We start from the raw sequence: 265749 nt of genomic DNA, 5'->3' as shown, positions 1-265749 counted from the left end.
ATATTAGTTAGTTAATTTAATATTAATATTAGTTAATTTATATCTTTGTTTCCCTGTTTCTGCATTCAAATCTTACTGTGGTAGGCATTTAGTTGATGGACAGATCACCATACAGATCAAAACAAGTGTCAGGGCAATATTTACTGGCTGGTTTTTCTTCAGAAGTATATGAGTCCTGAAGAAGAAGGAGAGGAGGTCCGTGATGAGGATGGGGTGGAGACCACAGGAGTGGGACCAGGTGGTGCCTCAGCAGCAGCAAGCCCTCTCTTCTATGTGCATGGCAGCTTTGGGGCAGCAGCTACATCAGGTTTTTTGACAGCATAGCTATACAAAAATATAACATCAAAATGTAAACTGAACACTACTAACTGTGTTATGTGTTGGATTGCTAGAGAGCTTTGTTTCCACACATATTCCATATTTGTAGTGTCTTTGCTCTTGTCTGTATGTAGCATTTATCCTGTGGTGCCAATTGCTTGCATTAGGGGGCAGATAGAGACCCTTTCATAGGACTTTTTCTGATATTTTTTTCTGCAGGGATCTTTTGTGAGGCTGACTGAAAAGGGGTAGGCATCTACACAGCTATGGGGATGGAGAAAACAGCCCTAGGGCAGATGCCAGGGCCAGCTTGTGAGGCAAAATCCTGGTCAACACACACTTCCTGATGGTTTTGAGGAGTGCTGGTCCAGGCTGGGGAAGGTTGCACCTTGTCTGGTTGCAGATTCATTTGATTGGTTCTCTTGTGGTTTGAACTATTTACAGCCATTGAGTTTGTAGGTTTTAAGAGCTGTGCTTATATTACAGAAAGAGGCAGAACCTCATTTGTGGCTACAAACCTGGGTTGCTCTGGGTGTGTGCAACAGCTTCAGTCCCCAGGACTCATTGCCTGTGCAGAGATTTTTTTATATATTAATTGTGTAGTATACACAAAATGTTGAGTGGTCTGCACACAATGGCTTTGCACAACATGCATGAGTTATCCTGTAGGATAAATGGTTGTTCCATTTTTTTTTTTTTGGATAGTTTCTTGGACAACAGGAAGAATTTTTAAAGTACATAAGCTAAAAGACATGTTTCTGTCTGTGATTTTATGTGCTTTCATACAGCCTTACATTTGCACAGTGAATTTAAGTGTTTCACGTTGGGAAGAAACAACTCATACTACTATAAAGCAGAGTGAGGAGAGGTAATGCAGATTTTGTTAAAATCACAAATTTCTTCAGAAAGCTTTCTGAGAACCTTACAATGCCCTGGCTAAGCCAAGAGGATAACTAAACCTGCTTCTTTCTTGCTGAGCTTTCTTAAAGACTGTTTAGATTTGAGACTCCACTTTCTTATTTCCTGACACTCTTACATGACTTAAATCTCTTCCAAGTCCTAATCCATTCAAAAAGTGCTAATTTTTTTCTCCTTCCCCTTCACCAGAACAAAACCAGCACAGTGTTGCTTTTTCTCAGGTTCTGCAGCTTGGCAGAACGCAGCAATGCTGCTGTAGTGGGAGGGGAGGGAAGGCCAGCAGCTCTGGAATGGTGCTGCTGTGTTACAGAGGCACCTTTGTAGCAGCTTGTGTGCATCCCTCTTACATCCAAATGTTTGCAGCTCTTGGCTACAGACAGGGCCCCAGGTGCTCATGGCTTGGAAAGTATCAGTGACTCCCTATAACTCCTTATCAGTGCTCCCCCAGACAGAATTACGTGTCCTTTGTGTCAGGGAGCTCACCCTTCTGTAAATTAACACGGACAGAAGGAGGAGAGACTGTGTTTAGCAGGTGAGAAACCAATCTGAGTGGGCTTTCATGCAGTTTGACATGAAGTTTAGCTACAAAATAATCAAATTCCACCCATGTGTCATGGGAACACGTGCAATAAGCCTGTCAGAGTTCAGGAAGCATCTTTGTAGACTGACATCTGGGAAATTTCCCACTCCTGTTTCCCTGAGGGAGGCTTCCATTTTCAGAGGTCACCATGACTTGTGGGGATGAGGGAAGAGACTTCAAATCTTTCTTTTAATTCAGAATTAACATAAATTTATTTGAATTGGTTCTGTTTCAATCATTTACCATACTTCAGTAATATTCTGTACCTTTGAATATCAAAACCAGCTGGTGATTTCCCTGTTATTTATTATACCTTAAGCATTTTCTGTCAGCTCACCTGGTATTTTTTAAATAGTCTGAAATCTATACAAAATGCAAAACAATGGTGAAACAAATCTGTAATTCAATTTCTTGTCTCTGTATTTTTGAGTGCTGGGTTGTACAGAGCTTCCAACTGCTCTTGCTATGAACTTCTACATGCCATGTAATGCATGAGAATGGATCCCAAGTGAAAGATTAAATCACCTTCCTATAGTTTAGGGCACAGGGCCTTAATTCTTTGCTTTTCAATAGATGCATCACTCTGTGTTCATAATCTTGCTGTCCTTGGCTCAGCTCATTGCTTGTAAAAGGAATAGGAAATTAGTTTGATTTTATTCCTTAATTTATTTTGATTTTTTTCTTCTGGTTATAAACATTGTAGGGGTGGACTATCTTCCTGTAATCACAGGTCAGCCTGTGAAACAGTATGGGATGAATCCTTTCCTGGGGAAAAGAGGAAATCTGGTTTTCCTATATTATGAATGAATTTTCTAGCCATTAGCCTGTGCTCACAAGGAAGTGTAGGGGCACTTCTGCCTTCTTTTGTCACCCCTTCGAGGGGAAAACAGGGTGCAGGGAGTCAATTATGACCTCTTTCTTAGGTGCTGACTTCTAAAAGATCTTCAGTGAAATTGTGGCCACTTCTGGAGGTGACACTTGTGTTTTCATACCAACAGGCTGGAAGCTCTAAGACATGGGTGGTTTCTTCAGGAGAGGGTTTTCTCTAGATTCCAAAGTACAGCCCCTAAGGAAATGGTCCAGTGAAGGGAGAGAAGATTATCAGATATAACTTCTTGTAACAATTTTGTAGTGGTTAGATGCAATGTTTCCTGCCAAACATGCTGCTACTCTGGTTGTAGTACTCTCCAAGTATCTGTGAGAACATTTAACTACTGTTTTAAGCATGAGAATGTTGGGTTTGGAAAACCAAATTTGAGGCTCCTCTGTCTTTTTGAGTTCTTTTTCAACATGACTTATTATGTTTACAGGAAGATTTTGACAGAGGAAGGGGCTGGACCTTGATACACAGAGTCTGGGACAGGGGTTTTACCAGTGGACAGGTCACACTTGGACCAAGAATTCTGTGAGGGGACCTGGCTGACTCCCTTCACAGCTATTTCCCAGCTACCTTAAGTGTTTGTTGGAAATTACACACTGGGTGTGGTTTTGTTTGTTCCTTTGGTTGGTTTTGGCTTTTTTTGTGGGTTTTTGTTGGTTTGGTTGTTGTTGGTTTTAGTTTTGTTTGTTTTTATTATTTGATACACTTACATGTTCTTGCTGCATCTCTAACTCCTTCCCAATAACTTCTGAACATTCTGGCCAATCTCAGCAAAATTTGAGTGGAGCAGAAGTTAGTAGAGTTCACAAGCAGGTAGTCAGGGAGTGAAAATAGACTTAGCTAATGCTCCTCCTGAGGGAAAGGGTCCTTCATAAAACTGTCCCTTATTAAACATCAGAAATTTTGTAAAATTCCATTTCCACACTGGAGAACTGCAGAGCTGTAGGAAAGAGGACTCTGTTGGGTCAGCTGCTTGCAGAAATACTTGTTTTCTCAGTAAAGTGTTTTTTGTTTGGCTATTAATGGAACTCCACTGAAGCCTACTGTTTGTCTTCAGTCCTCAGAGTAAAAGCCAAGAAGTGGCTTTAAGAAGTGGAACTTGAGACAACTAAAGAGGGATGTTTTGCAGAAAGCTTTAAACATTCCCTTCACTCCCCTTTGGAACACTGACTTTTTAAGCTTTCAGCCAGAAAAATCAACCTCCTTTCACTCATTTGGTCAAGACTTCCAATGTTTTATTCAGGATCAGGCTCTGAGAGCAAACAGACTGATTAGATACACTTAACTCCTAAAACATCATAAGCTGTTCTATGGGGCTTGTTTTGTTTAGGAGTAATATTTCTGAATCTGTTTTCCTTTAATTTGCACTCTAATTATCTGGATTCCTTTGGGCCAGAAATATTTAAACAGTCTGTTTTATATTGGAATAGTACTTGCAGTGCTGGGGAGAGCTAAGTGTGGTAGAGAGACAAGGCAATGAAAATGGAAAACATCAGAGAGAAAATTGGAATGTATTGAACCTGACAACGAGCTCAGTTCAGCTTGATTTCTCATTCTGGGCAGAGATTCAGCTCTTTATGGGCAGTGTCAACCATTCAGCATGTGCTGGGGACTTTGACTTCTTCCTTTCCCCTCTGCAAAAAGCCAGGAATTGAAATTTCTCCAGTATCTTTAGTATTCATCAAGCCATCTCCTGGATCCAGCTCTGAGCTACAAGCAGTGTGTTCAGTGCAGGCTGTGAAAGGCTGATGTGCAGAATGATTTCAAAGCATTCTTTATAAACCTGGGGAATGATTGTTGGAAAAGCCAGCCACATCCCTTTTTTACATCCTCATTCTTTAAAAATGATCACACCTTTATTTACATGGGAGAATGTGTTCAATACCTGCTTTTCAGTGGAACTGCCTTTCTCAGCCACCACGCTTCTCAAAAACCACTATCAATCAGGGCTGCATTATCTTTTTTATGCTGTTAATTCAAGTCCAGTTCCCATAACAAACCTGCAGGCCTCTGCAGCACTGCAGCTCATGAATCAGAGCAGAACTTTCTTGCTGAATTGTAACTTGATGATTAGCTTCAAAAATTTGACTGAAATCCTGCATGACTAACAGAGTACACAGGGTGGATTAAGAACCTGTAAGAAGATAACTGAGAACAAATCACTTCTTGTGCACTCTGGAATATTTGATGCTCTTCCTAGAAAGTGTCTCATTATTACAGAAATCTAAGAAGGTGCTGTATTTTTTTTCTCCTCCTGATGTTTTGTGTTGAAGAAAAGCAGAACGAGTGTTGGAAAGAAATAAAACTTCTCACTTGATGCGTGAAGTGTGGTGCTCCAAATGTAATTATTGACATATCTGGATGAAAAAATTTGCAAATAAGGAAGAATTTGGGCTGTTAAAAGCCTTTAATAAGGTGTTTCCAGATCGCAAAATATATAAATATCCACAAGAATGCTTGGGTAGGGCAGTTTTAAAAGTTAGCTTGATTAATCTACCATCCATGAGCAAGAAGTGAAATACAATTTCCATTTCTAAATAACAGCAAAAAGTATTATTTTCATACAATGGAGTTTGATTTTTTTTTGGGAAACTTGCATTTGCACTGAGAAAGAGTCTGTCTAGGTGCAAAAAGGCTATTCTCTGGAGAGTCATCAACCTTCAATCATACTAACCCAAATTTCTGTAAAAATGTTGTAGAATAATACAGATAATTAAAAACAAACAAGCAAAAAGCAAGCAACTTTTATCCCTTTGCTTTGATATTAATGGATATATTGCATTTTTCCCTTAGTAAAAGGCAAGTTTTGTTCTCTAGCTTTCTTTTTGCTCTTGGCTTAGTTTTTGGATGAAACAAGTGTATTTAGTTGTAGATTATGGAAATACTATCATTTTGATTATGGTCATTATAAGTGGACTGTCATTTAGATTCTAGCAGAAGAAAATGGCAGGATAAACCTTGGGAGCTCGCCTTTTCTGTCTTAATGCAATAGATGAGATTGTGGTGTTGTGGTTTAGAGAACTTCCAAGAGATAGAGGAATCCAGGTAGAATTATTTACCATAGCACAGCTGCAAGCTCTAAGAACAGACTCAAGTTCACAGACAAATTTTCAAGCAATGTCCATCCAGGTTTACACTCCAAAATGTCTGATCCACACTCTGTCAGCAGCTCTGCTTCTGCCAGGGGGCAGTGCCACAGGATGGCAGGCACCACGCTGAACCACAGGGTTTAGTGTCCAGATGTGTTAAAGTAGGCTGAAACCAACACTGCTGTTCTCTTTGGCCATCCCAGCTGACTTTCTGTGTTAATGCAAGTGAGGCCAGCTAAGGCAGACAAGGTCACTGTAACACCCAGTTATATTGTGCAAGTGGTGTGAATCCATGCCCTGCACAGCACCTGGGAGAGCTGGCAAGATGTGCTGCAAAGCTCTTTACTAAAACCTCCTATACTGATTAACAACATACTGTGGTGGCATGTATGAGACAGAAAATTACCAGGATAAAAGATACAGCTTTTTATGGCTCCTGCTGTATTTTCTACCTTTTTCTGGTAATTATGTTTGATATTATTCCCCAGAAAGTAGTATCAATGCGCTACATTAAATTATATGGGAAAGAATGTCATAGTCTTTCTTATACTTTATGTGTTCTTTCAGAGCTAAACTGAAAAGAATTGGGGGGAGGGAGGGAGAAAACTTAGTATTTGGAAAACATTTTGTGAATGCTTCTGTGCTGCCAAAGCAGACAGATAGCTTTCATGCTCAGACACAAAGTTATGGGGTGGGGCAGGCAGAAGGGATTAGTGCTGTTTCCATATGAATAAGTAGGAGTTTTTTGGTATTATTTACTATAATCCTATTAGCACAATGGGCAAGCCTAGTACAGTTTGGTAGCCAGTCTCTCCCTGCTGGAAGACAGACCAGGCCCTTAAGGTGTGGTGAGAAGAGCGTGGGTGATAAACTAGAATGTGCAAAAACTTCTAATGTCAATGCTCAGGAGACAGTAACTTTCATAATGTTGCCAGTTAAAGTTTTCAAATTGGCATTTTTTCCCTTGAATTCCCAGCTCCTGGAGGCACGTGACTGCTAAAATAAAAAAACAAACACATTTTCAGGTGCTGTAACTACAGAGGAAATTTCAAATACCAGTTTGCAGTGGAAAGTTCCTAAACAATGAGTCTTTCATCCTTGGACTTGTCAATCATCTTTCAAGTGTTTTAGGGCTTGGATCAGCTTGTAAAAGATGCTGATTATAATAGCTGCTGGATTGACTTTTTTCTTTGCTTAGCCCAAATAAAAATTCAAAATGCATGAGTGTAGCAGTATTCATCAGAAAAGTGCAGGCTTTCATTTCACTTCCTACATAAATAGCTGGCCAAGATGCCCAGCAGAGAGTGAGTGCAAGGGGACTGACATCAGCAAAATGCAATGCTGGAGAAACCAGGAGAAAGCCTCTTAAAAAAAACCCCCAAAAAACAGGGCAGAGAGATAGAAAGGGGGAGGGGGGGGAAAGGAGAAAAAAATTTGCATTTTAACTGCTAGAAGCAGGCAAATCTGTGCACAGGAAATCCTGGGAACCGAATTGGTCATAAATGGTGGAAGGTTTCCCATTGTCCATCAGGTCAGTGTTTGCCACTCTCCAAAGACAACAACTGCCTGTTGAGTTGTAAGGTGACGGCACAGGGTGGCACTGATTTTAAAAAACGTGATCTCAGAGTGATCTCACAGAATTTCAATCTTGCTGAAACAGGGCTCTGCAAACACCTTTATTTCCATGGGTGTGTGCTCTTTTTCATCCTGTTTGCTTCCAAGCCTCTGCCAATCCTAAGAGAGTGGAACCTTTGGCTCCATGGTCCTGTGTTCAGAAGTCCTGTGCAGAGCAATGTTTATTTGTGTCAGGGATCACTCATATGGATCCCCAGGGGAGCAGCAGTGGGGCTGGAGCCAGTGTTTGTCCAAACCCTGATCTCTGGAAGCACAGACTGTGCATTGATGTCCATTCCCCAGCACTGTCTTCCCACGTGGGCTCAATCCAAATGTACATTTTCAATTCAGTGGAGTTCATCCTTTCTAGACTAAGAAATGCGCACAATCCTGTGTGAGCACACTGAAGATTTGGGTTCACTCCTGTTTCTGCTTCAAGCTTCCAAGAGGGATAAACTCTTTCATCTCTGCACCAGTTCTTCATCTTAAGGGTAAACTTGTTTATTCACACCAGCACATAAACTTCTCTTTGAGAGGAAGGATGTACCTGTGTGTCTTGCACAGCAAGTCTCTGATTTGGGCAGTAGCCTGCAACTCACAAAGAGCAGGAGAAAGGGGAAATGGCCTCCTCATTAGCAGGAGAGAGAAATTCAACTTTGAATGATATCTGCAATTTGTAAGTTTAAAACATCCAAAAATTAATGGAACACTTAAGTTTTCAGAATAGCTTTATTTTAGATTAAAAAAAGGTTGCTAAGAAGCTTGTGCATATGTTTTTTGGTTTTTTAAGTGCCTTTCTTGGTGGTGCTCATGCCTTGAGCAGTTCCAACCTTTAATTACTTGTTTATTAGTCCATTTCTTCCACCCACACACACACTTGTAGCAACACAACTCTTAGCAGGTCACACAAGTCAAGGAGTAGACCCATGTGGAAACCTAATTTCTGTGTCACTTGGCCCGGTAAGTTTTCTCTTCTGTGGAAGTGCCATGTTTCAGAGCACAGTCCCACAAGCAGGGCAGGAACAGGTGGAAATCTTGGTCAGCTGGAACTTCCTTACACTGTCACTGCCCCAAGGGCATGAGACTATACCACATTCTCATTCAGAAAGTCTTTCCAAGAAAATCAAACCTACCTAGACAAGGTCAGGACCTGTGTTGTAAAATCAACACCAGCTGTGAAAAGATCCAGGGACTGTTGTGTTAAATTATCAGAGAGAAATAATTGTTTCAGCAGATCGAAGGAGAAACCCTGATGCCTCAGGATTATTTACATGTTGTGTTTAATCCTGATATTGCTTTGCTCTTCCCCTGACCAAGAGTGAATTATTTTCACATGAAAAAGACAAGGTTAGAGGCAGGAACTATTTTTATTTGCCAGTTCTTCAAGTTAAGTACAAAACTCAAGTGTCTACAAAATGGCTTATAGAGATAAAGTGTGCAGAATAAAAAATGTATTCTTCAGAAATTTGATAACTTAATTTGTTTTCAAATATGTGATCCTTGATGATATGAAATGGTTTAGAAGACATTAGTCGAGGTTTTTTCTTTGTTTGCTTTATTTTCAGAATATCAGAGAGAGGTTTCTGAAGCTGGTTTTTTTTATGGTTTACTATTGCCACTACAAAAATGGTAATTCTTTATTAAAAAAGAAACAAGCTGAAAGAACAGGCTAAAATGAGCATGGAGAAAAGTAGATAGTGTTGAAGGCTATTTTAGAAGAAATTTCAGGAAAGTTCACTGTTCAGGGATAAACTAATTTTGCTTTAAATTAAAATCTATTTATTTGAACAGGTATAGCTTCAAGAGTTACCTTTGGTTATAGATGGTTCACTCTCCCTTCTTCTCCTTTATATGAACCTCTTTGCAGTTTATCCTAAAGCTCCCCAGACCTGTAGTGCCTCTTCTAAGAGGGAGATTTATGTGAGTGTGTTAAAAATGGAGGCTGAAACTGAGGGAAAAGACCTTGCTGAGAAGAGCATGCACTTCCCCAGAGAAACAGTGGTGCACTTGCTTCTAGGAGCAGTCAAGGCTGCCATAACCTTGGTGTGCAGCAAGGTGCTGTACATCTATATCTATTTATCCATTCCTAGATCTCAGACTAATAAATAAAGGCACATAATGGAATCTGTGACCCTAAGGTTGGATTTACTACCATTGACAGGGCCATGATCCATTTTCCCAAGTTCTTCTATTATAGTATTTTCCATCTTTCTTTAAAAAGATAAAATAGCTTTTCATTTGGCCTTGGAAAATCTTAAAGAATGTTATCATATTATCATTACTTAAGTGAGCTTTTTTGGTTTGGAGGGGTTTTAGTCCTGTGAGTGAAGGATTATGCATAGCCTACAGTGTTACTGTAGCTGAGAATCTTCATCCTCATCTCAAAGATCTTATTTTCTGTGAAACCCATGAAGTGGGAAAGGTCCATACAGAAAAAGAAATCTGGGAAATTGTATATAAGGAATGGGGTTTGGGATCACTGCTTAGAGTAGAGCATCAACTGTAATTTTATAAGGCATCAGTATTGGAGATGGACTTAAGACAGAACTTTCACTTCAAAGTTTTATTTTACTTTTTACTCTCCAATGCAAAGTTCAAGCTAAGTTCAAGTAAAGTTTGTGAACCCTTCAGAAACACTTGGCTAAGTTGTAAGCCTAAAATTGTATGTGGTTTGGGTGTAAGTCAGGAGGGGTTTAATCCCAAGCCACTTGAAACACAGCACTTCTGGCCATGTGTAGCTCTGTATTTCAGCCTTCTTTGCCGCCCAGAGGGCAGCTGTGGCTGAAAGCCCTGGGGATGGTGCCCACTGCATTTCTCACTGGCTTTTCACAGAAGTGGTGAGGTTGTGTACTTGTCCCAGATGGGTGGCTTGGGTTCCAGCTCAGCTAGAGGGTCATTACAAACACCCCTATGTCTAAACTTCAGAGTTGAAGGGGCAACATGTGCATCTCACCCAGTTTTCCACAGAGACTTTTCTTCACAACAGACCCCTTCCTGGTGAAAGCCAAAATAATTCCAAAGGGTGCCCTTTGGCTCTCTTCCTAGGAATTACTGGGAATTTTTCAAAAACTAATTCAAAAATTAGTCTGTAGAGACTTTTTGACCTGTAGAAGTAAATTCCTTCAGATAAATCTAAAAGTTTTTTCAGTTCTATTCTGTGTAGTGCAATGTCTGGGGAAAATTTCTTGTAGAAGCCACAATTTGGTTCCTGCAGGTCTCAGGGCTTTTTTTGTGCCAGTAGCCACAACAAGGATACCTACCATGATGGTAGGGTCAAACCTTTGGTAATCCAGAATGAGCAAATGCTGGTCCTGTCTGTGTTAAAGACTTGAACATCCGTAGAGTTGAATAGTTAGATAAGATGCTATTAACAATTATTATACAGTAACTAATTTTTATAAATGCTGAGAGGACTTTTAAAAAAGCTATTATAGAGTAACTATATTTTGCTGCCAGGTAGTAGTGCATTATTTTGTGAGATTGGGTATCCTTTCCTCTTTGTTACACTGAGTTGAGCAACCTTGAAACTCCAGCTAAACAACTCTCCAGTCTTTCTGAATTTGTGTGGAATGACTCGGCTTTGGCTGAGACTTTTCTGACGTGCTTCAGTCTGTTCATGTCCTTTCCTGGCTTCCTTTCTTCTCTGTGAAGGGCAAGCTCCTGAGTGAGATGACTGGGAAATAAATGCCAGCAACTTTTATATAATTACATGAGGAGTAACTCTGCAGCTCTTATGGCAAGATTTTAAAGAGTTGCCATGTAATCACTCTTTTCAGACCCAGCTCCTCTTAGAGAATTCTTGGGATAGGGCCCAAGTGAGGCAGAGTTTTTGGCTTTTCTAGTGAGAAATGGCTCAGTTACCTGTACTCACTTGTCACTGGCTGCTCCCTTATATATTGCATCCATTGTCCCTTGAGCAGTGGCCAAGAAAACGTGGATGTCCAGCCCTTTCTAGAGGCAGGTGCCTCTGTTTAGCTGTAATTACTCAGCTGTGAACACTCTTCAAGTGACACAAGCCTGACAGTTTTTAAACTTTATGCAAAAAGCATGCAGAAAAGGGCTGCCTGAATTTTTCCTTTTATGGTCTCTACCTCTATGTAACTGACAATAATAGAGGCAAACTTTGGATATGGAATAAATTTTTAGAACTAGGATTACACAGTTTAGAAATCTTTTAGTTTGCTGTTATACCATCCAAATGTGGTCTTGATGTATGTGCTTTGAAACTGTTTTGTTCCATAGTCCACAGTGAAATCTAACATTCAAAGCAATTTGACATTGTTAAGTGCTATTTTCAGTGTATTTTGATACAGGTCAACTTCTATTACATCTTCATTTCCAAAAATTACTTCTATTAGAACCCAAACAAACCTAAGACTGTGATTGTGCAGCAACATAGGTAATATGTGCATATAGGCAGTACAAGGTAGAATTTACTACAAGCCTCTGTCTCTCCACCAACCTGTGTTCACCTTTGCTTGCTACCTCTGTCTCTGCTTTTTTTTCCAGACCAGTCTCAGCTTCCAGCCCTTGAATGCCTGCCTGTCCTACCCACCTGAGTGTTGATTATCCTTAAGAATTTCCTTTTTCCAAGTCTTTATTTTCAGACATAAATACTTCTATACAGGGTATGGATTACACATGTTCTGGTTGCATATTATGGACTTCTAAAAACAAAGTTCTCAGCAGAAATCTTGTATTCTACTGGACTTTATTACATCCAAGGCAGTGTTAGTACATTCTTACAAGATAAACAGAATTTTTTCTCAGAGAATGACTTTTACCAGGTACTGCCAAGCACTTTAAGCTGATGTGCTAAGCAATAAAGTGCTTAGGACTCACTTATGATCTGACACTAGAGTTTTCTAGTGCTCACAATTTAGGGAGTTACACCTGACTTATGTCACTATGAAGTCAGAGCCTGATTGGCCATTTATATAAAGTTAGCCTCAGGGACCCTCCAAACTGAACGTATTGTTTTAAAAAATTCTTTTGAATCCCCATCCAGAGTGAGGTTTTCACATGGGAGCACCACATAACATGATTGTTAAAGCATGTTTTAGAGGGTGTATGATCTTAAAAAGAAATGGAGAGAATATTAAAGCACACACACTAACTGGGTGCTGGTGGGCAGGAATTCTGCTCCCATCTTTTTTTTCCAGCATGTATAGCTAGTTTCCTCTCCTCCCCCTTATACTGAGCTCCTCTCTAAGTAACTGCTTAGGTTAAGTTAGGTTTTCCTTTGCTGTTTTAACTGTTAGCTTGTCCCTCTCTTCATTTCACCCACCCTCTCAGGAAGAGTCCTGAATACATAAAAGCTTTTGCAGTGTGCCCTGAAGCATGTCTGCTGATGAAGCACATACAGTGTAATTATGGATAGCACGATGCAGCATCATGAAGTGCCTTTGTTTACAACTTCTCTATCAGGAGAGTATAATGAATGGATTCACTGAGGAAATGCAAAAGCAGATGCCTTTGGCTGGCTCCTGTTGTTTTCTTTTTGGCAAAGACAGGGGGACGAATCTGCTCTGGGACAACCCCACTGAAGTCAGATGACTTACACCAGGCAGAAACTGGAACTTTTTTCTTTTCTTCTTATTTTTTTTTTCTTATTTCCAATTTTTTTTTTAAATTTTTGTTTTGTTTTGTGGGTTTTTTTGTTTGTTTTAAAGAACACAGTTTCCAGGTCTCTTTTTCCTGACTGTCACAATTTCTCTTTCCACAGAAAGCCTGTGAGAAAAGACTGTCTGCTTCTAAAAAGGTAGGATATCCTCTTAGTCACTAATAACTAACTTTCACAGCTATGTACATTCTATATATATCAACCAATGGATGTAATAATAAAATTAATATCTAACTATTTATATTAAAAAATACTAAAAAGCTAAAATCTTTGTTACTGAATGGGACAGTAAGAACAGATTGTGCTGTGAGAGGGATGCAGTGCTAACACACAGCTGCGCTGCTTCAAGGGCATGAGGTGTGCTCAGAGCTGGCCTAGGCCAGGTGTGGTATCACCTTGGATGTGTACTCATACCTGGCTTATACCGAGGTGTAACACAGGGCAAAGCTTCTGGGGGCAGGTGTCTGTGAAAGCACCACCTTTCACATGGCTGGGAAGCCTCAAGGGAAGGGAAACCTGTGGCAACTCGTGGTATCATGTATCTTGGCAAGGGATAATCTTTAAAATATATTTATTCAGGTAAAGCTGGAATTGCACAGTGTAATTACAGAAGTTTGCAGGGCTGCTGCTGCCTTCTGCCTGCTCGTGCAGTGACCATACTTCTGGGTTTTTTTCTCCTACTGGGGGCCTGAATGGTGCCTCTCACATAAAACCTGCCATTTACAATTTGCCTTTTGCTGGGGCTCCCTTTGTGCTCTCACAAGGCAGCTGGCAGGAGTGCTGCCCTCCCCGGAGCAGAGCTTGCCAGCAGTGCTAATCAATATTCAGCAGGGCTGGCTGCTCGTTCCAGAGCCATTGATTATCTCTGGAAGGTTACTCCCCCTGGCTGTCACTTCTCAGTCTCCTGCCTGTACCTCCCCTCCGCCCCCACTCCGGCTCTCAAGAGGGAAGAGTGCTGGGATAGAAATGAGGTTCCCATTCAGGATCTGAATACCTTGTTGTTAGATGTCAAAACAGTCTTTCAAAAGAAGGTGACTTCCTCCCTGCCAGAGTTTTGTTTACACCAGTTTTGTACTTTTAATTTCTGGGATACTTTTAATGATTGCAAGCTGTGGCACTTGAGGCATTAGTTGTATTTGACTCAGGCAGGTTGCACTAAGCCTTGGTTTGCTGTGACCAAAGGAAAAACACTCACATCTTTTGCACAGCTGTAGGTGACCTGTCTGACCTCTTGTGTGGAAGGGGAGAGCCATGATTTCCTATACCATGCTATACAAGAGTAAATGAACAGGGAGACTCATGAAAATGTAAAAACGTGGCACACACCTCTATTTGCTGGTGTGCACTGCTCAAAGCACACCCAATTCCTCTTTTCTAGCCCAAGAAAGGAGGTCAGTGAGGTTTGTGTGGCATAATACCTGACCATTACTCTAAAGTGTTTGGTAAAAATCATATCAAAGTCTCTCCTTTAAATGTGAATTGTCCAGTTAAGGCTGTATTCAGTAATTGATACAGCAGTAGAGAACTGTGAAATAAATCTGCAAGTCTAAACACTTGAATTCATTAGGAGTAATAGAGTTCAGGTATATAGACTGATAATAAAGAGTTACTGAAGGAATAGTTTGATTTGGTTACTTTGATTATAAATATAACATTAACAATCACAGCAGAGATTACAGGGCAAAAAGGCAAGGTCAGAGGTCTCAAAGGAGGGGAGTGGGCAGGGGGAGCTAAGAGTCAGAAGGGTAAAAGAAAGGCCTTTGGCACAAAAGAATTGTATTCCTGTCTCCATGACAATGCCCAGTTCAAATCAGTGCCTTTCCAAAGAGCAGAACCTGCATTGTGCTGTAAACTGCCTGCATTAGCAGGAGAATTGTGCTTGCAGTTGATGGGCAGTGATTCAGTGTCCAGATTCCTGTTTGTAATAAGGAGATTGGAAGTCAGTAATTCTCAAGCTTTATCCTGCTCATCTCTTCTCAGTTTGTATTTGAGGCATCACTAAATCCCATCCACACCCCTGTGTCTGAGCAGGAGTGGAGTGAGCAATGCAAGGCAAAGCCCAGTGGGAGTTACTAAGGGAAGGTGAGCATTTGTGAGCACTGGGGGTGAGCTGTTGCTGCATGGGGAGCAGGCTGCTCTCTGCCTTTGTACTGAGTGCTCCTGCAGTGGCTGCCAGCTTCATGGAACAGCACCTGGGCCACACCTGGTAGCACCTTGCACTGCTGTGTCTTGGTTCATCCCACACAGTGGCTGTGGTTTGTCAGGTGCTGGTGATTTAGCCCATGTCCCCAGGGGCTTGTTCAGCAGCCAGCACTGTGACCAGTGCCAACAATCTGGGCCTGTCCACTGATACAAACCAGAGAGATCATGACAGAAGTGAAAAAATGGCAAGCTGGCATTAACTGGGGCTTGTTTAGCCAAGGGGGGTTTCCTGTCAGCTCCCCATCTTTCTGAACAAGGCATGTGACACAATGGACCTGCCTGAGTGCCAGAGAAAGTTTGTTTAGTCATAATTAAGGGGTTAAAGAGAAAGTGGAAAAGGGAGAAACAGTTCCTCAGCTGACAGAGAGGGAGCTGTCCCTGCACAGCAAAGGAGCGACTCCACTTGCCATCCTTTTTCTCAGGAAGTACTTTCATTTTGGTGCTAGTTGTCAGCCCTCTGGCATTAGTTAGTGTTTTGGCTATTGTCTGTAAAAGGGCTGTGTTGCTACTAAAAGGAGTAGATCCCTGAGACATGGTTTTGTGGTAAATTTGGAGCCAATGGCATTTACATCCAGTTTGTCTTTCAGCTGTCTTTAACACACCTGAGACACACTTAAAGGATGAGGTGAAGGGCTAATATTTTGCCATGGTTAGAGAATATGATTATTCTCTAATATAAATATTAGAGAATATATATTATATATATTCCAATATATAAATTCTATTCTAATATATAAATTATGAGAGTATTGCAAAGGAAATCTTAACAGAGAGCTTACAGTTCCCATTCCTCTATTTGTCAGAACCTTCCTGTCCCATTCATATTTACATGGCCCTGTAGGAATCCATGCAGTGCTAGAGGGAAGTACTGAATAGAATGTGTTTGTAGCTAGAGCTGCTGATGGAGCAAAGTAAGCCAGCATTTTGGGACCAAGCTGTTCACACCAATCACCAGCAAATCTATGTGATATAGCAGGAATATCTGTCCTGTATCTCCTTTCCATTTGTACTTTACGATAGTAAGTGTTTGGGGAGCCAGAGTTCTCTTGGGGCTGCAGTGACAGCCTGTGGGTTAAAGAGTAATAACCTCTTTGTGAAAAACTGTATGAAACATCTCCAAAGAGACATGAAATGCCCCTGAAGCCATCTTCTGTGTTTGGCAAGTAAAATATAATTGGAGTACACTCACATTTTTTCTTTCTGGATTCTTCATTATGCTGATTATGCCTATGAGCTGCACAGACATTCAAAGTGATAGAAAAGAAAGATTTCATAATGGTGACTGAGAATGTATTATGTTAAACATGAGAACTCTACATTTATTTCAATCATGTTTTTTTTAGTGGAGAAGAAGTGTGCGTTTCTGTCCTGACAACAAATGTGGAAGGAGAGCACAGAGGTTAACTGTGTCATGACTTTTTTTGTGAAGTCCCATGTCAGTGTGGCCATGAGGACTAAATAACTGTAGGACTGACCTCCACCAGTGACAGGTGCAGAGCACAAGTTTGTATATTCAGTGTAGCAAATGAAACATCTTTTGGAATTCATGAGTGTCAGATAAAATTTTGAAAGATCAAGAAAACTTTAACACTGGCAACAGTGTTATACTTGCATTTTTTAAAATCCCTTCCTCAAACAGATGTGAAGTAATGGCTGATATTTTGGGCTATGTGGATTCTCAGAGCAGTTGTAGGTCAGTGGCTGTCTGCAGACTTCAGACTGTTGTGGTGTAGGTTTGAACAAGGGATTCAGTTCATATTGGAGATAGCTGCAGCCCCTGAACACAAATGGGCCTCATTTTGTACAGGACTCCATAAAAAGCCTATAAGTAATACAATACTGCCTGTAAGTAATAAAACTCCAGCATCCAGAATTGTGTGTAAGGCCAGACTTTCATAGCAGGTATATTGTATGTAATATACTGTTACATGTCCTGACACTGTTCTGTAGTCACCTTTAAAAGGACTGGGCAGAAAGTATTTTCTGTAATCCTTGTCCCCAGGCAGTGGGCTGTGCCAACTGTTAGTGCAAAAGTCAGCATTTCCCATTATAAACAAAATCTATGTCTAGTAGACAGAGATGAGCTCTTGTCCTGCATTACCAGACACTGTCTTTGATTAAATACTACTAAAAAGGCCCATGAAATAATCTGCTTTGTGTGTTTGTAACCTGAATTATGGTAACAAAGGTGCTACAGATCCTTGTTGTCTCCCATTTTGAAGCGGTGCCAAGTATTTTCTCCTGAGCTGATGAAGTGCAGTGTTGGGTATTCTCTGTTGGCTGTCAGTGCAAGCTCTGCAAACAAAGGGAGAATCTGGGTTCAATTGTCTGCAGTCAGAACTTGCTTTCATCCTGGTACTTCAAAGACAGTTGTAGGAAGAGTGCAGAGGTGCTATGTGCATCTCAGCTCACAACAGGGTAAATTGCTGCCATGCAGTGATTACACACCTCAGGTATTTGCTCTGCAGTCAAGAGAATGAGTTTGTTTAATTTTAACATGACATTGGTATGTAATGAATTCACTTTTAGCTTTCTGATGACTTGATTAAATTTTCAGGGAAAGCAGCACTTAGAAGATGACTAACCACATCCTTTGCAATGAAGGAAAAGAGAATGATAAAAAAGCATTTGTTGCTTTGCAATTTTTTTTATGATAAAGAACAAACCCCAAAAGATAATGCTATCCTAACTCTCTATAAACTATGTGCTATTCTCAAAGTTCAGGAAAGCACATAGTTTATAGAGGATCAGGACAGCATTATCTTTTCTTTTAAATCTGCCTGTACTGCTTTGTATAGAGTTGTGGGGTTTTTTGTATAGAATTTATCACCATGGTGTCTGAGTGCCTTCCCCATGCATGTAGTTTTCCAGTATCTTTTTGTGAGGTAGCAAAAGGAGAGTGAGAAGTGAATACAGTGAATTATTTGCTCAGGGTCATTCAGCAAGTCTAAGGCAGAACAAGGAACTGAATGCAGATAACCTAACACTCATATATTGTCTATCCTTTATTTTAGGAATGAATGGATCCCAAAGATTGAAAGAAAACCACAATATTATTTCCTATAGCTGTTCTCAGTCTAGCTTGACTCAGACCCAGGCTTTTCCTTGGCATCCATTGGAAGTAGCAGATAAAAGGCAGATGTGTTTAACAGTGAGCCCCTGTTTACAGCATGACATTTGAGCTTGCATCACTGTCACCTCCTTTTTTGTTAGAGCTGTTCCTGTGCAGTGTCCTCTTTGCCTGCCTGGTGCAGAGAATCACTTTCTATAGAAACTGCCTCTATGTAAACTGCTGGGCTCCTGGCCAGTGGGGACAAGTGGTTTGCTGAGGGCAGCACAGAGCTGCTCCCTTCCCACATTGCTGCTCTGGCTTCCTGCAGCCATCTGGGACCTGCTCCCCTTGTCACTGTGTGTGCAAAGAGGAGCTGCTGCTCAGGGTGCTCCTCCTGAACCCAGGAGCTCCTCCTGGCTCAGAATGGGAGTAAAATGCATTTCAATATCCCCACTTCACATCAGCTTTGACATGTCTGTCTGTGGCTGCTGTAGTTGAGACAGAGACAATACAGACCAATACACTTCATTTTCAGAAGGCTTCAAACTGGTTTTATTTTAGCATGCATGCTTTTTATCCATTCTTACACAACTCATGAGTTTACACTTTACTCATTGGTCAGGAGAGACAAACAAAGTGCTCATTGGAACAGGCAGTTACAGGTTTCTCTTATTTCTCCTTCTTTCTTTCTTGGTTTCTATGTCACTGACCTTGGTAGAGAATTCTTTCAGGGGTAAATGTGGATCCTCTTATCAAACTTCTGTCTGGCTCACAGAAGTCACTGTAAAACCTCTTCCACATGTGGCACCATATAAAGAGCTTTCTTCCTGGGAGATGCCAGCTTTCTTCCTGGAGATGCCAGCTTATGGTGCTGGTTTTCTCACTCTCTACAGTTTGCAGCAGAATTGTGGAGGTGCAACTTGTTCATCTTTGCATTGTAGTGTCCCTCAGTGGGGACAGAGTGCATGGCTTAAAGATCCCTCATCCCCTCAGTGCTGTGCTAGCCTGGGACACCAAAGTAATTATTTTCTCTCTGCTTGAACTCAGTTCTTGTCTTTCTTCAGGTGACAAAGTGAGAGATCCCTGGGGAAGTTGTGCTCCCATCAGGTACTTTATCCAATCCAATATGATTTCAAATCAGAATTTGTCCATGAGTTTTAAATTTAAGTGGCAGGTCAGGATGTTGAGCAGTCTGACTGCACTGTACCTGGATCCTACACTTTCCACCTATTGACCCAGCGACACAAAAATATCAGCTTCAATTTCCCTCTAAAATAAAACTGAAATTGGTCTATGGTTTGCATTCAGGGAAGAGGAATTGCATTCAGAACAGTGAGGAAACAAATACCAGAAATTTCTTGGTTAGATGAAATTGATGAATAATTTCATACTCAGCTGCCACTGGAGTGTCTCATGGCAAATTCAGGATCATAATTAAGATGCACAATCTGCACGATCTATTGTTTTAAAAGTTACATATTGAAGTTATTAAACTACTATTTTCACCAGGTTTTCCTGGAGAAATATTTTCTGAGACTTTGTACTGTAGACAGCATGTAAAAATATATGAGGTACTTCAAATTATATTAAGGAAAACTTGAGCTCAGTCTTTGGAGGATGAATTGCTAAAGCACACATTTCATATTATATTTGCTTGTTTGTAGCAAGAATGTTGCAGTTACCATCTATGTAATTATTCACACCACATTGCAAAGAGAATGAGGAATCTGCTTTCCAAACACAGATTTACAGTCCATTAAAGACTTCTGGTTTAGTGTACAGCAGGTGATACATCAGGAAACAAAGCTTAATCATCACCATCCAAATGAAAATGTTTTGAAGGGTGGAAAGTAATTCAGAAGAGCCTTAGATCTATTTCATTGTTAAGACTTTGGATTATATTTGATGTCACCACTTTGCAGCCCTGACCTGCAATAAGCTGCATCTGGTGAGCATACTCATACCTTTTAGACCTTGTTGATGTTTCTTCATTACATGCTGATGTCTGCAGTTTATCTGTGTAAAAAATGAATTCAGACTGAGCTCTTGCAATAGACACTGCAGAAAATATATGAAGGTGTATAAAGTTAACTCTCTCAATTATTTGACAAAGAGAATCCTAAAGAATCCAGTGCTCTCTTCCTCCAGCACCTAGATTAAAATATCATGTATTGCGCCAAGGGAGATACAGGCTAGAATTAAGGAGGAAGTTTTTCACAGAAAGAGTGGTCAAATACTGGAATCATCTACCCAGGGAGGTGGTGGAGTCACCATCCCTCGATGTGTTTAAGGGAAGGCTGGATGTGGCACTTGGTGCCATGATCTAGTTGAGGTGTTAGAACATGGGTTGGACTCGATGATCTTAAAGGTCTCTTCCAACCAAAAAATTCTGTAATTCTGTGTGAAAATGGCCACTGCCCAGCCTTTCTAATTCACATACTAGGCACAACACAGACACTTTTCAGATTGTTATACACCACTTTCTGCTCTGCCAAGCTTCCCAGTAATTTATTGACACTTATTGAAAGTGTTTGAGTGCTCAGAGTTCAGTAGGATTTTCTTTTCCCATGTGAGGTTGGAATAGTTTTTATCAAAATCTACATCCCAGGAGGGTATGGATATGTTTCTGTCCTTATGTGCCTACCAATCCATGGAAAGCTGATCCCTGCTGCCATCACATCTGTGAAAGGAATGGGCTATTGGGAGTCCTGGCTATCCCAAAATGGGCAGTGGGGGAATGCAATTGTAGCCAGGGCCAGAATTTACACTCCGACTCCTGAAATGGCAAAGGACCATCTTGTACAGTCCTGAAGAACTTGAAAAGTCCACTTTTTAGAAAGTTTTTAGTTCATTCCTAATGAAATGAGGCAGTTGAGTGATCTATGTCTGTTTTTTTCATTGCATATACCTTTTGAGACTATTGACAGTGTTTAACCAAATTTAAAAGAGAGATAATAGACTATCAAAAATTTCTGCAAGTTTTATAAACACTGGCAGTTAAGTAATCAAGGAATATTCAAATTAGTGATTTTACCAAGGGAACTCTCCAAATGTGTGTTTTTAATGACAAGTCCCAACTGGTCAGTCAGCATTTCTGGGTGGGAACAGAGCTGATGTGGGGAAAAAGTGTATATATGTTAGGGGCAAAAATCTGTAGAAAACCAGGCTTCATCTGTTCTGTCTCTTGGGGAACCAGCTATTGTATAGCAGAGCACTGTGATGCTGCATAGATGTGAAACCTCAGTTCCAGTTTAGCTTTTGTCTTTCAGTAAAAGAGTGTGATGTGTAGAGACCCTTTCAACATTTGGACAGTGGAGCTGAACAAAACAGAGACCATTATATGCAATTTCTGTCAAGACTTGTGAATGGTCTGTGTTAGCCTGCCAAATGCAAATGAGGATTATCCATTCATTTAGTCCAAGAGAGAAAATGATATAACTTCTTTGGTTCAATTACTTTACTGTGACAAATAAACAAGGAAGGGAGGACTCCAATATGGCAAATGGTCAACTTCAGATAGCTGTAAGGGCTGTAGAAATCACACTGCTCTGATAGTAATCCTTACTTTACATTATTTGCTGAGACATTGTCCTTACATCTTCAAAGTGATTTATATGCTCCCCCCAGAAGTAGAAAATCTTGAAGAAGAATTGAGACCCAAGTCTCACTTACTTGCCTTGGACTTTTAAGGCAAGGATATATTCATCTTGGTTGGAATGTGGGGTGTTCTCAAGCAGCCTGAGCAACCCTATTTTCTCTCTGCTGTATTTTCAGGCAAGGCACCAATGCAGTTTTGTACATCTCTGTCATGAAGCAGAGACGTTCCGCTATTTCCAAACGCTGGTCGTGGGTGAGAATGAAAGGGATGTAGAGCTGCAAAGTGCTGGCTGGTTTCCAGCATGTCAGCCCCTAGCACTTTGCAGAAAGAGGCCCCAAGGAAAGGGTTCAGCAGCTCCTCTGCACCTCAGCTGAGTGTGTGAGACTCACCTGAGGAGTTGGTAAGGCTCTGGGAGAAAGGTGGGTGGGCTGAGGGGAAGCAGACATGCATTGGTGGTTGCTGATAAGGTTGGGCCACAGAGATGGACATGGTACAGAACATCTGAGCACCCCAAAGCAGCAGGTTAGATGACAGGCTGGTGCACTCTCCTGGCTGCTCTCTGTTGCCCAGAGGGCAGTCCCGTGTCACTGTGGGGGCTGAGCTGACAGACTGTGCCTGTAACCTTCAGGCAGTGGGTCCAACTCAGCCCAGAGGCCAACAAACTGCTGCAAAAGCAGGCTCTCACCTGAGTGACCTGCCCTCCAAGCTGGAGCTTTCTTGGCAAAATATCTGTGCTTCCTGGCAAAGCCTCATGTCCTCAGCAGCACCACTTTATGGCTGGTCACTCAGCACAAAAACCTCTCAGGCATCATACAGAGAGCACAGACCTCCAGTACCTGTGGCTTCAAGCAGGTTTCATGAGTACTCTTTCACTGCAAGACTTGGTTTAGAAAATAAAAAATAAGATTTATTACTTTTGTCTCACAAAAATGTTTTTTTGAAAGATAAAGAACTATTTTGGTTGAAATGTTTATTCCAGAAGCTTGATTTGGAGAGACACTTGGTTTGTGGTTCATCTTTCTTTCCCAGCACTGGTGGGTTAGTCTTCCCCCAGACCTATCTCCAAAAATGCTGATATTTTTGAAGGAAATTAAGTGGGGGCAGCTTGCCCTCTGCTGGCTGCTGGCACCCAGGCGTTAGAAGGAACTCCAAACAGGGACTTTGTGAGTTGAACTCGTGATCTGCCTAATTCAGGAATATAAACTGGTTATACCCAGATGGGTGTTGGCATAAAAGCCCCTTCTTTAAGGTGACTGCTGTGGGAAGTGGAGTTGTCTGTCGGCAGCCAGCATGAGCAGGTGCAAATCATCCTCTGACTGGAGCTCGAGCCATCAGGTGTCAGCCTAGCTCTGTCTCCAGGATTTTCAGTGCTGAGTTACACCAGTTATCTCCTTTCCAACAAGCTCCCTTTCTCTGCCCCACCATGCACACAAGAATGTGTCCCCAGTGAAGTCAACAGCACTTCATATTCCCTTGGAGAGAAAGAATGAAGGGTCAGATGGGTAAGTCAGTAATGGCCAGTACTGCTTCCTGCATCTGGCTGTCTTTCATGAGATGACACAACACACACAAGCTGTGCTCTCCTCCTGCTCCCTTGACCAATTGCAGGGAAGGTGACCAAGGGTGGCACAGTGCATCCCAGGGCTCCGCTGTGCACTCAGGATAACATACAGCTTGTGCTTCCATGCTCAAACTTGTCCACCCTACAGCTCCTCTGTCCTTGTGAACTGGTTCTTCAGCTGCCCCAAATTTGTTTTGCCATGACCTTCTGTCTTAAAGAAAAGCTGTTTCTATAACCCTTGTATTTCATACTTTAATGTTAATCCTGAAATTCTTTACCTAAATCCAAATATACATTGCTTTTACAATTTTAAAGGAAAAATACTTATCTTGGATCTTAAATGCCTGATTGCATCTGACTAAACAAGGCCACCTTAAAACAGATCCCAGGAGGAAAAGATCCAATTGTTGACTTGTTAAACACCAAATTAAAACAAAACCCTGAAGAAATGAAGGGGTGGCAGTCAATGATGTTACAGTTGCATAGGCACTGATAGTTAGAAAAGTGGCATACATCCAGAGGAGGCCCACAGCAAAAAAGAGGGAAGCTGGCTCTCATGGAGAGTGGGATAAGGTACTGCAGAAACTGATTTGTATTTGCAAATGAAATTTAAGGACAAGTGTGTATGTATTCTCTAGTTGGAAGACTATTCATTAAATGATATGAAAGAAAGTGAAGGAGAAAGTAATTATGGTGACAAGAAAGAACGCAAAACACTACTGTAATTTTTCTTTAGCTCCCTGAAGACTGCAGGCTTTGTGTTTCAATGCATGAGCTACTGTTTGGCATGTTTCCTGGACCACTTTGTCTATTCACTTCTTGCTAATGTGAAAGTGCCCAGACTCCCTGGAAAGGCAGCTTTGTTGGAAACCTTTCATTATCAAGGATTAGCTGTTTGGTAAACCTGTGTCCCCTTTAACCGTTTGACGGGAAGTGGCGACTAATGAAGGGCTCATTGTGGTGCTGCTGTGAGTGTGGGACTGGAAGCTGTTTTATTGCTCAGCTTGCAAACCAGGCTCCTTTGTGCTCCCAAGGACTAAAGGGAAACTGAGTCATGCCCTTTGATTCTGCTGAAAACATGTGGTGAAAAATGTGCTTTCCTTTCTTAGTGCTCTTGCCTTGTTTGTAGTCTAAAGGCTTTATGCATCTGGGAATTTTGTTGATATGTTACAGAATTGTGTCTGTAGATTTAAAAGGGCTTGTGTCAATGCCTAGGTACAGCTTACCTGAAATCTCTTCAAATAATACCAATATGAAAAACTGAAATAATAGAAACCACTAAGTGCCTTTATCACCTCAGAGTGTAGTTGAAAAGCTCTTTAAAGAACCAAATCTGACATCCTCATCCCATCTCTAGTTGGACAGAAGGCATGGTAACCAAATACAGGATTTACATCTTCACTGATAAACTTCCATTTTGTGTATTACATCTCCAGAGATATTTCTTGACATCTTTTATAAAAGTAATGGACTAGAAATCATTTTGTATGAAAAATGTCCAAGTACAGCTTAAATCATAAAGAAATCCTACTGAAAATCATAATCAGAGTCTGTGATGTCAAACAGGATTCTTTTATCTCTACAATAAATCTTTCTCATTGAAACTCCCACACCACTCATAACCCCAAGGATGCCCAATGCCTGCAAATGCAAAGGAGCAAAGAAAGGCAGCTCTGTAAACCACATGGGCAAGAAAACAAAGCCCTACCCACAGCCCCAGCCAGGCTCCGTGTGTTTGGGGAGGTGAGTGTGGAAGTACCCTGGGAGCTGTTAAAGGTCCTGAGACTGTTGAGCACCAGTGCCGTTGGGTGGAGGGCCCAGGTCAGTGTGGAACTGCTTGTTTTCAGTTGAGAGAAGGCCCCAGGAATATGGCTTGGAAATTCTCTTCCCCTCTGTTAAAGCTAAGCAGGCCAAGTGCAGGGAGTGTCCCTGCTGATGCAGTGCAGAGGTGACACAAGTGGTTCCTGCCTAGGGAAGTGGCTCTGGGTGATGTTACTGGCCCTGTCTGTGCAGGAAGGGCAGTCAGGTAACCCAGGGATTTGTGTGTGACTGGGGGAGTCATGGAAGAGATTGTGAGCTAATGCTGAGTTTTGAACTCATTATCTGTCCTGCAGAACACTCATCATGCACATAGATGTGTGTGGTGGGAAGTGGTTGGAGAGTGGCCAACAACAGAGGGTGCTGCAGCCCACATCCCATGGTCCCACTTCCCAAGCTGTGCCTGACCTCCCAGTTCCACATGGCTCCACCCATTCCATTGTATGAACACATGAGGACTGTGTAACTGTGATCCTCAATAGTTTTTCACTGCAAGCTTTTTATGCATTGATGCCAAAGAGGCTCCATACCATTCATAAAGAGAGGAGATATGGTGCTGCTTTTATACATTTTTGGTGTAGGTATAGAAGGGATCTTTAGAACCCTGGTTCCCAGCACAGTTCAGGGCTTTGTGTGGTGCAGGGGGGGAGGGCACCACCAGGACACAGATCAGGAGCTGTGGCCCTGCTGGTGACTGGTGACAGAGTGCAAACCAGGCTCTCCATCTTCAAAATGAAACACTGACCTGCAAGGCTAAGTGCCATTTGAGCTCCCCCCTCACTGCTGGGTCTCTTCCTCTGTCTTGCTTGGTCTTGTCTCTTTCTTTCTGTGAGAATGGGGGAAAGGAGGAAATGACTTCCTGCCCCAACAGCCCAGCTCCTCAAATGTTTGTGTGCCAGGTTTGAGCCCATTGCTGCTTACGTGCCCTTGATGTCCTGGATGCTCACCCCTTCACCTTGTGTGGCCATGAGTTTTGCCTGCAGACTTGGCATGGCCCTGGACAGGGTTTCTATCCTGGCTTTTATAATTTCCTCTGTCATGGACTGAGCTTGTGTGGGCTTCCTGAGAAATGACCCCAGAGACATCACCTGTGTGCAGAAGTTGGGGATGGACTGGTGAGTGACTCCAGTGTAGGGCACCAAGAATGGAGCTGCCCACATAAAGATTCCATTGGTCTCTCTGGAGATGAAATAGTGCCAGCATGTAGCCAAACTCAGAGAGAAGGCAGTAAAAAAAAAAAAAAAATCTATTGAATTATTATAGTAATTACAACTAGAGAGCCCCCCTCTGATTAACATGGAGATAAACCTTACTTTAATAAGGCATTGCAAACACAGTCCTGGTCAGTTTTAGAAGTACTGAACATAAATAGAGCAAGTGCTGAAACCCACTTGTCAGAAACCTGTTGGCCACGTAAAGAGAGTTGCTGTGCTAAAGGGGGCTCAACCACTGTAGCTCAGCCTCAAAAACTCTCCTGCCTCTGGGCAGGGGGCATCTGCTCCGGGTTTGTTGATCCTAATTCGGTCCTTCCTGGCTTAAGTTAACCATACACAACCAGCACCAAGATTTTCCTGCTCAGGGCTCTCTGCAGAGCCTTCCACCAGAGGGCAGCTGGGAAAAGGAATGTGATGGGCTTGCCTGGCTCAGGATGAGAGCAGCTAATTCGATGCTAATTATTATGCTTGTAACTTCCTCCCTAACCAGATGCAATCCCCTTCAGCCATTTCCAATGGCATTATGCTTAGGGAATGCTTCCCACAATAAAAGCAAAGGCAGTGTTCTTTCCCAATTGCCACAAGATCCATTCTCAGACGTAATCTGAGCTAGAAACAGTACAATTAGTTATTTGTGCTCCTGAATTAACAAAACACTAAGCTTTAAAAATCCAATAATGCCTCTGAATGATGTGTTTGCAATCAGTTTATCCCTGAGCTCCATTAATTGCAGATCTGGTACGTTTTGTACAGTCTAAGGTGAGAAGAGCAGAGGAGTCAGCAACTTTTTACTCAGCATGGTATCTCCTCTCTCTATGAATGATGTGGACCCACTTTGGACCCACTTCTAGATATAAAGAGCCTATGGTGAAAAACTATTGTAGGATCACAGGGAAAAATAAGTGACAGCTGCTGTCTGGAGCAGTCATACACGAAGAATATAGAGAATGGAGCAAAACTACTTGTGCTAAGTACTTATTTTGCCTTTCCTTGTAATGAAAGAAGCTACTCAGCTACGAGACTTGGTATCCATCTGCACTACCATATCCCACACTCCCTGTGGCCATGATGTGTGCTTTAACTGCTACATCTTACAGATAATCACTGAAGACTGAAACAAAAGATTCAGTGTTTTTCAAACAGAGACAAGTAGCAGCTCTGACCACCCCCTAAGGACGAATCGCAGTCTAATTGTACTTTTTCTTTTCATACTTTCTCTTTTGCACTTTCTCTCATTTGGTGTCCCTTTTATTTATACTGTTACTTTCTCTGGGGAGAGACATTTGCTCCTCCATCTCATGTTGAAGCTGAATTCAGCTAAAGTCAGTAAGGTCTCTACTGCACTAATAGCAATTCTTACTGTGGAAGTGAATTGGAATTCAGAGAAGCTGCAGCTAGATGATGAATTGAAATACTATTTCAAGATTTTCACGTCTCATGTTGTAAATGAGAAGCTCCATCACTGTATTCATCTATCACAAAGGTAACAAAAACCTCTTAGTTATGACTTAGTGTGTGTGGCTGGTGTCTGATGGTCAGGACAAACACAGGAGACTTGGCAGGAACATCATCTCCAGATGAAAACAGGTTAGAGATAGATGGATTTGGAATAAGTAGGGGGATAGGAACCTAAAAGAAAGACCAGTGAACCCCAGAGGCATGCAGAAGAAGTGAGAAACTTGTTCCTGCCAGTTTACCAGACTGAGAAACAGCAGAAGATTCTTTCCTCCTAGAAGCCCATGGTGGTACCCAAATGAGGCCATAGGTTCTGCAATGGCTGCCTGCTGGCAGGGGAGCACAGGCTGTGCAATTCCCCACCAGCCTGCTGTCATTCTCCATGGACACAGGGCTTTTTGGTGCCTAACATAGTTGCTGGTTCCCTCTTTGTAACCCAAAGACAATAATAAACTCAAGTCTTAAATGAATTCTGTCCATCCTTGTGTTAAGTGAAGCATGGGACTTGTGAAAATCCATTTATGTTATATAATCAAGGACTCTACTCAAATACAGAGTGTCACACAAGTCACCTTCATTCTGATTCTTAGTGCCTGAGAGCCTCATTTGACAACCAGAGTGATGTTCCTTTAGCCCTATTTTCCAGGAAGAGTTTTCAGTTAAATCAAGACAGCTTTTTTCCCCCATGGGCAGGTGGACTGAAAGCAATTGTATGGGTGACTCCTTGTTTTCTAAAGGTCAAACTGACTTTTAAAAATTTCTTCCTGTATCTCTGCACAGGAGTGCCAAGGAGGTGCTGTAAGAAGGACTGCTGGAGAAACAGAGGAGAGAACTTCTGAGAAGACACAGTGCCACACTGAGGTCAGAGCCACTTCTGTTTGAGTTGGGATTGTGCTTTCATTCATGGTATAGTCAGAAGAGCTCTTTGCAGGGACTGTAATAATTTGTGTTCTGACAGTTTAAAGCAAATTCTGGCTCCTTTACATGGGGATATTTGAGCATCACAAGAAAATGTTCAGAAAAAAATATATTTCAACATGATCCATACCAGCTCTAAAAGCAGCCAGTTGTCTTTAAAGAAATTTTGGAACATCCTTCAGTGGAAAACTAATTTTATAGCATAATTTTTCTATCAAGCTCTGACAATACCAAATACACAAATGTAAGTTCACTCACTCCTCATATGTATTATGATATTGAATTATGATAAGTTTTTAATAATATGATGGTACAATAAATTTCATGTACGAGTGTAACAAAAGTTAATTTATTGATTCATCTGAAGACAATGCAACTTAGAGTTGTTCAGCCCTTCCTAGGATTGTCTCCCACGTAGGTACAAAAACTACAGCTCAAAAGTTCAAAGCAGCAGTGGAAATATTTTTTGCATGACTATGAGCTATGGGGAATTAGCTGTTGTTTGCATCTGTCAAACAATGAGATTCCAGAACGGAATCCTTTTTTTCATAGGAAATTGAATTGGATAAGTCAGTGTCTCAAGCCTTGTACCTGGTGCCCTGTTTGATGCTGGTTTTACCAGTTCATTTCATTAATTTTGGTGGCATTATGTAGCCCTGTTTTATGAAGGCTCATAATGCTCCCAGAGCACTCACACCTTTCTGTGTAATTTGTGCCTCCACTGCCATAGGATGTAAGTGCCTTCTATTCTTTGTGTTTGCTGTTCCATTACAGCAATTCAGGGAGGCACAATTATTCTTGGGGAAAAGTTGAAGGGACGTGCAACATCTATGATACAGCTTGTCTCTGCTCTCTTTTCACATAATTGTTCTATTTCAAAGCTTGGTGCCGCTCTTCCATTTTGTTTCTTCTCTGTTTCTTATTACTACATCTCAGTTCTTCCCAAAGCCATAAAGTGCCTCAGTTTCCATATGTGCATCTTTTCCTGCTTTCTCTAATTTGGCTTTTGTCTCTGCTGCCAAGTGTGGTTTATAAACTAGAGCAAAATTTCCAAGGTGTAAAGGATACTTACAAGAACACCTCATGTATTGTGCTTCTAATTTGAAATTTACGGCACAGAAAATGAATGTGGTGATGCAAGTGGGACCATAAAAGCACCTGACCAGAGAAGCCCCTTTCTGCCATGTTCCCTTCCTGCCCATGAAACAGTTCACACTCTCTGTAGCTAAAACTGGCTCAGCTTAAAAGGCAAATTCTGTGTCTGGGGAGGAGGAGGTCAAGGGGCTGTACCTGCACCTGTGTGCAGATGTCTCAGGGGATCTTGGGGGAAGACTTGAATTGAGAAGTCCAATTTAGAACACAACAAAAAATGAAAAAATAAGCCTATTCACTGAATTATGGGTAAGACTAAGAGGAAAGCTTGTCAGCCAGTGCTGCCAGTGGTCTGCTGGACTGCTTATGGCCTTTCCTAGCAAGCACTCATTCAAAGTTATTCATGTGCAGTCCCTTCATTTGAGCAATTTTCTCTGTCAGTTTAGTACCTGTGTATATTCTCCTAAATTCAGGAATTTTGCAGTGCAGATGCATAAATGTGTCCCCTTTCCTGTGTTCTCCTCACAAGAACCAGAACATCAGACAACACCCTGGACAGACTTACCTACCTTTGAAAAGGCAGAATGGTAAAACTGGTTTCATAGAGTTCCTGTCTGAGAGAATACCACTCTTCAAACATCCTGGATTTTAAATGTTTCTGCTGCTCCCTGGGAAAATAAGTAGTAAAACAAGCTAGTGTGGATGTGAAACCAGTTACAGAAGTGAGTTACCTACACATAAGCAGTCTTAAAATGTGGGTTTTTCACATAATGAAGTAATTTCTGTTTGTTTTTAATGTGAGAGCTGATGATCCTTTCCTGTTGGAAAGGTGCAACAAGTGTTTGGGAAGGTGAGGGCCTTGGTGTTTCAGTAACTGAGCAGCTTCCTTTAAAACCTATCATAGTTCAGCTCGCTTCCTTTACCTGATCCAGAAGGTGCTGATTTACAAGCAAGGTCAGACCTTGCAAACAGCATTGAGGATCCCTTGAGCTCAAAAGGCATATTCACATTTCTGGCATGTCAATAGTGGAGAAGAACACTGCTTCTAGTGAAAGCTGCACATCATATTTTAATCTAAACAGTTTATGAGTCCTGACCCCTGTTTGAAAATAGGAGTCCTAAAAGAAATCTGTGGAATGACAGCTGAGATCACCAGCCACTTTATAGATATTTAAGAGCCTGTCTCTAGGGGTCCTGTTTCAAAATTTTGGATTAAGCTTCCAGTCTCTGCAGGTCCTCTCTCCACAAAATGAAATTAGTTATTGATTCAAACCCACCATGGGCATTTATGGTTTACCCAAGTTAGGAATCATTGGAAACATTGCTTTCATTAATTTTTAGGGCTTCCTAAGGTAGCAAATTTTCCTGGATTAATGCAGATTATCAGTAGAACTTATGGGAAAACTCATGTCTCTTGAAATCACATCTCATATCCTCATATCCCTTCCATTGACTTGCAGGAAAGGAAAGAGAGGGCCTCAGCAATAACTCAGAGATGAGCCACCTAGGCTTATGTGATAAAGGAAAAAAATGTGGAAAAATTCAGATTGTTTTTCAATCCTCCTTTTCCTAGCTGTTGTTCAAGCAGATGTTACCCACAAAAACTGGGATCCTTGGAAGCAGAAACACAAATACTATAACTTAAAATAAAAATTGCATAGAGTTTAAATGGAGCCAAACCAGTCTTGTGTGCGGTTTGAACTACTGGTGGGAGAATAATAATCCATATAGAGAGCTGTGCTGCAGCTGCTGACATGAAAATGATCAGTGTATAAAAATGTGTAATACAGACAGCATTAATATTGCCTTAATTAGAAGTTGTTTACTTAGAGATAGCAGCTAAATATTGTTTCTTGAGGATTTAAAAAAAAAGAAAAGAGCAGATTTATGGAAGGAAAGAGTTGTCCAAAGCTAAACTTATTTACCTGAGAAAGGGTCCCAGCATTACATGATTGGAGGTTATTTAATTTGAAGAAAAAGAAGACAGAGATGTTTCTCTGTGTGGATGTAGGACCATAGCCAATTAAAAAACCAGAAATTAATTTTCCCAGATTGAACTGGAAACATCTAGAATTCATTTAATCCTGAATAGCTTAGATCAAATGTATGGAAGTCTTTTATTTTCTAGTACACAGTACAATAGTTGGGAGAAGAGTTTCAAGAATTATTATTTCAATAGTGTTGTAAAGACATGAAGCAACATACTGCTTTCCTGGTCTGTCAACACTGTCCTAGGAAATGTGAATTAAAGTGAACTTCTATTTGTAGGAAAGATTGTTGTGGTAGATTTTCCTAGAAACCAGCACATAGCTCAGATGAGAAAGAAAGAAATAAAATTCTTTTAGCACCAATTTGCGGTGAAGGCAAGATGGCAGATGGAGAGCACAGCAAAAAGGAAGTTGGCTGCTTTCCATGGCACTCTGCAGCTTTCACTGTCCTGGGGCTGTGCAACTGGTTTTCTGTGCATGGAGCAGATGGGATAAACAGGCTTAATCTTGTTTTTCTTGATGTTGTGACTCACCTGAGCTTTAGTGTGTGTGATTTGGAGACCATGGTTAAACAGCAACAGCTGAGAGGACATAAGGAATGGGGACACTCTGTAAGTCAGGGGACAAAATGAGACACCCTGTAAGTCACGGGACAGTCCAGCGTGGTCTGGCCCATAGCTGAGAGCCTGACAAAAACAGCTTTTCTAATTTGATAAGATCCACAAGCACATGGCTGTTTGTTTGGAACCATTTTCAATCTGTATCATGCTCTGTAGGAAAGAACTGGTTTTGTGGGGAGGCAAAGGGAGCATCTGGCAGGCTATGAAGCTGGTAGCTAACCCTTAATGACTCAGAAGAAAGCTTTGTGTCCTGCCTTGACTTAAAGCTAAATCATAGACAACCAAGCTGGTCTCAGCCCAATTACTAATGCCAGGCACACAAACATGGAGCTTGGGATGCAGTGACATCCTCCCAGTTTGAAACATTTACATTTCTTGCCTAAACTGCACTTTTAGGGACAGATTCTCCCTTATCCTGATCTGCTCTGCTTTTACTGCTGCTTGGAAAGAGATTTTTGCAGGTTACTTCTGCAAGACAGACTCGGTGCAGTGGACAGGAGAAGTGATGATCAAAGCAGGTTTAGTGCTGACAGATGAACATGGACAAGCTTGAGCTTGCAAATGCTTAGAACTGCCTTGGTGCATAGACAAAGGCAAACCAAAATATTCTTATTGTCTGATAGACACACACTGGGAAAAATTTGGCTTATTATTGTAAAAATGTTTTAAACTATTCCTCATGGCTGAATTTTTTTTTTAACTTATGCCTTGAACTCTCAAAGGGATCTAAAATATTCTATACCAGTGTTTCCAAAGGTAAAAAATTATGAATGCTCTACAATTGGCTCATTTTAGAACATAGATTTTCCAGATTTTCAGCTTGTTTTTGCAAGAAAAAAACGAGGGTCTAGCCAGAGAGCCTCATCCTCCATTTTTTTACTGACATTGGTGTTTGAGTTCTCTGGAATGTGCAGACAAAATAGCCTGGCAAATGTGAGTTCATTCAAGTGTAAAATGCTCTGCATCTCTGACTTTCTCAATTGCTGAGGTTGTCCAGGTCTGGTTTTCCTCTCTGGAGATGAGGTAATTATTTTAGTTTTTCCTCACTGTCAACTTCTCACAGATTTTCATTTCTTGTTATGGAAGGCTCTTATGGAAAGGTTTCATAATGACAATGCAGTTTTTGTAGCTGCTTTGGGAAACCAGACATGAAGAGTTTTGTAGGTTGACAAATGAAATTAGTTTTTTAGTTTTTATAGTTGAAAACCTTTCCCTGGGTTACTCCTGAGTACTTCAAGCTCAAGGACTCTATTCTTGGAAAAGTTAAGACACTGTAAATGAAATTCTGTCATGCATGAATCTCAGTGAGAACAATTAGTTGGTAAACTTAGCAAATTACTGGGCTGTTTTTTCTCCTCTGCTATGCCAAAATCTACCATTATTGTAGAACTGCTTATCTCAAAGAACAGAAATGGTTATGATATCCCTTTTGCATTGTCCCTCACTGTTTATTGGGACATCCTGCCATTGGGCTCTTCTGGACAGGTTGTTCAGGGTGTTGAGAACACAGCATAGCAGTTGACATAAATTGTACTTTACTCTGTCTTGCCATTGAAGAGTGAGAAAATAGTTGGAGCTCCACAGAACCCAGAAGAAAGAATGAATGTTTCTGGCCCCCTGGGTGTAGTAATTGTCTCTATTCAAGGTAGTGAGAAAAACTTTAGAAGCTTTCTGAAATTGAGGAAGACATTAAAATTTGAACAGCCGGGTTTGTAGCTGTATATTGAGTGAAACATGTATATTAGTGAACATGGATCTCTGACAATTGCAGATGCCTTGGGCAAGATTTTGTTCTGCTCTTAAAGTCAGTGTGACAGGCCTGGGTATTTGGCTTCTTGGTATGTTACTTGACCCATGGCATATGTAAAAAATTCCTACCCAAAATACCTCAGATGAATGAGTCTGAAAATATATTAGTGTCAATTAACATAATGAGCTTTCATGGTCACCCAAACTGTTTCTGTTCACCCAAGCATGCAGATACTTTACCAAACTGAAAATAATAAACCTGTGCCAGAGACAAAATGGGGGAAGAGTGAAATTCCTGGTGGGATTGAACATTAGCAGCATTACATGGTTATGATTAATCTGTTTCCATTCTACACGTGTGAGGCTTGTTAATACTCCAAGTGCACATGGACTTTGGTAATCTCCAACCACAGCACTCCAGCGGATGCACAAATGCTTTAGGGCACAGCAGGCAGAAAATCAGCAGCAGAGATGCAGCTCCAAGAGCAGTCATTTTTCCCACTAAGAAATACATTGCAAGTGTGTGGTGCTGCTCAGTGGCTAAGGGTGAATTCTTAGGTATTAATGTGAATTCTTAGGTATTAATATAATACATATCAGCTGCAGCATCAACATACTTATGGTGAATCCTTGGAGCACATATTAAATATATGATGGTGACTTGGAACTGCTCAAAAATAAAAAGCATGATGTTTTGGAGCCTGAGCCAGAGATCCCAACACATGGTGTGGTGCAGAATCAGTTCTGCAGCTGTAACTGCAACTTTTCAGTGTTATCCATACCTACAGCTTTATTTTTGTTTCACAAATTCATTAACTTGGTCTTGAAAGCAGAGCTGAGGAACTGATGGCTACAGGAGCAGGTGAGGCTGGCAGTCTGTGAGCTTCCCCCTCCCTTCTCTCTGCACTTTGCAGACCCAGCCTGCAGCAGCCCCTGGTGTTGCAGCTGTCACTGCCTCCCTGGTGCCTCAGACATCTGCGCTCAACAAGGTGCCTTACAGCTCTGTGACATGACCTAGTGAGGGTTGCCTGGGACTGTTCTGATGCCTGACCCATTCAGAATTCAAAGATGCCCAAGTTAATGTGGTTTTGGGAGATTTTACTCCTACTCACGGAGGTGTAGCAATTTGCCATCTGTAGGATGACTCAAATACCAGGTCTTGGATTGCAATAACAACTGGGAGTAAGTTGCTGGAAGGAATTAGTACTAGAACTGTTTGTCTTTAATTCTTGCCAACTGCCATGCCATGCTAGTAAAGAGATGTGTATTTCTTGTTTTAATCTGCCATTTTCTCACCTGTATTGGACTCTTTGTGTCTGGGGAAGTTACAGGAAAAGAGCTCTTGCTAGCGGCTGAGCAACACCTGGGTTTTGCAGTGCCAATACTCCCAATGCCAGCCAGGGAGTATCCAGCCAAAAGCTGGGTGTGCCCAATTCTTAGACATCCAGCTAGTTCTGTGGAAGGGTGGAAGCATGTATTGCTTAGCTTCTCTGTTAGCAGAACAAACTGCTGAGTTCTCTTTATAAAACAAACTGCGAGGCAGAGTTTTAAAGGTATTTGTGAAAAAACTACCTACTCAAAAGAGCTAAATCTATAATGAAGAAGTAAAAATCAGAAAAGCCAGGAAATCATCTGGATGGTATAAAGCTGTGGGAAGAACACATGCAAGAGGGCAGACACAGTGAATGAATATTGAAGTTAGTCTAGGAGATGTATACTGTGATTTCTTTGTAGATTGGTGCCATATCAACAAAGCAGGAAGCAGGAAAGCAAGTTGGTCATCAACCTCTATTCAAGGAACACAGAGCACTATTGTTTCTTATGCCTCCATTCACAATACTTTGTGCTTACAGGCTCAAAGCCTTGATCTGCATTTATATTTTCACTGTAAAGTGTAGCAACAGATGACAATAATGCCATATTTGTCTCTGAATATACAATCTGTTCTGTGTTTTGTAGTTATTGTCTATGTGTACATGATCTAATTACTAGGGCTAGAAGTGAAAGCATACTAACGTATGTAAGTGTTGACACCTTGGCTGAAAATATGCTGGTTAACAAGAACAGCATTTACATGTTAATCAAAGGAATAATTGTACCAAAAGTACAAGTACTTCAGGTTTTTTTCTCAGTTTTGAAGTATTTCTGGACTGAAGAACTAACCCCATCTTGAATAACTAACCTTGTGATGTCACCCACTCAGGAAGAAAGCTCTAGACTTTCTCACCCCACACTGATCAGCTGTGGGATCTCATCAGAGACACAGCAGTTTGTGGGATTTTCTCTGTTGTGTGTGCACTCTGTATTCCTGGAATGGTTGTCAAAGTGCTTTTCCTACAGACAGACCTCTCCATAAGCACTCTGTCTCTGTCTCACTTATTACACTTTCTGGATTAGAAATCTAAATGTTATGAGTCTTTGAAATAGTAGCATTGTCCTAACCAGAATATATCACCTAAAAAAAGAATATTCCCTGTCTTACCAAATCTCCCTAGAGGCTTTCTCTGATCAACTTCAAAACAGACTGGCCCCCAAAACAGGACAAGGACTCTGATCTGATCACAATCTTTTAGCAGCCTTGATATTGGCTGTCATGGTTTTCATTCTCCCATCAGACTGGCAATACCTACTGCTGGGTTATGTCTTTGTGTCTATGCTCCTGATGCCTTGACATCTGACATTGCAGAGTTGTGACTTCTGCTGTGCCACTGCCTCTCACCTTCCTGTGGCTGCCAGCACTCCCTCTGTACCTGGGGGGGATGCAAAGACACAGAAATGGATTTTATGTCCCGTGCAGGGTCGATTTGGGGTGATGGCTGGGACTCTCATTTGTATGACAGTAATACTTCCATCCAGGCAGAGACAGTTTCAATGGCACACTTGAATTAGATATAATGGTTGTAACTGAGACAGTTGTCATGAGTTCCTGAATAACTCTGAGAACAAAAATACTGGAACTCTGCTTCATTATGCCCAGTCATTTCCATCACCTTCACCTGGCTGGGACATTCTGGAGAATGGTGGGTGGAGAAGCCACTCATGCTGCTTCTTACTGTCTGACCACCAGCAGGACTTCTCCCCAGGCACAGGAGAAATCACAGAAACCTCCTTCTACACTGCATTTAACTCTCCATTTGTTTGACTTGTTCAGAGTGTATTTAGGGTAGAATTATCATTTGGGACCTCAGTACTTCTACTCTGGACTTCCTTTGAGCTCTGCCAATTCTTCTAGAAAATCTGTTTGGAATTAACTTCACTGGCTTTATTAGGGCCAAAGGCAACTCTTTACCAGTGGGTAATTTTATCTCTTTCTGCAAGGGACTTTTAAATGGACATGAATAAGATCTTTTCTAAATCCATGGTACGAGCTCCAATAGGACTAGACTAAGAGGCAGCTAACTCTGTGTTAGCCATGCCTCTAGTTCAGAAAAGAACTTCAGAGATCCAACCAGCTCTGAATTAACCTTACAAGACCCATAGCAAGGCTCCTGGGTCTCACAGCCTGGGCTCAGTCTTGACTGGAAGTATCAAACTGGAGTAGAAATATCTTCATTTTCATACCCCTGTGGGTAGGGGCCTGAGGAGGCAGAGACAGCAGTGAGTCCTCCTTTTGGCAGCGCCAGCAACTCCCCATACATACTTTGACAGAACAAACTCCAATCAGGCTTTGATCCATGAGTTTTGATTTTTGCATGAGAAAATTTGCTTTTTGCATGAAATATTTGATTTTTGCATGCTAAGATTTCCTTTATTGTTTTTCTTCAGAAGCTTATAATTCAAATCCACTCTTAAACTGTCCTATCATTTAGAGCATTGTCTGAGGAGTTCTAAGTTAGCTGATTTCCATAAGAAATGGGATTTTGTTGGGCAATGGTGGCCAGTGTTGCTGTCCAGGGATTTAGTTTAGCAGCACAAATGTTCATCCAGCTGAGAGCTGAGGCTGTGGTAAAACACAGAAATAGCTGTCTCAGCTCTCAAAAGCTCAGAATCTCTTACCTTCTATGAAGACAGAAAACTTAAATGCTTTGATTACAGGAGGGAAATTCAGAAGCATTTGAAGAGTCCTTGAACCAACATGTTAGGCTACATCAAGAGGTATATTTTCATGATAATGGTAATCAAATGAACTGCCTGAGGGAAAAGAAGCAATTACAGTGGAGATGAAAGTGTCTGCCATGATCCTTCAGAAATTAGAATACCTGTTTGGTCACTTAAATCATCCTGTGAAGATGCTTATGATGGTTGCCTGCAGCATGTCCCTTCTAACCAGGTCAGGGTGACAGCTTAAAGTTTTCACTCTTGGAGCTTTTGATTTCAGACTGCAGTATTTCTAAACCTGAGAGTCTCTGGATATAAATTAATATTCCACTGAATCATTTTTAATACCTTATTTAATAGAGCATGGTTTTGTCTTTACTGACATGAAAACAATGAAATTTCTAGGCTTTGTCTTCCAAGGGAAAGGCAACAAAGAGCAAAATTGTTCCTTGAAGGAATCTTGCAGGGGATTTGGTGCTCTGAGAAGAGGAAAGAAGGCAGGCACAGTCTCCATCCTCACTTTGAGCTCTGCATAATGCACACAAGCCTTGTCACAGCTGACCTTTGCAGCCATAAAGCTGGAATGATTTCAACATATTTTCCATCATTTAGTTCGTTTGGAAGTCAGCCTGACACAATCCACAGAATACCCAACCATGTCAAACCCAGTGAATGGTACATGAAGTAATCAAATAGTTGAAATGAGGGGAAGAAAAGCCTTGCACTAGTGCAGTAGTGGAGTTTCAGTGCCGTCACTGGTCTGCCCTCAGAGAATCCTGGTCTCAGTGTTCTGCAAGGTTTAGACAGATATTTTTTGGTTCAGGCACTCCATGGAGTTGCTCTGCTGAAGGCAGTGTCACTTTAAATAGTAACTTTTGGCTGTGGTGGCAAAAAGCAAAAAGGATATTTTGTTCTGAGTCAGGGATAGTTTTCAGCTGCTGTTCTTTATAAAGCAGAAAAGGCATGTGGATTTTGATAGTGTATCAGCAAGGAAAACGTCAACAGGAGCTGGCCTTGGGCACTTGAGGATTAACAGCTCTGAGCCTGTCCCAAAGAGAATAAATCCTCACTGACCAAATGAAACCTCAGAATCATACACTGAAAAAATGATCGCCACCGTTTTGCAAGTGAAGTGCACGGTGAGTGATAAACTCCTCACTCTGAAAATGGACTTGATAGTAGGGAATTCCAGATTGTTTGCTTTTAATGGGAGGGGAAAAATATGAGAGGTTAGCTAGGAAAAGAGCCAGTCTATCAGCAGTAGGCTGAAATTCTGGAAAATATAAAGTTTTGGGCATCAGAAAGATTTTTATAGATTTGCAAATCAAAGTTACTACCAAGGACTTCATTAGATGTAGGATTAAGGGGGAAAGATCTTTTAGGTGTTTGCAAATCAAAGTTGTCATCAAGGACTTCATCAGATGTAGGATTAAGGGGGAAAGAAGATCTTAAGGTGTTTGCACATGTTGTAACCCAGATTGAATAAGGTTGCAGGTACTCTCTAATGCTTTGAGGTTTGTGTGGGGTCACAGTGCATGGTGGGTTTGACATGGGCCAGCTGCCCACCCTGCCACCCTCTATCACCCCCTCCTCAACAGGAAAGGGGAGAAAATAAGAATGGAAAAGCTCATGGGTTGTGATAAGGACCTTTAACAATTACCATGATGGGCAAAACAGACTCAGCTTTGGGGAAAATGGTGAGATATGATGAGAAACAAAAGCAAAGTGGAAACTCCTCCCCCCACCTCTCCCTTGTTTCCCCCAAGGTTGATATTCCCTCCTTCCCTCCTGGCTTCTCCAGCTTTCCCTGGCTGGCCTGAAGGAATTGGGACCGGGGCTCGTGTCCAGCACAGAGCAGCCCCTTCCCCTCTCAGAGACCCCAGGGCACCTGGTCCAGCCAGTGTTTCCCAGGGCTGGAAAAGGATTTAGGTAGCTCCACAATGATCTGCTAAGATGCAGAATCACACAGGCTTGACTGTTAGAAAGCTTATTGCAATTTTCCTGCAGTTTTGACCAGCAGAGTTCAAATTGTGTTCAAGGAATTGCGGGTTAAGGGAATACTGTGCAATTTGCACATCCTGTGTGGTGAATTGAATCAGCCCAAGAAATGTACCAGTCTGAGGGAAAGGTCCCAGCTGATTTACAGAAGGAGCATCCTTATTTCTAACCCATGAATGAGTGAAGCATGGAAGAATAAGGTGAAGATGAGCAGTTGAACTTTAATTTCAGAAAAGATAACCAATGGAAAGGGGAGTCAAGTCCTTTGGACAATGGCCTGCTTTGACATGTTGTTTGTAAGAAACATTTCTGTGTAAATTAGAAATACTTGTAGATAAAAACCAGGCAGCAAAAACTTGCCTTTCAACATCTATAGATTCTCATTAAAAACCCCTAATTCAAATATGAATAAAGCTTTATTTTCATTTTCATTTGTGAAAAATAAATGCCAAGACACCACAGAGCTGGACTTTTCTCAGTGGGCATTTCCTTCTGCTCAGAGTGTGATGTCATGGCTTGGGGAAGGAATGTTTCACCTGAACCTTGTGAGCATAACCTGCTAAGTCAATACTAGGAGAGGCATGCAGGAAATAGAAGTGTACCCGCCACTTCTCAAATGAGCAGGTTTTAAAAGAGTAATTTCAGAATAAATGATAAAAAGTAGTCTTTCAAAATTATTTAAACTTAAATATTAACAAATCAAAGCATTGAAAAATCACAAGCCAGGCCCATTTTCCTCCAAAGAGAATTTTTGAAAACTAACATTGGATTTTTAGTTGTTTTGAGACTTTTTAGAATTTTTATCTGGGGTTTGCCTTCCATAATATGGGCCAAAAATTTACTTACAAAGATTGTTGTGGGTCTATAATATTGTTCTTGTATTTTAGAGCTAAAATTTAGGGTTAAAAACTCCTTTTGTCCATGTAATCATAAGAATCAACAGGGCCAAACTTCACTGAAGCAGTATTGCCATTTGGCAGATCAAACTACAGATGATACTGCATTTGTGCCTTGTGTTGCAATTTAGAAATTATTGGCCTGGTTTCTAACAAGTTAGATGTACCATTCTGTGTGACTATGGATGCTTAACTTATGCATTTCCCAAAATGGCAGAAAAACTGTGCACGTTGCCAATTATGGCTTCCTGCTGTAAAATACTTGATTTTTGCATGAAAAAATCTGATTGACATGCACCACCCAAACACCACTACACCTGTGTGCAATGGACTAACCAGAAGAGTGGCTGCTGGGGGCTACAGAGGGGTACAGCAAACCCAAAGCAAAACCCAAAGGAAACCCAAAGTGGGGCTGTGCTTAGGGGGTGCTGGCCCAGAGATCCTGCATTGCACAGGGCACGTCAAAGTGTGGCCACATTTCCCTTCACAGAGAAAAGCAAGGCACAACTTCCCAAGGATTTTCTGGGATTCACCTTCTTGGAACCTCAGAGAAATTAAAAACAATTCTTATCTCATTTACTGCTCCTGTGTTGTTCACAAGTGGAATGCATTGAGGAAGATTGTTTACCTGAAGGGAATTGGTGATTGGATTCTGGTGTGAGTGTTGTGATTCACTGACCAATTGAATCCAGGTGTGTGTGGGGACTGTGGGCTGGCAGCCACGAGATCCTGGGCAGTTGAGTTGGGTGCTTGGGCAGATTCAGTTTGGATGTAATGTAATATAGTGTAGAATAATATAGTATAATAAAGTAATTATTCAGCCTTCTGATAATGTGGAGTCCTCTTCATCATTCCCCCTGTGCAGGGTTGCCTTGCTTTGCTCTATCAAAGAGCAAATCCAGCCTCAGAGCTGGTGTTACCTGGGGACGTGCACTGTGGCACCAGCCATGCTGTGGGATGGTGTCCCCCTCCCATCCTGCTGTGCTGGGGCACAGCACATTTCTCTGTTTCCTTTCCTTGTGCCAGCAGCATGGAGCATCAGAAGCTCCTCTGGAACTACTCCTTAAAACACCTCTTCCTGGTGGCAGGGTTTTGGTAGTTCACACACAGGACACAGCTAGATTAAAAATAAGTGAAGGCTTGCAGTGTCAGGCTGTGCCTGAGAGTTGCTGTACTGCAGAATGATCTCCCTCTGAGAACCTGCTTGCACTCTGGAGTTGTCTTTAATTCTCAGTGCACTGTGTGAGGAGGCTTTGCATAACTCTCAGTCCTGGCCACTATAGATTCTTTGCTACGTGACAGAAGTTGCATCACTGTGCTGCTCAATGTTACTGAAGCACAAATAAATTTAAGGGACTTTAATGTTAAGTGAGAAAAAAGACGAAAGTGAAATTACATTTACTTTCCTGCACTTCAAAAGACTTGTTCTGCAATTTTTCTTCCCTTTAAAGATAGCAACTAGAAAGCTGCCAGTGTGGGAGCCTTTGCTTTTAAATGCTGCAGCAAGTGTAATACTGGGTGAACTTGGAGTTGGCAAAAGCAAAGGCTGGGGGGGATGTACGGGAACATGTGCTGTCCTTTGTAGTTCCAGTTCTTTTAGAAGCACTCACAAATAGCTTTAGTTTCTTTAGCAAATACAATGGCATCATTCTGGGCATGCCTAGTGGAAGTGTTCTGGGGCTAGTAAACTGTGAACAAACCTGTTTGCATTGCTGCACTGCACAGCACAGCACAGATAAGCCCTAATTGTTATGCAACTCCTTAGCATAAGCTCCTGGCATGGCTCATATGCTTCCCTTGTACTAAGACTGTCCAAAATAGCAACAAGAAAGCATGTAACTAAAGACACAGCAGGAGTGTAGGAATTCACCCAGGCCTTGGATGTTGTAAAGATTGAACAATTCTTCATCTCGAACTCTCCAAAATGCTAAGCATAATGTATTTTCTTCGGAGCTTCTTCAAGGTAAGCACTTTCAAACTTTTCCTGTTTGTTTGGTTTAGTTTTGTTTTGACGAGAGAGAAACTTGGATTTGAAGACTTTGTGCAGGAGTGTAGAAAGTAGTTTTCTTGAGAACTGATGCCCAGTAAGCAAATCCACTCACCAGGTTTGCAATTTGCTTTGCTGTGTTAACATCTGATTTGTAGATGGTGCTTGTTTGCAGCTACCATAAAAGAGAAACACTTGTTGTGGATTTGAGAGATTCTCAGATGATGGAAACCATGAAATTTATGGTGTAAGCTACATCCATCAACAGGGAGTTGTTAGCAGTGAAAGATGCATTTTATGAGACAAACCCAAATCTTAACATCTGACTTTATTAGGACTTCCTGAAGTGGTTTTTGTATTTTAAATGTGGCAAAATGAGCAATCGAACACTAATATAATTAAAAATATTTTAGCTACAAAATACATTATAAATGGTTGCAAATAAGTGTAAGTTCATATGAAACAACCAGACCAAATATCTGATATTCAGTGGTGTGTATGCAACTCTCTGGGGACAGTTTTTTTTGTGAGCCTGAGTAAGTTCTGTGGCAGAGGCTGTGCTGCTGCTGGGCTGCAAGAGCTGTGTGAGATCTGAGCCCCAGCTGTGCCTGTCACCCTGCCCAGAGTCACAGCACGGGCTGCAGGTTTTGGTACAAGTGTACACTGGGAAATGCAGAGGTGATTTGGAGAAGTGTGGGTCAAAGGAATGAAAGTTTAATCAGATTAGAGAATATTGGATTATTCTGACATCTAAAATGTTAGAATTTGAAGCTCAATAGAGAATTATGCTAACTTAAAAGAAAAATACTTAAGAAATAGAATAACTGTAGTGAGATGAATTCCAGATTCTCATTGTGTTATCACTTGCACATTTGCATGCCAAACTGCTTCTTGATAAAGTAAACTGCAGGACTGCAGCTGCAGTGCAAAGCCAGCAGAGAATCTGACACAGAATTGTTCTGTGGAGAGCAACTGCTGTTGGAAAGAAATATGAGAAAAAGCTTAATTTTGCTCCTAAGATATATAGCTACAATTAGCACATGCAACCACCTGATTGTTCATGGGAAACAAGCACCACTCCTAAGGAGGTGAACCACATTTTCTGCAGCCTTTCTTGGGGACATTGTATAGAACTGACCTTAAAAAAAAAATTGCTTACACTTGGTTTGAAAATATCTACTCAGTTTTTTCTGAATTACAGTGTTACTCTAAACACTGAATTCTTTGAGAGATAAAAGTGAGGCACAGGAAAAATACAATGGGAAGGTTTTTCTCTGTCACTGGGATATGGCTACTGACTCATCATAGTTGCATGCTTGCTGTTTTATAACATGACAAGTCTTGACTTTCAAAAATTTTAGCATAAATCATGCTGCTAAAGTGTATGTAAATATCCTCCTTCACCTGGGAGAGTATACACTTCTCAGCACTTACAGGAGTATATTTCTCTATAAAGACCAGTCATCTGCAGTCATCAGTTTGAGAAAAACAGGACTAAGTAAAACTGTTGGCTGTCAGCTGTGTTATGATGATTACTGGATTCATTCTGAATCATTTCATTGTAACAGCTTTGCGCTATCTTTGTTGGTTTCAGTTTGAGAAAGTTCATGTCTGTGAATTTCATTCTGCATTCATTGACTTAAATCTAACAGTCAGCTAAGTAGGTCAAACTATGTCTGAAATGGAGGAGAAATTAACACCATTCCAATGCCAGTTTCTTCATTGTTTTCTGTTAAGTTTTCTTGAAATAGAAAGCTCTTAATTGAAAGCTGGCCAAAATACCTAGAGCCAAAATAGCTACCAAATATCTAGAGCTGTGTTTTAGAGGTCCTGTGTCCACCATGCTGCACTCTGAGGTTCTTGTGACGTGGTGGAATGACCCAAATAGCTTGAAATGCAGCCTTAGGCCTCAGCTATGTATCTCATTAGGATTTTAGCTACTAAAATCCCTGTGCCCATGCCTGGGAACTTTAAAAGTATCACCCTCATCTGACTGGAAAAAAAACCAAGTAGGCTGGGCCAAATAGCAATAAACCAATAAACCTGCCCTTGGCATTGGGATAAATGCTGCCATGGCAGAGTTACTTCGGTGCCCCTTGTCTTCCTCAGGAAGCTGTATCAGCTCCTTTGCTGATGGCAGGAGCAGGAGGAAGTGGAAATAGCATAAACCTGTAAATTATAAAAACAATTAAAAACCAATAGCATAAACTCCCTAGAGCTGGGCAAGACTGTGGGGCAGAGCTGGTAGGAAGAAGTTCAGAACCCTCTGCCTCCCCCTGTTTGTGTCTGTTCAAGGCTTTCCTAGCACAAGACTGCATGTGCAGCACACAACTCCACCATAGTGCCTTTCAAGCAGACATAAAATTGCATGAACATCTCATCTTGGCAGATTGGTGGTTACATCTTGGCCAATCAAGTTTTTTGTCTCAAATAATAATTAATTTAAAGGCCTCATTTTTTTTCTTTGATTGTCCTAAGAGAAATGGAAACAGGTATTGGAGTTGTTGGCAATGTGTTACTGTGTGTGTCTGAGCCGCTGGTTTTTCTCACTTATTTAAGTAATTCTCTAATTAAAATATTTCATGTGACTGTTCACTGGGTATGAAAATATTTGGTTTTGACTGAAAATATGCAGAAATCAAAGTGTAAGTCCTTATTGAATGAAAAGCCATAAATGGCTCACATGAGCCATAATTGGTTTTTTGAGAAGTGTGACAACAAAGTTTATGGAAGCAACTTCTTGCTTCCTTTAACTTTAAAACCAGAAGATGCTGATTAATCCTGCTGGTTTTCATAATGATGGCCACAATAAGAATCATGTTTTCATATGGCAGGGAGCATTTCAAAACAGGCAGCCTGTTGCAGTCATTTCCAATTCCTCCCTAATGCCACTGGTACTGCAGTAAACAAGGCACGGTGCAGATTTGCCACTAATACCTTTAATGCCTCTAAAATAGTACACCTATTGTTCTCCCTGAAGCAAAGCTCCAGGCCACTAATACCAGCTAAACAGTTCCTGGCCACTTGAAAAGGCCAGTGTGTGCCTCAGCAGGATGGCTGTGTCACCAGCGGCACACAGAGATTTTGGGAGCCCTGCTGCTGCCATAGGAAGCAGCAATGCACAGCTGTGGAACATCCTAAATTTCTATCAGATTCTGCTTTCAAAGTGTTGGACATTTCTCTCTCCTCGGTCATAAATTTAATTTAATTCTGCTTAGAATTAAATGAAAATCATTTAATGATTAACCAGGGAAAATCATCTCCCTGGTTAGATTTGTAGCCCATCCAGCTTTGATTTTGGATCTGAGCCAAACTTTGATGTTTTTCTCTTTAAGCAATGTGCCAAACTTGCATTTACACAAATTGAACTGAAGAGTTTGTTCACAATTTAGGGGTTTCTCTGAAGGAACTTTTGTTCTGATTTAAGAAATCAAGGGTCATATTAGTACTAGTTTTAGATCTTGCATGCATTTCACTGGATATTCACCAATCCTGAAACTTTATGCTCCCACCTAAGCTTTGTGGTTTAGTTCCTTTTTTGTGACCATCAGTGTTTTTCCTGGGCTAATCTTTGTTATTCTCAGCCTTGGCACCTGTAAGATAACTGTGAAAAAATGAGCACTAAAATACTGTGTGGTTACTCTGCTGCTGCTTTTTCCCTTCAAGTGAAAGAGCTTTCTAAAGAGTTTTCTAAAACACAGTCCTGATTTTGATTGGATCTGTTCCAGCCATTTAACAGAGGCAGGGACCCTGCTGAATGGACATGGCCTTGGAAAGTCAGAATGTTTCTCATTGAAAATGTACCTTGTTATCTGCAGAAGCTTTGGTTCTGTTGTGTGCACTTGTAACATTGCTGCTGCGTGGGGCCATGTCCTCACTGTAACATATTTGGCTGAATAATGACTGTGGGTGTTTTAGGTTTTGTGTGGATAATTCAGGTTTTGCCTAAAACTTAGTTATGAGTGTAACTGGAGCTGTTCTAAACACGTGTTTATCAGTTGTTTGTGATCTAATCTTTATCATGTGGTGTATTAATGCTCTCTTCAAGTGTGCTCAGCTGTCAGGCAGGCAGATACCACACAGGTATCTTAACCTGATCTTTGGCACCCTGTGAGTGTGTGGAGGTTCCAATCTCCTGGCCAGCGAGGTCACTCTGTACTCTGGGATTTCTGTACACTGATGCTGCAGCTTTCTAAATAGCAACAAAAAGTATCAGGAACAAACAGAACATTTCAGCTGGCTGGGAACTGCTTTCTTGCAAAACTGGCTGAAGAAGACTGTCAGTGTTTATTTAATGAACTTCTTGTGGCATAAATTAAACCAAGAGAGAGCTGAGCTGGAGCTAAAGTGACAATCCCAGAATGTCAGCTTAGATCTTACAGCAATGTCTGCAGCAACTCACACTACCTGAGAAACAACTCTGCAAGTAATACCAGAATACACACCTCTTCATTGAAAACTCAAAGAGGGTTGCTAGTGTCTCATTTAATATGTAAAACCAACAAATTTGAATGATTGCAGATATGGTTGAAAGAACCCCCAGGATATATTGGCATGTAGAATGGGTATTGCAGTCAATGCTGGGAGTATTTGTTCTTGCAAAAATACAAAATGAATTTTACTGGAGTTTTTAGGTGGTTTTAAAAAGACAGCTGTTTTAGGAGCATAGATTCATGTATAAAATGCCTCTGTGAAGATCCTGCTTTCAGGGGGACTGCAGCAGCTGTAGACAAATACTTTTCAGATGAGGTAATCACAAACTCTAAATTTTGCCCAAAGAAAGTAGCATGCCTTGACTAGAAGTGTTTTCCACTGACACAAGCAATATGATGGCCAGAGTTAAATTTTCAAATGGTATCTTTGATACAAGGAAGAATGAAAATTCGCACATTTTATCCTTGCAATGGCTTCCCTCTAAAAAACATTGTGTCCCAGAACTGAATTAAGGGGCAGAGTGTATGGCAAATCATCAGGATTGGGAATTCCTCATCACAAACTATTGTGTTGTACTTTCTTAAACCAAAAATGCTGTACAGTGCATGGCAATGGGTAGTCTTCATGCAGAAAAAAAAAGCTGTAATATGGGAAAGAATGTGATACCAGATGAGGGTATAGAAGATGTCCACTTCTGTATCAAAAGCAAATAATTTGGTGAGGTTTACCTAAGAGTTCACGTATCAGAAGATTAAAATTAGCCTGAAAAGACTATTGACTGAAAAAATGGATGAGGTTTGGATTAATTGTAATTATTGGGTCAGGGAACAAGATGTCAGATCAGCTCTGACTTTTTTAAGGAAGGAATACATTTTGCCTGGAGAGGCTTAAGGACATACAAAGGAAAGATAGTATGGCTTTGTATGCAAACCATCTGAATAATGAAAAGACAGAGTCTCTGAAGCACTAATGCGTCTTTGGGAGTAATAGAAACTGGAATTTATGACAGCCAGGTAATTCCTGATTAACCTGCCTGTGTGTATGTACATTAAAAGGGGTGATGCACACACATTCTTCCTCATATGAAGCACTGCTGCAGGAGCTGGGTTGTCTTCATCCTCAATACAAGAGTGCTATCATCAGTCTAGGAGAGTGGAAGCAAATTCTGTATCCAAATTATTAACATTTGCAATTAATACTTATTTCAGTATATACTAAAGACAGTCAATTTTAAGGCAGGATAAATCCATGATTTACATGACAGAGAATAGACACTAAAATATAACAATGATTAAAAATGTAACAATGGTTACAATTATAACGCATCCATTGTCAGGAATTAACAAATATATCCATTTGCTCAGACCTTTAACTGAGAATCACTTTGGCTTCTTGGCCCCTACAATCAGTTGCATTTTGCACCTCTGTGTGTGACAACACACATTGTTTGTAGCCTCCACAAGGATCATCAAGTCCAACTCATAAAAACACCCCCAAACCCAAAAACCAACTAACCAACCAACAAATGTGGCCCATTAAGAGAGTACGTGGGAAAAGTGATATCCAAGAGGGAAGAATGGTTTGCTTACAGGTAAAAGTGCGGGGAAGGTCCTGAAAGTCTGGGTTGGCTTTTGTGTAATCAAAGCTTGTGTTATGTTGAGATCAAGATTTCCTGCAAGGTAGCCTTTGGTGCCTTTTGGCCATTGGTACAGTTTCCCAAATCACCAGAATGATGGCATTGATGGCTCTGTTCCAAAGAGTTCAGGCTGCTTGGGAGTCACAATTTTCTTTTGCCTTCAGAGATGGAATCCTGCACAGCTAGAGTAGGTCTTGAGGCTGAGAAACTTCTAGCAACATTACTGAGGTCATACAGATGAGTGTGTAATTACTTAAATAAACAGAGTTTCAATTAACATGATTGCAATCTAGTAGCACTTAAATAGTGCTCCTCAAGAAAAGGATTTCACCCTGTACACAGCCTATACATGAAGAATGAGGCTCTGTGTGATTAAACCACACCACACAGTTAAACATTACCAGAACCTATACATAGCCTTAGGTTCAACTTTTGACCCCACAAGAGTTATTGCTTGAATGAAAATCCCAGGAGACAAGGCAGGAATTTGCATCAGATTAATTGCCAATGACAATGTTTTTGTGGTTTTATGCAAAATGCAAGAAGATTAAAATAATGCACAGAGCCTTGCAACACGCAAGCGCTCCTTGGCCAGGGCAGCCTTCCTCTGGCACCTCAGCCAGCTGCAGCTGGGCCTCTGGAGGCATTGTGGATAATTAGCTGAGCTGCTTCTCAGCTGAAGCAGCATCTTTCAGATTACACACATACAACTAAGGTGAAATAGTGATTCTCTCTTCAGACTCCTCTCTTGCCAAAATTGAAGGTGGAAATTCAGGCAAGCCTTGCTCCAGCAATGAATGACTCCTCCTCCTTCTCCTCCTTCTTCTTCTAACACTGCTCTGTGTCAAACCCCTCTGCTGAGCCAATTTTCTACCCTGGTGCTAAATAGGTAGGGGCTAATGAGCAATCTGTTACTCTTGGAAATCTCCCATGGTAGGTGTGCTACAGATACACTTGCCAGGTGGAGGCAAGTTTAATTCTGAGTGAAATGCTACCTGGTCATATATGTGACATTTCTGTAAAACAGAGCAAGTGCTCTTCCTCTTCAGTGCAGTCTCACAAGCATCTTTGCTTCCTGGTACTAACAAATTCTGCTTTTAAAACACTTTTGTGGTCATGGAGCCTTGCTTGCGGAGGATGGCTCTCTCTGCTGGCTGAGATTTAACATTTTCAATAGACAACTTTCTGATCAAACTTGGGATGTGGCCAGTTTTCAGTACAACTTCAACAAGTCTCTTTGTAGCAGGTGAGCATCGAGCCCTCTGTACTCCCTGTGGCTTATTAAAGAGGTTAAGTATAGGAAGCAAATAAACAATAGTATAAAGAAACCAAAGTTTGAATAAAAATATTTTTTTGAAAAGCAGCAACAACAACAACAAAAAGAATTTGATGTACTTTCAGATGAATATTCAGAAATTAAGTAATTAAGATTGGGTTAGAAATGGGTATTTCTGCAGTTCTGGGACAGGAATGAATTCTTTCCCTTCACAGTGTGTCCTATGGTGAAGGCAAGCTGCTGCAGTACACAGAAGGATTGAATTCTTGTCTGCTTCTCAAATTCTAGCTTATATTATGGATATATATAGATTCCATTTTTTTATTTGGCATTTAAATGGCATATACAAGTCATTAAATGCTATTTGGGATACTCTTTATGTATTTTCATGAGAATTAAGTTCCATGAGTTGAAAGTCTTAGAAACCTCTATAGTAGGAATGGTATAAAATCATGGAAAGGCATTGGGATAATTTCAATCAAGTGTAAGGGTAATAATATCTTTTCAAAGTCCATCTTTTGTGCTATCTAATAAACAGGACCCCTCTATAGTTTTCTTTATTCTAGATTTCAGTTAATTAAATGCCATAATGCCGTGGCAATAAAATCTTAGCAGACATCCCATGATAAAAAGTTTCATTCCAGCTTCAGGATACTCTTTTGAGACGGGTGGCTTTACATATTTGTCACCAATTACAACAGAGACAATTCTGTCTTCAGAAGGAGTGTCTGTTCAGGAGGTGCAGACCCTGCAGCCACCTCTGCTGCCACACTGAGGGAGACTGGGACAGTCAGGGATTGATGGCCCAGCAAAAGCTGCTCCTGTGCCTGGGCAGAGAGAACTGAGCCTTGCCAGAGCCGCTGCTGCCATGTCTGTGCTCCCACCCTGCTGCCACCCTGCAACTGGCACAATTGAAATTTGAAATTAACTCTCCTGAATCAGCATTTTTATTTTATTTTATTTTATTTTATTTTATGTTATGTTATATTTTTAAATTTTATTTTATTTTTTTCTTTCATTCCATTTCATTTCATTTTGGAATAGCTGGCTGATTTATTTGAGAAGATACGTAAATGCTACCTTATTTCAATTTTAATCACCTTTTGAAGAATAAAGCTACTTGATTACTTTTCACTCCTTTTAAAAATGAACTAGTTTTCTGATCCACAATAGAAGATTTAATAATCCTACAGGTAATGCTGTATGGCTCCTGAATGAACATGGAAATTACTTGTAAAATTCCCTTTATAAATTTATAGCAAAGCTGGTCTTTCTGGGCTGCTACAACAATATACACACAATAACGTGTGTAAATATGTAATTACATAATGTGTGCACTCTTACATTGCTGTAATCAACCACTGCATCCAAATAAAGTTAAAAGTACAAATCCTGTCTGTTTGTAGGAAAGCCAGAGCAGGGCCCTTGCAGTCCCACCCTGGCAGCTGCTGCTGTGGAGATGAGCAGCCATGGCCTTGCTGCACTCCACAGGCTGGGATTTTGTTTCTGGGTTCACTGCCAGTGTAACAGAGCTGATAACACCGTGGTAGAGGAATGAACCAGAGGCCTGAATATTTTTGTGCCTCTCCCTCTTCTTCTTACTTTGCTTGTCCTCTGTGAGAGACAACTGCTCACTTTGAAAATTTTAAGAGGTTTATTAAACCTTGACAAAAATACAGCAAAGGACTACATGAGAAAAAAGCCGCAGCGCTGGGAACTGCCCCTCATGCACACCACATGGCCAATTCCCTGCAAGATGGATGCTGGATGCTCAGTGTTTTACACCCCTGGGGTTGCATCAGCCAGCCCTGGCCCCTCCCAAAGTCTGTCAGGCAGCTCTCCTTTGCCATTTATCAGTGCAAACTGCTTTCTTGTCACTGGATTGGAGCTCAGCTGTTGCCATGCCCACCCCCTGAGCACCCCCAAGCTTTTCCATTCCCAGCTGCCCCATGCAAGGGACACCTGTGCAGCTTCTTTGTACCTGTCCCGGACAGCCCAGGCTGTGTGATGGCAACAATACAGGGGGAAAGGGAACTGTGGGGAGAGCAGAGGGCATCTAAACTACAATAACATAACTGTACATCACTAAAGCTTTTCTTAACATTCACACAATACTTACCTTTGAATTTCGAGAGCCAATAATCTTGTTATCCATCTATAACACCCTCCAAATGCAACAGCTAATGGACAAGAGAGCCCCAGATGCAGAAATCAGATGATTTGCTTCTTCAGCTCTTTTTTATCTCACTGGGGAGAGCTCAGTGCTGCTGGCTGCATTCTGCCAGCTCAGCAGGTTCAGCTGGAGCTCGGGGCTGTTCCTGAGCTTTGTTCAGCTCCATCCCAGGGGGTGTCTGTGCTGGGACAGCAGCCTCTGCACCTTCCTTCTCCTGGCTCTGAGCAGTAAGCTCCTGGGACATGTGCTGTGCACAGCTCTGGAAGGAGGAAAAGAAGCCAAAATCAGCTTGTGCTCCTAGAAGCCTTACTCTATGTGAAGAAATAATTTAAGGCTGTTGCTAAAATCCATGGCCTTGTACCCTGCACCTGGCCTCTCCCTGGTAACGCATCACACAGCGAGTGGTAAGAGCAGGGGCCCTCACCCCTGTGTTTGCAATGCTCTTTCCTTCCTGCTCTTGCTGGGTTGATACTTTCAGCTGCCCATCAGTCAGGCACCATAAGGTAATATAGCAGGTCTCTGCCAGAAAGCCTGAAAGAACTGTAATAGTTGTTGTTTGCAGTGTCTTAAACTTTTTCTAATTAATTTCCATTTTTGTCTATTAATTTTCATTTTTTGAACCCCTGTGGTATTTGTTTCTCAGCAGGACTTCTGAAATAGTCCAAATTTTACCTTGCTTACTGTTTATTTATCCAAATCATGATGAAGGCTTTTGTAAAAGCAATTTGTATCTGATCTTGGTGTATCATTCATAGCTTTCCTAAGGCTGAGTTTCCATGACAACTAATTAATAAAGATTAGCTTTTCTTATGGAGCGTAAGACTCAAGTACATCTTGTTTTGTGATGTAGATAATCTCTAGATCTTGTTTTGGAGACTGGGTGTTGTCACAGAGATGCCACAGGCAATCTGTTCTGATTTACAGCCAGACTTGGATGACCATTAGGGGTGAAATCTTTCAGACAGTTTTTATTTTCCCAGTTCTGGCATTTGTCCATTTGCTCATTTTTTACCTGTCCTGGGTAGGTGAGAGTTCCACAGCCTCTTTTGGTTTGAAGGACAGAGAAGGAAAACACACTTTTAAACTTTTGCTAATTTTAAATTAGCTGAAGAACATTCAGAATCTACAGGCAAATTATGTTATAACAAAGATATTTAGTTGAAATACATGCTGCTATATTGCTAATAATATAAAGGGTGTCATCATGCAGTGTGACATAATCCTTATATTCCCTTAAAATAATTCTTAATCTATAACATACTTGCTATATCATTAAAAGGTATTGGAACTTCAAACACAGGCTGGATTTTGAAATGCTTTCAGTACTAGGAAACCAACAATTTCATACTTAAACTTTTCTCAACTGTGAAGTTGCTGACAAGGCTGTTATTTTCGTTTCATGGGAAAAGGGAAGACAGGGATCAAAGCTTCCTTATTCTTAAGGACTTTTATGATCAACTGTGCTTGCGCATCATCTGCTGTGTGTTTCAAACACTCTTGAGTGACATTTGCCTGAATGGGAACCCATTTGTTTTTTCGTAAGGGTGAGCCAGGGACATTCTGAGGCTTTACAATTGACTTTACTCAGATATTTGACCAAAGTGAAACTCATTTTGTTTGCTAAAACAAAGAGTTTTAGCAGAGGAAGGCTTTAGATGAAATCAAAGATGGTGTGCTTCTATCACACAAGAATAGAAGGTTTTGTCCTTGCGTTTCTTGTCTTTCTGGATCAAAACTCAACCAAACAAATAAGAATGTCTTAAGCTTTGGGTTTGATCTCCCTTTCTGTCTGTGCCTTACCTTTTTGAATCAGTGAAGTACTTCTTGGCAGCTCTTGAGGTTATGTCAATCCTATGTTAAGCCATGAGAAAAGTCTCCCAGTGAAAACAGTGCAGGGCTATGTAAGAGTGGAGCAGCTCTCCCGTGACTACTCAAGAGTTACCTTCAGCAAAAGGCTTTGCTTCATCTTGACTTGTGTACCTCCTTATTGGGCAAAGCATTTTCACAAGGGAAATCCTTTTTACTGTTTACACTGAGTTCTAGACTTGTTGGTTTGGCTGCACCTTTCAGCAAGCCAGCAGGTACCTGGTGATGTGCTCACAATAGACTGAGCTGCATTTATCTATCATAAACCCTTTGGCAAAAAGCCAGTCTTAAAAAGATCTGAAAAAAATCTCTCCTGAATAGATTTATTTTATCCTTCCTTTGAAAGAGCAGCCTTTCTCACTAGGCTTGCAAGCAATGAGCAAGACCTGACTGATGAAACTTTTTCACATGGTCTCCCTGCAGCCATTCAGTGCTGCATCCTATTTGCATGAACAGTGCCAAGTACTTTGGTGCCCTACAAATGAGGAGCAGGCCCTTCAAAGCTGAGACATGAGCCAAGACCACCCACATTGAGGAGGAAACCTGCATTTGCAAGCTGGAAATGAGCTGATGCAGCATATGTCACCATGGGGCAGTGCATTGGGCAGAATGGTGATAATGTGGAAGCTGGCCTGGAAGGCAGTAGGGAATGGGACTGTGAGAAATCCATGGAGAATCATGTCATTAACTGCAGCAAACTTGCCAAATTCTCAGCCTCTGTTTGCTAATATATCAAATCCAGTCTCCTTCTTTGTATCAGTATTTAGACACTACCAGTGAGCAACTGAGGAGTAGCCAGGGATGCCTTTGTGCAGATGAGCACAGCTGGATTGTGTCCTGCAGGGCCAGGTGATGCTCCACTCCAGAGCCTGTTCCAGCCCTGGGTTTTGGGAGAGGACTGATGCCAGGGGGATGCCCTGGTGGCTGCAGGGAGGATGCCATGAAGAACAGCTGCAGTACTGGAGAGACAGCAGGGCTAACCTGTACCCAGCCCAGGGCAAAACAACAACAAATCTGCTTTTACTTCCAGCTGCACCCTGGATGGACTGTGCTCCAGCCTGTCTCATTCCCTGCTGTGCTCTCATTGCCTAAGCAATATCTCTAAAATCTCTCACTGGCCTGCTAAATATTTGCATGTCTTGCCAGGAGAATTAGATGCCAGTGTAGAACACAATTATCCTACAGGGAATTTAACCCCTCATTTATCTTAAACCTCACTTGTGGAACTGCAATGCAAATATTGGTAAATTGTCTGTCAATCAGTTCTGTTTGTTTTGGATTTGTGACACTGGGTCTGGGCTGATGCTCTGTGAGGTGTCACTTGAAAATACATCAATTCTACCTTTGCTTCACAGTGCCAGTGACTGTCATACTCCTGTTCCCCTCTCTCATACTTTCTGTTTCTCTTTTGATACATCTCTGCTGTTTTAAGGGCAAATTTCCACATGTTTTTGACTCAAGGAATTTGCTGTTTCAAAGCACTCCAGTGCTTTGTGCAAAGAACCACTAGATCTGAGATCTCTGTGCAAGGCCAGAGTTTGCTTTCTGAGTAACAAATATGCAGGAAATGTTTTCTGTTGACAAGATTATGTTCACTACTGTTCTGGAGAGCTCATTCCCAGTATTTTGCACTGGAAATTTTACAGAGTTAGAAGTTCTGCATTAGATTAGTTAGAAGAGAGGATTTTCCTCATTTTGTAGATGTGTGTACTTATGATGAGAGATACATAACTCCTCCAGCTTTAATTATTTTAGACTTTTGAAATATGTCCTGCTTCTTTATACAGGGACCTTTTTTCAATCTGACCAGTTTCTTGAACAAAAGTAAATACACAGTTTTGGGCATGAGGAACTAATGCTAGGCTGAAGCAAAGAAAACATCTGTAGGCACAAGTATCTTGCTGGTATGAAATTTGACCCAAAATTTGTTAAGAAAGAACAATTTCTCCTGCTGAACTATTTAGACAATTTACATATGATTTTCCAAAGAGACTATTTTCAGCCGTGGGGGACTAACAGGCTTCATTTCTGTGCTTGGTTCATTCTCAGTGTGAATTTATGAACAGCCTAAATTTTTTAAACATAAAAAGCTTTGGCATTAATCACAACAAACAGCAAATATAAAAATTGCCAAGTGTTCAGTATCAGCACCAATAACTGTCTTCTGCAGGTCTGGCACCTCAGATATTACCTCACCCTTCAGAATACCCTGTGCTTGCAAACAGCTGCTCAGATAACCTGAATCCTCAGGACATCCTCCTCCCCTGAGGACAGGGAGGAGCTGGGTGAGGCCCTTGGCACTGGGTGCTGCTCCTGGGTACAGTGACCATCTGAATAGGTGAGCACAGAATATGGGCATGTGGAGCAGGGGCTCAAAAGGTCTTTGAAGGAAAACATCTTTTTCTTATGCATTCTTGTACAGCACTACTAAATCTAAGTGATATTATTATCGACATTTAAAAATATATTCATCATCTTCAAAATGGCAGCATATTTGCAGGTTTTCACAGGTAGTATTTATGGAAAAGTTTGACATTGACAATAGAATTTCTCTGCCCCACTGTTTTTTCTGAAGGAGACTTTTAATCATGGAAGTAGAATAACCTTTGCTCTCTGAGAACAGTATTCATCCTATTCCAGTCGTTCTCATAAATGAAGCTTTCAAGAAAGAAGAAATAAGACTTTTAATTCTGAATCAAAAGGGACCTTTTTTGCCCCAAAAGTAAGGGGAACAAAACACAAGGCTGTATTCTTGCAAGTGGGATACTATTAAACCCCACTGAAGCAAGAATTCAGCCTTGGAAACAACTGAACCTTTTCAGATCTTGCTCTTAGTCTTTGATACAGAGGTATAACATTATTTTTAAATTATTTGTAAATATTTAGGGCTTGTTGTACAACATACACATTATACAATGTGCACATTGTATATTTAAGCTGATTTCAGGAGAGTTATTTTTACTATGCTCTTGGAGAACAAGTCCCCAGACTCTGTAAAGGAAAACTTCAAAACTGCAATAATCTATAGGAAGAAAGGGAAGAATTTCAAAACTATATTTAACTGCTTAAAATTACCAGAACTGTGTGTTTCCCTGTGCTGGCTTGTTGTACAGGGGTGTTACCAGTTTGTTGGTGTCTATCCCTAAGGCAGAAGCTGCTCTGATAAAGTGTGATGTTTTGATGTTGGTGCTCTGCCCCTTTGGAATTTCCAATTTATGCCTGCAAACATGAACTCAATGAGTTCGCCCTCCTTGAAAAGCTTTGTCTCCTTGGCAGCACCAAAGGGGGAAAAGGTGTTGGGAATGCCTTTACAAACAGAGAGCTGCTCTGCTCCTGCACATTCTGCTGCAGCCAAGCTTTGGGGTGACTGTGCCCTCTCTGTTCCTGCTGAATCATGGCACAGGCCTGGGTACTCCAGCCAGCCTTTTCCTGCATGGACAGGAACCCTGTGCCAGTTCTGACTCTGGTGATCACTGAGATGGTTATAAATAGGGTAAATGTAAAATAGGCTCTTGCGTGTTGAGCAGCAGGGGACACTGAATCTACTTGTTGCTTTTGAGTATTATGAAGGAGACTCTGACTACAGATATTTCATGGATGTTTCAATAGCAGATCATGCTCTTCAGGTACCTGGCTTCGAGGTCATCTTTCTCTTGCTGCATAGACAAACAGCTTTATCAAAGATGACTTTTGCATGCTGCTTGTTATCAAGCATATCCCTGCAGGTGATGCTTGTAAAGGTTTTGACCTATATGAAGTCCCTGTGGCTTAAAACATAACAGGGTTGGTAAAAAGGTTTTACTTGAAAAGCAATGGCTGCATTTGTTTTATGTTTAGATCATTGCTCAAAGTGAGAAGCTCCAATATGCTCTCAGTGCCTTTTATTCTGTTGCAAAAAAAGTTCTGTGTTCCTCCTGTGACTTTAGGATCCTCAATTACTTTTGCCAAGAACAGTGTATTAAACTGCTCCCAATCCAGATAGCTTAAAGATGGGTCCTTAGAGGACACAGTGCACATGTGCTGGAGTTTGATGCACCAATTTGTGTCTCTTGGTCATGCTTTTCGGAGTCCCACAGACAACCTGGCCTCAGTTTTGCAGCTCTGTGAGCTGGAAGTGTTGACACATGTCTGTCAGAGAATCTCCAGAGAGGGGCTGCCATAAAGCTGAATCTGAACTGGTGTGTCCTGACTGTAACCCAGATAGGTGATGCACAGCTATTGGCACACACAACACATGGAGATGAACGTGAAGTCCATCCTATGAAGTTTAGTACAGAAATGTAAGCTAACTAACAGAAAGCACTGACAGAACTTGTATCCGAAATCCCTCTTCCCTCCATTTTGAAACTGAGGAAAACATTGGGATAATGTGATGTTTGGATTTTCATTTTTAGATTACTCCTTGAACTGTTTGGATTTTACAGTCAGAACCAAGGCAGTGGCAGCCCAGCTGCCAGAGGGAAACCTTCAGTGGAAGGTGGTATCCTATTTAGGAATGTATCAGCTGCCTTTGTATCTTTTGTATCCTTTGGGTACAATTCTTCTTAATTTTATCCTTTTGCAGTCATCTTCCTTGCTCTGTTCTGTTGTCAGGGGTATTGTGGAGGTCTTTTAGGACAGCAAGGTGTTCTCAGTGTGGCCCCTTCTGTGTCTGTTCTGGTTGGTTTGTGAAGTGGGATGGTGAGAGGATGGATAAGTGGACTCATTCTGAGTACAATGAGCTTTTAGCTGTTGGGGAATTGATTGGTTACAAATGTTAGTGATTTCAGTATGACACAGTAGTAAATATTGGATAGGAGGTGATTCTTGGTGTTGCTCTGAGGAGCTGCTGTGGTGACTCTGATTGATAGAAGTGGCAGGGGCATATTGGTACCTTAAACTAGCAGAGGCTACTTGGAGTAATCTACAAAATGCAACAGCTGAGACACAATGGCCTCTGCTTGGAACAGGAGAAACTGCCACGGAGCAGCATCACTGATGGATCACTGCAGGAAAACAGAACTGTTTATGGGGTTGTGGGAGTGTCAGACTTTTTGGGGAAAGATAGACTAGAGACCAAATATAACCCTATGGGTGTTTTTGTTTAGACTGATCTTTTAAAAACACAATAGAGAAAACAGGCAGATGCTTCCTTTCTGGTTTGGTAAATATGGTAAAATCAGGTGATGTGTTGGCATAGCTGCACTTCTGGAACTCATTTCTGCGTAGCAAAACCACCCTACCTGCAGAAAAACTAGAGAGACAGCCCATTTCTGCCAGTCAAGGCAATAGATAGGAATCTGGTCTTAAATCCTGACAGAAGAGAGTCCCACATGGCAGCTGTCCAGACAGAGTTAATCAAATAGCTAATTAGCACCATCAGGGTGATCAAGCAGCTGATTCGACACAGAGCAATAGGCTGAAACTCTGAGTTTTGTTTTGGAGCTTAGAGAAGATGTGAAAAAGCAAAAAAAAAAAAAAAAAAAAAAAAAAGAGAATAGTTTGGAGGGGATCCAGGGGAACAGAGAGACAGGAAGTATCAGCTTTGGCTGCTCTGGGTGGAAGCCAGAGGAAGGTACTGTTACAGTGCCTCCCCTGTGACAGAGAGCAGGGGTTTGTGTGTGTGTGTCAGCCCATTCCTCAGGAAAGCACTGCAGAGCTGTGTGTCAACTTCTGAGCACCTGTGCAAGAGGAATGATGACTGACAAAAATGCTGGACTGGTAAAAATGGTGCTGGGTTGGCTTTGGCTGCAGAGCTGTCCCTTGGGTTGTGATGGAGCTGCAATCCCAGCCCCTGGGCAAGTGGTTTGCCTTGGGGCTCCCAACTCCCTCAGGATGCCTGAGGAAAAGCTTCTGTTGCTTTATGACTTCCTGCTGCCAGTCACAGCTGGCACAATGGGCACAGTGCAAGAAAAGAACAAGGCTGGGTTTGCCCATGAGCATGTTTTCTGTTTGGATTTTTCTCTAGTAATAGAAGAGGATATTCCTGCTGCTGATACATTACTGGAAACCAAAGACCACATAGACTCTTACCTGGAAGACCCACAAAAGAGGTGAATCTGTCAGAGAAGTTGAGGAAGTGTTTTCTGGAGTACTGTTGCATAATCTTGCATGTTTATACATGCTGTATTTTGCCATACACTGTGCTTTAGATGATTATTACCCTGTGTTGAATTTCAACTTTATGCCCAATACAATTCACCTGGAGTTGAATGTTTGAGCAAATGAAATCCTGCCAAATCACTTGCACAGATCCAGTCCAAAGCTGTTTCCCTTCTGCCAAGCCCCATCCTTCAGTATGTCAGAAAATTTAATCTTTTTTACTCTTCTGGAGGGAAAGTTATTATCTCTCAGTAAAAAATAGCTGGGGTATCTGGGGAGAAAAACAGATATCCAGTCCCTTTGTCAGCTCTGACTGGGGAAAGCCTGGCTGCCCACCTTCCTTTGCCTTCTATTCCCCAATAATACACATCAGGATTTGAGAGCAGTGGGATTCTGAGGATGAGCTCTGCCCTGAAAGCAAAGCTGAGCCGCAGCTGCTTCTGGCCAAGCTGGTTCTGGAAGCTGCATGTGCTCAGCTCTGCTGGGAGGCAGCTCCAGTGTGGTGTAGCTTGGAGCTAATGAACCTCTTGGGGACTGAGTGAGCACTGGGCTGTGTGGGAGCAATCCCTGCTCAGCCTTCTAATCTGGTGTCCCCATATGGGTCACAACTCCCTGTGAAAACCCAACGAGGGACCTTTGTTGACTTTTCCTTTCTAGGACCAGGGGTGTTACAGTCCTGTTCCATAAGGTCTGTAAATTCATCTGTGAAGTTTTATGAGGTGACTGACTTCCTTCTCAGCTGTGAGGGTGGTGAGACCCCAGCACAGGGTGCCCAGAGGAGCTGTGCATGTCCCCTTCCAAAAAGTGTTCAAGGCCAGGTTGGATGGGGCTGGGAGCAACCTGGTCCAGTGGGTGACATCCCTGCCCATGGCAGGGGAGCTGGAACTGGGTGATCTTTAAGGTCTGACCCAAACCTTTCAATGATTCTGTAGTTCCTCTATCTACTTTCCTAGGCCTCCTGAAGGGAGAAAATTTGTGAATTTGGGACAACAGCTCCCTTTCCCTAGAGGGCTGGTCTCATTCCACACATAAAGTGTGAGCCCTTATGTGTGTGCAGGAAGGTTCTGCCTGCCTCTGTTGTGGGGGAACCATGCTGGAGTCTTTGCCCTCTGGAATCTACTCTGGGCTTCTCAAAAACAACTTGCTATGGCCAGGGCTTGCATTAATTTGTTCCTGTGTATGGATATGTGTTGTACTACTGATTGGTGCTATTCTAATAGTGACAAAACCTGAGTCTAACCAGAAAAAGCAAAATATAGAACAGAGTAAGTTCAAGTACCTAAGTTCTGTCATGTCTCTGTCAGAGCTTCCCAGGACTTCCAGGGGTGATGAAATGCTGACACTTCTCCTCAGCATGAAGAAGGCTGGGAGAACACTGGCCTGGCAGCTGAACAGGGACTGAAGTTACCTGATTCACTGCAGAATGGGAGCAAAGGAGCCTGAGGTGGCCTGGTATGAGGCAGACTGGGAATAAAGAAAATACAGACATAGAGAAGAACAGGTGAGGTGAGGGAGAGAGAGAGAGCCTAGAGCAGCTCCTCCCTACCTGGAAGAGGGGAGGAGGATAAAGAAAGGATTGAGTGCCTGGTGCGACAGAAGGTGCCTTTTTCCTTCTGTATGTCTGCTCATGCCCTGAAGAACAGCTCTGTCTCTGTGGGGGGATGGCAGGTTGTAGAAAGCTTGTGCTTTCCCCTGGGAAGGGCAAAAAGAGCAGGTTGAACTATGCTTAACAGCTTCAATAAACAGGTTTTCCACTCTGGAGGTTCCATCTGGAGCAAGCCCAGATAAGCTAAAATAGGATTGACTCTTGGCTTTTCCATGCATCATCAGGTTATGAGGTGGGAGAGCCATCCAGTCCTGGAGGGACCCCACCATGGGGACACAGCTGAGCTCTGTGTGAGAGGGACAAGGAATTTTCACAGTCAGTGTTGGCTTCCTTTCCTCTTTGGTCATAGAGCTCAGGTGGGGGAGAGGAAATCTTTCAGGAGTGTTATGGATGGATAATGAGATGATTTGCTCTCACAATTAAAATACAACTATTGTGTGAATGTTAAGAAAAGCTTTAGTGATGTACAGTTATGTTATTGTAGTTTAGATGCCCTCTGCTCTCCCCACAGTTCCCTTTCCCCCTGTATTGTTGCCATCACACAGCCTGGGCTGTCTGGGACAGGTACAAAGAAGCTGCACAGGTGTCCCTTGCATGGGGCAGCTGGGAATGGAAAAGCTTGGGGGTGCTCAGGGGGTGGGCATGGCAACAGCTGAGCTCCAATCCAGTGACAAGAAAGCAGTTTGCACTGATAAATGGCAAAGGAGAGCTGCCTGACAGACTTTGGGAGGGGCCAGGGCTGGCTGATGCAACCCCAGGGGTGTAAAACACTGAGCATCCAGCATCCATCTTGCAGTGAACTGGCCATGTGGTGTGCATGAGGGGCAGTTCCCAGCGCTGCAGCTTTTTCCTTATGTAGTCCTTTGCTGTATTTTTGTTAAGGTTTAATAAACCTCTTTAAATTTTCAAAGTGAGCAGTTGTCTCTCACAGGAGGGAAATACAGCATGTATGATGTTAGGTCTGAAATGTCTTCCAGAGGTTCTGGTCCTATAAATTTCAAATGTGTATGCAGGTGCTGGGAAATTCTTATCTAAGTAGCCTGAATCTCTTTTATGTCTGAATTGTTGGCTGGAGTCCTTGCATAGCTGTTGAACTTGGGAGTGAGATTTATGCCATGTCTGAGGCTGGCTACAGGATTTTTCCTTCTCGGTACCACACAGTTCTAGGACAAGTTGTGAAAAACACCAATAACTTGTCTTTTAAAATTTTAAAAGTTTAGTAGGAATAAAATTATTATAAAAATAGTAATAGAATTAGAGTAATAATAATTTGGACTATTTGAGTTAGGACAATATGAGACAATAGACACAAAGTTATGGACAGTCTGGGTACTTCTTTCTGGGTAGCACAAGCCCGAAAAAGGACCCACGTTAACAGAGGATTAACCCTTAAAAACAATAACCTGTTGCATATTCATACACCTCATACATGATGTATAAATTCCAGTCAAACACAGGATTCCGTCTGGGCAGTGTCAGCTTCTTCCTCTGAATCCTGACAGCGTCGTCCTGGCTGAGCGAGGCAGGAAGAAGTTCGTTTCTTCTGATAATGGAGCAATAAATTCTCATTCTCTGAAAGATTTGGGTGTCCTGTGGCTGCTATCTCAGTGTGAATCATTTCTTCGGAAAAAAAAGTATCCTACATGGCATAGTTTCTATTTTAACCTTATGTTATAACCTAAAACTATATTTAACACACTACTTAGGAGAATTAATACAGCATTACTTTCTAACATAACACACATAATATTCATTTTAATATTTGCGAAAAGCCAATCATAAAATACGCATTTTTCACAAAGTGAACACAATCTTACTGTGTCAGAATAATCCAATTCTCCACTTCTGCCTGTCAGAATCAGTCAGAGGCAGTGTGGAGGGCAGAGCATCCTCTCCCGGGCGGGAGCTGTGGCCGGGCTCCACCTGCTGCTGGCCGGGGCTCCCTGCACGGTGCCGCACCCGGGCGTGCCCGCTCTTGTACACTGAGCAAAAACCACGGCAGAAAGGAAAACTGTGTCCTTCCTGCCCTGAACTGGCTTTAGGATCCTCCCTCGTGTGCGTGATGTGAATGTGTCATGGTTTCTGCACACCAGTTGTCACCTGTATGTGTTAGGAAGGTTTGTACCAAGTGCCTGCTCCTGAAAACTGAGCTTTGGTTGTTAGCAGTCAGTCCTCAGAGTTAAATTTTTGGGGTTTCTGCTACTGGGTGTGGAAAGATAAAGCTAGGTTCAGTAAATTTTGAAGCATCAGTCAGTGGTTTTAATTAGCGTTGTTAAATAATATTGGTCTTAATACTGCTGTAGTTCACTGCAAGTACTCTTCAGAAGTGCTCATAAAACACTTGGTGCTGAGCAAGGGACACTCTAAAGAGGAAAACAGGTAAAATGAATCATTCTTTTGCTAGCATGATTTTGCCAAGAAGGAAAAATGTCCTTAAATGTTAACTATTACTCTTTAGGGTGCTCAATGAAGCTTGCATTACAGTTCAGGCTTTGTGCCCACTCACATGAGATGGGCTTTCCATTTTGATTTTTTTATCAACTCCTTCTTTTTCTGCTGTCTCTGCATGGAGTATCAGGACTCTGGATTATGAGAGTCTGGAAGCTGTGTAAACTAGATTGATGCATTGAGCAATAAATGCTATTTCAGACCACAAAGTGGCAGCATAAGCAATTTTATTCTCTCCCTCCCTTATTCAGTTTTTGTTTTATTATGCTACATTGTGCTTTTAATCATAAACAGAATACTTAATGGTAGCAGACTGGGCTGTATGCACCACATCAGGTGCTGGCTGGACTGCTCACATGTAGCTCAGGACTGAAATATTTTCAAAGCACTCACACTTGTTCTTCCAGTTCTGGGACTTGTTTGGGCAGAAATTTCAGCTTCAGTGCAGTTCTGGGCTCCTTTTGTGAGGGCTAGAAGTGAACAGGATAAAATGCTCACATTTCTTTGAGATGGACTGGGGCTTTCAATCCAGCTTTTAACAAAGGAAAAGCTGGTGCATTAAACTCTGAAGTACATAACATCCTCAAATATTGTTTTTGAAGAGGAGCATCCCCTCTCTTCCCCCCCACTCCCAAAACAGAGTACATGTGAATGGGAAAGGCTGAATATTCCTATCAATGGAGTTGACTTGTGTTCCTTAAGAAAAGTTCCTTTGCCTCATGCATTTTGTACTAACCAAATAACACATTCCAAAGCTGAGAATTAGGATATGACAGGTAGAATGGCAAACCATAAACATTCTTGTTTTCTTACTGCTGTCTGCTCCCAGTCCCTTTTTTATTTTTCTGCTTTCTGAAGCATGAGCCACTTATCCCTGATTAAAGGACTTTGTCACCTTTGCTGTCACAGTGCATCCCAGTCTCTGCTGTGACCCAAGTACTGCAGTGAGAGCTGGAGCTGAGGAGAACCTGGGATGAATGAGTGCTTCTGGTTGTGAAGTGCATCACTCCCACCCCTAAGCTTTAGTCTTTATTTTGGAATTTATTTGAGAATTTTCCCTTCTCTCTTTTATCTCTTGGTGCTTCAGCATATCCTCTTCAGACCTTCTCATTATCCCCTGAAGTTGCAGAGTTCAGACAGATAATCTTATCCCTTGTCCACATCTCCAAGAGGAAAGGGGGCTCTGGGCAGCCTGAACACCGTAGCACCTCTTGGGAATGGTGGAGCAGCTGATCAAACACTGCCACAGAAGGAATTTGGTTTTCTTTCCTGCTGCACTCATCTTACATTTCCATTTCTCAGCTGAACCTCTACCATTTATTTTATACTCTCCAGTCTAAACAAATATTTCAATTCAAGTGGTTTTAAAATTTGGTTTTGTTCCCTGAATAAATGAATATAGACAATTAATTATTATCATTTTTAAATAAACCACAGTTGAGGCTAGGATTGCTTTTTGTCCTTGACCAGCAAAGCTGGGTTTCTATTAATTTTGAGCCCTTGCCAATGTAATTCTGTCACCTTAGAAAACCTAACTTTCAGAAACCTGGCTTTGCATAAAGAAGTTATGCAAAGAGCAGCTTTGCAAAAACCCAGATTGGGAGTTTATTAACCATAGGAATTATGAGTTATTGTGGCATTTTCATATACTCTCAAACTTGTGAGGTTTCCAAGGAACTGGGCATGTGTCTTTGGGTACATACCTTTAGCTCAGCTCAAAACTAAAATCACAGCTGCAGTTGTGGAGGACGAGAGCTGAAGGACGGCTCCCAGAGACCAGGCAGCTGCTCTTTGCTTTTGCTCAGTTCCCAGTTAGGAACACAGGGGTGGCCAAGAGCAAAGAGCAACAAAGAGAGCAGTCCATAAAGGTGGAGAGGACAGTGTGCTTCTCACAGCCTTGAGAACTTGCAAAAGCCCCATTTGGAGACAAACTTTCCATGGAAACTGCTGCTGTGAATAGAGCAGATGACTCCTCTGTTCCTTGAGGATGTGTATCTGTACTAAGCAGGGGTAAAGCAAACTGCAGGGTGCTGGCCTTACTTGTTCAGTGGGATTAATGTAGGTCTGGTCTGTGGGTACGGTTCCCCAGAGCCAAAAATAGTTCCTGGCAGGCCTCATTGCAGAGAGATGGGAGCAGGAAGATGCCATGAGCCTCCTCCAGGGGTGCCAGCTCACTGACAGCCCCGTGGGGCAGAGCAGGGCTCAGTTCAGGGCATGTCACCTCTTGTACCATGCCAAGTGATGAGTCTGTGTCTGAGCAGTTTCCTCTGATTCATCATTGCTTTTTGTTGAAGGCTAAAGATAGTCCTTCATATAGAAGCTCAATTTGAAGATAAAAAGTTGTTTGCCTTTCTCTCTGGTTGCTTTTTAGCCTCTGCTGTTCATCTCCTAGCAGTTGTCACCAGCTGCTGGTTTCTCTCCTCTCCCACCCTTATCACTTTCCTCCTTCCTTAAGGGTTCACCTGGGAGGAACTGCCTCAATTTCCCAGTGCTGATTACACAGTGCTACTCACTGCCAAACACACCACAGGCCTACTTGAAAATTACCATGGAGCAACCCCTCTGCATGTAAACATGAGGTACAAATGTGGGATTTTCTCTTTTAGCATTAAATCTTCCATTAATCATAGGTCTTCCTATGAAAAATCCCTGCTTCATAGGCTCTGTTGTTGGACTGGAAATTGCATGATGAAACTCCTGAAGGGCAGTTCCTGTGATTCAGGGCTGTGTGCATGAGTGATTGAGAGGCAGAGGCTTTGGGGAGGGCATTTGTGGGCTCCATGCATTTGTGTGGTGCTTGTAAGGAATGGGTGGCTGTGCATATGGAATGTGGATAAAGCTGCTTAAAGGCCATGGACAGGACACAGCTTTAGATGCTCAGGTTTCAGAGAAGCCATGGAAATTTATAGTAGCAAAAAATATGCTACTATATGGTTAATATAAATAATAAAAATATGGTTTATTGTGCCTTTATTTAAAGCAGTGGCAGCAAGGATGTAGAGGCACTTTTAAATGTAATGTTGCTTGCCAGAAAGATGCACTCCAAGCCTTCCACATTTGTGCTCAGGATTGAATTATATATCTGAGGTTTCTTAAAACCATTTCTGTCTGACAACAACCATTGTGTCTGAAGATCCTTTAAAGAATTCTGTCTTATGCATTAAGGGTAAGTCACTATTCTAGTAGAAGAAAAACCAAGATGTAATAAATGCACTCAGACTCATTTTTCAATGATGCTACCAAAATAAGAAGCTGCATTTTGCATTGCAGACTTCAAGCTGAAAAGTCTAAAATACAAGGACTTTACACAAAAAAACCTAAGGAGAGCTAACAAAGACTCATCAAGAATCCTTTGAAAAGAAGAAGTTATTTCCATTTCTTTTTTTTTTTTAAATAAGGATTCAAATGTTAGCATCCACTTTGCGATAAAATGCTTTTGAAGAAATTGAGGAGTAACTGTAGTGCCAAAAATTTATATTTCTGTAAAAAACCCTTAAGTAAATATATACTTAATATTGATTTAAGTAAATTTCTATAAGTGAATATGTCTAAAAGTATGCTGTGGCATGATTTATAAAGTTCATGTTGTGTTTGGTTAGCATTGTGGATTCATTGTGGTAATTCACCTTGGATTACTCTACAAGGGCTATAAATAAGATGTGCTTCCCTCAATGAGCTGTCCTGATTAATTATTAGTAGGGCAGTAATTGATTTGGCAATGTTTCCTGTTATTGCTGACTACTATCCAGTTTTCCTTGTGTTTGCATTGTTGAGGCTTAAAATTTGTATGACACAACTAGATGCCAAGTCAGCACATGCTTTCAGTCTGCCTTTGTAAAGTTGTGCCAGGCTTCCCTTGCTTTTATAGGAAAGAAAAGAAATAATAGTTACATGGTTACTCACTGGGCTGGGAAGGTTCTCACACTCCTCTTTCTCAAGGGCTTTTCTCCCAAGGAGACACAGCTTAAAGCACAGTTCTGTCCTGCAATACTGAATTTGTGGAGTTTTTAAGGCTGCTTGAGAAAGGTAATTTTGTTCTGCAAGATTTTAATCTTCTCAATGCTCTGGAAGCAGAGATGTTCTAGCTGGGGCTAGAAGCTTTTCTAGCCCCAGCTAGAAGAAGTCAACCAGGCCCTCAAGAGTGGTGATTGAAGGAGTGAGCCTCAATCCCTGGGTTCCCTTGCACATTGGCATTGTTAGCCATGGAGAGGGAAAAGAAAGGTATCGGTCTCTGATCACTTTGGAGACACAAATCCCCATGTACACATCAGTCATCAGCCTTTTCCAGCCTGAACACTGCCCCTGGCCTCTGACTTCTCCTGGTTTGGGAATAGAAGGAATGTACTTGGATCTGGTGCTCCACAGGAACTGTGTTTCATCTCTCCAACTGTTGGCTTGGTGCACAGCTAAGATCCTTTTTTTCCTCAAAGGAAAAGAATGACCCCATACATTTCAGATATGTGAAACTTCTGATACCAGAACTTTGAGAAGAAATGTTGCAGGGTACATGTCATATCTTCTTATCTTCTGTGAGTTCTAGCAAGAACTTTACAGCCAAGGACTTGTTGTAAAATCCAACATCTATGGAAATGAACTCTTTGAGGTTTCAGTTTTATCTTAATTCCTCATGCTTGTTTTACATCATATTAGATAAAGCTGACAGCACAAATTCTGCAGTTATATCTTAGATAAGGTGCAAGTCCAATGTACACTTGACCACACTGATCTCAGAATCAGCCCTGCACTAAGGACCAGCTGGGTTCAAGTGGCTGCTGATCTTGCCATCAATTTTTATATTAATTTCTATATTAATATAATTCTATTTTTGGCTTTAACTTTTGTCTTGCACACTATAACCTAGAGAATATCTCCTAGCTATATACCTTACCCTCTCCCTCTTATCTTTTTTTGTTTTTCTCATTCTCTTTTTCTTTCTCTCTCTTTTGACAATGTGTTTTTTTTTTTTCCTGGGGAAACATTTAATAAAATTTTTGGCCTGTAGAGAGTGAAAGCAATACTGTTTTTTCTGTTTTCTATAATGGGACACCCAATAAGGCTGAACAGTGAAGCTCTTTTTTCTTTATTTTACCTAATGAAAAAAAACAAACAGGAAGATCTTCAGGTTTGCACCCAAACCATTACTATTCATCAAAATACACAAGCACATCTAAAATATTCCCCTTCTATGAGCAGCTTTTGGCACCTGAATGTTAAAATCTTATCCCTTAATATTCCAGTATTGCAGCCTTACTACAGCTGCTATGAGGGCAGCTACCATCCCTTCATGGTCAGGGCTTTTTCCAGCTTCTTGACACTTAGAGTAATATAGGAGAAAAATGTACAATGGAAGAAAGAAACAAGGATATTCAGGAGATCCTCAGAGCACATCCAGTAATGGTTATGTCTCTAAAAAAAGTAATTCTATTTCTGTTATCCCCTTATTTCAAAGGCCAGTGAATACCAATGGATTTGCACTCACCCTGTTTGTGTTACAGATAGAAGCATTATGGCATAACATGGAGCGAGCCAAGGTAATGCTGGAAATCTGGCCAAGTCCAGCTGAATTTGTGTACTTTAAATTGCCTTGGGTCCCAGAGGAGAGATTAAATCAGAACATTGTTTATCTCAGCTTGGTACAGAGAGTGGAGCAGCGAAGCAGACAGAGCATTCTGCTTTGGAAATAAGCCATATATTCCAGTGACTAATGAAAACCAAAGAGGGCAGGGGTAAAAGTAGCAATTAGGACATGGGAAAATGTGTGGTTTGTTTCAGAGTGTGAGGCTTCACTTGTACCTAGTTCAGTGCTGCAAGCTTGGTGCAAATTTCACTGCATAGTAACAAACCTGAACATTTGCCTTACCTGAATTTGTGATCATATTCCTAGCATCATACACATTTCAGTTGAACACTTCCTTAAAATTGTGCAAGGATCCTTGGTAAAAATAGGCCTCAAGCAATTTCCTCACAGCTCTTTTTTGGTTTTGTAGAAGTAAAAGAAGGGTCTTCTCCCAACCCAGGAGGTCTCTCAGCAGTGCCCAGCACTGCAGACTCACACTTCTTGTAAGGTGTACTCACTTCAGAAACTGAGGAGCTCCTGATGAGTAATGAGCAGGATTTTCTCAAAGCTTCCAGGCAGGACTGCTGGAGCCACAATGTGTCTGCCTCATCAAAGAGCCTTTCTAGTGAGCAGCATGCTTCTGGTGGTGGCTCAGTGAAACCCAGCTGGTGGCTGAGGAGAGTTTCTCAGGGGCACTCATTTGCATCCAGTTTGCCATGCTGTCTGTCTCTGAGGTGTCTAATGAGCACTTGGCACTCTGGGCCCAGCAGCCACTGGAGAACTGGGACAATAATCTTCTTTATCAAGGAGGTAGGTAGGAATAGAATTAATAAACCCCTCCTCAGCAATAATTAGTGGTATCAGCTCTCTGCTGCCTGGGCCTGATCCATGATTTGTCTGCTGTCAGCAAGGGGCAGGAGGAAGGCGCATTGCATGGGAAGGGTGGCTCCTGTCCCTTTGTCTGATGCAGTGACACCAGAGTGAATTACTGCACTAGGTAAATAAGTAATTTAACAGATACAGATCTTCACGGGAATGTAACATTCCTGGGAGCCAGCTCCATGTATTTACAACCTTAAAACTGAAGGAATTCTTGCAATTACAAAATAGGTGAGGCAGGTTTCCAGTGCAGACTGTTGAATTGATATTTATAGCAAGGTAGGCATTTCTGAAGTGTAACCAACAGACCTGACCTCCTCTTGTGCTGTGCTTGGCTGCCAGCTGGGTGAAACACGACAGCTGTGAATGTGGGAATTGTTCTTTCCAGGAGGTTTAGATCATTAATATTAAATGCTTTGATATCTTACAAGAAAATCTTTATGGGGCTGCAGTAACAGTCATGTTCTTAGTGTTACTGCTCCTCTAGTGAATAGCACAATCATTTTGTGATGAAAATAGTTTTGTGATGAAAAATTAATTTTCCAAAAATATTAACAAGAGCACATTTGGAGAAGGATGCCATTGTACCTGGATCTAAATAAACACTGGGATCTGGAATAAACAAACACCTGTCAGGCTCACAGAGACCAACTCTATAGTTTGCATTTTGCCAATTCCTTGTATTGGTGACTACAGCTCACTAGGCACAAAGTTCAGCTCCTCCTGAAAACAGTGTGTTTAAAAAGGGAGGTTCTGACAAGATCTAGAGTGATATACGTGTACTTATAGAGAGTTCTAGGTATATTTCTAATTTAAAAACATGAATTGTGCATCTCAGCAAAGCAGGACTTGTTCTTCAAGAATGCTGGACATTGGAAACAATCTACAATCACTTTGAGTTTGTCTGTTTTTTGGGCTTTCTTGGCTTTAAATCATTGGTTTTTCTGGTTTATATTCCAATACCACTGAGGTTTCACAGTTTACACCTGATTGAGGGCCTGTCTGAAGGAAACCTGCAGGTAGATGTGTGTCATGGCTGGCTCAAGTAACCCAATTCCTCTGTACCTGATTAAACCTGAAAGGACAGGATAAATGTTGCATTCTCAAAGTCTGGCAAGTACTTCACTCCTTGACTGTTGAATTCAGACAGGCAATAAATGGGAAATGCAGACAGTGAAAAATTAATCTGTGCCATGAGCAGAGGAGTTACATACCTCAGAGATATTTCTTTATACTATTTAAAATGAGGAGTTACATACCTCAGAGATATTTCTTTATACTGTTTAAAATGAAGAAAACCTTGATATTAGTCTGTAGATACTGTGTCATCCTTTCACCACAGAGACTGCAGTGCTTCTCAGAGAATGAAGTACTTTGGAAGGAGAGATCTGCTTGCTGAGAACCTTGGAATGAGCATCTCTGAAAACCTACAGCTCTATTTCTGAAGCTTAAATCTGTCACAGGGGAATATTTGTAATAATTTTAGCATGGAATCCAAGAGAAGCCTTATGCATTTTTCCACATCCCACAAATACAAGGGAGCTTTTGTCAAGCTGTGAAAGTAGCCAATATAGAAACAAACTTTGGGCTGGGCAGAGCTTTTTTTGGTGCTCTCAAAGCACTTGGCCTTGAAGTTGCACTGATAGAAAAGTTTATCTAATTGTAGATCCTGGTATAAATTGATACAACAGGCTGCCCAGCTCTCTGCCACCTGGAATGTTACTGGGAGCCACAATAAACTGCAGGTAGTAATTCTTTCAGCTCATGTCCAACAAAGAGGGGATTTGGCCTCATGGTAAATCAGACTCTTAATTTTAGTCTGAGACTTCTTGACTGAGAAAGCTCTGTTGCTATTACAAGTCACATGGAACCCTAACACTATTTACAGCAATGATCTTTTTAATTCCTGAGCAGGAATACATAATATCAACAGGGTTGGTTGGGAATGGATCATAAGGGCAATGATCTTGCAAATACTATTCATGTGCTGTGTCTTGGGACAAAAACCCAGGAGAGCAGGACCCCTTTCTCCATTGCTCTGAAATGTGCATGAGTACTGGCTGGATGTGATGGCATTTGGTACCAAATCTGTCTTCCCTGAGGCTGCCCAACACTGGGAGCAGAGGCACAGAGACATTGCTTAAAATAATAGGCTTAGCTGATGTGAAACCCATATTCTGGCTTCTATAATGATTGAGTAGCTAATGCAGCAAGCTAAGATGGGAAATGGCTCAGAGCCTGTCCTGCAGAAGACAAAAAGCCAGGGGGATGTGGTCAGGATTGTTTCAGTGGTGCATTGCTGGGCCATTGAGATCCAAATGTCCTTTGGCTGTTGGCAAAGGGAAGAGCATTCTGCACAGCCAAACTGCTGGAAGGACAGGCTTCTGCAGTGCATGAAATACCTGGGGTTACTTGGCCAGAATGGGAGAAATGCTGCTAACACTACCACCAGCCCATGGAAATGTGCAATTTACAACCAAAGGTACTGCACATACATCCTGTGACCACTCCAAATGGCATTTCAATCCACCTCTCAAAACTAATTGGGTGAAATGGGGAAAGCGGGTGAAATAAAGACGATGATGAAAGAGGATAACATGAAATCAATTAAGAAATAAGTGCAGATTTTTTAGTGAAATATGCTGTGATAAAAAGTCCATGTGGAAATTTGCATGCCCAGGAAGTCCTGTAGATGTACAAGCTGGTGCAGGAATTTCAGCCAATGTGACATCCAGTCTGTATGACTGGCCCTTGCCTGATCCTGTTATAGTTATGAGCCTTGTTTAGTGTGGCCAGACCCCATAGAGCTGGAAATCTTTAAAAGGAAAGGTGTTGTTCTTCAATTTGCTTTCACAAACCTATAAAATCCTAGCACCTCATTCCCAGGGAGGGCAGAGAAAGAGCTGTGTCCTTGGTTGTAATCAGTGCCAGCAGAAGGAATGCACTTCTGAGTGTTTCTGGTTCCTCTAGTCCAAGTGTGCTGTCTCCTGCTAGGTGAGCAAGTGTGGAGTCACTCTTGGAAAAGGAACAGAACTGGGTCAGCAATGACAGAGAAAATACCTCTTCATGCAGGGCAGCTCTAATTAGTGTTGAAAACTTCATGTTCAGTCACACCAGTGCAGGGCAAAGTAATGGTTACAGAAACTAACTTGACTAAAATACCATGTTTGTCATTCAAGATAGGTTTTTTCCTTCTTTGTAATGTAAAATGTTTGTTTATATTGCCAAGCCAACAGAGGTCAGGGTACGGTGGAAAGCAGGAACATCTCATCTGCTTGCTTGGGTTTGTCATGTGGCATCTTGGTTTGTAGATGAGAAGTATGAGAGAGGCAGCAGTACAGTGTTTCTAATCTTACCCAAAGCTTTTTGCATGTGTCTGTCCCATCAGGATTGTTACCCTGCAGAGGCATGAGGTGGTTTAGCCAGGTTTTAACAGTGAGCTCAGAGTAACTGAGGCTGAGGATGCAGCCAGCCCTTTGTACTTGGTCAGTGCTGTACTGTCCATGAGCCCCAGTGTCCCAATGCCAGTGCCATTCCTCCTGGCTCCCAGAGCTGCTCCTGACACTGGGAGTATTGGTAGTGACAGCCTGTGTGAACTGAGGGCACTGTTAGCCCTTGTTTCACTGGGACTGATCACAGCACCAGGATCTCCAGGGATTTGGAGTCAGACCCAGGTCAGGTGGCACCTGACCCACTACAGTGCAGAGGGGGAGAGCTCTTGGTTTGAAGAGCTCATGTAGTTCACACAAGGTCACTCTGCAATGTCTTTATTTCCTCTTAACCCCTGTTACTTTACTTGACTTTCCATAGTTCACAGTAAAAAGTTTTGCATATTCATTTTTATAGGCAAGTTTTCCAAAAGAGGCACCAAGATTCAGGTCTCCATGATTAAAAATCTGTCCTCAAATTTCATAAAGAAAGTTGCTTTTTGACATCATCCTATTTGAACTTGTTTTCTCGTTTGTGAAGTTAGAAAAAAGCAGCTGCAGTGGACAGATGGATCTGGAGTGTGTTCCAGTTAGCGCAATATCCTGTCCAGGAAAAGGTATAAAATTATGGCAAACATATGGTGAAGCTTCTCCTGAGCATTCTGTGTGCTCCTCTCCAGTCAGAGAGGCCTTTTAAACAGGGTTGGTATTAAATGTAGGGCTGGCTGTCAGGAGCTGGGCTGGCAATAGCTTTGGGTTCCCTTTGGGCTGGAATGTTTGTTTTCAGAAGCAGAGCTGGGGGAAGGCAGTTGGGTTGGTGAGCTGCTGAAGAAAGGGGCAGGGGATGCTGAATCCATTATTTCCTATCCTGGCTTTGCAAAAGCAGATACCATGGTGTCCCTGAGCTCCTTTCCTCTGTGTGAAAAGGGGAGTACTGACTAGGGTAGGAAAGAAGCACTATGTGAAGATGCTTTTTATGTTAAAGAATGTCTTGCTCAGTTCAGAAATAGATCTGTAACAGCAGGATTCAGAGTCCATCCTCTCTGCCTCCCCTCTACAGGATTATTCTTTTAGGTAATTTAATCTTTTAGGAAAGGAACCTTGTCTTCATATTCCTCCAAAGGACATGAACAGCACTTTCTACTGAAAAAAATCCTTAAAAATGTATGATGCGGCTGAAACTTCACAATACTATTGTTAATAGTACATTATTACTATTAATGTACTATTAATAATACCATATATAATACTACTATTAACATACCATTAGTATTATTGTTATATTCTAGAATATTAGTATTATCTAATAATATCAGTGTATTTCACTGATAGTTTTCTCCAGCTCTAATAAAGAGCTGTTATTAAGGATTCTACTTCACAGCATTTCAGACAAAAAACTTGTGACTACAGCATAACTGTACACTGGAGTGTTCTGGGCAAAGCCATTAAGGCACTCTGGTATTTTCAATTTTTAGCTTTTTGGGATGTTTACCTTCATCTCGTTTTTTCATTTAGCTTACTACTTTCAAATCAGCTGGCCCCATAAAAACAGAGGACACTGAAAATTCTGAGTGGCAGAAAGTTATGCCCATGGGGTAATGTTTGGAGTTCTCTTATGAAAATAACCAAAATCTGTGTAATTACAAGAATCACAAAACAATCTGAGTTTAAAGGGACCCTCAAGGGTCACTGGGTCCAACTCCTGGCCCTGCATAGCACCATCCCCCAGTCACAATTAATCTCTGTCCAGTAAATCTTATTGCTAAAAATGGGTCTGAGACTCTCCAGATTAATTTGAACTTAAATCCTCCTTTAATAAATTGCTGGGACTATACTTTTTAAACCTCTTAAAGTTCAAGTCTTTGAAAAATGCAAAAGCTTTTAAGTATTTCAGAATTCCACCTCCACCTAAGCTTGTTGTGTGACCTAGACTTTACTGGAAATCTAGTATGTTCCTGCTAAGGGGCATGGTGAGGCACTGGGCAGGTATAAATACACTTGTGAGCCCCTCCAGGGTTGCTCAGGAATATTTTTTTAGCCAAATAAATTTTTTTATGTTGCCATTATTACAAAATTGATCAGTGCTCCTGACTCCACTAATGGAGTTGTCTGGTTCATGGAGAAAGGATATCTTAAAACTGTGATCAGCTTGGTCTGTGCAGGGATTTGCTGCAGAGAACCATTTATTCTCCCTGATTGCAGGATGGGGTGCACAGACCCCTCAGGTCTTTGGCTGGGATACACAAGTCGCCCACTAAAATATGAAAAAAGCCTAAAAATCATTCTCTGTACCACACATATTCACAAACATGCAGGGCAACAAAGCCATCTTCCTTCTCATGATCTTTTCTGCAACACAGACTTACAACTTGCGGTGTTTCCAGTTGTAGCTCCTGTGTGATTTCTGAAAAAAGCTGCAAAATTCAGGCAGCTGCAGACTCCATCCTGAGGAAGAACTGGTCATACAAAGGGGCTCCCAGGGTTGTGCTGCTCTTCCACACTGTGGGTCTGCTGTCTGTCCTTGCTGCTCTGGTCCTGCACACTCCCCACACATGTCCTGGTGACATGAGGGACTGTTTGCTGTGAACATTGTGCTGTTAATTATTGCAAGCAATGTGTGTAAAACCATTATATATAAATCATTTATAAATTACATAAACCATTACTGGGGTATATGTTTGATTTCCAGTAAATATTTGACAAGCTTTAGTTTTAGGGCATTCAGCAAACACTTCCTAGCAGGGGAAACAGTCTTTCCATATCATCTTCTTATTTTCTTCCCATTTAATTTTCTCTTTTACTCACCTGCCCCTACCCTTGCTGCCTGCATGGGAGGAGCACTGTGTTTCCTGCCCTGCCAGACAGCCTGGGCTGGAAGGCAGGAGCCTTTGGGTGGCAAGCTCAGAGGCACTGGGAGTACCAGTGGAACTTACACAGCTGTGGCATTGGAGACTGGGGAGCTCCCATTGCATCTTGCTGGCAGGTTTAGGTCCTGGAGCTGTGAGATCTCTCAGGTTCCCCGTGCCAGTGGCTGATGGTGAGATTTGGCTGATGCAGATGACTGAAACCTGAAGGTTCTCCAGGAACTGTTCTTTCACTTTGGATGTGAAAGCTCAGAGGATTTTTTGCACCTTGATTTCAGCTACCTCCTTTGGAGAAAAAATGAAGAAGATTTCAGGGCACATTAAGCCCACAGGGAGTGTGGTTTCACAGAGGTTCCAGTTCAGGCAGAGGGAACAAATGCCAGGTGAGACTCTCACAACCTTTGCTTCAGCACTGCAAGAATTGGCATCAGCCTGTGCTTTTGGCTGCTGGCAGGAAGAGCAGATCCTGCATCAGCTGACGGACAAAGCAGCAGACCAGAGAACTCAGGAGCAGCTCTTGGTGGAACTTGATACCTTGACTCTGGCCCAGGCAGTGGAGATGGGACCACAGATGGAGAGAGTGTTGCAGAAAAATTGCCCTGGGTTTATTCCAGTTCTGACAAAGCAGTGGGAAAACTGCAGCAGCACTAGTAAAATTTGGAAGATAAGAAATTTTAATTGCTGTAATCAGTGGTACTGCTGGAGACAGAGAAAACCTCTTGCCCTCACAGCAAAATGTGATCAAGAGAAGCAAAATCACTCCATCCCATTTTGTCACAGCCCAATGCCATCTGCAGCAGTTGAGAGGAGACAGCACCTGGGCTGGCAAGTGAGATGTCCAAAAACAACCCCCAGGAGAGTCAGGAACATGCAGGTAGGCTGCTGGTTGTAAAGGGCCTGGGACAGAGGGACAGAAAACTGTACATGGGCTCCTGGGAGCTGGCCATTCAAACAGTGGGGCTGCTCTTTGTGCAGATCCCAACCCTCAGCTAAGTTGCAGCCCTCCAGGTTATTCTGCAGTACTTGAACACTTTTACATGTGTGACTTTTGCTTTTTCCCTTTTGCAAGACTTAAATCTTGCATAAAGGTTTTTGGTGATGTGTTAACAATTGGAAGAGAAGTGTCTGCACTAGGTTTGGGGCATTGATGTGATGGCTGGAGGATTTGCTAAAGGACCTGCCAGAGAAGTGCCGTTATAAATGAAGTTTTTATATTGGTACTAAAGGGGGCTCTCCACTGCCTGAAGAAAATCTTCTTAACCCTTTATAACACATAGGAATAAAACTCACTTCTGTAAGAGCTTAGATTTGTAGAAATCTCCATTGCTCCACAGTCATTGTGCTTTGAAATGGTTGTGAATGGAGCATCAGATTTATACAGATATCTGTAAGTAAAGACCATAAACACTGACATATAAGAAGGGGACAGGCCAGTGGGCATCATAGAGCTGTATCTATGTCTGAGGTACCTGTCAAATAAGATTGAGTCCAAAGAAGTTCTGCTGTAACATCTCTCTCTCTATGGTATTCTGTTCTATTCTAGCCTAAACTTCCTACTTCTATATAGTGACAGAGGAAAGCAAGACCAGTTCCTATTTCTCTTTTTTCCTTTTAAAAGTTATTTTATTTTTTTTTGTGTGTGTGTGCTTGGCTTGGTTGGTTGGTTTTCTTTCTTTTTCATTAAAGAAATGATTTCATCATCTTTGGTTCTGATAATCACCCTCTATTTGATTTCTCTTTGCTAGATCAGTGGAACTAACCATTTGTGTAAGATAATGTAACAGGGTTAGGAGAAAGAAAACAATGATAAGGAAATTTGATAGAGCCAGATCCAATCAAAGGACAAATGTGAGCAGAAATGAGAGTAAAATAAGAGAATAAAAAGCACAGTCGATGTAGAATCAGGCTCTTTTCAAACAAGGTGATCATCTCTGGGCTGCACAGGAGCAAGCTGAAGTAGTTCCTCTCTAAAAGACTACAAGGAAATATTTGTGAATGGCTTGACGACATTTCTCCCAGTGCTTCTTACTTTGTTCTTGCTGAAATCTTGCAGGAGCTGAACAAACAAACTGCATCCCCTCACAGCTGCCCTGCCTTCCCTAAGGCAATTATTTGTGATTAGCTGCCATAATGTAATTAAATATTTAGATTGTCCTGAGCAATTGAATATTGTACCTCTAATGCCTGTTATTAGTGCTATTCCTGACAGGTAATGAAAACATTATTGAGGCTAAAAATGTCTGGTACTCTTTGTGTATTTAGCATTGGAGCAGTGAAAAGGCTGACTGAAGGGAAATGAGCTGTAGTGAGAAGTACTCCGACCTGAGGCGGTGCCAGCAGGATCTTCAAAGACTTGAAAATGTATGATTTGCATCTTTTTGTTTCCTTTTAAATGTCACTTGATCTTTGTGGTGAAGAGCAAAACTGAGCTCTGTTTTGTTAACCAAAGTTTAGAGCTTTTTGGATGTTCATGCAGGTCTGTGTGCCATTTTTCTTGAACTGACCTTAAGAGAGTATGAAACGAGACACAACTTCTGCAAGATGTTTTTTCTGATCTTGTGATGGTTTTAAGGCAGTGCTGTGCCAAGCAAAATCATCAGGTAGGAGCTATAGTTACTGTATTCCTGATTCTATGGTGCTGAAAGCTGGGTTTTGGCTTAAAAGGCATATTTCTCTGATCTGATAAGGTTTCAGATCTTTCTGTGCATTCAAGTTGGCCCTGGCTAGGTGAAGAATTGTGGTGTGGATTGAGTGACTGGATCCTGCTCCCATCTCACTCTGCATTCCTTGCCATGTGAAGTGATTTGCTGATCCTGGGGAGATACACAGGGCAGTCTGGGGGCCTGGAAACAGCCAAGGAATGAACGACTTGGAATAACCATACCCACTCTGCTCATGATCTTGCTGCCCTGGATTTTCTTCTGCAAGAGCTTTTTCTCCTTCCTAAATGTTGCCAAGTTGGAGAAATTCTGTGTCACAATTTATCAGAGCTTCTCTCACATCCTCCAGCTGTCTCTCTAACCTTACAATGTGGGAAGCTAGTTCCTCCCCACTGACCCAAGGAATGACATGCTCTTGTAGTTAACCTTTCCAGGGCAGCAGTTTCTGCTCCTTGCATTTCAGAAAATAAATTACTGCTTCATTGATACAGTCTAGGGAAGCCAAAATGAACACTTACTGCAATCCTAGAATCTCCCTAGGTGGTAAATGGGCCAAGGAGCAGTTCCTCCCTCCTGAGGAACTAAATGGACATAATTTGTGTTTCTGAGGGATATGAAATGCTTTCTGCCAGGGGAACAATCTCCACCACAATGTACATTTCTGTGACCCAGAGGCACAACTCAGAGTGTAGGGCAGATGTGCCGAGGTGAATTGTGCCAAAGGATTTAGGACATGGACATTTCTGTCCCTTTGGATACCTTTTTTATAATACTGCAGTTTCAAGCCTTGAAATATACAGCTTCAGTGATGAGGCCTGGGTGGGGTGTGCCATTCTGCACTGTGAGGTTTTCTTTTGCCTTAGCAACAGGGGTTCAGTCTTTTCTCATTTCACCTTTTCTAGACCTCTCCTCCCATCTGTGGACATTCTTGGGCCCTTTCTGAGCTCAGCACCTGACACATGGGTTGCCTGTAAATCTAGATTGCTGCAGGAGCTCCTCGCTCAGGCCTGCTCTTCCATGTCATGTCTGTGTATCCCTCCCTGGCCTGCGTATCATGGTAAAATAGATTAATAAGTATGTACAAGACACTAATTACTGGATTAGAAGGAGCCAAAAAAGACCTTCTCACCTGTCCCACCACTGGAGATCAGCTCTCCCTGAGTCACTCCTGTCAGGTGTGTCTAATCTGTGCTTAAACACTGAAAGTGATGGTTCCATGTCATCCTCTAGGCAACCTGTCCCAGTTTTTCATTACCCATATTGTTGGTGGTTTATTGATTTTGTTTAACTTCAGTCTTGTCTGCTTCAATTTAAATCCATTAAATCTTGTTTTATTTGTCATACACTCAGAGAGAAGATTGCTTCCTTGTGCCAGCAGTTACAGACTGTTTTCACACTGTACTCTCTCTCTCTCTGGGATGCACACTGTACTTTCAGTCCTTCCCCATGATTCATCCTAAATAATCCTTGCTCTTATTTTGACTATTGCCACTTGCTCCACCTATCCTGATGTAGGAATCACATTAAGCTGTCCTGAAGGTTCCAGCTGAGACCTCACCTGTGCCAAGCTCAGGTTCCCCATCCCCTGTAACTGCTGTAGGTATTGTCTTAGCCACCTGCATGTTGGAAGTGTCAGAAGACCCCTGGAAACTGTTTACATGAATGAGACAGGAGCCTTGTGGCAAAAGCACAGCTGGTAGATACACTGCAGTCACTATATCCAACCTAAACCAAACCAAGCACATCACATGAAATCAGCACTGGGATAAAAGGGTCCTGAGAAAAGGCAGGAACTTGGAGTGAGAAGGGGGCATTTTGGTCACAGATTCATCCAGCCCCTGTGGATTTTGAGAAATAAGGTTGAGCTCATGTGACCTCAGTTCATCTCCTGAGTCAGGAGATTTCATTCCCTGTGCCTCGTCACTTAATCTGGCATTACAGTGCAGCTCAGGGTCTGGAGGTGTTGCCATTGTTACACAGGGAAGGAACAGAGGTGAAATCAGGTACCCAAGATCAAAGGAGAAGTAAGGCAGTGAGCTGGACACTGAGCAGCTGCCCCAGAAAAAGGCACAGGAGCCACTCCCTGAGCCCCAGCACCTGAAGGGCTTGGTGCCACAAGCACAGTGTGCAGCACATTCACCCTCAGTGTGTGACTGTCACCCGGGCACCAAAGGCTTGCTCTGCCCTGTGCCACACAGAAAGGACTTAACCCTGCACAGGACCCCACAAACATCAGGCCTGCTGCTGATGCAGTTCTTGTGCCTCATTAAAACCCCTGCAAACAGCCTTTTACTTCCTGTCAAGAGAGAAGTGGAAACAGTGGGCAAAAAAGGTCTTTGCAAATGCAGAGTTTCAGGCAGCTGAATCCATGCTCTGCAACAGTGTTGCTAGCTAAGTCTTCCTTGAAAGTTGTTATTTTATATAAGCTGGCATGTTATTTGATCTCTTCTGCTTTGAAAAGCTCATTGAGAAAGATTTTTCTACCACTCTGGAGACAGGAGGAAGGGAGTGAGCAGACTGCTGGCACTGGAATATCCCATGTCACCCAGCTGGGCTAAACTCAAATAAGGTGTGAGAATGCAAAGCTGTGCTGGATTCAATTCACTTCCTGAGCAGGACCTAGCCTGTCCTGGTCCCACGTCTGCAAGTCACGCTTCTTCCCACGTTCCTCATTTTTCTGCTGGCTCCAGATCTCATGTTGTCAGTTTTTAGGAGCTGCCTTTGGCTGCCCAGCCTGTCCTCTGAGTTTCTGTTTGTGTAACACTTGCAGGAGCCCAGAGCCAAATGCAGGGCAAATGTGTAAGAAACAAACACTGAAGGTCAGGAGGGGCAGCTGAGGAGGGGAAGCCTCGTGTGTTTTATGCACATGGAGGGATTCAGACCAGGAGTCAACCTGAAGATGAAGCACGTGACACCAAAAGGAGGAAAATCTTTATCTGACTATCAAAACCCAGGCTGACTTTGTTAGCAAAGCTCTTACTTAAAGCTATCAAGAGCATGCAGTAATGGCATATGTCTTAGACTGAGACATGAAAAAATGATGCTCCTATGTCGCAGACATCTTTTATGAAAAATCCTTTCCTTAGGATTTTTCCTCCTGAGAAGCTGCAAGGCCTCAGGAAGAAAATGTAAACAATGGTTATCTGCTGCCCCCATGCTGGATGTTTGTAATTGATGGCCAATCACAGTCCAGCTGGCTTGGACAGAGAGCTGAGCCACAAGCCTTTGTTATCATTCTCTCCCATTCTATTCTTAGCCAGCCTTGTGAGGAAATCCTTTCTTCTATTCTTTTAGTATAGTTTTAATGTAATATATATAATAAAATAATAAACCAAGCCTTCTGAAACATGGAGTCAGATCCTTGTTTCTTCCCCTATCGAAGAACCCTTGTGAACACCGTCACATTCCTGTTACTGATAGCTCATGGTAGGAATGCATGTTTCACTGAGTGTCACTCAGAGCCCTGCTAAAATCACCTCAACAATGCCAAATATGGTGCTATACTTTTCCTCCCTGTTTGTTCTTTCTTTCTACTTAATTTTTCCCATTCTCTGCTGCCTCCACTTTGACATCACACCTCCTTAAAATGCCATAGGAGAGAGTCTACAGTTGTGTGAGGGGCATTTCTGTGCTGGCAACTCAGAGAGGCTCCAGCTGATGTGAATATGCACAGCTTTTAGCCACATCTCTTTCCTTACTGTCCTGAGGTTTTCTCCTCTGTTTACACATTATTCTGTGTGGGGAGTTCTCAAGCCTTCAGAGAGGGATTAGACCTAACAGAAAAATTAAAGATACAATTAATGAGCAGGGACTGAGGTGGTTGAATGTCTGGCTCTGCTGCAGGTGCTCTGGTATGACTAGAGCAAACAATTTCCCCTGAACCAGTTAATGAACATAGCATTTCCTCCCTCTCCCCATTTCCCTCCCTCTATCTTACATAATTAAACACCTTGGGCAGACACTCTCACCATGTTTATCCAGCACTGTTGCTCGTGGCCTTGCAGCATCTAGGAACTGAGCAGGATGTGCCAGAGGAAGGGTGTTTGGAGTAATCCTATCAGCAGGGCTGATAAAAAGGACAAGCATGACCATAGAAACATTAGTTCAAAAGCAAACAATGTTATGAAGAGGGAGCTGCAGTGGCTGAGTGTATTGGGTAATTTGTGGTGATGTTCCCAGTGATGGCAGGAAGAAGTCAAGAAAGGCAGGATTTTGTATCAATCACTGCCTTGCATTTCCTGGGCTTCATGTAGGCCCTTTCCTTCAGAGTCCTCTTTAATTAACACTCTGATTTACACTCTGCTGATTGAAATCTTGACTAAACAAAAAACAACTGGTTCTAAAAGTAGACTGAGTGGTTAGAGTGGTTATAAGATAAACAAACCATATATCTCATGACCTTCAGCTTCCAATTTCACTGCAGTTCCAGTACTGAACACGGAATTGATGACAGCTGAGGGAATATCAGTGGATGTCTTGTGGCTACATCTATATGCACACATACACTTGGGATTTCTTGAACCATTGTCTTCAGTGATGTCTTTTTTCTTTGGAGGAGTTTGCCCTGTCTATAAAATATTTCCTGCCTTTATACTCCTTCAAGTCAGGAATCCTTCTATAATTTCTCAACAGCACTCTGAAAAAACCCCCAAACTAATTGAGGTTGAAAAAGGTAAATATGTCTGTTCTAAAGTGTAGTGACAAAAATGTAGTTGCAGCAGAGTTGCCATGGAAGGAAGGACACACCATCACAGCACTTGCTACCTGGTCTTCTGGAGCAGAAGTCTTCATTTTTTCACCAGGAATCCTTAGGATTCCCACTCAGCTAAGGGGTCAAGCCTTTAAACACTGTGAAGGGAAGCTAACTGTGGATGCTGTGTTCATTCAGTGCAGAGTAGCAGCCAGAATGGCCTTTTAGAGAGCATACAAACTGCCACTGCTTGATGGATGTCAGTACTCAAGGCTCCTGAGCTGCCCAGCACCAGAGTTGATCATGGGCCCTGTCTTTGGAGGAGCATTCACACAGTTTCTGGGTCAGACTTTTGGTCTGTGCACAGCTGAGTGGTGCCTCTGCCAGGCAGCTCCAACCTCCTGTAAGAGCACCTGCCCTGCAGAAAGGTTCATGGTAAAATTCACACAGACAGATGGACATTTGCTCCATGGCTCTGAGGCAGGACCTTCCCTTTGGCCAAGTGTGTTAGATTTCCTTTTTGCTGTAAAAAGTGAGGCTTAGTCCCCCATTTCATGGGAGCAGCCGTGCTCATATCTTTGCACTCTCTTCTACATAAACTTGTGATTATCTTTTGCTGGGAGAGAACTGAGCTTTTCCCTATTAAAATAAAAATAAAGGGTGTGACTGAGAAGGAATGTTACCCTGGTTTTATAAGGCAAGCAAAATAGATCCCAATTGTCATGAAAAGATAACCAGCCATCTAACATATAAGCTCTCCATGTGTTGAAGGCAGAACCACAATGAGGCAATGAGCAGTATCTTCCCTTGAGATTTGCCAGCAGAGGGAGTGTTGCAGTGCAATGGTCACAGATGGTGTCCTAGAGCAGGGAAACTGCTGGAATCTGAATTTTAGATGGAATCTGAATTTTAGCTGTGTTCCAAAATTTATTTGACATATTATATTGCCATATTTACCAAAAAAGGATCTTTTTATATTTCAGAACAGTAAAGTATTAATTAATGATACAGCCAATACTTTACATTTCAAGAGTGAAATGACACTACATAGCTAGTGCTGTGGCTAAAATGTAAGATTTCATTTGGTACAGATCAGCTGTCAATTTGTGAGAATAAATATACAAATATTTTCATAATATTTACAACTCATATTGCTGCACTCTTGAAAAAAATGTATTTCTGATGCAAACTGCAGCTTGTAAAACTGAACAGAAGAAATAAACCACAAATATGAGACACAGAGAGGCATGGACTTTTCAGTGTTGTGCAATCATTTTGTACAAATAACACAGGAAACCTTTATGCCTCCTCACTGCCTCACCTTTTACCTGCTGGGCAGTCCTACCTGTCTGGAGCTGGAGCTGGGGGGTTTGGTGCTGAGGCACTGGAATGCAGCCTGTGTTTATCAGGGCAGTGAGTTTCTGGCTGTGCAAAGTGCTGTGCCCAGGCGCCTCTGCTCCTCTAGATGGCTCCCAGATCCCACACTCTGGAATCCCCCACACCCTGGCCAACATTTCTGCTGAGCTCTGTGTGGCAGCAGGAGTGGCAGTGTCAAAGGGGAGATGCTGCTTTTGGCTTTGGGCTATAAAAGTGGTTTTTTTTATAAAAACACTATAAAAATGGTTTTATAGTTTTCTCAACTTTGTTATAGATGGATAATGAGCTGATTGGCTCTCACAATTAAAAGATACCTATTGTGTGAATGTTAAGAAAAGCTTTAGTGATGTACAGTTATGTTATTGTAGTTTAGATGCCCTCTGCTCTCCCCACAGTTCCCTTTCCCCCTGTATTGCTGCCATCACACAGCCTGGGCTGTCTGGGACAGGTACAAAGAAGCTGCACAGGTGTCCCTTGCATGGGGCAGCTGGGAATGGAAAAGCTTGGGGGTGCTCAGGGGGTGGGCATGGCAACACCTGAGCTCCAATCCAGTGACAAGAAAGCAGTTTGCACTGATAAATGGCAAAGGAGAGCTGCCTGACAGACTTTGGGAGGGGCCAGGGCTGGCTGATGCAACCCCAGGGGTGTAAAACACTGAGCATCCATCTTGCAGGGAATTGGCCATGTGGTGTGCATGAGGGGCAGTTCCCAGCGCTGCAGCTTTTTCCTTATGTAGTCCTTTGCTGTATTTTTGTTAAGGTTTAATAAACCTTTTTCAATTTTCAAAGTGAGCCGTTATTTCTCACAACTTTAAGTTGGGATTGGCTTGTTGATAGAACTGGAGAAGCTGTGGGGTGCAGCAGACCCAGTGCTGGGGTGTTTGTCTGCTCTTGCAGTCCTGCAGTGATCAAGTGTGATATGACAGCACCGTGGTGGAGCCCAGGTCCCCTCTGGGGCCAGGTTAACCAGAGCTCTGAGCAGAAACAGAGCACTCCAGCTGGTGATGGGTGGGGGGAACTCTCTCAAGTTTGGGAGTCACGGTGCTGTGATGATGTTCAGATATTTCACTGACTCTGTGCCTTGTTTTCCCATTGGATCCAAGCCCTCCCTCCTGCCTTCACCTGGCACCAGCACCCCGAGTGATGGCAGCTGCCAGAGCTTTGCTCACCCAGTCCTGCTGATTTTGGACTTGTTTGACCATTTGGAGGCTTCTCAGGGAAGGCACTAAAAACAACTAGAGCAGGACATGCAGTGGATGTCCACGTGTTGTTTCCTCGTGCCAGGAGTCATTAACACAGTGCAAGTTCTCACAAATCTACACAACTGGCTTTGAGAGATTTTTTAACTGCACCTCTTGGGAACAATGAAAAATCCATCTTTTGTGCAAAAGGGAGATATGTTGTTTAATTGATTTCATGTATAAATGGTTCTGTATATAAAAATGTTGCCACTTTAGATTGAGAGCCCTGCTAACAGTGCTATTGTTGTGCATAGATGATTAACAAAACATCTGTGTCACCCAACTGCTTAGTGCCAAAATTACTTTTGGATGCCTATACATATCTGCACTGGAGCAAGAACCTCCTGGGAAGTTGCTTTCCTCATCCATCTGTGAATTTTGTTTCCTCTTGTGCAGTTAAGATGCAAATGTTCATGTCCTGCATCAAAATCTGAATATGTTTTGCAAGGAAAATGCCATAATTCAGTGGATATAGAGCACTTTCCCCAGTACCTGCAGAGGCTTTCATTTCTAGTGCCTTTCAGAGTGCCTGTCAAATTGCCATTTATACACAGAGCAGAATCAGTCTGAAGGTTCAGAACCTCTGCTGACAGCAGCATCCCTGCTCAGCAGTCCTCATCAAGGCACAGTGCTGCATCTGCTCTTCTTCATGCTGCTTTGCTCTTTATAAACATCTGTAGCACCTGTAATATCCACCAAAATGACAGGCAATTCAGAAAAAGTGGTTTTCTGCTGACTAAGAAACAAAAGTTCTGTTTGAAGTTAATGTCTTTCAATCTACTTCTTTCTCATTAAGTGTAACAAGGTTTGTTTTTACAAGGCAGCAGTAAATAAAGGCAATTTAACAAAAGAGCTTGGGTGTCTGGATTTGATCAGGAAGATAATTTGAAGCCTTGGGGACCTTCTGTGGCTATTTGACATGATGTTTTCTGTGTAGTTTCTAATTTGAGTCTCTGCTGGGTCATTTTTCCAGCCACAGTTGATCAGTGCAGAGGGATTTGGGTGGGTTGCAGCTTCTGCACTGTACCCTGCACTGTCATGTCATGTCTGAAGTCCTTTCCCAGAGGCAGATTTATGAGGGGTGGTTGTGTCATCATTAATTTAAGAGCCTTGCTCAAGTTTCTGTGCTTCTGCGTTATGTGAACCCTGAAAAACACAACTCTGGGCATGTGGGAGGACTCTCTCAAAGAATTTTTTTACTCTTCACAGAATAAATCTTTACATGCCAATTCATTTGCCACACAAAGTTCCCCGGAGGTAGGCTGTGTCTCTTTACACCATGTATAATCCAACCCCTGACTGGCATCCAGTTTGCTTCAAGGATTTCTGGACAGGCTTTGCATTTACTTAACTCTGAAAGAGTTGAGGGCATTAATTCTGGATCTGTATCTCCTCCCCAGATATGTATGAAGGGCTTTTTTGTTAGAGCTCTGTGATAACTGAGCTGATGTGGCTGCTTCCTTGGGATGGCAGTTCCATCATTGCCAGGAACGTTTCTGACCTCTGTGACAACACTTGGTGAGAAGGGAACACTTCTTGTGCCGTGTTTGCTTTAAATCCAAGAACATCATTTAGTTCATGAAAAGCCATTTCTGTGGCTGTTCTTCTGGAAAGGCTTGGTGGTCTCAGATCTTTTGAGGCATTTCCAGCCTGGTGAACATCCAGGCTGGAAATGGAACATCCAAGGAACATCCTAGAAGTAACATTGTCTTGGGCACCCTTTGGCAGCCCAGCTGGAGAGAGCAGGGCCCTGAGGCCAGACTCTTCTCCCTACAAGACTGTCCCCTTCAGAACAGAGGGGTATCAAAGTCACAAAAAGGAGAAACTGGGTATTTCAAATGCTGGTTCTGTCCTGGTACTGAACACACTTTTGGTTTTTCCCTCTGTGCCCTCAGCTCAGAATATCCATAATGACAATAGCAGTTCCATGACCAGCACTTTTCAAACCCCAAGGTCACCTAAGTCCCTACATGGCTGTAGAAAAATCTCAGCTTTTTACAGTTCTTATTACACAGAGGCTGGATGAGTTTCATGCCAACATGTTAGAATATTAACTGTTTAGCTATCATGGAAAGTCAGAAAGTCAGGAGTCAGGATCCCTGGGAACAAGGAGGAGTTCCAGAGACTCAGTCATTTCAGGAATTCCATTATTTTTCAAACACACCTGACACCAAATCAAACCAATACAAGTGACCCCAGACAACATTATAGCTGAAACCTGAAGCAGCTGTATTAGCAATATTGCAGTGAAGGGAACACTTTCATTCACTAGTTTTGTCTATCTTTCTTTCCTTCCCTGATTTTTAAGTGGCAGAGTTCAGAGCACAGCACTCTGCAGGATGAGACCTCCTGTAAAGGATTCCCTCCTCCCTGCCCTGGGAATTGCACATTTCCTTACCCTGATGTGCAAGCACTGAGCACAGAGCACTGGCTTGCTCTCACCTGTTCATGGGAACTGCATTTTAGTCTCACTCCTTTGCAAATCAAAGAGACTGGGCCGTGCCTTTCAGTCAAACAAGGTGTGAATGGAGATTTATGAAATGTGTATTGATAGCAACTCAAGAGTTGTTACCATCGCCTGTGGAGAAAACAATTGTCTGGGTCCTGTGAAATACCAACTGAAATGCTTTCATGTTGTCTTGACTTCAGGGAAAAACTGCTCTGATGTTCCCTGAGCTAGAAATGAGGTGATAACAAGGGGTCAGGTCCAAGTTAGTGGGAAAGCAAGTCAGACTTGCTTAGGGAACTTGCATCCAAAGTAAAAGGTAAAGACATCTGAATGGTCAGATTCCTTTTGTGGCTGTGAAAATTAAGGATAAAGCCCTTCATTGAAAGACCAGTTGAAGTAAAATGATTTTCTCTTTAACCTCTCCTGCCAAGTGTTAGGCAGAGAAAATTAGGGAGACACAATATCTGAGAAACTCACTATTGCTGCAATATAATATTCTGTGAGAAAATTATTCAAATATCAAATCTAGAGGAAAAAATGATACCTGACTTTCCCATCAAATGAAAAATGTTCACAAGACAAGAGTGACTTGGCCCATGGGAGCCAATGTCACATGTGAGGGCAACCTGGATAGGAGGTATCTTCTTTTATGGAGATAAAGGTCTTCACCTCACACATCAAAGTCACAAGGTTTCCTTTTTCTGGTGACTTTAGTTTGACATGATTATATGTGGCTGCATGTAATAACAGCAAGACAGATCTGTAACTTCAATTTCATCCTATTTTCTTGGCACATTTCAGAGATGGTAAGAGACATGCAAGAGAAAAGCAGTCAGGGGAGCTTTGCTGTGTTTTGTGTATTGTTTATGAAGTGTGAAAGCCTTATTTCACTACTCATTTTTCACATTTATTTCAGACCCTTGTCTTCCAAATGTTTATCTGCTCTGAGATTGAAGAGTTGTATAAACAAGCAACCCTGTCCATGGGGGCTGAGGGTTTTCTCAAGCTTTCTTCCCAAGAAAGCCCATAATTTGTCTTTTGAAATTCTCAGTGTAATCTCATGGAAACATGACAACAAGAGCTGTTGTCTAATGAGCAGCCTGGCTGAGAATCACTGCTGCACAAATACTCAGCTCCCAAGCCTGTGATTGTGTTGGGAGCACAGGGTTACATCAGAGCCCATTGTAAACCTCCCCTTCTGCTCTGACTGAGTCCTTTAAACTCAATTTCTGCAGAAAAATCCCAGTAAAACACCATGAGAAGTAGTCCCAGAAACCCTAACAAAACACACACAGTTCAGGTTGGGAGAAAGTTAAACCACATGTGACAGAGCACCTGGTCAGGGCACAGTCTGGGCTCCCACAGACACAGGCAGACCTGCAGAAGCACAAAATGCAGGTTGCTGGCTCTGTAGGGATTTATTCCCTGGGTATTAGGGGAAGTTCAGTGGGCTCATGAATGTCAGACTTACCAAAGGTGAGCTCTAGGCCTCTCTCTCAGGCAGAGGTCTTGGCTAGACTTGGTGGAAGCTGAAACTTCCACATCCTCTCACTCCTCAGGGTAGCTCCATGTCAGGCTCCATCTGGCAGCCTTGGCCCTGCCAGGCCCATCCTGGCCCTGGTTCTCACCTCAGCAGCTCTGGGGCTTGTGTGCAGCCCTGGGCTCACTGCAAGGCTCCTGGCTGGCATCACTTGGTGCCCTTCTTACTTAGAAGTTTTTCCTTATTTCCCACAACTTGTGGAAGCAATTGTGGGGCCTCTGTTTCTGCTTTAAATGCATAATTTTGTATTATACCCATTAAAAATAATGAATTTGGGAGGGGTCACTGCATGGATATCCTGACATAGCTATGTTTAGAATTATAGATAGAGCATAAGAGATTTCTGCCCTAATTTTTTGCAATTTAATTCATAATTATCCTTGAGTACAGTTGGGCATGTTCATGACTTTGCTTCTACTTGCCTGAATAGTTTTTATCTTAATTTCTTGCCATCTGTAAGTTTGTGTTCAGAGCAGTGTTGAGGAGGCAGAGCTGGTGCTGCTGAGCAGCTGCTGCTGCACTCACTGCTGTGAGAGCCAACTGCTCCCACTGGGAAATGCTGCTCTGAGCTGCTGCTGCTGCTGCTCACTCCTGACTGGGGACACTGGTGTTTGCCATTGCTGCAGGACCTCAATTACATGTGCCACTGCCTGCACACAGCAAAGGACATTGCTCTGCTGGTTATGGGACTTGTGGGGCCACTGCAGTGCAATTTGATCAGGTTCAGAAGTGATTTTTGGACTTGTTTTGAAGTACTGAATTCTCCCCCTTGCCTCCCCCATTCAATTTCTATTTCCTTCTTCTGCCAAGAGAAAATTCTTCTTATTGAGAAATTCTCATTTGGAAATAACTTTTGTGTCTTTCTTTTTCTAATTTACATGCTATGTTTTGGAGTCTAAAATCAGAAACTCTGTGACATGTTCTTCGATGGGATTTGCAATTTTTCTTCCCATAAGAAGACTCACGTTCCTCTGTGACCCTGATGGATGTGATGTGCAACTCAGGCTAAAGGATCTTGTGTTCTGGTTTGGTGGATGCCATTCACTTGTGGTGTTTTTTGGGTTTTTGTTTGGTTTGGTTTGCTTTGTGTTGTGCTATTTTTTTACTTTTAGAAAAGTCTTTCATTGTTCATTATCTCAGTTTTCAGATTTTAAAATATGCCAATCATTGTTGTGAGGACTGTCCCCAAAACCTGGGTAAAGAGGCATCCAGCATTAGGGTTAAAGGCTGCCATTTATATTTATGGGGCATCTCATTCTAGATGTGAAGGGACTGAAGCTGAAATCAGCCAAGGATCTCAGCTGGGTGCATTTGTAGAACTGACAATAGCTCAGCCTGAAGCTGACAGACAGCAAGTACTATTTTTACCTCAGGAAACTTTGAAGACACTTTGCTGTGACTTCATTTTCTGCTTCAAAGTTGAGAAATGTCGAGACTTCTGTTGAAGAAGACTGACGCTCTCCCAGGGTCAGCTGTCTGTGACAAAAATATTTCCCAATACTGACAGTGTGGTTCTAATCCTTCTGCTCAGAAATAATGATTTGGGTGTACTCTGATAACTGATCCTGGTATAAGCCTTCTGGAGAATGAGATTTGAGGTCTTTTTCACCTTTGGTTCAAGTTTTGGTATGGGTAATACCTGATTACTCAAGTGCAGTTATTCTGTATATATTTATGCCTCATTTCTGTAATGCAGACACTAATATTTACTTCCCAGGTTTTCACATAAACCTCCTGCCCAGGTTTGAAAATGTGTTCATTGGAGTTTCTACATCTACTGGCAAGGGATGATTTCCATTTGATGTATTTGAATGTCAAAAGTGTTTTGGTAATGGGCTATGAAAGATATGGCCAAAAGTAAAATTTTGGCCTCTGCATAATTACGTGTGAAAATGAAAAAAGGGTTAATTAAGAAACACTAAGAAAAAAAAAAAAAGCAAGAAATAGAAAGACCTCAGGACCATCAAGAAGTAAGACATAGAGTATAACTTGCAAAGACATCAGTATGTATTGAATTAATTGTGTTCTAAAGTCCCTTCTCTAATAATAGCTCATGTCACCCTGCTGCTGTGGGATATCATTGCTAAATGATTCTTTTTTTCTTTATTCACAGACCCCACAGCCAGTTGAAAACTACATCAGTGAAGGAGAGTTTGAAGACGATCTGAGTTCTTCTGCCCCGAGCACAACGGAGCTGGAGGTCCGTGGGTCCAGCCAAGAAACAGATGAAGATTATTTTGAAACCGTGTCACATCAGAGTGGATCTTTGTCAGATGTAAAAACTGAGCCTTATGAGAGTGCATCAGACACAGAATCCCTTTCCAGTGACATAACTGGGAATGCTTGCTCGGAGTCAAACTGCCTGCTTACTGAAAAAACCCCCCTGTGCTGTAATCTTCCCAAAGGAAAGGCAGAAACCTCCCAGGAACAGAACAGCTCCAGGCAACCAGAGTTCACCCAGCCTGGACAGCTAGAATTGTCCTCCAAAATAAAAGAAGCACCAAGCAAAACTGAATTTTGCATCCAGTGTGCAGAGTTAGAAGGTGAAGATTTGGGTGATGAAGAGCTAACGTTATCCAGTGATGTTTCCACCACAGACAGCCAAGTCTATGAAGAGAACATTTCATCACAGGCAAAGAGAGAGTCTGTAACAGCACTGCAGAGTAAGGCAGAGTTAGAAAGCAGGGAAGTGCAGTCTACCAACCCAGTACTTAAAAAAAATGACATTGCAAGACTGAAGGAACACCCTGCAGTATTCAGCATTGCTTGTTTCAAAGCAAACTCAGAAAGTTGTTTGATTTTTCCTGAAGTGCAGCAGTTTTCCTTCCAGTCAGATGCAGCACCAAGCTGCAGTTTGCCTAATCTGCATTTTGAAACAAATGGGCCTAACATTAAAAAAGACACTGAGACACCTGACTGTAAGTGTGAATTAGAGTCTATGTCCAGTATAAAATGCAGCAGGAGGAATTCAGCTGACAGTGAGGACACCACAGGTAAAAGGATAAAATATGGAAGTACAGAAACCATGCTGACATCAGATTCACTCTCCTACCAGAGTTGCTTCAACCCAAAATCCTGGCTACCACAAAAAAGGTCAGAGATTATAGAAAGTAAAACATGGCACAGTGTACCTGAAAACATCAGTGCTCAAAGGGAGACAGAATGTGTGGTGAGCTGTATTCACCCAACAGACAAATTTAGATGGTCATGTTCCAGAATACATCTTCAAGAGCTGGATTTTGAATACACTTGGAAAAACTTAGGAAGGGTAACTGTGAGCCCTGAAAAGGCTATAGAAATAGAGGGCCAATTTGGCATGGAAAGATCTTTTCTTGATACTGACACAGACTCAAAGGTGTGTCAGGTTTCCCAACCAGCAGCCTCTCCCCAGTGCATTGATCCTTGTTTGCACTCTAAATCAGAGACATGTGGCCTTAGCCCAGAGCCAGCTGGTACTTGTGCTGACAGCTTAACATGGAGTGATGCTTGTGAGGATCCAAACCAAGAGGAGAGATCTTCTTCCCTGGATTGTGATCCAGGGATCATAGATGCTGAGGAACTTACACAAAACAATGAGTGCATAGCTGAAAGAGATCCACAAGTGAGCAGATTCCCATGTGATATTGATACTGAACTTACACAAAACAATGAGTGCACAGCTGAACAAGATCTAGAAGTGAGCAGATTCCCATGTGATATTGAACTTACACAAAACAATGAGTGCATAGCTGAAAGAGATCCACAAGTGAGCAGATTCCCATGTGATATTGATATTAAACTTACACAAAACAATGAGTGCACAGCTGAACGAGATCTGGAAGTGAGCAGATTCCCATGTGATATTGATATTGAACTTACACAAAACAATGAGTGCACAGCTGAAAGAGATCTGGAAGTGAGCAGATTCCCATGTGATATTGATATTGAACTGACACAAAACAATGAGTGCATAGCTGAAAGAGATCTGGAAGTGAGCAGATTCCCATGTGATATTGATATTGAACTGACACAAAACAATGAGTGCACAGCTGAACGAGATCTGGAAGAGAGCAGATTCCCATGTGATATTGATGTTGAATCAGACACTGGTGACACTGAGAGCCCTGCAGCTTCTCATGCAGGTGCTCCTGCAGGTGTGGAAAGCACAGACTGGGATTGCTCTGTAAACTGTGTTTCCAGTAGTGGAACACAGCACACACATTTGAAGGAGGATGGCCTTGAATCTGAGCTGTCAGATACTGAGATTGTGGCAGGAGAAAGATGGGCAGATGATTCTGATTCTTCTGATCTTGGCTTTGACTGGAAAGTCCTGGAAGCTGCAACACAACCAGATGGCAGTGACAGAGGGGCAGAGCATGGAGAGTCAGTGCAGCAAAATGCAAGTTGCAAAACTGGTGCCTTGAGGAGCCACTCAGAGCTAGGAACATATGAACATCCTACTCATGAGGGAAAGGATGAAGAGAGTGTCTTGGCTGTTGAAAGGGCTCTCAAATCAGACTATATAAGGCAGGAAAGGGATGTAATGACTACTCCAGAATTAAAGCCTGCCCTAATTACAGTCTCTGTGGAAGAGAAAGGGTTACAGTCCCAAACACTGAATGATAACCTTCCTGTTGAAGTGGTAGCTGAAACATTGGGAAATGTAGTGAGCAAGGATTTGATGTCTCCTCATACTGTCAGGAAAGCTCATGGTGAGCCAGAGAGAGTTCTGAGTGAATGCTGTAACTGTGAAGAACTAATTCTGGCCACCCACCCCATTCCTGGCAGTGCAGAGGTACTTTCTGGTAGGGATACAACTGAAGTAAAACCAGAAATTTCAGAAGAGAAAAGAGAGAAAACAGAAGTAGTTTCATCCTCAGGGCTCACCTGTAGTAATTCTGCAGTAGCAAGTGCAGAATTGGAATTCAGGAATGTTGCTGTAGCATTAGGCAGTGACATACTTCCTGCAGAAATTCAGACAGATCCATGTGAAAAAACACTTGTGAAATCCCCCAGTGGAAGCAGTGTGGAGCTCCCTGAGGATGAGCACTGCAGAGGAAGGCCACTGGTGACTGGAGCAGTGCCACTGGAAACCAGCAGCAGTGTAAGCAGTGTGTGCCAGGAAGGTGGTGCTGGTGTCAGCCTTGAAGGGCCCAGCACTGTAAAATCACAGGGTAGAGGTGATGTGATGGCCTTTGAGGAAGAGCCCTGCAGAACAAAGAGGGGTTTTGAATTCAGGAGAGAACAGTTAGCAAGGTCAGGCTTTGGAAACCTTGGAAGAAGCAATGACCAGGTGTCTAAGGAAGAGGAATTCAAAGCACATGGAAGCACAGAGGAAGGTTTGAATATTACCAGGGCAGTGACAGTGGAAATGAGCAGCAGTGTAAGCCGTTTGTGGCAGGGAGATGGTGCTGGTGTCAGCCTTCATTGGCCCAGCATGGTCTCTGAACGAGCAGTAGGCAGGCGAGGAAAGGAAAGCTGTAAGGGCTCAAAGGAAGAAACAGGTATTTGTGAAGAACCCTCTCCTAGGGAAGGAAAGGAGGCCTCTCCTGCAGAAGACACCTCTAGCCCCAGCAAAGACAATGCACTCAGTCTGGATGTATCTGATGTGTTTGATGATTCTCTGAACAGGGAGACCCACAGCACTTTCATGCTGGGCCTGGACAACGTGAGTACCTGCAGCACTAACAGCGAGGAACTGGATGAGATCTCATCCCACATCCTGGGGAGTAACAGCAGTCTCCATAAAGCTGTACAAAAGCCAACAAAGAATGAATATAGTGGGAAATCCTCCAGGTTTTTAGTATTCCCAAAAATGACATCTTTCAGGAAAACTAAGCCTGCCTCATGGGAAAGTCAGGGAAGCAGCAGTATCTTTGGCAGCAAGGTAAAGATGGAAGAACTGGATGTTGGGAAAGATGACGACGACACTGCAAGTTTACTGTCTTTCAAAAGTTGTTCATCTGGTTTAGTCTTCCACAGGAAGGAAAGCTACACCTCTGAGTACTCCGATGATGATGATTTATTTTATGAGAGACCTGCAGGATTTTTCAGACTGAGCCTGAGGAAGGCCTCTGGCTCTGGTCGGATACTGATGGAAGATGCAGATCGACACGTTTCAGGTTCATCTGAAAACAATGACAGTGAACCTGTGGAGCATTCAGGGATTAGAAAATCATGCCCTGAAAATGAACACAAAAGAAACAAAACCCCTGAGGGTAAGAAGTTCAAGACAAGGTTGGCCTTGGCACACAAATCCCTCTCAAGCTTATTTGAGTCCAAATGTCCAGAAAAGGAGAACACTGAACAAAGCTCAAAAGCGTCAGTGAAAAATGAAAAGGAGAAAGTCAAAATTCGCCAGAGCACCTGGAAAGCTTTTCTAAAGAGCAAGGAGGCAGATGGACTAAAAAGGCCTGTCCTGATAAGTTTATCATCCACACAGGAGGGTCTCAGTGCAACCAGTGGCCACGTGTTAACACCACTAGAGCAACAGTATAGTTCCAATAGACACACTTTTTTAAAAACAGAAAGAGATAATGGCTCTTCAACAGACTCCAACTATTTTGACAGCTCTGTGGAGCCTCTTGATGTCTCTTTACCTACACGTATGTGGAGAAGACGAATACAGTCCCATGACTTGGGTATCAGATACTCACAGAATTCAGATTGTGATGAACAGCAGGAGGTTCTGAGCAACAGTTTAAATACTTCTCTTGAGGAATACTGGATTAAAACTCCATTTAGCCCCCCTGACTTCCAGCTGGAATTTAGTCAGTCAAGTCCATCATGTCCCCAGCTCTCCAATTCTGATGGTAAAGACATGCCCTGTAGGCCCATGAGTCCCAAACCTCAGAGCTCACGATCCACTTCTCAGCACAGGACCTTTGGCTACCCCGGGCGCGTTTGCGCCGCTTCTACGCTCTCTCTTGGGAACAGCTCTGGAGTGGAAAGCAGTCTGGAGGCTCCTGAGAGGCCAAAGACACTGAAACCCAGGGGAAGTCTCTTACACTCGTTGGACGACTTCCAGAGGGATGACAGTGGCATAAGCAGTCAATCCCAGATCAGCTTAAACACAGCTTCTTCCATTAGTGACATGCTCCGAGACGAGGTGAGTTCTTGTCAGGGAATGACCAGGGAGTGGTTGGGTTTGCTCTACTATGGTTTAGGAATTCCAGTGAAAATCTTCAATGGCTCAATGGCTCATTGCTTAGATGAGTGCAAAAATATTCCTCTTGGTTTAAGACAGGTAGCACTGCTCATTCTTCCTGTTTCTGTTCAAGACTGTATGAATCGATGTGCTCTCAAAGGGAGGATTTGCTACAAAAACCCAAAGGAATGGAGCAATCACAACACCATTAAGCATTGTACAGACATCACCCTGTGTTCATCTCCAGGTTTAAGCTGGGTTTTACCCCTTTTAAGGCAGAATTGAGCCTTGTAACTGGTGTATAGTAAATAAGTTTCTCATTGTGAAAGGCAACAAAGATATCAAGACCTATGGCTAGCAGTCACTTTTTAAGAAGTAAAATCACAATGAGTAGCTGTCTTTAGAAGTACCATGTGTCTTTTGCAGTCACCATAAGTACCTTTTGGTTGCTACTAGAAATCCTCTTTTGCCCTTTCTACAACAAACAGAAAAAAACCCCAAACTGCAGGCTCAGGGTCTCCTTTTCATGTTGTATTTTGTTCTAATCCAGGTAACACATTAGGTCCTTTGCACAGGCTGAATCTCAGGGAACAGATTGGATCTTCATTAGGAATTTTGTGATTGGCTGAGACTTCTAAAAGCAGAGACTTCCTCTGTCAGTAGGTTTTTAATCCCAGAGAGGATTTCCCAAGCTGTAAGTGGCTGGGAGCTTAGGAATCTCTTTCAGTGGCTAAGCACAACCCCCAGAGTGACTGAGACTGAGCTGTAACTGAGATACCAGAACATGCCTCGACCATGCTACTTTTTCACTATTATTGCTGATGAGATTTGACATTAAAAAATGGGAGAATAATTTTTTTTGAGCAGATTGTCAGAAGTGGTACTTGAAAGAGTGCATGAACTTTTGCATACCCCAAGTATGGTATTTTCAGACAATTTTCAGAGGGTTCATTAATCTGGAGCTTCTTGATCAATTCATAACAGCTGAGACATACCCTGAAAGCAAGAAGAAAACGTGTTTAGCTTGTGTTCAACTCAAATGAGCCTCACACATCTTTTGCTGCTGTTGCCTTTTGCTGTTGCCATCTCAGCTTACATTAAGCCTTTAAGATACCCTCCAAGATGGTCTTATCCTGCCTTTTCTCCATACTTTTTTACAGAAACTCCCTATTTTTGTATAGAAACAAAAAAAAAGATAGGCAGAACCATCTCTTTATCTAGCCAAGTCTTGAAAACCTCCATTGCTGAAGGTTTCACTGCCTCTCTGGGAAACACATTCCTTGAGATTTTTTTTTTCCTAATGCCCAACAAGAACTTTCCAAGCTGCAGTTTGTGGCCACTGTCTTGTGGCACTGTCTGGCACTACTGAGAAGAGCTGGGTTCCATCATCCATGTAAATACAAAATTGTTGGTGACTGCTCTTACACTGCCTTTAGTGCCCTCTAATCAGCTTGAATAAACCCAGCTCTCTCAACATCTCCTCATATTCCCAAATGAAAGTGTTTTTGTTGATTGGCTTGGGGTTTTTCTCTAAAGCTGTCTGGAACCCAAAGAAGTGTTTGGGGGGCAGTTTGAGAGGTGAGAGCTGTGGTATCAGAATTCCAGGGGAAGAGAATTAGCTTTATTCCCTTCTGTGCTTAGCTTTACTGGAAAATCTTTTGTTTCATGGGCAACAGGTTAACCTACAAACTTAATGCTGCAAACTGCATTCCAAACAAAAGACTGCAGCCTAGGAAAAAGCAAAAGACTTGGACTATACACACTGTAAACAGATGAAGCCTCTCAGAGGACGAATAAAATCATTGACCTGTAAATTACAGCTCAAAAGAACATCTAGAAAAGAGTGTAGAGATGAGGGATGTGTAAAGCCTTGAAAAGGCAAGCCTACATGCTATAATGTAAGCATTAGGAGCAAATAAATAATTACTTAAATTGATTGCTAGGTTAAATTATTCAAAGAAAACCATAAAAAATTTAAATGGTATCTAAGACATATAAAAACAGTTTCATTTTCCTGATTCTTCTGGAGGCTGCAGAATATGATATCTGAAATTGTACAAATGCAGCTGGAGTCTAGAAATTAATGCAAATGTCCCAGACTTCAAAACACATCATCTAATCTATTAAAATAGATAGGGCTTTATTTATTTCCCTTTTCATGACATTGTGAAATGAAGTAGAATTGCACCCTGGATTTTTAAGCAAAGATATATTTTCAGAATCTGTGAAATTACAACAGACACTGTGCAAAGTATATTTGCAGTGTTAAATCTTTCCAAAATAATTATCATCTATATGCTAAAGATGGCCTTCCTTATGTATGCTGCTTCCCAAAGAGACCATAAAATTCAGTTTATTGGTGAATTTGAAGAAAAGTTCTTTTCTGTTCCACATGAGTAAAGACATTAGTGCAAAACATACCTGTAATAGTGAAGCTCTTGAGCTCACCTCCCACTGTGCCCTCCAGGGTGGGGATTTGTATTTATTCCCCAGCCAGGTGTTTTTATATCTGTGTCAGCATTATCTGTGTTAGTGCTGTGCCAGACTGCACTGGATCAGCTCACCCTGGACACCTCTGGCTCCCACTCAGGTAAGTGACTCCCCTGAGCCTGGTGGAGCGCTTACCAGCCCCTCTCTCATTTCCTGCTAGTGGTTAACATTGCCCAGGTTTCATCCAGCACAAAGATTTTATGCTGCAAACAGCAAGACAGAACCATTACAAGTTTGCCCATCTGCCAGGCCCTTCCGTACATGTTTAATTAATCTGTTCATGGCATGATTTTATTTGCATAAATTGTGTTACTCAGCAGGCAAGAGCAAACTGTCCTAAAATGTCCCATGTTTGGAATTCACATGTTCTTCTCCTTGCTCCTGTCCAGTGAGGTGGGGTTAGGCACAAAACACCTTTTTCACAGAATCTATTCTTTCGAGACTGTGGCATGTCTTATGAGGGGAGAAGAATTAACCTGGAATTGTTGGTTAGTTGGAAATAGAAAGGAAGTGCCTGCAGTGGTTTGAGGGTTGGTTTATTTGGGTTCTTCAAGTGATCTGTGAGAAACTGGACAGATACTATTGTCAGGATTCTTTTTGTCATGACACTCCTGAGTTCACTCATTCCCCAGTGTTGTTATCTCCTGCCTTAAATATTATTGATTCTCACGCTGATGCTACCTGGAGTAGTAGCTGGTTGCCTAAGGGCACACTTGAATTCAAGTTTTTTGAGTATAAAAACTGTAATTTTGTGCAACCACTCAAATGGGAGTGAAGGGCAAAGCTGTGCAATTCCTTGCTCTTGGCCCAGCATCAAGCAAATAAAAAGGATACTGTAAAGAGCACATCAGGAAGCACAGAGCTTTATACATCAGACCTGCAGGCATCTATGAAGCCTTTTCACTTTGTATAACTGAAGTACAGTTGGAAAACCAGAAACAGACAAGAGGTAATTTTTCTGTTTTCAGAGACATGTCTGTGTTTGTAAACAATATTATAGAGTGACCTAAATCCTGGTGGAATGTCAGTGTGATATGCCATCTAAAATGAGGGTGAACAGGGCACTGTCCTGGGCACAGGGAGTGAATATTGCACCCTCCAAGGACAGCAGAGCTGCTGCTTCAGGGTGGAGTGCTGCTAAGTGTTTTCTTCTGAGTGGTTCTGTGGCTGAGGAACAGAACTTTGCCATCTTCTGTTCAAACTGACTTGAAGCAAACAAGATTTCCATCCAACAAACCCTGTGTTTTCACCTGCAGTTTGTAAACCAGGAGTGTAAGCAGCTATGCCAATCAGCAGCTGGGAAGCGGCCCAATAAGAAATGGGTTCCCCATCGCAAAAGGAGACCCCCCCGGGTGCCAGCCTGCCCCGTGGCCACCCTGGAGAGCAGAGCCCGCACGCTCTCCTGCCCTGCTCCCGAGGAAAAGGCCAAGGAGATGCCAGAGAGGAGGAGGAAGAGACCCAAACCCCTCTATAAGTGCTTCAGCTTCGATGATGTTTGGATGGAGAGGAGTCAAAAAAGGAAGCTAGAGAAGGAGACACAGCCAGAGGGAGGGGTTCAGTTGCAACATCTCCCACAGGACCCCTCAAAAGTAAGAAGCCACACAGCGACCTCCTTGTTCTCTGGCATTGCCTTCCTCTCTGCTCAGGCTGTTTCTCTCTGCTGCCATCATGTTCCTGTCCTTACACTTTGTCTGGTACCACTTCTGTCAGCATTTCTGTGGGCCTGGTTCTCTGTGGAGACGGCAGAAACACCAAACTGGCTCTTAGGTGATAACATCTGAAGGTGGTGGGTTCCTTAGCTTCTGAAATCGAACAGTTCATGCCCTGTGAGATGTTGGGAATAGAATGCAAGAGAATCAAGTTGCTTGGTGAGCTGAGTGATGGGGAGGGCAAGGAGCAAATCAAAATTTCTTTAAATCAATATAAATTAAACTGATGAAATCTCATTCTGTGCCCTGTGGTGTTGCTATATAACTTTAATAACAGACTTTAAATTAGACTTCCCTTGTATCTGATGCCAACTCCACAATTCCTACTGAAGCAAATTCCTGCTGTGAAACACTCAAGAGAACATTGCCATTGGATTTTTAGCTATTAATATTCTCCTCTCCACTGAGGGAGACGTTTTAGTTCAGCATTATGATTGCTTGTGAAAAACTTTGTGGCTGTTGTGAGTCACACTGATGGCATCTGTTACTTTTGGATCCAGAGCTAAGGTCTGTTCCCTTCAGGGAGAGTCACAAATCTCTATCCAAGAGCCAAAATTAGCCTTAATACATACAAAAGAATTTCTGGGGAAAAAAGACATGAGATCAAGGGATGCTCTATGAAGCCTCTCACGATAATATTGAAAAAGTTTCTGATCAAGCTTGAAATCACGTAGCAGATACTCAAGTAAAAGCTTTCCTCAGGGGTTTCTGTTTTGGTCTGCTATCTGTGTTTGCTTCCCGTTCTCTCTGTTGTCCTGGTTGCCTGTCTCTTGTTGTTATTACATTAAAGTGACAATTTTCGAGAGGAGATGAGGTCTCAGTAGTCCTATCACCACATCAGAATGTGCTTGAGATTATGTGCACAGATAGTTCTGTGAATGAGAACTGTGAGGGGAAACACTGGCTTGCCCACCATTGCTTGTCCACAGAAAACCTGTCCACCTGGGAGAGCTCCCATCAAACTGACAGACGCCTGGGACAGCAATCCCAGAAAGAGGGCTTATGCAAAACTGCCCCCTGTTCTCCCCTTCTCAAGGAAAGACACTAAAAATCTGGGCTATTTTATATGTGTTGGGCTCTTCAACACAGTGTGGCCAGTTGCTGCCCGGATGAGTGCTGGAAATGATTCTCTGATGTGTTTCCCACTCTCAGTTCAGTGAGGATGCTTCCCTGGCTCAGCTCCATGATAGAGACAATGAGTATTGCTCTTGAGCTTTGTGATTGTTAAGATAAAAAAAATTTGAAAATAAATGACTTGGGTTACCTCTCTATCTTGGCTGAAGTTCTGAGTGCTTAGTGCTGTGCAGGGATGAGGCAGGCTAGTGAAAGTGAATGCCTGGCTTACACAAGGTCAGGGATTAACAGAAATCAGTGAAATGTACTAAAAATATTTCTCCCAATTCCTGGACAAGCATGGGTAGTGATGGAAATCCAGCTGATGCTGCAGGGCATGTGGGCCAGCACTGAGCCCATTAAGGCTGCTCAGAGGAGTGACCAGTTCCCTCAATAGCTTCCCCTGGAGCCATCAGATCACACAGCTTGAATGCTGTCTGCTCTGCTGATTGACTGCACATTTGGACTGGCTGCCAGAAAACAGCTTCTCCTTTAAGCATTTCCACCCTTATTTTCTGGTGCAAACTCACCTCTAAATTGCAATCAGCTGCACGATGATTTGCAGCTGCCCCCGTGCCCACGAGGCCTCTTTGAACATCACCTGCCCAGGGGCTCTTGGACCTCAGTCAGATTTCTGGTTCATTCTTCTCCGGGAAGAAGGGTGTAGGTAGGTTTGGGGTTTACTGTTTCTGTCCATTTGTGTTTTGTAGGTTATTGGCACCTTAATCTTTGTAGGCAGGCCAAGAAAGCAAAGTGCTGGTTTAATGAGAGGACTGTGGGGATTCAAAGTCTCTTTTTTGTGCCATATAACTGAATTTCTTGGCCTGTGCTTTTTATTTATAATGGTAATCACACAGTTTATTTTTCACAGCATTTTATTCTGTCTTTGCAATGCTCTAGTCCTGTAATAGTGCTGGTTTATTCATACTCCCAAGTGCCTTGGGGGTGCTGTCACAAGCTGCACTGTTTGAGGGCAGTTTTAGAAGGATGCTGAATCCCTTTTAACAAGAAGGAACAAATTATCCCAAAAGAAGCTCTGTAAGATGTTCATTGTCCGTTGTGGTTCTGTGACTGCAACAAGGGGACTGTATGGGGCTTTGGAGAGCTGAAATTACAAGTCTGATGTTTTCTGACATGGCTGCCTTGGGATGTGTGGCTTCTGTTGTGACAAGTCACATTGTGTTAAGTCAAGATCAGGTCAGCCCACAAGGTGATGTAATGCTGCAATATTGGGGAAACAACTCAATGGGGCAGAGCAGAGAGGAATTCTTGCTTATTCAAGTGCTGATTTCTGATACCATTCTATCATTCAGATGAATGTACAGAGAGGAGCATTATGGAAATATAAGGCTACTCTAAGGGCTGGCAGATGGGACAGGGAAAATGGACAAACAGTCAAGGACCTACCTATAAACTAAAAAAAAAACCCACCCAAAACCATTTAAAATGCCACTTCCAAACAATTTTATATATTGTGGATTTTTTTTGCTTAGGCCCAGTAAACTGCTCTGCTTCCTTAAATGGGTACAGGTTGTGTAAATTCCCAGTCAAACTCAAAGCTTGACCCAGCTGTCCCTTATAATGAGATCCTGCCACTAACAAGCTGAGCAGCTTCTGATCTTTAAAGTCTTAATACAGCACTCCCCATGCTGCCCACCCCAAGGGGAAGAGGACAAACATAGCTGTGGATGAATCTGTGTTCTTTTGCTGTCCATAGGCTGTGCCCTTCAGATGATGGTGGGTTTCAGGCTGTAGCCTGGGCTCCTCTTGCTTGTTTTTAATGCAGGAGAAGTTCCCTCACTGGAGCAGAGACAATGCCCCAGACCACTGCCGTATGGAATGCTGTAATGGCAATGGGCTCTGGTTTGGGAAGTATTCTTGCTCTGAACTGCCTGTCTATTGCCATCCAGTGCTTTCCTGTTTTGACAAAAATTTAAACCCTGGTTCTTAATCTTGATGCCTCTTGAGTGCACAGCAATAGAAGCACAGACATGGCTTCTACATGCATTTGTTTGAGCACAGTTTGTGCACTGCCAAATGAGAGAGATTCCTAAAAGGCCCATCAGGGGGCTATACCCAGAGTGGGTATCGTGCAGAAAAAGCTCTTTTGTTTTGAAAGAGAAATGACAAGCAGTGAAAAATAGATCTTTAGCTCATTGCTCTGAATATGACTTCTGCAAATCTGATTTTACCCCATCCAAAATAAGAGAAAAGGAAGTTTTGTTGTGTAGTACCATGGTCTGAGCACCGTGGATAACTCAAATAGATTTTAACACAGAAATGAATACACTTTGAGGAGGGAATTTAATGAAAAAAGTCTTCCCCTGATGTGCACCTGACAAGGCATGGATATACAACAGAGCCTCTGCCAGGGACTGAACTGCTGTGCACAAGAGCATAGAAATAACCTCTGGAACCTCTGGCAAATACAGGAGAGAGGACCTTTACTATAGTCTACTCCCTCATTCCTCATCCTCTCCCTTGTAGGATGTGCAATCCCTGCCCCATGTAGCTAACACTGCTGAAAATGCTTCTTCTCATGGGTTAGGGCTGTACAGGCCTGCCTTCCGTGCCATAGGAATCAAATGATGCCTGTACCAAAATTTGCTCTGAGGTCCCAGCAATTAATAATAATAAAACGTGCAGTTGTAACAGCCCTAGGCCAGGGTTCTGCTTTCTAGTCTTAAACAGAACAGTAATGCTTTCAACCACCTTTCATGTAAATAACTTAACTTCACCCTTGACATTTTCAGAGCTGTGGCCCAGTAAGCTTGATTTTCACTGTTGCCAGGAGAGTGTGTGCTCCCACTGGATCTTTGCCGTGACTTTTCTAGAGAAACAGGCACTGCTGAGTTTAATTTGAACAGGGTTCATGCTATCCCTCAAGAGATGGTGATTTGTGTTCTCTTTGTTTTAGGAAAGTTAAGTCCAGGAATAGAAAACCAAAGCAGGCATGGAGCAGCAGCACTCTCAGCTGTGTGAGCACTGTGTGCTGGTTAGTTTGGGAAGGAGGGTTTGGCTAATGGCCATCATCAGGAGAGGTTTCAGCATCAAGGCTGGTCAAAACTCTGCTGATAGGACATGCTGTGTGGTGGTGGGGAGAGGGAAACACCCTAGAGATCTCCGTATTTCAAGTTCCTGGCTCAGTGAAGGATGGATATGTTGTAACTCAATATCAGTGGAAAAAGGAAGGAGCAATAGTGATAGAAATGAAAAACTGGCTGTGCCCGTGGGACCAGTGCTTACTGACCAGCTGATCTCCCAGCCACTGCTGTTTTCTGCATGTGGCAGCCACTGGAGAGAAAAGGAAAAAGGGATAAAAGCATACCTGCAGCATGCCTTAATTACTACATTCTGTATTAGAGGCCATGAGCTATGTGTATGTACTTCTATGTTTTCCCCTTTAAACCAGCAAAAGTTAGTAATTCAATGAGATCTGGCAGTGGTATAGAGTTTTCAAAGTTTTATTAAATTCTGTAAGTTTTAAAAAATCAATCAGACAGGTAGAAGAGAGTGTGAGAATTCTTACTAGTACCTCTAGCTGAAGAGAAAATGTTGTTATCCACACTCTGTATGGCTGGTAGCAATAAATCTTTGAAGAGAAAAGCTTTATTTTCCTGTTAAATACCAGAAGAGGACCCATTAGTCACAAAGCTCCAGGAACAGCTATGTAGCTGAGGGGATGACTCCTTGTAGTGATATTAACCTCCATCCCCCACCAGAAACACTTTATAGGGAGGAGTAAAACTTTCTGTGAATGGAGGTGTGTGTGGCTGTATGTGAAGGATGAATCTGTTCTTATCACCTTGCAGTTTTCCTTGCCTTCTCACTGTTTTCTAACATTTCTAGCCACAATCATCCATGTGTGTCCACTAACATGCTGCTTTCTTACACGGGCAGCTATCAGAGGTGGGAAGAGGTGCTCTGGGGTGAATGCTGGGCATTTAACTGAATGTTTGTTGCCCTGTCCTGTTGCAGGCTGGGATAAGTCCATCCATCACATCTCCTGTTGCCTTTGACATCCTGCCCCTGAAGCTGCATTCCTTTTCCAAGAGCACCCCGACAGGCCTGGACTGCGTGGGCTGCAAGCGGCGCATCTCCGCTCCCGGTGCGTACCCCGGGCTGGGCTGGGTGGGGGCAGGAGAGAGTGAAGCTCTGCTTTACTGAGCGTGATAAGCCTTCTAACCTGTCCATGATGATTGCTGCATCCATGTCTCAGCAGAAATCTGTTTTAGAGTGGAATCTTTCAAATGCTTTCTCTGCTTTAGAGTGGGACCTTTCATGTGCTTTTCATATTTGGGTTTGTTTTCTCCCTGAGCGGATGAGCAGGGTGCTGTTTAGAGGCATGGCCAGCTTTTTAGTGAAGAAGAGATCACTCCTTGCAATGATGGTGTGCTGTAAGAATTCGTGCCTGCTGGGCTGTTTGAGTCCTGTCCAGCAGCTATGGACCCCAGCCCACACGATCTCACATGGACAAAGGCAAAAGATGAGAAGCACTCTTCTCCACATGGGGATTAAGTCCGAAATTTGTTTCCTTGATAGGAGACACCAGATCATCCAGGTGACCCCCAGATGGAAAAGAGGGTGTTGCCTTCTCCAGGGGGGGATTTTGAGCTGAGGGGAAGGGGGCAACAGCCAATGGGGTCCAAGTGAGGAGGGTGAGAGGAGGGGTAACCCAGGCAGAGAGGCCCAACACTGATGCGGAAAAAGGGGGAAGGCCCTGTGGTGACAGAATACAAATCATGTGAACAGTGCAAATTACCAAACACCCAGTGCAAATAACTGAATAACTATGTAGTGCAATACAACAGGGTGCCTGATGGAGAAACATTGTGTTGTCTCGTGAGAACTGTCCCACCTATGATGATGTCACCTCTGTCACACTCTTGAATTAGATTTCTGCTGATGAAATAGACTCTGCCTTGTGTTTGCTGGAGAGCACTACAGTGGGTATGGTGAGATTCCTCTCAGGTTGCTAATTAGGCACTAAAGCAACTAAATGAGCCTCTAGAGACAGAAGTTTCCTGTACTTTAAATCCCCCTAAAGAACAAGTATGCTGTGTTTTCATGAGGAATGCACATGAAGTATCATGTCTGCTTCATTTCCGATGACTGACACTTTCTCAGAATTAAAATGTAACTTGCACAGATTATTAAACTGTGAGATGTATCTTTGCCAGGTTTTTAAATTCTCCATCTGACAGTGCCTGCCCAAACACTGCTGATATCTCTATCACAGCACTTTGGGCTGGAATAAGGAAAACAGAATGCAGAGGAGTTGTTTGGTGTTTAGGAGCCTAGCCAGGAAAAGCCAGCCACAGTTGGGTGCCAAACTGCCATTTCTGCCTCAGAAGGTCTCTGTACCATCGATTAAACCCTGCTGGAGTTAGTTACCTAATTAAGGGACAATAACATTCTACTAATTACATCAGAGTTGAATGGTCATAGTATTTTGTCAAGCAAAACTGGTTTGTTTTCTGACACTTAGTGCAGCTCTTGCACAGTCATGAGGCTTGATCTGGAAATAAGAAAACTATTTATTATTGTGGTGTTTAGAGCCTTGCCTTTGCTCTCTCAGATCTCAGGGCTTTGATCATTTGCTGTCACAGGCATCTGGTGCTGCCCCAATGCTTAGGACCAGCTCCCTGGCTGAATTAAAAAAGCTGTAGCTTTACTCCTTGGAAATCCCACATGGAAAGCCATCATTGTCAAGTTGTCTGTGTATCTCTGACATCAGCTGAAATCCCTGAGCACTGCTGTCATAGAAGTACATTCTGAGTCACAGCTGAGACAAATTTCATGGTAGTTCCCAGCTGGGACATGAGGGAGTTAAAAAATATGTATGAATTTCTGAGGGTGAATAGGGGAAATAAATGTATGCAGACTGACCAGCTGGCAGTGCTGTAGGTGTTTATGTGCTGTCTAGAAATGGGGCCTGCAACCTGAATCATCTGTGATTCACACAATATTCCTGAGATAGGTACAAGTGAGTTTCATACCATGACCTAAGAATTTCTGAGTAAATGTAGCAAAACAAGTGAAATCCAGCAGAATCATTTTTCTACCACCAAAACCATGCTCCTGGGAAAGGAAACTGATGGAGAGAGGAAGCAGAGGTTCTTCTCCCACAGCCATCTCTGTTAGCTGCTGCATGTGGGCTTCATTTGAAGCATTTTGGGGGAGATGAATGTGGGCACGTGTCCTGCCTGTGGTGGGATGTGGATGAGAAGAAAACTGCAAGTTACTGAAGTAATGCAGTACTCTGAAGCTGATGGATCAGTTTTAAGATTGGCTATGTCCTTGAGGCAGCAGAATGCCTTCTTTGCTTCTTGTACAGATTTGTTGTAATACCTGTTGTTTTTGACAGAGCTGTAGGGCATGTAAAATAAATATAAAATAGTCAATTAATTTAATCTAATTTTAAGATTTCTAACTCCAAAGCTGCAGCTGCTTGTATTAATGATCCCAGTCTATGCTGTAGTCATAAAAGACAGTGGATATAAAAGTACTATGCAATATCCAGTGCTACTAGATACTTCCATGTTGAAAATACGGATACATTTCCCACTCCCAAAGTGGGAGAGATTGCTGCAGAGATTGGGAGGGATGGAGGATGGAGACCTCTCTAGTTTTGCAGTGTGAAATGATGGCTGGGATGGTCGCAGCCCAAAATGTGCCATGCACAGCTCTCGGACTCTGTCATGCACCTACCCGGGGCTGAGTCAAGAGCTGAGGACAGCCTGGCTATCCTGGGTGCATTTTGTTGTAACAGCATGAGAGCAGAGAAATTTCATTTTAACGCTGGATGTGCTGTGTCCGTCCCGGCTCTCTCGGCAATCGGATCCCCCGCTCTCACTGCCGTGTGCCCCGCTGGCAGGGACGGGCAGGGTGAGAGCCGGGCCCGCAGGGGGACAGGCCCTGCCCGCCCCTGCCTCAGCCCGGACAGGCCCTGCGGAGCCGGGCGGCACCGGCAGGTGGCTCTGACCGCTGTGGAATCACAGAATCACAGAATGACCAGGTTGGGAGAGCCCTTCAAGATCACCGAGTCCAACCCAGCCCCAGCAGCTCAACAGAACCCTGGCACCCAGTGCCACATCCAGGCTTTGTTAAACACCCCCAGGGATGGGGACTGCACCACCTCCCTGGGCAGCCATTCCAGAGCTTTATCACTCTTTCTGTGAAAAACTTTTTCCCAATATCCAACCTGTATTTCCCTTGGTGCAGCTCGAGGCTGTGTGCTCTGGCTGTGTCAGTGCTGCTGCAGACAGAGCCCAGCCCCAGCTGAGCACAGGCCCCTTTCAGGAGCTGTGCAGAGTGATGGGGGCAGCCCTGAGTCTCCTTTTCTGCAGGCTGAGCACCCCCAGCTCCCTCAGGGGTTCCTCATAGGGCTGCTCTTCCCAGCCCCTAAATGTGGTGGGCTGGGCCGGACTGTGCCCGGGCTGGGCCGGACTGTGCCCGGGCTGGGCTGGGCTGGGCTGTGCCCGGGCTGGGCTGGGCTGTGCCTGGGCTGGGCTGGGCTGGGCTGTGCCCGGGCTGGGCTGGGCTGTGCCGGGCCCAGCGGAGCCCCCGTTGGGAGGGTGCGGCTCGGCCCCCTCCAGCACACGCGGGCACCCCAGGGCAGCGAGCTTCACCGTCCTGTTCAAACATCAGAACACCTGAATGGTATGGGACAGCTTTCTTGGCTGCACACACGCTTCAGCAGGGAGTGTTGGTGAATACCGAGTGTCTTTCCCCTTTAGTTCACAGAACATTCTGGTTTGGAAGGGACCCAAAAGCATCATCAAATCCAACTCCTGGCAGTCCCCAGGAGCCACACCGTGTGTCTGAGGGCTTTGTGAAAATGCTTCTTGGACTCTGGCTGGCTTGGTGCTGGGACCACTGTCCTGGTATCAAACCACCTTCTAAAAAGTGAAAAAACCTTTTCCTAATATCCAAACTAAACCTCCCCTGACACAACTTGAGGCCATTCCCTTGAGTCCTGTCACCGACTGCCAGAGAGGAGAGATCATTGTCTGTCCCTCTGCTTCCCCTTGCAACAAAGTCTGACTGCCACGAGGTCTCCCCTCAGTCTCCTGCTTTTCTGGTTGTCTGGGTACTCCCAAATCTTCATTTGTACTCTTCAGTCTGTTCCTTACTGCCAGGTTAGGAAGCAAGCCACTTCATAAAGTAGGTATGGGAATACTTTTCTGCTTTTTAGCAGCCTCTGAAGACCTTTTGACACAGGTATTGCACCAGGAAAGGGGTGGGAGAAAGGGCCTAATATGTACTGGAGTGAGCAGTAGCAGGATAACGAGGCTTTGGGTTAAAGCAGCGGACCAGCATGTTTGTCTATTAGGCTATGAGACCTATTTTCTCCATCCTCATCTCTCCTGAGTCTGATGTTTTGTTTATTTATAGACTGAAGACTGCCTAAAATTGGGGATGTTGCTGGGAAGCTGTTTGGACAGTGGCTGCAGCTGTGAGAATGTAGCTGCAACGAGGCTGAAGCCAGAGAGGGGCAGTTCTGGCTGTGAGAGCTACCAGCCCATGGGACTAGAGCAGAGGGAACATTGAGGGCAGATGCTGCCATTTCTGAGCTTTTCCTTAGGGACTTTCCAGCAGGAGGCAATCACAAGGTGACACAGTGACAGACACAGGTAATTGCCTGAGAACTGGGGTTTCTTGACATCCCTGCTCTCGCTCTGTCCATGCCTCTCAGGCACACACTTCTCTATTCCTGTGCCAGCTTGTCACCCTTTCCCAGATGTTTCCCTCAGTCTGCCTCTCAGATACTCTGAAACTTTTGGACTGGGACAGGGGCACACACAGGACCATGGACCTCATAGAGGGAGGAACCTGCAACCTGTGTATTACAAGATAGGTTTGTAGCTGTGCTAGAACAAATCTCATACCTATATTATTTTAAACCATTATCTAAATGCAGATCAAATCTTTTTGGCAACTTTCCACGTGTCTTGTCAGATTGGAACGGCCTCAGATCTTTGAATTTTCTATCAGATATCTACAAGAGATGCCCTGAGACCACAGAGCTGTGGCTGGCTGTGCCAAGCAGAGAGACACGAATTCCCTGTGAGTGATGTGTGCTGATGAGGAACATACTGGTGGCCTTGGAAATCCTGCAACAAGAATAGGCAGGCCAAGTTCTCAAGGGCTGAATCTTTTGTGGACAGTCTGGAAAACAGTGACCACTTAGTGATACTGAGTTATCCTCCAGCCTCCCTGGTGTAGTGGAAAGTATTTCTCAGAGGCAAAGGGACTGTTTGTTTATTCAACATCATGTGGACATCTTTCATCTTCTTTTCCCAGCTATAGATGTGCTGTTAAACTCACACTTGGCAACAGTTAATGTGAAGATGTTTGACAGCCACTGGAGAAATCTGTTCAAGAGGGAAAATATTAGCTCAATAACAGGACTTCATTATGTCTTATAAATATTTAGCAGTCCTGTAGTTCAGCAAAATAGCAAGCAGAGTTATTTATTCCATTTTTGTCATTTTAGCTCTTGAAGAAAGTGGTATGCAAGTTCCCAGAAGTGCATCATGGTAGCTGTAGCATGAAATGTCTGTTCCATCCCCATTAACTAGAGGAGTATAATTGAATTTAAGTGGCTAAAATATAATCACATTGCCTACTGTATACTTTTCACTTTGTCTCTTAATCACAGAAAGATTAGACCCACTATGTCAGTCTTGGTTCTGTTTAACCACAGCCACAAACATTTGCCCTCTGTGAGGTCTTTGATAATGTGCTCACTCAAAGGGTTTCATCCAGTCTTAAAAGCAGAGCCTGGTAGTGGCTGAGTCCCTGAAATTTGTCTTAGTAAGTTGAGTGGGATTGTCTGTATTAGCTACTGAGGTGAAAGATTTAGCATACCAATAAAAACCTTCTGTGTGGCAAACAGAGAGGAAGAAGGTCCTAGGAAATCCTGAATGATTCTTGTAATCACTGTTCAAAGCTACAAGATTACAGGAGAACCCAGCAGAGGCTAAAAAATCCAGCAGATATTTAGGATCAGGTTTTCCAAGGCTAGCTTGGCAATATTTACCAGGCTGTGCAGTGAGATTCTTAATCTTTATTTGGAATTACTGCTACATCAACCTTAGATAACTTCTTCTCTAATGTCACAGAAGAAAATCTCCATGTAGATTTTACAACAACAACAACAACAACAACAAGAACAAGAAAATCTGTAGTTGGTGGAACCCCTCTATGATAGGTTGAGCTCTGACAAAATTTTTACTTTCCACAATTTGGCTGTGTAGAATTTTTCTTCTTTCCATTCTATCAGAAAATTCCTCTCCAGTGCATTCCTACAACAGCCACACATACATAAGGATAATTAGGACTGAATTGTAACTTTCTTCTTCTCAGTGCCTTGTTCTCCAAATCCACAGAACAGCTGCATTTGTCTTTGTTGTCAGTGTTTAATTTACCTTCCCCTGATTATTGTGATCAAGAGGAGTTTCTCTCCAGATGTACTTGAATGCAGGCAGTTCTGGAAGAACCAGATCAATGCAGAAGAGTTCCTCTGCACTCAAATCAAGAACACACTTCCATTTCTCTGTTAGAAAGTATTTGATAATTTGGTTCATTCAGAAGATAATTGAAGGAATTATTTTGTTACAGATCACCAGAAATGTAATTTTCTTTTTACTTTTTACTGCTATAGAGACCATTCTTTTGAAGAATAGCTGAAATATTTAAGTTGGTTCAGCATTATTGGCTGCTTTGTGATATTCTCCAGTGATGGAGTGTGACGTTTTTTTCCTTTTAGGAAATACTCAGTAAACCAGAAGTCTTCCTGCACTGAAATAACTCTGCTACGGCATGGATAGTGAGGCAACTCAAAGGGGTCTCTATTGCAACAAGCTGTGATGGCCTTATTTACTTTGCAAAGAGCCGCCTTACAGACAAATTGTAAAATAAGCATTTTCAGTTCTTGTGTGAAATTGGGCTCCTGGGTTTGGATTTGGGTGTCTGGAGCCCCGTTCACTCTCCATGTGACAGGAGCAGTGTGGGGTTTTCCTTTGGGGCTGTCCCTCTCCCACATGTGCTGGGGGAGCTGATCTCCTCCTTTGCTTTGGTCCAACCCTACTTGCAGTCTCACCTGGCTAAACTTTCACCTGGCCTGGGTAATCCCACACTGAACCAAGCTAGTTCTGGTCTCACACACTTTTCTGCTGCACAGGGTGCAAACCATGTGGCTACTCTTAAATTATTTTGGTAGTTTGGCAAATCCGCTGTCTGCAAGGTCTTTGAGCAGAGTGGCAGCCCAGGAATGTCCTTTATTACAAAATCTCTGTGGTGCCTCAAAGCTGTTGTTAGAGTGTACAGGTATTTCTGCATTCCCAGGAAACTGGGATTCTTTCAAGATCCTTCTTACAGGGATACAGGGATTCTCCTCTTAGGTAATGAGAATATAAAACTTTCTGGTAAATGGTAGTCAGGGATGCTTTGGGACTGAGGTCTCTTGCAAAGATTACACATGGAAATAGGGATCATACCAGGTCTGCAGTCTGGGAGTGGATGCTGAATGATTTTTCAAAACTCCCAGCTGCAATCTTCCCAAATCTCAATCTGTGTTTTTCTGGCTTTAATTTCATTTTGAATTCTTTTTCCGAGTACTTACAAAAATAGTTTTTAAATAGCAGCAGCCACAGCCAGCTCTAAACACGATTAGTTTATATGTTAAATCCTTTCTAAGTTCTCAGGGGAAGCAGATAACACAAGGTCTCTCTCACTCGGGCATTTTTAAAACGCATGAAATTCTACTATTTCCACGTATTTATTTTTAATCTGACAGTCCTGCTAAATTAGGAGGAGAGATCTCTGTCTCACCCCTTGCTTCCTTAATGCCTTGCAATCGGCTTGAATAAAAATCAGCCGCTGGAAGCTGCGGCCGAGCGCAGCGGAGCCGCCTCGGAGGGAGCCTCCTTAGCGGACCCCTATGATGTCAGGATGCACCGAGGCGAGCGGAGCGGAGCCTCGGCACCCAGCGCAGAGCTCCGCCGGCGCTGCCAGGGATCCAGCGCAGAGCTCCCGCTGCCCTGTGAGGGCTCCGCCGGAGCCTCGGCACCCAGCGCAGAGCTCCGCCGGCACTGCCCGCTCCCGCTGCCCTCTGAGGGCTCCGCAGAGCGGTTCTCGCTCCCCGCAGAGCGGTTCCCGCTCCCGCTGCCCTCTGAGGGCTCCGCAGAGCGGTTCTCGCTCCCCGCAGAGCGCTGCCCGCTCCCGCTGCCCTCTGAGGGCTCCGCAGAGCGCTGCCCGCTCTCCCTGCCCTGCCCGCTCCCTGTGCCCTGCCCGCTCCCCGCCGCAGCCCCCTGGAGCCACCGGCTCCCCCTGGCATTCGCCCGCATGAGGACCCAGCAGTGCCCCAGCGAGTCCAGCGGGGCTCACAGTGCCGAGAACTGCAGCAGCAGCGGCAGCTCCGGGCTCTCGCCGGGCTCGGATTCAGACAGCAGCGGGGTGGTGTGTGGTGGTGGTGGCATGAGAGGCGTCCTGTCCAGGTACTGGAGCTTGGAGAGTCTGCACTCTGCCACAGGTAAGGGGCTCTTATCTCCTTTTTCTTTTTTCCTGTTTGTTTTTTTTTTAACTGCTCGGTGATATTGCACTGACCTTGAGGAACCGAACCAAACCTTCTGGAAAAAGCATATAATTTGGAAATGCAGTATCTTCATCTGGAGAGACAACCAAAGCATTCAGTGTTTGCTAGCTATACCCTCTGCAGACTTAAACCTAAACCAAAACAGCACAGACCCTTAATAGACTTCTTAAGTCAGGAGGGAAGAAATAGGGTTTTAATGGCTTTGGAAACAGTGTGTAGGCTTCTACCTGATTACAGCTGTCCTTGCCTATTGGAACATTTCTCATTTCAGAGTAATCACATAGAGTTGATATTTCTCTGTGTAAATTCCAGTGCAGAGTATCACTGCCTCTAGAAAATGCCCAGGCAAGTGCTGTGCAGCAAATGAGAGCGAGGTAGTGCTGTGCACTGAAAGAGGGAAGGCAGTTCCCTGAGCCAGCTGCTCAAGTTCACTTTTGCTTTCCCATCCATTATTTAATGTCTTTCTGAACCAGAGATCTTGGAGGCATGTTCATGTAGCCTGGACCTGTTCTGGCTTAGCCTGTTTGGGTCTGGCATTCTGGTTTTTAGTTACTGATGTGCCTGTTTAGGGTTTGAATGTTTGAACTGCAAGCATAGTAAAGAAGCTTTCTCATTCCCAACTAATCCTAGCAAAGGATCCTGGCAATGATGTTACTGGCCAATGGCTGCTGAGCTGTTCAGCTGTTGCTGTTTAGAGAGATTTTTAATAGAGCTGCAGTAAATTAGTTCCTCTCTTAGATAAATTCAGACAAGTGCCTTCAAGGCCACCAGTGACAGCCATTTCCTTAGTAAAAATACTCAGTGCTACCAGCTAGAATCAAGGCTTGGGAAGAATTTAGGGTGCAGTTCTGTGTAATCTGCTTTAGTTGTGTGTACTTTTAATTATTGGAAGGTTTTATCATTCCATCTGCTGCTGTAGATTCAGAGCTGTTTAATAAAATCTCCATTGCAGCTCTGGAGTCTGTGCTGAAGTGCGAGTAACTGCACAACCACACAGGAGAGGGCTACAGCAGGGTGCCCAGTCTCCCTGATTTCCACCCTGCACACCTACCTTCCAGTGGCCAAAAGCACAGCACATCCTCAGAGTCCAGGGACAGGAAAAAGCTGAGAGATCAAGCCATTGGTGCTGTTCTGGGGGAAGACCTGGGCTGCAGGTACAAGATGATGTGCTTTTGTATTCTCAGTTACATCTGCTGGCTGTTTGCTCCTGTAACTGGGAGTGCAGGTTAACCCCAGCATGTTCTGACATTGGCATGAAGTGTGTGGCACAGGGTCATTGTGCAAACTCTGCTCAGAGTTGTGTGGGGTTGCAGCAGTGGCTCCATCCCCTCTGTGTCCCAGGGTTTGCTGCCAGCTGCCCTCCCTGGAAGCATTCTTGGGCTTAATCAGGTCACTTGAAACAAATGGTGTACAGTGATACACAAGAAGTGAGGTTGATGGAAGAAGCAGGCTCTGAAATTGAGTCTGTTTTTCTAAATGCTCCTTCATTTCCACAAGTCTTGCTCCCAAGGCTGTGAGGCATGGTGTCATTTTGTGGATGCTGCACGCATTTAGCAGGAAATACAGAGACGTGAAGAAATGGAACAGAAAATGGTATGGAGATAGACTGAGGACAGGGAGAAACCAAATCAAGTTTCATAATTACAGTATTGATATATAAATACAATAATAAAAGCAGATCACTGCGTTTCAGACTCCTTGCTGCCTGTGTGGTAGGTGTCTTCTCCTGGTAAAAGATTTCTGAGCAGTTTGTCTCTAACTACTAACACAATTGAGGTCAGAATTAGGATTAAACTTTGAGAAAAATGGATCACTAGGAGGAATTTATTTTGTTTTGATTCTTCTCTGTCAGAATTCTCCTTTGGCTTAAACTTAGGAAGTTGTGGCAGAACTGCTCCTCTCCACCATCAATTGCCCGTCTGAGGAGTGAGGCAGGATTTCTTAAAAGCTTGTGCTAAGTAACATTTTTGAATGGTGAAATTTAATACACTGTTTAAACCAACCAAAAAAACCCAAACAGAAAACCCAAGAAATAAAAAAAAAAACCAACCAACCCAGCAGGAGCAGTAGCAGCTGGCAATGCATGAGAGAAGCAGCAACTAAAATGTGTGGCAATGTCCTCTCCTCAGAGGAGCAGGGAGCCTCCAGCATCTTTCCATGGGATACATCGAGGAGTTAGGGGGGAAAAGAGTACAGACTGTATGGAAACACTAAAAAGTTTCATTAAAAAAGGTCTGAGGGATGAGTCAGTCCCTCTCCCTGTCTGAAAGGGATTCTGCATGTCCTTAAGGCTGCACAGGTGCACTTGGCAGAGAGGGTTTTGCTTTTTTCCCCTGTGTGTACATCACTTTTTCTTTAGGGGCCTTTATCCCAAGTCTGTTGCTGTCTAAGACTTCAGGGAAATTAGAAATGAACCAGATTTAAATGACTGAAGTGTGGAGGTGAAAAGAAGGTGGGAGGTACGATTGGAATGCATCCATTGGAGTTTTTCTTTTAGATAATTTAGATTCCAAGGAAGTGAAGAGGCAGAGATGTATGTGTGCTTATGTATGCATACATTTGACAGTGTGTGATTTCAGAAATACAAACTGACATCCCCTGTGTAGAAAAGACAGAGTTTTCTGAGGTTCACAGGAGCAAAAACTGTCTTTGGTTCGTTATCTTCCTCTGCAGTCAGTAATGAAATATACAATTCCTTTTGGTTTGGGGTTGGCCTTGTTGTAATATATTGATCAAGAGGGGAGGCTAAATGTGACAGTTGAAAGAGAAAAGACCTGTTGTTACAGCATAAACTTCTGTGCAAATGCTGCTTGAAATACAACTATGCAAAAAACCCCATGGTTCAGGCTTATAGGAAGTGAAAAAAATGAACTGTTTTTTAGTATCAGTGGCATTTCTGGTCTAAATGTCAATAAACACTACCTTACATGAGAAGGCCCTTCTCCCTGAAGCTAAACATAAACATGAAAATAAGGAATGAAATAAATAAAATGGAAATAAGGAGTGCTTTACTCTTCTACCAGGCTCTCCATTTGAGAATGCCAGAGGACTTTGCAAACATCAGTAACCCTCACAGGGGCCCAAAAGACTTTCAAAGCATGATTTAGGATAGATAAAAAGGTATATTTGATACTTAGACAGTATCCTTGCTATTTTTAAATACTTATGGGCAGTGTCCGAGTCCGGTGCAGGTCCCCTGAGAGAAAAGAACTGGGAGCTGAGGTGGCTGAGCAATTCTGAAAATGGAGCTGTAAGTATCTCAGCTGGCCAAAACCCCATAAGGCATCCAGATTAAAAGTCACTTCTAGTGCCAGTGCTCCAGCCAGTGATTCAGTGGCACTCTGGGTGCTCTAGCCCTGCTTTCCTAGGCAGGACTTTGTACCCCATGGCTGCCTGTATCCCATTCATCACTGCTGTACAACTCCACTGAAAAGTTTTTCCTTTAGGATGTTTCCAGATTCAAGCCTGTGAGCAGCTCTCTTTGCCGCTCCAGCTCCTTTGTTGCAGGTCCAATCCCAAGCTCATTAACACTTCTGTTTATTCTTTTTCTTGTCCAAGTTGGGAAGGACTGGAAGAGCAGAGAAAGGTAGGGACAAAGGGGGAATCACAACCTGGAGGAGTAGTGGTTGCCATAGTTTCCCTGGGATCCTCTATTTGTGCACATGTAGCACTTTAATTGTACAGGCTCCACTTCAGTGAGCCTCTGCAAGATTTGTGGCTCCTAATATGCAGATATGCTCATCTCCTGCCCTTGGGAATATGGCCTTTAAACAAACAAGAAAACATGAAGCATGGGTGTGGAGGGTTTTTTTCCTTCATTCAGAGCTTAAAAAGAAAATTGTGGGTTTTTTAGGAAGGTTTTTTCCAAGTCATTCATTTCATTGTTGTGGCTGATGAGAGAGCCAGTAATAGAGCTGTGGCAAATGCTTTGAGTCTTTCTTGTTTGGCAAGACATTTTCTTTTGAGCCTTTTCTTTTTCCTTTTTCTTCCCCTAGCCCTGTCTTTTTGGTACTGATGTCTTCAGCTGTGTTCATGGGCTGCAGTGCATAATTCCACTGATCCTTCTTTCTCTAGGGTCACTCAGTCAGCAAGAGTTAGAGGTCACACAAGGGGAGATTGATTTAAGGTTCAAATTGCTTCAGAATGCATCCAAAGGAGAGCAGGAAGGGAAAAAAGTGAGTGCCTCAGAGCATCCAGTGCAGCATCCCCAGTTTGTGTTGCACCATTGCCTTGGCAAATCCTGAGCTATGATATTTCAGCTGGATTCATTGCTTGCACTCTAACATGTCCCATGTGTTCCCTTATATATCTCCTGTCACGTTCAGAATAACTCCCACTCATCTTCTGAACAATAATAAATGGATTTAAGAGCAAACAAACAATAATCCATGCTAAATTCACCTTGATTTTTTTCCTCTGTGTAGATTAATTTGTGATGGTGACTGTATGGTGAGGTTAAACCTAAGGGCAATCCTGAACTTTTGAGGAAGAATTACAAGATGCACATCTCTTAGATGAGCTTTTTTTAGTGCCCTAAAGCTTAAGTAAATATTTCTTAGTTGAAAATACATCTTCCAAGTAGTGTTGAGTGTTGCTGAACTGTGACTTGGCATCACATTCAAATAGTGAGGACATCTATATTAGTAAGTGGTTGAGTTCATTCCAGTAAAGGGAATCTCAGTCAATGCTAACTGTGTGTAAACTTGGCCACCTAACACATTTAGTACACTTACAGAAATGGTTTTTTCAGTGAAAAGTATCCTCTAGCATAATGTTTTCCATTAAAGGGAATAAAACCAGTGTTAATATAAGTAGGAAGTCTAATCAGGTTTCTGTACCTCTGTTTGCAGCAGAACCAGATTTTGTAAGTTCAGCTACTTTGGAGTTCTAATTACATGTTAATGTATTGGGGGTGGTTCTAGTCGATTTTCCCTTGAGATTTTCTTGTGTTGTTTCAAAAGGAGTAAATGCTTATTCTCATGTCCCTGTGAGGCACAGATTAGCACCTGTGACTATCAGAAATAAACATTCCCATCTTTGCTGATGCTGTGTTTGCAGCAAGGAAAGATAAATCTTTGGAACACTGCCTGTGATACTTCCCCAGGTGTCACAGGCACACCATCCTCATCCTTTGCCTTCTCTGCCTTCAAAACAGCTCCCATGAAGAACATTTATGTTGTGATCACTGTTCCCTTTGCTGAGGAATATGACAACTTCTAAGGCTGTATTTTCTCAAAGATTCACTTACATTTAGAGTAGTCTTTTCAGACCAGCACTTTCCTGGGATTTATCCCAGCTTCAATTGCTGCTATTTTCCTGCATGGATGTGAAGCAGCTTTAAGGCACCTGATTTCAGTGCTGCAGCATCACAGCCCTTGCAGCAGGAAACCAGCATGGCCCAAGAGAGTGAAGGGAAGGGGAATGAGGAACTGCCATGGAGCTTACCTGACTCTTCCTTCCTTCTCTGCCTTTAGGCAGACACCCAAGGGCTGGCAGAAACTTGGCCATTCCTTTTCATTTGTGTTATCTGTGTCTGGTTCATGTAGGTAAAAAACCCAGCAAAAATAGATGAGAGCATGGGCTGGCAAAGTGTCTGTGCCCAGTGGTCACAGAGGATGTGTGAACTTGCTGCCTACACAAGATGCAGCTTTGCCATGGCTGCTTAGCAATTAGTTCAGTTAAACAATGTAGGGAACAGTCCTGCCTGTCCTTTGCCATTGGGATGTGGCCTTTAAATGACTAAGCTTGTTTCTAACTGAGCTTATTCCCTACTAAGGTCTTGTTCTCCAATTCTTCTGGACCACGAGAAGTGTCTTTGAAGGATTAGAGAAATATAGCCTTCTTCTGAGTGTCAGTAACTATCTGTGGAGGCTTCTCATTTAATTAGAATCCTGTCTCATCTCATAATCCTTTTGTGGCCTGGTGTTTGTTAAACCAATAACTTGTTCAGTGATTTGTTTAAAGGTGCCAGGGACGAGCTGAGTGTGCTGGACTGCACAGGACATTGGTCTGAGCAGGGCCAGAGTCTCAGGATGGGCTGTCTTGGATGCTGAGTGCCTTCAGTGGCTGTGCCATTCTCAAAAAGCTGCTCCTAGGAGTGTGTGCCTGCACTTGAAAGTGAGACAGTAGCTGGTGTAAGCTGAGAGGAACATGGTTTGCACCTGGTTAGTGGCTTGGATTACATTGTGTGAACATCCAAGTGTTGGCAGCTCTTACTACAAATATCCCTGGGGGTGTATTTGCCTGAACAGGTAGAGAGACAGCTTTGCTGCTGTTATTCTCAGTCCCTGCTAGCCAAGGAGCAAGAGATTCCCTGGACTATGATGTTGGCTCATAAGAGCTCAGATAAACCTTTTTTTTCCCCTTTTTGCCATGGAGTACAGAGTAATTGCTTTGCTGAAGTAATTGAGCCATTTCCAAGTTGTGCTGTATCCCAGGGAGTGCTTATGGATGCTCTAATGCATCACCCCAGTGCAGCTGATTCCTGCACTCTGTGGCCTCCAGCAGGGTGAGGGCTGGCAAGTGGTCATAGAAGAGGAGGAAAATCAAGTGTTAAAGGCAGCTGAGTGCACAATTGTTCTGAATATCCTCCTTGTTCTTATCTGTTGAGTTATATTTTATCTCATGTTTCTGAATATCCTCCTTGTTCTTATCTGTTGAGTTATATTTTATCTCATGTTTAAGTGAAAGTGTGTGTGTATATATATATATACATGCACAGATATAAAAATATACATACACACAAGGTTATTGATTAGTTAAGTTTAGAACATTCCTCAGTGAGGTTTCTCAAAAACAAGAATTTCTAGGTGTGGGCTCTATATTCTTTTTCTCTCCCAATGGATAAGGTTTCTTTCAGAGCCCTTCTTAAAGGATCTGATAAATGCCTAAATAATAATTTGAAACCCATTTCAGGTGTACTGTTAAGGTATATGGTACCATCCTCTTGCTTTGAAAGGTAAATTACATGTGAGTATTTTATAAAATAAAATTTAAAAAATAAAATAAAATAACTTTAAAATAACTTTAAAAAAAAGTTTTTGTGTCAGGACCATGAGGTAAATGCAGAACTTCAATTTAAAAAAATATGTATTTTCTTTAAAAAAATTATTATAATGGCATTGGAATGCTTCATGTTGAGAATAAAGGAAGATAAGACTAATGATGTTTTCGAAACAGCTGGCAGAGATTTATTTCTATGTGGGAGTGAAATTGCAAAGTTTCCCTTTTGGCTAATGGAAATAGTTCCCATTAGGTAGTTTTGAAGGGCAGTGAGCTAAGAGAATCAGTATTAACACAAAGCGATCTGTTGGAATGGGTAGGATGGAGCTACTCTGCTCTCCCTTGGCCAATGGACCCTTTCCAGGCCAGGTGTGAGGAGCCCTCAGCTCTTTGTGAGCCACAATCACCCCCAGCTGGGGTGAACATGCAAAAAGACAAACTTGTCACTGGGAAACTGCAGTGCATGGAGAGTTCTAACAGGCAAAGGAAGCCACAAGCAGGACTTGTTCACCTACTGGCTACAGCTCCCTGTTCTGGGAGCTGCCATTGACATGATTCTGTTCCCTGTAATGCTATTCTGTTCCTATTGCAGGGATCTTTACAAATGCCAAGGCAGATATGAGTTCAAAGGAGGAGAAGCTGCCCACATAATCACTGAATCTAAACAAACCCATCCTGTGCTGTTTGGGAGCTCAGGGCCCAGCTGTGGCAGGAAGGGGCAGCAGGCAGTGAGAATCAGTGTCACTGCTGAGCCCAAGGGCTGCTGGAGTTGTGACTTCCCCTGCTGGCCCTCAGGGTGACACCTTGGGATTTAAGTGTTCCTGTTCTGTGTTGGTGTCCAGCTCTTAGCTTTATTTAAGTGTCACTGGGATCCTTGCACAGGGTGCTGGAGACAAAACAATCCTATTCCAGCTGGGGACTCAAGGACAATCTCCTCAAACTTCAGGCCCAAAGCATGAACAATGTGAGAAGAGGAGGGTGGGCAGGCAAGCAAGGGGATGAAACTTCATCACTTGAAGCTGTTAATTGGGCAGTTAACTCCTATATGTAAATGGACAAAAACCATATATAATATATGGTATAAAATGGTATAATATAAAAATGTAAGATTTCATGACCAGGTTCTTTTGCTCCCACCTTGGAGCCCCCAGGGCAGAGCCAGGACTGTGCCTCTGGTACTGCCAGGGTGAGGCCTCTGAAGGCACCTCAGTAAATATCAATAAATCTGCACTTTATTGCTCTGAACTCCTTCCAGCCTCTGCTCCAGCTCCTTGAGGCATCAAGGGAAGTGACACACTCTGTGACACTGTCCCTGCTCTGGGACACAGTGACACACTCTGTGACACTGTCCCTGGGCTGGCACACTGTGACACACTCTGTGACACTGTCCCTGCTCTGGGACACAGTGACACACTCTGTGACACTGTCCCTGGGCTGGCACACTGTGACACACTCTGTGACACTGTCCCTGCTCTGGGACACAGTGACACACTCTGTGACACTGTCCCTGGGCTGGCACACTGTGACACACTCTGTGACACTGTCCCTGCTCTGGGACACAGTGACACACTCTGTGACACTGTCCCTGGGCTGGCACACTGTGACACACTCTGTGACACTGTCCCTGCTCTGGGACACAGTGACACACTCTGTGACACTGTCCCTGGGCTGGCACACAGTGACACACTCTGTGACACTGTCCCTGGGCTGGCACACAGTGCAGCTCTGGCGAATCACAGCAGCCCTGTGTGCTCCAGTGGCCAGGTCAGGGTTTGTCCCAGAACACACTCCTCAGTGTTCAGAGGTGAGCTGGGTGCCAGCTGGGAGGTGCCACCAGCTGGGAGGTGCCACCAGCTGGGAGGTGACAGCAGGGGGCTGCAGGCAGGTGAACAGTCCCAGAGGGAGGCACTGGGCTGTTCCCAGCCCTACACCCGGCTAGCTGCTGTTGGGGCTCCTGTGCACATCCTGCTGTGTGGCTGTGTGCAGACTGGCACAGTTTCTGGCCATACAGAGTGACCTGGATAAGAGAATATCAGTCTGGATGCTGGAGCTGTTGTTTGAAGCCCTGGCTTGGCTCAGCTCCTGCTGACTCTCCCAGGGCCCTATCCCTGAGCAGAGCTGTGTGTCAGCTCGAGGTCACTGATGGCACATCCTGCTCAGGGCAAAACCCTTCTCTGCATGCCTGAAAGAAGCTTTGACAATAAACCTTTTAAGAGAGTTTATCATGAAAACACAGCATTACTAATACCCCCCAAACAGTGGATTTGGATCAATTTGAAATGTGGCATTCTTATCAACCTTAAAAGCCTGAATAAATTAAAAATATGCAGCACCCATCTCTACTGAAACTTGTTGATTGGATATGTCATTTCTCTTTGGAGAGCGCAAAATAATTTAATTTGGGCTATTTTTGATCCCAATTCTGAGCTTCACCACTCTATGCTGTCATAAATCTAGGGCCTGGCAGTCCTATTTCATGCTGTCTTACTGTCAGTTCTCTGCCCAGGCTGAATTCTGGGGGTTGGTCAAGTTTTCTTCTGTGATTCCATAGTCACAGTTGGTGATATAATGCTCACCTGTGTTCATGCTGCTTTTTCTGGCTCACTTGAGAGCACACCCTGCATGGCTGCGCCCCCAAATGCCACTTGGCCATCATTTTTGAGCCACTGGAGGAAATCTCCAAAGTAATTGTATGTAGGACAGCCTATGCATCTTTTAGGCAGCCACTTGTGATTGTCTGATCCAGATAACTCCTCTGATCTGGGGAACTTGGCTTTCAGAAGGAAAAAAAGTACTTCCAAGGGTAAGACAAGAAATGTCACAGTGTTTCAAGCCTGTGACTTGACACTTGAACAGAATTATTTAAAAATACACTGAATTAATTATGGCCAGGTCATTAGTCTTGATTCATCTGAATCATTCTTGACATCTCTGAAATCACAAATGTAGATGAGTGCGAGCACTGCTGTGTCCGAGACCTGAAAGGCTGCTTGGCCAAATACATGGGTTTTTTCTGAATAAAGGTTGGACCTGCAACCTGGGATTCTGTCTTCCTCTCAGGTCCCTTCCTTCCTTCCTTCCTTCCTTCCTTCCTTCCTTCCTTGGCACCTTGATTGCAAAGACTTTTCCAGTTGTAATAAAAAAAATCAGAGGATGATTTATGCTTTTTGGGAATATAGGGAGGAGGAGAACCATTCTGCCCACTTGTAGACGACCAGGCACCCATTCCTCTGCTTTACACTTCTCTTGAGGTGTTCACTGACTTGCAGTGGCACCAGTGCTTCAACTTTACAGCTGTCTGATTCCTTTATCATACTAAGTAAAGAAGGGGCAGTTCAGCAATTCCTGAGGGCTCAGAGGAAGACGAGTCTTGGCTAGGTGCAATCTGGAAGCAGGTGAGAGCAGGGGTAACTTTTGTTGCTTACAAAACTTGCGACAAATATTTTTAATGGAAGCTGGTCTTGTGTAGTTTGCTGTGCTGGCTGGAGCACTGATCCTTTTCCTTCTCTGATCCTTTTCCTTCTCTGATCAGGCAGCAGGGAGGATGGAAGCTTCCCCCTGCCTGACTCTACTCTGCAAGGAGGCTGAATTGCATGATTGACATTGATTTTCTTTAATCATGTTTGAATTTCTAGAGTCCTGGAGAGCTGAAGCATCCTCTGCCCTGGGCTACTCCTGAAAATTTTACCTGCTGTAGAAATTTCTAGTTTTGCTTGAGGGCTTCTAAACAGCCTGAATCTCAGAGTGCTTTAGGCACCCCGGGAGGCTGTCTAGTCCTACTCCAATGCTCTAACCAGGGTCACCTGCATGAGCAGTCAACTTTGAATATCTCCAGGAATAGACTCTGCAGCCTCTTTCAGGCTGTGGCTACCCTTAGTGTAAAAAAAAGTTTATATTGGAATAGAATTTACTGTACTTTGCTTTATATCTATTTCTTCTTGTCCTTTTATTGGCCACCAGATCAGTGTCTAACTGATGTCTTCTACACCTCCCTCATGAGGTACATGTACACATTGTTCAGGTCTCCCTGATCCTTCTCTTCTCCAGGCTGAAGAGCCCAAGCTCCCCCAGCCTCCCTGTGTATGTCAGGGGCTCCAGTGCCTTAAACACACCTGACCTTCAGCTGGACCCTCTCCAGGACCATCCATATGTTCCTTGCAGTCTCATTTGCACTGGAGTCCTGGCTGAGTTGAATGTGATGTGTTTTTTCTGGACTCCTAATCACCTTAATGACTAGCTGGTATCACATCTGTAGCTTTATCTGTGAAGTGTTTTCTTTGGCAAGGCAGGTAGGGAAATTAAATTTTCTGAAAACAGAAAGCAGAAGCAAATTTTTCCTGCCTTAATCCTGAGAGTTTGCTGACAGCTGGATCATTGCAAGATTCACAAGTTGTTCCTATTGATCAGCTGAGCACATAGCTGCAAAGGAAGCTTTGAGGAGCCAAGACAGGTCAGAGTTGCTTGGTTGCAGAAGACATTGTAGCTGATGGTTCATTAGTGCCTGTACAGACAGTGTTTGGTGCCTAAATCTCTGAAGCAGCATTTAATTCTTTTAGGGTATGAATTGCTGGTGTAGGATATTTTGTGTGTCTGTGGTGGGGTGTTGTGGCCTCTTGCTGCATGTTTCTGCACTTGCAGGGCTTGCCAGTGGGACATGGGGTGTGAGCACCTGACCAGTGCTGCTTTTGTTTTTCTGAGAGTAATGTCAGATAGCAGCTGGACCATGGCCTCAGGCACGTGTCAGGCCAGACTTTGGTGCACATGTGGGAGGGATCTGGTTGTACAAATAGTTTATGCAAAGGTGGAGCCTTGTCTGGAGGATCCTTAGAAAGCACTGAGGCTGTGTACTCTTCTGTCAAGCCTTGTATGTGGTTTCTGCACTGTGTACAGGCTCATTCAGTCCCTCTATTTATAGCACTCCATAAGTAACAAGTCATAGCACAGAAGGGACCTGCCATATTGGGCACAACAGCCTGCAATTGCCTGCAATACTCTAATTATGAATCCCAGGAATCTGTGTGAGAGGCCATTGTGCTTGTCAGAATGAGCCCTTGTGAGTAAATTCCCTGGATAACCTCATTTAAACACAACATCCCTTGGTTGTGAATATCTTTTCTCGTTGCTCAGCCTGTTGTGCTCAAAGGGTTTTGATCTAACAGTTTCCTTGGACAATTTAAAGCATTGCCATTAAAACAGGGCTTTCTCCTGGAAAAACTGAACTCAACTACTTTCTTCTTGACAAAGCACCTGAGGCAGCAAGACTTTGGGAGTTCCTTGACACAGACTCTGGAAGTGGATAGGAGTGCTGGGAGAAAAGGGATTTTGCCAGGCACTCATTCTGTATGCTCTCTGTGGCAGGCAGGCACATTACCTACATTCCTGCTCTGTTCTGCTCTCCTATAAAACCTAAATACAGGGGAGTTGTGTGGGTTGCTAAGTGCTGTCTGTAAGATAATCAAAAGGCAAACAGAGCTGGGCCATAGACCAAAACATTGCTCCAAGTACCTTACAAGGGCCACAGAAAGAGTTTGAACTCTGCTGCAGGTTGGAATTTCCTGCTCCCTGCATAGCTCTGATTCAGGATACAGGGCCCTGTGCTGAAGTGTTTTAGTGGTCTTTCACTAATTAACTATTTAAAATGTATTGACGTTAAAATGCTGGGCAGTTCACACACACTGTGGTTCTAGATCATCATTGTGCTGGAATGATGTCACAGTGCAGCAAGAAGAGCAAGGTTTTGTCTTACAACATGGACAGGATGGGGTCCTGGCCAGCCTGACCTGACTGGTAGCATCCCTGCCTATGGCAGGATCTGGGAGCTAGGGGAGCTTTGAGTCCTTTTCATCCCAACCCATTCTGTGATGATTCTGTGGTAAGGCAGCAGCTGACACCAGGACCTCAGGTCATGTTCTGCAGTGAGAGAAGCTGCTTGCAGTGCTCTACAGGAGTCCTCCCTGCTGTGTGAACCTCACTTGGCTAGGAGAAGAAAAATGCTGCTGAAACCCTCTGAAGTGACTTAAGTTGCCTTTGCTTATGGCAGTCTTCTATCTTTAAAGCAGGGCTGGTGAAATAAAGTGAGTGTATGAACCTCAGCTCTTTAAAAACAAGGGCAGGAAAAAAAATTTAAGCCTTTCTTTGCCAGCAGTTAATGATGAAGAACAGCTCAGCTGTTGGGCTCTGTGTTGGAGAACTGAGGGTGAAGGCAAGCAGCGGGTTCCCTGCCTTCTGCAGCTGGAGAGGCACAGGGGCAGAAATGAGACTGAGAGAGCACTGCTGTCCCAAAGGGCCCCTGTTAGTTCTTCTCTGAGTGTTTACCCACAGCCATCAGGAAGGAATTGGGTTTAAATGCAGTGAGCAGAACACTCTCTAGTCATGTGTCTCTTCCGTCTCTGTTTGTTGAAGGCAAATGTCTATATTTGGCACATCCCAGGCTGTTGTCATGGCAATGGTTGTATTGACACATCCACGGCAGAGCAGCTTTGTTCTGTACTGAAGGATCAGCATGATGGGTGAGAAAGGAAGAGGCCTCTTCTCAGCACTCAGGCATACACAATATTTGCTCTTCAGCTTCTTCACTCCACTTGGAAGGCACAGAGCTCTTGAAGGAGTTGTTTTGAGCTAATATTGTGTGGGACAATATCCCATGCTTGGACACAGAGCATTACTGAACATCACAAAAGATAGGATCCCACATAGCTGGGATCCCCAGCTGGATCCCCAGTTCCAATAGCTGTGTGCTACTGATTAGCACCAGTGCAGGGCAATAACATCTCTGCCCAGTCTTTTTTACCCTGCATTTCTAGTTCATGGGAGATCTTGTGTGTACCTGCTATTTTGAAAATGGTACAAGAGAAGACATCCATTTGAACATTGTAGCTGGAAATGTCAGGGACTGAAGCCAGATATTTCCCACTTATCAAAGGGAAAAGAGGAATATTGAAGAGTTAATGAACTTAGAGAGAAGAAGTGAATAATATTGGCAGATTTCACTCCTAGTGTCCTTTCTGCTGCTGCCAGGCCACCCTGCATTTTCTCCAAGATAGGTCCTCTGCTGTGAGAAGGGGAAAGAGTAGAAGAAAGAATGTTAGATCTGTTTGCCTCAGATCAGAGTGTTTTCACAGCCTGTTGCTACAGGGAGCTTCTCAGCTTCGTGCCAAGAAGAGTCAGAAGATAAGGAACTTCAGAGCAGCGAGGGAAGCCACATCTTGCATCTCGGAACTGAGCTCTGCAGGGTTCTTTCCTCCAGTGCCTGGATCTGTGGGAGGAGTTCCTCCCCCTCCTGTGCATCTTGAACGTGCTGGGAGATTATTTCAGAGCATTTCATCAGGCACTTGGTGGGTTTTAGCTCTCTGTTAAACGTGCACGTGGAGGCTGGTACGTGCTTGGTGAAGCCATGCTGTTTGTAATGCAGTCTGTGTCTCCAGCATGATCCAAAAATCACCCCAATCTGACTGCAGAGAAAGGGGGTCTTTTCTGGTTGCCTGGACAAAAAGCTGCACTTCTCCCAATGGCCTGGGCAGATGGGACAGAGTGCAAGTAAAGGGAGCTCCTGTCCTGCACTGTAGCACTGTGGGGTTTAGCTGGTGGTGGCTGCTCCCTGTACCTTATTCCCCAATAAGCATCTCCTGTGGAAAGGCTGTTTGGGTGAGCATTCAGGCAAAGCAGTCAAGCCCCCACACCCCACACTGACCAGGGCTAGCTCAGTCAAGAGGGGCAGAAGGGCTTTGATATGGTCAGTTCCAGTGAGGTTTATTGCAGCAGGATGAAGGGAAACCAGGGACAAAGGATGAGACCATGTGCTGTGCACAAGGTTAAATATGGGGGGCACAGGGGTGGCACAAAGGGCATTGCCCTGGCCACCAGAGATTCCACAATGAGGGAACAGGGGAAGGAGAAACCACGAGAATTTGGGATATATGGGAAAGGGAACTGGTGTGGTTCATGGTGTTGTGCAAGACTCCATGGGGAAGTCCTTTCTGTCTGTCTAGGTGGGGAAAACTCAAAGGTAAATCCTTCCAAGGCAAGGCCCTGGGGATTTCCCTGAGGGGGAGGATTCCACAGCAGAGAAGGAAGGTCTTTTCTGGTTGCACTGACAAAAAGCTGCACTTCTCACAATGGCCTGGGCAGATGGGGCAGAGTGCAAGTAAAGGGAGCTCCTGTCCTGCACCACAACTGAACTCCAGGTTCAGTTGCACTCAATGCACTCCAGGTCCCCCTGTAGGAAGGCAGAGCAGGACTTGCCCAGAATCCACTACTTTTAGGAGCTTTGATGGATTTAGTCTTTTGAGATTTCAGGAATATTTATTCATTTATCAACTTCCCAGATATTGTTGAATATGAGCAATACATGTAAGGGTCAAAATGTATTTGTAATTAGTGCTTCTCAAACTCCAAGCTTTCTGATTGTCCATTGCATATTTGCATTTTAAAAATATAGGTAAGCAGAACAAAAAAGGTTGGTTTTCTTTTTTTAAGGTTTGATGCAAACATCTGTTTCCTGGTGCTTTTATTTTGTGTATGTAAGAAGGGAACCAGATGGGAAGGATTTTCATTTTGTGTAGAAATTTGCAATGTTAAGAACATCATCTTAATATTTTATCTGCTTATATCTGTGCCAGCTGTTCTGCCTGAGAAAGCTGCTGCTCCCTTCAGGGTTCTGTGGCCCTAGCACAAACTGGTCACCCTGTAAATAGTGGCAGATTAGAATTACAGAACCTGTGCTATTGCACTGACAAATGCAGAAGCATCAGCAGCTGCAACTGGTAACTTACTGTTTATCTCTAATAAAGCCAAATACTGAAACATGTTCTGTAAATTTGGCCTTTAATTGTGGCAAGTGAAAAGAAAGATGGTCAAGATTTATTATTAGATGCCATTATCTAATTACTATTAGGTGACATGATTTATTATTAGATACCACTTGTTAGATAAAGTGCATTCTAATTTCTTCTCCTTCCCAGGAAGGGAGTTCTCTTGAAGAGTGATAACATATCTGTATTGCTGTTCTGGGCACAGCGGGTGACAGCTTTGGATGGCTTTTGTCTGCAGGATATGGTTCTGCTTGAATAATGGAATAAACAAATTATGGAGTATAATTAAAACAAGTTCCCAGACAGTTTTTCATGTTAGAAGTTTGGGATGACCTGAAGAAGAAATATTTTCCCTTAAAAGCCATTTTTACATACATTTTCTTGGAGCAAAGTGACTTTTGCAGATAACCCTAACCTGAGGTAATCTTTCCAGATCAAGGAACTTCAACCAGGGAAGAAGTGTTGGTGGCTTTCAGATCATCTCTCTGGTGAACTTTTTGTATGTCAGAGTGGCAATACAGAGAAAACAAAAGTGCTCCTTTTTGATTGGGACCACCTCTGAGGCAAATACCAAGTGACAGCACAGCAGAAAAGGTGAAGGAATCTCTGGAAATTTTGATATATATTCTGTTGAGCTCTACATTGCCTTTGGTAAAAAAATGAAGGCAGTTGGCAAGCTGACCTTTTTATAAAGATAACCAAGGTATAGAACTGCTGTCCTTATCTGGCTTCTTCCAGGGGAAGTAGAGAGAAATCTCTCCTGACACCATGGTGGAAAACTTGATGTGGTGCAGAAGCAGAAAATGCCAAATGCAAAAATGTCATCATTCCTATTGCAGGATGCCAACATGGCTAATGCAGGAAGCCCAACTCTGTTATTTAGCAGGGTGAGGTGTTTGACACACAAACCACTCTGTGCAGGCAGACCCAGCTCAGTTCCACACTGCAGCTCCCCAGTCCCACACAGTGTGTTCCCCTGGCACCAGGAGTACCCAGCTGGCAGGTGTTGGATGGGGCAGCCATCCTGAGCTGTGCAGGACCATTTCCATCAGCCAGAATTTCAGGGTGGGCAGCCTGTCCATGAGGAGCAACAGAAAGCTTTGTAATCAGATTCACATAAGCAATTGTTCTGGTTAAAACAGGTAAATGTTTTACTGTCTTGTTTTGGTGTGACCTCCCTGTCCCCAGGGAATAAATTGCCATATTCTGCAGTGCCCACAGCTTGTGACATGAGGGAGAGAATGGGATTTGGTGTCTGGTTGGTATTTCTGATTGAGAAGTTAAATGTGCAGATGATGGTAGCAAATGCTGAAGGTGTTGGTGTTTTAAGGTGGGTGCTCTGGGTGTGGAAGAGTAACATGTCCTGGATCTGTGTCAGTGTCGTGTTCTCCCCTGCACTATCCAAAGTCTGCTCCTTCACTGGTGCTCCCACCTTTTCTGCTTGCATGGCCACTCTCCAGTGAGTGGATTTCCCAGCTTCTAGAACACAAAGATTTCTTCATCCTGCCACCCATCCATCACCAGCTTCAAACAGCTCTGTTCCCTCCTAAACTTTCTCCATTATTGCTTTCCTACTTCTAAGCATCATCTCACATGCTCCTAATTCAACCTTTCATTTTGGTTTGAGTTTTTTAAGGTATGTGGGAAGAAATCCTCGAATTTTACTGGACTCCTGAAAGCTTTTGACATAGAGATGTATTGTCCCTGTTCTCCAGAAACCTCCACCTCTGTTGGAGAACCTTGAACTCTGTGTAGGTCATCCTATAACAAATCCTATGGCTTGGCTGCAGGACTTGGGTCACCTTTCAGCACTGTGCTCCATAACCAGCCCAAGGCTGTACCCTCTGTGTCTGTGTAGCTGCTGCGGATTCAGGTTTAGCCAAACTGTCAATAAGGTAGAACTGAGCTTTGCTGGGTGGAGATCAGACCTTTGTCTCAAAGTGGATCCAATCCTTGTGTTTTACAGCTTTCAGGGTAACCTGCTCCTAGCTGACTTCAATTAACTTCTGCTTTTCCAAATGGAAACCTTAGAAGTGTGCCTGGAATTAAAATGTAGGTATTCCAGTGGGTCTTACTCTGCTTGTATTGCCATGAACTGAAATCACCTCCTGCAGAAAAGAACAGTGTGCAGGTGAGAAGATGTTATCTCAAGGGAAAGGAAAGTTTCCAAACCAGTTGCATAATATAAAGTGACATTGAAAATTAAAAGCTAATTTGCCTGCAAAGTTAGCTCTGACTCACTAGGCCTTGCTCTGCTCAACTCTTAAATCTATCCAAAATAGTGATTTTCACATCAGGTGTCTCAGCTGCATTCCAAGAGCCTCATGCTCTGGAAGGGGGTTGTGTAATTAGCTCTTCTTATGACTGATTAAATCAGCTTTCTTCCTTCAGCTGCTGAATACAGTTGTTGATAAGTGGCAGTTGTGATACACAGCATAAGCTGGGAGTGTCTCTTACCTGCAATCCCTTCCATATGCACTCTTACTTTCCACAAAGCTATTCATGCTATCTTTGATATTCCACTTGGAATCCAATTTTAATGCCTTTGCCTTTATTCAGACTTATAACCACAGGAAGTAGACCCAGTTTAGCTGTTTGATGTATGGATCTCCTATGGATCTCCTGGCTTTCAAGGAAAAGCATTTGAAATTGGTGACTTGCTCTGTGAACAAGTAATTAGTGTGAGCTATCAGGAAGATAAATTAGCTGCATTTCAGTGCACAGAAATGAAGATTTTCTGTGGCATCAACAGGAAATACCAGTGGTTTACAGTGGGCAGCTTCTCAGTGTTATTTTAATGCAAATAGGCATGAGCTAATTGATCAGGGATAGAGGGAGCTCCTAATTGGAATGTGTAAAGAGGCAAACATGCAGAAGAAAATTTCCAGTAGAGCACTTTTCCACTAGGGAGGAAACTGCAGTGTTAGGCTATACCTGCTGCACAGCTTGGCCTGCTTCCAGTGGAGAATTTTGTAATACACAGATTTGATAGACAATCAGTATTTCTGCAGTTAATGCCAATTTATGACTTAAAGTAATCTTACCTCTGCTGTGTGCCAGCTGTTGCTTGTGAGTCTGGGTCAAGTGAGGACAAAGCAAGACAGGCAGGAGGTTTGTGTGACCCAGCAAGGTTCTGGGGCTGGGATGGGACTGTCTCTCCATCACTGGAGGTGTTCTCCATCCTGTGCCCCAGGTTAAGGGGACATGCTCACCGCCAGGCTGGCAGAGCTGCCTCCATCCCTCCCACAGTCCTGCAGGCAGAGGCATTTCACTGCTGGCAGTGCTCATGCAGAAAGGAATTCAGGGAGTGGTGGGGATCCATTTCACACTTGACCAGGCAATAAATACAGGAGGCAGCACACAAAGCTGTAAGTTCCTGAGGGGGGCTGTGCTTCATTTATATTGATGCCATTTTCTGATGGCAGACAAAAACTGTATCTCATGTCTAAAATGAAGCATCCACTTGTGGGTTGAATAATTGGTGGTTTATTAGTGACAACAGGGGATTGATGCACTGAGAATTCAGTTCTGCCCATTTGTGTCATATTCCTTTGCTGGACTTCTGCATTTTGTGCATTCTCTCAGCAGCAGAGACTGAGATAGTGAAAAATGTGGGGTTTGGTTTAGGGAATTTTTTTTTGTCTGAAAAGATAAGACCTTTCATGTTGTGTTTAATGTAATTGCTTCGAAATTGTCAATTAGCCCTTACAAATGATGGAATTAGCTGCTCATTAGCTTTTTATGTTGCCAGAGGAAGGACATAGTTCAGTCCCTGGGGTCATGAGTGTGGATGGATGTCTTAGGTGCACTTCAGCTAGATCACAAAGACTACCACTGCCATGGAAAATCCTCTGGTATTTCCTGGCAGCTGGCCACTAGTGAAGGCCTTGAGCTAGATAGCTTAGGAGCTTTAAGTAGAATGAAGTTGGATGAATCTGGGCCCTAATCCCTGTTTACCTCAATGTTTTCATCTGTGGTTTGGCAGCTTCAGTTGCTGTGCGTGTTAAGGCTGAGGTCTTGTTCATTAATACTGAAAGAGATTGAGGACTCTTATTTTCCATGCATGGTTTTCCACAGGTTCCAGCAATCTGGAGCCTAAAAGAATTTTGGTGCTCTTGCTAGGGTGGTGGATCTCTGTGTTAGTTCTGTCTGTGCCACTCTTACTGGTTGTGCTGTAGGACCTTGGTTGGTTGGAGATGTAAAGCCACCTGCAGAGGTGTAACCTGTCCTGTGAGGTTTGCCAGGAGCAGGAGTGGGGCTGGAGCTGCTGAGGGGAGCCATGTTTGGAGTGAAATCTGTTCCATCTGTGACAGAGCATGTGGAGTGCCTTCCCTCCTGTGTGTGCTCAGCACATCAGACAGCAGCACTTGGTTGTGCTCATGTTCTGCTTTGTTTGAGACCATGGGCAGCCTGGGCTCAGCCCTGGGAGAGTTCATGTTGGGACTCAGGTGTTTATTATTCCTTATCAATAAAACAGTCTCACTACTGTGAGTTCAGCAGCTTTGCATTAGAAGGCACAAAATGGCCAACAATCTCTTGGTACAAGGTCCCCTAAGACTAAACTATATAGTTAAGAACTGACACCTGGATTATTTTCCCTTTTAACCCAATAACTGATCCCACAGAGCCCACAGTGCAGACTGTTCTGCCCAATTACAAAATGCCACCCAAACCCATGGAGAAGGAGGAAGAAGAAGCTGAAGAAGAAACCCAGGACAGCACCCTGTGCCCTCCATCTTGCTGCCATCCACAACACACTAAAAACCCCAAATCCTCAATTTCTCACCCAGTGCTGCACCTGCACTGCTCTCTATAATCTATTTCACACTTTTGTGGGTTCCAGTCTATCTTGAAGTCTGGGAAACTTTCTCCATGGATGAGGGTCAGAGTCAGTGCTGCCCTGGGGATCAGGGAACCCAGAGCAGACACAGGAATATTCCCTGTGTGCACTGGGTTTGCACATGGGAGCAGAGACAGACAGACAGGAGGACTGCAAAGGGCACTTGGCCAGTCAAAATGGGCATCAGGACTTTTGTTGCAAATGGGATCTTTTGTCAAAGCAAGAACAACAATCTTTGGTGCCAGCTGAACTCTTGAATAATTCTGTGCAGTTCTGCTTTCAGGGGAGTAGGAATGTTTAATGATAATGACTCTTACCTGAGGAACTGAATTTAGAGCATCTCTAAAATCTTAGCTTGATGCCTAATATGGAATGCAGAAAAGGGCTGTAATTCCTGAGCCCAGAGCAGAGATAAAAGAAGCTGGAAGCATTACTCTCCTAAGCCTGTGTGACAGCTTTTTTCTATTTTATTAATGTTTACTTTAGAAACAAAGATGCACTTGCTCAGTTTGCTCATTTTCTGAGACTAATTTATGTTCTAAGCTCAGCCATACTATTTCCCTTACCACTATGGAATTTGGTTGTATTAACAATGAAAGAAAATTCCAGAGGTTTGATCTAGAGAGAGACATAATTTCTGGAAGGAGGAAGCCCTGTGAGACATCTTTCCATGCTAGTTTTCAATAGTAGAAGTGAACTCCTCAGCTCTTTTGTCCAGATGTCATGGTAGACAGACCTCCAGAACTCTGGCTGCAGCAGTCGCACAAAACAGAGTTAATCACTTTGGCACCTGGCAAGCTAATTTACTCCTTGACTCTGAAAAATAGGGAGCATGGGAATCTTGATGCAAAGTATAATGAGGAAGAAATAACTATAATGAAGTAAAAATTAATCAGCTAACTCAAACCTGCATTAAATTAATATTTTTGAGCAAATACTACAGACCAACTGCATTGTTCAAACATTTCAGGAAGTGTAATATAAGTAAAATGTTCTTACTTGGAGGAAATTTCATTACTGCATAAAAAAATCCATTTAGCTAAAGGTGACAAATACCACCTCTGTTTTCCCCACTTTTCTGAAGAAAGTGTTCACTATGGAAACACTTCATTTCTCATTGCATGTTGTTGTACTGTGACCTAAGAAGAGTTAAGGGCACAAGAACATGAGAAGTCCTGGACCCAGTTTGTACATCACAGAGGGAGTTACTTTAAATTTAGAAATTGGACAAGCTGTATAAACTACTTGTGCATTTTTGGTTTTGGTTATTTGGTAGGTTTGCTTGGATTGCACAAAAATTGTTCCAAGTTCTGTCCTGCTCCCATCTGTTCTTGGCTCTGGTCAGCTTCACTGGGAGCAGAGAAATGTGCAGTTGGATTCTGTTTGTGCAGAGCACATCACCACAGGAAGATTTGGGTTGCTTCTTATGCCTTTAAATAAAAGGAGAAGATTCTCATATTTGTATTTTACCCACGAGCCTGAAACACCTCTCAGTGCCATGTTTCAGGATAAGGAAAGTTTTTATCTGCCTTGGGTCAGGGATCACCAAGTTTTTATTCCTGACAAGGTTGGCTAACTGGAAGAGGAAAGCACTGCACTCAATTTTAGGTTAAAATACTATTCATATAGTGTTTTATAGTCAATCATATAGTCAATAATTGATACAATAATCAATATAATTGATTATATAGCCAATTATTATTGTCTATAATTGATATATCCAGGCACTGTAACATTACCACTGACCAACATTAACAGTAATCTGGCCTGTTTAAATAAAGATTGGGAGAATTCGGTGCTTGTAAGTGTGGCTTTACAGCAGGGCTTCAAAACATGATTAAACAAAGATAACTTCCCGTGTCTGAGGTGGCAGTGAAGGTTTGGAATGTGATCATCTGCTGAAAACATGAGTGGATTTCTTGATGTGTAATATGAATTAATCTGCAACATATCACTGTCCCATGACAGAGTTAGGTCTGTAAAATGAACCAGGAGAATATGATCTGCTAATTACAAAGATCAGCCCTTTCTCACTGAAGGGCCACAAGGACGCAGCTCCTAGGGCAGAGCAGAGCAGGTGGGTTTGTCCTGTGCCTGCTGCAGGTCACAGCTGGGGCTGGCACCATTTATGGAGCAGCACTGGGTCAGTGTGCAGGTGGAAAAGGGAGCTTTATTTAGGCACTGGTGTGGAGCCTGCTCACTGTCAGCCCTGCCCTCAGGAACAAGTGTCCCCATCAAGATAAACACAAAGGGGAGGTTCTTCTTGTCAGACTCCAGGGGACATTTTTCAATTCTTCCCAAGAGGTTCCTTCCTAAATAGGACTGAAGAGCTTCAGGCTCTTGTAGACAGCTCAGATGGCTTCTGCTTTTGCTCCACCTGCTCTCAAAATAGATGGTGAGCACTTTAAGGGATTTGGCAGCCTATCAATGTTTCTCAAGTGCTCACTTCCCATTGGAGCTGAAGGTGCTGTGTGGGGACATGCTCTTACTAACCTTGAATTGAAGTGATCACAGCAGGAACATGAACTAACTCACTATAATTCTTTGTGTTCTGTGTGAATTCCCTGTGCCTATGGCTAGGCAGCAGCTTCTTGGCTCTGTTTCCTGTGTTGTCTTTTATCTTTTCATCCAGATTCACCCTCTTTCATTTTTCAGTATTTTGATTTCTCAAAGAGAAAGAAAGGCCCCTCTGATGAAAGAGGTGGGCATGACCATCCTTTTAAGAGAGGAGAGAAAGAAAAAGTGAAGTATTGTGTAGCATGAGTGAGCATTTGCTGCACAACATATGATTCAGTGGCACCAAGTATTCATGGTTTTATTGTGAAGCAGAATGAAATTCCCAGTGGTCACAGTTCAGAGCAGCAGAAGCCCTGATAGGAATGTGATTTTTTTCTGAGAATTTTTCTATGTGAATAAATTCAGTTTGCACAATGGAGTGAGGAATACCTCTTTTTTTAACTGACCTCTTTTTGGCTTCTCAGCTTTCACTGTCTGCTAGCCAGAGACAAGTCCTATCAGAAATTCCCACAGTTCTTTGCCCCTTTCATTCTCCAGACACCTAGAAATCACTTGCTATTTATGGATGAGTGCTGAGAAGAAGTTATCTGGGGAACTTGAGAGTAAGTGGGAGCATTTCAAACTTACCTCTGGATCATGCTGCGTACATGTGTGTTGTCCAAAACTCCCAAAATCTGCTCTTATATCCTGGGTAATGTGCAGAGAGCAAGAAACAGAGTTGGCAAATACAGTATAAACAAAATAGAATCAGATTTATGGCAATTCTACTGGAATCCTGGAGTGAAATCAGAATTTCTACTTTAACATCTGTAGCTACACTAGAATGTGTGTTTGAGGAAGAAAGCAACCAGCCATTTTAAACTGGATTCTGATTCCTGCACTAATTCCTCAAGTTGTCAAGAACCATACCTGCTCTCTTTAAATAATGAGGGAGAAGATTATAGAACTATGCTGAGATCACTCTTCTACTCTTGGTGTTGTGTCTCCCCATCCTGTGTTTCCCCTGGCCCTGATCTTTTGGTGAGGCACAGAAACAGAGATGCAGCATATGGTGCTTGAGATCATATTTTATTTTCTGAACATTTGATAAATGTTTAGTTTTCTTCTTTTTTTTCTTCTCCAGAAAAACATTAGTTGATCATATTTGAATCCATTTGCCAAGACCTGTTCCTTGGCACATTTCAGATGTGCCAAAGAAAAACACATTGTCTCATCAGTCTTTGCTTAGTACGAATCTTTAATCTAGTGAGCAACACTTTACTGCACAGCATTTTCCATGAGACGGTAATTTACCTTTTGAGTCACTTATTACTACTTTTTTTTTCCCCTTGGAATGTATGCTTTGGCTCTTACCTTTGACAGTTTCAATCTGCAGTGTTGTTCTGTAGCCAGAACATTTTCATCCTCTGCTGGGTGACTGGTGCTTCTTGCTGGGTTTCAGGAGAGAAGAGCTTTAGAAACCAAGCTCACCTCTGTGTGTCCAACCCAGGCACTGTCTGTGCCTCCTGAGCTGGAGAGAAGAGCTTTAGAAACCAAGATCACCTTTGTGAGTCCAACCCAGGCACTGTCTGTGCCTCCAGCTGGTCCAATCCAAACTCCTGGTGCTGCTTAGCATGTTCTCCTTGGGACTTGGAATTGTGTGTAAGGCACACAATCACCTTTATGGTGAGGATTTGAGGTATTTTTGTCACTTTGGAAATTACACATGGAATGTAGGTCATGATTTCACAAAGAAAAAATGGGTTAAAAGTCTTGCTGAAGCAGGGAGGGTCCCCTGGTGCTGTAGGTGTGCAGAATGATGTATCCTGCCCATGCCTGCTGTGGGACTGCAGCGCTCATGCACACAGTGTGAGGAGACTGGGGTTTGTCATTGGAAGCCCTGACCCTGTGCTGTCCATACCCAACACTTGCTGGCCTTAGGGGAAGTCTGTGATGCACAAGCAATGTGGGTTTGCTGCCAAGTGCTGTAAAATGCAGAGATGTCAGCTCTGTTCCACAGACCACAGTCCAGGAAGATGCAGAGACATCTTTCACATGATGCTGGTGTCCTCCTTTTGGGCAAAAAGACAACACAGACTCGGAAATCCAGTGCTAAAGGTGGCTGAAGGGTTTTATTGTCTTAAATATAAACTTGTATCTTGCCTAAAAAAAACCCCACCAAGCGTGGAGTGTTTGTATAGTTTTCTGGTGGTTTGTTTCTGCCTTGGTGACTGAGGCTTTCTGCTAAATGGAATTGTTGACTGTAACTTATCAAAAATCAATTAACATGATGTGCGAGTTCCATAACTCCCAGCCCTTAGTTACGAGCACTCTTACTATTTAATTTTTTTTTATTTGTCAATAACATGGGCTTCTCACCACAGATTGAGTTAAATTGATTAGGCTGTTAATTACTGAAATGATTTTGAGTTGGAATGATTTGAATCAGTTTCCCAGACAGACTGCTTCATCACCAAGTTTTGAACAAAAATCCATTAATAGCACAGGCTGTGGTAAAACAAGGACAATGTCCATCCTTGCCACTTCTCTCTTAGTAGGAAAAAAGAGATTTTGATGTATAGAATGGTTGTCAGTGGCAAACACAATAGGGAGAGGGGGTCTCACAAAACCCTGAGGTTTTGTGGCTGTTACAGGCTGGTCAAACCAGTGCTGACTTTCAGCTGAAACAGAGCTCTTGGAAACACTGAGGCTCAAATCACTGTTTTTTCTTAGAGAAGAAGTTACTGGGGAATAACTTTCAAGTCTGTCCAGATATTTGTGAGCTTTGGGTTCTGGATTTTGTAGTGACTATGGAAGCAGCACACAGAAATTTCCAGAGGGCTTGGGTCTGGGATCCATCTTTCATCAAGGCCCTTCTAGTGGTGGAAGCACTTCTGCTCACAGTTGTCATGAGTGGAATGAGTGATTCTGTTAGAGGCTGGAGGCTGAGCAGGCATATTTAGGGCTGCTTTTGGGGCAGTGTGGCTGTGTGTGCCTGGGTATCCTTCTCTCCATCCCCAGCACAACTGGCCTGAGCTGGTACCTCGAGTGGTTTTCCTGCACACATCACTAAAAACACAGTTCCAGAAGCTGCCTGCACATCCCTTGTTTGCCTGTCAGATGCTAAAGGGAATTTGTGGAATATGAGCTTCCTCTGGGACAGACCTTCAGGCTGAGCATGCTAATTAGTGCTGCAGAAAAGGGAAGTCTGAGGGGAGCTGCTCAGAAGGAGACTTTTGAACTAGGCTGCCTTTGTGTTTTGATTCTCTGGAAAAGAACAGCTTTTCCATTTTACAATACTGTTAGCAATGCTTGTGCAAATGGCTGCTGTGACTGTTGGCAATGATGTCTCTGCTCTGCTTCAGACAAATCCACCTTTTTGACAGTGGTGTCTGACCCACTGCAGCATGTTAATAAGACTGATGGTGGGAATGGAAAATGTTCTATTGTCTATACAGGCTAAAAGATAGAGTCAGTTTGACTTCAGACTCTTCCTTTCTTTGCACTAAACAATACCTCAACTTCACTGGCTGATTTCCACACATTGGCCATGAATCTGTCATTTTCTGTGCTGACCTGAAAGCAAAAAATTGGGTTTGGGCTGTCTGAGAGGTTAAAAATTAATTAAAACAATCTCTAGTGGGTATTTGTGTGGCTGCTTTCCCACACTTTTGCCTGCATCACAGCAACAGACTGCTTCAGCAATTGGAGAAATGCTGTGTTTTGTGAGACTGAAATGCTCTTGCAGGTTGATCTCTTTTGCCAGGTGTGTGTGTGAGTAGCTGGCAATTAGAATTTCTGCATCAGTGTCTGTGCTGCCTTCATGGCACATCTCAGTGGCACTCCAGGAGTACAGAACCCAGAGTCTTTGCAAGGCTGTGCACAGCTCATGGGTGGGGATAGAAGAACCCCTCTTCTGTTCCAAAATACCTCTGTGCTGATTGGTTTGGTTTAGGGAACTAACAAGTCTCCTGACATAAATCTGGAAACTTGTTAGCAGCTCAACTTGAGCACCTGTTATCTTAAATTAGAAAGAAGAAAAAAAAAAGAAAAAATGCATTTAAACAAGGAAGTGTCAAATTCTGTAAGAAAATGTAAAGTTTTGCCTAATGAAAACAACTATAAAGGTTTGGACAGTGTAAACTTTTTTAAAAAATAAGTTGAGAGAGAGCTTGCTTTGAGGTATTAGTAGTTAGTAAAGAGCCAATTCATAATGTGAAGACAAGCCCCATGCCAGACAGCTAAATTCAGGCTTTGTCCTTTTAATATGTCAGAGCTACCTCACCCTGGAATTCATCATCTGAAAAGGGAACCCAGATATGCTCTGGCCCTGGGCCAGATTGCATTTCTTCCTCAACTAATCAGGGCTCTTTATGCTACACAATCAAGTTTGGCCTTGGTTTAGTGTCTTGGTACCTTGATTCATACCTTTGATTCCTGAATTATGGATCCATCAAAAACCTGTTGGTTTCAGCAAGAGCAGGGAAGTGTCCCACAGAGCACATCAGGCCAATAGCTGGTGGGGAAATACTGCTACCACAGTGAAACTTTTGTGAATCAAACTTATTTCCTCTTCCCCTAGGTGGTGGTATCCAAGATGTCCACAGGGAACAATTTAGTAATTCATCTGGAACTGACATGAACATTTTGTGCAAATAAAATGCCTAATCTGATAGCAGGCTGGCAAACAAACTTGAAGGGTAGGTTGGTCAGCAGGCAGAAATTAATACCAAATATTTTCCTTGCTGCCACCCATATATTTTGAAACTTTAGAAGCCAGAAATGTTCATTGGAAATGTACATTAAAATGATCCCCAAAGTGGATTACTCAGCTATTTCTGGAAGAACACTGCAAATTCGCTTCTGTTGTGCTGTTGGCCTCCTTGAATCACTATTAATTAGGAAATTTAGCTCTTTAGCAGGCTGCTAATTAAATTGAGCTGCAGTGATACAGACAAGTAAAGGACCTCTTTCTATTCTCTGCCAAGATAGTCATATATCCTGGGGTTGTCATGAGGAAAATCCAGCCAAGCTGCCAGTTTCCCTTCCTCTGGGGATGACGTGTCACATTTCATTTGACTACCTGTCTGTTCCAGTGGATCTCTCCCTCCTTTCCTTTTAATTTTAGAATTGTTTATCTCATCCTTTTTCAAGGCGAGAGTTCAGCCCAGCAGTGCCTTTTGACTTGGTTTGTGGGCTCTTAATTAGTCAAGTATGTGATTCAGTTCTGTCCTGAAGGCACTGCTGGCCAGAGTGTGGAAACTGAAGGCAAGGGCAAGAAGTTCCTAGCAGTAACATCTCTGTAATCATAAACACTGTCCCAGTTCTACAGATCTGCTGAACTTTGATGTTTTTCTCCTGTGAAACTTATTTAAGCTAAAGGTGCCTTACAAAGTGCTTCACTCTCTCCAGACACAGCCTCATTTCTCTGACCTCATTGTGGAGAGGTGATGGTTTACTGCACTGAATTGATGCCTCAGGTTCAGCTTTTATATTTTTCAGATTCTGTGCTGCTTTAGTGTGTGGGTCTGGGTTCATATCAGGGGATGGTGAGCTCTGTGCACAGAGCAGGGAGACAAAACAATTCCTGCCCCAGCTGGGCACCAAGGACAAATGATCCAAATCTCAGCCCAAGAGCACAAACACCGTGGGCTGGAGAGAGAAAAACAAGCAGGGTGGGACTGCCTGGGCTAAAGCTGGAATGGGACAATGAACTGCAAGGTGCAAATGGAGCAGAACTGATCACAGTGACAGACCCCGTGCCTGGTCGTGCATTTTGGGGCCATTTTGGTTCATCTTGGGTGCAGCCCTGACTGGGCTCTGGTGCTGCCCAAGGTGCATCCATTGAGGCCTTTCAATAAATCCCTGCTTTATTCTTTAGCTCTGTCTGATCTCTGTTCTAGGTCAGCCTTCACAAGACATGAGTATGACCCAGTTTGCTGTTTGCTTTACCTGAAGTTACATGATGATGGAGAAAGAGTTTTGTTGTCACTTGACTCTGTCCTTTTGATAATAAAAAGATGCTAAAGGAAAAGAAAGTTTCAGAAGGGCAGTTTTGTGTCATCTTGGTGAAGTTAGCTACTGGCTGTTGGTTGAGGTGCTGTGGGAGAGCATTTGCACCCTGTTGTGGGGCTCTTTGTAGCTTTAAGTTGAGAATTCCCTTCCATATTCCTTGCTGGGCTATTGCTAGGAAAATCTAGCACAATATTTCTATGCCACTGCCTCCCCAGCTTATTATCTGTGCGAAAGAGAACATTTAAGATACACTGATGTTTCTGTGCTTCAGAGAGTGTAAGCCTTGTGAGATGTCTGGCTGCTCCACGTCCCCCTGAGCACCAGGGGAAGGCTGTGTTGGAGAAGTGAGAAGACAAACACAGGGCTGCAGTGAGCAAGGAGTTGAGTTTCATTTCCCACCTTTCAAGTGTTGAATTCCAAAGCCCTGTTGAACAGAAACTGCAACATGCTTGCATTTTGCTAGCTAAGCTGTTCTGATATTGATCAAATTCTGTTCTTGCATTCACCATCTTACCTAAAGAGCTGCTGTGCTATCTCTGAGATGGTAATCTTCTCTACCAAGAAAAATCCCCACAAAACTATTTAACTTTCCATGCTCTCTTGTTCTGATCTAGAGCTACTTTTCCTGGAAATTTAGAGCTCATCTAGCAAGTTCTGTTGGATTTTCCAGCTGAAGAATATCAAAGGTGTGGTGTGCTTGTGACCTTCTGATCCAAATCACAATTTAAAGCATATCAGGGGGATTTGAAATTTGGTTAGTACAAAAGGATTCTCACAGATTTGTGGCCTACTTTGTTTTCACCCTTACATCTGCATCGTATTTACCATCAGTATATGAGAAGCATATTAATAATTATTGGTTTTAATTTAAAATTAAAATTAAATCTAATATAATCTTTTCCCTCCCAAATTCATTATTTGAGTTTTCTTGTGATTTTTAGCTTGGGATAACTTTGGGATTTTCTGTCAGATTTTCTTGTTTGACTTTCAGTCTTTGAGAGATATTGGTATCTTTCCTTTCCAGACTGAAATACACATCTGAGATTGTTACAAACAGCTAATCAGACACTGGAATTCTTCATAGTACAGGAAGCTGCAGTCCCAACACTAAATTGTGCTTTCCTTTTACAAGACTTCCCAAGATTTGAAAATGCTTACAATGGGATATTGAAATTAAACATAATGTGGATTAAAAAATCCTGTGAATTAAAATCCTCTGTTTAAAAAACAAAAAGCCTTAAAATCCTTAGCATGAGGAGCCTGCATAGAGAAATGCAGCCCTTTAGTGAGTTTATTATACTGAGATCACAAGGTTAGCCAGTGCTGAGCACATATGAATAAAAAACAAGTTACCCAAAGAAAATTCAGGATAGGGTTTGCAATAAATTCCAAATTGCCAGCCTAAAACCACTAAAACTGTGAATTTTTCTGTAAATTTGGGACAAAAATGTCCCTGTGAACAAGGACACTGATTAATCAAGGCTATATAACATACCTAAGGAAGTAATGTGTAGTCATATTTTTTCTGCTATATCACATACCTGAAGATGTAATGTGTAGCAATGTTTTTTCCAAGCAAGTTTCAAATGTTTTCAGGCAGAATGTTGTTTAGTCTTCCATTAACTCCATTAATTCAGTAGATGCTTGCCCTATTCAAAAGGGAAATCTCAGGTCCTTGATAAACAGATTAGTGTGTCCAGTCCAGCCTCTACCATGAAGGCACCACAGGTGCTTTATTTCGCAGAAAGGACTCAAAGACATTTCATATGCATGGGAAGTTTCTGCAGAGCATCTTCTCACCAGCACTGTTCCAGGTGAGCACAGGAGGAGGATCCTGGCAGACAGAGATGGTTCTCCTGAGACAGGGAGGGAGGCAGGAAGCTGTTTCTCAGGGCTGATCTTTAAGTGAACAGAGCATTTCTCTCCTGGTTCCACAGCTGGGCTGATCATCACATGTATGGATGGGGCAGAAAGATCTCTTCAGCTGCTTCCTGACAATATCTGTGTAACACTGTGGGTTCAGTTCCAACAGGGAAAATTCTGAATATATTCTGCCCCCTCTCCCCAGTTCTGCCTATGGCTTTCACATTATAGGGGGAGAAAAGTAACATCAGACTGCAGACATGAAATCTTTAGTAGCCACTGTTTGTGTGTCTGGCACTCCTGCTAACTCCTGTTCATTGCTGAAATCCCAGAGTGGTGTTTGTTGCCTGCTGGCTGTAGTTGGCTGGCCCAAAGTTTTGGGGATTTGTGCACCTCCAAAACTCAGCATTGCATGGGTTTGCTGTTCAGGGTAGCACAAAAGATGATGCTGTGCTCTTGACCAAATGATGCACAGCAAAGCTCTTCAGTGACCCAAGCTAAGCTTTGGCTTTCCTTTATATTCATATTGTCAGTTCTTATCTGCTGTTCCTTCATATTTGCACTGTAATCAATCACCTGCTGTGCTCATCTGAATTTGTGCCTTGGAATGAGAAGCTGCAGTCATTAGCTCTGTGCTGTGTTTCTGCTGTACATTTTGGGACCATATTTGGACACTGGCCAGGCTGCCTGCAGTGGGTGGGAGTGTTTGGTGCAGCCTTGGTTAGCTCTGTGACAGGCTGCAGCCTCTGTTCATCACTCTGCTATCCAGATGCTTATCAGCTGCTCTCCAGCTCCAGCCCTTGTTTGGCTGCACTAATTAAGGCTCCATTGTTCCCAGGGCATTGCTGAGCCCACAAGTGGGAGGGAGGCCCACAGCAGCCCCAGTGTGCTTCTGTTTGCCCCCACGCAGGGTCTGGAGACAGCAGCTCCGGCCTCTTGCAGAGTTCAGGAAAAGTCTCCTCTCTTTCTGCTCTGCCCTCTGGTTGAGCTGTGATCCTCAGCCAGGAGCCTCACAGCTAAAGGCCACCGACCCCAAAGGAGCTTCAGTAGAGCTGGGAAAGCCTTGCACAAGGGACAGGCAAGGGGAGCACAGAAAGATGAATTGTCCCACCCTGAGCTGTTGCAGCCTCACCTCAAGTGCTGGGTGCCACAATAGAAGGAGGATCTGGAGCTATTAGAGAATGTCCAAAGGAGGCTATGAAGATGCTGAAGATGCTGAAGGGCCTTGAGCAGCAGCCATACAAGGAGCAGTGAGGTCACTTGGCTTGTTCAGCCTGGAGAAGAGTGAGGGGGAACTTCATTGCAAACTACAACTTCCTCCTGAGGCAAAAGGAGGGGCAGACACTGATTTCTCCTCTCTGCTGACCAGCAACAGGAGCTGGGTGAACAGCATGGAGCTGTCAGGGGAGATTTACACAGGATATTAGAAAAAGCCAGAGAGTGGCTGGGCACTGGAACAGGCTCCCAGGGCAGTCTCACAGCACCAAGCCTGACACAACCAAGGAGTGTTTGGACATCACTCATGGCCACATGGGGGGTCACTCTTAGGGTGTCCTGTGTGGGGCCAGGAGGTGGATTTCTTGTGGGTCCCTTCCAACTCAGGTTATTCTATGGCAATAGATGGTTGGGACTTTTCCCCCTCCTATCCTTTACAAGGTGGAGCTCATCCAGTTTCTTTGAAGGAAGCAAGACACAACTTCTGGGTTTGAATCAAACCATGGAATGGTTGCAGCAAAACCATTTTGAACAAAATGTTGTTGTGCAGGAATGCCTCATGAACTTGGATGAAAAGCTGAGAAAGATTCCAGGCTTGCATCCCTTAGTCAGCCAGAAATATTGTATCCTGGGGCATGTTAAAGGACAGAGCTGTGCAGGCAAGAGTTACAGCCCCTCCTGTAACTTCCTCCTGCAGAAAGTAAATTTGATCAATTCAATTCAGACTGGAGAAACAAAATGGCAAGAAGCTTTTACGTCTTTCATCTTTATTAAATCCTAGAGTATATTTCCTTATAAGACTTAAGTGATTGTAACAATTTATTGCATTGTATGCAAAGTAGTTAAAAATACTACTTTTAAAGAATCTGGAGCCCTACTCTGGCATTTGAGAGTATCCAGATTCCCCTACAGTTTAATGAAGTTGGCGATACACTGCCCAGTAACCCTTGACTGATAAGGGAGTTTATGTGCCTGTTATTTGGGGGTGCCAAGACAGGATTTGAATGTGTCACAGCCAGAAAGGCAGCCCAGGCTCTCCTGGAAACCCCTGCCTGTTCACTTGGCTCCTCAAAATTTCTTCCTGTGCATGTGGAGTTGATGCCTCAGGTTTTAGGTTTTATATTTTTCAGATCCTGTGCTGCTTTAGTGTGTGGGTCTGGGTTCATATCAGGGGATGGTGAGCTCTGTGCACAGAGCAGGGAGACAAAACAATTCCTGCTCCAGCTGGGCACCAAGGACAAATTATCCCAATCTCAGGCCAAGAGCACAAACACCGTGGGCTGGAGAGAGAAAAACAAGCAGGGTGGGACTGCATGGGCTAAAGCTGGAATGGGACAATGAACTGCAAGGTGCAAATGGAGCAGAACTGATCACAGTGACAGACCCCGTGCCCGGCTGTGCATTTTGGGGCCATTTTGGTTCATCTTGGGTGCAGCCCTGACTGGGCTCTGGTGCTGCCCAAGGTGCATCCATGGAGGCCTTTTAATAAATCCCTGCTTTATTCTTTAGCTCTGTCTGGTCTCTGCTCTAGAGAAGAGCCTTCACAAGACATCAGAATTAACATCCTGACAGCTCTGTGCAAGGGTTTGGAACGTGCAGCAGAGCAGAACCCATCTCCTCACAGTGTTCAGCACAGGTGTAAGACTTGAGTTCTTTGGTCATGAAGGGTTTTTCTTGTTTAGTTTGTTTCAGTGCTGACAGATCCTTCATTTGTCAACGTTAGTTAATTTTAAAATAAAATACAGGACCATCAGGGACTTGCTGTGTCTTAGTCTCCAATAAGAACAGTTCTTTTTCTCTTATAGCTGATTCTGTACTGGGGCACCTCTATAACTTATTTTCCAGGAGTATCTCTAAATTTACTGGATTGTCCTGCTTTTATCACTACTGTTTAGGAGGCTGTTCCAGGATCTTACAGCTCTGACTTACAAGCCTCCTGCAATGAAAATGTCTCCCCAGTCCTAAATCCCCTTCCAGCAAGTTTGTACATGTTTGTCCTTGTGCCAGAGTTGTCCTTCCACTTGAAAAGCTTCTCCCTCCCCAAGCCCCAGTTGTGTAGGTGTTTCTCTTCAATACACCTCTCTTATTCTGCTTATCACAGGGGCCCTCCTTGTGCCAGGAGAGCTGGGCTTTGTCCTTAAAGGTTATTCCCTCAAAGAAGGATTGAAGGAAAAGACTTGTGCTTTGTGAATGTTATGCCTGCAGTTGAAAAGAACCTCAGCTCCCTCTGACCCATGGGAGTTCTCCTCACAGCATTTGTCCTTCTAAAGTAAAAATCCTTCATGTGGGACTTCTCAGCCCCCTGTTAATGTTTGTGTAGCAAAGAGAATCCTCAGGTAACACACAAACCAGATGTTTCTAAGCAAAAAAAGGCTTGAGTGGCCGAGGGCTGGGGATGTCACAGTTGATCAATAATTAGAACTGCCAGAATTTAGTGATCCTTTTGCCCAGAAAATACTCTTACCATTGCATTTATATCGTAAGCACAGATTTCTTCCAGACACACTGTGCACAAATGAGAAATTTGTGGTAAAATATCTGGCATCCTCTATCTTGCCTGCTTTTCAGACAGTTAATGTCAAATTGAAGATTTGAAGCTTCTGGGCCCTGTATTAATGGCCCTACTAATTCTTTACATTCCTTTAAATTTGTTTATGTCTGTGGAGGCTAAACAGAGTTGATGATTAAAGAGACTTTATTGTAGCTTCAGCTGCACGAGGAGAAAACTGAATTCCACCCTTCCTAAGCAGGTCTTTGGTTACTTGTGCTGAGATCAGCATGGGACTAACCTAGGAAGTCAATTTAGAACAAGTAATTCTCACTCAGTGATCAAGATTTTGCTTATTATTGTTTCAGCCATCACGTTTAGGTGATTTATTTGAACACTTGCATATAAGTTTTGTTTTGATTTTTTAAGAATAATATTATTAATATGTGTAGCATGATTGAAGCAGGAAATCCCCCTTAGCAAGAATGGGATGTTGAACTAATTGTTGGCTAATATGTTTGCATTCCTGTCAGATAACAGCTAGATTCACAGGGTCCTTGGTTTTTTGGGCAGATTCGTCTCTTGAGACAAACTGACTTGCATTTTGCTAAGAAAATTGAGGTTCAGCTGAAGTGTAAAGCAAATCTTCTGTGTCTTCCAAGGTAACATGACATGAATGTTATAGGCTCTGTAAAATAGCAGGGTTTGGCTCCTTTGTTTTGAATTTCCTTAGTGTGTGTATGCTATTGAAGGAAATCTCTCTCTTTGTTCTCACTCCCATGTTCCTCCTAAGAGGAATGTTTTTATAGCTGGGATCCTGGACATCTGAAGCAATGTCAGAAAAACAGAAAGCACAGGCTAAAAACCATCCTAACCTCAGTGATGGCCTCAGCCTGGAGCTCTCTGCCACTGCTGCTCAGGTGTTCGCCCTGTTTCTGATTTTCAGGCTCTTTCCCCACCCTTGGTTTGCAGCAGAGGCACTGCTCCTTCCAGCAGCAAACACAGGTGTGACTCCTCCTCATGTGTGCAATAAAGTTATCTATCCACATCTGGTATATGGTTTGTGTTCTACACACACCAAGGATTGCCACAGGAAAAACAGTTAAATTGCCTTGGAGGCTTCTGTTGTGAGCCCAAATCTTTGCACATCTAGAGTGAGACAGCTTTAAGACCAAACTTTCTAAGATAAATTTTGAGTTTCTTTCATTGCCTCCCCTTCCCAAAAACCCATAGGTGAGACTTAAAATACAATTAAACAAAAACCCATAGGTGAGACTTAAAATATAAATTAAAATACAATTTAAATAAGTTAAAATATAAAATAATTTAATTAAATAAACTATAATTTATTTGTTTCAGATGAGGATAATAAAGTCATTTAAAGTAAAACTTCCATGCTTTTCTGTTACTCTGAACTTGAATGTTTCTACAGTCTCTTGATGCATTTGCTAAGTCTAGAAAAGAGTTCTCCAGAATTTTTTTTTCTCTTTTATGTTTTGTTTTCTGGTTCATCCAAAGTTGCCTAAATAGCTGGAAATGTGGACAGCCCAAGCTCAGAGATGCTGAAAGCATTTGGAGCTCCCGCAGCCAATCCACAGCTGAGCATGGGATCACAGACTTGGTGTTACGGCCTGGTGCTTGTTCCACATCTGTGAGGCCTCCAGGATGGAAGGATTTGCAAACTGGGAAGTATGAGATTCCAGCTTGGAGAGCTTTCTGTGGGTTTGGGTGGAGAGAGGACTTCTTGCCAGCATGAGTCCATGGGAACAATAACATCCTGGCCTGCTGGAGGAGCAGCGTGCCTGGTGAGCACAAGGAAGCTGCTGCTGCACGTCCTGAGCCTGGCAGCGCCCTCGTGCTCCCCAGCAAAACCAGAGCAGCGTCCTGGCATCACTGTGGCTTGAAGGGACAATGTGCAGGCTGAATTACAGAGAGTTGATCCATGGGTATTTTGAAGCACAAATGTGTGTTCTTCTGTCATCCCACCACTTGATTTTGGGTATTGTCTTTTTCCCCTGCTATTTTCTTTCTCTGTTGTAATTACTGCTGGCAATGTGACCCAGCTTGCTGGCTTTGGTGCCATGCCCACTTCCTGTGCAGGCAGCCATTCTGGATGGCTGATGGTGATTTTTAACAAGAAAGCAAAGCTGAGCTATGCCCAGCAATGGAAGGACCACCAAATGCTGCAAGCACAGATTTTGCTTCCTTTTTGCAAAGCTTAACTTCAGGGGTTTGCTGCACCCTTTCATTTGAACAAACCACGGATATGGATAGTCCCCCATGTGGGCTTCCTTCTGCAGCTTGAAAAAGTGCAGCCAAAATAGCAAATTTTAGTCCATTGCAATGGTTGTGTTGCAGCAGCAGTGGAGCCCTGCCAATCCACAGCTCCATTGCAGCCTGTGCAGTGCAGGCAGCAGAGGAAACTCTGCCCTGAGAGGACAAATCTTCTCTGAATAGTTGGGCTATATAGCAGGAATGTGAGTCCTGCTGCTGACCTGCTGCTGACCTGATCAGACAATAACCAGATCAATAATAATGTAATCCTTCTGGCCAGACTTCTTGCACAGTTGCCTTTTCATTTCATCTATAGCAATAAAGTCAAGTCTTTGCCTAGGTATTTTTATTAATAGTTTTACAAGCAGCAGAAGAGTAGCCTTAGGCAAGTCTTTGCTATCTGCATGTCTCAGGACATTATAATCTGAAAGGATGCTGTCATGGCTGATAGCAGTTGTGTAAGATGATTACAAAACCAAGGGAGCTTTCAGGCCTGTTTACAAAAGCCATGTATGCTATTGTGCCTTCCTCCCAGTGGTAAGAGCTCCAGGAGTCATTTTACTGAGGAGCACAGCAGGGGAATGGCAGAAACTAATATTTATTAATTTATTATTTGTATTATGTTATTCAATTTATTATTTTATAAAATTTATGATTTTAATTAATTTATTCTTTATTAATATTTGTAATATATTAATATATTACATTTATTAATTTATAATATTTATTAATATTTATTCCTATTTGGGTGTGATTGCAGGTAGTGACACGGGTGAGTTAGTGGTGCAGCAAAACCTACAAAAGTAAGAATGAGGAGATGTTCCTTCAGTTTCAGGGAGATGACCAGCAAATGTCTTTGCCTGTTTCTGCTTTCCACTGCCAGCCTTGAAGAGCAGCTTGTTCCCTTGTGTGCTCCCACCCAGCAGAGGCTCTGTGTCCCCAAACTGGCTGACAGTGGTGCTGAGATCAGTCCCTTTGCATGCTATCAACACAAGGAGATATTCAAAGCTTTTTTAAGGAAAAAACCCCATAAAATCCCTGTTACAGTTATGGTACATGCTCATGCTGAGCACCTTGTGCAGCAAAAAGTAATCGTATTCTTGGAGTAAGCAGACAGTAAAATTGTTTCCAAGGGCAGATTATGGACAATGACTAAGATGTGACTTGTGAGGAGCTTTGTTTTAATGACAACATATTGCTGCACATAAAACACATACCTGGAGGTGAATCCATGGCCTCTGGCAGCAGCCTCTGAGAGGTTATTGCATGCTCAGGGCAACCAGACAGGCACAAAAATTTTTATCTTGAGTTGGCCTCTAAGCAGCTTTGGGATTATATTGCAAAAAGCTCTGTGATGCCTGGATTTTATGCATTTACATTAAACCCCAACAATTCCAGGAAGCATCTGAGTTCTTGTGCTGCTGATCACTTGTCTTCCTCCTCATTAAAGACTTCATGGAAGAGAGAAAACTGCAGTAATGGCATAAATCATATGAACAAGTAGAAGAATATCTTCCTCAATTATTTTTAAAATTAGTCTGCAGCTTTTCTGGCGTGTAACTCCCATTCTTTCAAAACACAGCTTGCTTCAGCAGGAGCAAAACACTGTAAACTACCACAAGTTCCAAGCTCACAGTCCCCACTTGCTGTGCTTGGTTACACAGCCATAGTGAAAATGGGAGTAAATTCCAGGGCATTTAGCAAAAGAGGGCAGCTGAGGCTGTGTTTCCAGGGGTTGGGGCTGGCTAGCAGGCTGGATTTTGTCCCGGACTCTGCTGTGGCACAGTAGGAACTGGGATCCACTTACTTGGGCTGCTGAGCTCATACTCACTTGTGACAGGTCACTGGTTTACAGCACACAACTGCAGAGTTTTATATACTAAGGTGAGCAAAGGATTCACAGTTTAGTCTTTGATATTGAATTTTAGTTTGTTCAGGGCCTTGATTTACTAGAACTTTAGATGGAGTTGGGCATTTCTTTCTTTTTCCTGGAAAAATCTGTGGATGGAAAGCTCCAAAGTTAGCTTCTACCTGTCAAAACTGAGCACTCTGAAGGACTTCCAGGGTATTTACACATGAGCAGAGATGCCTGGGCGGGTTAGATCTTCACAGCCAGGTTGTAACAGGGACCTGCCACAGCCTGGCTAACCAACCTGGCTGAAGCACTCAATTGATGTGTCCTTGCTCCTTCTGGAGCTAGGTCACTGTGGGGTAATTTGGATATTGATCCTTCCAGCCTTGAATTAAAATTTTAAAATCACCCTGTGGTTCCTGATGCATATTCTGTGACTGTAAGGTGAGCCTCTCTCCTGAATTAATGGCTTTGTTCCTGGCCTGGCACCTTCTGTTCTGCTGGCCACAAGATATTTAGTGTGATACAACCCTAAAAAGCATTTTCTTTGCTGCCTGTGTGCTCTGCCCATCCTGGAATTGAGGAGAACATTAAAATGTGTGCATGCCCAACTGAGCTCTTAACTGGTCCCAATTATCAGCCTCAGCTGAGTGGCTTGTATAGAAGTGGCTTCAGGCACTTGAATTCTCTGGTATCTGCAGATACGGTGCTGTCAGAGTAAAACCAGCAGGCAGGTTTATTGAGAGATTAAAATGAAAATTGCAAATTTTTAAGAGCAATTTTCTAATGGTGCTTGAGGTGAGGTTGGAAGTCATGCTCTGAGTGCAAAGGGCAGCTCTCAGGACAGTTGGCTGCTGAGCAGCCACAAGCTAATTGGAGCAAGACAGAATTTCCCAGTGCAGCTGTTCTGTCCTTGTTTGCACAGATGAAAACCACTCAGAGCAAACCTTGCTGGCCAAAGTCTCTCAAAATCCAGTGAGAGCAGCAGGCTTGGGAGTGTGGGGAGCTGGTCCCTGCTCCTTGGCTGGAGGCAGGCTGAGTGGGAGTATCTGCTCAGCACGAATTCCTGCCCTGAGCATTCCTCCCTCCCTGCTGTGCCCCGGCGATGCTGTCCTGCATCAGATTGTCCTAATCCCCTTCTTCCCATGGCCTCTTCCCTCTGGGGGCTGGGCAGCTCCCTGACAGCCCCTGCTGCAGCTTAACCCACAGCATTAGTGCTCCTGTGATGGTATTTGACAGGCCTCATGCTTTATCTAGAGGGGGAGCTTTCACCAACACAAATAATAACATCTCAATTTTTGTTACTGGTGACTGAGGGCAATTAAAAGCTAAATGTCACACAGCAGTGTAGGCTGCACTTTCCTAGTGAAAATATGACATGGTGATTTGGTGGCGGCAGTTAATTAGTTTGGGCAAATGATCTCTTGCTGTGGATGTTTATCAGTGCAATCACATTTGCAGTCAGGGTAGAAAGCAGGAAAGGGAATACTCTGCCCTTTGGCATCAGGGAGAGCAGATCATTGGGCAGTGTGACTCCTGCAAGACAGGGACCTGGCTCTGTGCTTTTCTCCTCAGTTCTCTGCTGAACAAAATGCTCAGCAGCAGGACTGTCTCCTGAAAGTCACTGAGCTGCACACAACAAGAACTGACAGGTCTCTTTCCAGGATCCGGCTGAGCTGCAGTAAATAAAAGGAAATGAGAGACATCCAGGTTGAGCAGAGCTCTCGGGAGGGGTGCTCAAAGTTCAGACCAAAATGGGTACCAGAAATTGCCCTCTGTGCCTGGTGCACATGGAGAGGCACAGTGAGTAAGGAAACTCCCAAATCAGTGTGGCTGTGTCAGGGCACGCTGTGCTGGGTTTGCAGAGCAGGGAAATGTCTGGCACTCTCCTCCTGGAACAGCACTGAGCTCGGGTGAAGGCAGCAGCAGCTCCTGGGGCCCAGAAACACACTGCCCTCAATTTAACTGGATTTCTGTGAGTTCACAGCAGATGCATTCTTGTTGCCCATTCTAGTCTAAGATGCACTACATCAATCCACTCTATAATTTAAAATAAAGCTGTTCTGAACTCCTAACAACGTCAGTTGAATGTGCTTAGCTTGAAGCATGAAGCAGTGTGTAGGCTGACTTGTTAAGTGTATGTGTAGTGGTTTCAAGGAGATACAGAGCATATTTTTGGGCACCACAATGAGAGTGCTGTGGGATGAGTTGGAGAGAATCCAGAAGAAAGTAATGAGAGTAATTCAGGGCATGTGATCTACAGAAGTTTGGATGATTTTAGGTGTGTGCAGTAGAGGAGAATGGAGGAAGACATGAATCTTGAAATGCCTGTAGAGGCTGTCCTGAAGGTGACTGATACTTATTTATGTGTTGGGGATAGTGAGGGGGGAGAAGGGGTTGGGAAATCTGTGGCAAAGATGTTTCTGATTGCATGCTAGGAGAAGCCCTGGAAAAATACCTGGAGAGACTGTGAAGGCTCAGTCAGGAAAGGTCTTGAGGAGGAGATTGGGGAAACCTTTCTCAGAAGCTGCTACTGCTGTTGATTCAGATTCAGAGCAAATGGACTGGCAAGGAGATTTGGTGAGGGTCCCTGCCAGTCTTGTCTTGTGTAGACAAGGTCAGGATGAACACTGGGCCACCACCTTTGCTTTGACCTGCAATTCAAGTAATTGGCTTCACTGATCTTTTTATTTCATTACTGCACAGTAAATCACTTTGGTTCCATTCCAATATTCCTTTACTCTAGTAAAAGTTGGATTAAATCCTTTCTGCACAGTTAGGAGCACACTTATGTTTCCAAGATATTTATTCCCTACTAATTTACGTATTCAAAAGCCTCCTGTGTATTTGTATGGAAGGAAGATGACTTCACAGGCTCCCTCTTTCCACTTCCAGTGCCATGATGGATGTGTGGATGTTTGAGTTGTGACAATTGTAGACTCATAAGGTACCTGGAAGGTCCTATAGGTAATTAAAACTATGTGAGTCATGTAGGAAGAATTAGATAAAGTTTGGTGTTCTAGGCAGCTCAGTACCCCCATCTTGGAGAACTCATTTGTGATGACTCTCCATTCTGTTCCAAAAATGAACAAGAATTATCACCCAAGCATAATTTAGATACGATGGTGTTCGACTGTTTTACTGGCATGGTCAGTTCTGGTTTGTGAGGCCCAGAATGCAGACACCAGACCTTATCAGGGAGTGCTTTCAGCAGCAACGTGCAGAATTCAGGCTCAGTGCTCAATGGTACGTGCAGGTTTTGGGGTTGCCTCACACTCTGTCTTCTGCTTCTGTGCTACATCTGTGTTTCCTTGCCTTTCTGACCCCATTCTTTTTGCTAACACAGGTCAGCAAGTACTAAAAATGGTGTTGTGTACCCACAGGAACGAGAATTCCAGATTCTGCTGTGCTGCCTCCAGGGCCATCTCCATGTTCCTGCTAGCTCTTAGAGCTGCATTTACTTCACCCTTGGTCCTCTTAGAGCAGAGATAACTGGGGAGGGATTGAAGGAGATGTAAATCAAATGCTGGATCAAGAGAAAATTGAAGCAGTCCTTCAACATGTTTCTCATCAGAACCCAGCACAGGGTGTTTCTGGGCCATGGGAATACAATTTACAAGTTGTTCTCTCAAGCCTGTCACTCCTTGCTGGATAAATGCAAGACATCAGTTAGAGGCTGAAGAGGCTTTTCCACTGGTCTAATTGTTTCAATCTGCTTCTGAAATATATTTATGTGCTTTCATAGGTTGTTTTTAAAGTCCAAATCCTCTCTTATTGCTGCAGTGGAGATGAATATCTATGAGGCTGAGGCAAGAAGAGGGAATCTGCCCCTTCTACACAATCCTGATGGTGGCTCTGGGGCTGGGGATGTGTTCCCTTCCTGGAATGAGGGCAGGGAAACAAGCAGGCATCACCTTGTACAAGATGTCTGCTTTGCTTGTCCTCCCAACCATCTTGGTCCTCCTCAGCTTTTTCCACATCACACAGAAAAGTGGGATTATTTGAGTGTACGGGCAACAACAGCTCCACTCACTGATGTCAGAAGTATATATTAATAACTGGGGGGAAAAATATTTTGCATCATGGGTCTTTTTTGGGCAAGATAGGTCTGTTATGAGATGAAACAGCCTGGAACCTCCCTCCCCTCTGTTAATGTTACATAAAGCTCTGGCTGCTCATGTTCTGCTGAAAGAGGAGGTGCTCAGTGAGCCCACTGAGCAGGCTTTCCTCTCTTGCTGCTGACTCCTGTGTGATCTCACCTTTATGGTACCCTAGGGATGGTGTCTGCCCTGGACTCTCTTTGCACACTGGATAATTTTGGGATTAAAAAATTAACACTGTATAATTAACACTGCATAATTTTGGGATTTGTTGTCTTTTTGACTATTTGTGGAAATACCTGGAATTTCAATGTGAGAATTTTTGCCTAAGACTCCTATTTCCACATAACCATTTTTGTGAGCATGATGAAGATACTGATTTTTGTGCCTAGCAAAATCCTGTCAGGAGACTGAATTAGATGTAAATTTCTCTTTCTTCTGCAGTTTTTTCCCCAAAGGGAGATCTGAGATTATACTAAGGGACAAAGTGGATGCTTAGTTGAGGAAGTAGCATCAATTGTGGTGAGATTGAGTTCACACTATTTGCATTCCCCAAAGGGGAGAGGAAAATATTTGTCAAGTCCAGGAGCTGTCTTCACACAGACCAAACTCAGCTCTCCCTAGGGTTTGGCAGATTTCAGTGCTCTGGCAATAGCCAAGGCACAGGAATCCAATGTGTTCTGTACACAGTGATGCCGCAGTGCTGTCACCAGGAGAACAGAAACCTTCTCCTCATGATTTCAGATCAGTTCTGCAGCTGTCATCATTTTGGAACTGAGAAAACCTACTGATTTCTTCACTAGCCCCAGTCTCTTTTCTGAGTCCCAGACCCCATTGTTTGGAAATGTAACATCTTCATAATGTGCTTCTCTCCACCCCAAAGGCTGGATGAGACTGGAGCTGGCTGCAATGTGAGGCTGTAGATTTAGTGGGGGGGTCATTGGAACTGTGGTGACCCATGAGCGTGGTATCTGAGTACCAGCAATTCCAGCTGCCGGTGCCCAAGCCCTCTCCAAAGTGACAACTCAAACCTCTGCTGATCCCAAGCACTGCAGAACATCAGGAGAAATGATGGTTACAGGTGCAAACTGCTCTGTTGTGCCTGCAGGATGGAGGAGGCCAACATGAAAGGATGCTAGTTTGTTGCTTTAGACTGGGAGTACTAATTAGAATGGAGGTATTAATGATACCTTTTATCATCTCTCTGCTACTACCTTGTTTAGTTGAGAATTCCTCTGTTCTTTGTGTCCCTCCCATCTAAGATCAATCTGTTCCCCATTAAAAGGGATCTGTGCATTTTTCTCTCCCTCTGAGGGAGCTCTGCAGCCTTTATCAGACTGGAAATGCTGCTCTGCACTGAAACCAGGCAAGCACCATTGTGCCTGCTCTGATTGCTTTGCTGTTGACATTTTTGAGATTATGCAAAGAAGGATCTGTGCAGTGTGGTGAAAAGAATGAACCCAAACCTTTAAGGTTACTCTTTGGTTAGAAATGAAAACTCATAGAGCTCAGAAAATCTGTCTTGGTATCGACTGGAGGCAGTGCTGTGTACAGAGCAATTATTCCCAGGAATGCCAATTTCCAGTTCAAACAAGCTCAGACTGTATTTACAGCAGAGAGATGCTGGAGTCAAGGGGATTGTTTAACTTCTGATACACTTTGATGACATTTGCTCCGTTTCCAGCAGCAAAGATAAGCAGACGCCAGGAACAGGGTCTAGAAATGGCAATTTCCTGCCCTCAGTGGAACTGCACCTGCTGAGTTCACACACGGGCTGGAGGGGAAGAATGTCCCACTTCTGGAGCCTGGCCTCTGCATTTGTGTTTGGAAGGAAAGAAGGCAGACAGAAGTGTAATTAATCAAGGTGTGAGGAAACAGGATTGTGAGGAGATTTATATCCCTCATTTATATGTGTAATGGCTCTGTCAGTGCATGATGGGCTCCTTGGAGGGGCTGCTCTCTAATGGGGTGGGGTTTAGAGCTCTGCTGAGGGTGGGGAGGTTGCTACAGGCTGATACAGGTCCCTAGTACCCATCTTTTGGTTTTATTCAGGAGAAGAAGTGGTCAACGCAGTTTGTTGATACAAGCAAAAAGCTAATTTGTAAAGATTCCTGAGTTTGCTTTGGGGCAGTGTGTGAGTGGAAGGGTCACAGCTGAATGGCTGAAGAGTGAGTGTCCCCTGCACTGTGTGCCCTGGTGCTGTGCAGGCTGCAGCTGGTGGCAGGGCTGGCTCTCTCCAGGCAGGCTGGGGGACAGGTCTGTTCATCACTGAGGGCTGCACTGCAGCATGGCCCCCAGGGCAGGTGACAGGAGCTCAGAATGCAGCATGCCACACAGCACAGGCATCCTGAGGGATATCTGGCATTGCTGCACCCAAATGGCCTTGTGGACATGATGCCTCAGGTTTTAGGTTTTATATTTTTCAGATCCTGTGCTGCTTTAGTGTGTGGGTCTGGGTTCATATCAGGGGATGCTGAGCTCTGTGCACAGAGCAGGGAGACAAAACAATTCCTGCTCCAGCTGGGCACCAAGGACAAATGATCCAAATCTCAGGCCAAGAGCACAAACACCCTGGGCTGGAGAGAGAAAAACAAGCAGGGTGGGACTGGATGGGCTAAAGCTGGAATGGGACAATGAACTGCAAGGTGCAAATGGAGCAGAACTGATCACAGTGACAGACCCTGTGCCCAGTTGTGCATTTTGGGGCCATTTTGGTTCATCTTGGGTGCAGCCCTGGCTGGGCTCTGGTGCTGCCCAAGGTGGATCCACTGAGGCCTTTCAATAAATCCCTGCTTTATTCCTTAACTCTGTCCAGCCTCTGTTCTAGCTCACCCTTCACAAGGCATCAGACTAACAAAGCATTCTCAATTTTTTATGAATTTTACAGCATGCTCAGCTTCCATGGTCCCCACTGCATGCTACGTGCCTCACTCACTGATTTTAATCACTAGAATAAGTCTCTTTTAAAGCTCCTTTGGAATAAACCATCAATACTCACTGTTCCCACCTGTCCCTGAAGACTGGATTTTACAGAAGCTGAGGAGCAGCAGAGCAGTGTCTCCCCTAGCTGCTTTTGGGGAAATATCTGTGGCTGTTGAGGGGAGGCACAGCAGCCCTGTGCAGGCTGAGCCTTGTCCTGCTGCTGTTTCCCTCCTCTTGGGCTCTCCAGCTCACTCTCCACACCCCTCACTTGTCAAGTGAAACAAATGTTTTTGGTGCTGAGAGCACTGGTCACTGCCACAGCAATGATGGATGGCTTTCCAGGATGGATGGACATCATCTGGGAATTTGTTTTAGAGGTTGGGGTAGGGGTTTTTTCATATCAGAGGAAGAAATTTATGTCTTTTGACAGTAGTCTCCTGAGGGCCTCTTTCCTTTATTGATACTTCAGCGTTGTCCTTTGATGTAATAATCCTGCATTACATAGGCTGTCACTCAGAAATGATGAAGTTGGGCTTTTGGTGCAGGGGAATACCACCAAAGCTGAACACAAAAATAATTATTTGAATTTATGAGACAGACACAGCTATACCTTAACTTAAAGGAAGATGTTTCTGCACAGAACAAGTCATGATGAATATGAAAATTAGCCAGGAGCTTGGTCTTACAGAAATATGATCTAAACTGACAGATTTTGTGTTTACACTTCACCCAGGCCATGTGTCCAGCCAGTTTAAAATACACAGATAGCATCCAATAGCAGTGGCACTGTGGAATTCAATGTTTTAAAATTTGGCTAAACACAGGGAAGATCACATTTGACATACCTGCCCTTAAGTAAAAGGATTATTGTGCTTGTTTCATAAATCCAAACAATTGATAAGGAACTGCAGGTTTGTTAAGCAGGGCAGTGCATTAGAACACACAGAGGTTTGCTCTGAGGGGATGATCCTGTTTTAGCCTGGCTGTATTTGCAAACAAGCTCCCACTGGGGTCAGGTTTGCAGGGATGGCTTTGCTGCAGCCAGGTCTCCAGGAGAATGTCCCTTTTCTGACCAGTGTTTACACACAGCTGCCTTTGGCTGTGCTTCATTCTTCATCTCCAGCTGGGCACGGGCTCCACTTCTAAATTAGTTTCCAAAGCTCCAAAATATTCTGTGTTGCATGCAGTGATCTGGAAGTGGTAATGTGTCATTTGGAATTCACAGTTCAAAATGCATGCTTAGCATCTCAGGCTCACAATTTGCTGAAATGCTGATCTGCCCAACTCTGCTGTTCTGATTTCCTTCTCCAGGCCCTCAGTAAACATCCCAAGTGATGGATTTAACTATGAAAGGCACCCTGGCCAGTGTGACCTTGACAGAATGTATTTTTTTTTTCCTTTTAAAGGGCTATTAATAATGGCTTTGAATGGAATACTTAGTGGATTTCAAGAGGAATAATGTTTTCCTTGGAAGAGTTTTCTTGCTGTAGGGTGAGATTGCATCTGACACATCCAGCCACATCTCAGACCTGGAGCTGAATGTTGTGGAAGAACTCTGAAATGAGGCACCTTCTCACACCAGTTTCCTAGGAAACTTCATTTTATTGAAAGCAAAGCCTCCTTTTGTTCCTATGATATTAGAAAGTTTATTGAGATGCATCAATCAGTAGGTTCAGTATCTTGAGGATAATTCTTTAAATCTGATTTGTGGTAATCTATCATATCTGCATCCCCAGACTCCCAGGGAACAAGTGCTTCTTATGGGCAGCCCATAAGAACAAATCAAATGCATAAGGCTGTAAGGCCTTGAGTTCTTCAATGCATTTAATAAGAATATCACTGTCCATGTACCGTGATACCATTGATATTATTTGATGATTATTTGATATTATTTCAGTGCAGATTCTTTCACTTTCACACGTTTCACTGGCAGGAAGGTGTGGAGTCCCTGGGGAGGAGAGGTGTTGGGGGCTGGCAGGTGTGGGGTGCAGCTGGATTTGCTATGAAGGGCACCCCCAGCCAAGCCCCAAGGGCAGGAGACCCATCCAGGGCTCCAACCTTCTTCCCTTGGTTTGTGCACCTGCTCAGCACAGGTATTGGTGATGAAAACCAGCCAGTCCTGTGCTCTGGCAGCACAGTTTGTGCTAACAGAAGTGTAAATATGCCATGTCTGAGTGGGTTTGGGTTTCCACCTTGCCTCTGTCCATCAGGTCCCTGAGCTGATGTGGTGCCCTGCTGTTCTGCACCCACCTTCCACTGGCAATGCTCTCGTGGCTTTTTCCACTCAAATATATAAACTGGATTGCATTTGGCCATGTTCAGCGTCTGTCCTGTAGCTGGCTCAGAGCTGATCTCCCAAATCTGTTCTAAATAACACCAAAGAATTCCCCTGACTAATTCAGAGCCTGGCTTTGACTCCTTTGTGTAGCAGTGTGTGATTCAAATGTATGCTGCAAAAAGCCTGATCCCTTAGCTATTGGGGCACTTGTAGTTCAATAATATTAATCCTTGATTTTCTGTTTTCCCCTCAGAAATATTTGGTAGCTTCATCTCAGGGATTTTCTTAGAACTCAGATTAAAATATAAACTGGGACAGAGGGATTTCCTATAGGTAAAGCAGTTTTAGAAGTATTTTTAATGAAAATATTGTATCTCCAGCATGAAACCAGATGAAGGCTGGTCATGCAAAATAATGTCAACAAAACAATCTTGCTGCCCCTTGAGACTTATACTTGATAATGCACAAGAGCAATTGAAAGTCTTCTCATGGCATTCATTTTTAATTACTTCTGTGGCCCAAGGTCACAGATATAAGCCACTTGTCAGCCTGGATAGCTTCACCAAGATAAAGACTAAATTTATGGCATTTATGCAGAATTCTGGGAAAAACCAAAGGTCACATTTTTCAAATTGAAGTGTTCCAAGTTAGCCTCTTAAACCAGTCCTCAGACACTTGGATAAACAGCCTGCCTCCCCAAGTGCCAGCAGAGGCTCTTTGTGCCTCAAGCTGCCCCTGCCCAGTGCCTGTGCCACTCACCAGCCCAGGCTGGGCCTTGCAGGCCTCCTCCAGGCTCTGCTGACAGTTTTGCCTTAACCAAAGTGGCCACGTTGCCAAGGCTTTAAATTATTATGAAAACAATTCTTCATTTTTAATTGTTCAAGTTATAATGTGGATGATGCCATTATGAGAAAGACCTGTGCCTGTTTTGTTCCATGCAAAGTTGGCATGACCAAGTGCAACATTTTCGAGACTATTGTGATATGAATTGTTTCACATCCTAGTGGCAATTCTTCATAAAAATCATCTTATCCATCTTTAGTGTGTTTTTTCAAGCCAGTAGTTAAACTATGTGTGTAGTGGAATTTTCTTGTTTCTAGACTGTGATTAGAACTGAAGAAAATTTTTTGCTTTTTGGCAACAAAACTTTTAGCAAAGGCTCAGCTACCAAGCTCTTGGTATCTTGAGGGTGTGCTTGAATGTAGAGACAGAATAAAAATGCAGAATCTTTGGAAATACGGGTTTCATTTTTTATTTTTTGATTGTTTGACAGCAACTTGTGTTCACTAATTCCTCCCAGTTGGAATGTGTGAGGCAGGTCCATCCTTGAGAGAGGAGCAGAGCACAGATGTGAGGAACTGCATGACCTGCACTAGGTGACATTAGTCTGACTGAACTCTGGACTGCAGTTAACATTTGTTTTCTGAGACCTCCAGGAAATAAAAGTCAACCAGAATTTTCTACAGCAGGTCTGTGTTCTTTGCTTTGTTTAATAAAGCACCAGGTACAAGAAAGGAGGCTCTGTGAGAGCCCAGGATAGCTGGGTTTCTAACAGGGCTCTGAGGAAGTTGTTTTAGAGGTGAAGCAAATCATCACTAAATCAATAGAATTAAAAGAGACAAGGGCAGTGTGAGATTTGGGACATAACAGCACTTGCATGAAGAAATCACCAATTAAGTCTTTGGAAAGCAGCTGCAGAGGCAGGAGGGACAACAATTCCTGAGAGAATGGGGGAACATTTTCTGTTGGAGGTCTTTATTTGAGGGCTGGTGATGACTAAAAATATTGTTCTCTCTGAATTGTTTAAGGGTCCTTCATTTGCATTCTGGAAGAGAAAAATAAGGATTAAAACACAGATTTTGGGAATGCTTGAATATGCACCAGGGCTTTGGTTCAGATGAACTCAGATTAGGTGAAGTCAGAGCAATGAGACTCAGCAGCAATAAGATAAGTGTGGTTCTGTGTTTGCACATTCCCACAGGCAAGTTTCATTTATTTGTGCAAGCAAAAACTGAGAGAAGCCCAAATTGTGATTCCAGGGATGATGCCACACTAACCATGCACTGAAATGGTTGAGATCATATAGGGGAGTCTGTGGGAATAATCTTTTAACTAAACAGTGTCTCGTTTTGCCAGATTGCTGATCTTCCAACTTGTCAGATGTGCTATAAGGTTTTGAAAATCTGGAGCTGATGCTCTTCTAAAAATAATCAGACAAAAACAAATAAATTCCTGGAACCTTATTGACAAAATCTCTTCCAGTCCATTTTTGTCAGGCTTGTCAGCTGTACTAACACTCTTTGATGCTGCTTTACCTCCCATGTTTGCTGAAGTAGGTGTTGCTCACTGTAAATAACTATTGTTCTGCTTTCCTGGCCCATTTGCTTGAATTTCCTCAGTTTTTGTTACACTTCTGGATAAGAATGGGTGGATATGGATGCAGGGATGGAGCATTTTCAGCTTTGCAGGTGAGCTGGTGGCTCACTGAGGACGCTGCTGGTCTGAGCTGCCTCTGGTCACGCTCCAGCAGGAGTGTGCTGCTCCCCAGGCAGCAATTGGGATGCAGTGCTCTGAAAAAGGGACAGCTCTGGTGCTGCTGGTGGTGTTCACATCAAGGGAGAGCAGTTTGGTCTGATTTTTACTCAAATGTAGCAGGCACAGGGCTAAGCAGCAGAGTGGAATGGACAGGTGAGAATTCCTCATGAGTTTGGAGTGTCAGTGCTTGTTACCTGTTAGAAAAGAGAAAAGCAATCATTTCAGTCTTCACAGAGGAAAGGTTCAAAACATGATGGTAGATTGTCTCACCTAGACACACACACATCCAAACTGCTTTAAACTGCAGCCACTACAGTGAATAAAAGTCATTTTTGGGGCAGTAAATGACATGCCAGGTATTTATTCCAGCCTGCACACCCTGCCAGGGATATGGTAAAGAGTGTGCCTGGATAAGGATTTGTCTGCCAGCTTTGATTGCTGCCATTGCCTTCATGCTTAGATTGTGATAGGGCTTAAAGGACTGAACTGAAATTGGCCCTGTTGTGTTCAGGGCTGTCCAGACATAAAGTAAACAGCATTTGCAGAGATGTTCATCTGCAAAACCAGAGCAAACAGTCACTGGATGTGTAATCAGACCTGAGCAAACAAACAACAAATACATGGAGGAGGAGGAGGACATGCCTGCTTTTTTCCAAGTCAGTAGCTGTGATGGGAACAAGGCCAGTGAATTAATATTTGTGTGCAGTACAACAGAGGCACTTCTCAACAAAGGATCAGGCTTTGGATGAAGAAAGTACATTTATGTGATTTCCTACCTGTTTTCCCCACTGTGTCCACTCTTCCTCAAAGCCAGTTAAATCTCTGCTCCTGTCCCAGCTGTGCCATCCCCCAGGAGGGGCTGGGGGCAGCTCTGTGCCCTGTGTGTGCCCTGTGTGTGCCCTGTGTGTGCCAGGGCAGAGTGGGCCAAGCTGCACGTGCTGATGTGGGAGTCAAAGCTGCAGAGCCATTCATAATCCACCTCTCTCTTGCCCATAATTATCTCTGCTACCCGAGAGAGCTGAGAACTCCCTTAAGCCTCCCTGCAAGTCATTTAGATTCTAATTGGGATTTAAAAACTCCTGAAACCTGAGTGGGTGGCTCAGTGCATTATTGCTGATGAATGGTACCCTGGGTGATGTGCCCAGCAGACCCACACAGGATCTGTGCTTGGTTTCCCACTGAAGAGCTGTCCTTTTTTCTTTTTCAAGCACAGATTTGCTCTTTACCTCAGCTAATTAGGAACTGGCTTCATTCACAAAAGAAATTCTGTTTGTGGAACTATACCAAAATGTTAATTCAATTTTGTTATGTTGAATCCTTTATCTTCTTAATGTTTCTTTAAAATGGAGGAGATGAAGCTTGCTTACTTAAATATTTTCTGTCTTTCCTTCCCAGTCTGTGATTTCTCCTTCAAAGACTGGCTTAGCATGGTTTTGTAACCTACTCAGAAATGTCAACCTAATGACCTCAGCCCTCTAGGCTTGGTTTTGAAGGACCAGAAATCCTGGTGATTTTCTGGTTTGTTTTGGTGTTTTGTTTTATTAAGTTTTTTCTCCTCATGAAGCTCATCCTAACTGGTCATTGTTCCCTTGTTGCTAATTCCCTGCCTGACCTTCCTCTCCCTGTTAAACTGGCCCACAAGCCTGAGCAGAATGCTGCGGGAGGGTCCCTGAGCACAGTGAGAGCTGCAGAATTGCAGAATTGCACTGCTGGGGCAGGGCTGGGGTGACATCACTGATGGATTTCACTGTGGCAGCTGCAGAGGGGCCTCTGGAGCAGCATCTGATAAATGAAGCACATAATTGAGAGCAGGACTGGTGGGGGCTGCAGCTCCATTTCCAAGGAGAAAAGGCTTCAGCTACCCCAAATGATGAAGAGGAGGTAGAGGGGCTCTTCTCACCTGGGCCATGGAGTCTGGGTGTGGTTCCCAGCCCCATGCTTCACTTGTTTATCATCTTCAATCTCTTGAAGTGCTTCCTGCACAGCTGCACTGAGCTTTCCTGTGGGCTGCACACAACCACAGCAATCTCTGCTCACTGAGGCAGAGGGGATGATGTTGTTAGCTCTGAATTAATTTGCTCTGTGAGTGTAAATCAGCCTCCTACTGTTGTTTTGGTGGATTATTTTAAATGTAAATGCTGCAGAGACAAATGAAATGGGTGGATGTGGAAAAAGCACACTTGAAAGAGAGAATTCAAATACAGGAAAAATTGTTCTCTTTGTCAATATAATGTGCTTTTAATAAACTATGCATGCTCTTGGCTTTCCAAGCTGTCTGTAATCATCATGGATTCCTGTCCCAGCCTTGCCCCTAAAAGCTGCAGACTGTAAGTCAAGTGAAAACAGATAACCAACATTTTGGGAAAATGCCTGCAGCCCATTTTCCTTCAGTCCTGGGTCATTGTTCAGGCTTGTGACCCAGACACACGTCTGGAGCTCCTTGCCACGGGGGAGCTGCTGGGGTTTGTTCCAGCTGAGACATGAACCTCTGTGAGTTTGAGAGAGCTCTGGTAAGAGGCTGTGCTAGATTTGGGGCTGTAGTGTCCAACTCCTCCAAGGAAACCATTCTAGAAATTGATTCTGTGAGAATAGTTTTCCACTGAGAAGGTGGGATTATATTTCTTTAATTTTATTTTTTTATGGTGGTAGGTGTGTGTAGTCTTTCAGGTGTTACTTTGATTTAGGGTTTTGTTTGAGCTTATTATTTTTTTGATTGTTTGACAGCAGCTTGTTGTCACTAATTGCTGGCACATGGAATGTGTGAGGCAGGTCCATCCTTTGAGAGAGGAGCAGGGCACAGATGTGTGAACTGGTGACATTGGTCTCAGCTGATCTCTGCACTGCAGTTAACATTTATTTTCTGAGACCTCCAGTAGATTATCTAATTCCAACTTCATCTTCCCACCAGTTTGATGAACAACACAAAACCTTTTCCCTGTTTTCCCCTCCCTGCCATCCCTGTTGGTGGTGAAGGTCAAGGCTGTCCCAGTGCAGCCCCACTGGTTTGTTCTGCAGTGTCACCTGGGGATTGTGCAAACCCCCCATGCAGGCAGCTGCCCTCCAATGACCCAAATTTCCTCTGAGCAGGATGGAGGGTGGCAGTGAATCGTTCAGCTGGGGCTTGTCCCTCCCTCTGGGCTCTGAGTGCTCTTCCCTGTGAAGCACAGGGCTGGTAACAGCTCCAGAGGCTTCCTGGTGCCATGGGGAGCTCTGGAGCTGTGTGTCTGTACCTCTGGAGCTGCTTGGCAGCACCTTTCAGCAAGGTAGGGGCACAAGCAGGGCCCAGGCAGGACCTTCCCACTGCTGCCTGCTTACAGCTGCATTCCAAACCCTGTGGGGAGGTGTGAGCAGGGTGAGCCCTTCCCCTGCACCATCTGCCCAAGCTTCACTTGGTTTGCACAGAACCCTTCCCTTTAGTCCCTGAGTGCAGCCCAAGTGCTCTGCCAGGCACACAGAGCACCTGTGCCAGCCCCTGCTTCCAGTGACATCCTTTGTATGAGTTTTAAAGCTTCACATCCTCAAGATAATTCTTCATGGAGTCAGGTTTTTGACACTTTATCTGTGTGGATGCATTAAAAAGAGTTTGTGTGGCATTCTTTTGTGAGCTGCTCTTGCTATAGCGTTATCCATCTGCTTTTGTACTGGAATGACAGAAATCCAAGCTTGGGCTAGGACTAACAGCAGCAGGAAACAGTTTTAGTTCTTGCACATATTGGCTGTAGTACTAAATGTTGGTTACTCCCCCTCCCTAAATTCCTGTGTGTGGGATTTGTTGCCACATTTAGTGAAATTCATCAGGATAGAGGTATAAATGTGAAGAAATCTGCTTGAGTTAATTGAAGCTTGGCTTTACTTTCTGACAGAACGTTTTTCCTTGGTGTGGCCTGACTGGCAGGCAGGGCCAGGGCAGGTCAGTGCTCCAGAGGCCAGGCATGGCTGTGCCACTGAACTTCAGATTCAGCAGAGATGAGCACCTGGGGGTGGCAGGAATGCAGCACCTGAGTTATCCCTGTGCAGCTTCACAGTGCCAGGATAGGCTGCTCCAGCAATCTCTGCTAACTTGTCTGCTAAGATTTTTGTATAGTGCTTGCCTCTTTTCTACTTGACCTAGTTTGTGCTTTGCACATTAAGTCAGTTCCTACACTAAAAGCCTTCACTCTCCTACTTCCTTGATGGCTTTCTAGTGCATTGGGTCACCATTCCAGACTGCTATTTTATTTATTTGTGGTCATGTCTTTCATCTAACCTGCTTCAGAGCAAACCTTTATTTTTATTAATTTAATTCTTCCCTGCAGCATTAGTTTGGGAAGATGTGCAATGGCTATCCTGGGCCATTCTTCCTCAAGGCTGAGAACTTTCTCATGCCTGTGAAGTATAATTTTGGTGCAATATGTCTTTTTTTTTTTTTTGCCAGCAAAACTAATCCCAAATGCAGTAGCAGATCTTGAGACAGCAGAGAATTGATGAGCTTGGTAAGATCAGAGAGGAAAAACAGATCTCTGGTAAAAGCAAGCACAGCTTTCAAGGCACTTAGCAGAGGTATAGAGCATTTTAAGTAACACAGATAAATACCTCCCTGGAGCTTTTGCTCTTTCATCTAAGCACAGATCAGAGAACAAATAGGAAAATGTGGGGGCAAAAAACAAAAGCCTTAAAGATGCCAATAAACATTTTTCAAGCTGCAGGTTACTTTCAGCAGTGAAAATAGCAGAAGATGTGTAAGGGGAAAGCAATGAAGCCGTGTGTAAAATAAGGGAAAAGAATGAGATCCGAGGGCTGCAGAAGACTTTTGAATTAAGTGACTGCTGACTTGCTTCTTATAAATGATTTATTTTTATTTGTTCTTGAAAAACATTTTTAATTTGGTTCTGTGCTACACTAAAACACTGGAAATTGTTCGTTACTATCAAAGGTTTTTCAGACAGTGTGTGAGCAAAAAGTGATACCTTTAATGCCCTTGAATTTAGTTTTAAAAGTTCTAGTAACTCTGCATGAAATTATAATATCAGTGGTATTCCAGCTGGTTTTGAGTTTTATATTAATGGACTAGGTCTTAACCCCAGAATTGCTTTATATGCAATCTATACTAGTGGCACACATTCAGTGCAAAATTTCTGTATAATGAACATGTGAGGTGTCAGAGCAAAGCTAGGGGAATGCTTGATTTTTGTGTGAAATGTCACTTAAAGTTGAATGCTTGGGTAGTTCCAGACTTGCTCAGGAAATTCTGCTTTAATCATAAGCTCATCTGCACCTTTGTGTCCAGAATTGCCATCAATACCAAGTGCAGTCCCAGCTTCAGACAACCTTTGCTGTGTTGTGCCAATGTATTGAATTCAAAGCATAAACAAGCAAGTATTTAGTTTAAAAATAGCTCATCCTCATCATTTTGATGTCAGGTCACTGCATTGAACTGATAGGTGCTACACTGAATTCCCACCTGCCTGTAAATAGCAGAGATCAGGTGGTGCAGCCTTAGCAAACCATCCCAGGTACTGAGAGTGTTGGTGGGCACAAACTCTGCAGGCCTGGCTGGAGCTTTGTCAGCATTTTATTCAGTGCTAATGTGGTGCAGCTTTGGTTTCAGGTAATTAATAAGCTAATAAATCATGGGGTGCTTTTTTTGACCCAATGGCACAATTATGTGCATAAGATGCACTTGCATTATGAAGGGAAAGGAGGGCTCAAGACTAGCTTTGTGAGTCTCTCCCTATTAAAGCTCTACAAGGTCAAGCTCAAAAGATTTTTTTCACCTGTTCTGCAAAAATTTGGAGGCTCACATGATGTAACTGGCACAGCCAAGACTGTTGCCAGGTGTGCTGATAGCAATGTCCGTGTTTTCATTCAGTTTTACTCCTGTAGCCATGTCAAGTCCATTTACTGAAATCACAATTTCTAGAATATTCTGTTGTTCTCTGCACCATGCCTGTGTAGGTGCTCCATGCACAGGAATCTTTCTCAAACCCACTGTTTTGTCATGGAAACTGTTGCCCTGGCAGTTGCTAATCCAGAGGAATATGTCAGCAAGTGGTTTCTGTAATCACTGTCATTTTCCACAGGTTTCAGAACAGAAGGTTCATGTTCAGTAACCAGTGCAGGGATGGGATGAATGTCACACATGGCACTGCAGGGTGTTTGCTAATACCTCAAGGAGACTTTAGGACAAAGATCCTGCCCATGAAACAGATGCAGTGACACTTTCTTCTGTGCTAGGAGTATAAATGTCACATTTTTATTTCTCTCAGGCTTGAGAGTTCAGTGTTTGCTGTAGCTGCGGACTGTGAGCCCTCCATTATCTGGGGCTGTGCTGAGCAGAATGGCCTTCCTGTGGTAATAATGGATCATTCTGGAGCAAACACCCTTTTAGGCATTAAAAATGATTCTCAAATAAGTGTGTGGACAAAGAGGAAGGTGAAGGTTTTTCCCAAAGGTTGAGATTTCCTTTGGCCAGATAGGATTTGGTAAATCATAACCCTCAAGGTATGAAGTGGCAGACATGAGCTCTTGTTACCTAGTCCAGTTTCCGGCAAGTCCTAATAAAATCACACTTGTGCCATCATTGCCTGTGCCTTTTTTCAGACCTTGTTTTGCTATTCTTGCTTGGTCTTTGCTTTGCAACATACAACAGTTGTTGAATTTTTTTTAAATCATATTTTCCAGTCTAGAAAAAGACACAATCATTTATGGGGGTTAAACATGGGTGGAGAAAAATTCTCTGAAGAACAGGCATGCATGAGGGTGGAATTCTGACCCAAATTTCCTATAGTTTCCTTGTCTTTTTCCCTTTTATGCTGCACTATGGTGCCCCTTGCCCCAGTGAGCTGCCATCCTGTTTCAGTGCTACTGAGGCAGCACTGAATTTTTTTTTAAAGTTTTAAGGTTTAAAGTTATTTTTATATTTTGATTTATATTGATGGATAAATGATTTTTGTGTGTTTTACATGGGTAATTATTTTAATATTATGAGTTAATAATGTAAGTTTTTAAATTATATGGGTTATTGTGACAGTGTTCACAGGGCTCTTAGGATGAGGGAAGAGACAAGGATCTGACTCCATGTTTCAGAAGGCTGATTTATTATTTTATTATATATATTACATTAAAATGATACTAAAAGAATAGAAGAAAGGATTTCCTCAGAAGGCTGGCTAAGAATAGAATAGGAAAGAATGAATAACAAAGGTTTGTGGCTCGGCTCTCTGTCTGAGCCAGCTGACTGTGACTGGCCATTAATTACAAACATCCAACATGGGCCAATCCCAGATGCACCTGTTGCATCCCACAGCAGCAGATAATCAATGTTTACATTTTGTTCCTGAGGCCTCTCAGCTTCTCAGGAGAAAAAATCCTAAGGAGAGGATTTTTCATAAAAGATATCTGTAACAGGTTATTTTAAATGTTTGATGGAATAATAGCTTACATTTTGTTTTTGTAAATTAAAAATAATTTTTGTGGCAAATGAAGATAAATATAATTAAACGTAGATGAAATTTTAGAAGTGTTATATTAAAAAAATTGGTTTTATATATAGAGTGACATGAAGAAATATATTTTATTATTGATTTTTTTTGAATGCTGTGCTGTGTGCCAACGTGTGCATTTTGCTGTTGCAGTGATCACTGACGGAGGCCTGGACAAGACAGCCCTGACGGACGATGTGGGCAGCGAGGAGGATCTGTACGAGGATTTCCGCAGCTCCACCCACCGCTACGGCCACCCCGGGGGCGGCGGCGAGCAGCTGGCCATCAACGAGGTGGGTGGGTGGGTGTGCTCCTGGCCTGGAGGGCAGGGGCTGCTGGCCTGGGAACATGGCCAGGATGATGGAGCTGATCTGGGACCATGGGCAGGCTGATGGGTCTGACCCTGGGAACATGGGCAGGATGATGGAGCTGACCTCGGACCATGGGCAGGCTGATGGGTCTGGGAACATGGGCAGGCTGATGGGTCTGACCCTGGGAACATGGCCAGGTTGATGGTGCTGACCTGGGACCATGGGCAGGCTGATGGGTCTGGGAACATGGGCAGGCTGATGGGTCTGACCCTGGGAACATGGGCAGGATGATGGAGCTGACCTCGGACCATGGGCAGGTTGATGGGTCTGGGAACATGGCCAGGCTGATGGGTCTGACCCTGGGACCGTGGCCAGGATGATGGTGCTGGGACCATAGGCAGGCTGATGGACCTGACACTGGAACCATGGGCAGGCTGATGGATCTGGAACCATGGCTAAGCTGCTGAGTCTGCTTCTGGAACCACAGCCAGGCTGATGGGTCTGGTTCTGGGACCATGGCCAGGCTGATCGGTCTGGGTCTGGAACCACAGCCAGGCTCCTGGTTCTGGTTCTGGGAGCACAGCCAAGCTGCTGGTTCTGCTAACCACAGCCAAGCTGCTGGTTCTGGAACCACAGCCAATCTGCTGGGTCTGCCTCTGCTTCTGGGACCACAGCCAGGCTGCTGGTTTTGGTTGTGTAACCACAGCCAGGCTGCTGGGTCTGGTTCTGGTAACCACAGCCAAGCTGCTGGGTCTGGTTCTGTTAATCACAGCCAGGCTGCTGGGTCTGGTTCTGGTTGTGTAATCACAGCCAAGCTGCTGGTTATAGTTCTGGTAGCCACAGCCAAGCTTGTGGCCCTGGGACCATGGCCAGGCTGCTGGTTCTGGTTGTGTAACCACAGCCAGGCTGCTGGGTCTGGTTCTGGTTGTGTAATCACAGCCAAGCTGCTGGTTATAGTTCTGGTAGCCACAGCCAAGCTTGTGGCCCTGGGACCATGGCCAGGCTGCTGGTTCTGGTTGTGTAACCACAGCCAGGCTGCTGGGTCTGGTTCTGGTTGTGTAATCACAGCCAAGCTGCTGGTTATAGTTCTGGTAGCCACAGCCAAGCTTCTGGCCCTGGGACCATGGCCAGACTTCTGGTTCTGGTTCTGGAACCACAGCCAGGCTGCTGGGTCTGGTTCTGGTAACCACAGCCAGGATGCTGGTTCTGGAACCACAGCCAAGCTGGTCATGGCACAGCAGATGGGACTTTAAATGTCATTTACTGTGGGCACCGTTTACAGCCTGGTGACAAAGGGGCTGCTGCCTTGTCCCCAAGGCAATGCAGAACCACAGGGCCTCTCCTCTTGGGTGTTGTTGATTGAGAAGTTTAAAAACACTAATGAACTTGTTAAAAACATTAATGAACAAGTTCACATTTGGAGTGTGTTGTGCTGATGGCATAATGGAAATGTTGAAAAAAATCCCTGGTCTACCTGTTTCTTTTTCATAGATAAGGAGGGTGCAAAGTTTGCTACAGGTTTGGTCTTTGCTGTTTCTTCCTGCTCCCCAGGATATTCACTCTGGGGATGTGAAAGACCTGTCTATTGAAATAAATCACACAGGACTCCATTTTCTTCATGCTGGAAAAAGCCCATTCTTTATTCACATATTCACTCCTTTTTATACAGTGTTACAGACCTTGTGTGTGACTCCAATCGGTCAGTAGCTTTCTTGTTTATTACTTTATTGGTTAGTAAAAGGTATTTTACTTGTCCATCAAATCTCTCTACTCTTAAATACTTTACATGTTTTCTTCACTGGTTCTCATGGGATGGATTTAATGTTTCTGTAGGTACTGCTTGTTTTTCACCTAGGAATACATTATGTTAAGGAACTGCTCACACCAGGATTATTCCCATGTGGGAATTTGTAAAGTGCTAGCTTGGCTTAGAAGAAATGACAGGCTATCCATTTAACAGAGCAGGCCTGATTTTGTGAGGCCTTTCTTTTATAATTTTTCTACCTTACTGCAACACCTGTCTTTTAGCTATTTTCTTTTATAGTGCTGATCCTGATTAAGTTGACATCAGCAGTTTAAAAATGTGCTACTTGGTCTAAGCAATGCCATGAGCTAACACTAACAGATCTAAGATGTTTTTCCTGTAAAAGTACTATTTTTTATATTGTGCATTAGAGCTGGCATCCTGCTACACACAGAATGCTTTTCCTGTGAGGTGAACATGAAAGAGTGGAGCATGTTCACCACATGAGTGATCTCTTGAACTCCTACACCTTTTTCTCTCTTTCCTCTGCTCATGTGTATTCCTACAAGTGACCTTCCCAAGATGAGAAGGCAGGGATGAAAGGAGTGTTATATTTTCTTGTGCAATATATTCTCTAACTGAAACTGTGTGGCTCCCAGTGTGTGTGTTTGATACACCCACTGATGGTGCTCCTGGGGTCTGACAAAGCTCCAGAAAGCTGCACAGTGAGGGTTACAGCTTTTCTTCAAAAACAACAGCAGCAAATGCTCTTCCAGCAGTTCTCCTGCTCCCTCTGCTCAGAATCCCCACCTACAGCCCTGGGTGCCTGGGCTGAGGAAGGGAGTTGCTTTATTTTCTTTTCCTATTGCTTACATCCAGGGGTTATCAAACCATGGCCAGAGCTTTCTAATTTAAACTCAGAAGTCTTGGGCTGTTGTCACTGGCAAGAAAATATGAGCAGAACACCAGAAAATCTTGAGTTGTGTTCTTCCATGTTTACCTGGTGTGTTTATGAGAGTCCCAGGCACCACAGAGGTCAGACCCAAAGCATGCACTGACTCTGTGGGAGGAGGATTCTGCTTCTCTCCCACTCAGGTGCTTGCATCAAATAGGATATGCTCTGTCCCTTCCCTTCCCTTCCCTTCCCTTCCCTTCCCTTCCCTTCCCTTTAGAAGTTTTTTAAATCAGGAAAAAACCAAATTTGCCAGCAGGTCTCACCATTGTGCATGTGGTGGGTGTTTCTTTCTTTATTCGTTACTATTGAGAGCAATTGCTTTCCTTTCATTTCTTCAAAGTTCCTTTTATTAGAGTGAAATCCCCTCACTTTTAATGAGGAAAGCAAATGGTTGTGTCCGAAACAGGTGTAGTTTGTATAATCTCTGAAGTGTATGTGGGGTTTTGTTGGCCAGTTGACTTGAAAGAGGAAAGATTATTTTTGGCTTGTTCCCTAGAATCTTGCCTGTTCAGGAGCCAACAAAACTGTAAGAACAAACAGTTCATTATTTACTTTGTCAACCAGTTCCTAGCAGTAATTAATCCATCACTTGGTTCCAGTGAGCCTCAGCAAAGCTTCCCAAAACAAGACATTACAGCAAAGCACAAAATCTCTGCAGTGAAACACTCAATCTGTGAGGTGGGAATCCCAAAGCAGCAGGCATCCAAAGTGTTGGAATTGAAATATCTCAATAGCTGGTAGTTGGACAGTTTTATCCTCATCTTCCCTGCTGCACCAAAAGGTGGCTATTGATTAGCCCTGAGTGTTTTCCATGGTGCTAGGAGTGATGAGTGATGTAGGGTGAAGATTTCAGTGTTCACTCATTCAGTCACATTTTGTGAGTAGTCTCAGCTTTGTTTTATTGTATTCCAAGCTGCATTTTATTGGTTGTGGATAAGGAAACTATGGTAACCACATTATTCTTAGCCTTCTTGGAAGAAACAGCTTTCAAATAAACAGAGAAGGCTGAAATACATTTTCAAGGCTGTTGGCAGACCAAGTGTTGCATTAAAGAACAAAACACCCAACCACTGAGTTTTAGTTCATTTTGGATCAAGAGAAAATGATTATGAAATAAAAAAGAAACCTTTCATAAAACTAGAATAATTTATTGGCAAGAACACTAGAGGGATGAAAGAAAGCTGGGAAGGTTGTATAGAGCCCACCTAAGAAGATCAGCATGAGAGTGTGTAAGAGCCAAAAAAATCAATCAAAAAGTAATAATAAGGGTTTGGGATGAGAAAAGAGGCAGGGGAAGTAATTTTCTTGGGGCATCTGTTTGACATTCTTTCAAATGCTTTTGTGATGCTCAGGAAAAGAGATTTTTGTGTTTAGATTGTACTTGGTAGAGTTTACTTTGTGTTTGCTCCAGCTAAAGACCCTGTCCTTGTATTTTATTGCATCCAGAATATCACTGGCTGAAAATGCAGCAAGAGAAAAATCTGTACTGCAAATGCATTGTGATTCTGTCCTTCCAGTTCTCCAGAAATGTCATATATAGCACAGATCCAGCTTCAAGCTTTGTTAAATGTGTTAGATGCAGTGGGAAGTGGGGAGCAGGAGGGATTGGGCACATATAAACCTGGCTCTGGAGTGACCATGGATGATAAGCTGTCTCGTTTTCCCCACTAAGTAATTGGCCTGGGTGAGGAAGCTTGGACCTCTTTGCTTGGTAACATCAGAGGTGTCCTGAGGGTTTGTTGTGTCCTGCTGTGGGAAGGGCCTGTCACCATCATATTTTCTGAAAAATCCTCTTTGCCCAGGATTCTTCTCCTGGGAAGCTGAGAAGCCTCAGAGAAAAAGGAAAACAATATTATCTCATTTGTTTCTCCTGTGTTTTGCTGCTTTGGAATGTGGTTTGGAGATTGTTTATCCAACATGTGAATTATTTTGACTTAATGAACCAATCAGGGTCAGGCTGTGACAGAATCTGAAGACAGAGGCATGAGTCTTTCATTATTATCCTTTAGCCTTCTGTAAGTATCCTTTCTCTATTCTTTAGTATAGTTTTAGTATAGCATTCTTTAATATAATATCATATAATAATAAATTAGCCTTCTAAGAACATGGAGTCAGATTCTCAATTTCCTCCTCCATCTGGGGACCCTGAAAACACTACTCCTGCTCTGCAAGAAATGCAGCTGCAGTTCAGCATGGCCCTTGCAGCCCTCCATGAACAGCACCGTGCCCATCTTGTGAAAGCAAAGCTCTGAGTGTTCAGAAAATAACAGCTAACTCCCAATTTTTTCCTTATCTCTTATGGCTCTGTGCCTGATAAGTTTGGAATTTGGTATGTGAAAAGGCACAATTCACTGCTTCAGCATGCCAGGATTTTATCTAAGACACGTAGCCACTGCTGCCCTGTGCTTTAAAGTGGCAATATCACAGTGTCCTACAGATGTTTGAGCTAACCCGTGGTTGTTGACAAGATACAATTAAGCTAATTGGTTCCATCATATATGTTTCTGATTTAACAAAGTAATTAGTCCAGAAAAGTGTTCAAAGGGGCACAAACAAAGCAGCTGCCATGCACCCAGGGCAGCAGGCACTGTGGCAGTATTCTCCATCTTACTGAGTGTCTCAAACATTGCTTTGGTGCTGGGCTCTTTGATCTGTTCTGGGTTCACCCAGTGCTTCTCTCAGACCAGCCAATTTTAAACAAGACAGGCTTATGAACTGTTGGAGTTTCTTAAAGGAAAAAACCAAAACAAAACAGCAAAACCAAATCAAACCCCTAAACTCATAAGATGTTAATGCAGATGAAATCAGAACAACTGATTTTTATTTTGTTAGACATGAATAATATCCTTCATAGCCTTTTTCACTGCGTTTATCTTCATTCTAATTAATAGAAATCTCTTGTGTACTATATGAAGGCAAATTTCATAAGACAAAAACCTTTTAAAATAGTGCCACAAAATATTGCCATTCCTTTTCTTTAAAAGAGTGTAGAATAGATTGCAAAATCTGTGGTCACCATGGATTTCCAGACTGAAAACAGAATGATTGATCATATGGAAGCAATATATAACATTCTTGTGTAATCTGGGAGAAGAGATTTATTATCACTTTTGTATCTTAATATGAGTATATTGCTAAAGCAAATAGAAGCTAGTTAACAAACACCTGCCAGCACCCACTGAGTTGTTTTTTGGTTTTTTTTCCCTTTTGGAGGACCCAATTCCTGCTTTTGTGTTCCATGTATTCCTGCAGCCAAGGTTGACAGCTGTGCTCCAGAAGCAGCAGATATGATTTATTTGCAGGATACAATATAAAGCTCAGTGCTGTCAAGGACAAGAAATAATGTTCCCCTGAGGATATAAATCTTTACTGCATCCTGGTTTTTGGTCCCAAGTGCTTGTGTAACTTTGTGTAGGGCTTAAATGTGAGTGTTCAGAGTATGGAGTCAGAATTATAACTTCTTTTACTGCCTGCTGGATTTAGTTTTTAGAGTTTTCTGGTCTGGAGACTCTGAAGGTTGTTTCAGAGGGCTTTTTGCAATGGATTTAAAGGAAATCAGTATATTCAAATGCTCTATGCAATTATGTCTCATCAAACACCAGGATCAGTAGCTAAGTGCTCCCAGGGGTTTCCAGAGCCATATTTCTGCCTTCTACCATGGGCAGCTGGGGCTGCTCTGAGCCATTTTCTCAGTCCTCCTCAGCACTGGGGCTTGGGCATCCCTGAGCAAGGGATCCTGCCTCAGAGGCTGAAGATGCAGAGAATGTGATGGAAGCCAGTGTAGCTCACTCAGCACTGAGGACAGGCTGTCTTGAGAGTGATGTCGGCGTTTTTTGAAAGGTGGGAGAAATGGGATGTGCTTTCACACCTGCAGTCATGCAGTGAGCCCTTATCCATTCAAATGCTTGCTCTCAGCCATGGGAGGTGAGGGCAGGTAGCTCCCCTACCACGGGGCTGGTGCAGAGACTCCACAGGAGTTCAATCCACATAGAAGCATTTCTAGAAAATATTGGGCTTTTTTGCTGGACCATGCTTTCTCTGAACACCACAATTAATCTGATACACATTAGGAACAAATAAAAAACCTCCAGGCTTAGCTTAGTTTTTGAGCAAGAGTAATGAAGGGCTGTTAGAGTTCTAACTCCCAAACCAAAACTCTGTGGTGTGACAGTGCTGCAGGTGTGTGATGTTTTCGGGGTCCTCCATCATAGGGAGGAAAGAGTGAATCTGACTCCATGTTCTCAGAAGGCTAATTTATTATTTTATGGTATTACATTATATTAAAGAATGCTATACTGAAAATATACTAAAGAATACAGAAAGGATACAGACAGAAGGCTAAAAGATAATAATGAATCTTGAGACTCCTTCCAGAGTCTGACACAGCTTGGCTGTGATTGGTCATTAAGTTAAAACAATTCACATGAAACCAATCAAACAACCACCTGTTGGATAAACAATCTCCAGCCACATTCCACAGCAGCAAAACACAGGAGAAGCAAATCAGATAATTATTGTTTTCATTTTTCTCTGAGGCTTCTCAGGAGAAGAAATCCTGGCAAGGGGATTTTTCAGAAAACATGACAGTGACACAGGTGCAGTAAGAAATGTACCTCTTTCTCCAGCAGCACTGACACAGCCAGAGCACACAGCCTCAAGCTGTGCCAAGGGAAATACAGGTTGGATATTGGGAAAGTTTTTCATGGAAAGAGTGATAAAGTTCTGGGATGGCTGCCCATGGTGCAGTCCCCATCCCTGGGTGTGTTTGACAAAGCCTGGATGTGGCACTGGGTGCCAGGGGTGAGTTGAGCTGTTGGGGCTGGGTTGGACTCCATGATCCTGAAGGTCTCTCCCAACCTGGTCATTCTGTGAATTCTGTGAGTGGGTTATGGGCTCAGTCTCAGGGAATCTGACTCCTTCCAGAATCCAAGCTGGAGCAGCAGATCAGGAGAGGCAGCCATGGCTTTCACCTCTCTGTGGGCATGGGTGCGCCCCACATGCACACACACGTGTTTGAAGAGTGGGAGGGGCTGCCCAAACTTTCATCCCCAGCTGTAAAACAGAGCTAAATACATCACTCAGAGGAGATAACTGGAGACAGTGTGGTGGATTTGGAGCTCTTACATCAGCCCTGGGCAGCTATGAGATTGTAAAGACTAACAGCTTCTGTTAACACTTGTTAATGATCTCTTGTGAGTATTAGGGGACTCCATAAAATGTCTGGGTTTTGTCTGCATTAAATGTGTTCCCAGTTACTGGGCTGGGAAGAGGGGCTTGGCTCCACAAATAGAATTCTCTTTGGAGAAAAAATGATCCAAGAATGTTTTAACTCCTGAAGTAACTTGTGCCAAATCTCCTCAAAGACTGCCTGTATTTTATCCAGTGTGTCCTTGGGTTCCCAGAGCTCTCTGATTCTCCCCACCATTAAAGACAACATGTTGTGTTTACAAGAGGTCTCTTTACCCTGAAGATAAATGCTTTGGCATCCCATTAAAAGGGGCTCCTTTAACCTGTGGCCCTGTGTCCTGTAGGGATAAGGGCTCTGTTGCAGGAGGCCTTGGCTTCCTGCCTGCCACTTTCAGCTCCTGAGGGCTATTTCCCTCAGTGCCACTGAGCTCCTCAATCCTCCCATGGGCCAAGGCAGACTCTAACCCCTCGAGGTCCCCATGGTTCTGCCTGCTGAGGCTCTTACCTGCAGCTCAGGGTCTGTGCCATGAAGCCAAGGAAATGTGCAGGGGAAGGGGAGTGATTTTACTATCCATGTGTGAAGTGGAAACCTTTCCAACCTGCCCTTTCTCTGATACAAACAAGGAATTTGCCCTGTCCTCAGGAGCTCCTTGTTTGGCTTTCAGGGATCTTGGCTTGGTACCTAACTCTCCAGTGCTGTTTCACGGGAGGAAGGGCATTAGAAGCACTGTGATATTTGCAGCCCCACAAAGATTTTAGCTCACAAGTGTAATAAACTGCTGTTACCACTGCTTGAAACGGGAGCCTGACAGCGTGCAAAGACAAGTCTGTTTTGCAGAATCTTGGTGTTACAATTTGCTCTGCCAATGTCTTTATTTTAAAAATAGGTTTAGGGATGTCCATACCCCAGTTTAGCAGTTCAACAAACACCTGGGATGGATAACAGTGCAATAACCAAGTGGATATTGGAGTACAAAGACTTCCTGAGAGCAGGGGATAAAGAAGGAATGTGAGAGAGTAGGAATGCTGGGTAGTGTGGAGTTTATTGCAGAGGTGATTCCAGGCTTAAGTGTTTGCATGGAGACACGGAAGTGAATATCTCTCATTTTATACCATACTTATCTCAGGTTCCTCTCACCATGGTTTTGATATCAGAACATTTCTTGGATTTGTTCTCTTCTCCAAACCCTGATTTGGAGCAGCTTTTCTCTGCAAAGAATTTTCCTAATTCTCCAAAGACAATTGATCCCAGTGGTGGAAAAATAAAATCCCTCCTGACTCTTGACCCTTCAAAGTGCACTGATAATCCCTCAAGAGATCTCCCTCATCAAGTAGGGGACCAAGGCCCCCTGTCCTACACTTGGTAAGTTGGAGGCTGAGTTAGCAATAACTTTGGCCATGGTTTAACAGAGTGAAGGCACTGACATATTCCTTGCAGTTTTATTTTCCCTCTCTGGTGAAAGCAGAAAGATCAACACCAATAACCAATAACCAACTGCTCAAGTGCCAGCCCTGCTCCTTCTGAGGCTTGGGGAAGGCTCCCCTCCCTCTGGGGCACTGGGGCCAGCCCTCCTGGGTGCCCTGGGACAGCCAAGTCACTGAGCCTGCCCCTGCAGCAAAGGGAGGAAATGTTCCTGATGTTCCTGCAGTGCCCCAGGGAAGGCTCCAGGGCAGGGATCAGAGCAGCCTTTGTCCCCAGCCCTTGTCCGCAGCTCTGGGGCTCTCCCACACCCCCTGTGCCGCTGCTCAGGCTGTCCCCAGCCCTCAGGGGACATCGAGCTCAGCTTCTCCCTCAAGTTTTGGGTTACAGGGAACAGTGACCTAGAAAGGTGCTGTGGGGGTTGTTTTTGCAGTTCTCCTTCTGGCTGATGTTATCTGGGATCTCTAGAGGAGATCCTGTTTCTGGCTGTTCCACTGCCTGGCAAGTCTCTGTGGCAACAGGTTTTATGAAGTGGAGGCAGGGTGTGGGAGCTATCCAATACAGGCTGAATGCCCTGTTTTTTCCACATTCCCCTGTCGATAACCATGCTTTGCTGGTAAAGCAGAGGGGCACCTTGTTCATTTACTGCTGGGGCTTGATAACTCATACTCACCTTTCTGATTATCTTAACAACCACTCACCAGGTTTGCTTCTGAGCTGTATCTTAGATCCTTACTCATTTTTGGGGCAGTTTTTGGAGAACTGCCCACAAAGGTTTGATCTTCAGGGTGCATTGTTCTGCTGCATTTTGTCAGCCCTCTGGCTAAAACAGAGGTACCAGGGGAGATGTCACCTCAGAAGGATGCTTGATGAATTAAAATTTCTGCCCTGCTTTTTTGTCATGTAGGACATAGGAATGCCTAGCCTGATTCTTATACACAGCTTATGTATGTCTTTTATCCTCTTGTGGCTTTCCTCATTCTCATGGAACCTGTTCTCATCTATGGAGCTGATTCTTCTTTATAGCCCTCCTATGGCTCCTTTACTTACATCAGAAGGCAAGGAAGGACTCCTAAGTTAACATTACTACAGACCAGGCTGGAAGAACTTTAGAGACCTGTCACTTGAAAACAGTTTCCCTATTTTCTGCCACCTCAAGACTGGTGTATTCTGTGAGAGGTGAGGATGCTGAGCAGTAAGAGAAGGGTCAGAACACTGCTCTGCAACTAAATACATTATTTTAAAGGTGGCAGGTAAAGGAGCACTGTACTTGTAATTTTATAATGTGTGGGCTCAACAGAATATAGAGACAGCCCAAAACTACATTGCTTTCTTGTAAACCTCTGTACAGCCAGAAAGAAGGGGGATTAATGGTCTAGAAACAACCAGAAAAAGAAAGCTTGGCCCTGTTCCCCTCCCCTCTCCAGCCACCTCTTATAGAAACTCTTACAGGAATTATCTGTTAATGCTTTTCCAGCTTTGTACATGGGCATTTTCCTCTAGTCCATGTTCCCATGCTCACCTTGTCACTCACCTTGTCCTGTGATTCATCCCCTCCTCATCCACTTTATGGCTTCATGCAGCTTCCTCTGACCTCACCTGCTTCAGCTCCCACAGCTCTACCTGTGCCTCTATCCTCTTTACTTTCCTTGACTTTCCTAGGGGTATTTCTCTGACTGTTTTTCCCTTATTTCTCTCTTTCAGCCCATACAGTACCCAAATCACCATTCTTTGTTATTTTATATTATCCATGGCTGTCAAATTTTCAACTCAAAAACAGAATACCACAAAACCAAAAAGCATTTAAGTAACTTCAGGAGCCCAAAACCTCCTCTCTCAGTCACTAAGGATGTCATTGCCAGCATGTCTGTTCCTCTGCCCTGTAACAAGAGTGGTGTGCTCATTTTCTATTCTGACCCCTTTCTAGATATTGCATTCAGGCTCTTAATCTTGCTGGTCTCCAAGATGCAGCATTTCCTTTCTTTCCACCTGCCTTACTACAAACACCATTCAGCCTGTGTTTATTTCAGAGCATCATTATTACAATATCCTCTGTTCTGTGTCCAATTTGTACTGAAAATATCCACCTTCCTAGGCCACTGCATGGCCTGTGCCAGCCTGTGTTTGCTTCTCCCTGCCTGTTCCTTGCTTTGCCACATCTATCCTGACATGCTTGGTTTTGTTTCCCAGGCCCTTGCTGTCTGTATCCCTCTCCTGCCATCCCCAAATCCCCAAAGCATGCCCAGCTCCATCCTGGAGCTTTCCTCAGCTCCCAGGGTGAGGTGTGGGATGTGTTGTGCCAGCACCAACACCTTCCCTTGGCACTGGAGCTCCAGGTCATGCTGGTAATTCCCAGATGCTCCAAACATGTGAACAGTTGCTGTTGCTACTCTTGAAAATAAAACTTGCTTTAGGAGAATTTGGAAGATTTTCTAGATTTAGTAATGTCTGAAAGCAAGACTGGTTGCTAAGCAGATTGTCTCTTTTTCTTTTCTTTTTTTTTAAATTTTTAATTACGTGTAGTCAGGGGTGGCCAGTCTGAATGGCTGCTTTTCTTGCAGTCTCCCAGTGGGTCATGCTTTAATTTATGCACTCCATAAGGAAATGGTCAGGCCCATTTTCTTTCCATTCAGAGTTATCTCGTGAGTCGTGGTACTCCAGCACAAGAACAGCTTGTGAAGTTTTGGCAGCACTGCCTGAGGAATCTGCCCAGGGAAGAACTGGCTGTAAAAGCTGAGTGGGCTTAAACCATGCAGAGCTAGAGAAAGATGCAGTGGGAGTAACTGCGCTCTAGTAACACAGTGTTACACACTGTAAAAATTCAAAGCAAACTCTGACAGACTGTTTTCCATTTTAGAAGTACATGTTCATATGCAGCTGAAAAAGCTCTACTTATTCTGATGTTGTCTGGCCCTGGCTCAAAAGGAATGCTGTCCTTTTGGGGGGTGCTATCTGCAGTGTTACTGAGAGCTAACTCAATGCATAGCAGGGTTGAGAGATGCTTAGTTTGGATGTTGAGAAAAGTGTAATTGTGGGAGTTAAGGAAACTTGGTTTCCTTGGGATGATTTGCAGGTACAAATGCTTGCCCTTCTCACAATTTCACTGTCAGCCTTTTCAGCTGCTGAGCTGTCATCCACTGAACATCCACTCAGCCTGGATTCTTTTTTAAAAGATGCATTTGAAATGGTTCATCACACCAGTGTTATAGATAGAAGTATTTTTATCACCCAATTAAAATAATAAAAATCAACATAAGCTTCTTCCTTAAGAAATTCTTCATCAGTTCTCTATGATGGAAAGGGCAGCAATAATTAGGTGATTTATGTCAAAGGGAAGTGGAAGGGGGAAAAAGATCCAGTCCTGTGGACCCAGGTGAATGTGGCTGTTGCAACATTAAATGTTTCTGGATGTGCTGAACGTGTTCTCTTCCTCTGCAGTTTAACGCCCAGCCTTCCAACAGCCAGTGATGGCACCCAGAGGGACAAGGGAATTCACATTTGTGTCTGTGCCTTCAATGGTGCAACAAGAGAGAGGAAAGCTCAGAAGGTGTCCTCTTGAGGAATCCCTTAGGGAAACTTGTAAAGGAGTTCACATTTGCTGTGGTTTGCACAGACAGAGCCAGCAGACCCTGGAGCTGCCTGCCTGGTGTGTCCATGAGCTCTGCCCTGAGCAGGGGCAGGAGCTGTCTGTGTGTCAGCTGGGCCCAATCCAGGCTCACTTCTAGCACTTGTGTCTTTGTTAATATTTAGATAATATCCTTTTCACCTTCTGTTGGAGGCAGAGTGTTGATGAATGACCCAGTAAGAGCTCTTTTCTGTCTATGGATATTCAGAGCATGGGTTATTAGTGCCTACAATGCTAATGTACCCTTGCCTTTAAGAGGAGTGGAATTGTGTTGTTATACTTGTAGCAAACACATTCCTATTTGTGACAAGCCAAGAATAGGAAGTCCTGGAGATGTGCTCCAGCATGGTGTGCAGTGTTGTACTTGGAGCTTTGCTTTCCAAATCTGCTCAGCAGGAGAGAGGGGAAAGCTGCTGAAAGTGGGGCTGGTGCCCCACAGCACTGCTCTTGGTGGCCTTGCTGTGGGACAGGAGCTCTTTGCTTTCCCAGCACGATGGATCCAGCTTCACTGCTTGTCTGCTCAGTCATTTAATCTGTTCTATTGGTACACCTGGGCTGCTTATTGCAGCTCTTATTTCTTCACATTTGTGTGTATGCCTTGCCGTTCCCAGTACAGCTGTTATATTGTATTTGCTGGGATGCCCTGATGAAGGCAGGAATGATGGATCTGACTTCATGTTGTCAGAAAGCTAATCTATTACTGTATCATATGATATTATATAAAAGAATGCTATACTATACTAAAGAATACAGGAAGGATACTTACAGAATGCTAAAAAGATAATAATGAAACCTCCTGACTCTTTCCAGAGCCCTGACACAGCTTGGCCCTGACTGGCCAAAGAGTGAAAACAACTCACAGCAGGATCCAATGGAACAATCACCTGTGGGTAAACAATCTCCAAACACATTCCACATGAGCACAACACAGGAGAAGCAAATGAGATCAGAATTGTTTTCCTTTTCTTCGAGGCTTCCTAGCTTCCCAGGAGAAAAACTCTGGGTGAAGGAATTTTTTCAGAGAATGTGAATGCCACAGTGGTACAATACTGAAACACCCTTTTTACTGATAGACACTGGGCTTGTCTGTGTACTCCTGGCCTCCTAAAAAATCACACCTAAAGCAAGTGTGATTTTTAGGAGGCCATACACAGACAAAAAGCTTAGGCCTCGTGTGCTGCATGGTGATGAGTAAGGACTGGGCAATATTTAGCATCATTTTGATGAAAAATGAAGGCGTGTCTTTTGTTTTCTATTTTATCTAATATTAGACTGAGGGTTTCTTGAATAGCTCATTCCCTGAAGCCTTGGTCACTGAGCAGCTCCTGGGACTGCAGCAGGGCTTTGTGTGTGTGCAGGCCTTTGAGGCTGGGATGCGCTCCCTCCTTACTCCCTTTGAGTGGCAGCATTATTCCCAAGGTGCAGTCCTGGCTGAGGATGGCTCTTAGAGGAACAAGTCAAAGGAAATTATTACAATTGCAAATTAGATTCCAGTGGAGATTGTGCAACAATTATTTGAAATATGCTCCCTCAGTGATAGTTATACAAAGTGAGCCCTGCTGTATTACAAGCCACGAGGTAAAACTTGCAGCTATTTCATCCTTGCTAGTGCCACCTACCACAGAAACATGTCTGATCAGTGAGGAATAAGAATGAAGCTTTATTTCCATGATGGAAAAATCCCACATGATGTTTAGCACGGTGCAGCATTAGCTGGTGAGACCCCCCAGTGCAAACACTTGGGGTTACCATGGGAGTGACTCCCCCATGCAGAGTCTCTGCCCCACAGCTTGGGAGGGGATTCCCTGTGTGCGGTGGAAACAAAAGCCAGGTCACAGCTAGAGTCACTCTGCAGCTTCTGTCTTTGTCCAGTTTCTCTTCACTGAGGGGTCAGAAGGGTGAACAGCACTTGACATTAACTGTGCCATGCTCCAAGATGTACATGAGGCAAATGTGCTATTTGTGCCCAGGCAATGCAGTGCAGGGGGCACTTGGGTCTGCACATCAGAAGAGCAAAGGAACATACCTTCCACTACGATTTTGTACCTTTTATCCCCCCTGCAATTTCTTTCTGCCATGATTTCTCTTTCCAGGGGGCTCAGAGCAGTGTCCAAGAAGTGAACTGCTTTCCCCTTTCACATATCTTCAAACTTTCTGTGCTTTCACCTCCAAATGTTTTAGCACGTTCATAAGTGGCAAAGATTCGAGGAGACTAGAGGAGAATTCTGCCATGGATTTTAGAAACTACCCCATACCCTGCAATACCAGCAGTGTAGCTCTGCCAGCCTTGTTCGATCACTAGAGTTTATCCATTTCTTCTCAGTGTAACTGCACTTTTCAGTGATTACAGAAGATAGTAGTTGCTGTGCAGGTTTCAGAGAAGTGGGTGTGATCATGCTCTCCATTCACCATAATTGGCTTCTCCTGAAGATCTACATCCCACCCAAATCCTGCTTGGTGGCTTATGTCCAAACTCAGTCAGGCACAAAAAGCCTTCAAAGCCAGACAAGATTTGCAGAATGCCCAGGAGTTGAACAATGCAGTGATGCAAATCAACTGTGGACTTGAAGAACTTTCAGGAAATTGATGTCTGCAAGCTTTGTAGTGTTCTGCTGTGGTGCACATGGCAGGGAGAAAGAGTTTTTTAAAGCTTATCAGCTCTAAAGCTGGTTATCAGTCACTGCAGGCCAAAAACCTCAAGCACAATGAACTTGGGCAGCCTGGGGATCCCAGCAGTTTGCTCTGTTTGTGGGGTTTTCCTACAGGTCTTGCAGCTGCTTTGAGAGCACAAGAGCTCATCCTGTACATCATTATCCTTGTTCTACATTTAGGCTAAAGACAAAGAGATTTGCAGGATTTTTGTGGTCAGAAACAAGAAATTGAAATAATTATTGATATGATTTTATTATGACTAAGAAGGACAGAAGCACAAGGAGACAATGGAAGTTTTGACTGCCCTTTCTGTATAGTCCCTGATAAAGTTGGTGCAATTTGGGGAAAAAACCTCCAAAATTAAAGGAAAGCACCAGTAGCCATAATTCTTAAACCATTTCCCATTTAAATATCCTATCTGTTGTTTTCCAGAGCTGTACAGGTCTCCAAGAAACATTACAGGCATTGATGTGCTAACACCTGAAAAAACCCAGGTTTTTTGTTAGTTTGTTTCTCAGTTGCGAGAGAAGCTGAGAGTGTTCCATTTGTACGCAGGTTGTGTGGCTGCTCCCACATGGCCCTTCCCAGAGATGGAGGCCACCAGAGGTGTTCAGCAGTTGTTTAGGGGGAGACCTTGTGTTCTGTTCCTGCTCCTAGGAATGTGTGTGGCCATGTTGGAAATGTGTGTATAAAGTGCAGAGTCATCCTCCTGGATAGCTCCATCCTCCATCAGCTCCAGTCTCACCCAGCCCTAAATCCAAGGTCTGGATTGAGCCCATTTTGGTATCAGGATTGCTGGATTTGTATCCCTCAGTTTCACAGGGGGGAATGTGTGGTGGAAGTGAGAACTGGAAGATGTGAAGCTGCTTCCTGTCAATGAAGGATCTGAATTCTGAGTCCTCCTCCTCTCCTAGGAAGTGATTGCTGTGGAGTAAGAGGTGGGCTCTGCATTGCTGGCTAGAGGAAACAAAAAGGCTGCAGTGGACTTGATTTTGATGAAAAATGAAGGCGTGTCTTTTGTTTTCTATTTTATCTAATATTAGACTGAGGGTTTCTTGAATAGCTCATTCCCTGAAGCCTTGGTCACTGAGCAGCTCCTGGGACTGCAGCAGGGCTTTGTGTATGTGCAGGCCTTTGAGGCTGGGATGCGCTCCCTCCTTACTCTCTTTGAGTGGCAGCATTATTCCCAAGGTGCAGTCCTGGGCCTGTGCTGGCTGCTCTCCATGATCTATCCCTGATCCTGCCAAGGAGGAGTGAGTGCCTTTTCCCTGTTCCTGTTCCCTGTTCCTGGCCCAGCAAGGGTGGGAAATATTAGCTGGGGCATCGGTGAGTGCACCAGAGGCAGGGCAGCTTGATGCTCGGTGAATTTTGCAGTCCAGCAGCAAAAGCTGAGTTCATAAAAGCACATTTAGGGCTCTGCAGAGCTGAATCGAGGTTTTGATTGCAGAGATGTGGAGATTTGCAGTGACTCAGGCCCACGGAGACATTGGCAGAGGGAGCCAAGTCCTTTTGACTTTCTGGCTCCAGGATGCTGCCGGGAAGTGAAAGGCAGAGCTCAGCAGAACCTGCTACTGCGGGGCTCCTGGGCAGGGCCAGGGCTGGATCTGTGGGGCTGCTGGGCAGAGGCAGGGCCGGGTCTGCTGGGCTGCAGGGCAGAGGCAGGGCTGGATCTGCTGGGCTACAGGGCAGAGGCAGGGCTGGATGTGCTGGGCTCAAGGGCAGAGACAGGGCTGGATCTGCCATCCCCCTGCCCACACCCGCACCTGTTGCTAGCTCAGGTGTGCGGGAAGCCGCCTGTGCCCTCACCCGAGCAGGGCCGGCCCCACCGAGCCGGGCAATCCCTTCTGGCCGGGCATTCCCTTGTGGCCGCACTCGGCCCGTGCCGGCCCGCTCTGAGGGCGGCGGGAGGATTTAGAGAAGCGTCGCTAATCCCGCGCTGACCCTCCTTAAGAGGCTCCTCAGAGGCGGCTCGGCCCGCGTTGCCAGGGCCCGGTGTATCCTGGAGACGGAGCGCAGCGAATCGCGGCGCCGCTCTCTGGGAAGCCGACACCGCCGCCGGATTGCGGAGCTCCACCACAAGGAACCCGCTGTCCTCCTGCTGCCGGAGATGGCGACGGCTCCGTGGGCACAGGGGCCGCGGAACGCCGGGGATCTGCTGACGAACCGGCCCTGAGCTGAGGGGGCGTTCGGCACACGTGCTGCGGCTGTGCCGAGCCCATTGGACTTCTGCTGCTGCCAGCTGCAAACAGCTTTTGTTCACAGCCCTCTGCCCCATCCTGCCCTGGCAGGCACTTAGGCTGTTTTATTCCTTTTTATTTTTTTTTTCTTTTTTTGCTGAAGCCATGGCAAAGGTCCCCGACAGAAGCAAGCACAAATGGAGTGCGCTTCACACTTTCCTCCGCTGCAACATGAACCCGGAGACCCAGCGGGTTGTGGTCTTTGTCATCCTGCTCTTCCTCATCATCGTCAACGTGGTGCTGATGTTTCTTTTGGCATTTCACTGAAGGAGGACTGTGGTGCATGGGGTTTTCCAGGACTGGGCAACAAATCAGCAGGTCAGCTTGTCGTTGTCTGCCTCTGGTCTGCTTGTCTGCTGTTACGGTGACTGTGTGTCTCAGAGTATTCCTCCCGTGTTTTTAATCATCAGCTCCTTCCCCACCCTGCTCCCCTCACTCTCCTCCTGTCATCACTTGTGCCTTGCGCTTTGGATCCCAGGTAAACAAGAGAAAGGGAGAGACATAACAGAGCCAACTTGCTTAATCATAACCTCTCCGTGGCACTAATCAGCCTTGATTCCTAGCCATGAGGATTCCGTGCCTGCACGTAGCACTTGTGAGCCCTGGAGGAGCCCGAAGTGGTGCTGCTTTGTTTGCAGAGGGACAGCCATCCTGTAAGGAGCCCCTGCACAAGGACCAGCTCCATGTAAACACCTGCTGGAGAAGCTGAAGCCTGTAACGCCTCCGCTGTTCTGTCACTGTGAGCACTGCGCTGTGCTGTGCCATGAGTAATGCCCAATTAGCCAAAGAGATTGATTAATAGAGTCCATCAGCAATTCAGGCTGAATAATCGCTGCAGCAGTGTGGAAGAAGGGTTTTGTTGGCTTTAATCCCATTTCCTTGATGATACCTCAGTGCTTATCAGCTGTATGTATCAAAATGGCTGGCACAGCCACGGCACAGGACACTGACTGCAGGCCACTGGTTCACCCCGGGCCGGGGCAGCCGTGCCCAGCAGAGCAGCAGCGCCAGGAGAGCTCCTGTGGGAGGCTAGGAGGCAAGGGCAGAGAGGCAGCCTGCCCCATGCAGGCCTGCCCACCTCTGTGATGCTCCCAGCTCCCTGCCCAGCACAGCACGTCCACACTGGCATTGGCACCCAATGGAGCATCCCTCGGCTTGATGGCACTGGAGGAGGCCCATCCCTGGAGGAAGACAGACTGGAGAGGAAGGCACGGTGCACTGTTCTTAATGACACTGCTTGCTTTTGTGCAGAAGACTGCAAAAGATGCAAGCCCTTAAAATTCAGCAGGATCCTTCATTTTGTGTGTTAGGTAATCTGCAATTTAAGTACAGCTTTCACAAGGGCAGTGTGTTTGCTGGCACTAATGGTTGAGGCTACTGCAGTTCTTTGAGACCTGAATATTTATGGCTCCTGGAGTCTGATCTGGTGTTGAGAAGGGCTGGATGGTGGTGTTGTCTCTGTCATCATGAGTGATGTACTCTGTATCAGTTATTTATGTGCTTGTGTAATACATTAGTGTCGTACAAAACCACGTCACTTTAGTATGGAATTTGTGCCTGTGGAGCTCCTTTCTGTCACACCTGAGGTGCAGAACATCTTTTCCCTGAGAGAGAACTCTCTCTTGCAGTTCTCGGTGTGGGGCAGCAGCAGGCCCCAGCCCCCTGCAATTCTCTGGGAATCTCTTATGCAGGTGAACAGTTTTGAATTATTAAAAACCTCAAACTAGGCTATAAATTCTATTATCTAGCCATTGTGATAACAGCCACCAAAGCCATCCAGTCTATGTCATTTTCTGAAGTCACTATGAGCAAAACCAAAAGCTAACTCCAGCTCACAACTTGGCTTTCAAACAAATCTGTTTTCTCTTGCCTCTAAACTTTACTGAGGTCTTGGTTTCAGCTGGCATCAGAGTGGAACGGCACAAGGTGGAGAAAGGATTGTTTCCTGGAAAGGCCAAGTGAGTGATGGGAATGTATGCCTCAGTCCTCAAATGGCACATGAGGGACCAAAGTGCAGCTTTGGGCTCAGAGGTGTCAGTGACAGAAAGCTTTTAGTAGTTGCCTATGGAGGCAAACCCTGTACAAGGTTTGAGCAGGTTCTGAAAGTGCTTCAGGTCCAGAAGCTCCCACCCCTTGTCAGTGGGAGCAGTGAGAGGCCTCAGCACTGTGGCACCGAGCTTGGACTGCCAGTTAGTGCTGCTGTGCCTGCTCTGGATCCTGAAATACTGCAAAACCCCTGATGTTAGATGAGAAGAGCAGTTATTCACATGCATGTGTAGCTCTGAAAGGGAGCTGGGCTCCATCCATAATCCCAGGGCTGGGCTCAGTGGGAAGCTGAGCACACATGTCTGCCAGCCTGGGCTGGGCCTGGGGTCACAAGTGACTCATGCTCTTGTTCAGCTCAGTGCCATGGCCCTGAAATGTTCCTTGGGTGTCACTGAACTGGAGACCGTGGCTTCCTGTTCCACTCTGCCTAGGAAGGGACTTCTTTTTCTTAAGTGTCCTGTAAAATTGTTTAGCATGGAGCTGGTCTTGTGGTGATGGAGTCATTCCCCCTCTGCTGCTGCTGCATGCTCAGTTTGGGGATGCCTTATTCCTGCTGCTTGCTGGAGAGCTCTGCTAGGCTGGGGATACCAAACCTGGGAAGGCTCAAATGTGAGTTTGGGCAGTTGGTGCCTCTGGGGTGCAGAGCTGCTTCCTGCAGGAAGCATTGCAATTGCTGATGGAAAGTGCCCCAGCTTTCCCCAGCAGCAGGAGACCTGCTCACTGCAGAGAACTAAAGGGAAGAATTGTTTCTTGCAAGGGCTCTGGGAAGTGCAGGGGAGTGAGGAAGAAAAGTGTGTTAAAGGAAAGGGTAATATGCCCTCTGGTGAAATTGCCTTCCCCTTCCCTGCTTGGGGCAATTTGCATTACTCCTGCTTAGGAAAGTGTTGTACCAGAACAGTTGGCAGCAAAAAAAGTAGAATTGTCTTGCATTTAAAAATTCTGGTAAGAAAAATATCAAGCTTACAGAGAACCCGTTGGAAATACATGTTCCAATGCTGCCTGCCACAGGTGTTAGCTTGGGTTGCTATGAGCCTGGGAACACTTTTCCACTTAATGTTTGGTGAATTTTAATTTCCTCTTTCCAGTGCTTGGCTAGATTCTTGATACCTGACTAATGCTGAAGTGTCTGTGCCAAGTTTTGTTATGGGGACCTCAGTGTTCTCCTCCTTCCTCAGCTTCCCCTCCAGCTGTATGCATTCAGCTGGAAGCTGCAGTGAGCAGTGAGTGTTCATCAGCCTGGTGGTAGCTGTGACCATTCAGTCCTGCCTCACAAGAAGCTGCAATGGCCAATAAAGCCCAGGAAAACCAGAGCTGGTGAAGGAGCCCTGAATGTGTGCAGAAGCTGTAGGTGGTGATAGAAGGACAGTGGGGAAGGAGAGCTCTGGGGGAAGGGAAGAGGCTCTGACATTTCTGGTGGGTTTCTAGTTTGCTCTCAGTGCACTTATTTGCCAGGAGAGCTCTGCAGAAGGGCTGGGATTGCCTTCCATGGACTGCAGGCCCTGCCCTGGCACTGGGGCCACAGCCCCAGGAGGGAGCAGGGCAGGGGGCAAGGCAGCTGGGGAGCCCTGTGCCCCCTGCTCCCTGATGCCCCCTGTGCCCCCTGCTCCCTGGTGCACACTGCTCTGTGGAGTAGGGCATGGCAGCCAGGCCCTTGTGTGGCCACTGGACATCTCCTCCTTCTCCTCCTTCTCCTCCTTCTCCTCCTTCTCCTCCTTCTCCTCCTTCTCCTCTTTCTCCTCCTTCTCCTCCTTCTCCTCCTTCTCCTCTTTCTCCTCCTTCTCCTCATTCTCCTCCTTCTCCTCCTTCTCCTCCTTCTCCTCCTTCTCCTCTTTCTCCTCCTTCTCCTCCTTCTCCTCCTTCTCCTCTTTCTCCTCCTTCTCCTCCTTCTCCTCCTTCTCCTCCTTCTCCTCCTTCTCCTCTTTCTCCTCCTTCTCCTCCTTCTCCTCCTTCTCCTCTTTCTCCTCCTTCTCCTCCTTCTCCTCCTTCTCCTCCTTCTCCTCCTTCTCCTCCTTCTCCTCCTTCTCCTCATTCCTGGATGCAGAGTGTGGCTGTGCCTGCACTCTTCCCATGCCCTGTGGTGCTCTGTGAGACAGGGACAGGGATGTGCCCTGAGCCCTGCAGGGACACAGACAGGGACAGGGATGTGCCCTGAGCCCTGCAGGGACACAGACAGGGACAGGGATGTGCTCTGAGCCCTGCAGGGACACAGACAGGGACAGGGATGTGCCCTGAGCCCTGCAGGGACACAGACAGGGACAGGGATGTGCTCTGAGCCCTGCAGGGACACAGGGACAGGGATGTGCCCTGAGCCCTGCAGGGACACAGACAGGGACAGGGATGTGCCCTGAGCCCTGCAGGGACACAGGGACAGGGATGTGCCCTGAGCCCTGCAGGGACACAGACAGGGACAGGGATGTGCCCTGAGCCCTGCAGGGACAGACAGGGACAGGGATGTGCTCTGAGCCCTGCAGGGACACAGACAGGGACGTGCTGTGCCCCCTGCATGGGACAAGTCCACCAGAACATTTAACAGGCAAGAGCTCTGCTTCTGCTCTGCTTTGAGCCTTGTGAGAGCAAAGAGCATCTGTGAACAGGAAAGACCAAGACATCATTTCCAGAGGGAGATCTGGGCTTTAGATTATATCTTTGCTTAATTTGTTCTACCAGGCTAAACTCATTTCTGTGGTGATATGTGGTATCTGCTGTCTTTGTGATTTATTCTTGGAATCCAAGGCATGAACTGGCCAGATAAGAAACACAGTAAGCATTTAGGATGATACCATCAACAATTACTTTTAATTACTCCTTCCACTGTTTTGATTGAAAAGAAAATAAAAAATTAACACACAACAAAAGAAGCCACATTACACAGGTTGAAGAAAGATTTCTAGAGGGAGAGTACTTGTTATTGATGCTGTCACTGGCCTTGTTAACTCCAGAGTGTGCTGCAAACTGGAATAAAATGATGTCTTATATGAATCTTTGTATGTGTTCTTTGGCCAGGATTACTCCAGGCACGACTCTTGGTGTCACATACAGTGCACCCACTCTGTGTCTGCGTTTGGCAGTGGCAGAATTGGAACTCAGAGAGGTGGTGTGGACCTGTCTCACAGCACAGTGGCCTTCCCTGTCCTGTTGTGTGCATGCAAGCTTGCTGCATTTGTATTGATAAATGTGATAGCTCACCTGTGTTGGAGGTGCTGAAAGAAAAATGTCTCCCAAAGTAGCAAGAGGGTGTTGGACAACCTTTCAGCAATGGAGTCAGCCAGGTGAAGGACCACAGAGAGGTAAATTGGGGAGTTTGCTCTCCCTTGCAGCTACCCAGGAGACCTGGCCCCTCTGGAGCAAGGGGCTGGTGCTGGGCTCTGGTCCCACCCATGCCTTTTCCAGTGTTTTTATTTCCATATAACATTTTCCACAGCATTGCAGATACCCAGCGTGCCAGGAAGGGACCAGATCATGGTTGAGAGCAAGCACAAGCAGCGGAGCCCTGCTGTGCCTGGGCAGCCTGGAGCTGCAGCACAAGCTCCTGTCCTGTCTTCCCCTTGTCCCTCCCTGGAGAGAGACCCTGGCACAGCCCCTTCCAGTGTGCTTCTCCCTCCAGGGAGCACCAGTTTCACTCTGCACACCTGAATCTCTGCTGTCCCTTGCTGGCAGAGCAGGCACAAGGGGAACACAAGGGCTGCCCTGAGCCCCCTCTGCCCTTCCTGCAGCCCCTCCTGCCCAGAGCTGGCCAAAGCCAAGGTGACAAGGGCATGGAGCCAACAGCACAGGGCCCACAGCTGGAACCCTGTGCCTGTCCAGTGCTGTGTCTGTTTGGGATATAGCTCAGGAATGGGATCAGTTGCTGTCTCCTGCTGGGCTGGGCAGGTCTGTAGTACTCAGTACCTGAGTGGTTTTGTGCTGCTGCAGCTCCAGGCTGCCCAGGCACAGCAGGGCTCCTCTGCTTGTGCTTGTTCTCAACCGTGATCTGGTCCCTTCCTGGCATGTTGGGTGTCTGCAGTGCTGTGGAAAATGTGATATGGAAATAAAACCACTGGATAAGACATTGGCTGAATCCAAGCAGCTACACAGGGATCTCTCAGCAGCCCAACTCAGCTGTCCTCACCTCAGCAGATGAAATGGTTCCAGCAGGAGATTAGGGAAAGACAGGCTGCTAAGGAGTCATGGCTTGGTATTTTTAGCATCCCAGTTCACACCTGTAGTGCCCAGGAGCCAGCCCTTGTTATAATAAGCATAATCTAATTACAGAGTGAGAAGATCTGCCCTGGATGCCAGGAGAGGAGTGCTGGCAATGGCAGGAGCCCATCACTGCCTGTCCTACCAGAACGTGCTCAGCTGAAACTGAGCTGCCCCTGCAAAACCACTCTGTCCTGCTGGGAAACTGGCCAGGATCACTCCAGGCACGACTCCTGGTGTCAGGGCTGTGCAGGGAGTCAGGGGGACAGGGATGGGCACTGTGCACACCAGGAGCTGTGGGATTTCCTACCTGCACCAAAGGCTGTGGTGGTGTTTGAGGGTCCCCAGGATGGGGGAAGAGATGAGAATGCTGACTCCATGTTTCAGAAGGCTGATTGATTATTTTATTATATTATTATATTATTATTATAGTAAAAGAAAATTATATACTAAAACTACACTAAAGAAAGAGAAAGGAGACATCAGAAATCTAGAAAGGAAAGAGGAATGAATAATAAAATCCTGTGACTGACACAGCTGGCTGTGATTGGCCATTCATTAAAAACAATTCACATGCTGGGTAAACAATTCTCCAAATCACATTCCAGAGGAGCAAAACATGGAGAAGCTGAAGCTTCCCAGCTTCCCAGGAGAAGAAATCCTGGCAAAAGGATTTTCCAGAAAATATGTCAGTGACAAAAGGCCACTGTGGGAGGGTTGTGCAGGGAGTCAGGGTGACAGGAATGGGCACTGTGCACACCAGGAGCTGTGGGATTTCCTACCTGGGCCAAAGGTGTGCCCTGCAGGAGGAGCAGCAGCTGCTTGGGTCTCCTGTAGTTAGAGGACGTGTTTGCAATGGAAACAGGAGTGTGGTTCTGGTTCGAGGCCTTAGCTTTGTTTAGGCCATTAAATCTCCTCATCCAGATGGTGTGGATGTGAGACAAATGGAGAAAATGGATATACTCAAAAGCAGACTATACAGAACCTGAGAAGATCCCAGGAAGCTGCTGCTTCCTGAACATCTCCTTTACCTAGCACAGGACATTTCCAATAGGAAAAGGTGGTTTTGGGTTTTTTCTAGGGTGTACATAACTTGAAGAACCTTCTGTAGGGACTACAAAAGAAATTACTCATTTTTGTATTTACAGATACTAGCCAAAAACAAAGGCTTAGGCAGCCTCCTCTGCCTGACAGTGAGACATTATCAAGGTCTTTTTTTGTTTTTCTCCTCTGTCTGTTATTCAGATTTTCCTCTGCCCCATTTTCAAACAATAGGACAAACAGCAGTTCTTAGTTCTGTGCAGAAAGGATCTACCCAGTGTGTGTACCATGGCAAAGAGGTCACCAGGCAGGGATGGGTGGTGGCAGTGGTGGAAGTCACAAGTTTTATGTCACCAAAACCCTGCAGGGTTTCTCTCTCAGGAAAAAGTGAAGAAGGAAAATGGATACTGAACTGTGCATGGTTCTTTGAGGCAGGGAGAACATCTTAGAGTCACATCATGGAAACTGATAACAATCTGTGCTGGCCCAGCCCTCCTGCCAGCACCTGCCAGTGCTGTACAGACTTTGGCACAGGTAAATGCAAGGGAGATGTTTTCACAGGAGACAGGAGCAATAAAAATGATTTCAGCATGTTTTTTGCAGTGTGTTCCATTGCAATGAACTCATGCACGCACATGAAAGGGAAAGCCATGAACTGTGTTTGGGGCTTGATGCTGATGCTTGGATGATTCAGAAGGGTTTGTTAGCAATGCAGTTTGTATCTGCCTTTAAATGTTTTCTTTAACCTTATTTGTAAAACAAATTTAGATTCATTTGCCTTCAAGCTACAAGTGATTCCATAACTTGCTGTATCTTCTGGGGGAAGATCATCAGCAGGCAGAGAGCCTGTGGCCTGCTTGGCTCCTTTTCCTTTCTTCTTCAAGGAGCCAGGGTGCAGCATTTATCCTCAATAAATCTGTGTGGCAGAATAGCTACAGCTGAACTGGTTTGGATACATTATCCTGAGGGGTCTGTGGAGTATATTCCTCATTTGTGCAAAGAAATAATGATGAAAGAGAAAGCAAAAGAGGTGGTAGATAGGAAAAAATCCAGAATTAGATAATGAGAGAAGTAGTGGAAGCAGGAGCTGTCCTGCAGATAGGGAAAAGGAGAGGAAATATCCCAGGGGAATGTGCTGGTGGGAGTGCACAGAGGAAGGGTAGTCCTGCAGCAAGGGGAGAATGGGGAAAGCATAAATGTCAGAGAAATATGTTAAATATGTAGCATTAAATACAATTTTCTGATTAAAATAATTTTTACTTGGGTGTCTGAGAAATGGCAGCATAAAAAAGATGCAACAGCAATCACTCTTAAATGTGTGAACAACCAAACAGAAACATTCTGGGCCATTTCCATTCCCAGGATGCACAGTTAAAATCAGGGCATCAGAAAATGTGAAAAATTGTGGTAACCAGCTTTGCTTCATCCTCTGCAGCGAGTGCAAACTTCAAAACTCTTGGTGGGGTCAAGTGGGGAGTCAGGCAGTCTGACACAATTTTCATCTACAGCCAAACCAGAAACTACAAACTCTGTAGCTGTGTGAGCCCTAGGTCAGAGTCTTGTTCCAACCTGAGAGTTCAACCCCAGCCTTGCACCTCTGCAGTCTTTGGAAGCAAGGAAAGCAGGAGAAGGGTCCATGGACAGTTTCCAGGTGCTGTTCTGGCAGCCTCTGGGCTGCCTGGGGTACCTGGGTGGGGACCTGGGATGAGGAGTGAGGGGTGGGAGGGGAGTGCCTGAGCCAAAAGTTAGACATCTTAAACCACTTTTAAGCCTTAGAGTATTTCAAGCTCCTTAAGCCACTTTAAGGCTTTAGATGGGTTTAAAATGCTTAAAACACTGTAGGGCCTTAGATGAGTTTAAGCTGTTTAAGCCGATTTAGGGCTTTGGAATGACTTAAGTTTTGTGTCTTTAAGGAGGTTTTGAGGTCCTTTGAGCTCTTAATTGCAAAGAGCTTTTTGGGCATTTTGAGTGAGGATGTGGCACGTGCCTGCTCCTGTGACCTGCGCTCAGGGACTCCCTCTATCCCTGGACAGCCAGGTTTCCCTGGCTACGCCTTCACCCTCCTTTCTGGAGGAGAGAACAGCATGCCAGGAGTCACATCCCTGGGTAGGTTGGATGGTGCTCCAGGTGTGTGTCCCTGGTGAGGGTTGCTGGTGAGTGTGTGGGATCTGCTCCATTGAATGTGTGAAATGCTGAGGAGTCCCGGCCAGGAGAGGAGCAGCCCTGCCCCAGGGGACATCCTAATGTCCCTGTAATTACTGTGCTGGCAGCTGCTGATTTTCCACCTGAGTGCCAGTGTTGCTGCTCCTCATGGCATGGAGCTGTGCCTGCCAGTGCCAGGGCTCTCTGCTTTAAGAACAGTTTGTATCTGTGGGTAATACAGACAATCAGCATCTCCTTCCTTCTGTGCTTTTCCCTCATGCCCTGATGCTCTGTGAGGTAAAAGTTGCCACTCTAGTGCCCAGGTGAGTGGTGCCAGTGACACCTTTAGCTGTGACTTGGGCATGGCCTGGCTCTTTGCCTTGTGTGCCTTCCCAGGTGTGTTTAAGGCCCTTGCTGGGCTGTATCCAGACAGGATGTGTTTAAATGTCCTTGAAGGACTTACATTTACTTAATCTTTTTTAAAATCACCTTTTAAAGTCACAGCCTTGGGCTGTGGGGCTGCCTGTGGCACAGCTTAATTATGCACCACAGGGAAAAGGTCCTGCTTTTGTCCCCAGCTTCTTGCCTGGTGCTTTCACTGGGCACCCAGCAGCCTGGATTAGAAATGACCTTTTTGTGAGCCTTCAGCTCGTGGCCACCCTCCATCCCCCTGTCTCTGCTGCAGTTTCAAGGCCTGTTTAGCTTGTGCCGGCCTAGAAACCCTTCCCACGTTTGATTCCTGCTGCTCTTTGTGCCTTGCCTGCTTCTCCTCTCTCTTTCTGAGTCATTCCTGATGTTTGGGCTTCTGACCCTGATGGAGAGGGCTGATGTTTTCCTAAATGGGTCTGCAAGGACCTTCTTGAGGAGCAGCTCATTTAGTCAGCTACTTAGATATTGTTTGTTAGATATTGTTTGTGTTAGATACTGTTTGTCTTACATTTGAATTTCTGTTGCCATTTTGTCACCCTGTCACTCAGCGTTGTAGCTACTTGTTTAGAAAGAGTGAAAATACATTTCACTCATACCAGAAAATAAATGTGTTATACACAGAATTTTCAACAAATGTCCTCTGGAAAATTGCTTGACAGGTTAAAATGGAAGCTGCTTTTCAGCTTTACTGACTGTACATGTTACCAGCTACTGCAGTGTGCAGCTATAAAATGTGACACACACAGAGCCTGCTGCAGAGTTACCTAAAGCCTTGAGAAGGGCTTTGCTGCTGGTTTTTCCTTATGCCAAAACTTAGGGCTCTTAGTTCCCCAGATTAGCAGGCTCCTTGACAGACAGGCCAGGGGAGAGTGATGGGTGCAATCCTGAGGGCAGTGCCAGGGCTGAGGTGATTTAGGTGTGCGGCATTCACATTCTCTGAAAAATCCCTTCAGCCAGGATTGTTCTCCTGGGAAGCTGAGAAGCCCCAGAGAAAAGGAAAACAATTCTGATCTCATTTGCTTCTCCTGTGTTGTGCTCATGTGGAATGTGTTTGGAGATTGTTTGCCCACAGGTGATTGTTCCATTGGATTCTGCTGGGAGTTGTGTTCACTCTTTGGCCAATCAGGGCCAAGCTGTGTCAGGACTCTGGAAAGAGTCAGGAGTTTTCATTATTATCTTTTTAGCATTATGCAAGTGTCCTTTCTGTATTCTTTAATATAACATAGTATTATAAAGTAATAAATTAGCCCTCTGAGAACATGGAGTCAAATTCATCATTCCCTGCAAATACAATATAGGTGTCCTCCTCAGCTGCAGGTGACTGTCCCCTCTCCTTCATAAGGACTTTCCTGAATTATTTCAGCCAAAAGCAAAATGGTGGAAAGCAATTTTCAAGTTGTTTTCTTTTGCATTGCAACAATCAGCTGCCCCATTTTAGGTGAGAACTGGGAGGTTCTTGCATCACTCTGGGGTTTGAGGGATCCCATTTAATGGCACCCAGGGGATGGGCACCCCTGGCAGAGCTTTCTCAGGCCAAACTCTTCACTCAGGGTCACTCAGCACCAAGCACAGCTCTGCCCCCTGCAGCACTGCAGATTTCACAGCCTCTCCCTGCCTGCTGCAAGGGGGACTCTCCTCCTCCTCCCATCTGTTTAAATCACTTCTGAGGGGAATCAGGACTCAGATGATAGCAATAAAAGGGAATAATGTAATTAATGCCAGTCATAATGGTTTTGTGGAAAATAGTTCTTACCAAATAAATCTGATGACAAATGTTGAATGTTTGGTAAATGGAGGCAGCTGTACTAGATGTCACATGAGGAGTTTAACTAGAGGCACTGATTAAAAAAGCAGCACTGTGCAATATCAGTGTAGCACACTTAGCTGGATTAAGATCTTTGTTGACTGACATTTTACATTTGTTAAGGAGAATCACTGTCAAATTAAAATATTTTGAATGGAGATCTGCCGTGCTTGGTAAATGCCTGAGAGTCCTCCACTACCCTTGATCAGTCTCAAAAATCTCTGCTGAAAAATATGCAGCTTCCAGTGCAGGCAAAGGGCAGCAAATGCCAAGGGCATGGCTTGGCAGGGGCACAGCGTGTGGGCTGTGAATGGAGCAGTGGCACGAGCCCTGCCCATGGGGGACACTGGCACAGGGGGCTCCTGGTGCCCTGTGTCACTGCCCTGGTGCCCTGTGTCACTGCCCATTGACAGCCCTGCCCTCGTGGGCACAGAGGGCTCCTGGTGCCCTGGCACGTGGGCAGAGGAGCAGCAGGAGCACTGGAGTGTTTGCTGTGCCTGCACAGCTGGGTTGGTGGTTCTGTACCCTGCAGGCAGCAGCAAGTCCAGCCGAGCAGGGACAGCCCAAATTCCTGCAGGGAGCCCCGGGGCTGGATTGGCTCACCATGCCCAGAGGGGTGAGCCCTGCCCTGGGGTGCCTGTCTCCCCACCAGGGGATGCTCTGAGAGCCAATCCACATAACTCACACAGACTCGGTGCCTGCTGCTCAGATGGCAGGAGCTCTGTGAGATAAATTTCATCTCTGTTGCTCATCATTGGACAGTGAAGCTGAAAGTTTTGAGAGGAGGCAAGAGCAAGCTGTCAGGACAGCAGTGTGCCCTGGTGGCCAAGAAGGCCAATGGCAGCCTGGCCTGGATCAGGAGTGGTGTGGGCAGCAGGAGCAGGGAGGGCATCGTGCCTGCACTGTGAGGGCACACCCTGAGTGCTGTGCCCGGCTCTGGCCTGTCAGGCTGGGAAGGACCTTGGCACTGAGCACATCCAGAGGGGACAGCGAGGCTGGAGAGGGGCTGGGAACACAAACCCTGAGAGGAGCCCCTGAGGGAGCTGGGGGTGCTCAGCCTGCAGAAAAGGAGACTCAGGGCTGCCCCCATCACTCTGCACAGCTCCTGAAAGGGGCCTGTGCTCAGCTGGGGCTGGGCTCTGTCTGCAGCAGCACTGACACAGCCAGAGCACACAGCCTCGAGCTGTGCCAAGGGAAATACAGGCTGGATATTGGGAAAAAGTTTTTTATAGAAAGAGTGATAAAGTTCTGGAATGGCTGCCCAGGGAGGTGGTGCAGTCCCCATACCTGGGTGTGTTTGACAAAGCCTGGATGTGGCACTGGGTGCCAGGGGTGAGTTGAGCTGTTGGGGCTGGGTTGGACTCCATGATCCTGAAGGTCTCTCCCAACCTGGTCATTCTGTGAATTCTGTGGCAATTTCAAAACTATGCCATGCGTTCAGTTCAAGGCAGAGGCCAGCTTTGGCTTCTGCTCATATTCAGAGAAAATAAGTATTTGTGTGAATGTAGCACAAATGTGGGGCATGTGTGTAAGTAATTGTTTTTTTTCCCACTCCTCTGCTGCACCTTGCACAAGAGAGGCAGGGGAGAAGCTCTGGAAGCAAAGTGGCTGCTGCAGGAGCTGGAGCTGTGGGAGAGCTTTGCCTCTGGGATCAGGCCTGCTGCAGACTGAGGTGTTGGGTGTGCTGGAGCAGTTCAGCTTCAGTCTGTTCCACACAGGTTCAGGGGGTCAGGCAATGAGCACAGGCTTCATGGCAACCATTATAGCTCACCAGGAAGGGCTGGGTTCAGGTGCTGTCTGTGGAACATGTCTCTTTTAGGGTCACAGAGCTGAAAATAAATTCCATTCTATTGGTACCTTCCCCTTGATCTTCCCTTTTCCCAGTTCTTTTGATGCTCCTGGGTTTATTTTTTGGCTCTGCATGATCCAGTGTATTTGGCATTGTCAAGAGAAAGCTATTCAAATTTTATTCAAATAGAAACAAGTAGCTCAAAGATAAATATTTTCTGAAGGCATCTTCATCCCGTCCTTCTGTAAATTGCTGAGATCTTTTATCTCTGTTAACATTGCCTGGAGGTCCTGGCCAAACGACACCAGGACATACAAGGTAATTATGTCAAGGTGTCCAGCCTGAGACAGACAGGGACGAGGGGCTGCAATGCCAACAAGCCCTGGAATGGGCCTTGGCATGCCAGGTCTCTTTGCCCACACAGAATGGGCTCAATCTGGGGCAGCTCTGTGCACCAGCCCTGGCTGTGTCTCCTCCTTGGCAGCCTCTGTGCAGACGCTGCTTGGAGGAGCCATCCATCAACCCTCCCCTCCATCTGTGCCACGGGAGGAGCTGCCCTGGTGCCTCAGGATTTCAGCTTTTAAATTTTCAGATCCTGTGCTGCATCAGTGCATCGCTCCAGACTCCACACAGATTGTGAGTTACTGTCATCACATTTTGTCAGACACAACAATCCCTCTGGGCCTGAGATCCAAGGACACCCCACAGCCTCAGGACCCAAAAAGTACAAAAAAGTGAATGGACAGGGAGCAAACCGGGGGGATAAATGACTTCATTAACTGAAGCTGTAATTGGAGAATTAATCCCTGATGTGTAAATGGACCTAACTTAAATTGTCTGAAAAACTGGTGTCCATTGTCCAGCTTGGGTGTAGCCTCTGGGAGGCTGTGGCTGCCCAAGGTGAACCTGTTCGAGGCCTTTAATAAATCCCCACTTTATTCTCTGGATCTTGCCCAGCCTCTGTTCTAGGCAGCCCCTCCAAGGCCTCAGCTCCAGTGCCTTCCCCCTGCAGCAGGCAGGGCTGGAGCAGGGGCTGGGACACACCAAGGCCAGGGCAGTGACAGAGCTGCCCTCAGCTTTCAAATTCAAACATCTGGGCTAGTGCTGCCTTTGGGTTGCAAATGCTGCTGTCTACAAAGTTAGGTGTTTCTATAAACAAAGAAAAAAGTTGATTTCTGATTGTTTTCCCCATGCCAGCTGCAGGAGCAGCTGTGGGGTGGCTGGTTTGCATTCTCTCACTTTTCCCTGCTCTGCACTTGTTTGGGCCTCTTCAAGAGCATGTACTGAGTTGTCCTTGACATTACAAAGCCAGCACATAAATGTTGTTTCACATGGAAATTATTAGTTGTTTTCCGAACCTTGCTTTAATTGCAAAGATCAAAGGTTGGTGAGCTGAGCCCTCTGAGCTGAGGAGGTGCCTGGCAGGGTGAGCATCCCCTTCCCTCCGCCCCTCCCTCTGCAGAGCTGAGGTGGTGCCACCTCAAACACATTGTGCCAAAACCCTTTTAGCTGCTGATGTGCTTTATCCTTCCCGGGGTAGGAGAGTGCTAAGGGAATAAATCACACAGGACTCCAGTGTCTTCATGGTGGAAAAGGCCATTCTTTATTCACATAACTCCTTTTATACAGTGTTACAGATCTCGTGTGGGACGAGTTGGTCAGGAGATTTCTTGGCAATTACTTTATTGGTCAGTAACAAGTTGTTATTCTGTATTGATTGGTCACTCAAACTCTCAGTGTGTACATGCAGGGAAAGTTGTTTGTAAGAGATAGTTTTCATTTTTCTGTCTGATGATGCAAAAACAGTTTATACAGGTACAAGTTTGTTTTTGTTTTTTTTTTTTTTTTTTTACCCAGGAATAGATTGTTATGTTAATGAACTACTCACACCAGGATTTCTTTCACATGGGAACTTGCAAATGCTGGCTTTGACAAGGCCAGGCAGTGATTCCAGGAGAGCAGGCCTGGCTTTATGAAGCCTCTTTCTATGATTTCTCTCCCTTGCTGCAGAGTCCTGCCCCCGTTTCCCCACAGCACCTTGCCCTGGGGAGGATGGGGCAGTGCTGCGCCCCCAGCTGGGGCAGCTCTCCTTGCTGCAGTGCCCTGGGGCACCCTGGCTGCTCCTGTGCCGTGGAAATGCCAGTCCTGGCCCTGAGCTGCTCTGGGAGAGGGGCTCTTGGCCTGGGTGTGCTGGGTGTTTCTGCTGGACTGGACACAGTGGGAAATAGCAGAGAAAGGCAGAGCCTGAGCTGGGGCAGAGAGGAGCAGAGCCCTGCTCCCTGAGCCCTGCTCAGCACCCAGGTGTGCCCTGCCCACCCTGGGGTGCCAGCACAGGAGGAGCTGGGCAGGGAGGAGCCAGGTCAGCCTGAGCACGTGAAGGTGTGTGCAGTGCTGCTGTGTTACATTAATTGAGATCATCCCATGAACAGCTGAAATTGATTTTTTGCTCTTTATTTCATGCTTTATAGATGACTCCTCCCCAGAAACATGGTGTTTGCTGTCAGTTAAACAAATCCTGGCCTGTTGTTCAGGTGTATTTTATTTACTCCTTTGCCTGAGAACTGGCAGTGTCTTGTTTGGCCAGGCTGGTGATCCCACAGTTGTGACTTCCTATATTTTCTAAATCATATCCACGGTATGGCTGTGGTTGAATAGAGAAAATGCAAGGTATTGATATTAATGGATGGATTAAAATACCAGCTGAGGATTCCCTACCCAGCCCTGTGGATTTCAGTGACTCTGAGTAGAACCATGTGGCTCTGTGAGCTGGGTGTGTCAGCCCTCTGTGCTGTGAATGCTGGCTCAGCCTTGGCCTCTTTTCTTCTCATCACATTACCAAGGTGTGACAGTCCCAGGACAAGGGAAGAGATGAGAATCTTGACTCCATGTTTCAGAAGGCTGATTTGTTTTTTTATTATATATATTATATAAAAAGAAAATTATATACTAAAACTCTACTAAAAGAATAGAAGAAAGGATTTAATTAGAAGGCTAGCAAGGAATAGAAAGGAATGGAATGATAATAAAATCTTGCGACTGACCAGAGAGTCTGAGCCAGCTGACTGTGATTGGCCATTAATTAGAAACAACCACATCAGACCAATCACAGACGCACCTGTTGCATTCCACAGCAGCAGATAACCATTGTTTACATTTTGTTCCTGAGGCCTCCCAGCTTCTCAGGAGAAAAGATCCTAATGAAGGGATTTTTCATAAAATGTGTCTGTGACAGCTCCCTGCAGCAGGAGGAGCTGGGCTCAGCTTGTGCTGTGCACAGGCACCAGTCACTCCCTGCAGTCCCAGAGCAAATGGATTGCCCAAAGCAGCACAGAGCCCTTTGTGAGAGTGGCTACACTGCCCTCACCCACAGCCCAGCTGTTCTTCTGGGGCTGAAATCTGAGAGCCAAGTCTGGAAAAACACACTTTTACACCTGCTCTCTTCCCTACTCTAGTTGTCACTGCTTTATGTTACAAAGCTAAGACCTCTCAATCACTGAAGGTGCACTCAATCCCTTCATCCAGCTCATGGATAAATATATCTAGAGAATCACAGAGTATCCTGAGTTGGAAGGGACACGCAAGGATGATCAGAGTCCAACTCCTGGCCCTGCACAGACACCCCCGGAATTCCCCCCTGTGTCTGACAGTGTTGTCCAAACGTTCCTGGAGCTCTGGCAGCCCTGGGCTGTGACCCTGGGGATGCTGTTCAGTGCCCCACACCCTCTGGGGAAAGAACCTTTCCTGATATCCAGCCCAAACCTGCCCTGCCACAGCCCCAGGCCATTCCTGTGGGTCCTGTCACTGGCACCAGAGGGCAGAGAGGGGGACACAGCCCTGCCATCACTGTCATCAAAACACTCCCTCACACCCAGGGCTCCCCCACTGCCTCTCCTTCCATGGCTGCTCCTTCTGGAGGATTTATGGCCACCCCTGCAGCGCTTCTGTTGTGAGACTCATCCCACTGTGGTGGCACCTGTATCCCAGCTTTCCTTCCACACCATAGCCCTGGGCTCCTCCTGTTTGTTTCCCATCCTGTGTGCATTAGTGGATGCGCTCACTTGGGCTGATCCCATCACCTTTTGGGGGAGGAGAGGCTCTAATTTCTACATGGCCATTCTGAAGCATTTCTGTTATTTTTAATCCATCAATAACCCTTTTGGTTTTGCTGCCACATGGATCCATCCCCTATTTTCACAAATACAGCATCAGTGCATCCCACCTAGCGTGGCTACACTGGCTGTGTAGATAAGTGGGAACTCTCACCCTCTCCTTCCCCATCATGCTGTTATCTCTGTCAGAATGGAAACACTGCATTAAGCTGTTTCTGGTTCAGTGAGGGGCCATTAGCTATCCAAAGGCAGACTGCATTTCAATTTGCTTTCAAATGCCTCGTTAACCCTCTTCTGATTTACTCAGCTGATGATTGTGCTGACGTTCTTTCCCAACGTGCATCTCCCCTTTGTGAGAGGCAGCAGCAGTGACCCAGAGCAGGGGAGAGCTCGGGGTGACTGAGCAGCCAAGGGTGGCCATGCCCTGTGTGCTGTGGTGTCACTGTCACTGCTGGGACACCTACCAGGGACACTGGCTTTCCTACAGCTTCTCTCTTTCTCCTGTGTGCCTCCCATACTGTCCTCCTGTTGTCTTCCCATAATTCATCTTTGCAGCATTTTCCTGGAGAAAAACAGACCTTCACTGCCACTCCACAATGGCCAAGTGCTTTTTGGCAGAACTCCAGTATGCACTCCATCCTCTTGGGAAAATCCTTGGTGTTCATGCAGTCCCAGGCACACTCAGGCTCTGGGAACTCTGTGAGTGTGCAATGGAGTTGTGGAAATCCAAGGGACACAGCCCTGATAAACCAGTGCATCAGGCACTGCTGCTGTGGTGGCCAGCAGGGGACAGAGACACCCCTGCAGCACCCCCAGGTGTTACCTGGCCACAGCTGGGGTGGGGATGGTCAGCAGTGCCTCCAGGCATCACTGAGCTCAGAGCCCCCTTGCAGCTTCCAGACACATGGGCTTTGGTTTGGGTTTGGGTTTTTTAATTGTTGGGGGTCCTGTTTTTCCTACAGTGGGGCCTCGATGGTAAATAATTGTTGTTCCTCAGTATAATTGCTTCAAACTCTCCAGGAGTCTTATTTTGAGCATCTTAAGTGCAACCTTTAACCACCTTACAGGCTTCAGGCTCTCCCCATTCCAGAGTAGCTCTGAGGCCTCTGAATGCTTTTTCACAGAATCACAGAATGACCAGGTTGGAAAAGACCTTCAGTGAGTCCAACCCAGCCCCAACAGCTCAACTCACCCCTGTCACCCAGTGCCACATCCAGGCTTTGTTAAACACACTCAGGGATGGGGACTGCACCACCTCCCTGGGCAGAACATTCCAGAAATTTCTGCTGTCTCTAAATATTGATGCTCAAGGTTTTAGTTGAAGGCTTTCCAAAGCAGAGCTGCCCTGGCAGCACCAGAGCATCCTCCACAAGCCTTTGTCATGATTTGATGCTGGCGCAATGCCAGTGCCCCCATATATAAAATATATTCTCCCTGGTGTCTGCTGTGAGATGTGACCAGGAATAGAGCAAAGCAGGCTCCAGCTTAGGAATAAAGGAAAGAACTTTATTAACTTACAATATGAAAAAAGGGAACACACAGAACTCAGAATGAAAACATTCCAAAAACATTCCTCCTCCTCCCCCCCAATTTCCACCACCACGCAAAACAGAACTTGAGTCTCAGTCCAGTTACCCCCCCCCCCCAGATAATCAACTCTCATTCATCACCACCCTTCAGATAATCAACTCTCAGTTCATCAAGGAGAGAGGAGTCCCTCTTGTACCATAGGCCTCACCAGGAAACACTGTTGAAAACCTCTTTCACTGATGGGAAACAGCCTTGTTTGCTGGCTGAGGCAAAGCCAGCAGGATGGAATACCAGAATTTATATTTTTATGGTGGTAAACATAGTGTGTGCCAGTGATTCTGAATAAATGCTGTTGATAATATCAGTTCAGTCCTTAAGAATAGTGTTGATTTGATACAGAAAATGAGTTTGGGCTAAAACTAGGGAATTTTTTTCCTGCCACACCTTCAAATTATTTAAGCATCTTATAAAATTTCCTTGAAACTTAATTTTTTTAATAATTCTTCTGTACTTAGGTGACTCATCTTGATTCAAGTGGATCATCTTGATTCTCTATTACTGTAAGGATCAGTAGCAGACTTTGGGGCACAAGATGCAATGGGCCATTATCAGTTCTATATAAATAACTGATTTTTCTTTATTTTTAAAAGAAAATGAAACTTCTGTGCATGCAGGTTCATACTCTGGCACAATAATTCTGAAAGGAGAAAAAATGCAAGTGAGGGCAAAGCAGCTGCCAGCCTTGCAGCCTCTCCTCGTTGCTCATGGGGCACAGAGGCAGCAGGGCTGTGCCAGGGCGTGTGCCAGGGCTGCAGCCAGGCTGGCACGGGGTGCTGCTGCCCTGAGGGACTGACCTGTGCCTCTGTGCCCGCAGCTGATCAGCGATGGCAGCGTGGTGTACGCCGAGGCGCTCTGGGACCACGTCACCATGGATGACCAGGAGCTGGGATTCAAGGCTGGAGATGTCATCGAAGTGATGGATGCCACCAACAAGGAGTGGTGGTGGGGCAGGATTCTGGACAGTGAAGGCTGGTTCCCAGCCAGCTTTGTTCGGGTAAGACCTTCATCTTTCTCTGTGCCCTCTCCATGAGCAGCAGGTGTTTGTCCTTCTCCAGGTTTAATGTTCTGTGGTGACTCCAGAGGATTTTCACTGCTAGGGATGGTTCAGCATGTCTTGTTTGTATTCCTCTACAAGGGGCTACAGTACAGGGTGCCCTCCTGGGCTCATCCCACCACCTTTTGGGGGAGAGAGGCTCTAATTTCTACATGACCATTCTGAGGCACTTCTGTTGTTTTTAATCCATCAATAACCCCTTTGGTTTTGCTGCCACATGGATCCATCCCCTACTTTCACAGAGATACACACAGCATCACTGCACTGCATCCCACCAGTGTGGAGAAGTCCCTTTACATTAATAAATCAGGGCAAAAGGTTCAGCTCCAGACTGGAGCTGAGCTGAGCTGAGCTGTGCCAGCTGGGCAGCTGCCCTGTTTGCTGGTTTGCAGCCTGGCTCCTGCTCACCCATCTGTACCCTGGCTGATTTGTGCCCAAGCACATGGCATCCACTTCCAGCAGCAAGCAGAAGTCTTCTGGAGGAATCCCTGATGCATCTGGCAGAGGTCCTCACTCCAGTGCCCACTTAGACAATGGAGATGAGCGTGGCGCCAAAGGCACCTCTCTGCAGCTGCTGCTGCGGCCAGTGCAGTGCCACGGCCAAAGGATGCACCCACCTACTCACACATGCACCTCCTCAGGCTGCTGGGCTGTTTTTAGTGCGAGCCAGGCGCTAAAAAACGGAGGAGAAAAACCCAAGAGATGTCTGGGCAGTGATCTGGGGCAATGTGAAACACTCGGTGCTCGAGGGCCAAGGCTGTCCCCTGGTGCCGGCTTCAAAGCCCACACAGAGGCGCTGTGCAGAGCAGCCAGCACCCTGCAGAGCTTTCTGAAGCACATCAGGGCAAGCAGGGGGAAGCAGGAGGGTGGGAGGGGGTGACTGCTGTGCTCCTGTCCCGCTGGGAGGGGAAAGGCTTTTTTCCTTTCTCTTGTCGCTGTGGGTGCCTGACAGCTCTGCCCAGCTCGGGGCAGGCTCCTCAGTCTGCAAAGGCGCTGAGGTGCCCGAGGGCAGAGATTCTCAGCCCTTTAGCTCTTTATCCAGGTCACTTCAGATCACAAGTGACCCAACACCAGGTGGAGCATGAAAGGAGGTGACACGAGGTCATCCGGTGTCTGTAGCAAACGTCCTTGCAGAAGCGGGGCGGTTTTGAAATGCTTTGTTCCAGGTTGCAGGGGATAGTCTCGGCTGCATAATTAACACAAACAGTGGAATGTTTTGCAAATAAGATTACCAAGACCTCAGCACTGCTTTTTCTTGCAATGAAAACACAGAATTTTTTTCTTTCATGTTACTGCTAAATTGAATTGTCCTGGCTGGCAAAAACTTGTCATATTAGAGTAAAGCAGACTAGCACCAGGCATTAGGGATGCAGTCAGAAATTCTTTTAACAGAGAAATCACAACACTTATCCAAGCATCCAGCTGAAGATTTCCTGCTAATTGCCCCTGGCTCAGGCTCACTGCAGGGAGGGCTGGTGTGTCTGGAGGCTCGGCTCAGACTGCAGGACTGTCACTCCACATCTGAGTTTCAAGCCGAGCTCTGAGTTTAAGAGCTGCCCATGTCCTGCTCACAGTGAAGGAGAACCAGGGTTGCACATCTTGAGGGCTTCAGCAGTGAGTGAATTAACTTCAGCAGTGAGTGAATCTAACTTCAGAAGTAAGTAAATGTAACTTCAGCAGTGAGTAAATGTACTCTGTGCCAGTGCTGTCAAGGGAGGGTATGCACTGTGTTTTATATGTAGGTGTATTTGTATCAAGTGGTAAGTCATAGAGCCTAGAAGAAATGACATTAAAAGTTTAAAGCAGTTCTGTGTCACTGTACTAAAAATTCCTGTAATTATGTGTGGTTTACCTTCCTAACTTTAACTCCTTCTCTGTGCTGGGAGGGATCCTTTGGGTCACGAGCAGAGTATTCCCAGGGCACTCAGCAGTGCCAGAAAAGGAAGCCCAGAGTGGAATGCTGCAGTCTGTGCCCTTTAGCTCGGGGCTGTGGCAGTGTCCCTTAGCTCGGGGCTGTGGCAGTGTCCCTCGGGGCTGTGGCAGTGTCCCTTAGCTCGGGGCTGTGGCAGTGTCCCCCGGGGCTGTGTGGCGGTGTCCCTTAGCTCGGGGCTGTGGCAGTGTCCCTCGGGGCTGTGGCAGTGTCCCTTAGCTCGGGGCTGTGTGGCAGTGTCCCTTAGCTCGGGGCTGTGGCGGTGTCCCTTAGCTCGGGGCTGTGTGGCAGTGTCCCTTAGCTCAGGGCTGTGGCGGTGTCCCTTAGCTCGGGGCTGTGTGGCAGTGTCCCTTAGCTCGGGGCTGTGGCGGTGTCCCTTAGCTCGGGGCTGTGGCAGTGTCCCTCGGGGCTGTGTGGCAGTGTCCCTTAGCTCGAGGCTGTGGCAGTGTCCCTTAGCTCGGGGCTGTGGCAGTGTCCCTTAGCTCGGGGCTGTGGCGGTGTCCCCCGGGGCTGTGTGGCAGTGTCCCTTAGCTCGGGGCTGTGGCGGTGTCCCTTAGCTCGGGGCTGTGTGGCAGTGTCCCTTAGCTCGGGGCTGTGGCGGTGTCCCTTAGCTCGGGGCTGTGCAGAGCAGAGAGCGCTGCCCTCCAGCCGCTGTGTCCCTGCCCGGGCTGTGCTGCCCTCTGATGGGGCACCGAGGGTCCCACACCGCCCTGCCGGGCTCTGCCCTTCTCCCCCGCCTCGGTGCCCACGGGCAGCTGATCTGCTTCTGCTTTAGCAATGAACTCGCTTTAAATAGTCCTGGGGAAGCAGACACCGAGGGGCCATCTCTTAGCGACAGTGTGAGAACAATAAAGTAGATAAAAATCCAACCATTTACTGGTTCTCCTCTCCCTCCCAAAGTGTTCCTTCAAATACTGAAGAAAATTTCAATTGATAAACCATTTCTGTCCTGATTTTATATGCATTATTCCTGAAGGACTCCATATTATTCCTGTAGTTTCTGTGCACTAGAAATACCTGTCCAAACCCAGCCATGCCAGGGTGGGAGCAGCAGCCCTGTCCCCTCCCCACAGTGACTGTCCGGCCTCAGGCTCCCAGGGGAAATGTTTCCAGGCAATCCACACCCCCTCCTGCCACCCTGCCCAGTGTGTGCCCGCCCTGCAGCCCTTCCCTGGCAGAGGTGTTGGGCAGTGGAGCAGTGACCCTCTTGTGCTGCAGCTGCGGGTGAACCAGGATGAGCCCATGGAGGATTATCCCCTGAAGGTGGAGGGCGGCAGAGAGGAGGATTCCCGGCGCTTCGGCATGGGCCAGACCACCAAAGACCAGATGAGGACCAACGTCATCAATGAGATCATAAGCACAGAGAGAGACTACATCAAGCACCTGAAGGACATTTGTGAGGTAAGGAACAAAGGGGGAAGGGACTGTAAGGATTTCTGTAAGGATAATGGACTGTGTCCCATGCTGCCCAGAAAGGGACCCTGAGCAGGAAACTTTTCTGGAAATGAGACTGGATTTTCATCAGTTCTGCTGAATGCCAGTATATGGTCAGAAAACAGAAGACAATTCATTACAGCAAAATCCCAAATGCCTCTGCATTTGGAGCACTCACTTGTACTCTGATTAAATGGAATTAATTGAATTTCCCAAGCCAGAGAAAAGTAAATGTCTAGCACTGCTGTCCTCTCTAATATATGTTCTGGGGTAATATAATCAGCAACTCCAGCCTTCAGGCAAGCCATGCTCAGACCAAAACAACTGGGGATGCTCAGCCAATTGGATCCTTTACTGTCAAACATGCTGAACATTGTGCCACCTCTTCTAAAAGAGATCCATCCTGCACACTGGGGGAGTGAAGGCACTTGGAATTTTTGCAGGAAGAGAATTCGAGAATTCTCCACTGCAATGGCACAAAAGTGGCTCCCAGCAGAGGCAGCTGGGGCAAAGAGCCCACATTTACACACAAGCCTCTCCTGCTGCAGTGTCCCCCTGCCCCTCGGAGCTCTCCTCTGCTGGAGTCATTTGGGCAGCTCCTCACACAGACACCAAACCAGGTCCACACCTGGACTTAATCTGAATCTACCAGTGCTGGGGTCAGAGCACCTCACTGCAGACACATAAAGGCTGTTTCAGCAAGGGATAAAGCAGCTCTGTGACTCCTTCAGCATCACCCAGGGCTGCCATGAGTCTGTGGCAGCTTCTATTTGTTCCATGTTTAGGGTAAAGGAGAGGAAATAATAGTTACAGATGGGTCCAGATCTGCAGGAAGGGAGTGCAGGAACCTGGTGTGCAGTGCCTGAGGCTTTCTGTGCCACAGAGCAGATGCCCAGGAGGTTTCCAATCTGGTTTTCTCCAGGGTTACATTAAGCAGTGCCGCAAGAGAGCCGACATGTTTACAGAGGAACAGCTGAAGACAATCTTTGGGAATATTGAGGACATCTACAGGTGCCAGAAGAAATTTGTTAAAGCACTAGAGAAGAAATTTAACAAAGACCACCCACATTTGAGTGAGGTTGGATCATGCTTCTTGGAATATGTAAGTAAATTTGACTTCATGGGAAAGGGGTAGCTGAGGATGGATTGAGGCAGAGGATTTAGAAATTTGTCAGACAGAACCGAAGCTTTCTTTAAAAAGATCCACTAAACGCCACCATCCTCTATCCCAGCCCTGCTCAACCACTTCCTAAAGAAATATCCTTTAGCTCTTGTGGCTGTGGAAAGAGCATTTTCAAAGCACCTTATCCTCTGAACAATGAAATCCCTGCCAGCTCTTGGTACCGCAGGGAAAATGCAGGAAGACTCCAAAATCTCGAGCAGGCCTGAGTTTACAGTAATGGTATTCTGAGGTCAGTGAAGGATCAGCTGTGGCTGGTGTGGGCACTAAGAGCATTCAGCTGAGCCCGGAGCAGGGTGTGTGGGAATGTCTGGTCTCTCAGATGAAGCTGTGACACACTTTGCCAGCCCCCAGCTTTGAATCTCTGGGTTTGAGAGCCTGGGGAGGACACAAATGACCAAACAGCTCCATTTAGAGTCTGTGACAGGGCATGGCCTGAGGGACAAGGCAGTAACCCCTCCCTGTGCCCTGCAGCAAACAGAGTTTCAGATCTACTCCGAGTACTGCAACAACCACCCCAACGCGTGCCTGGAGCTGTCGCGCCTGGCCAAGGTCAACAAGTACGTTTACTTCTTCGAGGCGTGCCGCCTGCTGCAGAAGATGATCGACATCTCCCTGGACGGCTTCCTGCTCACCCCCGTGCAGAAAATCTGCAAATACCCCCTGCAGCTGGCCGAGCTGCTCAAGTACACCAACCCCCAGCACAGGTGAGGGTGGGAAGGAGCCAGGATGCTCCCATGGAAATGTGCTCGGGCATGGAGAGCACTGCTAACTGCAGCCAGCTCAGTTCTTACAGGTTACCTCATAGAAAGCAGGAAAAAAGTGTATTTATATAATTTTATAAAGTATATTTACATAGTATAAGTATATTATAAGTTTTATATAATATAACTTATAGTATTATATAATAATATAACTTATATAATATTATAATAATATTGACTTAAAATATAACTTCGTGCATGGACAGCAGTGGCTAACTGCAGCCAGCTCAATTCTTATAGGTTACCTCATAGAAACCAGGAAAAAAAGTGTATTTATATAATTTTATAAAGTATATTTACATAGTATATTATAAGTTACATATAACTTCTAATATTATATATTAATATAACTTATATAATGTTAGCATTAACTTAAAAGAAAACTTAGTGCATGGAGAGCAGTGGCTAACTGCAGCCAGCTCAATTCTTACAGGTCACCTCGTAGAAACCAGGAAAAAAAGGATATTTATATAATTTTATTAAGTACATTTACATAATATATAATATAACTTATATAACACTATATCATAATATACTTTTATATATTTATATTTATATTATTTATGTTATATTTCTTTATATTTATAAATATATAAATATATAAATATATTTCTATTTATTATATTTATATTTATAATATTAACTTATAACTTATTCTAAGTACATGATAAAAGTATATTTACATAATTTTCCACTACAGCAGCACTCTGCTTTCCTGTCACAGATCAAGAGTTACAAGGTCCACTTTATAATGGCTGTTTCTATTTTATTTGGCTCATGTATCTGTAATACCAGCACATACACACTTTGGAGCTTGTATTTTTCCTGGTTTCTGTCCATGTTTCTGGTGGTGGTGTTGAGAATTGTGCCTCCAAAAGCATTGGTTGAACACACCCAAAGATGCCCATACAGCTGCACTTCCCCTGTGGGAAGTTGTGCCCTGCAGCAGCCAGGCCGTGCACACCTGGTGCCCCATCAGTGCCAGCTCCAAAGCCTCCAAATCCATCACTCACATTCAGGGTGAGGGCACTGCCTTTGGATCAAATAACTGTCACTTAATTAAGTACCTGAAAACATGAAAAATCTCCATGAAAGTGCTGATATTGGTCCATTGTGGTTTGACTCAATTTCACCTTCCTAACTGCAGCCCTGGTGCTTCCCAGAATGGTTTTAAGCACATCTTGTTGCCTAAGGAAGTGCAGAGATGTTTGAGAGCTGCCTTAGAGCCAAGTTGTGCAGCTCAGCCCCTTCCCAGCAGCTCTGAACTCAGCAGAAGTGGCTGGTGGCCACAGATGGTGTGTGGGGGAGGGCAGCTCAGCCTCTGTGCTGCCCTGCCAGATAAACCATCAGCCCCTGTTTGAAACCAGCCAGTCACTGTTGGACTGCTTCAGCTCTGCACCACACACCAGCCCCTGCATGGCACAGCAGCACTGTCAATGAGTTGTGTTATGTTGCAGAAAGAAAGGGAGAACCTGCAGGTTGTTCCAGCAATTCCTATTTACACCTCTGTAGCTAAAGTTGATTACTTACCCCTTCCCTTCCCCAGAGGTGGCCTAGATTTGTTACCAGACTCAGTAAACCCACACTGTCTCTCTGCCCAAGTATGTCAGGCTAAATTCTTAGCTCCCTGCTTATGTGCCTCCTTTACACATAAAGGGGTGGGATGTCTGGGATGGAGCAGCTTTCCTGAGCAGACTCCCTGGAAAAGGAGATTTTAAAAAATGTAACATGCTATTGTTCTAATCAACATCAAATCTGTGCCTGAAAACCAAGGAGTGTCTGAGAAGCTGCCTCAGGAGCAGGGACAGAACAGCTGGGACAGACTGCAGGTGGAATCCTGCTTCCATCCCAGCTCTGGGCCAGGCTGCTCTCCTCTGGAGTGCAGGTACAGCACCCCAGTGCCATTCCGCCAAGCATAAGGCTGGGGTGTTGTGAGGGCTTTAGGGCGAGGTGAGAGATGAGAATTTGACTCCAAGTAAGTTCTCAGAAGGCTGATTATTATTTTATATTATATTATATTATATTATATTATATTATCTAAAACTATACTAAAGAAAGGGAAAGGATACAGAGAGAAGGCTAGCAAAAAAGTGATCATGAAAGTTCATGACTGACTCCTCAGAGTCCAACACAGCTGGCTGTGATTGGTCATTAAACTAAAACAATTCACATGCCGAGTAAACAATTCTCCAAATCACATTCTAAAACAGCAAAACAAGGAGAAGCTGAAACTTCCCTGGAGAAGGGATTTTTCAAAACCTGCCATAGTACCCTGAGGCCTGTGTGTGTCCCCAGGGATTTCAAGGACGTGGAGGCTGCCCTGAACGCCATGAAGAACGTGGCTCGGCTCATCAACGAGCGCAAGCGGCGCCTGGAGAACATCGACAAGATCGCCCAGTGGCAGAGCTCCATCGAGGACTGGGAGGTGGGGACTCCCTGCCCAAGGAATTCCACACTGTTCCTCTTCTGCCCTTCCAGCAGCTTCTCTCCACAGTGGTATCTCAGTGTCTAGCCCCACCTCAGCTCTCTGATTTTTATTTAAACAGTTATGATATTTTAGTACAGCTGAGCAGGTCTGGCATATAACCCAGCTAGACCAGCTGCCTTTGCATGTGCCCTGGGATTCTTGCTTCCCTGTTTTTCCTTGCAGAATGAAATCAGCATGTAGGTTAGTGGAATTTTATTATTTTTCTCTTGCTCCCCATTTTATCTTGAGTGACTTCAAACTTTCAGGATGAGCAGAATTGCTCCTTAATTCTTAACAAGCCAGATTATTGTTGCAGAAAGGCAACTTCTGGCATAGTCATAGAGGAAACCAACGTTCCCTGTGGACTCATTTAAAAAATAGATAAATAAAAGAAACAAAATACTAATTTTCTAAATCCTAGACTCAATAAACCCACACTGTCTCTCTGCCCAAGGATGTCAGGCTAAATTCTTAGCTCCCTGCTTATGTGCCTCCTTTATGTCTGGGATGGAGCAGCTTTCCTGAGCAGACTCCATGGAACAGGAGCTTTTTAGAAATGTAACACACTATTGTTCTAATCAAATTCAGCTCCCCCCCCGGGTGCCAGGGCACAGCGTCTGCCTGATGTGCCAAGGACTATCCTCCAGCACAGAGGCTCTCTCTCATTCCCACACAAGTTCTGTCAGCAGGAATTCAGGCTCCCACTTTCAGATGAGGCTGAGACCAACCTGTTCTTTGTGCTGTTCCCAGGGAGAAGATGTCCTAGTCAGAAGCTCAGAACTCATCTATTCTGGGGAATTAGCCAAAATCTCCCACCCTCAAGCCAAGAGCCAACAGAGGATGTTCTTTCTCTTTGATCACCAGCTTGTCTGCTGCAAGAAGGTAACCATGAATTCTGGCTGCTGCTGTGCTGGTGGATTTAAGTGAGCTCCCCTCTCCACCCCTTTGTTTCCTTAATTCCTGCTGGCCTCATGTGCTCCTGGCACTCTGTGCATTCTTTCCTCTGAGCTCCTGGGGTGTTCTGTGCACCTGAGCACAGCAATCAGCTACTGCTCTAATCCTCACAGCACAAGAGGAAAGCACTGCACAGCTTCTGGGGTTAGTGTGGGGTTATTCTGTACAACTCAGTGATGAGTATTGTCACACAAGTTCTTTTAAATACCTTGTTCTTCATCTGAACTCCCACCTTAGTGTTGTATTCAGAAAACACTGCAGGTTTGATGAACAGCTGTGGCCTTGGCAGTCAGTAAGGCCATGCTAACAGCACATTAAGTCTGTAAGTACAGCTTTTTTCATAAGCTGAGTAATAACAGAAATCTTCCCTCTTGGAGCCAATGAACAGTATCTTCCACTGGAATTTCAGAACTGAATGTGCCAATTATTTTTTGCATATTCCACAGCATGCAGGTAGCTCCAGGTAAATTAGGTATGAAAATCACTGTCCTCAAAGTTACTTTTCATTGTCAACAAAAACTCAAGAGGTAATCAGTATTACTTTTGCTTTTAACTGGAACTGAAAGATTCAAATAGTGTTTTCTGTCAGAGGCCTAATGAGGATTTGGGATCGTGTGTAACACCCAAGCTTCAGGCAGCAGAGAGGCCCCAGCACAGCCACCAGGCAGAACAAGCACTGTGGCTCCCTGCATGCCCCCAGCAGCTCAGCACTCTGCAGTTGCACAGACTCACACCCTGTGTGATTTCTGACAGGACTCTGATGATAGCAGGAAGGGTAAATTGCCATCACATCAAGAACAGCTCCATGTGCTGTGATCTCTCTTGCAGGACCTCCTGCGCAGGGACATCCTGTACTACAAGAGTCGCATCAGCATGGATGACATGGAAATCCTGGATGTGGAAGATGGCAAAGACAAGGACTTCAATATCAGTGTGAAAAATGCATTCAAGCTGCACTGCAGAGACACTGAGGAAGTCCATTTGTTCTGTGCAAAAAAGCCTGAGCAGAAACAGCGCTGGCTGAAGGCGTTTGAGAATGAAAGGAGGCAGGTGCAGCTCGACCAGGAGACAGGTATGGAAAGAGCAAGGCTGGGAGACTGTTTGTTTTTAAATCATTATTATTATTTTTGGTTTTTCATCTTTTTTTACCCATTGGCTAATGCCTGAGGAATGAAAGGGTGGGAAAGCCAGCCCATGCTCTGGGCTGCTGAATGACACATTGTGAATCAATCTGTGCAATCAAAAAACTGCAAACCACCATAAGCCATCACTGCAGTTTGTCCTCAGGGAGGCTGATGTGTCTTCAGGAGTTCAAGCAGGGCTGACAAAGTAGTCAATACATTAAATACAGGGTCCAGAGCAGCATAGAACAGCTTCAGTCAAGGGTTCTCCCTGTCCAAGAGGGTTTGTGTTGTTTTGTCCAAATCCTTCTCAATTCAGCCTGGTGTGATCTGAAAGATCTCAGCCACCTGTGGCCTGCAGTGCTTCTCCCCCCAGTGCAGCCTGGGCTGAGGGCAGGCAGCAAACCCTGCAGGGGGGTCTGTGCAGCCCAGCACAGGCTGGGGGAGCAGGCTGCGCCCCAGCCTTGGCAGAAATGGTGGCCTCTCACCTCAGGCATCTGCCCACCCCTGTCTTCTCCTGAGGTGCCAAATGATGACCTGCTGCTGACACAAATCTGCTTCATCTTCCAGGGTTTTCCATCACGGAGGTGCAGAAAAAGCAGGCAATGCTGAATGCCAGCAAGCAGCACCATGCTGGGAAGCCCAAGGGTGAGTCAGACCTGAGCACAGGAGCACTGTGGGAATGGGGGGTGGCTCTGTATTTGCGACATGGGAAAGGCTTCAATGAAGTGACATTAACAAACTCTTGAGAAGGCCAGATGGTGACAATTTGCACTGCAGTTCCTGGTAGATTCAGATGGCTGGAGTCAGGAGATCATTCCCAACTCCAGGAGAGCCACTTTGCACATAATCAGCACTCTGCCAAAACCCAGCAGCTCCTGCTCTAGGCCAGTGCACAGCCTCTCCCTAGCAGCCAGGCTTTCCCAGCAGCGTGGCATTCCCTTTGGCAAAAGGCAAGGTTTGTAGTGTCCCCATGGTGCACAGAGGGCCACCGAGGTCTCTGCAGCAGGGGCTGTTCCTGCCTGTGGAAGATGCTCTGAAACCTGGGCAGGGTGCCAGGGTAGGGACCGTGCTTGGGCAGAGCTCTTGGTTCAACCTGCCAGAGACAAGGACAGTCAGCAGCAGCCAGGGGAGAGTGAAGTCAAGCAAAATAAAGATCCCTGTGCCCACAGCACTGTGGCTGAAGACAGCCCTGTTGCTGGCACCTTCCCCTTCCCTCTGCTCAGAGGAAGAGGTGTCACTTGGTTCCTCTGAGCCCGCAGAGGCAACCACTTCCTCTTGGTGGTACAGCCAGCACTCAAAGCCCAGCCACATCTCCTGAAAGCAAGCTTGGCTACATGTCAAAAAGGGCCAGAAATAAGGTTTGGCTGCAAACGGGGGGAAGTTTGGAAGGAGGCCAGACCATGCCAACAGAGCAAAGCCCTCGGGAGACAGCACAGACCAGCCTTGTCCTCCACGCAGGCACTGACCATTCCTAGTCAGAAACCCAGCCCAGGAGGCTGTGACAGGCACCAGCAGCACTTGCACAGCAGCTGCTTCTCCCAGCACAGCCAAGAGCACAGCTCAGTTTGTCACCAGTCATGAGCTGCAGCTCTCCAGCCCTGCTGTCGTGCTGGCAGAACACCTGACAGTTGTGCAGCACATTTCTGGGCCTTCCGCATGCGCTCTAATCCTAAAAGGTACGGCTGAAAGTAAGGATAAATTGAAGGAAAGGGTACGCTGAGACAAACCCAATTCACAGCCCTGCAGCTTTAACGGGGACTGGGGGAGGTGGTAGAGTGGGGGAAAGGAGCTGTGCTTGACTAATGAGACAGAGTAGAAATTTTCCAGAGTAGAAATCCATTTCGATTTAGGTGAAATGTACATCTTTGAGTTAAGTCTGTAGTTTGAAAACTTAGCTGTTTAGTCTGACTGCCTGTTCTCGTAGAAAGCCTAAGCTCAGAGAAAGGCTGTGCTTCAGCCCAAGGACAGAGCTAAGGGGGGAGACAGAGAGACAGAGACTGCTGTGAGAGCAGGTCAGCCTGACCTAGGAATTCTTTCTGAGAAAGAAGAACTGGCTGCAAATGTCACACGAAATTTGTAAAAATGAATATGTATGAACCTATTGTGAAATTGCATACATATGGATTTGAGAGAGAGATAAAAAAACCCTAGAGTTCCCAGAGGTACTGCATGTCTTTTAGAGAGAGGAATCTCCACGTGTTCAGAGCTGTAATAAACATCCCGGCTTTACAACTTCCACAAAGCTGTGGAGTTGTGTTTGTCTCCACAAAACACTAACATCTTCCCCTCTCCTCCTCCTCCTGGCAGCTGTCACCAGGCCCTACTACGAGTTCCTGCTGCGGCAGAAGCACCCCACGCTGCCCAGCACGCTCCCCCAGCAGCAGGTCTTCATGCTGGCAGAGCCCAAGCGCAAGCCCTCGAACTTCTGGCAGAACATCAGCAGGCTGACGCCCTTCCGGAAATAGGGCAGCCCCTGTTTGTGCCTGAAGCCCTTTTGAGAAAGCACTTTATCCCTCCCTGCTGGCAGGTGGAGCCCAGGTTCAGCCAGCCCTGTGCCCACAGAGGATGGCACAGGTGCTCCTGCCTTCCCTATTTATTGTGCAGCCCGGCTGACCCGCTGGCTCCCAGGTGAGGCTGCGTGCAGCGGTGCCAGCCCTGCCCTGCCCAGCGGGCAAAGCTCCAGGAGCACACAGCAGGGAGCTGGACAGGCTGCAGCCCGAGAGATTTACCTTGTCAGCTGTACTGGACTCACTCCTTCCCGCTGTGCCCACACTGCTGGCTGGCAGCTGCCACAGGCCAGGGCAGCCCGTGGACCCGCCGGCCCCGTGGCCGCTGCCGCGTTCACAACAGCTCCGAGTCCGTGGTGAGGAGGGATGAACCTTCTGCTGTGCCCACCCCATGCCCTGCATTTCTCAGAGCTGTGATCCTCCTCCACGTGTCCAGCTAACTCAGCAGCCTCTGCAGGCCCTCAGAGCACAGTGAGCACTGCACTGTGACCTCCTCCCTCCCTCCTTTAGCCCAGCAGCACCGGTGAGCGGTGCCCCACGTTAAACTGTGCCAACCTGCAGCATGAGTCAAGTCGAAGAATCTCTCTAGTGGGTTTGAGTTACATAAGTTAGAGAAAAATGTGCCTAATTAATACCATATTCAATTCTTTAGATTCTCGTCTCTCCATCATTCTGCCATATTTCCTGGCCAATGAAAATGCTCATTGTTTGTAATGTGTTTATTTATGGTAAAAATCAGAACTGTGTATTTTGTAAGTCTGTAATTGTTCTTGTCAGATGTTGTTAACTTGATGCCTGTTTTGTCTGTTTAATTTTTCTTTTCCTTTTTTTTTTTTTTAAAGAAAGGTCAATATTTGCAAACCTAGCTCCCAGAAGTCAGAGTCTGCTGTTCAACTCTGCAACGTCATTGTTATGAAAACTCCCACAGACCCTCAAATTCAAGGAGTGTTACTGACACTTTTAAAAATGGAAAACCACTTGATAAAGGCCTAAATTTGGCATAAAGAGCCTCACTTTAAGTACCCAAGTTTCAAATGGTGGCCAAAAAGAATGAATTTAAACCTTGGTTAGCAAAAAGAAAGATTTGCCTTACCATAGTGAGAGTTAGAAGCCATACTGACTGAATTCCCTAGATTAGGAGACATCCTGTGACAGTGGAAGGAAGACACTGGCTCATTCCAGCTCAAGTGTGAGTGAGCACTAACTGTCTGCAGAGCTCAGAAATCCAGTGTTTGTTGATGCTGTAGCTGACCAAAGTCTGGTCATCCAGGGATATCTGAATTCAGTAGCATGTACAAAGTCCTTCTTGCACTATATCTTCCCCCCAGACCAGGGGCAACATTTAATTTCATAAAGAAACTTGTAAAAGTGACTCTCAGCCTGTGTTTGTCTCCAGCCCGTCTATCTGTGTGAAGCTGTTTCTTTCCAAAGCTGCTGTGGGGACTGTTCTCCTGCAGCTCCACCAGGGGCTGCTCAGCCACAGGGGCCCTGCCAGGAGGTGACCCCAGAGCAGCCATCCCAGCTGTGGGGACACAGGGACCGAGCAGAGGGGTCACTCTCTGCTCTGGGGGGGACACTGGGTCAATGCTGGGGGGAGAGGGGGGCAAAAGGAGAAAAAATTAAAGTATTCTCTAAGAAGTCACTGAGATGAGGCAGTTACAGCAGTATTAGCACAACTTACACACACAGACACCAAGAGACACAGACATGGGGACACTGAAGGACACCCAGAGACACACTGAGGCACTGCCAGGTGTGCACAGACACCCACGGGGGGAGATGGTGACCAAGAGACCCTGACACACAGACACACACACAGAGCTATGTCAGCCAGCTGCAGCCAGCACCACCCAGCACCAGAAGGCAATTGTCATTTCTGTGTTTACCCTAAGTGTCTGCACCCTCCTTTCCTTATCCATGGCATGTCTGTTTTGATTGGCCAGGAAGAAAAGCTGTTGGCACTGATGTTATCAATTTTCTGAGCTTATCATCAGCTTTGTAGTAAGTGGAGGGGGGTAGAGGGGCAGAGGACAATCCTCTCCCCAGCACAGATCCAGGATCACACCCCACACTGAGCATGGCCAGCTGTGACAGGTTGCTCATAGTCCGGTCCAGTTGCTATCTGGGTTGACTCAAGGATGGAGATTCTCCTCAAAGCTCTTTGTATCCCTCTCAAAAGCACTCTGTCCCCAGTGTGAAGGAAGTGCTGACATCTGTTCAGAGCTCCCCTGGCTGCAATGTCTGATCTGGTCTTAGGCAGAATGTTGCTTAGTACACTCAGCATTACATCTACAATGAAGGCACTCTGGTAGAAATCCTCACCTTCTCTCCCAAGGGAAATGGGGTGACAGTGGCACAGGACCTGGAGTGCAGCAGCTGTGAAGTGCAACAACCCTGCCCTTCCTCCCCCCTGAAACACACACAGGAATTGGCTGATACTACTTGCCAGTGTAGCAATACTCTGAACAGTCAATATGCATCCAGTGGTTGAAATAATCATCATTTATCAGCTCTTCCAGAACTGGCTGCACCTCTGACCAGTGCACACAAAGGATTTACAGAGACACTTTTTTACAGACATTTCTGAAGTGCCAAACCAGACTTCTCTGGCCAGACAGCATCCCAGTCACTGGGCAGTTAATTACTTCTGGAAGAATTCTACTCTCCACTGGACTCTTTCTAAAAAGTGTCCTCAGTTTGGATTCTAGTCTTGCACACCACATTTGGAGCTAGGATCCAATTGCCTATGCAAGACTGAGATCAGGTAAAAAAGCTGCTCACACAAAGTGGTGGAGTTGCAGCAGCAGCACAGAAAACAGGTAAGGCTCAAACCCACAAACCCATTGTGCTCAACATGCCCACCCCACAGACTGCTCTGAAGAGGATTCATCCCAAAATACCATCATTACTTTAACAGCAGCACCACCTCCCAACTCTCACCATAGCCCTCGGTGTTTCCTGAACAAACTGTCACAGATCAGGTGTAACCTCCTCATGTTTAAGTGATCAGACACTCAGAGTCATCTCATCCCCCAAGTTACTCATTAAATGGCAAAGTGTAGCTGTGTGTGAGATAGTAACAGATTAACCCAGCCCAGATTTCCCTGTTGCACCTGCATTTGGGCTGGAGTGGCTCCCACAGCTCTGGCAATGGGCAGCACTGGGGTGAACCCTCAGTTCAGCTGGGCTGGGCTGTGCAAAGAGAGCAGATCCCAAGGGCATCAGCTAAACCTGGGAGAATGGGGTTCTGGCTGGCCAAGGACAGCTCTGACAAGATCTCTGGGCTAAATGGACAAGAAGTGTCCAATTGAACCATGAAGAATCAGAGCTGTGAGATATCAGGAACTTTTCTCTGGAGCTGAACCTTCAACAGGGGCCAGAAATGCAGACTTGTGTACAAAACAAACTGAAGTTCCTGGTGTGAGTCTGAACAACACCAACCCTTCTGGATTTTAGGGTAGAATCAGCTGAATTGCTCAGAAAAACAGTTCTGCATGGAGGTACATGAAAAGGACAAAAAGATTGAGTCAGGGGTGGTTTGGGGTGTTTTTTAAGGGTGTTGGTTCTATTTGTTCCTCTCCTTCTGTAGATATCCATTTAGGAAGCTTCTTGTGAAAACAGCCATGATTCTTAATTATCTAAATCTGCCCAGATTTCATTTGGTCAAGTAAAACACAGCATTATGTAAAGGATGTCAAAATGAAAGATGATTTCCTGAAGCTACCAGTTCAGTGAACCAGTGGCTACTAAATAACATAGTCTGTGCTGTGACCAAAAAAAAAAAAAGGAAAAAAAATCTATTTTAAACTATTAGTTTAGAATATCTGATTCAGACACTGTGGGTGTATACACTGTTAAGAGTTCTAATAGCATCAGAACCAGCACAAACTGTCTTTGTGCTAACTCAAAGTGAGAACTAGGTCAGTTCCCATGGGGAGAAGAGTTCCCCCAAGGCAGCCTTTACTGTCTCTCCTGATTTGCCCATTCCCTGAAGGACAGGGGGGTGTCAGCTCAGAGGAGCCCCCTCTGTGTCCAGCAGAGTCCTTGGCTCACCACGTGCACTGCAGGAGATTCCCACTGTGCAGGACACTGCTCTGCCATCCAGGAGCCAACCATGTGCCAACCATCTGCACCTGGGTGTCCCAAGAGCTTCCCAAAACCTCCTGAAAACCAGGTCACCAACAGGGATAACTCAGAATCCAGGCACCTGCCAGTAACAAAAGAATCTCAGCTTCACACTGAGAACACTTCATTTCTTGGGATGCCAGAATGACAGAAATTAGCTTTTTTAAACGAAAAGGCCTTTCACCTGATGTGTCAAAATATCAGGCTGTGCTCCTCCAGATTTACTGCAGTGAATCACACCTTCATGTAACAGCATCATTGAAGAAGTCTGTGGCAAGACTGGTTTGCAGCCACCAGTGTTTTGAACAAGTTTGCAGCACTCCCCTCCCAGACTCTGAGCTGGCAGCACCTGGCAGGTGGGGCAGCATCCAGCAAGTGCTGATTCCTTCTTCACTGTTACTACTTCAGTTGTTTTCATTCTCCTGTCGAGTTCCACCACGTACCTGCTCATGAGGGCTATGGGCATTGCAAAGCCCACCTGACAGTGAGTATGGTACAACAGCAACTGCTCAAGCTTTAAGGAGGGAACTGCTCACACCTCATTAAATGCTGGAGCCTCAGCCTGTGCCTGCTGTGCTGCTCACGTTCTCTACCACAGGGGAGGACTCACCACTGCTACTGACAGCAGCAGCACCACACTGGTACAACACAAAATATCAACCAGAATGTCCTGTACCAGCCCCCACAGGAACTCCTGTCCCAGAGCTCCCAGCCCAAGCAAAGCTGAGGCTCAGGTCTTCAGGTAAGTAATGGGTTAAAGAATAAGAACTTTGATAGTGGATAAAAATGAACTGAAAAAATCACAAGTGTTTTCAGCTGATTTTAAGCCCCTGAAGACACAGTGGTGCTCTTTCAGCTGGACAGTGTGGGGAGGAATCAATCTTCAGGCTGCAGTGCCCCACCAGCGCAGCTGCTGTCAGTGAGGCGGTGCAAGGTGCAGCCAGCAGCGTGAGCTGGTAGCAGACAGAAATGCCTCCAGGGACCACAGCTCAGGGCAGCAGCGTGGAGCCTCCTCCTTTCCAGTGCCAGGCTGCAGGCTCTGCAGAAGCCAAGGGTGCTCCTTCCCAGCCTCACAGCAATCCAGCTGCCCTGCCTTGCCATGAACACCTCACACCTTATTTCTCCCATGTGTCTCACACATGTCCTTAGCAAGCTCCATGACTCAAATCCCATGGCTTTGGCAGTGCTGGCACTTCTAGGAAAAATGCAGGCTGCTTGTTCTTTTTGCTCAACATTCCTGGCATCTTTCCCCCTGCAACTACACCCCTCCTCTCCCCACGTCCTGAGCTTCTCTTTGCACAAGTTTGCTACCAAAGCAGCTCCCTGTTCACAGCCTGTGCAAATGAAATACCTGTGCTACTGACCCCAGAGCTGTGTACCTTTGTGTGTGACTGCCTACATTTACACTTGTGAGATGGGAAATAAACAAGCTATCAACTTGAAGTCTTGCATCATTGTGTAATCCTCCCAAAAAGCATTAACCACTGATTATAGAGCAGCTATGGAACAGCATTCTGCTTACAAGCTCCTTCTACCCTTCCACACCTACTTCCTTCCCTTTTCTCCTAAGCAGCACCCACCCATTACCCACAGGCTGGATAATAATTTATGGCTTTTTTCTTTAACCTCCAGTAACCTGAAATAATATACTTGCTATCCATATCACACCATCAAGAAAAACCTTATCCCCAAATACAGCCACGAGTTCACTGAAGCTGAGGGAGCTGCATTTGAGCTCAGCTGGGCACTTCACATGATTACAATTCCTACAAGGCTGGCAAAAGCAAAACTTGGGGAAGGTGTGTTCCCCTTCCCCTGTCTGAAGCATCAATTTGCCCACATATTTTACCTCTCTTGCCCAGAAAAGAAAAAGCTATTGTGAAACACTACAAAGTAGATTACTATAGCCCAAAAATGAAGGCCCAGCTGTGGTAATTTAAGTTGCCAGCTGAGCTGCTCATTGTCAAGTTCCTTCAGTCACACTTGGATTGGAAGGATCTCTTAGCCCACCAAGGACTACAAGTGGGGTTCCTGTACCAACAGTCTCCCCTCTGCATCTGCAATTCTCCCTGGGACACAGCCCAGCTTCCCACAGCTGCCACAGGCTTCTGGCTGCTGTTTAAAATAAACATCACAAACCTAAAGTCATCACATGGCCTCCATTCTATTCTGGATGATAAAGACAGGATAGCTAATAGCCTGATGGATACTAAAATAAAATCCTGGAGTGCACTTAGCCTCCTACACACCAGTCAGACATTTCATCCATGCAATTCAGCACCGCTGACATTTCCTACACAAAAAAATCCCATCTAAGTAAGTACATCATTCCTGATTCCAAGGGAGCTCATCAATGAAACTTTCTGTTACCTGACTTTGTTTACAGCAAGCCACAGAGTTTGGAATTTAAAACAAGATGTTAGAAACAGCAAGTTTTGGTTTTGCCCATAATTAAGTTACAGGAAAACTTGAAACTCAGAATTTCTTGCCTGATTTCTACCAATCACTGAGCAGACACTTCCTGGAGGGGCTCTGGTTGTTCTCAGGTGTTCAGAGCTGCCCTAAATGAGGGAGTTCTTATCTCCACAGCAAGTGGAGCCACCTGTCACTGAGGGGAGGGTAACACACATTAATTACACTGCCACTGCAAAATCCATCTGGCAAGAGGGAGAAGTCAAACCATTACTGACCCACCATTTTGGCAGTTCCATGGATACATTTAGAACCACCAGAGACTGAGGAGCTGAGCACCACGTCCTTGCAGGTGCTGAATCCAGTACAAGGTCAGGTTTCAGAGCAGCAGACTCCCAGGAGAACAGCTACATCAGAACCCTTCTAGCCTGGGAGTGATCAGCACCATTCTGAAGAACAGCTTTTCCCTTTATAGCATCCCAGATTTCAGCAACCCACTGGTGGAGGATTATGAATTTTCATCAGCTGCAGTGCTCTGCAAAAAACACTCCCAAACCTATCTACCTGTAACATGAAAGCAATCCCAGGATAACTGACCAACAATTAGCTTGAGGAAAAACACACTGAAAAAAAAATTCTGTCCATGGCATCCCTTGTGCTCAGCTACAATTTTAGAAGCTCAACTACTTAAATCTACCTGTAGCAATAATCCTGACAATGAAACACTATTCCTGCAGATTGATGCAGTCACGTTGCACCTTCCTCTTCCACGTGTTGCTTTTTTCCAGAAGGTTATCAGGTAAGTTATTGTTATTTTTGGAGACCTACAATAAATGAAAATAGCCAGTTAGTTCAAGCAGCTTAGTTGTTCCCCCGGAGCTTTACAACCACCCACACAGTAAAGAAATAGGATAATTACCCACACTTCACACCTACTCAGCTCCTTTCCTTCTGGGGAACACTCAAGACACTGATTTCTAACAGCTTTCTGCTCAGGGCTGTCACCTCTCCAATCAAACAGCACGGCTTTGGTATGAAGCAAATGCTCGAGTATTGTCAAGTTTTACATCTGTTCCATTTCCTTTGTTTTAAGCTATAAAATAAAACCTCTCAAACCCCAGAAATGTCTCAAAAGGGAACAAGGCAGGGTTGAACATCTTTACCACACTCTCAGACAGGACAACCTAGGGCAGCTTTATTCCCCACTGGGGCGCCTTGGACACTGTGTTGTGTTAGGAATCAGAAAACCTTACTGAGCAAAGGCACTCATCCCATTTCAACATTTTGCTTTGCTTCCATCAATCACCAGATTCCATCAGCTTGAAGAGTTTAAATGCACCATACTGCTCTCCAGCACAGAATGTTTTCTGGAAGGATGTCACCAAAGACAGTAGGAAAGAAACCACAATAAGCAACACAAGTCAATCTTTATTGAAAACTGAAGTATTAATACATAACAATTCTTGTTACAATAAACGTGCTTTTAAGAATTTAAACTTGAGCTCATCTACTCATTGAATTGCATAAAAAATAAAAAAAGTATGAATTTTCACAATTGAACTGGCTCAGAATGGAATCTCCACTCTTTGTGTTGATGCGATAGTTCAATGCAGGAGTGAGTGATGCCTTAAAACTTATTCTGGAAGACAACATTGACCTAAACTTAAAAAAAAAAGTACCAATACAACTGTTCGTAAGACAGTTTTAAAAAAAGTCATAAAAAGGAAACCTGTGTCTATTTCATAACAAACATGGAGAACTATTACTGGGGCCTCTTGTACTTCCATTGCATGCACTCACTTTTTTAGATCTTAGGACAGGAGGGCAGCCAATAATAGCATTACAATTAAAAAAACCCACTAATAAATCCCTTCTACTTAAAACAAGTCTGTACAGCAGCCAGCTAAAAAAGCTTTCCCAGTTTGCCTGCTAAGTGCCCAAAAGTCACAATCGGTTTAGAAAAGTCACGTTCATTTTCTTGATGTTGAAACTTCAGGGCCCATAAATTGTCCAGATGTAAAAGTCACAAATGGACCCTTACTACGAGTGAAATTCAGATGTCTCAGTGTTCTATGCAACCTGCACAAGAAAAGGTTTCTTGTCCCCACTGTTCCTCTTCCCTCCCTGGTGCCTACAGGACACCTTGCTGGGCAGAGGCTGCAGAGTGCCCAGAGCCCTCCCAGCAGAGGGGAAGCAGCTCAGCTCTGGGCCAGCCCTGCTCCAACTGCCCACCCTGCTGCAGTGCTCCTGCCAGGAGCTGGGGCACCTCACCTCCTCATGTGAGGGGCTCTGCAGGAAGCCTCGAGCTGACACAACACAGGATTGGAAGCTGACACTTGTTAATGAGAACAGGGTGAGTGAGCTGAAATGGCCATGTCTTTTACAGCCCTCCCAAAGGCTGCCTCTGCCTCCCAGGGCTGAGGAAGCTGGACTGACACAGGCTGGGGCTGTGTCCTGAGGAGCACTGCACAAACACAGCCCAGGCAGCCATGGAGCAGGCACAGCCACAGGCTCTGTGCCACACCTCCAGCTGCAGCATCACTATTGCTCACCTTCCTAAGATGGGAGGTCTCACACACACAGGAGTGTGGTAACACAGGTCCCACCCCTGGTTTGAGCCTAGAGTTAGGTGGTGGTGTCAGGCTGATGTGCTGACCCATTTGAGCAAAGCCACATGAGCAGTGTGGAGCACGGTGCTGAAGCACTGGGGAGTGGTTCCAAGTCCATGCTCTCGCCCTGCTGGCCAAGGAGCAGTGAAGGCAGGACCCTGCAGAAGAGCAGCCCATGCTGAATGCCCTGGGGCACAGCTCTGAACCATCAGCTCTCCTGACACCAGCCAGACACCCTGGTACTGATGGGTGGTGGTTTGCTTGTTGTTTGGTTAGCTTTATCAGTGGATGGAGCGATACAAGGAAGAACTTCAATGGAAATAAAGGACTTTTTCACCTACAGCTGCATCTAAGCATTTAACTTGCATAGTACACTCAAAATGAAGCTTTCTTGAGCAGCAATCCTGCGTGTCTCCTAGAAACTCCAAACAGGAGAGGGTTACAACAAGCATAAGCAACATCTAGCAGTAGGTTGTCTCTTTTCCTTCCTGGTGTTTAGTAAACCACCACCACACTGATAGGGCTATGTGGTTTTGGTGCCAATTATTAGCCATTTTTCTTTCGCTGCTGCTACATTTAAAAGACATTTTCATCAGCTGTTACTGACATAGGGAATACCTTGGTTTTTAAAAAATACTTTATCTAGACGCAACACTTGAAATTTGAATTAAAAAAAATTCTTGGACTTCTCTTAGTTATTGCTGCAACAGTTATTTTCAGTTCCAGGTTTATAGTAGTACTTTTTTTTTTAATTATATAAAGCTGCCATAAAAGTTTTCTTTTTTAAAGAGAAGCTTGATCTGAAATGTCTCTACTGCACCAGCTCTTTTAATTTGCTGAGGAGCTTTAGTGCAAACACATACTGCGTTTTCATTTATAAAGGAATTCTAAATAGGGAATGTTATATAAAAAGCAGGAGAGAATGTTTCGTAAGACCCTCGCTGTGTAAACGCCTATTTAACGATGTACAGTTTCCCCCACTGCAGTTTTATATCCATGCTTTCTACTATTTGCAACAAAATACCATTGAGATAGTTATATATACACATATTCCCCCATCCCCCTGCACTGTGCTTTTGGTTACTTTTCAGAAGAACTCCTGGAGACAAGCTCCAGCCTCCCAGTAGGATCAGAATCGCTCAGGACTGGAAGGTGCAGTACCTTTGAAAAAGGTACACTCTCTCCCTCCTGGATGAATCCCATAATGCAACTCAGAAAAAAAAGTGCTCAAGTAAGCGAGACTGCCTAAGTGTTATGGAATACTACACGGAGCCCAGTTCCAAGCTGACACTGAGGAATCTGAAGTTAGAGCAAATCTATAGGAAGTTATATTCATTCCTTGACTATTCTCTATTGCAGCATTCACGGAAGTTCTCTCCTATGACTTTATTCATGATGATGAGACAGGAGACAGCAAAACTTCCAGCCTGGCCCTCACAGCTCCTCCCCAGCACAGCTCTGCTCCAGCCCTCAGCTCCTGCTCGGGACGAGCGCCCTGGTTGGTGCTCACTGTGCTCTGCCACACCTGACTGATCACAGCTGCAAATCTAACACACACATGGAATTGTTACACACACTGAACAAAGCAGTACACATTCAACTAAGTTTGTCTTGGATCATTTTCTGCTCCATATAAAAACATATGGAAATCCCTAAGCTGCAGTAAGTGCTCATGAGTAAGGTTGAAAGTACTTATTCCAACAACATAGTTATGTTCAAGGCATTAGAAATAAGGGGGCCATCCACTGACAGTGATTCATGCAAAATAAACCTAAACTTTATTAAAAAAAAAAAAAGGGTACAAAATACAGAGAGTGCTTACTGTAAAAAATAAAGTTACTGAAGGCTCTAACCACCAATGGGGTATGAAGGTACACAAGCCTCTCACCAGGGCAGAGTACTGGGATGGCAGCACTAAATCAGCACTGATGCTACCCCAAATCAGCTGCCAAACCTGTACAGGAGCAGAACACCCCAAAACAAAGCATAACTAAGATACACAACTTCAAAAAATTTAATTCTGAATGGAAGTTAACCTACGAGAACAAGACAGCCTGATATACCTCTGTGTAAATGCTTAAAAGGGAACAACATTTTATATCCATTTACTGCATAATTTATTGCAGGCAGAATGTATAAAAAAAAATTGCATCTTTCTGGAATTGTAAATCAAGCAGGTTTAAGAAGAACCTCAGTTTTAATGTGCAATATTCAAATTTAAAAATTTAAAATCTCTCCCATAACAATTTTGGTATACAAATGGGTTCCAAGGCTAGCCCTTTATCCCCACAGCATTTGCTTTGAGGTACTTTAAAAATTGAAGTTGCAAGAAAGAATATCACAAATGACTCATTGCAATGAAATGCTAATCTGCAGTCGAGTCTTATTTTACGTGCTTCCAAGTGCAATTTAGGAAGTAAAAAAAAAGAAAATACTAAAAAAACACATCAAAAGGCTATAACCAACAAATGGCTCCTACTTCAATTACAAATATTTTCATGAAAAAAAACCAAAATGAAACTGCTATTTAAACCCTCTATATTCTGGCAGCCCTACTACACAGTATCCATAGTCCATACTGCAAGTAGATAATAAGGAAATTGTGTTAAAATGATTTGTTCCCCTTTAACATACTCATCAGGCACACAAGCTTTCCTCAGAATAACATGCAGCTGAACTCTGTTGCAGAAAGCCCTTGCACCTCTTAAGTTTCTGGAAAGCAAGCTGGATCAACTGCACATATGTTTTCAACTGACTACAACATTCTTTAGGAAAAACAGCACGAATTTGCTCAACTGAGAACTAAAAGGAAGAGTTTTTCTATCAGTCTGTGTGGCAGTCTCACTTTGACACACCTTGCATTATCTGAAAGACAGTACTGGATAGAAATCTCCCCAGGACATGCTATTCATTCTGCAGGTGATACCACCTCCTACTATTCCTAAGAGCCAGTTTTGCCTCAAGGAAGTTTGCCTTATTTACTGGCACACACAGCATTACCTCTGTCATTTAATTCTGATCCTTAAGAGCATCTGTATAACACTGATTCCATACAATGGAAATGAAAAGGTATGAAGTAAACTAACGGTGTGCGGGATGTCTACAGCTTGTCTGACTCATTTTCCAGTCACTCCAATTTATTAGCTGAATTTGAAAAGAACACATCACTTAAACAAAAATATGCCCCTTTGAAACTGGCAACTTCATCAACCTGAAACAGGCTGAAGCACTCATCTAATGTATGTTATGGCATTCTAGAAAGAAACTCACTTCCATGATTCTACCTTGTCAGACCCTGCATACATTACAACAGTGCATTAGTGATACAAGTTGTAAAATACTTCTCAGTTCCTTTGGATTTGCATATGATGGTTTTTGCATCAGTCACTGCAGGTAGATTGAGCAAGCTTTGTTTTTGTGTTTTAACATGCATTCAACTAGATATGGATCAGAATAAATTTATACTCCCTTTTTATCATTATAATTAGCTAAAAAATTGCAAGACAGTCCACAAAACAGGATTTGCTTTAAGACTAACTGCTGGAGTTCCAAGATGTAAGATATGCAGCACTGGAAAATCTTCAGTGATCAGGAATTAGTAGTGTTTAGCCAAGTGTTGAAAGCATTCAGAAGGAAAGTCCTGGTTGGAGGCATGAGGGCTTCAGCACCAACTTTTAAACCTCAATTTCTTGATTGCATATCTCCCATCTTTAAACCTACATTAAGAGGGGGAAAAGAGTGGGAAATACTCTCAATTAGGTGAAATTCCATTTGAGTGTGGCAGAGCACACTAACATTGCATGCACCACATACACCAACAAATGCCAAGTTTAAATAATGTTGCCTAGCAGTTATCCTGCCACGTTTTGAGGTCAGAACACACTACATGGACTTGCCCTGGTCATGTCCAGTCCAGCTTTCTGCCAGCACCACCATTGCTTTTAAGGCAGAAGATGGAATATTAAGAAGGTGTTCTGTGCTAAATTTAATTACCAGCAGTCATGAGTTTATTAGCAGCATAATTTTCACTTCTTGTACTTGGGTGGTGTGAGGCTCTTGGCTGAAATACATCATGAATGACATGCATTTCAGATCTGCAGACAGCTGAGTACCATCACAGCAAAATGAGAAATGGCTGCTATATTACTAACTCAAAGGAAATTGTCACCTGCAATCTCAGAACTCTGCACTTCTAACTGCTGAAACACAAATCCAGAAAAAGTTAAAACAAAGTTCACTTTTGTCATAAACTAAATGGACTAAAAGTGAAAACTTCAAGTTCAGTTGGTCTGACAAGTCACTAATTCAAATGAAGCTGTTTTTAACTTATGCTAAAAATAACCAAACAAACTAGAAATGAAGTGGGTATCACAAAAACATTAGTCCTTGTGTCAGTTTGACACAGATTACACCTCCAAAATCCATCCCCCTTCATAGCAGATTTCAAAATTAAACTCTTTCTTGAAACCCACTATCTAAATTTTGGTTCACACTAAAAATGCTTTTTCCATGCTGACTGCATGAAGTATGAACTGATACTTACGTGAAACACAGTGAATATATGAAATTATCTCAAGGTTATCTCTAATCACCTCATGGTTTCAGCAGCTTGTGACAAATATTCACCCTCTGAGCAAGGCAAAACACCTTGCCTACATACTTAGCCAATCACACAGTCAAATACATTCAATTTAGGAATCACAGTACTGCTGAATTGAACAATTACCAATGATTCCAAATTACTGAATATATTAAATTCCATATGTATTTTAATAAAGTCAACTTAAGACTCATTCTTTCACATTTGACAATCACACATCATGAAAATTATTCAAGACTTGTGAAGACACAGACCACTCAAGAAACCCCAGCAGGATTTTTGAGTATTCCTGCTCAATTAGAATTCTGCAGAAGCACCTCCATTGGAAAATGTCCCCCAGAGAACCTGAAATGCTGTTGTTTGTAAGAAAGATTAAGTGCTTTCAATGCAACTTACACTGACTGCCAGGATGATCACCACTGTGGGGGCACATAACTATAGGTTGGTGTTCCTGGAGCCCGATACGTGGGCATAGTGACTGGATGAGGGGCTACTGGAGTTGGGGAATGAGTTGTCAACAAAGTACCTGGAATGAAGAGAACAGTTTTTCAGTAAGCAAAAATTCTACTAGAGAGGAAAAAAAAAAAAGAGGGGAGAAAAATGGAAGTTATTTTAAAGACAATTACAACTTACTCATCTTTAAAATTACCAGAATTGTTTTGCATTCCAGGCCCAGTCTTCTTCAAACCTTTATGCCAGGGGGCCATTGCAGCCCAGTGGATGTTTAGGCTCATGCATACAAAGATATTCAATACTCAAAAATAGCTCTAGCAGAAACTCTGCAACATAAGCAACTCTTCCCACAGCAGGCTTAACATGCCATTAAGAATATTTGATGGTAGAGATAACTTGACTGATAAATCAGAATAAATTAGTTCTTGTTTGCATTATTACAGATAGGCTTCTTCCCCACTAATGAAGCTCTATTAGTGACACCTAACTCCTCTAGTTTTGAAGTTTCTCAAATGAAATTATAACTTTGACAGGATAGAAACCAGAATCTCAAAATAACCTTATGGCTCCTGTTTATTAGATTTTCAAATTAGCATCCCTTGAGTGAATGTGGAGTTTTCTTTGTGAGTTACCCAGGGAGTAACAAAGCATGATATCCCCTCAGCAAACACTCGGAGATGACACTGAACTATTGATTAAACACCATTCTCTCCAAAACACTACCACCAAAAGACTGTGGCATTAGGAAGGTGACATCCCCAACCATTTCCCATGACACAGAGGACCTGCAGGTAATACAAACACACAGTGTGTTGTATCTCAAGATAAGGAAGGTCTGGGATATGAGGGGTGAGCCCAGAACATGGCATTTTCCTCAGCTCTATGAGACTGCTGATTTCAACCGGCACAGAGAAACACAGTGGGAAGAGAAAGTCACACTCTTGACACTGATATAAGGAGAAACAAAGGGTGCAAGAGTAAGTGATATTCCATACAGACATGAAGAAAACTGCTGTCCCACAATACTAACTCTGGAAAGAGGATGTGGCACCTCCATCCTTAGAGGTGGTGGGTACTGCTGAACAAGAACAAATCTGACTCAGCTGGACTCACTCAGAAGTGCACTGCTGAGGGCACACTGGGAGTGATCTGTTCAGCTCTGGCCTGTCAGCTTCGGAAGGACCTTGGGACACTGAGCACATCCAGAGGGGACAGCGAGGCTGCAGAGGGGCTGGGAACACAAACCCTGAGAGGAGCCCCTGAGGGAGCTGGGGGTGCCCAGCCTGGAGAAAAGGAGACTCAGGGCTGCCCCCATCACTCTGCACAGCTGGGGCTGGGCTCTTTCTATAGCAGTACTGACAGAACCAGAGCACAGCAGAAGCTGTGCCAAGGGAAATACAGTTGGATAGCAGAGAAAAGTTTTTCACAAAATAAGTGATAAAGTTCTGGAATGTTCTGCCCAGGGAGGTGATGGAGTCACCATCCCTGGGTGTGTTTAACAAAGCTTGGATGTGGCACTGGGTGCCAGGGTTTAGTTGAGCTGCTGAGGCTGGGTTGGACTCGATGATCTTGAAGGTCTCCTCCCACCTGGTCATTCTGTGGTTCTGTGAAGACACACGACCTGCACAATTCCTTCTGTACCAACATTTGTATGCTTTTGTCAAGTGCACCTGTGGCATCCCATTTTGCCATGCAGCTGTGCTCCCCTAGGCTCAAAGGAGAGCTGCACTGAGGAGAAGCCCTCAGTGTGAGGGCACCCACCTGCTGACATTGCCATGGTGGTCCCAGCCACCATGCCCATGGTGACCCCGTTCCCTCGGGGCGGCGGGATCGGAGCAGGGTACATGGTTGCTGGCATTCCATTGGGCTGCACGACTGTGGTGTGGTGGATTACGTGGGGTGGTGCTGCATACAAAGGCTGCGTGTAGTAAGTGCCTTGCTGTTGGAGAAAAAACAGTGCACGAAGTAATTACAGCGTATCTGTAGATAAATGATAGCTTCTTTCACAAATGTATCATAAAATAAAAGTATTACTCTAAATGCAATGAATTTACAGAGCAGAAACTGAAACATTTATTGTAGCTATTAAAATTGTTTCACTTGCAATTTAACATTTTATCCCTTTTTAAGGCATTTAGGATAACAAGTGAAGTAGGGACCTTAGTATTTCAACCATAAGGACTCATGCATCATTCATTCCCTTCCTTTTGATCCCTGTCATATATTAATCCATAACAGAACTTTTCATTCTATCACAACTTTTTGTTCAGCTGCTTTTAGTAAGAGAATCCAATGTTTCTGGCAAATCCAAGTACACTAAGCAGACTGAATAAAACTTGCTACATGCTTATTAATCCTCTTCAGCTACTCTTTACATGCCAGGTGAGTTCCCACTACAAACGAAGGTCAACTTTTCCCTAAAATATCATATTTACTGAAGTGTCTTAATTCTATCCTTTGTAATAGTTTTCAACAGCTTCCCTAGCATGAGACTTGGCAAATCTGTGAAATTACAACAGAAACTTCGTAACAAAAATTATGACAATTATTACAAACAAAAAAACAGGATACTGGTAGTTATAGGATCCAGCAGGTTCTGATTAACTGGTGAATTTAGTGTCAAAGAATGAACACATTACAGTAAGTGCTGAGTAACTGTCAGGCAAGAGAGGATGTAAAAATGCAGACACACTAAATCATTGTGTTAAGAATTCTTCCAGCAGGCAGCTAAACATTCTCCCAATGCACAAAGAAATGAATGAGATGAAAAGTTCAGAGTTCCCCAGAGATGACAGGGACACAGAGGTGCCCCAGAGGCCCTGTGTGCTCGGCCCACGTACCTGTGCATATGGGTTCTGCTGGGGGTAGGCACTTCGGACTGGGTACACAGCAGTCTGGTAGGGGTTGGGTGAGGATGAGTAGGGCGGCACTGCCCCACTGGTGGGTGAACAGGACACCTTGTACGGGGTGCCTGGCGTGTAACCTGCAACACAGGAAACCTGCAGTCACACTCTGAGCACGCTGCAATCATTTTCATACTCCCCAACTCCATAAGCTTCATGGCTCTCAGAGTCTCTGCTGTTCAGAGTGACTCTGAGATATGTACAGGCTTCTTTTCCCAGCCTGGCAGTTGAAGGAGGAGTCAGGATTCTTCTGTTCTCATTCTCAAGGTTGTTTATTGTTTCTTATCTAGAACATTCTTTCTCTGACCTGCTGAGATCTGTCTGGCAGGTCAGACAGAGGCACACTGCCCACCTCAGAGGTGGTGTTGTCTCTTTATACTAAAAACTACATTATTTACCATAACTTCCCAATACCTATCACCTATGTTAGACAGTGAGCTTCTACTCTAAACCAATCTAAAAGTGCCACCATCACAGCAGAAGATGGAGGCCAAGAAGAAGAAGGAGAAAGACTGAACATGCCCAGATTCCTCCATGTTGCCTCCTGAACCCCCATTCTAAAAACCTCTAAATATCTATTTTTCACCCTGTGATAAATTCACTATCATTCTACTTAAACTTTTGTGGCTTGTAAATCCTCATATAAGGTTGGTAATTTTTTCCATGGCTCAAGATGAAAGGCACAGGGATCTTGAGCTTTGTGCCAAGGTCTCTGAGCCCCCTGACAGGGTCTCGAGTCCTCCAGGGCAGTCAGAGGAATTTCTTGGGTTCTGTCACATGGGAGTACTTCATGGTAGCTGTTGGTTTGAGGGATCCCTGGGGAGGCCCTAAGCTGTGTGCTCACTGGCAGCAGCAGGCAGGCCAGGAGACTCCACACAGCTTCTGAGGGTGCTGATTAGCTGAGGGTTTATTGGGGGTCTCATCCCCAGGAGCAGCAGGGCTTCTGAGGGAGAAGGGGGGAAGGGGAGAGAGGGAGAGCCTGGGGGGAAAAGGGCCAAGAGAGAATCTGTGGTGTCCCCCCACAGCCTAGCAGGGAGATTCAAAGTGGGTGCAGAATAGGCCTTGGGCCAATGGAATTACAGACCCATGGTACTGCAGGGGAGGATCACAGGCTTGGAATAAACTGTACATTTTGGAGGGGTGAGACAGAGCAAACCATTTAACTAAAATGTAACACCACACTTCATTTAGTCCCAATATCCAAGCACAAGGTCTATCACTTGCCTAATACTGGAAACAGTCTGGAAATAGTATTTGGCTGTGTCAACTAAGCATGAAAAGGTAACTGTGTACTTGCACCTATGGATACAGGGCAAAAAGCACATTTTCATAATAACACATTAAATACCAGGATGTGGCATATTAGGCAGCACCCTTGCATAGGGGGACTTGGCACATGTGTCAGTCAATTCTCCACACACCCCAAATCATACTGGCAAAACACAGCAGCAGTCAACCAACCTGCTGTAGGGGATGTTACAGCACAAGAGTAAGAACTTCAAAAGCCAGAATCATCTAAAAACCTCATGATGGATTTTCAGAGAACAGAGACAAAATCTGCAACCTCTACTTCAATTTACCTTTATTTCTATTTGTTTTCTGGCATTTTCTGAACTGGCTAAAATAAACATGAAATGCTGTACCTTTAAAACACAAACACTGCAAAGTTCAGTGCAGCTGCAAATTCAACCTGGAAGGCACTAAGATCCTTAAATCTTCTTTTTCAGTATTATATATGTAGACATGTCCTTAAACATCACTTAAGAATTATTTTTATACTACAGTAAGACTTCAGATGCCATCAGAATGTGGTTGGCATTCCTATTACAGGGCCCCCAAAATCAGCCTGCCTTTGTAAATGTTTGGAACTGTGGAATTTTTAGAGGGATAACTGGCAGCTGCTGGTTCATATTGCCCAAAGACAGCTTTTCCTTAATTTCTCCAGCCCTCATCAGACAAGGTGTCAGGGTCAGAAAAAGGGCTTGAAGAGGCATGGAGGAGACTGTGATATACTGATATATATCTATCTATATATAATGTTTATATATATTTTCTATAATATATATAATGTTTCTGCATGCTACACTCTCAGGATTACTCCATGGCCACAGTGGGAATATGAACACCTCAGCAGCAGCACCCAACAGCTTTAACATTCAGGGTGGCACACAACAGGCATGACCTGGTCTGGAGAAAGCATCAAGGCCCTGCCTGTGCTGCTGTGAAAAGATCTTGGATGACATGCAGGTCTGTCACACTGGGAGACACAAGATCCACAGGTACAATTTGTAATTAGTTGGAATTGAATAAATTAGTACCAGGGCAGTGCAAGAAAGAACAGACACTTGGTAATTATAGAAAAAATAAGAGTATCAGAGTAGGGATCAGGTTGATTTTAAAAACTGCCTGGAATGGGCTGACTTCAATACAGAGAACAGATCTGAAGTTGTACAGCAGAGAATTTGTGCCATTTGTGCTGTCAAAAATCAGTCTGTGCAAACAGCATGATGACACATGACCTTCATTCTTCTTAAAGAAGTCTGGGCTTCTTTGCAATTTCATGACACCCTTCAAACTAAAAGTTGCTTAGCTAACAAAGAAATAGGTTGACTGGTTTTTTTAATAGAATATTTACCTTTAAAAAAGCTGTACCACAGCACTTAGTCTGAGATCCTAAGTATTTCATAGATCCAGCATGCTGAGGAAGTGACTTCTATTAGTATGGAGAGCTACTTGTGGTGAAAACCCCAGCTACAAAATGCTGAACATGAAGAATCACTGCAACCATGTCCTCAGTGAAGCCCACTTTCATTCTAAAAACCCACTGATGCAGCTGCACAGGCAATTTCTCTTTCATTCTTGCAAAGTGGTAAATCTGCACAAGAGGTATTCTGCCATTGCATTCATTTTTTCTTCTCCATAATATGGAACAAAGACCTTAATAGTAAATGACAGGAGAAGTCAAAACCACAGTAATTTAAGACAGTTACCTGTAAAAAGCCCCCTTTTGTAACAGCAGAGGCACAGCACATTCAAATACTGCTGTGTAGTATGAATTTACAAAAGCTTTGATTCTACAAACAAGCTGTTACATCAGAAAGGTTAAAAAAGATATAAAAACATCCCAACTGTTAGGACAAAGTACTCCAAGTTGTTATCTGCCTGAATTAGAGGTCTGTACATTTTGAACTTTTGTTCACAGCTTGAAGAACAGCTAAAAATGAAAGCTATTCTTAGCTCTGAAATAAAAGCGTACTTCCTATTCAACAGCAATAAAGACTAACAGTACTAGTTTTTAAAAAATTAATGACATTCAATGACAGAATATGATTTTTATGCATCTTTATTTTTCTTAGACGTGAAAAGGTTCTTTCTTTGACTTTGGTATATAGCATGAGATATATTCCAAGATTAATCAATGCGAACTAATATTACAACATGACTAAGTCCAACAGGTTCAGAATCTTTGCCAGAATTCCCATGATTTGTTAAATTGATTCCATGCAGCTTCCTGCAGCAGGATGTGCAAACTGCAGCCTGTACTACGACTGTACTACCTTCAGTTACCTGCTCCCAGGATCAAAGCCTACAGCTCCTGCTCAGCTCAGCTGCAGGACACATGCAGGGCAGCACAGAAGGCAGGGAAACTGAGGGGCCTGACAGAAATAAAGCCAATAATCAAAGCCCACACGGGGCTCGCCACCTGAGCTAGGGGATCCCCCCTGATGGGAACTGCTCTCCCTTGAACATGGCTCTCAGGGTGAGGTCTGGAGCAATCCAGTGCAGGTGCAAGCTGGCATCCCAGATATGATACTGGCACAGAGGCAATACCCAGCCACGGGACTGATTTCTTTTAGTTTCTGCAATCTCTAGCATTAATCTGCCTCCTTACTTTAAATTCAAGGCCAAAGACAAGACAAAGTGTGAGTCTGAACTCACTCTGCCTCTAAGCAGCAAACTGAACAGTGACAGAGGTTGTACCAACAGAATCCCACACAGTTCCAAGGAAAGCTGCACACTTTTAACAGGTTCTGCAGGCAAACATTTTACATGAGTGTTTTGTCTCAGTAATCGCTGCCACACCCTCAAGAGTCTCCTGGTAGTTAATGAAGTCCATCCATTACAAACTGAGCAAGCTCCCACAGCATAGGATTCCCAATTTCAAGCAGTATCCTTTCCTACTGCCAGAAATTACACAAGGGCATTCAGGGACAAATTTGGTCATATGCCACATGTAGCTCTGGAGAACTGGCATGATACAGGGAAGTGGAGGAGTTCTGAGGATGCCCAGCTCTGCATTACCAAAGCAATGTAAGGAATTCCGTCCTGTACAAAATAACCATAGGGAGAACACTGTTGTCTCAGCATGTTCCTGCTTTAAGTGGAAATTAAACACTACCAGCTTCTGTTTTGTTTTGAGGATTAGCACATTAAAATCGTGTTTTACTAGTGAAAGCAGAACTACACAAAAAAAACTTTGGTGAGTGCCTTGTTCTTGTCTGTTTTCCCACTCCCCTTTCCTAGGCTCATCCCATTCCCTTCCTTAAATGACACCCATGACAGTGCAGTAACCTGAGTCCTTGCCCTGCATCCAAATGGTGAATCAGCTTTACCCAGCAACCATCAGCTTGTGCAAGACAATCCTAAGGACAGAGAGAAGCCAGCAAGCTGAACTTGGAAAGTTACAATTTAAGAAAGGAGTGAAATAGAAAAGTTTTGAGGATAACAGACAGAAACAAACCCCAGGAATCTGGGAATGACCAGAAGGATGCCAAGCAAGCAGAGCCATGAAAGAAACAGCGAGGAGAAATGCAATGCAAACCTCAAGGATCATCTGGAAATACAGAAAAAACAGCTAAAACCTCAGCTGTTCCCTTCTTGAAAGGTGCATGCAGTATGACTTGAGATTATAGTATCTTTAATTTATCAAATGATTCCTCATGAGTCATGTTCAAGGCAATATAAAACTTATCCCACAGCACATGTGTTGTTGTGAGCCCCTACAGCTTTTCCTCCTTCTTGCCTCTAACCCCTCACAAAGGCCAGGTCCCTGCTGAGCCCCCAGTTCACATACCTGTTTGGAAGGTGGGATTTGCTCCAGGATACATGTTGGGGGAATAGGCAGGAGCAGCCGCTGCATAGCCCATGGGGAAGCCAGCTGGGAGAGAGAACACAGCACAGTTACCATCCAGGCTCACTTTACTCTCCAAGCTCTCACTGCACATGCTTTAACTGAGGCAAGGAAACAGCCTTCAATCAACCTCCTCAAATAAAACACTGCAATCCTCTGCCAAGCCCCCTGAAGACAAATGCTAAGGGAAGAGAGCAGCTATGGTTTCACAAGTCCATTCTCTCTTACACCCCTCTTCCAGCCATCTCTGTTGGCCAAGTAACTCTTAAGTGGCAAAACCAAGTTTTGTGTAGCTGTCCTGCACTCCTCCCCCTGGTGTGACATACAAATAATGCCTTAAGATTTTCGCTTTTGTGTTTTTCATGTATTTGTAATCCTGCAGTTCTTTAGTGTATAACTCTAAACCCCACACACAGTGTGAGCTGCTGCTTTCCCATTCTGGGCAGGCACAACGATTCCTCTCCAGGCCTGGCAATCAAGGACACCTCACTGCCTCAGGCCCTGAGATGAAAACAAAAGTGAGTTGGGGGGAGCAAACTTGGGGTACATGGCTTCATTACCTGAAGCTGGAATTGGAAGATTGACCCCAATATGCAAATGGCCCAAACTTACAAAAGTGTGCAAAACCCATGGTCCATTTTGGGTGTAGCCCCTGTGGGGCTTTGTCTGCCCTCAATACCCTAGGTACCTTAAGACCATTCAATAAATGCAACTTTTTATTCCCTTAACAGTCTGCCTTCTGTTTTTAGGTAGCCCCCAAAAAGGCATCACATACAGTATTTATCTGAATGGACTTTCTCACAGAAATAAATTCCTAAAAGTGAGAGTGACTCTGGCTCTCCAGATCAGAGCTATCTCAAGTAGAAAGCACAAAGCAGCAGCAGCAGCCCAAATTGCTTGCTGAATTTGACACACATTTGCTACTACACTGGGTATTAAAGAAGCTCCCCAGTTTCAGACACACACTGTGACAGCAGTAACTGTGATTCACAGAGGTACTGCCAAAATGACAGTGAAGCACTTCTGCACCAGAGAACACTGATATACTCCAGTGCAAGGCACAACACAGCATTAGCAAAAGCTTGCTACCTGAAAGACACAAAGCTTGTTCAGATTAAGTAAAATTTCTGAATTAATCATAGCTATTAGTTTTCCCAAGAACCTATTTACATTATTCAAATCTGTAAAGCCAAGTAATGTCTGTATTCAGAAAGATGGAGTTCCTACCACATTCTGCTCTCTACTTCTAAAGATTTCAGCTCCTTCAGATAAAAGGCAATTAATATTTGCATACCCACTGTCAGACTCAGAGCTTAGTTTTAAACTGCTGTTGGGATTTGAAGGGTTTTTATTTCACTGTGAATCCCAGAGTCCTCAGCAATTACTCCCAACAATAAGAATTACTCAGCTCAGGACCATATATGCTAGCCCAGTTTTGTAAAGCACTCTGTAAACATATCAAGTGACACACTTGGCACTACTGTGAGGTGGTCAGCATGGAGAAGACTAAGAAAAGCCTTAGGCTTAAAAATCAAAGTTAAAAATAACATCTCCAAGTCATAACAACTTTTCAGAGTGTAAATAACTCTTCAGTTTTCAAACTCCCAAGGTCCTGGTGCAAAGCTATGGTACAACTTAACCTTACTCAAACACACTACACATCTGCAAGTGTGTGTGGGAAACATTTGCAGTCCTTTCTTTCTTTGTTCACAGCTTTAGCTGCACTGAGGAGCACTGAGCTACACAAGAAACAGGTCATTTATGGAAAATGTAACTACAACAAGCAGCAGTTTTAGCCTCCACAAGGAACTTCCATCCATATAGAACATTTGAATATTGATTTCTTGCTGCTGTAAAACTACCCAACAGCCTAAAATAGGTGTAGTATAATATAAACAGTTATTAAATATGCAACAGCTTTAGAAACACATTGCCTTTCAGTAATGCATTCCACCTACTGCTGTGTTCCTCACTTTCTATCACCATGCAACCCATGTAAATGCAATGATTTGGAGTGGAGAATCTGCAGCTTTCAATTTAGGAGAAGCAAAGAACAGAGAGTTAGTCATGCAACATTTTAAAAAAAATCCTACAATGCAATTCTACTTTTCATTTTAGAGAATGTGCTTTGTATTAATCCCACAATCTTAAAGGCTGGACCAGGCACTCAGCAAACTATCTAATGGTGTAACACATCACTGACTAAGCTGAATTTAGGGGTCAACATTGCATGAACTGACCAAGCAACTGCTGCAAGGGAGAATTCTAAGTAACCACCCTGCAGCATGACATTTAAGGCACTTCTGCAACAATTCTATTTCAATTTCAGATATTTTAGTTATGCAGAATGGCAAGCAAAGTACTTACATAATTAAAAATATAGTCTAGTACATATAATAGTAGAATAAAAGATCAGAGATTGTAATGTTGTTTAAACTGCTATTTATGAATTTACAATAGTATTTTGTCCTAAATAAAGATACAACTTAGTTTAGTATAGACAAAAGCCTCAATGCAATATGTAGATACTTATAAGTACAAATCCCAACCTGGCTAATATAAATCTGAGTTTAGAAAATGAACAGAGCTAAAGATATGAAGTTATATTCAAATAATCCATAATAATCTTTATCTAAAGCAAAGGCTGGAAAAAGCAATCCATTATAAATACAGAAATTACTGTCCCATACATTATATTAATTAGTAAACCTCTGCTGCTTGCCTTATTATAAGATTACCACAGCCTTTATAACTCGGAGAGTAAAACCATCCTGCAGGACTCATGGTTACATAGTGTCAGCTTTATAATTTATTACTGCACCATTCCAGTCACTCAACAGACCTAAAAACATTTAAACACATTTGGTGTTTCCCTTAGAAATACTGTAGAAATCAAGGAAAGTACACTAGTTTGAGGCACATGAAAAGCAAAAAAAAAAAAAAACCACCCATGTTTTTGAGACAATCAAGCCAATAAGCAGAATTCATTCATGCACCACTGTTTAGAAGGAGGAACAGAGAAAAGTAGAACAGGAAAACAAATTTTAGTGCATTACCCAAGGTGAAAAACAGATTTAAGAATGGTAAATACCAGCAGGAAAATATAGTACAGCTACCAAGAATATAAACAGTAGGAGCACAGAATAATTTCTGCCTCCCCACACAGACACCAACTAAATCATAAAACTGCCTCCCTGTAAAAGCTAAAGAAGTTTGACTTCTTATGAAATGCAAAGCTGAGCAGAAAAGACCCTGCAGCCTCTCCCAGGATGGAAACTCCCTTCTGTCAGAGATAACAGAAAAAAAGACAGCATCAAGACATGCTACTTGAAATGTCTCCCAGAGGCACCCAGGCTTCTCTTCAGCCTCCCTGGAAAGTTCTGTCCACATCTAATCTTGCCTCATCCAACTTTTAGACTATAGAGACATCAGAAATGAAGCATCCTTGCACATACATTAGATGGGGGGGTGGGGGGGAACCTAATGAAAAACTGTAAGTCAATGAGAAGCAGATAAAACAGGAAATTCGATGTATTTCCATTTCAAAAACACTTTTGGCCATTTTCTTGGTGCCACCTTTGATGCCATGCTTTGGGCAGTGAGAGAACAGACAGCATGAACAAGAATTAGAGGATAAAAAGGTTAAGAGTGCCAGTCACTGGCAGCAGAAATAGACTGCCTCCCCTTCTTGCAGGGCGTAATTATTAGAACTCCTAAAATAAGCTGCATTGGAAGAGATACTGAAGTTAGAAATATAACAGAAGAAATAACATCACTCTTGGAATGTCACTTTTTAAATTTAAAAGCAACCTCATCCCAATCCCAAAACAGATGTCCATGAAGGCATTCAAAAGTGACTGTTCCTTCATGACCACGAGCAAAGAGCAGTGTAACCAAACTCGTCAGAAAACAGAGCTGCTTACCTGGATAACCAATTCCTTTGGCATTTGCATAGGGAACCCCAGAAGATCCAGGGCTATACACAGGATTCATGATTTCAGTAACTGAATCAGGAAATAAAGAAAAATAAAACCAGAATTTACTTAAGTGTAGGGAAAGTTTGAAATTGCAACAATTAACATGAAACTGGAAACAAGGAAACGCATTGGAAGAAAATATAACAAATGAAAAAGCAGCAATTCCTCATTTCTCAGCATTAAAACTGTAGCTACAGGCAGGGAAGAATCACTGCAGGAAGAAGTTTCAAAGCATCCTGACCCTCAGCCAGCCAGAGAACGTCTCAGGAATGAAACATTCCCTGTTGTGGAATATTTCATTCCGCTTTCAAAATATTTCCATAGCCCAGAGCTCCCCCGTAGTGTGCAGCTCCAAATCCACTGCAGGGGCTCTCCTGTGCTGGACTCCTCTCCTCCTGCCATGTGTGAATCACTCAGCTCCTCTGCACCATTTATCAATCACTCAGCTCCTCTCTACCATTTATCAATCACTCAGCTCCTCTGCACCATTTATCAGTCACTGAGTATCTCTCTGCCATCCACCACCCTCGCTTTCTCCCCAGTTCTCTCCTGCAGCCTCTAGCCAAGGGATGCAAACACTCATGGTCTGCTCTTACTGGCACTTGGAGCCTGGATTCCAGTCCTTTACCATCAAACATCCATCCCACTGCTACAGCAGCAAGTGGCAAAAGGCTCTGTGCATTCAGAGACCAGCCCACAGCTCTTTGTTTACTTCCTGCCAAGTTCCTCAGAGCCTATGACAAACCCACAGTCCTGTCCAGTCATTTCTGAATGATGCACTCACACAAAACCCAGGCTCCTACAGCCAGCATCACCCACAGGAATAAAACCAAATCCCTTTTTAAAAAGAACTCTGTATGCAAACACCAAGGAACATAAAATTGCATTGAAGGCACTTCTAAGTGCCTCATACAGGAATACTGTTCACAACCACTATTCCAGTGTTTTAGAAAAAAATTCTTCAAAATAAAGCTCAGGATCTTCAATCACCTGATTGTCTGCATATATAGGTAGATACACACAGATCTCCCAGGAGAGGTTTTCATGTACACACATCTATGGGTTTCCAGACACAGATCTTCACAGGGGAGGTTTACACTGGGTATTTGAAAAAGGCTCTTCCCCCACAGGGTGCTGGGCACTGAACAGGCTCCCCAGGGCAGTGCTCACAGCACAGGCCTCACACAGCTCAAGGAATGTCTGGACAATGCTCTCAGGACATGGTGGAATCCTCGGGCCAGGACTGGCCTGATTGTCCCTGTGTGTCCCTTCCAGCTCAGGACATCCAATGACTTTTCCTGCAAGCACCAAAGACACAAAGGCACTCTGTGAAACCAGACTTTCTTATTAACTGCTAATAGCTGACACTTGAACAACTTCTTCTACATCTTACTTAAACCAACTAGGTGTTAAGCAGTTAAACACAGTTGAAGGAAATTTTGTAAATAAAATTTATGAAACAAGGAAGTTTAATTACACATGCAGTACCTTAGTTACAGGATATGTTATGGCAGGAATCCAAGTGGAGTTTATCAGTATAGCTGCACTGATAAACCCAGGGTAAGTGACTCTATAAAGCATAAATAGTTTGCTTTTTAAAGGAGCACTAAAACTAGCTCTGTGCCAAGAGAATTAGCAGCACCTGGTACACAACAGATATAAAACTGCCATTTGTGCAAAATTAGGAATCAGTAAGTGCTGTCAGCATGTTCATAACCAGGTTTCACAAAACACTCCAAGTCAATATAAGATAATTAGAAGATTCATCAGTTTCATGGGCTTCCTCCTCTCACTTTCCAACACCACTAACTTACACAGAATTGCCTTTTTCATTCGGATTCATGTGATTACACATCAAGAAAACAAAATCCACTGAGCTACAAAGCAAACAAGCTGCCATTTACATCACATAACGCTCCCCAGAGCAGCATGTCTGAATGACCTGACCCACACCTAGAGCCATTTGAAACAAATCTCTTTGAAAATGTTCTACAGCAAGCTATACTTCAAGAATTAAAAAAGTGCTTGTAGTGCTATATAGAGTGTTTAAAGTGCTATATTCCACTGAAGGCCTGTGGAGTTTTAGCAGCATTAACTCTGGGCCATAATCAACAGGTGTATTTTGCTGGACCAGCATTTTCTTTTCGCAAGGCTGCTCTTCTCTCTCATACTTTCTTCAGTGCATCCTTCTCCCTCAAGTATAACTCTCACTTACTTGAAAACTTTCAATCTGTTCCCTTTATATCTCCCTGCACTTTCTTCTCATGTGCATTTCTGCTCCTCTTTCAATGTTGATTTTGTCACATTTTGTCTGCAAATGTACAAAATCCTTAGGGGGTCAAGCTTCACTTTGGTTTCAGCATTTCCCAGCTATGGGGTTAAAGCCTTAAGGAGATGGAGAAACCTTTCCACTCAAATAACACAGTGCTGCCCCACACCCTCATATCCCACAAATGTGCTGCTCCTCCTTGCAGTCCCCACAGCAACTGGGAGAAAAGACTCTGGAACCTTCTCACCATTCTGAATGGCAGTGAAAAAAAAGAACTGTCAGGTGGAAAACCAGCAAGGGCCTCCTGTGAATATTTAGGCTAAATACACAAAAAAATCCCAACTATTAGAAATATCAGTAGACAAGGACTGCAGAGCAACACATGGACATACTCTATGGGAGATGGCTTAAGGAGGAGCCACACAAAAATGAAGAGGAGGAGGAAATGGATAGAAAATGTCACAACACAGACCTGATCTCAAAGGAAGTACAGACTGACAGACAGGAACTCCACCTAAGTAAGGGGGGAAACCCCCTATAACATTGGTAGCCTCAAGCTGTTCACTCCCACTGCAAATGAATCCATTCTTCCAACTTCACACACACAAATTAATTCAGCTTTGATGGGACAGGGATGTACTTTCACCACTGACAGACAAGTCAGAGCCACCAGCCTACACAAAGTGCTTACAGTCTGTAATGCAGACAAAACGTCAGACCACTTCTAATTAAAAATAATTATCTCCAGGTCTTCTCTGAAGGACCCACCATGTGTAAGTATAATTATGTAGTATTACCCAGTGGTTGCAATCATCCCACTCTCACCATAATTTGACTTGGAAGGGCATCTGTTACACTGGGGTGTGGAACCTTGCAGTCCACTTCCCTGGAATGCTCCAAGTCCACATCAAACACCAGGGAGGATCGGTATAAAGGGAGCCCAAAGAATTCGTGTCTTTCAACTGCTTTGCTGGCATTCCCTCCAAAGCATTCTCATGTTAATGAATATGCAAATCAGTGTCTACAGTGCATCATCTGTATATAAATTGCACAGAGCTAACTGTATATGCATTACTCTTTCAGCTGAAACGAAGGCAATCGTACTTATTAAAGGTGCTCTGATTAAGGAGTGCCCAAGGATGCTGGGAGTGCAAACCTTCACCTTTCACTCTGGCTACAGCCAGGCACTCAAGCTCAGCTCTCAGCAGGCCTGTCAGATCTCACCTTGGTGCAGATACCAGGACAACCACCCTCCTCTCACAGCCAGGTTTTGGGAAGCTGAGCACAAAGGCTGAAGCTCTAGCACTCCCAGTTGGATCTGTCTTGCACACAGCTGCTCCGGCTACACCCAGGACAAGCATGCTTCTAGGAAACTGCTTTGAAAAAGCCTCTCACAGAGGTGAATGTAAGAACCCACAGATCAATGCAAACACTGCGAGACAAACTGCACATCCCTTCGTAAAAGATGTATTTTGTTACTCCTCATTTTCACACTACCAGAGCAAGATCTACCAAATGCCATTTAATGCTCTTTTGATGTCAATTCCACCACAAGAGTTGTGGAGGAATCTCCAAACACCTTGGCTAAAGCACACTACGGTGGCCCAGTAATGCTTTCCTTCTAGGATCTTAGGCAGACTCACACACACCAAGGCACTGCAGGGTTTAACGTGGATCCATTCTGGAACACTTTCAGAATGCCATTTGCCATGAAATTGTACAAATGACCCAATTTGCACTTGCTAAGTTACTTACCATCTTAATAACACTCTACATTTTACCCGTTTGACTTCCAGTCAAAGTGTAATACAAGTGAAAGACATAAGTGCCTGGTAATGTAAAAGAAGTCATTTCCACTGCTAAGTAACAAAGAAAATAGTTCATGACACTTCAGCTCTTCAAGCAACTGACAATTAAAGTCTCAGTTACACTGTGTTCTGTTAAACCTTCAGCCACCAAACAGGGCATTGGATGCAAATCCAAGGCTTTTGCAAAAGCAGGTACTTTTCTCAGAATTAGTTAAGAAAGGGGGGCTCATGCTATAAAGACCAAGACAAGGCACCCATGCTGTGTGGTACAGGCAGGTAGTATTTAATTCCTTCCATTCACCCAAAGACCTCAGCAGCAGTCCCTGGATTGTCCCAGGGTGGAGGAGAAGCCTGTCCAGGGCAGAGCAGAGGTTTGGGGCAGCCCAGGGGTTCAGGCAGCTGGAATCACTGCCCAGAGCTGCCATGCAGCTGGCAGGCAGTGCCTGCACCGGGACCCTCACCAGATAACAGATAAGCTGCCTGCCAGGATTCTGGACAAAGGATTGCTGGTTTCTATCTATCAGCTTGAGAGAACTGAGACACACCCCCAGATGGCCAAGACCGAAGGCAGCAGGGCTGGACAGGGACAGCACAGAGTGAGGATGCAGAACCACAGCCTAGAAAAGGACAGCTAACAACTCTGCTCAAAGCTCTCACACAAAGTAAAATACAAAGCTGGAACTCTCATTCCCATGCAAGCCCTCCTCCCCTGCCTGAGTTACAAGATGCTGTCACAGAGGAAGAGTAAAACACCCCCAAGCACTCTAAGTTTGGTGTGCATGCCTTCTTTTCTCCTAAGGCTAAACCAGGAATGGAGCAGTTTAGGCTTTTCAATCCTTTCTAGTGAATACAGCTCTCACCTGCAAGCCTGATCTACCCAGGGTTTGTTAGGGGTTTTTCCTATTTAAATACACCTGCATTAACACCAACACTAGTGCTCAGTGGCAGTAAGGATAGAGACAACATGACCAGATGTGAAAGACTCTACAGTTCCATGTCATTCACACAAACAAAACCCACACAGAAAACATAACACAAAGATCCTGCTTGTGATCCAACTTCATTTGTACGTTGTGGCATTGCTCTAGTCTTCAAAATGTCACAGAACATTATCAAAACCTTCCTTTCTTCAAAAAACCTCTTCTAACTTATGGAAATGTTAAACAAACTGCACAATATTTCTCAAAGTCCACAATTTCTGTTGTTGCTATGGCACAAGGGGATAGAAGCTGCCAGCTCCAATCCCTGCATCTCCTGTATAAATTTGAATTTGTGGGTATTCTCATCTCAAACAGGTCCTCAAATCACCAAGCCCTCACTGTAAGAATCATAGAAGCCAAATTTAGGGATTGGCTAAATCCAGTTCATCAACTATGAGAAACAGAAAAAATATCAAATTGGAAGAGTACAGCTTCACTACATGAAGGAATTGTATTTGGAACTTGTATTTAAGCCCAGAGCTCTGCTTCTTCCTAAAACCCTAGAAAGCATTTTTTCATTACGTTAATTTTCAATTTATTCCCTGTTACTTTCTGAAATAACAAGAAACGGTCACAAACCACAACGGACACAGAATTTCCAAAGCCTCCCGAGCCCTCCTGCGTTTCAACCTCAGAGTTAAATGTGTAATTACCGCCCCAAACGCGCAGGAAAGGCTGAGTTCCACCAGCCTGGAACTTTTATGACACTGACAATTACACATCTTGCAGCAAAATCGCATCAGAGCAGACAGAAAGCCTGCTCGCAGGAGGGAACACGCACACAGCGATTCAAGAACAAATCAAGTTTCAGAGAAACGAATGTAAAACCCCCCAGATAATGCAAACACCGTGAGACACACTGCGCACTGCTCTGCAGCACATGTATTTTCTTCCTCCTGATTTCCACAGCCGTGCACAAACACCAGATCTGCCCTGAGAGCTGGCTGGCTGCCCTCACCGAGCCCTGACTTTTGCCTTTCTCACAACACCGATTTCCCCATTGGCCCGCTGTTCCTACGGCCCCAAACGCTGCAGAACAGCCCCGTTAGTGCCGCCTCCCTTTCCGCCGAGAGCCGAGCGGGGATCGGTGCCTGCGGCTCCCCAGCCGGGCACACACGGCCCCCGCACGGCTCCCTCACGCAGCCGCAGCCCCGGCCCGGAGCCCTCATGACGCCGCGCTCCGCCCGCACCGAGTTCGCACCGGGACGATGCCGCGCCGCCGCCAGCGCCCGGCCCCGCCGTGCCCCGAGCTGGCCGGGGAGGCCGCGGGCCCTGCGCAGGTACCTGTTCCGGCCGGAGGCGGCTCCCCTCGGCCGGGCGGGCCGCGGCTGTCCCGGGCTGGCGCAGCGGGGCGGGCCCGGCGCGGCCGCCCGCGTCCCCCCCGTTCCCGGGCCCGCACTCACCGTGAGCGGCGGCGCTGCGTGCGGGCGGCGCGGCGGGCGCTGGCTCGGCCGTGCGTGCGGGTGCCCGCGCCTGCGTGCGTGCGTGCGTACGTGGGAGCGTGCGCGGCCCCGCGGGCACGGCACGGCACGGGACGGGAGGGGGCGGCCGCTCCGCGCCGGCCGCTCCGCACAACTGCGCACCGACCGCGCTGACGTCACTTCCGCCCGGCCGTCACGTGCGCGGAAGGGTCGGGCACGTGAGGGCGCGGCCCGGCGCCATGGCGGGCGGGGCCAGCGCGGCCCGGCTCGGCCCCTCACGGAGCGGGGCGGGGCTGGGACACAAAGGTGCTGCCATGGTCAGTGAATAGGTCTGCGGAGTCTTTTAACTGCAGATTTCAGTGTCGCAGCGAGCCCCAATGGCTTGCTACGTAATTCTATTAAAGCTCCTGGCAGCACAGCTCGCTGGTTCTTCTGGTGTTCCCTCAGCCTTGGTTAGATCCATAAAACCCAATGGCCGTGGGCACAGCAGCTTGAAGAAAGTGCTTGTGTGGCACACAGTGTAGAAAATGAGGCTGGCTGGCACGGTTCTGGAAGTGCCATCCAGTTTTCACATCTGTTTTTTGAAAAAAGTCTCGCTTCCATGAAAGCCTCTGCAAGTCCTGTGGAAAACATGGTGTGGGAGCTGTGCAGAGCTTTGTGAGCTGTGTACAGCTTTGTGTGCTGAGCAGAGCTTTGTGAGCTGCTCCTTCCAGGGGGTGTCCCAGGGATCAGGGAGCCTCTGCTGAGGGAAGAGGCAGAGTCTGATGGTCTGTGTGAACTGAAAATTAGGGAAAAGAGGGTTTAACCCTGAAATCAGGATTAAACAGCCCCTCCAAAGGGCTGCAGCCCAGTAAGGCACTCCTGCTGAGACGTGGGCTCAGGGCCTTACTGGACACACTTCATGACTTTTGCAAGCTGTGGAGGTTTTTTTTCCTGAAAATCACTGCCACGATGGGGACACCCCCTTAAAACCCCTGCTTTCCCAACCGTTTTTGTTTGAGCCCAGGAAATTTCTCTAGAGGTTTGAACTGCACCAAACTATGTACAAAACTGAAATAGAGGAGCATAGTGAATTAAAACAGGTAGGATTTATAAGAGATTTATAATTTATGTATCTGACTAATTCTCTGTTCTCCAGGTGATGGATGCAAGCCAACCCTACAAGTGTTGACACCAAGGAGTGATCCTCAGACAAAGCACTCAGAGCTCCCATCTCAGATCTAGAACTGAGCTTTTGGTACTTGCAGAGGAAGGGCCAAGGCAGCAGTGAGTGGCAGGTGAATTTAGCCCAGAGCCTGTGGGCACTGCTGAACATGGCAGCACAGGAGAGCCCAGGGACAGCTGGGCAGCACTGACATTGCTGCCCCTCAGACACCTGAGTGTGTCCAGGGGAGGCTGGAGAGGGGCTGGGAACACAAACCCTGAGAGGAGCCCCTGAGGGAGCTGGGGGTGCCCAGCCTGCAGAAAAGGAGACTCAGGGCTGCCCCCATCACTCTGCACAGCTCCTGAAAGGGGCCTGTGCTCAGCTGGGGCTGGGCTCTGTCTGCAGCAGCACTGACACAGCCAGAGCACACAGCCTCAAGCTGTGCCAAGGGAAATACAGGTTGGATATTGGGAAAAAGCTTTCACAGAAAGAGTGATAAAGCTCTGGAATGGCTGCCCAGGGAGGTGGTGCAGTCCCCATCCCTGGGTGTGTTTAACAAAGCCTGGATGTGGCACTGGGTGCCAGGGGTGAGTTGAGCTGTTGGGGCTGGGTTGGATTTGATGATCTTGAAGGTCTCTCCCAACCTGGTCATTCTGTGATTCTGTGAACACACACCTGGAGCTGCACACACCTGTGGGAAGGCCCAAGCAAGCCAACACTCCCAGTGCCCAACAGCTGGTACAGAAACAGAACTTTGTGATGTCTGAGCACAGGGGATTTGTCCTGAAGTCAGTGCAGACAGCCCCACTGGGTCTGGGGTGCTCCTGGCACGCACCAGACTGACACCCCCACAGAGGGGCTGCTGCAGGACAGCAAATCCATCCCTGCTGCTCCTGGGCTGCACAGGAACACAGAAACAGGGAGGGTCACACTGGCACAGGACACACAGCTGGTGACAGGGTGGAGCTGGGTGGCCCTGTGCCCTGGTCCTGCTGAGCCCTGCTGGTGTCCCTGGGCTGCTGGAGCAAACCACAAATGGGGAAAAATCAACACCTTCAATCCCAAGGGGAGACAGTGAAACGTTCCAGGCCATGCTTTGCTTACAGAAGGTGCCAGTACAACCAGTGGAGCCCTGGGCAGCCCACCCAGGTGAGCCTGGCACCCAGAGGGATGGGACACTCTGGGGTTACAGGGGGCTCAGGAATCACTGGTGCTTCCTGCGCTGTTTGTGAGGTCCCCAGGATGAGGGGAGAGATGAGAATTGACTCCAAGTTCTCAGAAGGCTGATATATTATATTATATTATATTATATTATATTATATTATATTATATTACATATATCATATTATATTAATGCTATACTAAAACTATACTAAAGAAAGAGAAAGGATACATCAGAAGGCTTCACAAGAATGAGTAATAAACACCTTTGACTCCTCAGAGCCTTGACACAGCTGGACCATGATTGGTCATTAAATTAAAATAATTCACATGCTGGGTAAACAATCCCCAAATCACATTCCAAAGCAGCAAAACAGGGAGAAGCTGAGGCTTCCCAGCTTTCCAAGAGAAGAAATCTTGGCGAAGGGATTTTCCAGAAAATGTCATGCTGACGGTTTCTCTCACTTAGGGGTGTGCAGCACCATTGACACCCTCACCAGTTACCCCACTATGAAAACCACAGTGCTGCTGGTCTTTGAGCCAGACAGAATTCTGCAAACTGTTGTAAATTCAAGTGTAAGTTCCAGCTTGTCTCCTGGTGTAATTCCATCCATCACAACAGGAAATATTCCAGCCCAAACAAAAACCTGATCCCAAAGAGATGACAAAGCAGCACTCTGAGCTCTTCCACCCTGGCAGCACATTCAGAGGGCAATCTCTGTCTGGTTTGTGCAATTATTGTGCAATCTATTAATATAGATCAGTTGTATGGTGCACAACCCCTGTCAACCAGGCAAATACACACATATAAATGTGGTTGGAAAAAAAATCACAGTCAAATGGATATTATTGTTAAAAATGAATAAAACTGGAGACCTTCTGATACTTCCCTTGTGCAGTGTCATATTTTCAGTAGTACAATGTAGAAGTGATAATATTCTCTGTAGGAGAAATGCAAATTGATTCTCAGCTTGCTGACATTTATGACAGGTAGGGCAGCTTGCACTTTTCTAATTATCCTCAAATGTCTCCCTCTCATTGTAACACACTTCCCAGGAATGTGAGCTGGCATTCATCCCTCATGTGCTCACCTGCAGAGGAACCTTGCAGTAAATGGCAGCTACAGGACAAGAAGGGGGGTGGTGTTCAGGGGTCCCAGGATGAGGGAGGAGATGAGGATGTTGACTCCATGCTTCAGAAGGCTGATTTATTATTTTATGATATATATTATATTAAAAGAAAATGATATACTAAAACTCTACTAAAAGAATAGAAGAAAGGATTTCATCAGAAGGCTTGAAAGGAAAAGAATGGAATGATAATAAAATCTTGTGACTGACCAGAGAGTCTGAGGCAGTTGGACTTTGATTGGTCATCAAGTAGAAACAACTCACATGGGCCAATCACAGATGCACCTGTTGCATTCCACAGCAGCAGATAATTATTGTTTTTCTTTTCCTCTGAGGCTTCTCAGCTTCTCAGGGGAAAAATCCTAGCAAAGGGATTTTTCAGAAGATATGTCTGTGACAAAGAAGAATGGTGCCATTAATAGCTCAGCAGGAGTGAGCAGGAAGGACACTCAGTGCCCAGCCCTGCCCTGCAACCCTTCTGAGTGGGGATGGTTTGTGGAGGAGGAGAGGGACCTGTCCGGGGGATGATGAGAGGTCATCACTGCTGCAGGGGCACCAAAACCTGCAGAGCTGTGGGTGTGGAACCTGCAATCTGTCTGCTGGGGCTGTGAAAAACACCAATCACTTGTTTTTAAAATTTTAAAAGTTTAATAGTAATAAAATGGTTATAAAAATAGTAATATAATTAGAGTAATAAAATTTGGTCAATTTACATTAGGACAATATGAGACAATAAAAACAAAGAGTTATGGACTGTCTGGGTACCTTTTCTGGGCAAAATAAGCCTGAAAAGGGACCCATGTTAACAGAGGATTAACCCTTAAAAGCATCAGCCTGTTGCATATTCATACAGCTCATCCATGATGCATAAATTCCATTCAAACACAGGATTCTGTCTGGGCAGTGTCAGCTTCTTCCTCTGAATCCTAAACGTGTCTTCATCTCTGAGCAAGGTGGGAAGAAGTTCGTTTCTTCTGATAACGGAGCAATAAATTCTCTTTCTCTGAAAGATTTTGGTGTCCTATGGCTGCTATCTCAGTGTGGGTACCTCCTTCCTCTCTTTAAAAAAAGTATCTTACATAGCATAGTTTCTATTTTAACATTTTGTTATAACCTAAAATATATTTATCACACTACTTAAGAAAATTAATTCAGCGTAACTTCCTAACATAACACATATAATATTCATTTTAATATTTGTGAAAAGCCAATCATAAAATATGCATCTTTCACAGGGGGACTCAATTTGCAGTAATGAGGATGTGAAAACAAAGGCACTGCAGGGGATTGTCCCATCTACACGGAGGTGATACTTGCTCCAAAATTATTCCCTGTGTTTTGTAGGATTTTCCAGAGTATTTGAAGCCCCCAACATCCCCCTGTTCTGCACTGCTGAGACCCCAGGAATTGCTTGGACTGCTCAGGAAAGCTGTGCATCTGCAGATTCCTGCCTTGAATCTCCCACCCAGGGCCAATGAAACCTCCTGCAACACTCTGACATTTTTATCCAGGCAACAGTCTTGTATGAAACAAATAGTTACTTAATCACTGTATTCTGCGTGGTGCTTTTTGGTGTTTTTTGTGAAAAACACTTTTACTTTCTTGTGAAAATTTAATAAAGGACAGTAGGAGACAGAAATAAAGTAAAGCATTAAAAACAGCTGGGTGTTGGGTATTTAGTTAAGAGTGCACTTGTTATTTTGGAAATACTTTTTGTATATTATTTTTATTACATCAGTTTGTTATAAAATATATTTATCAATTATTATGTATAGTAAAATTTTTTCCTAAATTAGTTTACATATTCTAAGAACTGCTTAGTATGGCTGTTTTTTGGTTTTATTTTCTTAGAGTATTCTTTGGTTGTGGTTTTAGTTTATTTTTATCACTTTTAGTTTTTGGGTCTTGGTCTACACTGTTTTTAGGCACTGATTGTTGATACTTAGAATATCTGTAGTGGGTGTTTTCTTTATATGTTTATTGGGTGTTATTTCATTTAAGTAGGTATTTTAATATAAGTAAAATTAAATCAGCTATTTTATTAAGTTTAATTAACAATAGAAAGAAAAAATATATTTTTATAATAGTTATTCTAATGTGACACATATAGAAGCTATTTTAATATTTGTGAAGAGCCAATATTATAATAAATTACATTATATGTTATATGTTATATGTTATATAATAATGTGTATCTACAACAATTTTGAATGGTACTGTCTGTATATTTTAAACTCATGATATAAACTCTGAAAGAAGCAAAACTTGTAGTTAAGAACACGGAATGGAGATGTGTGGAGGGTTGTGTTAATTCAGAGTACATTTGCACTGCTTGTTGTTCAGCACTCTCAAGTGGCCCTGTATTTAAAAAAATATCCCTAAGTACTGGCAAAAAGGTCATTGCAAAGTAGATTTTAGGCAGTTTTGATTGTCCTAAATAAGACTGGGGAATGATTGATATAAAAATGAGCATTTCTCATTTTTAGCTTCTCCCATTCCTACCCCTTTCTTCACCATTCAGGACTTCCCATGCTTTTCCTTCTTATTTTTTTCCATAAGCTCAAAATGCCATCTCTTTAGCTTTATCACTCTTCCTCATAAAAGTCTTCAAAAATGTCTGTTTTGATCAAACACTTTGGGTGGCAAACACATTTCAAAGGGTAGCATACAGAAGAGGAAATGTGCAAACTTGTTCTGATTTTTTGAGAAGCTCACTGACCCATCAGCCACATGAAAATACCTCAGGGTGTTGTTATCCCTCAAACTTGGCCTTTCTCAGGAGTGGACACATTCCCTTTTTGAACAAGTTTAATTTCTGCTTGGAACACTTGCTTTCCTCTAATGTAAAATCCCTCACAGGTATCTTTGTCAGGTACTCAAAAGCCTCTGAAAATAGCAGCCCATGTGGCCACCAGCTGTGGCACAATTCTAACTCACACCAGACAGGATTTATTACTCACCAGAACCATTTCTTTTGATTCTGTTTTATGGGCATCAGAAGTATTTTCACTCAGCATCCCTCCTTCATGCACAGTGATACACAGGGGCTGTTAACAGCCTGGCTCTTAATTCCCAAACACAACATGATAAAAGTAACTCATACTTAATTAATTCAGCAGACAAAATACCAGTTCCATCATACTGAGGATTGGAAGTGTGGGACAGAAAACATGGTAAGAACTTCATCATGATCCCTAACATCCAAAAGCCAGGGATTACAAAATTAAAGACAGAAAATGAAACAGATTTTGGAGTGTATGTAAATATCACTGTGTCATAAATAGCTCAACTCAACTCTGTGTATCTGTAGTATCTGTTACTACACAGATAAATGAATTTGTGAGGTAAAATCCTTGATTTCCTGATTAGATTTCTTTTGCCGTAATTGGAGACAGATTGTAAGCCATTGTGTCCGATTAATAAATGTGTGGACAGCTTTTGCAGACAAAGTATATAGCTGCTTAAAGATTGAGGAAATAAGGAAACAGATATTTCTGTGTTTCTGTTGTGAGAGGTTACAGTAAGGACCAGACCCTTGTGGCATTTAGTGAGGCTTTACAAATGTTTCTTGCTGTTGTGACTTATTTTAATGATGTAAATCTTCAGCTACATCTTTGCAGAGTATTGTTGGCAACACTGTAATAATCTTTAGTTTCAGAAGCAGAGCCCCTTCCCAGACCTGCAGGCCATCAGCAGTTGCTCTGGCACAGAGAACACCTACTCAGATTTTATAGAGCTCTGAGCCACCCCAAGCCTCTACAAACACAACTGGCAAATTCCTTTGTTGGAATTTTACAATAAAAAGCCAACATGGAACTGTTGTAAATAACAACTAGTTAGCTCCACCCCCAAATTCAAGATAAGTAAACTGCAACAGATAAATGTTTAACATCATTCAGTCGGGTATCAGCAGAATATTTGACGATTCCCAGAGAGTATTATGGAATACTACATTCAATTTTCCCCTGTATTTGCCAGAATCAGGAGGAAGAACCATAGCGCTGAGAAAAGGAAGCTAATTTGTATTCCCTGTCACTGATCTATTGCTGTTTATTTGATGCCAACACTTTGCAAAAGAGAAGCAATTCAGTGCTGTGAAGAAGAATAATGTTATAGTTTTCATATATTAAATGAAACAAAATCTACAATTTATGCTTCCTTTTTCATTTGTTCACTACTAAAGTGAATGAGTATATTTAATCTAACTTATGTTTAAAGTAACCAAGCCTCTTTTCTGTGTATTTCTGCACACACCTCAACAAAAAATGACTTAAAGCAGGAGGAAGTTGAGAGCATTACAGAATCTGCTGCAGACAGATCCCAGCTTTTATTGTCTGTGTTCCAGCCCTCT

At 44.2% G+C, this 265749-nt stretch overlaps 2 protein-coding genes across 6 annotated transcripts; one reads left to right on the top strand and one right to left on the bottom strand.

Moving 5' to 3' along the window:
- The first annotated feature begins 42941 nt into the window (after positions 1–42941).
- ARHGEF4 (Rho guanine nucleotide exchange factor 4) lies at positions 42942–227943 on the top strand. 4 transcript variants are annotated; one of them, XM_054282755.1, is made up of 14 exons: positions 42942–43184; positions 93526–98499; positions 102285–102617; positions 107829–107958; positions 174755–174894; positions 212676–212855; positions 216064–216246; positions 217202–217381; positions 217934–218166; positions 220519–220648; positions 221441–221572; positions 222473–222716; positions 223336–223413; positions 225076–227943. In XM_054282755.1, the coding sequence occupies exons 1-14, from the start codon at positions 43146–43148 to the stop codon at positions 225231–225233; spliced, it is 7134 nt and encodes a 2377-aa protein (XP_054138730.1). In that variant the 5' UTR covers positions 42942–43145; the 3' UTR covers positions 225234–227943. The 4 variants fall into 4 exon arrangements, with proteins under 4 accessions (XP_054138730.1, XP_054138731.1, XP_054138732.1 ...); XM_054282756.1 differs by lacking the exons at positions 42942–43184; positions 93526–98499; positions 102285–102617; positions 107829–107958 and adding an exon at positions 116053–116388; XM_054282757.1 differs by lacking the exons at positions 42942–43184; positions 93526–98499; positions 102285–102617; positions 107829–107958; positions 174755–174894 and adding an exon at positions 192533–193050.
- Positions 227944–234246: 6303 nt separating this feature from the next.
- Positions 234247–258006, bottom strand: FAM168B (family with sequence similarity 168 member B). 2 transcript variants are annotated; one of them, XM_054282559.1, is made up of 7 exons: positions 257946–258006; positions 251432–251512; positions 247452–247535; positions 242315–242457; positions 241236–241413; positions 239418–239547; positions 234247–238137 (listed from the first exon to the last, which is right to left on the bottom strand). In XM_054282559.1, the coding sequence occupies exons 2-6, from the start codon at positions 251499–251501 to the stop codon at positions 239435–239437; spliced, it is 588 nt and encodes a 195-aa protein (XP_054138534.1). In that variant the 5' UTR covers positions 251502–251512; positions 257946–258006; the 3' UTR covers positions 234247–238137; positions 239418–239434. The 2 variants fall into 2 exon arrangements, with proteins under 2 accessions (XP_054138534.1, XP_054138535.1); XM_054282560.1 differs by lacking the exon at positions 257946–258006 and adding an exon at positions 257827–257843.
- Positions 258007–265749: the final 7743 nt, after the last annotated feature.

Source organism: Melozone crissalis, unplaced genomic scaffold (assembly GCF_028551555.1).
Source record: "Melozone crissalis strain CALT ecotype California unplaced genomic scaffold, PUWL_Pcris_2 ptg000034l_1, whole genome shotgun sequence".
Classification (NCBI taxonomy): Eukaryota; Metazoa; Chordata; class Aves; order Passeriformes; family Passerellidae; genus Melozone; species Melozone crissalis.
This window is presented reverse-complemented; position numbering and strand designations above follow the sequence as displayed.

What these genes read in the sequence shown, in the direction of transcription:
- ARHGEF4 (XM_054282755.1), top strand. Translation starts at nt 43,146, where the DNA reads ATGCTAAGCATAATGTATTTTCTTCGGAGCTTCTTCAAG. An exon ending in GATCATGCTTCTTGGAATAT is followed by an intron (nt 217,382 to 217,933) that starts GTAAGTAAATTT and finishes TGTGCCCTGCAG; the next exon opens with CAAACAGAGTTTCAGATCTA. An exon ending in TACACCAACCCCCAGCACAG is followed by an intron (nt 218,167 to 220,518) that starts GTGAGGGTGGGA and finishes GTGTGTCCCCAG; the next exon opens with GGATTTCAAGGACGTGGAGG.
- FAM168B (XM_054282559.1), bottom strand. Translation starts at nt 251,501, where the DNA reads ATGAATCCTGTGTATAGCCCTGGATCTTCTGGGGTTCCCTATGCAAAT. An exon ending in AAATCCCACCTTCCAAACAG is followed by an intron (nt 242,458 to 247,451) that starts GTATGTGAACTG and finishes CCTGTGTTGCAG; the next exon opens with GTTACACGCCAGGCACCCCG. An exon ending in AGCAGAACCCATATGCACAG is followed by an intron (nt 241,414 to 242,314) that starts GTACGTGGGCCG and finishes TTTCTCCAACAG; the next exon opens with CAAGGCACTTACTACACGCA.